Raw genomic sequence first — 285,858 nt, 5'->3', positions numbered from 1 at the left:
AAAAAAAAAAAAAAAAAAAAAAAAAAAAAATTGTATCCTAAAACTTTGCTGAATTTATTTATAAGTTCTAGGAGTTTTCTGGATGAGTCTTTAGCGTTTTCTAGGTATATGATCATATCATCAGCAAACAGTGACAGTTTGACTCTTTACCAATTTGGATGACGTTTATTTCCTTCTCTTGTCTGATTGCTCTGGCTAGGACTTCCAATATTATGTTGAATAGAAGTGATGAGAGTGGGCATCCTTGTCTTGTTCCAGTTCTCAAAGGGAATGCTTTCCACTTTTCCCCCTTCAGTATTATGTTGGCCGTGAATTTGTCATGGATGGCTTTTATTACATTGAAGTATGTCCCTGGTATGCCAATTTTGCTGAAGGTTTTAATCATAAAGGGATGCTGGATTTTGTCAAATGCTTTTTCTGCATCTATTGAGATGATCATGTGATTTTTGTTTTTAATTCTGTTTATGTGGCATATCACATTTATTGACTTGTGTATGTTAAACCATCCCTGCAACCCTGGCATGAAACCCACTCGATCATGCTGGATTATCTTTTTGATATGCTGTTGGATTCAGTTAGCTAATATTTTGTTAAGAATTTTTGCATCTATGTTCATCAGGGATATTGGTCTGTAGTTTTCTTTTTTGTCATGTCCTTTCCTGGTTTTAGTACTAGGGTGATAGTGGCTTCGTGGAATTATTTAGGTAGGATTCCCTCTTTCCTCTTTCTTGTGGAATAGTGTCAATTGGATTGTTACCAATTCTTTGAATGTCTGATAGAATTCAGCCATGAATACGTCTGGTCCTGGACTTTTTTTTCCTTGGTAACTTTTGTATTACCATTTCAATCTCGCTGCTTGTAATTGGTCTGTTCAGGGTTTCTAATTCTTCTTGATTTAAGCTAGAAAGTCAACAAAGAAGCAGTGGATTTAATCTATACACTAGAACAAATGGACTTAACAGATATTTACAGAACATTCTACCCAACAGTCACAGAAAACACATTCTATTCATGAGCACATGGAACTTTCTCCAAGACAGACCATATGATAGGTCACAAAACAAGTCCCAATAAATTTAAGAAAACTGAAATTATATCAAGTACTCTCTCAGAACACAGTGGGAAAAAATTGGAAATCAACTCCAAAGGAATCTTTGAAACCATGCAAATACATGGAAATTAAATAACCTGCTCCTGAATGATCATTGAGTCAACAATGAAATCAAAATAGAAATTTGAAAATTCTTTGAACTGAATGGTAATAGTGACACAACCTATCAAAACCTCTGGGATACATCAAAGGCTGTGCTAAGAGGAAAATTCACAGCCTTAAATGCCTACATCAAAAAGTCTGAAAAAGTACAAATACATAATCTAAGGTCACACCTCAAGGAACTAAAGAAACAAGAACAAATCAAATCCAAACCCAACAGAAGAAAATAAATAACAAAAATCGAGCAGAACTAAGTGAAATTGAAACAAAAAAATACAAAAGATAAATGAAACAAATAGCTGTTTCTTTGACAACATAAACAAAATTGATGGACCATTAGCAAAATTAACCAAGAAAAGAGAGAAGATCCAAATAAGCTCAATTAGAAACAAAATGGGAAATATTACAACTGACACCACAAAAATAAAAAAGATTGTTCAAGGCTACTATGAACACCTTTACACACATAAACTAGCAAACCTAGAGGACATAGATAAATACTGAAAATATACAACCCTTTTTCTGTTTTCTTACTCAACAATTTCTGCTTTGATCTTTACAAATTTTCTGTTTCTGGTCTTCCCTTTGTTAATGTTGTTTATGTGCTTCTAATCTCTTCGGCAATTTCATTTTGTTTTGTTTCATTTAAGTTCATTTATCCTTATTATTTTCGTTAAGTAATAGAAGTATTTCAGGCTATTAAGTTTTCCTACAATAAATATCTGTGTACAGTATTCATTAATATATGATACTTTTATCCAATTTTTTAAAGATTGCTTACAATTGTTTTGAGTTCCTGTTTAATGTAAGAGTTATTTTTGAATGGCTTTTTAGTTTTTCAATTTTCTAGTAGGTGGGGTTGTTTTCATAATCATGTCAGTTTTATTATTGTCATGGAATCACTTCTGAATTGAACAATCCTTCTAAAACATGTCCTTGGTAAGACTTAATTGAATATGTTTAACACTAGAAACTTACAATAGGAAAAGTAACTGATCTATTGAGTTTTACAAGCAGAAGAAGAACTGGCACCAGATACCCTTCCATCCCAAGCAGACTGATCTCCTGGCTTGAACCTTCTTGGGAAGGGAGTAGTTAGGATTCAATGCATCAGCTAAAAGGATGGATGGTGTCTGTCAGGTACAGAATCCCAGGTGTGCAACATTGAGTAGTTAGGACTCAATGCATCAGCTAAAAGGATGGATGGTGTCTGTCAGGTACAGAATCTCAGGAGTGAGGCTTTTTTCATTGCTTCCTTCCATGCTCCGTCAGAAGCAAGTTCACTCTAAGGTCATTATGGTAGACAAGGGTCAGCAAATTTGTTCTATGAAAGGCCAGATAGTAAGTATTATAGATTTCGTGTGCTGGGTTACTAATATTGCATATGGGACATACTCATAATAAAAAAAAGTTTATGTGGCCGGGCGCGGTGGCTCAAGCCTGTAATCCCAGCACTTTGGGAGGCCGAGGCGGGCGGATCACGAGGTCAGGAGATCGAGACCATCCTGGCTAACACAGTGAAACCCCGTCTCTACTAAAAATACAAAAAAAAATTAGCCGGGCGTGGTGGCGGCGCCTGTAGTCCCAGCTACTTGGGAGGCTGAGGCAGGAGAATGGCGTAAACCCGGGAGGCGGAGCTTGCAGTGAGCCGAGATCGCGCCACTGTACTCCAGCCTGGGCGACAGAGCGAGGCTCCGCCTCAAAAAAAAAAAAAAAAAAAAAGTTTATGTTTATCTCAAACTCAAATACAACTGGGTGCCTTATATTTTTATTTGATAAATCTGGTCGCCCTACTTATAAGCCATATGGTCTCTGTGGCAACTACTTAGCTCTGCTGTTGTAGTGGGAAACAACCATAGACAATACATGAATCAGTGGGTGTGGCTGTGTTACAGTTAAACTTTATAAAAATTGGCAGTGGGCTATATTTGGCCTGAGGGCCATGGTTTGTCCACCCCTGCGTTTTTTTTTCCAACATTTAATGTGCATCAGAATACCATGGAGGGTTTGTTAAAACACTGATTGCTGAGCCCCATCCCTGGAGTTCATGATTCCCTAGATTTGGGGTGAACCTCAACAGATTGCATCTCTATCAAGCTCCCAGGTGAGGCGGCTCCTGGTGGTCTGTAGGCCACACTTCTGAGTATCATTGTATGCGAGGAAATGCCTTATTGCCTTTTTGTTCCTAAAACCCACTTAGAGTAACATAGGCATTTTTATTATTATTCAAAGACTTCATCAATCTTATGAGACAAAACTTTTAAATGCTGAAATTTAAATATTCTCATGTCCAGAACTTCCTAGCCAGAAAGGCTTCTCTAACACATATGGAAACTTTGGGCTAATTACAAAAAGTCACTCCCACTCAGGGAAGAATCAGAAAAAAGGCACAACTTTTTTTTCCTTCAACTTTTATTTTAAGTTCAGGGGTACATGTGCAGGATGTGCAGGCTTGTTACATAGGTAAAGGTGTGCCATGGTGGTTTTCTGCACAGATCATCCCATCACCTAGGTGTTTAAGCCCGGCATCCATTAGCTATTCTTCCTGATGCTCTCCCTCCTGCCAGCCCCCTGTAGGCCCCAGTGTGTGTTGTTCCCCTCTATGTGTCCATGTGTTCTCATCATTCAGTTCCCAAATATAAGGGAAAACATGCAGTGTTTGGTTTTCTGTTCCTGAATTAGTTTGCTGAGGATAACGGCTTCCAACTCCATCCATGTCCCTACAAAGGACGTGATCTTGCTCCTTTTTATGGCTGCATAGTATTCCATGGTGTATACGTACCACATTTTCTTTATCCAGTTTTTCACTCATGGGCATTTAGGTTGATTCCATATCTTTGCTATTGTGAATAGTGCTGCAATGAACATACACGAAGGCACTGCTTTTTCTGTACTCACATAGCCCCTCACCAGGATACACAGTTTGGTCAGCTGAGTGCAGGCCAGATTTCAGCATCTATTCTTCCCTTCAGGAGCCTCTATGCAGTGCACAGACTGCATGACACTGCTGCCTGACCAGAAAAATATTATCTACAATTTACTTAATCAAAACAACACATTCTAAATTTAAAATATTCCATATGAATGTATTTCTTTTCTTGCAGTGAAAAGAAAAACATGAAAGAATATTCTTAAGGAAAATCCCATACACAAGCTGACACCTGCTCTCCTTTCCTCATATCTCAAGGGGAGAAAATAAACAGAAGTTTAAGAAGTGTTTAAGAAAATTTAAGAAATAAACAGAATTTTAATGTCTAGTTTTAGTGTAGTGAATATAGTCTGAACTGTTTTAGCTTTTTGGAATTCATTTCAGTTTTCTTTATAGTCTAATATGTCAACAGTAGTATTTTGTAAATGTTCCATGACCCTTCACAAGGAGGTATATTCCCTACTTGGAGATGATAGACTTTAAAATATTTCTACTGATAAACATATCCTTTTCTGTTAGTAATGTCCATATGTCATGGATTCTCTATATTCTTACTTATCTTCCTGATATAAGAATGACTTGGGATGTACGAGAATCCCAATAAGGGAAGGGAGAGAGTTTCCATGTGTCATTTTGTATCCCTGCCACATACCACAATACTTACAACATAACAGGCACCCACCTATTAAATGAATAAACTCTTTTTGGCTGTAGAGTAGGTGGAGTGCAATTGGCCCCAGTGATCCATTCAAATAAAAATGGATTTCTATCTTCTTTCCTTTCTCCCTGCTGGGCTTGTAGTATATTCCCTAAACTGGAGTCAGGTATAATTGGTGCATTTTAATTTAAAAAATCAGTTAATTTTTTCTCCTATATTTCTTCTCTTTGGTTTTGGCCTTATTCATTGAGGTTACACAGACAAAGTAAATTCTATCTTCTAAATGGAAAACTCGTAAATATCCATGTTTGGCTTTCAGCAAAAGAACTATAGTAAAAATTAGAAAAATTTGTGAACCCCAAAATAACAAATGAAACTACACATAATTTTGTGGAATATAGCTAGGGCAGTCATTAGGGCAGAACTTTCTCTTAAAAGAAGTTAAAATTTTAAAAATTAGCAAACAACTTAATCACAGAATAAAATACATTATGCAAGGAAAGTGAAAGGAAGAAAAAATGCACATGATAGACGGATTCAATGAAATTCAAAGATTAAACTAATAAAGGTCAAAGAAATTAATACTTTGACAGTCCTCTGGCATGACTTATGTTTTAAAAAACAGGCTTAAATAAACAATATTAAAAATGAAAGGAGCACAGATATTGCAGACTGATTTATAAGGGGGGCTTCTGATTCTAATATTTATAGACCAGGTAATTTGGATCAACCATCTCAATAAAAACAACCAAAAGCTCGACACATTTTAAAATATCTACAATAAGGTCATTAAAGAACTAAATATGCAGTGAAGAATTTTAGGGCCAAGATCCAGGAGCATTCACTATGTATTTAGGCACATTAGAAATAGCTGATGTGGCCGGGCATGGTGGCTCACACCTGTAATCCCAGCACTTTGGGAGACCAAGGCAGGTGGATCACCTCAGGTCAGGAGTTCGAGACCAGCCTGGCCAACATAGTGAAACTTGTCTCTACTAAAAATACAAAAATTAGCTGGGAGTGGTGGTGGGCCCAGCTACTAGGGAGACTGAGGCAGGAGAATCACTTGAACCCGGGAAGCAGAGGTTGCAGTGAGCCAAGATCATGTCATTGCACTCCTACCTGGGCGACAGAGCAAGACTCTGTCAAAGAAAGAAAGAGAGAAAGAAAGAGAGAAAGCAAAGAAAGAAAAGAAAGAGAGAAAAGAAAGGAAAGAAAAGAAAGAGAAAGAAAGAAAGAAAGAAAGACAGACAGACAGAAAGAAAGAAAGAAAGAAAGAAAGAAAGAAAGAAAGAAAGAAAGAAAGAAAGAAAGAAAGAAAGAAAGAGAAAGAAAGAAAGAAAGAGAAAACAGCTGATGTAGCTGATGAAAGAACTGGTAAAGTGACTCACGTCTGTAATCCAGACATTTTGGGAGGCTGAGATGAGAGGATTGCTTGAGCCCAGGAGTTCAAGACCAGCCTAGGCAACATGGCAAAACCCTGTCTCTACAAAAAATACAAAAAATTATCAGGGCGTGGTGGTGCAAGCCTGTAGTCCCAGCTACTCAGGAGGCTGATGTGGGAGGATAGCTTGAGCTCAGGAAGTCAAGGCTACAGTGAGCCATGATCATGCCACTGTACTCCATCCTGGGCAACAAAGCAAGACCCTGTCTCAAGAAAAAAAAAATAATAATTGGTAAAGTGGAAGGTATGTCATAAAGAAGATGAAAGAAATAATAGGTAGAGCAAAAGCAGTATTTGAAGAGAAAACAGCTTGGAATTTTCCAAAACTGAAAAAGACATCAGTCCACAGATTAAAGAGGCCTTAAATATCTCCAAAATATTTTATTTATAAAAAGAAAGCCATAGCTTGACACATCACTAGAACTTCTGAAAATGAAAGGCAAAGAGAAAAACTTAAGAGGTGCCTGGAAAAAAAAAAAAAAAAGGCAGGTTACCTTCAAAGGAACACAGTGAGGTTGACAGTGTTTTTCTCAATGATGCAAGTCAAAATATAAAATGTTCTTGTCTAAAACTCCATTGTAGCAGACTAGAGAAGGGTTGTAAGTCACAGTGATATGCTCCTGCTGGCGTGGAAGAAAGCAAACATCCATGCTGTGAACTGCCTGTGGGGGCTGCGTGGCCAGGAATTCTAGGAGCTGAGACCAATCCCCAGATGACAGCTAGTAAGTCATACAACTGCAAAGAAATGATTCTGCCAGCAACCAGTGAGCCTGGAAGAAGACCAATGCCTCAGATGAGAATGGCAACCCCAGCTGACTCCTTGATTTCCACCTAGTGAGACTGAGCAGAAGACTCAGCTAGTTCATATCCAGACTCCCCACCCATGGAAATGGTGAGATAATTTTCACTTGTAATAGTAGAGAAAAATTGTAAGCTAAACTTTAAGATATTGTAAGATAAGATAAAGCAAAAAACCATAAGGTACATTTTACTATAAGCCACTAAATTTGTGGTAATGTTACACTGCAATAGAAAACTAATATATGTTTTAAATATTTTTAAGAAAATACTATGGAAAGTTTCATGCCATTAAATCTGATACTGTAGATAAATGAAACATTAATAGAAAAATATAATTCTCCAAGTTGAAGAACAGAAAGCATAAACACACATATAGGCATGAGATTAAATGAATAGTTTAAAAATATTTCTATAAATAAAAAGACAGACATGATTTTAGGGCAGATACTACCAAACAATTAAGGAAAAAAATGCTAATTTTGAATACACTAGAAAACGAGGAAGCATCTCAACTTTTTTAGTGATGCAAATGTAACTTTGATACTAAAATTTGCCCCCCCCCACACCAAAAAAATATAATTTCACTCTTGGACATAGTTGCAAAATTCCCAAGCAAAATTTTAGCAAATTGTATATTACAATATATTTAAAAGATAATACCTTATATTATGACCAAAGTAAAGTTTATCCCACTAATTCAAAGTTGATTTTTTATTTTTATTTTTTAATTTAATTTAATTTTTTAGAGACAGGACAAGGTCTCTCTTTGTCACCCAGGCTGGAGTGCAATGGTGCAATCAGCCTCAACCTCCTGGGCTCAAGTGGTCCTCCTGCCTCAGTCTCCTGAGTAGCTAGGACTACAGGCGTGAATCACCATGCCTGGCTAATTTAAAAAAAATTTTTTTAGAGATGGGGTCTCGCTATGTTGCACAGGCTGGTCTCGAATTCCTGTCCTCAAGTGATCCTTCCACTTCACCCTTCCAAAGTGCTGGAATTACAGGCATGAGCCACTGTGCCAGCCTTGAAGTTGATTGATTTAACATTAAAAAATGAATTAATGTAAATTACCACAGGAACAGAAAATGAAGAAAAATCACATAATCATCTTAAGAGATGCAGGAAGACCATCTATTTTATTGAAAATTCATGTCTGCTTGTAATGTTTTTTAAAAAAATCTCAGCAGACCAGGAATAGAAAAGAACTTCCATAAGCTATTAAAGTGATTTTAAACCAAAACCGCATAGCAAACATCATCTTTAGTAGTGAAACATTAAAAGCATTATCTATAAGATCATAAACAAGCCTAGGTAACCATTATCCCTACTTTTATTTAAGATTATATTAAGGATCTTAGGTGGTACAGTAAAGCAGGAAAAGAAAAAATAGTGTAAGAACTAGAAATGAAAAATAAAACTCTATTTACAGATGATACGATTGTCTTCATAAAAACTAAAAGGATGCACAAAAAATTATTAAAATTAATAGAATTTAACAAAGTTACTGGAAACAAAATCAATATGCAAAAATCTAACTGCATTTCTGTTACCAGCAAACAAAATAGAAAATGTAATTTTAAGATACCATTTTAAATACTATGCAAAGTATATAAAAAATGAAAACTATATGATCGTCTCAATAGATGCAGGAAAGCTTTTGATAAAATCCAATATCTCTTTATTATTTTTTAAAAACCCTCAATAAACTAGGCATCAAAGGAACATATCTCAAAATAACAAGAGCCATCTATGACAAACCGACAGCCAACATTGTACTGATAGGGCAAAAGCTGGAAGCATTCCCCTTGAGAACTGGAACAAGACAAGGATGCCCACTCTCACCACTCTTATTCAACAGAACCGGAAGTGCTAGCCAGAGCAATCAGACAAGAGAAAGCAATAAAGGGCATCCAAATTTAAAAAGAAGTCAAACTATCATTAGTCACAAATGATATGATTCTATACCTAGAAAACCCTAAAGACTCACCAAAAGGCTCCTAGACTGACAAGCAACTTCAGTAAAGTTTCAGGATACAAAATCAATGCACAAAACTCAGTAACGCCACTCCACACCATAACATTCTAGCTGAAAGCCAAATCAAGAATGCAATCCCATTTACAATAGCTGCAAAAAAATAAAATACCTAGGAATGTATCTAACCAAGGAGGTGAAACATCTCTACAGGAAGAACTACAAAACACCACTGAAAGAAATCGTGGATGACACAAACAAACGGAAAAACATTCCATCCTCATGGATTGGAAGAATCAATATTATTAAAATGGCCATACTGGTCAAAGCAATCTATAGATTCAATGCTATTCCTATCAAACTACCAATATCATTTTTCATAGAACTAGGAAAAAACTATTCTAAAATTCATATGGAGCAACAATAACAAAAAAAAGCCCAAGTAGCCAAAGCAATCCTAAGCAAAAAGAACAAAGCCACGGGCATCATACTACCCAACTTCCAACTATACTACAAGGCTACAGTAATCAAAACAGCATGGTACTGGTACAAAAACAGACACATAGACCAATGGAACAAAATAGAGAACCCAGAAATAAAGTTGCACACCTAAGCCATCTGATCTTTGACAAAGTTGACAAAAATAAGCAATGGGGAAAGGACTACCTATTCAATATATGAAGCTGGGATAACTGGCTAACCATATGCATAACAATAAAACTGGACCCCTACCTTTTACCATACACAAAAAGTAACTCAAGATAGATTAAAGATTTAAATATAAGACTTCAAACTATAAGAACCCTAGAAGAAAATCTAGGAAACACCATCCTAGACATTGACCTTGGGAAGGAATTTATGACATTCCTCAAAGGCAATTGTAACAAAAACAAAAACTGACAAGTGGGACCTAATTAAACTAAAGAGCTTCTGCATAGCAAAAGAAACTATCAACAGAGTAAACAGACAACCTTCACAATGGGAGAAAATATTCACAAACTATGCATCCAACAAACATCTAATATCCAGAATATATAAGGAACTTAAGCAATCCAATAAACAAAAAAACAAAAACCCTCATTAAAAAGTGGGCAAAATACATGAATAGGCACTTCTTAAAAGAACACATACAAGCAGTCAACAAATATTTTAAAATATTCCACATCACTAATCATCAGAAAATGCAAATCAAAACGATAATGGGATACTATCTCACACCAGTCACTATGGCTATTATTAAAAAGTCATAAAATAACAGTTGCTGTTGAGGTTGTGGAGATACCTCAACAACTGTTGGTGGGAATGCAAATTAGTTCAGCCACTATAGAAAGCAATTTGGAGATTTTTTAAAGAACTTAAGGGGCGGAGCAAAATAGCCGAATAGGAACAGCTCCAGTCTCCAACTCCCAGCGCGAGCGAGCGACACAGAAGACAGGTGATTTCTGCATTTTCAACTGAGGTACTGGGTTTATCTCACTGGGGAGTGCCTGACAATTGGTGCTGGTCAGCTGCTGCAGCCCGACCAGCGAGAGTTGAAGCAGGGCGAGGCATCGCCTCACCTGGGGAGTGCAAGGGGGAAGGGAATCCCTTTTCCTAGCCAGGGGAACTGAGACACACAACACCTGGAAAATCGGGTAACTCCCACCCCAATACTGTGCTCTACCAAGGATCTTAGCAAAGGGGCACACCAGGAGACTATATCCCATACCTGGCCGGGAGGGTCCCACCCCACGGAGCCTCCCTCATTGCTAGCACAGCAGTCTGCAATCTCGAGGTAAGGCAGCAGCAAGGCTGGGGGAGGGGCGCCCACCATTGCTGAGGCTTAAGTAGATAAACAAAGCAGCTGGGAAGCTGGAACTGGGTGGAGCTCACAGCAGCTCAAGGAGTCCTGCCTGTCTCTGTAGACTCCACCTCTGGGGACAGGGCACAGCTAAACAACAACAACAACAACAACAACAACAAAAAGCAGCTGAAACCTCTGCAGACGCAAATGACTCTGTCTGATAGCTTCGAAGTGAGCAGTGGATCTCCCCAACACGGAGGTTGAGATCTGAGAACGGACAGACTATCTGCTCAAGTGGGTCCCTGACCCCTGAGTAGCCTAACTGGGAGACATCCCCCCCTAGGGGCAGACCGACACCCCACACCTCACACGGTGGAGTACACCCCTGAGAGGAAGCTTCCATAGCAAGAATCAGACAGGTATACTCGCGGTTCAGCAATATTCTATCTTCTGCAGCCTCTGCTGCTGATACCCAGGCAAACAGGGTCTGGAGTGGACCTCAGGCAATCTCCAACAGACCTACAGCTGAGGGTCCTGACTGTTAGAAGGAAAACTAACTAACAGGAAGGACACCCACACCAAAACCCCATCAGTAGGTCACCATCATCAAAGACCAGAGGCAGATAAAACCACAAAGATGGGGAAAAAGCAGGGCAGAAAAGCTGGAAATTCAAAAAATAAGAGCTCATCTCTCCCTGCAGAGGAACGCAGCTCATCGCCAGCAACGGGTCAAAGCTAGACGGAGAATGACTTTGACGAGATGAGAGAAGAAGGCTCCAGTCCATTAAACTTCTCAGAGCTAAAGGAGGAATTACGTACCCAGCACAAAGAAACTAAAAATCTTGAAAAAAAAGTGGAAAAATTGATAACTAGAATAATTAATGCAGAGAAGGCCATAAACGAATTGACAGAGATGAAAACCATGACATGAGAAATATGTGACAAAAGCACAAGCTTCAGTAACCAACTCGATCAACTGGAAGAAAGAGTATCAGCGATTGAGGATCAAATGAATGAAATGAAGCGAGAAGAGAAACCTAAAGAAAAAAGAAGAAAAAGAAATGAACAAAGCCTGCAAGAAGTATGGGATTATGTAAAAAGACCAAATCTACGTCTGATTGGGGTGCCTGAAAGTGAGGGGGAAAATGGAACCAAGGTGGAAAACACTCTTCAGGATATCATCCAGGAGAACTTCCCCAACCTAGTAGGGCAGGCCAACATTCAAATTCAGGAAATACAGAAAACGCCACAAAGATACTCCTCGAGAAGAGCAACTCCAAGACACATAATTGCCAGATTCACCAAAGTTGAAATGAAGGAAAAAATCTTAAGGGCAGCCAGAGAGAAAGTTCGGGTTACCCACAAAGGGAAGCCCATCAGACTCACAGCAGATCTCTCGGCAGAAACTCTACAAGCCAGAAGAGAGTGGGGGCCAATATTCAACATTCTTAAAGAAAAGAATTTTCAACCCAGAATTTCATATCCAGCCAAACTAAGTTTCATAAGTGAAGGAGAAATAAAATCCTTTACAGATAAGCAAATGCTTAGAGATTTTGTCACCACCAGGCCTGCCTTACAAGAGACCCTGAAGGAAGCACTAAACATGGAAAGGAACAACCGGTACCAGCCATTGCAAAAACATGCCAAAATGTAAAGACCATCGAGGCTAGGAAGAAACTGCATCAACTAACGAGCAAAATAACCAGCTAACATAATAATGACAGGATTAAATTCACACATAACAATATTAACCTTAAATGTAAATGGACTAAATGGTCCAATTAAAAGACACAGACTGGCAAACTGGATAAAGAGTCAAGATCCATCAGTTTGCTGTATTCAGGAGACCCATCTCACATGCAGAGACATACATAGACTCAAAATAAAGGGATGGAGGAAGATCTACCAAGCAAATGGAGAACAAAAAAAAAGCAGGGGTGGCAGTACTAGTCTCTGATAAAACAGACTTTAAACCATCAAAGATCAAAAGAGACAAAGAAGGCCATTACATAATGGTAAAGGGATCAATTCAACAGGAAGAGCTAACTATCCTAAATATATATGCACCCAATACAGGAGCACCCACATTCACAAAGCAAGTCCTTAAAGACTTACAAAGAGACTTAGACTCCCATACAATAATAATGGGAGACTTCAACACCCCACTGTCAACATTAGACAGAACAACGAGACAGAAAGTTAACAAGGATATCTAGGAATTGAACTCATCTCTGCAGCAAGCAGACCTAATAGACATCTACAGAACTCTCCACCCCAAATCAACAGAATATACATTCTACTCAGCACCACATCACACTTATTCCAAAATTGACCACATAATTGGAAGTAAAGCACTCCTCAGCAAATGTACAAGAACAGAAATTATAACAAACTGTCTCTCAGACCACAGTGCAATCAAACTAGAGCTCAGGACTAAGAAACTCAATCAAAACCGCTCAACTACATGGAAACTGAATAACCTGCTCCTGAATGACTACTGGGTACATAATGAAATGAAGGCAGAAATAAAGATGTTCTTTGAAACCAATGAGAACAAAGATACAACATACCAGAATCTCTGGGACACGTTTAAAGCAGTGTGTAGAGGGAAATTTATAGCACTAAATGCTCACAAGAGAAAGCTGGAAAGATCTAAAATTGACACTCTAACATCACAATTAAATGAACTAGAGAAGCAAGAACAAACACATTCAAAAGCTAGTAGAAGGCAAGAAATAACTAAGATCAGAGCAGAACGGAAGGAGATAGAGACACACAAAACACTCCAAAAAATCAATGAATCCAGGAGTTGGTTTTTTGAAAAGATCAACAAAATTGATAGACTGCTAGCAAGACTAATAAAGAAGAAAACAGAGAAGAATCAAATAGACGCAATAAAAAATGATAAAGGGGTATCACCACCGACCCCACAGAAATACAAACTACTGTCAGAGAATACTATAAACACCTCTACGCAAATAAACTAGAAAATCTAGAAGAAATGGATAATTTCCTGGACACTTACACTCTCCCAAGACTAAACCAGGAAGAAGCTGAATTCCTGAATAGACCAATAGTAGGCTCTGAAATTGAGGCAATAATTAATAGCCTACCAATGAAAAAAAGTCCAGGACCAGATGGATTCACAGCTGAATTCTACCAGAGGTACAAGGAGGAGCTGGTACCATTCCTTCTGAAACTATTCCAATCAATAGAAAAAGAGGGAATCCTCCCTAACTCATGTTATGAGGCCAACATCATCCTGATACCAAAGCCTGGCAGAGACACAACAAAAAAAGAGAATTTTAGACCAATATCCCTGATGAACATCGATGCAAAAATCCTCAATAAAATACTGGCAAACCGGATTCAGCAGCACATCAAAAAGCTTATCCACCATGATCAAGTGGGCTTCATCCCTGGGATGCAAGGCTGGTTCAACATACGCAAGTCAATAAATGTAATCCAGCATATAAACAGAACCAAAGACAAAAACCACATGATTATCTCAATAGATGCAGAAAAGGCCTTTGACAAAATTCAGCAGCCCTTCATGCTAAAAACTCTCAATAAATTCGGTATTGATGGAACATATCTCAAAATCATAAGCGCTATTTATGACAAACCCACAGCCAATATCATACTGAATGGGCAAAAACTGGAAAAATTCCCTTTGAAAACTGGCACAAGACAGGGATGCCCTCTCTCACTACTCCTATTCAACACAGTGTTGGAAGTTCTGGCTAGGGCAATCAGGCAAGAGAAAGAAATAAAGGATATTCAGATAGGAAAAAAAGAAGTCAAATTGTTCCTGTTTGCAGATGACATGATTGTATATTTAGAAAACCCCATTGTCTCAGCCCAAAATCTCCTTAAGCTGATAAGAAACTTCAGCAAAGTCTCAGGATACAAAATTAATGTGCAAAAATCACAAGCATTCTCATACACCAGTAACAGACAAACAGAGAGCCAAATCATGAATGAACTTCCATTCACAATTGCTTCAAAGAGAATGAAATACCTAGGAATCCAACTTACAAGGGATGTAAAGGACCTCTTCAAGGAGAACTACAAACCATTGCTCAGTGAAATAAAAGAGGACACAAACAAATGGAAGAACATACCATGCTCATGGATAGGAAGAATCAATATCGTGAAAATGGCCATACTGCCCAAGGTAATTTATAGATTCAATGCCATCCCCATCAAGCTACCAATGAGTTTCTTCACAGAATTGGAAAAAACTGCTTTAAAGTTCTTATGGAACCAAAAAAGAGCCCACATTGCCAAGACAATCCTAAGTCAAAAGAACAAAGCTGGAGGCATCACGCTACCTGACTTCAAACTATACTACAAGGCTACAGTAACCAAAACAGCATGGTACTGGTACCAAAACAGAGATATAGACCAATGGAACAGAACAGAGCCCTCAGAAATAAGACCACACATCTACAGCCATCTGATCTTTGACAAACCTGAGAAAAACAAGAAATGGGGAAAGGATTCCCTATTTAATAAATGGTGCTGGGAAAATTGGCTAGCCATAAGTAGAAAGCTGAAACTGGATCCTTTCCTTACTCCTTATACGAAAATTAATTCAAGATGGATTAGAGACTTAAATGTTAGACCTAATACCATAAAAACCCTAGAAGAAAACCTGGGTAATACCATTCAGGACATAGGCATGGGCAAGGACTTCATGTCTAAAACACCAAAAGCAACAGCAACAAAAGCCAAAATTGACAAATGGGATCTAATTAAACTAAAGAGCTTCTGCACAGCAAAAGAAACTACCATCAGAGTGAACAGGCAACCTACAGAATGGGAGAAATTTTTTGCAATCTACTCATCTGACATCTACTCTCTGTTTCCAAGGCTGACTTTTTAACATTCCACATATAAGTGAGATCATGTGTCTTTCTGTGCTTGGTTTATTTCATTTAACATCACATCCTCCAGGTTCATCTATGTTGTTGCAAATAACAGAATTTCCTGCTTTTTTTCTAAGGCTAAATAGTGTTCCATTGTGTATATATTCCACATTTTCTTTACCCATTTGTCCATTGATGGGCACTTAAGTTGATTCTCTATCTTGGCTACTGTGAATAACGCTGCAATGACTGTGAGAGTGCAGATGTCTCTTTGACATACTGATTTCGTATGCTTTGGATATATCATATGGTAGTTCTAATTTTAATTTTTTGAGGAACCTCTATAATATTTACAAACGACAATACCAATTTCCATTCCCACCAACAGTGTGCACTTATTCCCTTTTTTCCACAGCCTCACAACATTTATCTTTTGTCTTTTTGTTAATAGGTGTGAGGCAATATCTCACTGTGGTTTTAATTTGCATTTCCCTGATGATTCGTGATGTTGAGCATTTTTTTCATATACCTGTTGGCCATTTGTCTGTCTTCTTTTAAGAAATGTCTATTCAAGTCCTTTGCCTATTTTTAAATTCAGTTGTTTTCTTGCTATTGAACTATTTTGAGGTTTTGAATCTCATAAATACATAACTATTTGCCTCTTAAAAAACATCTATTTCATAGTCCAGGACTCTCAGTGTGTTTCAAATTTTTCTCTTCTATAACTTATAGCTATAGATGATAGTACTAATTCTCTCTGATAGGAATTCTGTCTCTCTCTCTCTCTCTGTCTCTCTCTCTCTCCTTCCCTTTCTGTGTGTGTGTGTCCTCTTTCTCTCTCATATCTCTCATTCTTTCCCTTTCTTCTCTAAGCTATTTAGAGTTAGTCCAATTTTTTTCAGGCATTTAAAATAGCAAAATAGCTCAGATTAATCAATGCCATGGAACAGCTGAAGTTATTATCCAGTCCACTGATGTATCGTGGTTCTTCTTGATTACTAAGTTCTTTTGAACATACACACAGAGGAGCATTATCATGGGTAGCTTGGCATATCATTTTCTCTGTCTTTCCCTTAGATTTCTGGTTGTTTTACTCTTTGTTTAAATCTCCATATTGAAGGTGACTGTGAGAAGGGGGAGGAGCAGCAAGTCTAATCTGGTTTTGTTATAGCTTTTCTAATGGAATAGTAGATTCACTTTAGTGCTCAGCTGGAGAAGGAAGGGATAGGGATCATGGAAGGTGATCATGTCTTATGATATAGAGGGAGGCACAATATGGAATTAAAACCTCCACTTTAAAATTAGGAAGAGGTTATTTTTGGTATTTTCATTATTTATTATGTCTTCTGTGGAGTCCTAATTAGGGAAAAGGAGTCAGGCTGGCAGGACCAAGGGAAAGCAAAAAAAGCAAGCAGATAAGCTGTAAGTCTGCCTTTCTTCATGGTCCAGGACATATAGCCCTCCTGCACAAATAACTCACAATCTTCCTGTACCCAACTATCACCAGACACCCTGAAGTTAGCTCACTGCAACCTTGGCATTATCAGCACTGCACAAAGCTCTCTTCAGCACACAGCATAAACTCTATTCTATAATATAAACTCTCCAGCAAGCCTGTTTTTTTGCAGTCAGCTTCTCTCGTGCTGATACTGCCAGTTGCCTCTCAGCCAAAATATTTTCCTACTTTCTCTAGTAAATCTGCCTTTCTGCACCTACAATTTGCTTGGTAAGTTCTTTTACCCCTACACCATCAGCTCAGATAGTTGTTTCTTCCCAGTAACATCTCCCTTTAATGCAGTAAGTAACCTCCCTTTAACCAATAAGAAGGACCTTCCAGGACAGTTTGTGCCCTACACTTACCTTTTGTAGATCACAGCGATCTGTCTCATCACAGGGGTCTGGCATGCCAAGTCTGGATATATTCATACTTGGCCTTGGCTAGGTGTCTTCAGGGGCTTCAGGTACTTCAGAGATCCTCACTTTCCGAGGGATGTGGAGAAATTGAAGTGGATATGGTAGCAAAGAGGTGAAAGAAGCAAAGTGAAGGCAGAAAACACTGGGAGGGAAGCAATGAGAGAATTTAGAACACTTCTACAATTTAACTTAACAAATCTGTTGCAAGGTGTGGCACCATGAAAGGCAAACTACTCACTGTCCATCTTGCTGAAGAAAAGGGAAATGGGAATGAATTTAAAATGGAAAAGAAAGGAAATGGACAGGCCTGTAGAAGCACTTCTGAAGTGAGTTTGTGAGACATCGGAATGAGCTGCTACATTGCAACAGAGTTGTAAGCAGAGGCCTCCAGGAACTCACACTAAGGCTTAGTCGCCCTTCATTAAAAGTCATTTACATCTATCCTCCAAATGTCTCCCTAAACGTGGGTCCACATGCTTTTGTCTCTACAACTTCATTAGGAAATACATGGCAAAAGTTTATTGTTTGTTGTTTCCTGATTTTATTCCTAGCAGATAGGTCTTAGTGAAAATCACAGAGTTCCGAATTCTCAAATTTTAAAATCTTTAAAAATGCCATAATTACAGGGCTTTCTGGGTTATATGTGAAATCAGATGGAGAAACAGCTATTTTTTTTCTGGCCATTTAAGGATAGAGTAAGGCCTGACCTTGTGTTTCTAATGGGGGCTGGTGCTAGGTCAGAGAGGTCTGGCAGACAAGGGCTCTGATTTTTTTTTTTTTTAAACATAGTCTTGTTCTGTTGCCCAGGCTGGAGTGCAGTGGTGCGATCTCAGCTCACTGCAACCTCTGCCTCCTGGGTTCAAGCAATTCTCTGCTTCAGCCTTCCCAGAAGCTTGGATTACAGATGCCCGCCACCATGCCCGGCTAATCTTTTTGTATTTTTAGTAGAGACGGGTTTCACCATCTTGGCCAGGCTGGTCTTGAACTCCTGACCTCGTGATCCGCCCACCTTGGACTCCCAAAGTGCTGGGATTACAGGCGTGAGTCACCATGCCTGGCCAAAGGGCTCTAATCTTACAGGGACTTTTGCTATGGGCTGTTCTTTTTTGATTTCTCTCTTTTTGCTCCTGGTGAAGGGTCTCAGTGTAGTTTCCCCTCTTTCTAGCATTCCTGATGCAAAACACCTACCCAACCAGATGCAATTACTTGGTTCTCTCCTTGCACAAATAGGCAGCTGAGTCTTACAAATGACACTGCAACTTGTGCATTCTCCCCTTCTCTCTCCGGTTCTGGGTAACCCTGGTCTCACTAATAAGGACCTCTGGAAGATCCTGGTTGTGTTTGTATTTTAGCAGGGCTACTTCCAGGGCTCATTCCTCGTTGATTTCTAAAGCTAGTCATCTTATCTGTATTCTAGAATGACTACAGGTCTTGTCTTTGCTTTTATTAGTCTGATTTCTAAATTCTATTAGTTTTCCCATTTAATAAAAACATATGCATTCTCTTAGTTAACAAAGAGAAATTGACTTACCACTTTAGGGCAAACTATGTGCTCTCTGGGCTAGAATCAGGAGGGTGGATGGTTTTGCCTTCTTCCTGTACACTGCCTGTTGATTTAATCTTATTCGACCAGGGAATTTTCACAGTGGGAAGAGGGAAGAAAAGTCCTGTAAATCCTAAGTGCTGGCTCTAGTTCTCTGCCTTGAGTAGCAAAGAAAATCTCCATTCAATTTGCAAATAAGTCCTAATTTAAATCTTCTATATATTCAATTTCAAAATGATTAAGCATTGGCCATTATAGGATTTACTACCTCCAATCAGTCCACTCATTATCAAATTCAGGGACAGGAATCTCTGTTGTTTATCTTCCTTAATAAAGATGAAAGGGAAACTGCTTTTCTTCATTGAGTGTATGTTGTATACCACAATAATCACACATCCACGAACAATTCAATTACCAAATGAACATTTTTTGTGGCTACTTTCTGCCTCTTAAGGCATTCCTCAAAGTTTAGGTACAATTTCAAGTTTATACCTAAATGGAAGACTTTCTGGACTTAATTCTTGTTCTCACTTAGATTGGTCATATTTTGGTTGTTGTTAAAAAATGTCTTTTTCCATGAACAAGATTCTTTCAATCTGTCAGTTATTAGTAGAAATTTTCTCTCATACCTATTTTTAAAAATTATTTGTGCATATTTTTCCTATTTTATTGTCTCATTACTGTTGGGATCCACCAGTACTTTATTGAAGCCCTATTAGAGATTACTGGTGGTGGATGGCTGCTCAACTCTCTCTCAACCACTCTCCATTGGAGACACTTTTGAGGAAACATACAATTCAGCAAGATAAAAGAACACTTTTTCAGACCAAATAAATCTGTGGGAACTTTGTGACTTCAAATCAGAAATTTTTAACCCTTCATGGGCTCCAGCCACCTTAGGGAAGTTGATAAATTGTAGACTCACCAGGAAAAATGCTCTATTGCTCACAACTTTTCCTACAACATTTCAGAGATGCACGGACACTCTGAAACATGTCTATTGATTCCCTGGGGAGTCCATGAACACCACATTAAATGTATCTACTATAAAGTTTATTCACCCAGAAAAAAACAATGTTTTTCTGCATCGTAAAGTGATGCATTTAATTTAATCCAAAAAGTAAGAGATTTAAGTATGCATTGGATAAACCAGGTTTTAAGTGGTGTAAGGTTTGAAATTATGAGAGGCACGTTTTATTTAAAGCAGACCTACAGAAGATAGTCAAGCCTCACACAGGCTGAAGTTTTCTAAGAGAAGACTTACATGACTTAAACAAGGTCGATGAGTTCATTTACAACGTAAGTGCACTAACCCCATTCCTAAAACAGATTCCATAGAATAAACCATAAAATATGTATTCTATTTTATTTCCTGTGTTTATAGCATGCTAAGAGAACAACAGAAACACTGTTGCTGTTGAATGTATTCAATACTGTCCTGCCCCTCTTAGGTAAATACGACAAGAATCAGAGTCTTACATTATAATAAGACATTTTCCCACCAGTCTAGTCTACAATGGGATACTCTGTTCATTGTACTCCTGTGGTCATGGAATGTAGACTTGTGTCCCTTAATTCACCCACATTGTACTTTGAGAGTGCAAAATATGTGTATCACCAGCATCCTTTCCTTCCAGGACCTGCAAGACATTATTATGACTGAGTTTATTTTAATTATAACCAAAACGCTATTGTTTTCTTTGTTTGCAATTTTATTTCCACACATATAATAATATCACTTAAAATAATTGTTTGCGACCTTGAGGGGGATACAGTAAACAATATTACTCTTCCCATGTGGTTCTGAATCAACTGAGAAATAAGACAATGAGTCTGCAGATGGAGGTCAAAATATCACCTTTATTAATAAGCAGACATGGACTTCCTAATACAGAAGCACAGAGTCAGACAGACAGACATACTCATTCCCCTGTCATTGGCAGCACTGGCCAACAACAGAGGCTTCCCAACAAGGGGCAGAGCCTGCCCTGGAGAAGTCCACTCACTCCCAAGAGGAAGGGGAGAAGAAAGGGATAGAACACATGTACTCAGTTTCTCCTTCTAAAATCATCAATCAGGTAAGCCACTCCACCTCCTGTGGAGAAGAGAAAGGTCAGGAGTATTATGTTATTACAATTTCCTTCAAAAAGAAGGAGACATCAAGAGTATGGAAGAAGTTATTTCTCACTCTACCACACCCCTAACAGTATCCAGCATTTTATTCTCTTAGCCGATGAAGTCTATGCCTAACCAGGAATGCCATAATTAAAACAGTTCTAATTCCATTCTCATGTCGCTGCTCCCCCAGTACCAATCACCGCTGTTTCGAGAGGCTCTTGGAACTGTTGGGCCATTTTGATTTTGCCTGCAGATGGTTCTAATATGGGTCAGAATCATAGGTTAATTAAATCAAACATGACACCACTCTAGATCCACAGCTGAAAATTAATTCCCTCTTTTTTTCTCCTTGCCACACTGTGTTCAGCTACATAGTCCAACATATCTTATCAGAGGTTCTTCACTGAGATTAAATCACATCATTTAGATACAGTAACAAAATGGAGACTCAAATGTTGTTATGTATATGAGCTACTTTGTAAACTATTGTTAATTTAAGAAAGATTACAGACCCTCAACTCTTTAAATAGGAAACCTAAGGAGTCATCGTTGACTTTTTATTTTATCTCTACGCACCTGTGATTAAAAAAAAAAAAAGATCCTCTTCCAGTTTAACAAAGAAATTTCATAAGTATATACTGTATATCTTTCAGAAAACAGAGATATCTTTTTAAATATTACTATGGCCATGAATTAAGACAACCAATAAAAATTACATTTTAGAGTTCAAGATTTGTTGTAGAAGACCTAGCAACAATGTCTGAAGTCCATTCTTCAACGATTCTTTGTTAGAAATGGTGTGGTGGCTCACGCCTGTAATTCCAGCACTTCGGGAGGCCAAGGCGGGCAGATCACAAGGTCAAGAGATCAAGACCATCCTGGCCAACATGGTGAAACCCCGTCTCTACTAAAAATACAAAAATTAGCTGGGCGTGGTTGCACACACCTGTAGTCCCAGCTACTCGGAAGGCTGAGGCAGGAGAATCGCTTGAACCCAGGAGGTGGAGGTTGCAGTGAGCCGAGATCATGCCACTGCACTCCAGTCTCGTGACAAAAAATAATAATATGTGCAAGGACAAATTTTATGTTACAGAATGACATGTGTTTATCTGCTGTTACAGGAATAAAGACATGAGTGTTTTTATTTTCTTGCTGGTGTTTCTTCAACTAACGGGGGGAATGTCATTTTCAAGTCAAGGTGCTAGAATTCAATTCATTAGCACCGAGACAGAATTTTTAAAATCTGAGAAGGTCCAAATATACCATCTGAAAAAGATGGGGCAGAATGAGATTTTTAGCAAACGGTATATGGGGTGTCATGGAGTCAGAGATCACCTTTAACCCTCCTTTTAGATCTTAGTGGGCTCTTTAGCTAGATTTAGAAACCAAATTGACACTAAGCAGATTAATAAAAGTATACAAATTATATTAGTTTTATATATACATGAGGATCTTTACAAGAGAGTGGTCAAAGCAAGGCGTTTTGTATTGTTTTAGACAAAGAACAATGATTTTGAGAAGAAATGACAGGACAAAGAAAATCTGGCTAGAGGCAGTAAAATGTTTTAGGAGAGTCACTAGGAGATATATGGGAGGGCGTGTGAAGCAGGTGGAAGGTGGGGTTACTTTGTTCAGTATGTTTATTTAGGTTTATTGTAGTCTTTAAGTCTCTGGTGATAAGGGCTATTTTTTCACCCTGGTATGAAGAAAGTACCCCTGCCAGTGGAATCTTTATGGCTCGATGTAAGAGACAGGTCAGCTCTGAGACTACAACTTTTTCCTTTTTTTTTTTTTTTTTGAGATGGAGTCTTGCTCTGTCATCCAGGCTGGAGTGCAGGGGTGCAATCTCAGCTCACCACAACCTCTGCCTCCTGGGTTCAAGCGATTCTCCTGCCTCAGCCTCCTGAGTAGCTGGGATTACAGGCATGCACCACCACACCCAGCTAATTTTTAGTAGAGACGGGGTTTCTCCATGTTGGTCAGGCTGGTCTCGAACTCCCGACCTCAGGTGATCTGCCTGCCTCGGCCTCCCAGAGTGCTGGGATTACAGGAGTGAGCCACCACACCTGGCCTTCAATGTGTTTAACTCAAAATAATCAATATTTGGGAGGCCAAGGCAGGCGGATCATGAGGTCAGGAGTTCGAGAAAGCCTGGCCAACAGGGTGAAACCCCGTCTCTACTAAAGATACAAAAAATTAGCTGGGCATGGTGGCACGTGCCTTTAATCCCAGCTACTTGGGAGGCTGAGGCAGAAGAAGTGCTTGAACCCAGGAGGCGGAGGTTGCAGTGAGCCGAGATCATGCCATTGCACTCCAGCCTGGGTGACAGGGCGAGACTGCATCTCAAAATAATAATAATATACCAGTCTGGCATATTTGGGGATGGCACATCTTTCACTCCTTCAAGGGGCATGTAAGTTTTCACACCTATACTATAAAGTGTATACACATGCAACTTATCAATGTCATTTAAGTAGACATTCATCTCTAAAAGTATAAAAGAACAAAGTCATCAGACACACCTTCTCTTCCAGAGTGGCCGGCCAGGTCAGATGATCCTACCTGGACCAGCTTCTCTTCAAACACTATGAGATGTTTTCTGTTACTCATTACTTGATTCAGTGACAAACATCATTATCAGCCAAGAAACAGAATGAGGTAGGATGTGATTTCCATGATATTGTCCCATTTATTTAGACAAATCCTTCACCGATTAACCTCTAATGGTAGCTAACAAGGCGCTAAACGCTGGGTATCACAGAATTCTTTCTGGCACAATAAACCACAGGTAAGCATTTATCCTCCAGTAGGGCCTAGTAATTCCTCAGGTCAAATCTCAGTTTCTTCTTAGACAAATCCCAGGCTTCTCTGCAGTGTAGCTCACTGACTTGTTTTGCCCAGACTGTGACCTAAGCCCCAACATGTCCACTGAGCACAGGCTTCAAAGAAACATCTTAAACAGTGCTTTCTGCCCTTCTCTTCCTTTTCTGGGCCCCCAAGAGAAGTCCTAGGCACAAGAAAAGTATCCCAAAGTAAAGATGATGGGAGTAGCCTACTGCCCAGTCACTACCTTGACCTAGCATCAGATCACAACTGGAGGGAATCTAGAGCTGCAAGGAGTGGCAGTGAGAGGGTAGGTAGCTCTAAATCCAGATCGAGAATATGTGAGATTGAGAGACATGGAGAAGACAGGGGAGTTTGACCAGAGTAAGATAAACGGCAGGCAACCATCACCACAAATGGGAAAAGGAGAGGGAGAAGAATGAGGATTGGAAGTAGATTGAAAAAGGAAAAAAGACTAACAGAGTGTAGAGTGAGAGTGTATAGAAAAGGGAGTAGGAGAGGAGAAAATGAAGAGAAATGGCTCGCAGAACTGAAAGTTAAGCAGGAATATAGTTATCTATAGGCATCTGAAGGTGAGGAGGCTGGGTGCAGTGGCTCACACTTGTAATCCCAGCACTTTCGGAGGCCAAGGCAGGAGAATCACTTAAAGCCACAAGTTCAAGACCAGCATAGGCAACATAGTGAGCACCTGTCTCTATAATTAAGTTAAAAAAAAAAAAAAAGTATAAACATCTGAAGGGAAGGGATCTGATACATCCTAACCCCAAAACAAGATGAAAAGCATAAGACAGACTTAATATGAACATAACAACTTCCTAAAAGTTACAATAGAGAGGTAAGAGCATAAGAATTGTGACTGCTCATTCTCTGAAAATGGAAAAAGAACAAGATTTATTGCCAGAGACAAAGGGACAGCTGAAAGTTCTCTGAAGGTCCATTCCAGAAAGGTTAAATATATGCCCTGCTCATAGCTTCCCTTTTCACACAGGGATAGTTGGATCCTTTCCACCTAATTGTGTGTAACCGTAAATTCCAACCCCAGGAGGAAAACTATCTCCTGTTAGGAAGGCATGCATGAGCGCCCACCCAGTCCCCAGCTCCAGCACGCACAGCATGGGTGGCTGCGGTAGCAGCAGCAACTGCTGGGCGAGTGAGTCTGGAAATAGGTGGGTGACTGGGAAGAGCTTGACATGTCTCCAGAAAAGGTGCAAATCACTGTTAGCTGAGGGACAATCCTGAGGATTAGAATGTTTTTGTTTTCCCTGAAACTTCAACCCATTCATCATTTTAAATTAGGCAGCCGGGCGCGGTGGCTCACGCCTGTAATCCCAGCACTTTGGGAGGCCGAGGCGGGCGGATCACAAGGTCAGGAGATCGAGACCACGGTGAAACCCCGTCTCTACTAAAAATACAAAAAATTAGCCAGGCGCTGTGGCGGGCGCCTGTAGTCCCAGCTACTCAGGAGGCTGAGGCAGGAGAATGGCGTGAACCCGGGAGGCGGAGCTTGCAGTGAGCCGAGATCGCGCCACTGCACTCCAGCCTGGGTGATAGAGCGAGACTCCGTCTCAAAAAAAAAAAAAAAAAAAAAAAAAAATTAGGCACACAGAGATTCAGCAATTTTTTCTTCTAGAAAAATACACCTTCAAATATCTCAAGTATTTCCTAAATACAATCTTCTATAAGCTGATAGCCACCATCCCTTTCCCTCACACACTCCATTCTTCAATTCCTAAAACTTTTCCTCATTTGGCATGGGCCCCAGACCCAATTATTTTATTTTTCCACCTCTGAACACATCCTGGTTAGTGGCTAATCCTTCAATATTGAGGGTTCTGGAGCAGATGCAATACTTCACTTGATGCCTGATCAAACCAGAGTAGAGCACATTACAACCAGCACTTCCTTCATGTTTTGATATTATGATTCTATGTATGCAGCCTGTGGTGACCCTGGCATTTTTACCACCCCATAACACTGCCAAATTACTAGAGTTTACTAAGTTCCAAAAGGATGACCACCATTCATCTATCCTGTTTTATAACTGGGCTTCTGGGACCAAGTTGGTACCTTCTGTTACCCCACAGCTATATCCTTGTGCTTTTCCCATCTTCCCTCCTCAAGCAAGCCCCAGATGCTAAGGAATGGCAGCACAGTGACAGAATTTATCCTCGTGGGCTTTCAGCAGAGCTCCACTTCCACATGAGCATTGCTCTTTACCCTCTTCTTGGCCCTCTACAGTCTCACCATGGCCATGAATGGCCTCAACATCTTTATCACCTGAACAGACCCCAAGCTCAACAGCCCCATGTACTTCTTCCTCAGCCACCTGTCTCTCCTGGATGTCTGCTTCATCACTACTACCATCCCACAGATGTTGATTTACCTCGTGGTCAGGAACCACGCTGTCTCCTTTGTATCTTGCATGACCCAGATGTACTTTGTCTTCTGTGCTGGTGTGGACGAGTGCATCCTCTCGGCTTTTATGGCCTATGACCGTTACGTTGCTATCTGCTACCCACTTAGCTACGTCCAGATCATAAGCTAGAAGGTCTGTCTCAGGCTTGTGGGAACTGCCTGGTTCTTTGGACTGATCAATGGCATCTTTCTTGAGTATGTTTCATTCCGAGAGCCCTTCTGCAGAGACAACCACATAGAAAACTTCTGTGAGGCCCCCATGGTGATCAGCCTCTCTGGTGGGGACCCTCAGTTTAGTCTGAGGGCAATCTTTGCCGATGCCATCGTGGTGCTGCTCAGCCCCATGGTGCTCATTGTCACTTCCTATGTGTGCATCCTTGCCACCATCCTCAGCAGAGCCTCCTCCTCAGGTCGGGGGAAGACTTTATCTACTTGTGCCTCTCACCTGACTGTGGTCATCTTTCTCTACACCTCATTCTCTTACATGAACCCCCACAGCACACACGGGCCTGACAAAGACAAACCTTTCTCCCTCCTGTACACCATCATTACCCCCATGTGCAACCCCATCATTACAAGGAAATGAAGGAGGCCATGGTGAGGGCACTTGGGAGAACCAGGCTGGCCCCGGCACAGTCTGTCTAGCAGGAAGGCCCTGAAAGGAAAGCTCCTTCACCTGGGGTATGGGAAAGTTACCCCTTCCCCAGTGCTGGCAGAGGAGTAACTCTCCTATGCTGAAAGGCTCCAGGAAAGAGCATGGCTTCCTTGGTTCATGGCTTCCTTGGCACTAGAATCAGACCTGAAAGTTCCTCCTGATGTCCAATGTCCTGATGTTATCTCTCTGACTTCACTTCCACATTGTTTTTTCTTGGACCTTCCTCAGGTCCAAGAGGAAAATTTCAGATTTTCCTTAGTTTCTTTTCCTCTTAAGTTCTCACAACAGGATTCAATCAATAAGCGTACTTAACTCCGTTTTATTTGTATTTACATGCTAGTCCCCCAACCTGAGTTGCGTACATACATTTAGAAGTAAACTTTTTTATTTTTCAGCTTTTCATTTTACTGTTTTTCTTTCTTAAATTTCACTCTCACTTCCTGAGTCTACCCTCATCTACCCAATTCCTATGCAAAGTAGGTAAAGAAGCAAGAAGAGAAGAGCTGGGTGCAGTGGCTCATGATTGTAATCTCAGCACTTTGGGAGGCGGAGGAGGGAGTTTGAGACCTGCCTGGGTAACATAGGGAGACCCATCTCTACAAAAACTTTTCAAAATAACTGGGTGTTGTGGCACATGCCTGTAGTCCCAGCTACTGAGGAGGCTGAGGTGGGAGGATTGCTTGGGCCTGGGAAGTTAAGGCTGTGTGAGCAATGATAGCACTGCTGCACTCCAGCCTGAGCAACACAGCAAGACCCTGTCTCATTTAAAAAGAAAAAAAAAAAGGAACGAAGGAAGAAAGGAAGGGAGGAAGGGAGCAAAGGAGGGAGGGGAAGAAAAAAGAAACTAGGGATAAGTATTCACATAAGAAAAGTCAGAGAAAGAAAAAAGATCAGCACCCTGAACTTCATCTTCTTAGCTTCCACCAGTCGTGGGGGGAGAATGATACTAAATGGCAATAGTGCACTCAATTTGTCTATGTAGTGTGTTGTCAGGGAGGGATGGGTGACACAGGCCAGTGTGCCAAACCCCCTCTCCTAAATCCTCTAGCTTCCTTTAGCAACAGGACTGTCTGCATGATATTTCCCTTCCCATGCAAGTGGTAAGTGCCTCTACCAAGCTTCTCGGGTTACCTATTTCCTTCCCTGTTATCCATACCCCAAATTAACTCCCCTCTTCCCCTACTGCCTTCCTTTTTCGCTTCCATCTTTCAATTCATTCCACCTCAATCCTACTCCACCTTACCTCCTCATCTCACACGGATCCCTGTATTTTAAGGAACCCTTCTGCATACTACCTCCACCATTGCAGAAGTCTTTTGATTTGTAACCCTGCCCTCTGTGGCTTCCTCTAGCTTCTCACCTTAACCAAATATAGCTTTCTTTGAGAAGGTACTACATTCTCGGCAGTTCTCTTTCTTTGAAAATTGCATTTTTCTCATACCTCTTCATAATAAATAAACAAAGGGGTAGTCCTGTTCTTTATTTCCCAGTGCACTTCCATAATATGAATGGACCTCATTTGGGATGCTCTCAAATAGATGTACTGCCCTTTCCACTCATGCACATCACACATTACCCTTTGCAATGATGACTTAAAACAGTAGCTTCTGGCAGGGCGTGGTGGCTCATGCCTGTAATTCCAGCACTGTAGCAGGCCAAGGTGGGCAGATTACTTGAGGCCAGGAGTTCAAGACCAGCCTGGTCAACATGGTGAAACCCCATCTCTAATAATAATACAAAAACTAGCTGGGCGTGGTGGCGTATGCTTGTAATTCGAGCTACTTGAAAGGCTGAGGCGGGAGGATCACTTGAACCCAGGAGGCGGAAGCTGCAGTGAGCCGTGATTCCACCACTGCACTCCAGCCTGGGTGAGAGAGTGCGACTCCATCTCAAAACAAAACAAAACAAAACAAACAAAACAAAACAAAACAAAACAAAAACAGTAGCTTCACTCCACAAAACTCCAATCTTTTGAGTCCAAATTGATTTCTCCAGAAATCAGAGGATGTGAGAAGCTCTTCTTAACAAGGAGAAAGGAGAAATCACTGTAATTGGGAAGACACAAGAAATGCAGAACCTAAAATTTCCATTGTCAAAATTTGCATCAAAGTTAAACAGGCAAGAAAGACCTTAAGACTACTGCAATATGAGATTAAACTCAATGCTACTGAAACAAAGGTCTGGGAAGTTTTCAAGAGCTGCTATGGGGGAAATCACATGACCTCTGTTTGCTAATTGCAAAGGAAAAGGAAACTTTCTTGTATCTTCAAAACAAGCTGTAGTTTTACAATTCCAAACAAGGCACCCACAGATTAGGCTCCCACCCTCCCACAGAGACTGAGAGGGGTGCTATCTTCCTTGATAATTACATTTCAAAGGGATGGCTCCCAGGTCCTTGAGAAAGACATTCCCTGGGTCGTAAAACTGGCATAAGCTTCTAAGGAGATTTATATACATTTCAAAGGAGCAGAGAAGAATTTGCAATCACAAGTTTTCTAAAGTTAACACTCAAAGAAAGGGGAGGTCGGGGCCTAACGTCCAGAAGAAACCTGTCTAAAGTTGTCAGACTGGGGTGAATGTTAAGGCTCTTTTGGTCACCATGGAGAAAAACAACAAAAGGTCCCAATCTTTCCCCCTAGGGTCTCAGCTTCTTCTGTAGGTTTGAAAATTCCTATGTCAAAGAGGAAAAAGTGAAGGAAAGGAAGAAAGGGAAAGGAGAAGAAAGACTGCTTTTAAAAAGTTTTCTGGCCGGGCGCGGTGGCTCAAGCCTGTAATCCCAGCACTTTGGGAGGCCGAGACGGGCGGATCACGAGGTCAGGAGATCGAGACCATCCTGGCTAACACGGTGAAACCCCGTCTCTACTAAAAAAATACAAAAAGCTAGCCGGGCGAGGTGGCGGGCGCCTGTAGTCCCAGCTACTCGGGAGGCTGAGGTAGGAGAATGGCGTGAACCCGGGAGGCGGAGCTTGCAGTGAGCTGAGATCACGCCACTGCACTCCAGCCCGGGCGACAGAGCGAGACTCCGTCTCAAAAAAAAAAAAAAAAAAAAAAGTTTTCTAAGAAATCATTTCTTAGCTTTACATTTGCCCAGCACTGATAGATGCTGAGATTATAAACAAGACAGTTCCAGCTTTTGAGAATCTCAGTCTAGTAGGGCAGACAAGAACAAATAATGGTAATAGAAAGGGCAAGAGTTATAAAAGGCCTACACCAAAGTACTTTGGAAGCACATATGATAACATACTTATTAAGCACTTGTTGTAAGAGCTTTCCATTTAATCCTCACATAACCTTATGAGGTATTAGTATTATCTCAATGCTAAGATGCAAAAACTGAGGCTCATAGAGGTCAAATACTCAAAACCCACAGCATTTACAATGGCATAGAGGCCTGCGCCTATAATCCCATAGGCTGAGGCGGGAGGATTGCTTGACCCCAGCCTGCAGTAAGCCATGATACCGCCACTGCACTCTAGCCTGGGCGACACAGCGAGACCCCACCTCTCTAAAAAATGAAAAATAAAAGCAAAATTAAAATAAAGAAAAATAATAAAACGGCATAGCTCCTGTTCCTAAGCTAGCACGGCGCAGGCTTTATACCAAGGAGGTGATATTGGCTGAGCCGTTAAAAATACGCTGGAGTTGTAAGGTAGAAAATTGGGGCAGAGGGTTCGATACCAGGGACGAGTGAAATTCCAGGCAAGAGGAATCGCTCGCTTCGTCGTAGAACTGGTGCTGTCAACATGGATGGCAGAAGGCGAGCTGGGGCCCGGAATGCTGGAAAAACAGGCCGAGTGACCTAGAACTGCTTTTTCAAGGGCGAGCACTGTCTCATTCAAGGACCTGGGCTGACGGAGGGACGGCCGCAAGGCTGGAACGGACGCGAACGGAGCTCGCACAAGAAGCGAGCTCGCACAGCCTTGGCTGCGTCTCCCCTGCCGTAGCTTGGGCCCAGGTCCCTGGTCTCTGAAGGACACAAATTGCCCCCAGACTCTGCGAAAACCCATGAAAATGTAATTAACCAGAAACTACCCTGAAACTGCACGGCACTTTCCAGTCCCCTTTCATGTCCTAATGCAAAGACACTTCTCGCCGGTGGGCACGCAACTAGGCTCTGGAGTTACCACGGCGCAGCCCAAGGACCGAAAATGTGGGAAGGGTACCCAGGAATTGCCCCCCGCAGGGTTTGGCTGGGCCCTCGGCTCCCTCACACCAAAACCTGAAGTTGACGCCATATTTCCAGGGCCGGCTCCGCGACGCACTTCCAAACTACCCAAGAGGCTGTAGGGCCACTGACCTAATTAGAACCTGGAGAGGAGATAGGAGGGGCCTGCGCAGACAGCCTGTGACGAATCAACCTTCCTCCCCCTCTCGGACTGGGGCTGTGGCAGCCAATGAGCGCCCTCTCTTTGGCCGCCTTGCTTGCGCCGAATTGCGGTAACCTGACAACCTCTGGGGAACAAGATCTATTCTGGGACACCAGTGCGGCTGCTCAGTCCCTCCAGCGGGAGATGCGGACCTTGAGGCTTAGGATCCCCTCCTAGCCGAGTGGAATGGTTGGGATACTGCGCCCCATTGGCGCAGGATGGGATGGGAGCGAAGCAAGACTTGACGCAGACCTGAGCAGAGGTCTCTGCTAATCACATCCGGCCTCCATAGCTCCCAGCCTTGACCGCGGATCCGAAGCCAAGCTCTTTCGCAGTGATAGCCCCGACTCAGCGAATTGCATAATTGTTGAATCCTCTTCCCTCCATTGAACAAGTGTCCTTTGAGCTGCCTTACCTCCCCTTTCCAGGTACCCACTCGGTGAAACCTCCCATAAGCCCTAGCCCTTTCTGGGTTTACTAGACTTTTTTTGAGTTCCCTTAATAATCTGTGCGTTTTTCTGTCACTGTACTCCCTTATTGTTTTAGAGTGTATTTACTTTCCTATCTTCTCCACTCGTCTGTGATTTATTTTGTAATTCTTCGCACAGTATCTGGCCAGAGGAGGTACTGTTGTGCTATTTCCTCAATGAACTCTTAAGCAGAATCCTGATATATTAACCAAATAAAAACAGAGCTGTTCTGATAGGAATGGAGCGGTAATGTCCAGGGCCCTGAACCCTCACGGAAGCCCCCAAGGCACCTATTATTGGTGACTTCCTTTGAAATATTCAGTTTAACATATAGAAATATGGTTTATCTAGGAGATGAAAAATATATTTAGAGCCTCAAGGAGCACTTGGTTTGGTTCAGCCTTGAAGACCCAGCTGTATTCTTACTCTTGGGTTCTGTGAAATAACCTTACGCCCATATAACAAATGCTTTTTGTTGTTGTTGTTTGACTTAAAGCTGTCTGAAATGGATTTCTGTTTCTTGCAACTGAAGAGTCTTAGCTGAAGAGTCTTAACTAGGACAACGATGTTTCAGTGTGGTTATGAGGATTAAATAACATAAAGTATTTCAAGCACTTCAATTAGCACCTCAAGAAATGTTTCTCCCCTCTTCCAACTGTTAACAGCTTCCCATGTGCCCAGAACATCAGACTTACCTGTGTTTTGTACATGATCAAAATAACAAGTCCAGTTTTTGAGACAGAGATGGAGTTTCGCTCTTGTTGCCCAGGCTGGAGTGCAATGGTAAGATCTCGGCTCACCACAACCTCCACGTCCCGGGTTCAAGCGATTTTCCTGCCTCAGCCTCCCAAGCAGCTGGGATTACAGGCATGCGCCACCAACACCCGGCTAATTTTGTATTTTTAGTAGAGACGGGGTTTCTCCATGTCGGTCAGGGTGGTCTGGAACTCCCAACCTCAGATGATCCGCCCCCCTCGTCCTCCCAAAGTGCTGGAATTACAGGCGTCAGCCACCGTGTCCAGCCAGTTTTCTTTTTTGCAAGTTTTTCCTCATTCCAGCCTTCATCTTTCAGGTGTTGTTATGATTTATGTTTGCTTTTTTTTTTTTTTTTTTTGCTATGTTTTGAAGTTTTGTTTGTTCCTGAAAGGATTGAGTTGGTCATACTCCTCAGTTCATGGCACACTATCATCGGACCCTGACAGTAAGGCCCTCTTGTTTTATTTTTTTATTTATACCCTTCAATTCCCACTTTCCCCTATAATAGGCAATTTTCTAATGTGTTTAATGTGCATATTTCCATTTATGTGTTTTCTAAACATAGTTATTATTTCATGGGCATGCATTATTAAATGTACTCCAAAGCTACTCAGATATTTGTCTCATTACATGTATTTGTTTAACCTAAGCACTGTTTTTTAGCTCCATCCACATTGCCAGATGTTAATATTTAATCTGTTACTTCACATTGATGCCTAATAGTCCGAGGTATGCATCTGTCCACTCTTCCATTGATGAGCTCCCATGCTGCTTCCAACTCCATGCTACTACAAATAACCCTGCACTGAACATCCTTGTATTGGTCCCATTGTGAACTCGTAAATAATTTGCTTTATGTTACTTAGGGGAGGAATTGCTGCTGGGCTACTGGGTATGAATCTGTTTAATGTGTCCAAGTAATGCCATATTGCTTTCCAAAAGTGGTGGAACCAATGTTGCAGCAGTGCAAGATTCTGTATTTCCACGTCTGACAACACTTGCAATTTTTCTTTTTCTTTCTTTTCTTTTTTTCTTTCTTTTTTTTTTTTTTTTTTTTTTTTTTTTGAGACAGAGTCTCACTCTGCTGTCCAGGCTGGGGTGCAGTGGTGTAATTATGGCTCACTGCAGCCTCCCAGCCTCAACCGATCCTCCTGCTTCAGCCTCCTGAGTAGCTGGGACTATAGGCACATACCACCATGCTCAGCTAATTTTTTAAATTTTTTTGTAGAAGTAGGATCCCACTGTGTTGCCCAGGCTGGTCTCAGACTCCTGGGGTCAAGAAGTTCTCCCGTGTTGGCCTCCCAAAATACTGGGATTACAGGCAAGAGCCACTGCACCCAGCCAACACTTGCTATTTTCTAGATTTCTAATCACTGGTTTGATAGGAATAAAGTGATATCTCATTATTTGTTTAGTTTGCATTTGATTACTAATGTAAATTTCCATATACTTATTAGCTTTCTCCTCTGCAATTAACTGCCTGTTCATATTCTTTGCTCCTTTTTTTAAAAAAAAATTGGGTTGCTTTTTCCTGTTCATTTGCAGGAGTTCCTTATATATTTTAGAGTGATATTACACCCTTGTCAGTTTTAGACAAAGCAAATGTATTCTCCATCCTGCCATCTGCCTGTTAACTTGGTTAATAATGCTCTTTGTGGAACAGAAATCCTTGATTTTTTAATAATGAAACTCCCCAGCTTTTGCTTTATGACTTGCACTTTTAAAATGTTGAAATATGGGTACCACTTTCTTAGTTGTGCTTATTCTTTGTCAGATATCTCTCAATCTGAATTCACTGGTGAGGTCTCTCTAGGCATTCCATTCATTCCTCGTCACTGAACTCCAAAGTCACTGTTCTGACTGAATTTAACCCTCTTTGAACCTTTTCCCTCATACAGTCTCAAGCTATGAAAATCATAGCCTTTAACTATTTGAGGTCAAGTTTTTCATCACCTTGGACACATATTTCACCTTATTTCCTTGGCTACCAGAAACTCAGTGACATGGTTACTTTCTCTCAAAGAGTTTTCTTCACTTCCATTTCACTAATCAGTTCCACCTTTGTGGGTCAGAATTAGATCCAGAATAGCAATCTGTACTATGTCATCTCTTCCTTCTGAGGAATGACATTTACATCAAATAACATATCCTCCGATTCTGGAACTTGGTTTTGTGCTGGTTTCATTATTTGCTTCTGGGATCTGTAATCCAGTTTATGTATCTGTTTTGTTAGCCTTGGCGCATTTTAAAAACAACGTGACTTATTTCCTCTCCTTTATATTTACCTAAACGATTCCTTTCTTGCTTCCATGCTCAAGAATATAAAAAGCCCACACAAGACTCTACCTTCGTGATGTAAAGGGCTACTCTGACTTTCCTTCTATCATTTTCTTTTGTTTTTATTTCATTCCTTGCACTTATTTTATCTCTTTCTTTCCTTCCTTCATCCCTTACTTGCCCTTTTTTTCCCTCTTTCCTTCCTGAATTTTACAAATGCCGGGGCAAGGGCTAATTTTCTGCAGATCACAGCAAAGCAGCTGCTTCTTACCCAGAAGCAGGTTTCCCACAAACACATGGTATGTGTCCCATAACCTGCAACCCTTTTTTAGCTGCGCATCAGAACTTAGTTCTGTTTCTATGGAGCAACATACTGTACCTTTTTCCCTGCCAGGTTCCAGGTGTGAATCCCATCCTACCATGTTTCTGTATGAGATTTTCTTTTCCTCATCATATAAAATCTAAAATTCTATTGTTTTATTACCTGTATTTTGTGCATTGGTGTGGACACCATACATAGGTTTTTTGTTTTGTTTTGCCAACTCCATTGTACTTACTTTTTCCAGAAAATTACTAGGATGCTGCCTCTGCCATGGCTCTTCCTCCAGTGTCATACTTGATGTCCTCTGTAGCATAAAATGTTGTGGCTTTTCTGGGTATTTTTTAACTTCCTTTTTTAAAAAAAAAAAATTATTTTTTCAAGCCCACAGCTAACATCCCACATTTTTTTAAATTTCTTCTCCACTTTACCTTGTCCCACCTGCATACATACCTGCGCCTCCCACACACACACCATTCCCATTTTAAAACTGAAGTGCTTTCAATTTAGTGGGCAATACTCATAGAAAACAGATTTTCCCTTTGATCTTCCGAGAAGCACCCTGTCCTGATTCAAGAACACTCTGTCTCAATTCAATTATTCTCTTATAATTAGACTGTGAGCTTCTTAAAGGCAGGGACCATGACTTCCTGGAGTCTGCTGCAGTGCCCGCGGCCTTCAGTGACACATAGCAGGCAGTTGGTAAACACTTGCTGACAAATTCACTCAGTCATGGTTCTCTTTTTGGATGTATTTTTCCATCATGCTGATAAGAATTATTCACCCACTGTAAAAAAATTTTTGATTCTTTATTCTTAAAGCTGGATTCAAATCACAATAAGCTTTCCTTAGCATATTGTAACCATTTATAGCAGATTAAAGTGTAGTACCATGTAATGGGAAAAAAAAATTCTTCTATAGTTCAGGTGAACAGGCTTCTGTTCCTAACACTGTCATTAACTGTGTAACCTTGGGCATATCACCCATTTCCTTAGTTATGTACAACGACATAATTAATATTTGCTCACCGGCAATTCTCTTAGAAGGAGGCTGTACTTTTTAATGAAGTACTTGGGGTAAAAATAAGATAAATTTCCCCTACCCGGGGGGCTACGTGTGAAAGAAACTATTTTTCTCAAAATATGAGAATGCACTGGTAATGCTGAGCAAGCAGGCAGGAGCAGAAAGAAAGGAAGGAAGGATGGGGTGGAGGAGCCTGTTAAAGGCGTAAACTTCTTCATGGGACTTTCCCCAGGATCCCTACCCCACCCACCTCCATTTTCCTATTCAATCTACTGTAAAATATTTTAAATGCCTAGCAGGATTATGTAATAGTTCTTCTTGAAACCAATGAAAGGGTTTTTATGAGTCCTACAGTTGATAAGGAATGAAACTGAGGCAGCCTGCATGGACTCAGGGGTGTGGATGCGAGGGATTGGGGATGGGCTGATTCTCTCTTTTTGGAATCCAGGATCTGGTATAAAAATGAGACCCTTAAGTTCTGGAAATCTGTTTTTCCTTCCATCTCTGTCTGCTTATTAAGCCATTAAAAACTGCATGCTTTAAAGAGAAACTTAAAAACTGGCAAATGAAAAACCTTACAACTACAGGATCTTCTGTCTATTTATATGTATTGTGTGTGTAATGTTTATATAAAAAAGCTCTATTAATTGGCTTAAAGAAAAGCACTTAAATATTTTCTCAGAAAAATTAAAACTAATGCTTTTTAGTTCATGTGACTATGGTAAACTTTCAAAAATAAAGACAGTTTTAAAGACTATTGGTAAAATAAAAATGTCTTCAAAATTTAGATATTTGGTCTAAATTAGGTCAGATATTAGGTTTTCTAAGTGTTTTAAGGTCATAAACTGCTTCTTTGACTTTTGGAAATTGTTCAATGTACCTACCTTGAAGCAATTAAATTCTAGATAAAGCCTGGGGACATGTGGAATTAGCCATGCCCCCTAGCTATGCAAAGAAGGTTATAAAGAAAAGAGATTTTATATAAGAAATGATCTTGTATGGTAAATTATTATCCTAAAGCAAAATGACTGGTTGTTTAAAAAAAAGGGATGTTTAGGGCAAGTAAGATAGTCCAAGCATGTGGTAGGTGATCTGTGTGAGTCGTGAAAGGACTTGTGAAAGGGAATTTACGCAAGAAAAGTTGTACAATTCAAAGGTTGTTAGACCTCCTAAATCCTTCGTAAAATGCCACTATGACTCTTACTGTACAACTTGCCTAGCTTTACAGTTAGGTAAGGCCTGAGACATGTGGAGAATCAAGAGGAAAATAAACTATGAGACACTGCAGAAATTGTATGGAATGCTTTGGACTTCCCAGGTTTGGAACTGAAATTTGGGTCAAATTTAATCAGATTCTTAACAGACATGGGTACTCCCTTCAGACGTCTGAGTTACATACAAAATGGCTGTATGAGGCCTGGCGCAGTGGCTCACGCTTATAATCCCAGCACTTTGGGAGGCCAAGGTGGGCAGATAGCTTGAGGTCAGGAGTTCAAAACCAGCCTGTGCAACATGGTGAAACCCCATCTCTACTAAAAATACAAAAATTAGCCGGGTGTGGTGACACATGCCTGTAATCTCAGCTACTCGGGTAGCTGAGGCAGGAGAATTACTTGAACCTAGGAGGCAGAGGTGCAGTGAACTGAGATTGTGCCACTATACTCCATCCTGGGCGATAGAGTAAGACTGTATCCAAAATAAATAAATAAATAATAAATAAATAAATAAATAAAATGGCTGCATGATCATCACTAAAGTTTATTTCACCAATAACATTTTCTAAGATTCTAAGGGATGGTAACGTGTGTTTTTTTATTCCCAGCTCTAAAATCTTGTAATTCTTTAGATGTTATATACTTGTTTCAATTATACACATTTTCTCCCTATTATAAGAAAGATCCCTTACTACTAATTCCAGACAGACTTCCCCGGACCCCACGTTGTAACATCTCTGAAATGGAATGTGTCTTACAATTGATGGCAGCCTTCAATTACTGTTGGCCACTCAGCAGTCATGACACAGTTGTCATTGCATATACATGCCTGATCCTAGTTGTTATCCTAAGTGGCATGACTGCAAATCTATAATCCCTTGATGTTTCAGTTAATCAACCATTTAATGACCATTTGAAGGAATACTAGTCCTAGTTGTTGTCTGAACACCTTCCCTGAACATGTTCTAGCAAGATCAAAAAATGTGCCAGCATTAAAACTTGCACACTAGGTATTGTAGCCTGGAAGAAATTCCCATAGCCAGTAGTAGAGGACTCTTTTTTTTCTTTAAGAAATGCCACTTCATGAATATTCAAAATGGCCCAGCGAATAGAAATGCATGGGAAAATGCATCAACAATTCTGAGTCAAAAAGTAATTCAAGTGTCAGACTCAATGTGAAAAAAATTAAATAATACCATAATGACTTAGTTATTTCAGTGCATAGTAGTGATTTTTTTTAAGTTCTATTCCTAAACAACTCTAAAAGAGTTATTCAAATAAGAATGAAACTTTAAAATATAAATGATAAGAAATCATAGTGATAGTTTGACAGTATTTTTTCCTTTCTTAATGGTACCTAAAATAGGATGCCATACAGTCAATGGTGCCTTAAAGTCAATAAAATAGATACTTCAGAGACTATAAAAATGAGAAAGCAGTTCCAGCTCTCAAGATAACTGATAATCCAGAAGGGAGAACGTAAAAGCACATAAGGAATAATAGAAGTAAGGCAAAATGCAGTTACCATCCCCCAAATAGGTACAAAGAAAGAGATTTGGACATTTTAAGGAGGAAGAGAGCACATCAGGAAAGGCTCCGCAAGGGAAGTAGCATTAGAGAAGGGCTTTAGAGAACCGATAGAATTCTAACTAACAGACATGATGGAGCAGGAAAGTAAAGAGAATGACCAGAGAACCAGATGCAGGAAAATAAGGGGCATTTCTGGGAAATGGTGAGTAGCACATTTTGACTAGAGTTAGTTACCCTTTCTGACTTTACAGGCTTCTTTAATAATTTGATGAAAATTATGAACCCTACTCCTTGAAATAAATGCACAAATTCATAGTCAAAGTTTTGCATGCTATTTCTGTGGATTTCCCATTCACAGGTAGCGTGAGAGAGGGAAAAGGGGCAAGGGGAGGTGGGGAACACCTCTGAGAGGCTGGTGCAGGTGGCCCAGCCTGCAGAAGTCCTTTTTCTGGAGGAGATGTGCATCCGACTGCACTTGGAAAGAATGACTGAGAGATACGGAATTGAGGCCAGAGGGTGCTCATTTAGACAGCTCACTCAGGGATTAAAGAAACTGGGATACCCTTGGGAATCATTTCCAGCTTTGACTTGGATGATATGGGCTTCTCACCTGGTGGGACGGTATCCAGAAGATGTAGTTGGGAAATGAAATATACAGGTTAAAAAATATTCCGGGCCTAATTAGGGAGGACCTTGACTCTCCACGCCCACTGGATTTTAAACTTAGCTTAGGAAGCACTAGGGACACACAGATTTCTGAGAAGAATGAATGTTCAAAGCTCTGGTTTAGGAAGATTAACCTTCGGATGAATGGTATGTGAGCAAGGCCAGGGGAGACCAGTCAAGAGTTTATTGCAGTTGCTCTTTTACATTCTTCGAATACATTCTATTTATTTACTTTCCCTTCTCTCCTCGCCACCCACCATTTGGCAGAGAACCAGGCCTTTAGCAGGTATCTGATAGTGCTTGCTGAAGTGAAAGCCATAAATTCCCTTAGAGGCTCCCCTTGTAATGTCCCTGTTCCCCGACAGGTGGCACCATTACAGCATTATTTACAGAGCAGGATTCCTTCTACAAGCACAGTGCTTCCAAGCAGAAAGAGAATTCACTTTCTGGGGACAGTCTAAATGTGAGGGGGAAATGGTAGCTGGAATAAAGGATTCAAAAACATGTCTTTCGTTCAAAAACATTTCTTACCATAGCAAAGTATCCTGGCTGAATTTATTCTTCAAGGCATATAAATGAGGAAGATGCTTTTGAAAACCTGCCTTTTCAAAGATGCAAGCAATTTTATGTCTTGCAAGAAGTATACATCTAAATATATTTGGGTAAGGACTATTCCTTAGTTCAGGGAAAACTACTAGGTGAGCCATTTCATCATACATATCAAACAGAGACTATCATTTATGGTGATCCTGAGATCATGTAAAACTAAGTGTTCATGTTGGAGTCCAGCTTACATCTCTTAGGGAAGTAACCGTTTCTCTAAGAGCAGATTTTAGCCGTACCAGGATAAAATTGTAGCTTACTTCTATGAAGCTATACATGTTTTCATCTTGAGAATAGGAGCTAAACCCTGAGAGAGGCGCCTTAAACCAGTGTGAGACGGGAGTGCCAGAAACTGAAAGAGTTGTGATGAGTTACATGCAGCACAGCTTGTGCTGGCCCCAGACATAAAATGGTATGAAGCCATGGCGGGGTCCATTGCCTCAACTCCACATCAGCACTGCTCCAGCAAACTCCAAGTACTAGCAGACTTGGAAGTATTGGGAGACAGGATTTTTAGCACATCATGGGTGTCAACAAAATTTGAATGTGTTGATTAGATGGTGAGTAATCAGATTTCTGTAAAAATTTCAATTCAGTGTGGAAAACTCTGGAGGAAAAGGTGCCAAGAGTACCAGGTTCAGGAAAAGTCATTTCCCCTAGGGTATTTCTCAAGTTAAAAAGTCTCATTACCCTTTATCTCAGTGCTTCTTACCTTTTTTAACTTAATTCTTATTTTTTAAGAATAAAGTTGAAACAATGTACCTTTCTCTAGAGAATGTATATACTTAAATGACTTTGCATTCAATTTCAAGGGGTTGTGGCCCTCTGGAGTTCAACTGTGACCCTTGCCCATGAGTCTGCACTTAGGAATCCCAGCTGACACTCACTCATCAGAGAAAAGAAGAGGCCGGGAGGCATTACAAAGGAGAAATGCAAGAGAAGAGTGGGGAATAGGAAGAAACAAGGACCTCCTACCTGTGCTGGATCCTTGTGAGATGCTGGGTGCAGGTGACTGAATAAGGTTGAAGGATTGCTTTTTCTGGAGAGATTTTCGTCTATCTGGGACTTTAGGGGCAATGGTTAAAGAACTTCAAAGAGGCCTTAAGGGACTGAGGACAGTGGGCATAAGAAGGGGAACTGGAGTCAAAGGCTAAAAGACTCTGCCAGAATGTTCTACAGAGGCTAAAGAGCTAAACTGCCCTTGGCTTTTTTTTGAGACATGGTCTCACTCTGTTGCCCAGGCTGGAGTGCAGTGACACAATCATGGCTTACTGCAACCTCAATCTCCTAGGCTCAAGTGATCCTCCTATGTCAGTCTCCCAAGTAGCTGGGATGACAGGTGTGAGCCACCATGCCCACCTTAAGTTGCCCTTGGGATTCATGTCAGACTCTGGAGAATCTGAGATATAGAGAGCGGGAAAGAGGCACAAGAATGGAGCTGTGTGAGAGAACACTTGGGAGCATCAGCTTCTTCCTCCTGGAACAGGTCCAGGAGGCTGTCTTCTTGGTACTATTATTATATTACCACCCACTGGACTCTGGGAAGGGTCGCTAACCAAAATCTGAACTGCAATTTCTTTTTCCAACTAAAAAGATGAAAAGTAACCAAAACTAAGGTTATTTCCTTTTCAGGATTCGTTCAGGCTCTTGATTGGAGAAATACCCTTATTTCTCCAATATGAAGATTCCTCTCTGAAGATCCAAATAAAAGAGCAATTAGCAAAGTGGTTCCATCTAGGGCTTTTTAAGTCACACAGACCTGGGTTTAAGTCCTGGCTCTGCCAAGTACTAGCCTGTGACCCTGAGTGTCTTAGACTCTGTTTCTGAACTGTTATATGAAAATAATAATAGTACCTATTTCATAGGGCTGTTGGGAGATAAAATTGGGTACAGTGTCTGGCACATAGTAGATGCTCAATAAATGACAGTTATTATTGTTTTTCTTAGTGCCTACTGCTGGAACTATAATAGGAACCTATCTCTCAGTCCTCAGGGACACTTTCCCACTTATATACTTTAGCAGCTCTCTCTAGGGCCCCCAATACACATTCTCCAGTCACTGCATAACTCAAGATTCCTCTGGCCAGCCTATGTGTTCAGGGCTGGCTGCCCCCAAGACGTTTTTGGCCCGTAGTTACATGACATTCATGATGACCCTTTCATTTATGATGAAAAGGTCCATGCTAGCTTAGGAATCTCACCATTCCCCTTTCCTTAGCTCCATCTAATTCTAAATAACTAGAATTCTGTAGATAGAATCAGATAAGTAGAATTAGATAGAATACCTAATATCTAATTCTAAAGAAGGATAAGGGATCTTTTGTTTTTTTGTCTTTTTTGAGACAAAGTTTCACTCTTGATGCCCAGGCTGGAGTGCAATGGCACAATCTTGGCTCACCACAGCCTCCGCCTCCCGGGTTCAAGTGATTCTCCTGCCTCAGCCTCCCGAGTAGCTGGGATTACAGGCATGTGCCACCACGCCTGACTAATTTTGTATTTTTAGTAGAGACGCAGCTTCTCCATGTTGGTCAGGCTGGTCTCGAACTCCTGACCACAGGTGATCCACCCGCCTTGGCCTCCCAAAGCGCTGGGATTACAGTTGTGAGCTACTGCGCCCAGCCTCAAGGATTCTTTGGATAGGAAAAGATTATATAAAAAGAAAGTTTCTAGAGCCTTCTGTGGGTAGCTTTGTTTTCCCAGAGGAGCCAGTCACCACCCCCCCCCCCCCACTCCAATAAAACTATAAGGAAACTAACATTTGCACAAGACTTATTAGGAGTCCTATATATTTTTTTCCCCAACAACTTTTTGTTCCCATTTTACATATCCAGAAACTAAGCCTTGAGCACTCAATTCAGTGTTGGAACTGAGATTTAAGTCCAGATCTGTGTCTTTAGTGCTGTCTCTTTCCACCACTCCGCAGCTACCAGCAGCAAGAAAACACACACACACACACACACACACACACACACACACACACGGCACCCTAGCTCATTCTGCTCTCAGATTTTGTTCAGGGTCTCCATTGCCCAAGGGAGTAGACTAGAGCTGTCAGTCAAGCCCTCTGGGGAACACCTTCCCCGGGTTCTCCACTAGAGGCCTGAGGCAGTTATTATGGTTTCCCTTTGTGATGTGTCACTCTATTTCCAGAGATCCCAGGTAATCCCTCCAGAACAATACCACCACCCCACTCCCTCCACGGAACAGGTGCAGTACCTGCCATTCCAGGACGCAGATTTGGATATCATCTCCCAGGGGCCAGATGCTTCACTGAAAAGTCTCCTGCACATTTGGAGTTCTGGCTACTAAAAACTCATGTTAGCATGGGAGTCTCAACACTTACCACCTCCTTCCCCAGGGCAGCTTGAGGTCAAGGTTCAGTACAGAAGGGAAAGCAGGCGGAGCTGGCAATGCCTGTCCCAACCAGGACAGGAACAGTCAACTCCTTGAACTGGAGGCAAGGAGAGAGGAGGGAAGGTATGGTCCCTGCAGTTTCCACTAAGCCCAACCCTGATATCCCTCTAGTATCAGTCAGCAAGGAGGGGAGATGACGCCTTTTTATTAAGGTTAACACCAAGGAAAGTATTGAGAAAGAATACACAAAGGAGGGGGAGGGCACACAAAGTCACCACTTGAGGAGGTGGGAGGGCGGCACATCAGTAAAAGAACCTCAGGACAGCCACATGCTCCATGCCCTGGTTGGGAGAAGAGGGAGGGAAAAGCGTCATGATAGCTTGGAGCTCATAGAAGGGTCTGAAGCCCCCTGAACCTAACATCAGAGCCACAAGCCCTGCCCCTGAGGGCTCACACACTACTACACAAGTAGACACACATAACACACACAAGACATTATGAAGGCAACACCGAGAGGCAGCGGGCAGGGACATATTGACAGAAAAAGGAACTGAAGTTAAGCAGGTGTAGCCAGGAGAGACAGTTTTTGGCTGCGGCCCCGAGTCCCTCAAATGTCCCCTAAATCTGGGCTGCTGCTGAGCACCCCCGAGTCTCTGCCTGTGAACCGGGCTCTTTGTTCTGTAAGCCCCAGTGAGTGGAAAAGCAATCCCAGATGAAGTCAGTGACAAGGCAGGATCCGCTCTGCATGCAAAATCCTAGAGGTTGAGCTATTATGTCTTCATGCACATTCATAGCCAGCTCCTCCCAGCCCAGGGGCCCTTGGAACCCCATTCACCCAGATTCCTAGGGCTGCAGTTCCCTCCTCAAGCTTCCTTTACCAATCAGCAGCCGCAGAGATCTGTGAGGGGGAGAGGCTTCTGCAGAGCACTGAATATCTTGGATTTCAGCAGAAGGGTAAATTTCCTGTTGCCAGAACAGAATACCCCCAATTCCTTAATTTCTAGGTAAATTGTTAGAGATTATTTGCCATGGTCCTAGATAAGTCCTTTTTCAGAATAGAAAAAGCAGAATTTTATTTACACATTTCAGGGGTTCTCCTGTTGTCTGGGGAGGGGGAAAGGACAGGATAGGGATGGATGGGAGTCCAGAGATGGGCGCTTCCTCTCCCGGAGCCTCACCTTTCCGCAGTTTGCTATAATTCGCTTAGTTGGGCAGAAAGAATTCTTGATGCTCCCAAAGTCCTTCACCCTACAAATCCTTCCTCGAGGGAGTCTCTCTCTGCCTGACCCACAAGAGCAGCTGTCCAAGGGAAGCATGCCGCACCGCGCCGTTCAGTCCCCTCGCGTCATGCACTCGGAAACCCAAAGACAGCCCGAGAAGGTAGTGCCCCACGGAGTCCCCTCACAGGGAGGCCTCGCCCTCCAGTTGCAGCAGGGTAATGTCGGGCATGTCAAGGGGCTCCATAGGTGGCCCGTCCCCCGCAAGGAGACCAGCACAGGGACTCTCGGGACGCTCACAGTGACTGGTGGGTGTGGCGGGGCTGGGCATCTCCTTCTCTTCTTCCTCGTCCTCCTCGTCCTCGGGATCGCGACCCAGTAAGCCGCTGTCCCCAATTCCAGGTGAAGGAGTCTCCGCCTCTTGGGGGTCGCTCGGGAAGCTCCCCTTGCCGCTGACCACGCCCAAGCCGCCCTGGCGGGGCGCAGTGGTCATAATCTGGCACATGGAGACGATGGCTCGCTGGTTGGCGCACACGTCGTCCGAGAGCACCTGGATGTGCGAGGCCTGCTCGTCCAGGGCCCCCCTCATGGCCCTCACGTCCTCAAACAGGGCTTGCAGCTGGGCTTTCAGGTGCTCCATCAGTTCCTTCATGCCGCCGTTGTACTCCCCGGAGATCACGTCCCCCACGGCCGGCACGGTGGACACCTCCAGGGGCGCCGGCATGTCGCCGCCGTCCTTGGTCATGATCTCCAGCAGACCGTCCTCCATTGAGTGGCAGAAGCGGGTGGCGGCGGCTCTGGGTCGCGTCCAGCCCGGCCTCCGGGGTGGGGGAGGGGGTGGAGGGGGAGAGGTCCCGGGAGGGGTAGGGAGGAGCGGAGGGAAGCAGAGGCTCCCGAGACTGGCTGGGAGCGGACGTGAGAGACGAGTCCTGGGCAGAGGGCGCGGGCAGGGTCGCGGGCAGGGTCGCGGGAGGCCGAGAAGAGGCGGCGGGACGAGAACCCGGAGAGGGTCCCAGAGCCGGCGTCTCTTGGGCTCGCCCCGGGACGAAAGTGCCCTGCCCTGCCTCACCTCCCGGATTGCGCCCGTGTCAGCGCCGCCCTCTGGGCGCCACAAGCAGAGAGCGCCTGCCGGTTCCGTGGGTCACAGACGCGCTCGCAGAGGGGTCCGGGTCCGGGCTGAGGCCAGCGGCGCGTAGCACTCGGGACTCCCCCAGGCCATTAACTGGCAGCGCCCGCGAGTGTGGCAGCAGCAGCTGGGGCCGGTCTCCCGGCGGCGCCGCGGATGCTCCTCTGTTTCCAAGGCGACGCACGGCACGTAAATGACGTGTGTCTCCATGGTAACCAGGAAGTGGAGAAGAAAAAGGGAGGATGGCTGGAAGCTGCAGTGGGGCTGTGGAGTCTGGACTAGCGAGGTGGGGGGAGGAGAGGGGACGCTGCAGTGGCTTCGGCCGAGGCTGGAAAGAGTGTGTGGTTGCAATGTTTAATAGGGAAGCATGAGAGAGCCGTTTGCTGCATAAACCTCCAAGTCCGGGAGAGATCGTCCCTCCCCTAGCCGGGTTATGAGACCCAGCGCGACTGCCCTGGAAGGATTTTTCCAGCCCGCATTCCTTTCTCAGAGGATGGCGCTAAAGTCGAGTCCTGCCTCCCTGTCCTCCAGCGGTGCGCAGGAAAGCGGAGAGGGTAGAGAAGCTGATGCTAATCATCCCAGAGTTGAGCTGGGGCACGGTGGCGCTCTGGAGCCGGCCCCACCGGGCCTGGCGGTGCAGAGGCAGGAGGAGGAGGGCACTACGGAGGTTTCTGCAGTAAATCAGCCCTCTCGCTATAGAAATCACCGGAGCTGGGAAAGGATGAGACTCCCTCCTTTACGAGACCCTACCGCTCCTACCCAGGTCCCTGGGAGTATGTCCCGGATGGGGAGGCCAAGTACTTAAGTTTTGGCAATGAAAGCTCCATAAGGGCAGAGATTTTTGTCTCCCCTGCATCCTTCATCACAGAATCCCCAGCTCCTAAAATACTGCCTGGCACCTAGTATGTAGACGCTTAATATAGTTATTGAATGAATAACAAAAACCACCAAGTCCCATGCTCTCATCCGGAACTCTCCAAGCCAAACGTAGTGGGTTTTAGGAGACCTGAATTCAGTTTCGTTTCTGCCACTTATTCATTCAGAGACCTTGGCCACATCATTTTCCTCATCTGTTAGGGAATTGAACTGGATAGTCTATAATATTATTTCTAATTCAGAATAACACTCTGCATCATCTCACAGGTGAAAAGGTAAACTGTTGACGGTTGCATGGAGGGGATGGATGGGATGACTGTGTGTTAGAGTAATTCCCGCTCTCTCTTTCAGTGCCCAAGTTCAGACATACACTGAGTATCCACAACCTTTGTGACAACCCCTTTCCCTATTTAAGGGGTGGAGCAGGAAGGGCGGAGGAAGAAAAACATTGTCTTTAATATATGTAGATGATTCCAGATTGAGAAGGAATCAGTACCTGGGCAGAGCACATTAATAATGACCCTAGGAAATTAGGGAAGCCAAGTGATCAGAAACCAAAAATGAAGTTCACAAGAATAAATCTGGGGAAGAGAAACCATATTACTTCAAGATAGAGAAGAACTAGGGAAAGGTGTTTTGTAGACTGGCGGTTCAGTTACAGCAAATGTGTTACCTTTGGGTTTCCCTGATTATGTGGTTGGTGATGAAGAGTGAGACTGGCACAGGGAAACTTTTGTGACACTAGAGGACTGTTTGGCCTATACCAATCTTACTGCTATTAAAATAGAAACAAGTGGGGACTATCCTAAATGGCCAGGAGCAGAATGTTTAAATAAACTAAGGCAAAATTGCTCATATATAAAGTATTATGCAGCCATTAGAAATTTGATTTCCCAAAACAAATATATGAACAAATTTTTAAAACACAGTATTGTATTTTCTGAAACTAATGATTCAATCCTATTTGCTTGCTTATTTCTTCCTTCATTCTACAGATTTCCAGCACCCTCATCTTGGTTAGGACTCCTACCTCTACTATGTACCCCGTAAGTGGTAATGACACCTTCAGTTACTCCTGAAACTCTGGCTCAGGAGAGGACAGAAATGTTTTTCCTTGGTTTCCATAAGCACAACTGAAGTGGGCTGGTATTTACAAAGAGACTTTATTAACAACTATAGGAAAATTAGAAATAGAGACAGGACACATGAAAACAACTGAGCTTACACAGCATTAGTTTCTGATTATACTACAGCAAGCATGTTCTCAGGGCTTATGGGTTCAACCCTGCTTTCATCCTTCCCAGGAGAGCTCAGCTATAGCCAGAAAAGACTGTCATGGCTTTCAGGCTTTCTGTCTGGGTCTGTTACTTTACATCTCTTGACAAGCACTTCACATGGAAAATTTCGTCTTGCCAGTTCAGGCATATCCCTGCCTTCTACCTACAAAGAGTGACTCTGTCCCAGTGGGGGACCTCTCATCTTTGAAATCCCATAAGCTTACATTAAGCATAGCCCCCATACAGGAGGAGCTGTGGCATGTCATCATACAAGGCCTTTTGCCACTATTGTTGAGGATACCATTTATGTCAAGGCTTTCAGCATAAGATTACATCATGCTGTCCAGAGGTGCTGGCTATGAAGTCCACTGAGAGTACAAGGGATCTGAGCCCAGAGGGAGGGGAAATTATTGGAGAAGCACAAAAGACCATGGGAAACATATGCAGAGATCAAGCAGTGTGGCTGGTCCAGTCAAGTTCCAGGTCAAACATTTGAGAGTCAAGGGTAGGTGGGAACTGGGGGAGTGGACCAGTAGCAGAATTTGAAAATATAGGAAGGTGACTGGGTACGGTGGCTCATGCCTGTAATCCCAGCACTGTGGGAGGCTGAGGTGGGTGGATCACTTGAGATCAGTAGTTTGAGACCAGCCTGGTCAACACGGTGAAACCTGTCTCTACTAAAAACACGAAAATTAGCTGGGCATGGTGGTGGGCACCCGTAATCCCAGCTACTCCAGAGGCTGAGGCAGGAGAATTGCTCAAACTCGGGAGGCAGAGGTTGCAGTGAGCCAAGATCACGCCACTGCACTCCAGCCTGAGTGACAGAGCGAGACTTCATCTCGAAAAAAAAAAGAAAGAAAAAGAAAAGAAAAGAAAAAGAAAGAAAGAAAAAAGAAAGGAAAAGAAAATAAAAGAAAAAGAAAATATAGGAAGGAGACATTGGTGTGTCTGATAGAAAACCAGATCATTTCAGGAACTCTGTGTGAAAATGAGACAAGGTAGAAAGGTCTAGTCTCAGGAAAATACGGAGAACAGTGGCAGAGCCTCAGTCAGCTAGCCGGGTTACAGGCCTGGGCCCTCTGGATCCCTGTGCCCTATAGTTAGTTGCATGGGTCCATTTCTAAGCAAAAGGGGGCCAGATGTGTACCCCAGCTATCCTACTAGAATATTCAGAGCAACTGCCACATAATAAGAGAATATAACCCCTACACAGCTTCTGCTTCCTGCTTTTCTATTGTCCTCTGGGAATCACCTTAGCTGTTCTCTTTCTTCATCCCACTGTCATCAGTCTGTGGTGGGGAGAGACCCTCATGCTGCCGACATACAGGTTTCCATCAGGTGCACCTAGTTTCAAACATCATATTCTCACTAAAATTGGGATTCAGAAGAGGCTCTGCCATTTACCTCTGTCTAGTATCTAGTATATCTCTAGTTTATACTTTATATGGCTGGTATATTTTTTGCACTATAAATCCGATAATGCTGGCTAGACTCAGTTCTAGAGCAATGATCTAAAACAAGGTACAGTTGACTGCTGTACCTTAGGCCCCAAATCCCAGACAATATCCCCCAAGTATAACTTTTATGAAGCTGAGCTGCTTTGTGGCCCATGGCAGCGTGATATCACATTCAAAAGAAACATATCCAATCGCCAAAAGCATTAAAAAGCAATTTAGATTTTTATTACAGTCTCTGGGAAAACTCTAAAGGTGTTTACATTCTTAGTGCACAGCAAAACATCTGAAACTTGTCTTCCTTCCTTCTCTATTTGTTCCACACATTATGGCATAGCTGTTGCTGCTGGTCTCTCTCCTTTCTCCCCAAACACCCTCAAACTTTCTCTCAAGCCTGACCCTTGCTTTCTCACTCCCTGGCTCTCTTCACTTCTTGGATGTATTCTTTTTCTCTTCTCCAAGAAGAAGCTTCCTGTCCTTCTCACGTAAATCAGGCCAAGCTTATTTTAGCTCTTTTGATTCTGTCCTTTATTCCCCCAATCTGCATGAGTACTGAGAACTCCAGCTATCAATTACAGAGGTCTTCTCAGAGCATACAAAAGATGGAGAGGCTGAGAATATTTGCATTGTTGTGGGTTTTGCCTGTCACATAGACTAGTTTTTCTCAGCACCAGAGAGTGGTTTACCTGGCATTACAGCCAATCTGCTTTGTTCATCTCCCCGACGTTCGCACAGCAAAATGAACATGGTGGTTTGCAAAAACTCTAGGCCTGTATGAGCCTCTGACTGGAGAGGTGATCCAACTGTCCACAACCTCAAGATTATTTAGCGTCATAGACATGGTCATGTGGTGAGCCACCTACCCACACCTCATGTAAGGTCTGAACTACACTTCCAGTTGCTTGCTCTGTGACCTCAAACTGTTTTTAGGAGTCTTTAAGGCCACCCCTAACCCCTTATTTCTCTTCCATATTAACTTTACTCAGAGCAAGAATTCCAGGGGACCTTCCAACTTCTCATGCAATATGAATCTCCACTGACAATAACCCTCCATTCCAATTAAACCTGTTTTGCCAGTGTCATCCCATCTCCCCTTTCTGCACTGCCCCCTGCAGCAGCTTCTCTTAGATCAACACTTGCAGAGGCTTTTCCCCCTCTCGGTGCATATTCAAACATGTATTCGGTGTCACTGTGATGTCACCAGTTCCAACCCAAGTCTCTAGGTAACTGGCCATGGACACAGAAGCATATGGAACGCCAGAGCCACCAATGATCCCTGGTGCATGGCCTTAAGCACCTTCCATCTTCTCCATAAATTATTTTGCCCCTAGAAAGTTGCCATTTTTGCAACAGCTCAGAGCCTGATTTGGCCCCAAATCAGGCACTGATAGTGCTGCACCACCCAAAAAAGCAATTTCTAGTTCAATGGGGGCAATTTTGTTTGATCAATTGCCTCTCCCAGAGTATCAGTCCAATTTGAAGGAAATCATGTCCAAATATTTATGGTAGGATAGGGACTATGGTATGTGTGCCATAAACTTCCCTTTCATTAAAGATATTTTTAGGAATTTAATGTCCCTCATAGCTGACTTATGCAAACTTTCAGGCCCTTCCTTGCCTGTCATATCTTGAGGAAGCCTGTGCTATCTATCCTACGTAATTCTACAAAACTTTGTAGGCCTCACTCTTACTAATACATCTAGTTATAGTAAGTCCATCTCTCTCAGAGGCCCCCCAAATAGTGTCAAAAGTTATTTCTAACACATTCTCAAGGACCAGCAAGGCACTATCAGTTATAGTTTAGCAGCCACTACAAGGGTGCATTCTGTTTCCATTGCCCAGACACAAATGGAGACTATACTAGTATTTGTGAAGATACCATGGACAGGGACCCCAAAATGTAATCCATGTCTTCAAAGAACTGTAGAAGTGCTAGATCTTAGGCAAAAGTGAGGAGAAGGACCCTTTCTCCCAACTTTTTCACCTAGAACCCTGAGGCTCCTATTTTAAGAAGTCTTGCATGAAAATAGCTCCATCTTCTATGGTTGACCACAGTTCATAGGCACAATGCCTGCTCTTTTGTTTGTTTTAAGGCACCAGGATTACTTTCATCCTGGATCTCTAATCCTTTTCTTTGCTTTATTCTTCTCCACACCAGTTATCAATATCTGTTATCCTGTATTTTTGCTTATTTATTTTATGTATTATTTATTTATCTTTTACTCCCAACTAGGGTGTAAGATCCATTAGGGCAGGGGGTTTGTTTTCTTCACTGCCATGTCTAGCACCTTGAATAGTGCCTGGCACATGGTAGATGCTTAATAAATATGTGTTGAATAGATGAATCTCCAACTCTGCCTTTTCTTCAAGAACACTTTAGCTTTTTCAGTTTCAACCATCTACTTTGGTAACCTACGGCTTATGGTCACACTATTAAGTGGCCTTGTTGGTGGCCTTTCTTGAACAAAGGAATACTTACTTCAGAGACAAATGGAAGTCTCCATTTCTTACAAAATAGAAAAGTGCTTGCAGCTTTGAAATGACAGCTGTCACCTACCCACCCCTCTAACCTCCCTTGGCATATTCCACCACTATCCCCATCAAAGTCTCAAAGATACCAGGCCAAGTTTTGTCAGAACTCAGGCTCAAAGAAATGCACGTTCTCTGCTCCCCTCAGCATTATCAGGGAATGGGATGATGTCAAGCTTGTATCTTCATACTGCATATTAAGGAGAACTCCTGATTTATATTCTTATTCTGCTGGAGGCAGCCTCAAAAAAAAGTACCCTGTTTCTGGTTGTAAGAGTAGTAGCCAACTGAGAAAGGGACATTATGAACATAGAGATTACTATGCTTTAAATCTAGTGTACCTCTTCTCTTCATATTCCTAAACTGGTAGACTATGGTGATTTAGGTTAGTGTTAGCACCGAGTTACACGTTTTACTATAATAAAATTGAGTCCTTTTTGTCCCTTGCTGCCTGCTTTCCTTGCTTCTGTTCTAAAACCAAACCAAACAAAAACTCCCCACATTGATCAAACATATAACAAAAGATATATAAGGATCAGCCTTCCCAGGATAATAAAACTAAATTAAAACCAAACAGCAAACACGGATCGGAAAAATAATATTCCAGAAATTGAGGTTAGTCTCTAAACAACCTAAGTGAGACATTTTTAGTAAGGTCTTGTTATTCTCCACAGTGTTGCCTGGGTCTCTAAGACACAGAAGGGAACGGTATGTGAGATTGACTGGTAATTGCCTGGATCAAATGAATTAAACCGGGATAGATTCTTCTCAGAGGATGATCCCGAGTCACATATCCAATCTCCTGTTCATCCCAGTTCATCCATCGCCATATCACACACTGGCTTCCAGCTGCTTCTTACACTATTAAAAACAAATTCCCTCTTACCAAAGGCATTAGAAGCTTTTGCTCCTCATTAGAACAATGAGTATCATCCAAGACACCTCCAGGTGTATTAAATAATAAACTGCTCACAATTTCACATTATTCACATTGAAATCACTGATGTTTAAATTGCAGGGAGATCTGTGGGACATAAGCTTCTCTGGTTCATACTTGTGGACTTAAACTAGTGTGTTAGGGGAGATTCTCTTCCTGGAAAGGAGAGATTGTGGAGAAAGATTCTAAGAGATGGAGATAATGTAATTTGAAACTTACTGCCGTAATTTGAGATCTAAGACCTAATGGAAGAAAGCAAATAGTCAACAAGCTCCAGCCTGGGCGGCACATCAAGTATTTTAATGTAATGCAACTGACATTTCAGAAGAGCCATGGGCTAAGAAAGTATATTTAAAAATATGGCCGGGCGCAGTGGCTCACGCCTGTAATCCCAGCACTTTGGGAGGCGGAGTCGGGTGGATCACCTGAGGTCAGGAGTTTGTGACCATCCTGGCTAACATGGTGAAACCCCGTCTCTACTAAAAATACAAAAAATTAGCCAGGTATGGTGGCAGACGCCTGTAGTCCTAGCTACTTGGGAGGCTGAGGCAGGAGAATGGTGTGAACCTGGGAGGCGGAGCTTGCAGTGAGCGGAGATAGAGCCACTGCACTCCAGCCTGGGCGACAAGACCAAAACTCCATCTCAAAAGAAAGAAAGAAAGTATATTTTTAAATAATGGGTAAGCCTGGGCACAGCGGTTCATGTTTGTAACCCCAGCACTGTGGGAGGCTGAGACGGGTGGATCACGAGGTCAGGAGTTGGAGACCGACCTGGTCAACATGTTGAAACCCAGTCTCTACTAAAAATACAAAAATTAGCCAGGCATGGTTGTGGGTGCCTGTAATCTCAGCTACTAAGGAGGCTGAGGCAGGAGAATCGCTTGAACCTGGAAGTGGAGATTGCAGTGAGCCAAGATTGTGCCACTGCACTCCAGCCAGGGAGAGAGAGTGAGGGTCCATCTCAAAAATAAATAATAACAAACAAAAAGCTAACATTTTTCCAAATTTGAAAGCTCAATAAAATCCAGGCAGAATAAACAAATAAACCCATTCCATGCACATCATAACCAAGTTGCTACAAACCAAGCATAAAGAAAAAAATTCTAAAAGCAGCCAGATGAAAAAGATACATTATAGGCCAGGTGCTGTTGCTCATGCCTGTAATCCCAGCACTTTGGGAGGCCGAGGCAGGCGGATCACCCGAGGTTGGGAGTTTGAGACCAGCCTGACCCACATGGAGAAACTCTGTCTCTACTAAAAATAAAAAATTAGTGGGCGTGGTGGTGCATGCCTATAATTCCAGCTACTCAGGAGTCTGAGGCAGGAGAGTTGCTTGAACTTGGGAGGCAGAGGTTGCAGTGAGCCGAGATCATGCCATTGCACTCCAGCCTGGGCAACAAGAGTGAAACTCTGTCACAAAGAAAAGAAAGAAAGAAGAAAGAAAGAAAGAAAGAAAGAAAGAAAGAAAGAAAGAAAGAAAGAAAGAAAGAAAGAAAGAAAAGAAAGAGAGAAAAAGAAGGAAGGAAGCAAGGAAAGAAGGAAGGAAGGAAGGAAAGAAGGAAGGAAGGAAGGAAGGAAAGAAAGAAAGGGAAGGAAGGAAAGAGAGAGAGAGAGAGAAAGACAGAGAGAGAGACATATTACATACACAGCAGGGGTTGGCAAACTATGACCCCTGGGTCAAATCTAGATTACTTCTTATTTCTGCAAAAACAAGTTTTAGTGGAACACAGCCATACACACTCATTTATGTATTTGCTATGGCTGTTTCTGTGTTACAATGGCAGAGCTGGTAGTTGCAACAGAGACCATATGGCTTGCAAAACCTAAAAGATTTACTGTATGGACGTTTACAGAAAAGTTCGTCATCCCTGATGTAGAGGAATAAAAAAATAAGGCCAGCAGATTTCTTATAAAAGCTGTGTAAAGTGAAAGACAAGATTGAGCCAGAATTTTTTCTACCTCACAAAAATGTCTTTCAAAAATAAAGGTGAAATAAAGACTTAAAAATACCAACAAAGGTGAAGTGTTAAAGGAAGTTCTTCAGGCGGAAGAAAAATAATAACAAAAATTTGATCAATATAAAAAGATAAAGAGTGTGAGAAGTGATAAATATAAGCAAAATAGTTAAAATATTTTCTCACTATTTATTTATTTAAAAAAGAGTCTTGCTCTGTCACCGAGGCTAGCGTACAATGGTGCAATCATGACTCACTTCAGCCTCAACCTCCCAGGCTCAAACAATCCTCCTCCCTCAGCCTCCCTGGTAGCTGGCACTAGAGGTGTGTGCCACCATGCCCGGCTAATTTTTGTATTTTTTTTTTTGTAAGAACGGGGTTTCACCATGTTGCCCAGGCTGGTCTTGAACTCCTGGGCTCCAGTGATTCTCCCACCTTGGCCTCCCAAAGTGCTGGGATTACAGACGTAAGCCACTGCACCCAGCCTCTCACTTTTTGATCTCTTGAAAAAATAAATGACTATTTAAAGTAGAAATAATAAATATCCAGTTGGGTTTTAGCATACGTAGAAGCAGTATGTATGACAAAAACAATAAAAAACATAAGGGAGAAACTGAAAGTAAATTGCTATAAGATTTTTACACTATTTGAAAGTAGACTATGATATGTTACAGGTGTGTATTGTAAATCCTAGAGCCGCAGTGTCCAATCTGCTAGCCTCTAGACACAGGTAGCAGAGGAATAGTCTTACAGGCAGGAGATAGCAAGGGCCTGAGTATGGCATTGCTTGGGGAAATAGGGAGAAAGAAAAGGATTAGAGAAGCATCTGTGGTTATTAAGAGACTGTGGTAATCTTCCTATTGTGAAAAACATGCAATCATTTCAGGATTCATTCAACTTTTGGTTTGGAGTTAAAATGTGGGTGGTAGAATTGCTGAAATAGCACCGAGCTGGTCTCAGGGATATGTAAATCTGTTTCTTCCCAAGCTAAACTCAGACAAGTAAGACTCTCTTCTGGTATTTAAGGCTTCCTGGAGAGGAGATGCAGGCTCCTTCCTCTCTCACACATCCATCACTCTCAAACTTTTAAAGAAATCTAACCTAAATGCCTCATCCTGCATATTGACCTCACAGTGGAAGTGGGAATAATGCTAGTTTGTCTCAGAGTTAAAAATCCTTTGAGAAGTTCTTTCTAGCTTTTCCTTCTCTCACAGTGAGCTCCAGCCTGGGCGACAGAGCAAGACTCTGTCTCAAAAAAAAAAAAATTGATACTCCTAATTTTATTCAATATTAAACTTTAAAATTTGTGCCACATTATTGAAGTATTACTTACTTTGACCTACAAGAATTGTATAGTTAAACTAAACATAATTTAAAAATAAAACTATTTACTTAAAATAATATAATTCTCCTTTAGTAAAGGTAGCTTTATATAAAGAGTTTGGCTTCAAACTGTCATTGCTGTTTATTGCTGGATGAAATTCCTCTCTTTGGCCTTCATTCTCCAGAAACAGGCATATTTCAAATCATATTTAAATTAATAATTTGCAACAAGTTCCTGATGTTTTACAATTCTTTCACACTTGTGGAAATTCTTCCAAACGCATTAAGCAATACTACTTTTTGTCTGGTTAGATGGAATTCCTAATTGGGCCCACTTTCTGGCACGTGTGTTATCAATTTCTCTGAAAACAAGATCTTGAGAGCAGTGCCAAATCCTGAGCCTAAAGCTTTCCCCACGGTTGACATTTAAACCAACCAATGCAATCCCTATTTTTTGAAACACTTCTATAATGCAGCCTAAAATCTGTCTTTCGTTACTTTGCTGCTTTTTCCATCTCAAGCCAAAAACATTTTAAAAAGAATTCCATTGGCCGGGCGCGGCAGCTCACGCCTGTAATCCCAGCACTTTGGGAGGCCAAGGCGGACGGATCACGAGGTCAGGAGATTGAGACCATCCTGACTAACGTGGTGAAACACCATCTCTACTAAAAAATACAAAAAATTAGCCGGGCGTGGTGGTGGGCACCTGTAGTCCCAGCTACTCAGGAGGCTGAGGCAGGAGAATGGCATGAACCTGGGAGGCAGACCTTGCAGTGAGCCAAGATCATGCCACTGCACTCTAGCCTGGGCAACAGAGCGAGACTCCATTTCAAAAAAAGAAAAGAAAAAAAAAAAGAATTCCATCAAAATACAAAAGAAATGATTTGACTTCCTAAAATATTTCCAGAAATAACTTTTTGTTTTCTGAATCTTGAATAGCTGAAAATCTGGATGCTCAGAGAGTGGTTGCATTTTAGATTAAAATTAAGGCCTTATATATTCAGCGTCAGGGTGTGCCGTATGACATCAGCTTCACAGACATTGTCTGAGGAGTCATCTTGTTTGGTCCACTGAAGAATAGTCTTTTGTGTTTTCCAGCTCAGAGATTTATCCACAGATCCAAGTTGTTCAGCTTGTCCATAGTCTTCAGTGAGATTATTGGCATCTTCAGAACACTTGTAGCTTGCAGTTTAAACACTAGATGTTTACTTATTTGATTTCACATTTTTATTGCTTCTTACACTAAACTTGCTTTATCTTATAAAATACACAAAATAGTTTTACAATACCACTATTAGAATAATAAAATTACAGAATGAAACTTAAGAGTTCTTTGTAGTTTGTGTTGATCCTAGAATATATTTCACTAAGAAAAGACAAAGTCTTGTGTTTAAAAGTCATTTGAAATAAATCTTTCTTTTTGGTTATGTTATCAACCTTGTAAACAGCTTTATTTCACTTGCTTCAGTTTTAGGGATTGTTCTTTTTTCTCTTTTTGGTTTAACTTAATTTTTGAATATATTAAATGATTATATGATTCTAAAGTTGAAACTACATAAAAAGGTATACTCAGCTGTATCTCCTTTCCATTCCTTTTTTTTTTTTTTTTTTGTGATGGAGTCTCACTTTGTTGCCCAGGCGAGAGTGCAGTGGTGCAATCTCAGCTCATTGCAACCTCCACCTCCCAGGATCAAGTGATTCTCCTGCCTCAGCCTCCCGAGTATCTGGGATTACAGGCGTGCACCAACATGTTCAGCTAATTTTGTATTTTTAGTAAAGGTGGGATTTCACCATGTTGGCCAGGTTGGTCTCGAACTCCTGACTTCAGGTGATCCGCTCACTTCGGCCTCCCAAAGTGTTGGGATTACAGGCATGAGCCACTGTGCTGGCCTCTCCCTTCCATTTTCATCCATTTTCCTTCCCTACTCTGTGTAGATAACCACTTTTATTAGTTTTATATTTACTAGTCTTTTGTTGCTTTTATCTTTCCAATGCTTCATTTTGCACTAAAGTAGCTTCTCATAAAATATTATGGCTATCATTCTAGAGCAACACATACAGATATACCTCATGTTTATGGGTTCATAGTACTCCACTATATACTACAGTTTAACCACTCAACTGCTCCCCTATTGATGGATATTTGGGGAATTTCTAGACTTTTGTCACTCAAATACCACAATGAATACTAACCTTGTGTTTATAATATTTCAAATTTGTACAGAAGTACTTTTAGTGTAGAGTCCCCAGAAATATCATTGCTGGGTTAAAGGACAAATTAATCCATTTGCAATGTTGCTAGATCGTACTAAATTTCCCTCCTTAAGGACTGTATCACTCTATACTTCTACCAGTAGCATATCACTGTGTCTCTTTTCCCTATAGCTTTAGCAATAAAATGTACTCTCAAACTTTTGAATTTTTGCCAACACAATAAGAAATGCTGTTTCAATGTAATGTAATTTGCCTTTCTTTTTTGAGTAAGTTGTGCATGTTTTACTATTTTAAGGGCCACTTGCATAAATTATTTCTATCTGTTCATGTCTTGGGCTCATTTTTCTACTGGATCTGTGTCGTTTTATTTCTCAGAGCTCTTGCATATTAGGGAGATTACTTTTTATTCTGTGGTAAAAATTGCAATTGTTTTGTCCAGTGACTCATTTGTCTTTGGCTTTGCTTATGGTATTTGGGCCATACATTTTTTTTAAAAAAAATATGTAATAGAATTTGGTGGCTGGAGAATTCATGTGTAGATCAGAGTGGAAGCAGGTGTGAGAGGGTCCAGCAGAAGAAAACATGGCAGCCAAGGTGTTTGAGTCCATCAGCAAGTATGGCCTGGCCTTAGCTGTTGCAGGAGGCCTAGTGAACTCTGCCTTACATAATATGGATGCTGGGCACAGAGCTGTCATCTTTGACCGATTCCGTGGAGTACAGGACATTGTGGTAGGGGAAGGGACTCACTTTCTCATCCCATGGGTACAGAAACCGATTATCTTTGACTGCCTTTCTCCACCACGTCATGTACCAGACATCACTGGTAGCAAAGATTTACAGAATGTCAACATCACACTGCGTATCCTCTTCCGGCCCGTCGCTAGCCAGCTTTCTGCATCTTCACCAGCATTGGAGAGGACTATGATGAGAGTGTGCTGCTGTCCATCAAGACAGAGATCCTCAAGTCAGTGGTGGCTGGCTTTGATGCTGGAGAAGTAATCACCTAGAGAGAGTTGGTCTCCAGGCAGGTGAGTAACTACCTTATGGAGCGAGCAGCCACCTTTGGGCTCATCCTGGACGATGTGTCCTTGACACATCTGACCTTCGGGAAGGAATTCACAGAAGGGTTGGAAGCCAAACAGGTGGCTCATCAGGAAACAGAGAGGGCCAGATTTGTGGTGGAAAAAACCGAGCAGCAGAAAAAGGCAGCTATCATCTCTGCTGAGGGCGATTCCAAGGCAGCCGAGCTGATTGCCAACTCATTGGCCACCGCAGGAGACGGCCTGAGCTGCGCAAGGTGGAAGCTGCGGAGCGTAACAGCTCTCATGCTCTGGGAACATAATCTATCTGCCAGTGGAGCAGACTGTGCTCCTCCAGCTGCCCCAGTGAGGGCCCGCTCACCCTGTCTGCACCTCCGCGGGCCAACTGGGCCACAGCCCCGATGGCTCTTAACACCGCCTTCCCCGCCGCCCTCCACCCCAGAAATCACTGCGAAATTTTGTAAAACAACTTTAAAAAATAGATACATGTATATGTAATAGAATTGACTGGTCTTTTATTGATTCTGGGTTTTGAGACATAGAAATGCTTTGCCCACTATTCCCAGGGTTGCGTAGGTAGATTACACAGAAATCTACACATGCTTTCTTCTAGAACTTGTAGAGTTTCCATGTAGTCATGTTTAGCTAACCAAGCCACGTGAAGTTTTTCTTGGATGTGCAGTATAAGCAATGGATCCAATGTTACCTTTTTCCACATGGTACCCAGTTGTCTCAACAGCATATATTTTTAAAGTCCATTTTTCACATTGTTTTATAATGTCTAACATACATTAAATTTTTATATGTACTTGGATTGATGCCTAGACTTTCTACTATGTTCCATTAGTGTGTCTGTCTATATGCACCAGCTTTATACTAGTTTGATTATGAAGGTTTTATAATATCTCAAATGTCTAATAAGACTGGCCCCTCCTCATTGCTCTTCCTTTCAGGACTTTCTTGGATATTCTTGTTTATTTCTTCCATATGAACTTAAGAATCAATTTGTATAACTAAAAAACAAAGTGAAACAAAAAATCCTTGACTTTTTTGTTGGAATCATGTTAAATTTACAAATTCACTTAGAATGTCTTTCATTTTTTCAGATCTATTTTATGTCTTTGAAGCTATTATATTAACAGTTTTCCTCATAGGCTTTACATATTTCTTTTTACCTTTATACCTAGGAGTTTTGTAATTATGGTTGCTATTACCAATTGGTTCTTGATTCCATATTATTTTCTAACTGATTCATCCTTGTATCTTATGTATGAAGCCTGTTGTCTTCTGTATATTGCTTTTATATTGTGCTACCATATAAATTCAACTTTTTGTTTGTGTAGTTTATTCATTGATTTGCTTTTGTTATCTAGATATAGCTACATCATCAACAGTTTTCACACATCCAATAGGTTTCTTTTGTAAAAATGCATTGACAAATACCTCCAACATTATGTTAATGTTATAGTGATGGTGGGTATCCTTGCCTTGTTTCAGACATTACCAGGAATGCCTCCAGTGTTTTCCTATGAAAATAGTAAGATGATGATAAACAAGATGGTTTATGATGTTAAGATAATTATCTTCCACCCCTCTTTTGTAATTTACTTTTATAGGAAATGCAACTTTAATTTTTTCAAATGCGTTTTCAACCCTAGGAAGATAATTACAGGATTTTCCTTCTTAGATATAATAATATTAGTTATATTAATGAATTTCCTAACATTGGACAATCTTTACATTCCCAAAACAGTTTCAACTTTGTCATGACATACTGTGCTGTCTGATTCAATTTGCTAATTTTTTAGCATTTCTGCCTATGATATTCATAAATGATATCGGTTTGTAATTATCTCTTGTATAATCTGTATCAGGTTTTGGTTTCAATGTTATATTTATGTCATTAAAAATTTTTGAGTTGGGATAAGAGGTCTTCAAAGAATATAATTTTAAACAATCTTGGATACTTTTAGAAAGATATATGCTGGGCATGGTGGTTCATGCCTGTAATCTCAGCACTTTGGGAGGCTGAGGTGGGTGGATCACCTGAGGTCAGGTGTTCAAGACCAGCCTGGCCAACATGGCAAAACCCTGTCTCTACTAAAACTACAAAAATTAGCTGGGCAAGATGGCATGCACCTGTAATCCCAGCTACTAGGGAGGCTGAGGCAGGAGAATTGCTTGAACCCAGGAGGCAGACATTGCAGTGAACTGAGATGGCGCCACTGCACTCCAGCCTGGGTAACAGAGCAAGACTCCATCTCAAAACAAAAACAAAAACAAAAACAAAAAAAAGGAAAGAAAGAGAGAGAGAGAGAGAGATACATAGGTTGTTTGTTTGCTTGCTTGCTTGCTTTTTGAGACAGAGTCTCTCTTCTCTCTGTCACCCAGGCTGAAGTGCAGTGGCACCATCTCAGCTCACTACAACCCCCACCTCCTGGGTACAAGTGATTCTCCTTCCTCAGCCTCCTGAGTAGCTGGGATTACAGGCACCCATCACCACCTCTGGCTAATGTTTGTATTTTTAATAGAGGTGGAGTTTCACCATATTGGCCAGGCTGGTCTTGAACTCCTGACCTCAAATGATCCACCCACCTCAGCCTCACAATGTGGTGGGATTACAAGTGTGAGCCACCGTGCCCAGCCTAGGAGTCTTTCTTGACCACAGTACCCCTCATCTCCAGCTTGTAACCAATCACCAAGTTCTATCAATTCTAACATTAAAATATTTCACATTCACCCCCTTCTCTCCCTTTCTATGGCCACCACTCAAATCTAAGCCTGCTTGACTTTTTGTCCAGATCACTTAGGCTGCTGTTTTCTCTATTTTAATCCTTGCCATGGATCCACTATAACCCATTCTTCTTCAAAAAGTTAAAGTGGTCCTTTAAAAACACACATGGGGTCATGTCACTTGAATAAAACCTGTTGATAGACTTCTTGTTCTCTTGGGATACAGTTCAGAATCCTTAACATGTCCCCCAAGACCACACCTGATCTGGAGCCTCCCTACCTTTCCGGCTTCTTGTCTCTTTCTCATTCTCGCCTCTTCCTTGTCTTCCAGCTTCCTAAACTCTTTCCTCCTCAGGGTCTTTGAATATCCTGACCCTGCTCCATTGGCCAGCCCCCTCCCACTCCCCACACTTCCTCCACACCTTTGACCTGGTTGTTTCTACCCATCTTCCAGGTCTATGCTTAGGGAAGCTTTTCTTGGCCTCCCAGCCTGAATTAGGTCCTCTATTGAATTGTCCTATTACCCTCCCTACTATTTATCTTTGTTTATTTGGGCACTATAACAAAAGTACTGTAAACTGGGTGCCTTGTGAACAACAAAAATTAATTTCTCACAGCTCTGGAGGCTGGGAAGTCCAAGAAATCCCAATGTTGGTGTCTGACGAGGCCCCATTTGCTCTTTCTTACTGTGTCCTCATATGGTGGAAGGGGCAAAGGTCCCTCTTTTAGAAAGGCACTAGTCTCATCACGAGGGCTGTGCCCCTATGACCTAATAACCTCCTGAAGGCCTCACTTCTTAATACTATCACGTTGGGGGGGGTTAGGATCTCAACATATGAATTTTGAGATGACATAAATATTCAGTTCATTGAACTTTTCCTTTATAGAAGTCATCACTATTGTGATTATTTAGGCATTGAGGTGACTATCTAATATTTGTTTCTCACATCAAACTGTAATTTTTCTGGTGATTAGGGCCATATTTCTGTTGATCTCAGCTGGCTGGATCTTTAGTGTCTATCACAACAAACATCACAGTGACAAAATTTAATAAGTATTTGTTGGATTAATGGATGAATCAGTCAACCAATTAATGATATAATCAAAGACTCAATGGATGAACCAAAAACGAATCATTCAACTTTGGGCAAGAAGCAAGAAGGAGCAAATGCTCTACTTGCCCTCCAGGGGGAGACACACTCCCATTAGAAATAGCATAGGCCCAGGTGAGCAGAAAATTCTGACATCGACTGTAATTTGCTTCTCAAATGGATTCAGAGAACCAGATCTTTTCTCTTTTCCTTTCTTTTCTCTTTGTCTTGCTTGTAGGACTCTCCAGATTAGTCTGGACCACCCAGTTGTACCAAGCAAGTAGTCATTTCCTCTGTAATTTCCCTCCCCTGGGTGACGTTAACTGTCCTGCCAGAGTTTGTCCACTTCAGTCTGGATTTGCTAGGTAATTTAGCTATAAATGCCTACATTCTTGGAAAAATAGTATCATGTGTATATAATTTCTGTATTATCATTAAAATTGCTATATGTATTTTTACTGTACTTTTTTTTCCAAAATCCTTCAGGCAATTTTTCTCTATGAAGACTAAAAATGTTATATAATTGCTCTGATAGTGGAAAATATTAGTAGAACTATGTGACCAAAAATAATAATAAAATATTGATTAAAAGCTAATTTTCTAAAAATAGAAAATTCATAAAAATTTCCCAAGCCCTGGGGAAAGTTAAAAGGAAAAAAAGAGAGAGAGAGAGAGAGAGAGTAGGGTTTGGCTATTGAGCGCATGTCTGCCTCTGAGCAGTTTCTGAAAGAAATCCTTGTTTAATCCTGATGGCATGTCTTGGGAGAGTATCCCTGCTGCACATTAATACTGTTCTTTTCTTTGCTGAATTACTTTCTCTAGTACAAGGTTTAAGCATATGAAAGGTTTCATGAGACTTACATTATGTTTCCTCTGAACTTTCTTTTTCTTTGCTCTAGTTCCAAAGCTTCCTTTTCAATTTTTCTATGTCAGGGACTAGGACATAGAGGCACTCCACTATTCCCATTTTTGGGAGATCTGTTTACTTTAGTTCAATTCCATTGTATTTATTAAATAACTATTTTGTGTTTAGAACTGTGCTATGACAAAAGAGATGAGTATAAGAAATCTAAATCTCTGCTCTTTCAAAGGTGCCACAATGTAACTGGAAGGATGAGACATTTGGTAACCTCCTTGAACAAATATAAAATCCTATAAAGATGACGTGTCAACATTTATGTAGTTTACAAAACCACTTTTCACAAATGTGGACTAGGTTTTATGAAATTAACTTTTGGAGTAGGTGTTAATACTCTCATCCCATTGTACAACTGAGACTCAGGTAAAGTACTACTTACTTTAGTCAGTAATTTTACTTTTACTTATAAAAGTACTTACTTTTACAAGTAAAGTAACTAGAGCTACTATCAGAACTGGAATCTTGGTCTTTATGAAGTTTGCATAATATTACATTATTTCTAAATATGAGGAATATGCTAAAAGGGATAGTCCTAAAAATTGAACAAATTCAAAGTAAAGTAAAATATTCCATTATTGAGAGAAAGCTATTGTTTTCCAACTAGCCAACTAGTCTGACACTTGGATCTTATTTTTTTACCCTATTTTGTAAACACTGACTGATTCCCTCTCTTTCCTTCACTCTTAGGGTATGTCGAACTCCTTTTCGGTTTGTTTCTTTTTCTTTGGTGATGGATAATTTATTTGAAAGGGGTCCCTTCTTCTTACTTAACTTGCTTTTATCTAGGAAAGGTGTCAGGGAAACGCTGCCATCATTAGCCAGGCAGCCCCTGATGGAGAAGGATGAGGCCTTTAAGACAGGGGAGTATTTGATAATTTCTGGCCAGAGATTTTAAAAGCTGTTGTGAAAGACTTCATGTTACCACTCAGAAGCTTGTAATGCAGAATTACTCTCCCCCAGCACACTGTCATTCTGAAAGATCCACTCAAAATCAGGAAAGGGTATGGAGGCAGCCAAGTGAATAAAGGAGTTTTTACTCCAATTAGGAGTTGCTCAAAAGCCTGTGGCCATTTAGTACTGGCAAGACTCAAAGGGCAAGACACCCAGGTCTGCAACCTGGGATACCCTGTACCCACAGAGCCTGGATACTAATACCGTTGAACAGTGATAGCAGCAATCATTACAGGCAAAACATCATTATCAAATTTCCAGATCAAGTTTATGCCAAGGTCTGAAAATAGGAACATTAGTCATACTGTTGATCAACATCATCTAATGAGAACTTCTTGAGAGCAGAACTGGAATCAGGAGGGAAGGGAAGAAAAAATAATGACCTAAAAGTCTTATGGGAGACACAGCACACTAAAACACAAAATTCATGGAATCACTTGTAATCAAAACATCAAGAACAGAAATAACCAACTAAAATATGCAGAGATGGAATCTGAATAGTGAATGCAAGATTCATGGGATGTGATCAAAATACAAGTTTATTTTTTGTCTTTTTCCACTTTAAAAATGTTTTTGTCTGGCTGGGCATGGTGGCTCATGCCTGTAACCTTAGCACTTTGGGAGGCCAAGGCAGGTGGATGACTTGAGGTCAGGAGTTCGAGACCAACCTGGCCAACATGGTGAAATCCTGTCTCTACTAAAAATACAAAAAATTAGCTGGGCGTGGTGGCGGTCACCTGTAATCCCAGCTTCTCAGGAGGCAGAGGCTCGAGAATTGCTTGAACCTAAGAGGCAAAGGTTGCAGTGAGCCAAGATGGCACCACTGCACTCCAACCTAGGTGACAGAGCCAGACTCCATCTCAAACAAACAAACAAACAAACAAAAACATTTTTTACTGGAGGATAATAATCTTCTCCTGCTCCTGAATAGAAAATTGGGAAGATTCCCTGACTTTTTGATTAACTCTTTGATAACTGGCAATCCTTTAAGTAACAGTCACTTTAAACCAAATAGTCTCGGCGGGCATGGTGACTCAGGCCTGTAATCCCAGCACTTTGGGAGGCCAAGGTGGGCCTTGAGGATCATGAGGTCAAGAGATCGAGGTCATCCTGGCCAAGATGGTGAAACCTCTTCTCTACTAAAACTACAAAAATTAGGCAGGCATGGTGGTGCCTGCCTGTAATCCCAGCTACTTGGGAGGCTTAGGCAGAGGAATCACTCGAACCTGGGAAGTGGAGGTTGCAGTGAGCCGAGATCGCACCACTGTACTCTAGCCTGGTGACAGAGTCAGACTTCATCTCAAAAAACAAAAAACAAAAACAAAAACAGCTAAGGAGATAGGGCAGGCTTTTCTTTCTTGGTAGGGTAGGTCTGTACTACCTGGGTCTTGCACATGGTTAAAGCTGACTCTTTTTCTTAAAGCGTGCTTTTAAAGGTTCTTTGCAGATTCCCATCACCAGAGACATCTTACTTGAGTTCCTTTGGCCAAAACCAGTGCAAGTGGTTGACTGTGACAAACTGTGGATTGTAGCACCCCTGTGTTCATTTCTGGCTTCTGGCCACTGGGTCCCCCCATACCTCTAGACAGCCCATTTGGATGGACAAAAGGTAACCCCAAGTTGGCTGTCTTCATGTGGCCCACATCTGGTCCAGGTAAACATTTATACATTTGTCATCCCTGCTGAATCTGGGTGTCCAGACAGATCCCAATGCAGCCACATGTACTTTGTGGCTGCAGCCCTCTTTAATTTATAAGTAAGTATTGGTGCAGTTTTTGTTTTACAATTATGGGGAACAATCTTCAAGCTCTCTGATCCCACAGAAGCCCCTCTTCAGGCAACATCAGTACTTCCTTTCCCTCTGGATAGGAGGAGAGTGGGGACTCAGCACATACAAATTTCTCCCCAAGAAGTCTCTTCACAGACCCTTCCTTCACTCTCTTGAGCTCACCATAAGGTAGAACCATTTGTCAACAGTGACTTTGGACATAACAATGTTGTTGAAATAATCATCTTCAATTGCAACTGAGGACGTTCATATCTGTCTCCCAACCCTTGGTGATAAGAGACTGTCTCTCTCCATTTCTGTCTTCCCTGGAGAGTTGAGCACAAAGCCTGGAACAAAGTAGGTGCTCAGTAAATGTTTGATGAAAGGATGGTTGAATGTATCTGAAACCAACTTTCATTGTGCATTGAATTCTCAGAGACACTTCAAAGTAACCAGTATGGGGCAACTTTGGCGCCTCTTGCCTGGCTGACATGAGCTTTGGGGCCCAGCCAAGTAGACAGTGAGAGTGTTGCCAAGGCAATTCTGCATGCAAGAGGAAGTGTGGCATGACTGGAGGCTCGCTGGTAGCTGCCTGGGAAGCCGGCCCCTCAGGCAGTGATACCACCAACCACCCTTCAGGTGGTCAGGGCCTGAGCAGAAGGACTGTAGAGACTGCACATGCCCCTTGAAGCCCAGGCCTATTTCTTGGAAGTCTTTAGCATTCACATTTGCTATGGGAGGAGGTTTACTGGCTGGAGTGAAGTATTCAAAATAGAAAAGACAGAAGCTAGAGAAGAAACAGCAGTGAAGCATCAACAAGCCTTTATTGGGGGACCATTTTCCCTCACAACACATTTGGAGAGCCTAAAACTGACAAACACTGCCTGGGTCAGTGGCTGTTGATTTATTCTTGTTTCAGTCATTACTGATATCTTTGCAGAAGAACTAGAAAAAATGATTCAAGTTGTGGATGAGATAGTATTCCAACTCTGCCAAATTTAACTTTTCATCACCATTGACCCAGAGAGGGACACAAAAAAGGCCATTGCAAATTATGTGAAAGAATTTTCTCCCAAACTGGTTGGCTTGACTGGCACAAAAGAAGAGATCAATCATGTGGCCAGAGCATACAGAGTATATTATAGCTCTAGCCCCAAGGATGAAGATGAAGACTATGTTAGTGACTCATACAATAATAATGTCTTTGATTGGGCTAGATGGTGAGTTTCCAGATTATTTTGGCTAGACCAGGAAGAATGCAGAAATTGTTAGCCAGTTCAATTGCTGCACACATGAGGGCACACAGGAAAAAAGAGCTAGCCAAAGCAGTGATGCTGGGTGCAACATTCTCTTGTTAAAGAGGAAAGAAGTGGCCAGGCGCAATGGCTCATGCCTGTAATCCCAACACTTTCGGAGGCCAAGGTGGGTGGATCTCCTGAGGTCAGGAGATCGAGACCAGCCTGGCCATCATGGTGGAACCCCGTCTCTACTAAAAATACAAAAATTGAGGCTGGGCGCGGTGGCTCACGCCTTTTATCCCAGCACTTTGGGAGGCTGAGGCGGGCGGATCACGAGGTCAGGAGATCGAGACCATCCTGGCTAACACAGTGAAACCCCATCTCTACTAAAAAATACAAAAAAATAAGCTGGGTGTGGTGGCGGGTGCCTGTAGTCCCAGCTACTCGGGAGGCTGAGGCAGGAGAATGGCGTGAACCCGGGAGGCAGAGCTTGCAGTGAGCCAAGATCGTGCCACTGCACTCCAGCCTGGGCGACAGAGCAAGACTCTGTCTCAAAAAAAAAAAAAAAAAAAAAAAAGCACGAAAATTAGCCAGGCGTGTAATCCCAGCTACTCGGGAGGCCGAGGCAGGAGAATTGCTTGAACCTGGGAGGTGGAGGTTGCAGTAAGCCAAGATCATGCCACTGCACTGCAGCCTGGGCAACAGAGTGAGACTTTGTCTAAAAAAAAAAAAAAAAAAAAGAAGCAGCTTTGTCTTCCATATAAATATATATATATATTTATATGGAATTAGAATTTTATATATATATATATATATGCAACCTACAGAATGACCTTTGTACCATTGTACCATGAGAACGCTTCTATTGTGGATTGCCATGTTACTCTTGGGTTCAGTCAAAACAGACTCTTGGAACTGTAAGATAACAACTCAAAGTCTCCCAAGTAGCTATGGTGAGACCAGAGGACCAAGTCAAAATGAAGTCAGTAAAGAGTGGAGGAAGCTCATGGAAGGACACAGCATAGGGAGGCACAGTCAGTACATCTCCCATTATGAATGGGCCCTCCCAGCAGCTTTGTTGGCTCTCCAGTGTTTCGGACCCTTGCTCATACAGGCTGTGGAACTGAATTTCACAGAAAAGAATAATTTTCATAGTGCTTTGGCTTCTCTCTTCTTGAGTTATTTGCTCTTCTGAGTTCTTGGTGGCTGATGATAGATTAGGCTCTCTGCCATTCAGAGTTGATCTTTATACCTGAAAGTGTAAGTTTTGTCTTCTTTGTTAATGAATATCACTGTCAGCTTTGCTCCACTGCACTATCAGCAGATGCTGATTTGACTAAATAAAGATGAGATCTACTGTTTGGGGGGAAAAAGTTAGTTTGATTTCTCTAGGGGTCTTTCATGTGATTTTTAGCTTAGCGATGTGCTAGGTTTTCAAAGACACGCCAAATGGAAATAAGAGGATATTGATCATGAGTGTGACATAGAGTACTTTTCTGCATATACTGAGTTGCACGCCATGTAAAATAAAAGTGTATTCAGTGTTTCAATAAATAAGTAGAATAACCTGTATTGAGAGCCTATTTTATCACTCCCTGGGAGACTCCACTCATTCTTACATTTGTAAGATGCTGATGGTTTCCCAGAATTTATATACTTCAGCATTTCCCAACCAAGAAATTTGAGAGATGTGGTCCAGCATGGTGACTCACGCCTGTAATCCCAGTACTTTGGGAGGCCGAGGAGGGTGGATCACCTGAGGTCAGGAGTTTGAGACCAGCCTGGCCAACATTGTGAAACCTCATCTCTACTAAAAATACAAAAAAAAAAAAAAAAAAAATTAGCCGGATGTGGTGGCAGGTGCCTATAGTCTCAGTTACTTCGGCAGGAGAATCACTTGAACCCAGAAGGCTGAGGTTGCAGCCAACTGAGATCACGCCATTGCACTCCATCCTGGGTGACAAGAGTGAAACTACGTCTCAAAAATTAAAACAAACAAAAAAAACACTGCCAACATTTGCAACTTGGAAGAATTCACTTTTTTAGAAAATCTGTATTTCAGCTTCTTTTGAAAAAAATGGACAATCTCACCATGGTGCAGTGGCTGGAAGTGCAGGGCATATTCCTACCTGGCAAAATTCCTTTGAGTCTGGAGCTCAAAGGAGGCTCACTCCTCAGACCAGGTCATGAACTTTCAGTTCACCATCCTCTCAATGATGTACATGAACTGTCTGGGCCTGCTTTAAATCTCTAATTGGTTAGATTTGGTTGCTTAGAACAAGCTTTGGGGAGTAAGTGTGGGGCACTCTGGTTAAACAGGCTGCTGGGCAGACCACAACTCTTGCAGTCTGCCTGAATGGGCTGCTTCACTCCTTCCATGCACCACCACCATGTGCTGCTGACTTTAAAATGTTTATACTTTGCACAGAAAGTCTGTCACTCAGAGGTGTCATCATGTCTTTGCACAGGAAGGTTCATTAACCCTAATAAGAGTTATAAATAAAGGTCATTTATTCCTCTACATTCAGAATACTATACCTCTTGGGTAGTTGAGTTTGTCTTTGATATGGTTTACTTGAAGGAGAGTGGACAATGTACAGGAGGGTTCTAAGGAGTATAGATTCGTTCCACCATTATGAATAATGCTGGAAGTATTTTTATTTGTCACAGACACTTCTTATTAGGAGTTTAGTCTCCTAAGTAACTGAACCATTGTGGATGGACCCCCTGCTGGCCTGGTCCACGCAGGTGCAACCATATAGAATCGGCCCAACGCCCAGGGTTCCTGAGCTTTTTTTCCCCCACTGCAGGACCAAGACCCGAACCCTGCCGCTGTGGCCGAGAACGCCGCATTGAGACTGCGCACAAAGCCTCTGTGAAAAGCAGAAAGTAACCCCCTAAGTAGGCCTAGTGAGGACGGAAGCTGCTGCACAAGTCTGCGCAGGCGCGCCCCAGTGACGAACACTCATCAGTACGCAGGCGCCCATCTTAGTTGGTCTTCTTGTCCTGTAAACAGAGGGGCCTGCCCCCGACAGCTTCTGCTTCCGGGTCACGCCTTGACAGCGGCTTTCAACACCCACCTCAGCCCGGCAATTGGGTGAGTGCGGTCCTTGGTGCGGGTCTACAGCCAGGTGTCCTAACCCAGGGTACCACGCCCAATAACGCTTCCTCTGCTCCCCAGTGGAAGTGCTCTAGCTCTCGAGGCTGAGACTTAGTTCCGGGCCTTAGGGGGCCGATCCGGGAGGGATTGGTCCGCGTCTGAGGCTCCCCAGCGCAAACTGCGTGATTCTCTTTCAGTACCAGACCTGCCGGGATTGCTGCGATCTGCTGGGAGCCGGTGCGGAAAGTGACACCGCACGTCCTTGCATTTCGTACCCTTGCTCCCCGCCCCCTAGCCTCAGCTAGACAGCTGCCGCGACCCCTCCCGCAGCAGGTGCGGTGGGATTAGGGGCGGTGCGGGCTCCGCCAAGGTTCTCCTGGGGCGGGAGGGGACGGGGCCGAGGCCTCCTCGCATCAGAGCTGTTGTGTATTCTTTTCCATTTTGCGGTTTTGTTTGGTTTTTTTTTGTTTTGTTTTGTTTTCCCCAGCTTCTCAGTAAATGCCCTTTGGTGTTTTCTCTGGATCCCGTAGCAAAAGAAAACGAGGGAGACAGGGCTTTCAGCTCTAGCAGAGGAAAGGGCCTTCCAAGGGAATCAAACCGTACACGGGCTGCTGTCTGGTGAGATCGAATTTAGATTTCCTTGACCCTTCCTCACAGTGAATGCTGTCAATCTGCCCTGAAGTTTCATTCCTTTACCGGGAGCGTCCAGGCAGTAGCAGACCGCTGACCATACTCTCAGGAGTTCTTAGCCCGGAGTCCAAGAGCGCCTGGAAAATGAGTGCAGAGTTTAGTTTCATCAGATTATCATGGCCCAGAAATGGTTAACAAAACCACTTTTTAAATTTATTTTAATTTTTGAATTTTTTTGTAGAGACGGTTGGGTTTTGGGGTCGTCTCGCCATGTTGACCAGGCTGGTCTTGAACTTCTGGGTTCAAGAGCTCCTCCTGCCTTGGCCTCCCAAAGTACTGGGATTACAGGCAGCAGAACTACTGTGGTCCAAGCCTCCTGCTTTAGATGCTCTGTCTTCTGCTGCTGTTCTTGGAATTACCAACTCAAAGGCACCTCTGTATTTTTTTTCCTTGAAACAAAAAAGTTATAAGATACAGACACTTGTCCCAGAGCAGTTTTGTGGCTACTGGAGAGATTAAAACCTCAGGTGATCCACCCACCTCAGCCTTCCAAAGTGCTGGGATTACAGGTGTGAGCCACCACGCTCCGCCTTTAACTCATTTTAAAATCTTCAAATTTTCCTAAAACTGAAAGTATATTTTATTATTGTGAACTTTAATTTTTTCTTAGTTTTATATAGATGATTCTAGGGTAGTTATACTTGTGCTTTCCTTTCTTATTTTAGACTATTACCTCAAATATTTCTTTTATCTCTTCTGAAGACATTTGAAAATATTTCAGATGCCTTTTCATTATTTAGATATATTTGCTCCATAGCCTTCTTCCTATCTTTTCACAGATGACAATCACTTCTATACTGTTTAGTCGTAACCAACCAGTTTGTTAAATACCTACCTTTTGTGAGATTCGGTGGCTGGCCTTACATGGATGAAAGAATAGAAGACAAAGTCCTTGCCTTCCAGTTGATTACAGTATAGTTGGAGAAACAATATGTACATAACTATATTGCAAGGCCCAGTGTTATAAATAACTTAATGATGGTGCTGATCATAAAAACCACAAAATTCAAAGAAGGAAAATAATGTTTTGTGACCTCCTCAGCCTTTTAAAAATCCTATTCCTTGCCTAGTCTTGTTTGTAAACCACACAGAGCTCCATGGGGGTCTTAGTACCTCTTGGGGAAATCTTGTGTCCAAGTTTATCGAACTCCCTAGGCAACTATTATCCAATTCCTTATGATTATGAAAATAGTATTAATCATTCCTTGAAATCTGCTTTTAGTATTGGGAAGGGAAGGCCTCAGAGAACACCTAACCCTAAAGACAGGTGTGCTCAGTAATACTGTATATGCCGAAAACTTCTTTGTTTCAGGTAGTTTGGAGCATGTGAACACCCTGAGCCTTGATGAGTTCCAGTATGTGGTATATTATGCAGAGCATTCAGAGCAAATACTCTCTCTCAGAGCGCTTAATCCGAACAATTGCTGCCATCCGTTCCTTCCCACATGATAATGTAGAGGACCTCATCAGAGGGGTGAGTGTGCTGGTATTGACAGGAGAGTCCTTGCGATGTGAAGTGGGAAAGCTCTGTAAATCCTCATGGATCACAGATTTGCAGCTTTGTCTCAACCCAAGATCACAGGGAGTTTTTATATTTTGCTAACTGCATTAACTTGATCATTAAAATGTATTTCCCCTATGTTTGCTTCGCTTCCCTTCTCCCTTTCACTTTGTGTATCTGACATTTTTCTTCATGGAATATGTTCTCAATAACCCTAGTCTCATGTTCTTTGTAAACTATCTAAGTATGATGCATATGTAATCCATTGAGCTCAAAGTCTTCTATACATGTTTTATTAAGAGAGGAGGTGAGCAAAGCAGAGGTGGTTTTTATTTTTATTTTTTGAGACAGGGCTTCACTTTTGTCACCCAGGCTGGAGTGCAGTGGTGCAAACATGGCTTACTGCAGCCTTGACCTCCTGGGCTTAAGCGATCCTCCCACCTCAGCTCCCTCAAGTAGCTGAGACTACAGGCACATGCCACCCATGTCCAGCTAATTTTTTTTTTTTAATTTTTTGTAGAGACGGGGTTTCACCATGTTGCCCGGGCTGGTCTTGAATTCCCAAGCTCAAGTGATCCACCTGCCTTGGGTTCCCAAAGTGCTGGGATTAGAGGTGTGAGCCACTGTGCCTGGCTACAGGGGTGGTTTTTAAATCCTGTGAGCTTTTCTTCATACCTGGGTTATAATAATTACATGGAGAGATTTGTACTTACATTCTATGTTAAAAGCAGCTACCACTTCTAGCTCTGTAGAGGATATCAACCTCTAAAATGCATGGTAATTATAGTTTAAGAAAACACCTTAACCATCTGATGTTTAATCACCGCTCTTCAATAATTGTTATATGACTGGTATCCTAGAAGGTCTTTACTGTCCTCTTCTATTTATTTTTCTTGTTGAAGAGAAGTTACAGAGTAATTTTTTGATCACCAGAAAATGCATCCAGATGGTTACTTCTGTATATTCTAAGACTTCAGGCTCCTCATTTACAGCCTGGATCTCTGTAGCTGCTTCAGAGTTATTGGGCACAACTGGAGAAGGAAAAGTCATGCAGTGTTAGCTTATTCTCTGCAAAAGTGGTGTCAGAAGACTCTGCGGTGGAAACCTTGTCACATTCTAATTCTAGCTCTGCTGCTGAGTCATTCAGTGACTTTGGTCTGACTGGTATCTCCATCTCCTTTGATTTTTTTTTTTTTTTTTTTTTTTTTTTTGAGACGGAGTTTCCCTTGTCTCCCAGGCTGGAGTGCGGTGGCTCAATCTCGGCTCATGGCAACCTCTGCCTCCCAGGTTCAAGCAATTCTCCTGCCTCAGCCTCCCGAGTAGCTGGGATTACAGGCGCCTGCTGCCGCACCTGACTAGTTTTTGTATTTTCAGCAGAGACAGGGTTTCACCATGTTGGCCAGGATGGTCTCAAACTCCTGACCTCAGGTGATCTGACCGCCTCAGTCTCCCGAAGTGCTGGGATTACAGGGGTGAGCCACCGTGCCCAGCCTGTCCTTTGATTTTGAATAGAAGCACCAGCAAAGGCTAGGTGGTAAAGAATGCTGATACTAAGAGGCTACTTTGAAGATGTTTATAAATAAGGAAAAATAGTGTTAATATGATGCCACTATTAGTGATGGTCATTTGCTGAATGGCCAAAAATGCATGCCAGTTCTGGCCTCAGTCTGACAGACTCACTTTCCTACTTTTTCAGAGCATAGTGGCCATAGAAAGTGGATTGCTGGTCCAGCTTTCCTGCCTGATGATAAGATTTTCAGTGCTTTGACACGTAAGATTATGTCTTCAATAATGTCCAGATGACCATCTGGCAGGCTTCTTTGTGGAGGAACTTAGTAACTTGATCTAAGGAATTAACAGTTGTTTTCCTTCTTCTTCAGTGTACTCCTTTAGTTTGGACATTGGCATATTAATTAATAGAAAAGGAAACAAGGAACTAGCAGTGTACCTATAAAATAGAGAACGCTCTGTCCCCTGGACTCAGTTCTGAATTCTGTCCTGCTGGGCAAGCCAGAGCTGAGCACACTGACTGAAGTTGTCTTCTGCCCACAGGGAGCAGATGTGAACTGCACTCATGGTACACTGAAGCCCTTGCACTGTGCCTGTATGGTGTCAGATGCTGACTGTGTGGAGTTACTTCTGGAAAAAGGAGCCGAGGTAATGTTTTTAACACATTCACATTAATGATTCACTAAAACTTGAGCTTCATGCTTTCTTAGAATTTGTCCCCATCACTCCTCCATCTCTTCCCTCCTCCAGTCTGAAATTCTAACTCAAGGTAATGTTGGCACAGCCAATATTAAGGAAAATGTAATGGTAAATATATGAAATGATCTAAGGATTATTTCATTCCTTTGCCTTTCTGTCCCCACCCTGCTTGCCCCATTTTATAGTGCTGATACTCTGCTTTTCTTTCTTCTCCTTAACTTAAGCTGTCACTGGCCATCACTTCAGGAAGCTTACCTTGTAGGTGCTGTTTATATTGCCATTTAATCTTCTCATTGCTTATTGTCTATCCAGGAAATATAAACGCAGAGATCCCTCAACTCTAATTAAATCTAAAGTATCCTTAAAAGTACTTAAAGTACTTAAGAAGTGGTACTTAAGATAAGTTTTAGCCAAAAGAAGGTTGAACTTACTTAAATGTTTCAGGGTTTTTTGTTTTGTGTTTTTTTTCCCATTGATGAGGGAATATGCTATTTGGAAATGTGAAGAAGAAAACTGCAAGTGATACTAACTGTCAGCAAGCCAGCTGCTTTTCCAGCACTGGGAGATTTGTGTTCTTCCTATCACATACTTTCATTTGGGTTCTCTTGTGAACCCACAGCATATTTTTGGAAAGGTCTGACTTACATTCTAACATTTTGAACTTCTCTGTATGGTTAAAGAACATAGCAAAAGCTGTGTTTTTCAGTTTGATTGCTACATTAGCCACAGGGTACAGAAAGGGTCAGGATAAGTAAAATAATCCAAAACTCTGTGTAGTCAAGCAACTTTCCAGTAAATATCTTTCTGAGCAGTTACAGGGACTTAGACTTCCTCTATTCCTGCCTTACCCTTTACTCTGTGGTAGAGTTTCTAACGAATAAATGAACATTGCAGCAAAAACCGAAATAATGCAGACCAGCTAGTCAATGCACATAATAGTGTTGACTGTTTGAGGACAGTTCTTTTCCATTTTGCTCCTAAGCTCCTGTCATATCTTCATCTTTATCACCAGCACTCCCTGGGAGTTGCTTGTTGACCCTCTTGTTCAGAGCACTGCATAGCAAAGGTAGTGGGTAACCATGTAAGCTTCTTTGCTGCTGTCCTGTCTTCCTCTCAGTAGTCCGTCTACTGTAATAGTTCCTCCCTTTTTACAGGTGAATGCCCTGGATGGGTATAACCGAACAGCCCTCCACTATGCAGCAGAGAAAGATGAGGCTTGTGTGGAGGTCCTATTGGAGTATGGTGCAAACCCAAATGCTTTGGATGGCAACAGAGATACCCCACTTCACTGGGCAGCCTTTAAGAACAATGCTGAGTGTGTGCGGGCTCTCCTAGAGAGTGGGGCCTCTGTCAATGCCCTGGATTATAACAATGATACACCGCTCAGCTGGGCTGCCATGAAAGGAAATCTTGAGAGTGTCAGTATTCTTCTGGATTATGGTGCAGAGGTCAGAGTCATCAACCTAATAGGCCAGACACCCATCTCCCGCCTGGTGGCTCTGCTAGTCAGGGGACTTGGAACAGAGAAAGAGGACTCTTGCTTTGAGCTCCTCCACAGAGCTGTTGGACACTTTGAATTGAGGAAAAATGGCACGATGCCACGAGAGGTGGCCAGAGACCCGCAGCTATGTGAAAAACTGACTGTTCTGTGCTCAGCTCCAGGAACTCTAAAAACACTTGCTCGCTATGCCGTACGCCGTAGCCTGGGACTCCAGTATCTCCCTGATGCAGTGAAGGGCCTTCCACTGCCAGCTTCTTTGAAGGAATACCTGTTACTTTTAGAATAGCCTGGAGATGTTTGCACCATCATGCAGGCAACTCTGGGTGAGGTTGTGCCTGCAGTACTCTGTCACAGAAAACAGAAAAACAGTTGTTCCTGTTGTGTGGTTTATAGATTTTGAAGCAACATGTCACAACAGTAACCTCCATAGCACCTCCCCTTCCCAAACCAAACAACCAAACAAAAAAAAATCCCTCACTTTTGTTTTCTGTTTATTGCTTACTTGGCTTTTTATATTGCACTTTGCAGAAGAAGTCTCCCTCAATCCTCCCCCTTAGGGAGGGAGTCAACAGTGCAACTAAATTTCTCTGGGAAGATGGAAAGTACTTAAAGAATGTGTGTGTGGTTTTCTTTTGGGGACATGGTTAATGGTCCAGAAGAATCCCTTCTAGAAAGCATTTTAGGCCAGGCATGGTGGCTCACACCTGTAATCCCAGCACTTTGGGAGGCTGAGGCAGGCGGATCACCTGAGGTCAGGAGTTCGAGACATAGTGGCATGCGCCTGTAATCCCAGCTACTCGGGAGGCTGAGGCAGAAGAATTGCTTGAACCTGGGAGGCAGAGGTTACAGTGAGCCGAGATCACGCCATTGCACTCCAGCCTGGGCAACAAGAGCAAAACTCCGTCTCAAAAAAAAAAAAAAGATTTTAATTGATCTGTGAAAAAATTTAAGAAAATCACAATTTCAGCTAACAGCAATTGCGTCCCAAAGATGAGGATACTATAACCTCAAATGATGCAGATCCAGAACTGGGCTGGATGACATCCCTAGTGTGCCATGTCCTGGGGCATTCAGAAGGGACTGGACTTCTTTCCCCTCATCAAAGGAAACAGCAGTCTTTGCCTCTTTCTCTTGGTTGTGCCCAAGGGCTACACAGTAGCTCTGAAATAATAAGAACTCTGCAATAACAGTAATAGCTCTGAAATAACAGTCCTAAGAACTCCTAAAGCCCTGAGAACTTCTCTTGTAATGCAGCTTTTTCTCTTCCTGAGAGCCAGTGTGTTCTAATGAGCTTCGCAGGCAGTTCCTACACCTACAGTGTGTGTGCCAGCAGGGAGGACTTATGGGCTGGGCTGCCTTTTCCCATAGGTCTTCATTCCCAATGGAAAGCTCACTCTGCTTAGTTTGGAATTATTTTTCTTTCAGTTGTTCTGGAACCTTTGCTTTTTATTGATTTATACAATACAATTGGCGGGAGGGTGGACTTGGGATGGGAGTGGGAAAAGCATGTAAGAGCTTCTTTTGTGATGGTCCATCTACCCAAAAGAGATCTGCTTTAGTGAACAATACTCTTTCATTTCATGTTTCTAAACTAGATCAAGTTGTTATTGATTTTAGATGACTTGTATGCAAATTTGAAAAACTTTTTTTTAAAGCTGATTGGGAACTACAAACAATGAATGGAATCTACTGACACAGCTAATTGGAAAACAGATGTCTTTTGTCCTATTGATGCTGGTGTTTAAAAAACACCATTAAAAAAAAAAAGAAGAATAAATAGTTCTAAAAGCAAGTTTGGCAATTTCTACTTTTCCTACTTTTCTCCAACCCCCCTTAGAAAAAGTTCTTCTTTTACTGCCTGGCTGTTCAATGTAACTTTTCATCCCAACCTTTCTCCCATTAGCAACAGTGATTCTGGGCATTGCTGGAGTGAACAGGAGGGCTTGGGCAGAGTATCTGAAGAGCTTCCCCTTCCTTTATACCTTCTCCCACCCCAAATTTGGAATTACTCCTTTTATGTTCTCAACTCCAGCTGCACATAAAATTACTAAGAAGGCTTTTTAAAAACACTGGTGCCAAGACTTCACCTCATACCAATTCTTTGGAATTTTCTGGTCTCTGGGGGCTTGAGTGCTTCAGATGTAGCCAGGAATGAGATCCCACTGCGTTAGTCAGTGGTTCTCAAGTCTAGTTGTTAATTAGAACCACCTAGGAAAAATTTTAAAAATACTAAGGCCCAGGCTCCACCCCCACAGATTAATTTAATTGGTCCAAAGCAGACCTAGTAGGGCTGGCCGCAGTGGCTTATGCCTGTAATCCTCACACTTTAGGAGGCCGAGATGGGAGGAGCTGAAGTCCCCATCGCTACAGAAAAATAAATAGACCTGGGCATGAGTATGTTCAAAGGCCTCAGGTGATTCTAATATTCTGGTAGATTTATAAACTGCTTTAGATGCTATTTCATTTCTCATCATAGATACTTAATATTCTGGAAAGAGAAAGTTTTGTCCATGTGGGAAAAAATGTCACCTGTTTCTCAGTTACTTCATAATCACTCGTGGTTGGTGGCTAATAACTTCTGCTTTACTTCCACTTAAGAGTTCAAACACAATTTCACTTATCTTTTTAGCTCTGGGGAAATAGCATGCACCTTCACAGGTTTTCGTTTTTTTGTTTTTAAGTGGTCTTCACTATGCCTTTTTTTTCCCCAGATCGTATCATCATCCTAATTTTTTTAGTCTTTACAGAGTGACATTTTCCCTCTGATTAGCTTCCCCTGAGCCATCTTTCCCTCTTCATTTTCTCAAGGAAACAGCTCTAAGATTAAAGATAGGAAAGAGAACCTATAAATCAATGGCAATTAGCATTTAAAATGTTCTGAATGAATGCCTGCACTTTCCCTTTCACTTCATTTTCATAGGCCTTATGGCTCTGGGGATTTGATATGGCATGGTAAGGAAGCAGAGGAATGGGGAATGAGGATGAGGTTTGAAGTCAGAACTGAGTTTTGAGTTCTACTTGAATAATATTGAAGGAGACATTATGTAATCAATCATCTTGAGCTCCAGTGTCCTCCTTTCTGAAGTCAGGCTGTCGCTATTGCCCTCCAAAAGCTACTTTGAGGATTCAGTGATGAAATGCCTACCACAGTGCTTGATATTTATTGTTAATTTCTCTTCCCACTGAAGAACTGTGCAAAGAGTATCTGGCTGCCTTAATCCCTGACTCCAGCAACAAACATTCTCAGTCACTATTTAGAACTGTTTTTAGAGTTTGGCAGTGATAATTTTTCAGACAGCCAGCAAGTAGTGTACTAGAGATAATCCCTTCCTCCACCCCCTGTGATACCCTTAACATCTTTACTGCTTCATCAGGCAAGTGTCTGATACATGGGGCTGACAGTATTACATTCCACTTGGGAAGATGATAACAGGAGAAGCGAAAGCACAGTGACCAGTTGGCATTTATTAGTGTAATTACAATTTGTCACTGTAGTAATAGTAGTAGAGGAACCAAGACTCTTTGTTATCACAAAGAAATAAATAAAGCTTATTTTTAGGAAAATTCTAACTGAGCAAGTGATATCTAGCAGTAGCACTAGAGGTGCCCAGCCTTGTGTGACAGATAAAGCTGGGGCAGAAGTCATGTTAAATTCTACCTAAAAGGAGCTCCCACCCACTGCCCCCTCCAGCTCCTGGCCAGGACTGATCATGGCTGCAAGGTACAGAATAAAAGGAAACCTAATGAAAAAAACAGCTAAAACACTGAGAAGATGTGGACTTATCAGGGGGTGAGCTGACCATGATCAGATAATCTGTTCCCCTCACTCCAGAGAGGTTTAAACAGCCCCTTCCCCAGACCGCTTCCGGGTGATGTGCTCCAGGTGGGCATGGTCTGAAGTGTCCAAGTCAATCTCGTACTTGGCTAGGATTTTGAGGATGGGCCTCAGTTTCAGCCACCACTGTTCCTTGGGGATTCGATGCCTACAGAGGAATGAGGTAGATGATGATATAATCTTTTAGTACCCTAATCAACTTCTACCAAAGGTTTATAGAAAGTAGTTGGACAGAAGAGGTTAGATTTAGGACATGTGCATCACATCGGAAATGGGTAAGAATACAGGTGTTACTCCTTAAAAAAAAAGGATTAAAGACAGTGAACAGGTTGAGGACAGTAGAGCTTGAAACTACCAGGGAGAGAACCACTCCAGAAAGCAGAGGTACTCACTCAAAATCTGTCTGGCCCTGCAGCTCAGTCACTGGTTGGAAGAGCAGAGCCCTCTTACGCATCCCCAGAACACAGCCCGAGTCTGGAGTATTGGCGAAGATCCGCCCTGCAATAAGGGATGGTCAATCAGCTTCTATACTGGGGAACCAGCCTCTACAGAGGGCACTCGGTCTCTCACCCCACCTACCATTACGGTAACTCTCTTTGATTTTCCCAGACATCCAGTTCATAGCCTTGGCACCCATCTTAGTGGCAAAATTCCTATCAAATGGGGTTGGGCTCCCACCCTGGAGAAAGAAACATAAAAATTACAGAGGGAAGGACTCTAATAAACTGGCAGAGATATCGAAACACACAGAGAAAGAGGAAAGATGGGCCCCAGGTTTACAGCCCAAAACAGGAATCCAGAAATCAAACTATGAAAGGGTGTCCTGAGGCAGTGCCAGGATCCAAGGCCAGGCTGGCCCAGCACATTTGGCCATGCATCAGATATAAGAATAACTAAAGAAGATGATTGGCCCCACAATCCCCTCTTTTAGCTCCACAGCTGCCAGATCCTGTTTTAGTCTTATTGGCCAAAGGGTCAGCTGCCTGCCCCTCTTTAGCGCAGCAGCTTTTGTTGGTCACTGTCAATGATGACATAAAAGTGTTTTTTGTGGCCCAATCTGGCTGCCCTTGGTAGCACCTCAGAATAATACAAAATATCATACAGATTTCCTTTGAATTAAGAGGAAGCAGGTGGGAAAGTGGGAATGTTTGGAGACATTTTTGTTACAATCGGGAGTGAGAGGGAGGTGCTACTGGCATCTAGTGGGTAGACACCAGGGATGCTGTGCAACTGTCCTACAGTGCATAGAACAGCTACCCATAACAAATCATCATCTAGCCCCAAAAGGCAAAGCTGCCAAGGTTGAAAACCCTCCCCTAAATGAAAAGGATAGACCATATAATCTCTTAAGTCATTTCCAGGATAAAGATGTTTTGATTCTATGACTGTAAGAGACTGCAGGCCCATGCTCTATGATGGCACTAACAGGCTCCTCCAGAAGACTGGAAAAGGCCAGTGGAAGCCTCAGTGGCTGTTGGCAGGTACGGCTGTCTGATGAAGGGCATGACTAGGGTGTCTTCCCTACCTGCTGCATGTGACCAAGCACATTCTTCCTGCTGTCGAAGATGCCCTTCCCCTCCTCAGAGTACAGGTTGAAAATGAAGTCAGTGGTATAGTTCTCATTGCACTTTTCATTCCTGCCAGGTGGACACCAAAAGCCTGTGACTCTGTGGTTGGCTTTCCATCCCCCCTTTCTGCCTTTGTTCTTTCCTTTCAATTTTTGTCTCCTCCCAGGATTCAAGGGATAGGCTGGCCCCCTCCCTTTATATCTACAGATTCCTCAGGGTGTCCCAACCCTGGCCATTCTATGAGTTTGAGCCAAAGCTTATTTTTCTTCTCCATTTAGGAACCATGGATGAGGTACCTTAACACCAAGCCCCTTTTCACAGTTGTTTTCATCTTTTGCACCAGGTGTTCAACATTTGCCTGAAAATGAAAGAGTAAATCCTAAGCCTAATCGGGAGTGGATAAGGTTGGGTATAAATCTCTCTTCTTCCACACCACACCTCTCCAGGAAGGAAGAGAGACATGGAAGAGAGTTGTTTACAATCCTGGGCCTCAACTGGGCCTAATTCCTTTAAGAACCTCATTGTGGACTAAAATTTAAACAATGACTCCAAACGAGACAGAACTGGAAGAGGGAGCACTACGGATAGCTGCAGTAACTGTCAGTGTTCAGCCCCTCACCCTCTCCAGTCTCCCTTTCCAAGCCTTTCTGGTTCCCCTTGCCTCAGAGGGCTGACTTGTGGTCCCAGTGTCAGTTTTGACACTTTATGTCTCTGTTTTGAGACAGCATCTCTCTGTCTCAAAGTAAGGGAAATCTGAAGGGGAGACATGATATAGTAAAAAGATCACTGACTTTCTCAATCAGTTAAACCATCTGCTCACTTAGGAGTTTAGAAAAGTTTTTTAGCCTCTCTAAACCTTTCTGCGTTATATGGAGATAGTATCTTCTTTGCATGTCTATTGTGAAGATAAAATGCAAAAATGCCCACAAAGGGCTTAGCACCAGGCCACCTGATTCAAAATGAGCATTCCAACAATAGTAGCTGCGGTCATGCCTGTGAGGTGACACCAGAGAATGCCTGCATAGTGCTCTTTCTGGTCTTCACAGGATTCCACAGACCAATCAGCTCTGTCCTCAACTTGAGCTCTCATAGTTTAGATCACTGTGGAAACAGTCTGGAGACAGGGGAGAGCTACCTAGCAGGCTCTGGGTGGCCAGCTACCTGCAGGTCTCGAATGGTGAAGGGCTCCTCAAAAATGTAGGCAGCATCGGCCCCAGCTGCCAGTCCAGCCATGGTGGCCAGGTAGCCACAGTAGCCACCCATAGTCTCAATGATAAACACCCGACGCTTGGTGCCAGCTGCTGACTGCTTGATGCGGTCACAGGTCTGCAAGGACAATGCGTTATAGTTAGAAAGACATGATCAGGGGCCTGATTCTTGTCACTCTTTAATCTTTGCCACTAATTAAACTCTGGAACTATATTCTCTATAGGCTGGCAGGGCCCCTAGAGCAAGTTCTTGCATTTAGGGTAACAGGCATATTTGCCAACCACACTGCAGAACGTCTCTCCTGGGAAGGAAGCTGTACCTATCCTTTCTACTGCTCAGAAAATTAGACTGCACGATCTCAGAAAGAAAACACAAAACATTTGGTATTCAGGGTATTGGTGCATTTCCAGGTGAGGAAACTGAACACTTTGTCACCCAGGCTGGAGTAAAGTGGCACGATCTCTGCTCACTGCAACCTCTGCCTCCCAGGTTCAAGCAATTTTCCTGCCTCAGCCTCCCAAGTAGCTGGGATTACAGGTGCCTACCACCACACCCAGCTAATTTTTGTATTTTTAGTAGAGATGGGGTTTCACCATGTTGGCCAGGCTGCTCTTGAACTCCTGACCCCAAGTGATCTGCCTGCCTCAGCCTCCCAAAGTGCTGGCATTACAAGTGTGAGCCACCACACCCAGCCAAAGAATCGTTTTCAAACATTCCGATTTGTTTGGTACAAAGAGAAGCTCACTTTTCAGGACCACACTCAGTTGAAGGATTACAATCCTGGCCAAAAGGGATGGGAAGTGGTGGTGGGCTCTCACCGTGCAGATAGTATTGAGTGCTGTGTCAGCCCCAACGCTGAAGTCTGAGCCAGGGACGTTGTTGGAGACTGTAGCAGGAATGACCACAAATGGGATGCAGAGCTCATCAAACTGCTTCCTGCCCTCCATCAGTTCCAGGCCACCTGTGTAAGCCTAAGAAGAAGAGAGCACAAGGCCAGGATTGGGGGGAGGGAGAGGAAGTGGGAGGGAGAGAGGGAGACACGGTGGCGGGCACTCACCTCAAAGCCCCCAATGATGACAAGGCCCTGAATGTTAAACTTAGTTATATTGGCACTGATCTGTTCAAAGCTCTTCTTGGGTAGAGTCCTAGTTGACCAGTGATGAGGGGGACAGGAATGGGAATTTGTGGAAGAGACAGGAAAATTGAGGGAGAGAAAAGCTAGAGTTAGAGGCACTTTATTTTTAATTTCTTGACCTGTGCCCCACTCCCTAGCCCACCCTCTCAGTCCTATCCAAGGATACACACTGGAGTTCTAAATTGCCAGAGCTGCTGAAAGATGTTGAGATGGGCATGTCTGCCCTCATGGCAGCAACTGTGAAGTTGGGGGTGGAGGACCCAGACAACAGGGTGGTTGAAGCAGACCCTGGCATAATGAATTGACACCCAAATCCAAGGGCAACTTGAAGAGGTCACTGGGAGGAGGTGCCTCTGCAGTACTACTTACCTTTTAGTCCCAAGTTTAGAGCCACCTTGGCCAGTCCAGCCCCCAACATAGCTCCAGCCAGCTTCCTCTATCTGTGGGGAAAAGCCACAGAGCTCTGCTCAAAGCTAAAGCACTAGGAGGCCTGTGTGGGACTGGTGCCACTGCTTGAGTTCTGACCCCACCCCTGGATCCCCCTTGGTTGGAAGAGGTACACCAGGTATTAGCTTTTCCCCATGCACTGAACTTCTTCTACCCTTACTGCTCATTCACCAATATTAAGCATCTACCTATGCCAGGCACTGTGCTGAGCTTTGGGATAGAGAATTAAATAGGACATGTTGTTTGCAATGGTGCATTCCAGTAATTCCTGCCTGTTCCTACTGCCCTAACATTAAATATCTACTTCTGCCTGGACCCTGAGAGAGGGGAGAGAGGTAGTGAGGAACAGAGGAAGCCAAGAGAATGGACAGGTCATTCTTGCTACACTTATCTTCCCTATCACTGCTCCTGGGTCCTAGAATATGTGCCCTTCTTCCTTTTAGTCTCCATACCTGCCCCTTGGCCAGGCCCTCGAAACCATCATGGACAACGAGCACTCGGTTGCCCTGGATAAGTCCAATCCTCACAGTGGAGCGAACAGCAGCATTCATGCCTGCAGCCGGAGCCCCCACATTCATCACAGCCACTGTGTGCGAACCACTCTATACAGGAGGAAGCAGGGGAAAAAGGAGGACAGAAACCCAGTGTGGGAACAGGGAGGAGGTCAGTAAAGGAGGCAGAGCTCTGAACCCTTGTCATCCAGGGATCAGGACATCTGCCTGAGACAACACACACCCCTCTCCCAAGGAATGCCAGCACAACTTGCTACCACATACTATGGAAGCAAAATTCTTGATCACAGATCAATAAACAAAGCTGCTGTCCCCCATCTCAGATATCAACATTATACAATGAGAGACCTTCCAGAGCAGCACTTCCCAAAGTGTGATCCTTGGATCACCTGCATCAGAATCCACTGGGGGAGCCTGTTAAACCTGCACATTCCTGGCCTCTACCCAGATATGAATCTCCTCTGAGAGAGGGGCCCAGGAGTTTGCAAGTTTAATAAGCAACCCAAACAATTCTGATAATATACTCAATAATGACAACCGCGACTCCAATGGAAGAGGTGGCTCAGATACACTTAGATGTGATTATTCCTAGATATTCCCAGAGAAAAAGTACATAAGCCCTCTTTCCCATTCTTTGCATGCTATCTTGCCAGTCCTGAAGTGGGCATGGGTCTTGTGTTAGAGATATCCAGGGCACACTAAAAAGGGGGCTGGTATCTGGGGTGGTTAAGAGAAAATCATAATAATAGGGCCAGGGACCCAGCACTGAAGATCAGAGTGGGGCAGAGAAGTTGGCAAGGTTTACGTTGTATGAACTGTGGTAGCACTTTATGAAGAGAGACCGGGGGAGTGAGAAGCAAAAGGGGAGAGGGCAAGTCAACTTGCCAGTACCTTAGATACCGGGGGTCTGACATGAGCTAGAAGCTTGTATACCTCCCAGTTGTTCATGAAGCTCCTGTAGGAAGTACAAATAGAGAGAGGTATCTTCAGGCCATTCCCCACAGCCAGCAGCCATGGGGATCCTGGTCTGAAGTTTTGCTCCCAGAGGAAAGTTCCATAGGGCAAACCTCTGAGGACAGAACTGGGGCAGAGCAGGGACAGGGCAGGGGCTGCAAAGGGGCCACTAGTTCATCCAACACTCGCTCAGTACTCTTCTCCAGGCACTGTGCTCGGCACAAGAGACTGTCCCTTGCTTAAAGGAACTTATCATCTAGCTGGGGCTCACATATAGAAATAACAGATTATAAAAGGTTGATGCCAGGGACCGCATCCCTGAGATGAACTGATCCTTCCAGACACCTGACAACTAACATTCTTGGGCAAGAACTTGCTGCAGAGAGAATCAGAAAAGGAAGCAGCAGAAGCTTATGTTCTGGGCCTGGAGTCATGGAGATCTTTGACTTCAGGCATCTGATTTCTGTAGCTAGTGAGCTTCCCGTCATTTCCTCACCGGCCTCTCAACTTCAGGGCTTCATCAAATTTCTTCTCTTCCATGGCCTTGGTCACATCTTTAGTCTGAGGGGGGAGCAGTGACAGTTTCAACTCCAGGGTCACAATTCTGCACAGCTGGATTTCCATCCCACAGTCAAACTCTGCCCATCTCTGGGATTGTGACTACATCCTGCCCATTCTATACCCCACCTTTCCTATGCCCCCAAACTTTCACAGAAGTATTTTTGTTTTTTCCTGAGTTTTCTGAGTAATGAGCAGCAAAAGAAAAGAACTGATTCTATGCTCTGTTTATTTTATTTTAATTTTTATTTTTTTGAGACGGAGTCTTGCTCTGTCGCCCAGGCTGAAGTGCAGTGGCGCGATCTTGGCTCACTGCAACCCCCTGCCTCCTGGGTTCAAGCGATTCTCCTGCCTCAGCCTCCTGAGAGGCTGGGATTATAGGAGTGTGCCACCACACCCAGCTAATTTTTTTTGGTATTTTTCACCATGTTAGCCAGGATGGTCTCGATCTCCTGACCTTGTGATCTGCCTGCCTTGACCTCCCAAAGTGCTGGGATTACAGGTGTGAGCCACTGTGCTCAGAACTATGCTCTGTTTATTAGAAGTATGGGTAGAGTGGAAGAATGCTCACAGATAAATAGTATCTTCCATTCCACACCCAGGTCCCCAGCCTTAAAGCAGCCTCTAAAGTCATGAGTAAATGAAGATCCTACAGGTAACCAAGTTAGGAAGAAGGACTGATCCCTGCTGTGTGCTTCTCAACTACTGATTTCAGCTCTGTGGGCCAGTGCCTTCGCTTTGGAGCTTTCACAGATACATTTCCAAGCAAGGCTGCAGGTCACTGGGACTCATGGGTCTCAGAGAGGAGGAGGCCAGAAGAAGGGGAGCATTTAGACCAGCCCTCAGAACCAGGCCAGATACCCTAGCTCTCGCTCCCAGCCTCCCAGCCACCATGTTCACTCTGTGGTATCAAAGGAGTGATGCCTTCATAATAAAGGCCACCATTTCCTGAGCACTCAACATCTGCTAGGTACTGCATCACATGCTAATATAGCTTATCTCCAATCCTTACAATAACCCTCAACGTGAGCATTAGTAACCTCATGTTGGTTCAGAGAAACATGTTCAAGATAGAAATCAGAGACAAAAACTACCCAGCTAGAATTTAATAATATTCTCCTGCTCTTAATAAAGTTAGGAGGAATATTGCATTCTTCTTCCAATAAAGACATGATAAAAATGTTTGAGGTTGTATATTATGAGATACTGGGTTTCATTACTAAGGAGGATGTAGAATCTCCCACCTTCCTTAGGAACATTTTACTGATGGGAACACTGAAGCTTAGTTAAGAGCTCCTATGCAAAACCCACTGTGTTCTTTCCCCGTATGTCTCTTACTATACCATCTTGCCTTTCCACCTGCTCCTACACCAGTGGCCTTAGATGTTGGTCTCATGCCCCATGAACTCCAAGGCAGGGGCTTGAGACTGTTAAGAAAGGGGTTTAGGATCAGTACTTACCACCTGGACACATTCCATGAGGGGCAGGCGCACAGCCTGGTTACCAGAGAGGCTCACTACACAGGCTGGGGTATCTGGGGTCCCCTCCAAAAGTGCCATCACTGCTTCCACACCCATTCTGCTGCCCTGCAGGAGTCCAGAGAACAAAGACAGTCTGGCTCAGGCTGCCTCATCTTGGCTCAGCCTAGAGAGTCAGGATACTTGAGGCCTTTTCCAAATCACAAGATTGAGTCTCACAATTAAGAACTGCAGCAAAGAACTTACTGGGCTTTACCTCCCCAAACAGATTTCATCTAAAGCTTGATGACTCTGTATTCTTGCCATCAGAACCTCAAGGATTCTACTTAGTTCTAGAGAAACATGCCCACTACAGTAACCAACAGGATTACTGGGGCTTAATAATGTTCCCTTGTTGTTGACAAAACAAGGTAGGAGATTGCTTTGCTCTTCCAATGAAAATAGGATAAGAGGGTTTAAACTGAGTGTCTAAGGTTGGGATTACATGCCCGTAATTCCAGCATTTTGGGAGGCCGAGGCAGGCAGATCACCTGAGGTCAGGAATTCAAGACCAGCCTGGCCAACATGGTGGAACCCCGTCTCTATTAAAAATACAAAAAGTTAGCCAGGTATGGTGGTGTGTGCCTGTAATCCCAGCTACTCAGGAGGCTGAGCTAGGAGAATCCCTTGAACCTGGGAGGTGGAGATTGCAGTGAGCCAAGATTGTGCCGCTGCACTCTAGTCTGGGTGAGAGAGCAAGACTCCATCTCTAAACAAAAAAAAAAAGACTGGTCCCGGTGGCTCATGCCTGTAATCCCAATGTTTTGGGAGGCCGAGGCAGGCAGATCACAAGGTCAGGAGTTCAAGACCTCCTGGCCAACATGGTGAAACCCCATCTCTACTAAAAATTTAAAAAATTAGCCAGGTGTGGTGGCAGGCACCTGCAATCCCAGCTACTTGGGAGGCTGAGGCAGGAGAATCCCTTGAACCCAGGAGGTGGAGGTTGCAGTGAGCTGAGACCATGCCACTGCACTCCAGCCTGGGGAACAGAGCAAGACTCCATTTCCAAAAAAAAAAGAAAAGAAAAGAAATACCACTATATACCTATCAGAATGGCTAAAATTTAAAAAAAATTAAAAATAAAAAAGTGACAACCCCCAAATGCTGATAAGGATGCAAACAAAACAGGTCGTTCATAAATTGCTGACAGAAATTAAAATGGTACAGCTATTCTAGAAACAGTTGGGCAGTATCTTTGAAAAAAAAAATTTTTTTAAGAAACAAAAAAACTACCATACAACCCAATTGAACTCCTGGGCAATTACTCTGCAGAAATGAAAATTTAAGTTCACACAAAAAGCTGTACACAAATGTTCATAGTTGCTTTATCCCTAATAGCCAAAAATTGAAAACAACTCAAATGTCTGAATGATTAAACAAACTGTAATACGTCCACTCCATGGAGTACTGCTCTGCAGAAAACTGCAAACTATAGAAACAAACAACACCTTTGATAAATATCTAGAGAATTATGCTGAGTGGAAAAAAAAAATCCTAAAGGGTTGCATATTATGCAATTCCATTTATATAATATACATGAGATTAAAAATTACAGACAAAGAGACAGATTAGTGGTTGCCAGAGGTTAAGAATGAGGAGGGATGGGTGGGGGTAAAGTACATGTGGCTGTAAAAGGACAACATGAGACATCCTGTGGTAATAGAAATGTTCTGTAGCTTGACAATATCAATGTCAATATACTGGTGATGATATTGTACTACAGTTTTGCAAGATGTTCCCATTGAAGGAAACTGGGCAAAGGGTATGTGGGACTATCTCTGTATTATTCTGTACAATTGAATGTGAATCTACCATTATTTCAAAATTCTTATTAAAAATATATGAAACAAAACAAAACAAAAAGATATTGCTCCTCACCATTAGGAAGGCAAAGTCTCTCATCATTTTTGTAACAGAAGAGGACCCTCAAGTGTATGGGAATGGGTCAGTGGCCAATGCAGCCCAAAGGCTGGTGGAGAGGCAACACGACCAGTAGTGTAAGTCCCTATCTGGTAAAGTGCAGCCCTGAGGAGGAAGGACTACAAGGTTGAGGGTTTTAAGGCATGAAGGCCACAGAGCCCAGTGACTTACCAGAATTCTGTCAAAGGCCGATGGCGTCCCACCCCTCTGCACATGCCCCAAGACAGTAACCCGGGTGTCATATCCCAGACGCTTTACCACCAGCTGAAGGGACCAAGAGAGGGACAGAGCGAGGGTTACGCAGAGTCAAAGGAAGAAAACAAGCAGAGACTTGGGTGAACCGTGGACAGCTCAGCCTCTTGTCTTGTAATGGTTCTTTGTGGGAGGCAACCAGGGGCAGGGACCCAGGGAGTGATGTGCAGAAGGACCAAGGGGAGAAGCAGTGTCAGGAGACTCAGAAGCCAGAAGGGAATGGGCTATGGAGTCTAAGGCCTATCTGGTTTCATTCATACGAACATTCTTGATGTCTTCTGAGGTGATTGGTTTTCCATTCCTGTCAATTGCACCCTCAGCCACAATGATGATGTTGAGACGAGAACCACGAGTCCTTGTCTGGTTGAGAACAAAGGGTAAAATGATCAATGGAATGAAGCTGATGGGTAGGAAACAGATCATCAGTGGAACAGGGTGAGGGATTTCTTAAGGGCAAAATAAAGTGCCAGTACCTCGCTGAGTCGGCGACAAAGGTGCTCCTCCCAGTCGTCATCTGGTGGACATTCAGGAATAAAAACCCAGTCGGCCCCACAGGACAGAGAGGTGACAAGGGCCAGGTATCTGAGATGAGAGCCAGAAGCATCCTGCTAGAAGTTGTATTCTACAAATAGCCTCATCCATACCCAACAAGTTCTCGTAGTTTTCATAGTTGATAAAAGGTCTGGAGAGCCTCCATTTTATTCTTGGGGCAAGTGTAAGAGCACCAGGGCCCCTCAATGAGATTCTGTCTCTAATGGACACCTTCCACTTATGTTCACCTGCCACAGTGGCTTCCAGCCTCAGAGCACTGCCCACTCTTTATACCAAGCATGTGCCTGAGCATGTACACACATGCATGTGTGGGGATGTAATGGAGGGGGATGGAGGCAGGAAAGGGAACCACACCACAAGGAGCATGTGCACCTCCAGATCTGCTGCTACTGAGAGACCTCACTGGACTACCTGGGGAAAAGGAAAGGGCTGTTGCTAGGTCCATGGAATAAATGTGTCAGAATGAGGATCTTACCCACAGTGGCGGCCCATCACTTCTAACACAAATGTCCTCTGGTGGCTGCAAGAGATACACATAGGACACAGTCCAAGAGACCGTATGGCCAAGATCAAGCCACCACCCACATCTAGGCCAGTTACCCTCTCTGGGAGATACATGTATGCTGCCAGGCCTTCTAGCAGACTTCCTGAGACCAGGAAGACCTAGGGGAAATACTTTAGCCACAAGGTATCCTTCCCAGGCCTGAGAAAACACAGCAGTAAAAGGTATCTATACAGAGGTTCTGTTCCAGAGAGGAACCGGGTCAGGGAAGGAAAGGAGAGAAAAGGATAAGAAGTGAAGGGAGGACTAGACTAACTGGAATCCTCTAGGATTACCCTGGGGTAAGCGATTGATTACCCTTCTATCCTCCCATCCTACATTGCCTCCCTCCAGGTCCTCTTATCTCTGAGCCATGGTGGTCATAGCAGCACTTATACTTTCTATGATATGGTTGGAAAGTGTAGCTCATGTCTGGGCTCCCTAGATTTGTCCAGTCTGAAGAATAACCATTTAGCCCAAAGATATGAAAGACCTCAGAGCTGTATATTTGGACAGTGGGCCAGACAGTGGCAAAAGGCAAATCATATATCATTAAGGGAGCAGTGCAATTTCAGTGCTCTAGATAATTTTTAGTTAAAAATAGTGTTCTAGCCCCAGAAAACTGGTCATTATAGTCACCATAGCTCAAACACCTCAGTCTTCAGCAGCCTCTAGCCCTTTAGCCTGTCCTAGCTGCCATCTTCTTACACTGCCTACCTCCCAAGTCCCCTTACCTCTGGGCAGTGGTAGTGATGGCATCTACAATTTCTATGATCCGGTGCAGGGCAGAGTCAGTGCCAATGGTCATATCGGTGCCACAGAAGTCATTGTCAATTGACCCAACCAGGCCCACAATGTTCAGGTAGCTGGACTTCGTAGCCTCCTCATCTGTGATCTTACCTGACAATGAGAAGCAAACCAGGAGCCACTGGGTGAGGTACCTGGCATGCCTAAAGAGGAGATATCTAGAGAGAGAAGAAACTCTAGCCAAAAGGAATTGTAGACAATACCAGAAAAAGGGGGCAAAGACTGCCTATTTGTGTCTGGGTAACATTTTTCTCCAATGGGAGGTAAAAGGGGGGCAGGGGTGATGTGTGTGTGTGTACACGCGTGCACATACCGACACAAATAAGCAATACTGTTGTGAAAAATCTCTTACCTGCTTTCTGGAGGTCACCCAACAAGTCACTCCACTCAGAACGGAAGGTGTCAGCCCCAGTGAGGCTGCCATCACCCCCAATGACACAGAGATTGGTGATTCCACGCTTCACCAGGTTGTAGGCAGCTCGGAGTCGTCCTTCTCGTTCCCGAAAGTCCTTGCACCGGGCACTTCCAATCACCGTGCCTCCCTTTGGAACAGGTAGAAGTCAGCTCTCCAGAGACAGGGCTCAACATGCTGAGATATCCCCTATTCCAACGCTGTGATGGCTTAACATAACTGTGTGAGTCCCTAGAAAGTTCCTTGACATCCTTAAGAGTGATCTGTCCTTTCCAAAGTAAAGGGAAATGATGCTGGCTGAGGCATCATAGGGTCATTCTCATATTTTGCTATACATCTTAGAAGACTGCTAAGAACCCATTTCATTGAAGGCTTTGTCATCTATGACTATCCTAAAGAGAAAAAGTGAATACACACATATCTGTTGGCTTCTCAAATAATCTCTAGCTTTCACATCTTAGAAGCAGTGACTTCAGTCTTTAGAAATTCTCCCTAATGGCCTGACATTAAATTATTATTAGGAGTTCATCCCAATGTGTTTTGTAGTATTTTTCCTCTCTCTACACTGAGATTTCTAACTGTACCCAGGTACTGCCAATCCTTCCCCCTCAGCTCCTTGCAATCCATGGTGCCAGTAGCAGAAGCTGCAACATCCAGGTATTCACAGGAAAAATAGCTCTGGGTAAAGAAAGCCTTACAGATACCCCAAGAGAGGTACCTGTAAGTCCCTGGGAAATTAAGGCTTTCTATCCCTGATTAGGTTTTCATATCTTATGCCCTCCTGTACAGCCATGACTTTGGGATACTGGTGGAGAATTCTGGTTCATTCTCAGACCACTTTATGGCAGGCACCATTACCTAGCACCTAGGTAGAGCCTTCACTAGATACTGCATATTAAATTTTTGCCCATGGATTTTTAGGGAACTGAGCTGAAAAAAGGGGGATACAAATGTAATTTACAAATTTTCAGTAAACCAGCAAATGATTGTATTTCTCTCACTCGCTGTGGGCTAGCCCACAGTGGATACACATGAGAAGCCTAACACAACATGGAGCAAGTAGCATAAAGGACTGTGGAAATCCTCAGGATACTCTTAGGATTTTTTTGAGACTCTAAAAGTCTGTCTCAGTTCCTTCGTCCTTTAAGTGGTCTGGTTTCAGGTCACCTCATCTCCATCACATGAGGACTGGCAAATTTCAGCTCCACTTCTGGCTCTGGCTCCAGTCCTCTGGTAAGGTTATTTTCAGGGCCAGACCTTCCCCGTGACCCTAGAGTAAGACCTGCTTATGTGTCAGTCCCCATAGTCTTGTTTATGACCTTTCCATAAAGAGCAAAGCATCCTGTGATCACTCCTCCACCCTCTCCCTGCCCCAGGAAACCAGGGTGATATTTTCAAATGCTAAGAGTAAAGGGCAAATAGGGTCCCTCTCTTGTCACTGAATTCCTTCCCATGAAACCACATGACAGGGAATTTGGGAGACCATGAGCCCAAACCAGAGTGGGATGAAACAAGGACAGAGCAAATATGGGACAGGGAGTTCTCTGGAACAACATACCAGCTGAAGCATCATCGAAACGCTCTCCCAGGTGGCTTCCTTGATGTTATCTCCACCATCCACCAGGCCTTGATAACCCTGTGGGACATATTATAACTGTTAAGCCCTTGATAGGCTTCTCCCTAAATTCCCAGGATTAAGACAGGATCCCTGGGAAGAGGTTCTCTGAGAGTCAAGCCACCTCCTCCCACTAGTGAGTCCTGGATGCTCGTGAGACTATATTTAACACAGTCCAAAGAAGGAGACGTCAACTTTTGCAATACTCTCTTCTAGTTTCTCCCATTCTTTAAATATCGGGATGTGGATATCCTTCCGAATAATCTTAATTCTTAATTTTGGCTCATCCTATCTCCTCCAACCTGCTTCACAGGGGACCAATGATAACAGATGGTCTTGATAACCATGGAGAAAAGGAGAAGGGGAAGTTGGTGGGAGGGAAGGAAAGAAATGTGACTTGCTCTAAGAGACTATACAATCTGATAGAAGAAAGCGGGTGGACCTTATAAAAAGAAGAGTGGGTAAAGCATGAGAGAGTACTGGGAGAAGGGTGCAAAAGAAGAGTGAGAACCTCAGGAAGTTATGCAAACTACAGAAATACAGCAAGGCTCTTCCCTCCTGGGGCTCTTCCCCTGGATATACTAAATTTGCTGTAAATACTACCCATTTCCATTTCTTTCTCTGTTTTGAGGGAGATGAAAGAAGAACTGAGAGTTACTTTTTCCTTTAAATTGAACAGGCAACATGAAGACCCAGTTTGTAGATGCCCGGGTCCCACCATCCCTATTGAGTCAAAAGTAGGAAAGAGTGACTCATGGAGATAGGGAGCCAAGGAAAATCAAACATAGCAATGTAACTAACTGGGAGGTAAGGACACAGAACGTGGGAAGGGGATAGAAGGCAGATTTAGAAGAGGGCAGAGAAAGAATGATGAAGAACAAAGTACAGAACTAACCTCATGGACAAAGAAGACACGGGCACCGGTGAAAATACCAACTCGAACCACAGCCCTGACAGCAGCATTCATACCTGAAAGGAGGGACAAAAGAAGTCATGGAGGGGTTGCTCCTAAGAAAAGGTGCCCCGGAATCCACATATATTACATTTGGCTAAAAAAAATGAATCAGTACTTTATTTAGTCTTTTCTCTGAATCTAGAATAATCCTCTCATCAAAGTCTTCTGACCTCCCCATTCCCAATTACTGCAGTCAATGTTACCGGAGCTTCAGATAATCTGCATTCATTGCTCCTCAAGCCCCCCAAAAATCCTGCCTTTCCCAAGACCTTTCCTTGATAGGACCATCTGGGAAATAATAACAACTAGAATAAAGCATTTTCCTGAATGTGTATTGTGGGCTAGACACTGCCAAGAGCTTGTCAAACATCGTCTCATTTAATCCTGTCCACAATCCTGGAATTGTCTCCATTTTAAAGATTTGGAAACTGAAACTCAAAAAGGTCAAGGGGCACAAAGCTAGTACTTTTAGAAAGTTCAGATTAGAATTCAAGTTCTCAAATGCCTAAGTTAACACTATCAGCCTCTAAGGTTTGTCCTACTAATCTCAATGGCTGTACTAGGTTTTTCCTTGCTTTCTGCACTATATCGAGACATCAGCTTTTAGTAGGCATTTAAGAACAAGGACATGACTCTATATGGTTCAGTAACCTGGCAAGTCACAGTCTATTCACAAGTTCACAAGTATATCTGTTACTGGACAGCTGATTCTCTCAGTCTACACACACACACACACACACACACACACAAATATACCCCTTTTTTGTGTCACTTGAGTTGGTGTATGTTCCAATGTGTGCCACACAGTTGTGATTCACTAGTTCCCACATTGCCAGAAGAGGCTGTGACCAAGTGTGCAGGAAGAATTGGTGGGGACTCTATTCTCTCACTGCCTTCTCCTGGCATTTCCTCAATTAGTCAACGAATATTTGTTAGTCTCTTCCTGTGGCCCTGTATATAAGATGTTTATGGGGAACTCAAAAAGTATGCTGTAAATCATTCTCTCTCTGCTTCTACTGGAAGAAAAACTTAGGACTAGGACTGGGCACGGTAACTCCTGCCTGTAATCCCAGTACTTGGGAGGTCAGCTGGGAAGATCGCTTGAGCCTAGGAGTTCGAGACCAGCCTGGGCAACATAGCAAGACTCCATCTGTAAAATAAATAAATAAATAAAATTCAAACAAAACAAAACAAAAGCTTAGGACTAAAATACAGAGGCAATCCTTTTCCCTTTTTCACAGATGAGTATTATCCCTCTCCTAGTAGCTTTTCAGTGAAAAGAACTCTCTTCCAGGAGCACTGTGAAAAAACTAGCCCTTCCCAACACACAACACACAGCAGGTGTCCCGTATGTGTGTTTCATATTAGGAACAATGCACTGATCCTGTGCTAAGCATGGCCTTATTGGTGACAGACGGGAGACATTCCTTTCCTACCATGGAATGTGAGGAGGAGCACATGGTGATGCACAGGGAATCTTACAGCCATGATGGGTCAACTTCTTGTGAATCATTTTAGCCACCTTCTCTTAGATATTCTACTACATATTTTTGTTTCAATCTAAAATCTGTTCATGTTGTCCTTAACCCTGCCTAGAGAAATGTAATATACCAGCAAGCACCAAGAGAGCTAGTAATCGGGAAAACCTGCAGCACCAAACTAAAAACCATCACAAACTTTTGAATAATCCAAAGCTATCAGGAATAGGATGGAATAAAAAAGATCAAAATGTTTCTTTTTTTGCAGGTTGGTATTACATGGCTATTAGCTCCAAATTGAAGGTTCATTTGTTCACTTAACAAATATTAACTGAACACCTATCATGTTCCAGGCACTGTGCTAGGCACTGGGGGTACAGCAATGACCAACACAGAATCTGGGAATACCAAGATAAAGGACTTGGTAATGGTCCTCAAGACATGTGGAGAATTACAATATGGTCTATTGGTCCCTATAAAAGACATGAGCCAAGCACAATGGTGCATGCCTGTAGTCCCAGCTACTTGGGAGGCTGAGGCAGGAGGATCACTTGAGCCCAGGAGTTAATCTAGTCTGGGCAACATGGTGAGACCCCATCTCTCAAAAAAGACAGACAGAGGGAGAGAGATACAAAGTACAGTGGAAAGAGGGACAAAGAGTATCTAAGCCTGCCAGAAGGAAGTCAGAGAAGGTTATACAGAAAAGACAACATTTGTCATGGGACCTAAAGGACAATTTCCTCTAAAATTTTTCTGTCAGGTGGAGAATTTGAGGGAGAGTGTTCTTGGCAGAGGGAATAGCACAAATAAAGGTGAGGGTCAAAAAACAACCATAGGTAATTTGGTATTATAAAGAATATAAACTAGGAAGTGGTGAGAGATGAAGCTCTACAGGTGGGCAGGCACCTATGTGCCATGAGAAGTTTGAGTTGTATTCTACAGGCCAGGGTTTAATTGGAGATCCATGGGTGATGGGTTTCGGGGAATCCAGGAACCCCACGAAACTGTATGAAAAGTTCTGCGGGCATGGACATTTCTTTTGAGAGAAGGTCCACAGCTTTCATTTGATTCTTAAAGGGGTCTGTGACCCCCTCCAAAAAGAAAAGTTGCAGACAACGAAGAATCCCTGAAGAATTTAGCGGGCAGAGGGACATGATGAGATCTGCATCTCAGAAGGATAACTCTGGCAGCAGCGTGAAAGACAGCTTGAGAGAGGGATTTCTAGCGTTAGGAGGCTACCTGGCATCCTAGATAAGAAATGTGAAGACCTGGACTGGAACAGTAGCATTTGGGACAAAACAAATACTGGATAGAAGACATCTAGGAAACAGAAGCAATAGGACTTATATCCAGTTGGCAATGTGATTACATTTTAAGGGTCAGAGAGGGAGAAAATGTCCCGTGATTGATTTAGACAAAGGGTAAAAGTGTGGTACCATTAACTCAGCAGAGGCAGGTTTTGGTTTGGGCAGGTTAGGGTGGGGGTGATACATTCATATTTGGATATGTTGAGTTTGAAGTCCTTATGGAGCATCCATGTGAACACAGAAGAGACTATCTCAAGAGAATATGTAGAATTATAAGGGAAAAAGGCAAGGAATGGAACCCTGAGGAAAACCAACATTGAAGGAACAGGAAGGGGAAGGGAGGTTCCATGATGAAAACTAATAAGGGGCAGCAGGAAATACAAAAGAACCAGGACTTAGCAATGTCTCAGAAGTCAAAAGGGGACAGTTTCAAGAAGTGGGAACAGTGCCAAATGCTTCTGATAACTAGTCTAAGGTAAGGCCTGAAAGGTTGGACTTGTCAACAAGAAGTCATTGGTGAGCATTGATGTCAAAGCTCACTTATGACATCACTAAGGCAAAGCCCCATGAAGTCTAGAAGCCTAAGTTCACACCCTTAAGTGGAAGGCATCAAAACCAAAAAATCTGTGAAGAGAGGGGCTTTTCAGTAGCTTGAGAAATAGCCTATGTGTGTGAAAGGAACAAGGTCAAAAGTCAACACAAAGTCATCAATGCTTTAGGAAAGACGAATAAAGTCAGCTCAATAAGATCGGAATAGATATGAAACTAAAGTTTGTTTTCCAGCCTGTCACAAGGCCTATGGGATTCTCTTCTGGATACCTGGAGTTCTGGAGTATGAACTTGTAATTTTAGGAAATAAGGGAAAAAACTGTTCTGAAATGTATAGGTTGGAACATTGTTTCTTGCTCCCAAGCTGAGTAAATGTTCCTGCAAAAACTCTAACTTAATGCAATCCTGTTGGTATACCCAGAGTTAAGAGAGACAAATGACTCAAAGGTTTTCAGTACAAAAGCAAACAACAGACGGTGGACAGGGACTATCCAAATCAGTTGCGCATAAGAAAAATCTCACAATAAGGAAATTATCTTCTCCCTCTGCCTTCTTCTTACCTCAACCCCACCAACTTCCAGAAGTCATTCATCCTGTCTCCAAATTGAATATCTGAGTGTCTTCCTAGAAACCAAATTTTAGGATGTTCTTTGTGCACCTGGTACCTGCGCCTCAAACCCCTAGTTCCCTAAAAATCACAAACTTTGGGGTACACAAATAGTTTATACTAAGGAGCCCCAGTAATTCTTTGAGCTCTCCCAGCCAATCTGACCAGCCTAGTCTGGCCCCAAGCCAGTCCTGGCCAGAGTCTCCTTGGCTGTTCCATGTTGCCCTAAATAAACCTCTATGGCAGCTGTCTGACTTATTAGAAGCAAGACGAAGGATAAGATTACAGGCACCATCCAATAGGTATTCTGGGTATAGTCAGGAGGGGCTCTGGAGAACATCATAAGCACGTAGTTTGGAGTCTCCAATTACGGCATATTGGGAAGAGGTTTTAGAAAGAAGAACTGTGGGTGATGGGTCTCTATGAGACTAGACAGAAAAAAATCTAATAAATGACTTGAGCATGACTTTTTTGAAAGCTGACACTAAATAATTTCTTTCTGTCTTAACTTTCATAAGATTTTTTAAAATATATGAGGAATAAACATTTGTTAGAGATGAATTGCACTTTCTAATGGATATCATAAGTAAAAATTATAAACCCTAGAATAGCAAGCCAGAGAGGTAAAAGAATCTCTGTTCGCGCGAACCTTTAAAAATAGAAAAGGCCAGGTGTGGGGGCACGTGGTCTGTGGTCTCAGCTACTTGAGAGGCTGAGGCAAGAGGATTGCTTGAGCCAGGAGTTCAAGTCCAGCCTGGGCAACATAAAAAGATCTCTTCCCATTTCTCTCTTTTTTTTTTTTTTTTGAGACAGTTTCACTTTTGTTGCCCAGGCTGGAGCGTAATGGTGTGACCTTGACTCACCACAACCTCTGCCTCCCGGGTTCAGGCGATTCTCCTGCCTCAGTCTCCCAAGTGGCTGGGATTACAGGCATGTGCCACCACGCCCAGCTAATTTTGTATTTTTAGTAGAGACAGGGTTTCTCCATGTTGGTCAGGCTGGTCTCGAACTCCCGACCTCAGGTGATCTGCCTGCCTCGGCCTCCCAAAGTCCTGGGATTACAGGCGTGAGCCACCGCACCCAGTTGATCCCGTTCCATCTCTTAAAAAAAAAAAACAAAAAGGATAAACATACATTTGTAATGGCTGGCTATTTGGAGACAGAGGGCCAGAGCAGATGACTGACTGAGGTCCTTTCCAGGGTTAGAATATGCCAATGTTTATGGCTACTAAAGGTAGCATAGTTTTGCTGGCTGAAGCCATTCCTAGGCTGGAAAGGGAATTAGGATTTGGTACAGCATCAGCCCAGCATCCCAGAGTTCTTCGTTTTTGAGCTCAGGATATCCGATTCCTGGCCATTTTTCTACCTCAAGAGATGATTAGCTTTGCTGAGTTCGGGGAATGACAAAGCTGTGACCTCTATGGATTTTAGACAGCTCAATCTCACTTTCCCATGTGGCCCACAAACCCTCAGGGGAAAAAAAACAAAAACATTTCTATGTTTTCTCCCTAGGAGAACTAGAGTCCATCAAACTCAGCTCTGGGCAGGCGACTTCTGAATTTGAGCTTCTCCTTCAGCTGGGACCTCTCAGCTCTATTTTGAGTTTTCTGTTTTGCCTCCTTGCCTCCATAGAATTTCAGTTTCTATCACTCTCAATCCCTAGTGATATGCTGCTGTGATGTTATGGGGATTTGCAGGTGGGATATTTCCCTGGATACACTATGCCTATCAGCTGGGTCCTTCAGAAATTAGCTTATCTATAGTCCGTGCCTCCATAAAAGAGGGTCTTTCTCTTATAGCAGTGAGTTATGGCCATCACTAGATTCAGAGGGCCTCACGGCTCAGGATCAGAAGGTGGAAGGGCTCTGCTGCTCTTAGACCCAAGTTAAATCCTAGGCTGACCGTTTTTTCCCCTCTTTCCCTCTCTAAAAATATCTTCTTCATTTTATAACTCTGTGTATCTCACTTGGATTGTTTAGCAGGCTTTCTTCTCTCTTCCCCTAATCTGACAATCTGGGTCCACAGACCATTCTACCAAGGTTTCAGGATCAATGCTCAAGTGCATGTTAAAGAATTCAGTATTGGCATGGTACTCTGCCAGCAGAGAAGAGAGATGCAGTAAAAGCCAGGTCTGTGGTTTCTGCAAACTCAACTAGGACTCTGCATTCCTAATCTGGTCACTATTCCTAAACTCAGACCTCCATACCCTCCTTCCTCAGTTTCTTCATTCTAGCACTTTCTGATTCATAACCTATATCACAATTATAACAAATATTAGTTTAAAAAGTCTAGCTTTACTAATATACTAATAAGTAACATAAGAACAAAGATTGTGTCAGACTTTTTCACTGATGTATCCCTAGTGACCATCATCCTGATTGACACAGCAGACACCAATTCATTTTTAATTAATTAATGATACATGTATTGAGTATTTATGATGTGCCTGCTACTGTTCTAAGCATCTTACTTAAATAAAGAGTTCAGTGTCTTGAAATCTACCTTCTCCATAAAGTTTTCCCTGATTAATTCAATCAGGGGCTATCATTTCATTATATAAGTAGATTCCACTTGGTTAATGCACACTTGCTTGTTTTTATTTATGTGCCTTATGTAAGAATTCTAGTTTCCTCATTAAACTATAAATTCCTAAAGGAATTCAACTTTTTCACAATATACAAGACAGGGCTCTATACAAAGTGGTCCTTAGCACAAAGTCTAAAAGAGCCTAGGGACAGTGGTGCTGAGGAGGGGAGCCTAGCTGAAATTGCTTTCCTTCTCTCTTTTTTCCATAATTGTCTCCATGTCCTGTATCCTTTCAAAGAAATTCTTCCTCTTTTCAATGTATCAGAATATATCAGAAGATCAAATGAGAAAAAGTTTTTTTAAAAAAAAATCACATATTCTCTCTCTCGCACTCCGTGTTTCCTATACACCTAATTTTCATGACTCCCAGGTTTCTTAAATTCAATCTAGAAAAAGGTTTTTGCTGGCTCATTTTCTGCCCCTCCACCTCATAGTGGATCTGTATTGATTAACTGCTGCTGTTCCTATTTTTTCAAGGGGTAATGAAATGGAAGAGGAGGAAAGGCCAGAGAAAACGGAGTGCCTGACTGACCCTGGTCAGTGCAAGAACTCTCCAGACATCAGAGTTAATACCTGAAGACCTCGTTGGGACCCACCAAATACTAATTCTGGGTCTCCTCCCATCCCCCCCATGACCAAATACATGAGTTAATCCACTTACTGCCTTCTCAATAACTTTCTCTCTTTAGTTTCTTTCCAATGCTGCTTGAGAAAACACCACTCTTTCAGGTTTCCAAGGACCAAAAGAGTCCCCAGTCTTCAAAGAAACTTTGAAAGAAGTTTTATGAAGATGTGGGTAAATAAAAGCAAGGCAAACAAAATTCAAATGCACTTGAGGACTTAGGCCTCACAGAAATTTTTAGGAAAGCCCAACATTCCAGTGAACCTACAGAAGAATAATTCTATTGTAAATGCCAACAGAGTCAGTAAATTCCAAAAGCCCCACCAGTCGTGTTTTTCGTCCCCTCCTCCTTACCTTGGGCATCTCCGCCAGAGGTTAAGACGGCGATGGCTTTGCCAATCCCCAGGGTTTTGGCTGCATGGTGCTCTTCATGGGTCATGATCCACTCTAGAATTTAAGACAATGGTCAGTTAAGACACAGCAGGAATCAAGATGCCACTAGCTCAAGAAACGGCAGTTAGACTGGCTAGAGCCACCTCAGTCAGGCTCTCCCACTATACCAAGTCTGGGCTTTGCAGCCTGAGAGCTTTGGGCTTCTTCCAGAGGAGAGCCACACCCTTGTAGACTGACAAGCTGAAATGTCATGTAATCAAGCCCAAGACTACTAAGGTTCTAACTAATCCCTCTCTGATCCCTCCCACCCCAACTGGAACCTATGTGGGGAATAAACTAAGGTCAGGGAAAAGAGAAGTTGACTGAATAGAAATGAGAAAGGGAGGAGAGAAGTTGAGTTAGCCTCAAGGATACCTCCCTTTTCAATGAAGGCATAGGTTATTGCAGAGAGCTGGAATCAGATGAGGTTTAGGGCACTGATGACAATCAGCAAAGTAGAAGTAGGAGAGCAAGGGTAGGTTGGATTATAATTAAGATTAGGGTTGGGTGTTATGGAATTGTGCTATTGGAATGGGGTTAGGTGATATGGAGTTGAAACTGTAGTCTGAGGTTATAAAGGCACATCAGAGTTAGGCAAATTAATGGTGTCAGTCTCAAGAGTGGTCAGGGACTTTCTATGGCTCTTCCCTCTCAGGCTGTCAGCCTCCTGAGCATCTCTTGATCCTTGGTCTTTGGGTCTTGCCCCTCACATTACTACCTGCTATGAAATGAGAAGATTAATACAAAGTCACTGCCATATATACACAAATGTGTACATATGACATGGGAACACCTTCATATTTTGTTCTTTAGGGATCACCTCTCTCAAAGGAACACATAAGAGGACATACTTTTGTATCCATAAAATGCCAGTGGAATTATCACTCTCCCAGTTTTCCAGGCTAAAACCTGTTATTTTTAATTTATCTCCTCCCTTCCTCTCAGATTCAAAACAGTAACTAAATCCTATTATTCTCCCTTCTTATTATCTTCCTTTATACATCCCCTCCTTTCTATCCTCATTGCCATTTTCCACCTGAATTGCTTACTACAATAGCTGGTCTCACTGTGCTTGTGTTCCTTTCTTCACTCTATTAGACACACAAAATAAACCTTTATAGGAAGGTCATAGGTCCCTAGGCTTCAGTAGAGATGTGTATCCATTCACAGGAACCCAAGTTTTAAGGGCAGCTTGTGCTTGCTTCTACCCTGCATTTGGAGAACTCAAGGTAGCTGCCTATAGAAACATAGGTCACATAAACACACAAATCCACACAAATAATAAAAGAATGCAATGAGACATATACGAAGACATACATTCACAAACATGCATTGTGTTAAGAGACAGAGATTAATGAACATACTACATATAATCAGTACTGACAGATAAGTTCTCAACTTGTTGGGTTGGCATTCGAAGCTTCTACAATCTAGCCCTTGCATGTAGCTTCAACTTTTGGTCCTACAGATCCTCTGCTCCATTGTCACCTGAACATTACTTTGCTGTTCCCACTTTTGTGCCTGGGCATACTGCATCCCTTGTCCTGGTGGCTACCCTGGCCCTTTCCACAGATTCATACCCCATTCCATCATTTAAGGCCAGTGATAGTTGTACCCTTATTAAACCTTCACTGATTACCACAGGTCAAGGAAGCCTTCTTTTGGACTTCCTCTAATCACATGTTGTCTAAACTGGATCACCGCCTCCCAGGTTCAAGTGATTCTCCTACCTTAGCCTCCCGAGTAGCTGGGATCACAGACATACACCACCACACCTGGCTAATTTTTATATTTTTTATTGAGACAGTTTTCACTATGTTGGCCAAGCTGGTCTGGAACTCCTGACTTCAGGTGATCCGCCCACCTCGCCTCCCAAAGTGCTGGGATAACAGGCATGAACCACCACGCTAGGCCTGCTTTATGTGGCATTTTAATTGTTTCTTATGCACTGAAAAGAGGGTTGGACTAGATCAGGGTCAGCGTACAACAGTCTGTAGGCCACATCCAGCCCTTCTCATGTTTTTGTATGGCAGTAAGCTGTGAAAGGTTTTTATATTTTTTAGTGGTTGCAAAAAGTACTTCATGACATGTGAAAAATGTTAAGTTCAAATTCCAGTGTGTGTACCACCTTCATTCATTCACATACTGTCACGGATGTTTTTGTGCTACAACAGTAGGATGGATATTGTGACAGAGACTCATGAGCCGGCAGTCTAAAATATTTACTATCTGGCCTTTCACAGATGAAGTTTGCCAACCACTGGACTGGATGGCTATTAAAGTCATTTTCCCTAAGTAGACTGAGAACTCCTCCAGGGCAGATCATGATCATTTTTAAAAACTCTCCCACAGCCCACTAAAGACTCGCAAAGTCTATGCACATTACAGGACCCCAATAAATACTTGTTGAAAACAATGAACTGATGAACTACATGAAATACAAATGTATGAAAAACGTAAAATAGGCTTGGATACAGATATACCTCCATATTCTACTTTAAAACACACTCCTAACTTGGACTTCAGAAATCATATAGTGGCAAACAGTGAAAGGAACATACAGACACACGTGACTAGAGACACTCTTATTTAACTGGAATGTTCTTGTTCAAATTTCTGCTGTTTTCAAAAAAGAAAGATTAAGTGACTAGGGCAAACAGGAAGGAAAAAAGATGGAAAGAAAAGAACAAGACATCTGGGTATGCTGATCCCTTTCCTCCCATTTTTTTTCTCATTCACTCTTGGAGCTCACGACGGGGGTAGAATCCCACACAGAGCTCTTCTACCCCTGGCAGCGTCAGTGAGGGAGAAAATTCGCCATAACAAGAGGAGTTTAAGAGTGCTGACCTGTAAAAACCAGCTCATATTCTTCTACTGAAATCTCTAAGGCAGTTACAGAGGCACAGGACACAGAAATTCAGGCAGACTCATGTATAAGCATCCCTTACAGACCCACAATGACACGCACGTAGAGAGAAACAGATATTAAAACATATCTCTAAAATCACGTGTGTATATAAGCACGCGGCAGGGAGAAACAGACAAGCAGCATCACAGGCGCACTGATTTGAATTGGGTGAGTGCCAGGGTAGGGTCAGGCAGCCAAGGGCAACCCGTCCGAGCCCCCCCCCCCCCTCCCCGATTCCCGGGGAATGCAGCTGAGCCTGCAAGCGGAGGGGGCTGGCCAAGGGGCTAGGATTCTTCACGACTGCCCTGCCCATCCCCCTCTCGGCTCGGCTTAGGATGCCGTATCTCCTCTTCTTTTCCTTTCTGCTCCTTTCAGTTCTCCCTACCGCCTACTCCCGGCCCATACCTTCCCGCCTCACTCCCAGCTCTCCCCCTTGCTCTTCACTCAACGGCCCCTCTTGCCTTTTAGTCTTAGCTCTCCTCCGCCGCTGCTTTCTTGCAGATTGTCCTTGGGAAAGGGGGGGAGGTGTGCTGGACGAACACGGGGAGGAGCCAGGTGGAGGGAGGGGGAAGGAGGAGGGGGAAAGGAGGAGAGGCTTCCCAACCTCCACTAACAGATGCTGACAAGAAGGCTCCGCCTCCTCCTGCTGGCCTTTCTCCTCCTCTTCCTCCTCCCCTTAAGAATTCGGCTCAGATATGGCAGCGGCTTAGTTTCTTCACTCCCCACAGCCCTGGGGTCCTCATATCTATCTAGAGAGCCATCAGCATCTTTATTTAATGGGAATAGGAAATTATTTCGTTGCTTCTCTTGTTTTCAACACAGAACTTTTTCCTAGTCCAGACTCCCTGAGACACCTTGCAGTCCAACATGTTCAGCAACTGATAATAAAACCTGCTCCTGTGGCCCCCATCCGTCTTTAAGCAAACATTTATTGGGAGTCTGTGTGCTAGATTTTGCATTAGGTGCTGAGATATTTTTAAAAAATAAATAAATATAGTCCCTGTCTTTGAGGAACATTGAATTATGACATCTTCTATAGAATAGCCTCAAAAACTTCTTTTACATTTACATTACCTTTCTCAGAGAAAGTACAGAAAAGCTAGCTACTTGGAATGGAGGTGTCAAGAGGGAAGGGCGTGGCTGTGACAGCCACTTCTCAAGCCTGCTGTAGGGAGGGATGGGGGCGGGATTCTGGCAGTGAAGCAAGCATGTAGATTAGGCTTCACAGCAAACAGGATCCACCCTGGAAAAAGGGTCAGATGCTCCCAGAGCAAGAGGTGCATCCATTACTCAAGTCTCACCTACCCTTGCTCCACCTATGCGTTTGCTTCATTGTCTCCACAGTCAGGTCTCCTCTTGCTTTTACCACTGCCCTCTTCCTCTTGCTTACTTTTATCTCTACCCCTGCACATTCTGGCACACACAATACAAATGCAAGTGACTAGGAGATAAAACCCCATTTGACTACACAAAATAAAAGCATCTGTGCTCCAGATTATACCATCAAGAAAGTGGAAAGACAACCCACAGAATGGGAGAAAATATTTGCAAATCATATCTCTGATAAGGGGCTGGCATCCAGAATAAAGAAAGAACTCATTTGCAACTCATTAAGAATGTAAACCAAAAATAAAATTCTAAGCCCCTCAACCATCTGAATAGACTCCTCCTCTCAGTCAAGGGTATTCCAAAGTTAATCTGAAAAACTAGTTCAGACCTTGATGGAAAGAGGGAGCCAGACATGCTTCATTATATGCTCCTCCCTTTTGGAATTACTGATAGAACACACTCTTTTAAGTCTGATAAAAACCATTTACAATCTATTCTCTGAAACCTACTACCTGGAGGCTCTCTCTACCTGATAAAACCTTGGTCTTCACACCCCCTTATCTTAACCCAGACATTGCTTTCTATTGATTCTAAGTCTTTGGACAGTAACTTAATTCTTTTCACCAATTTCCAATCAGGAAATCTTTGAATCTACCTATGACCTGGAAGCCCCGCTCCCCACTCCACACTTCCAGTTATCACGCCTTTCTGGACTGAATGAATGTACATCTTACATATATTCATTGATATCTTATATCTCCCTAAAATTTATAAAACCAACTTGTGGCCCGACCACCTTGAACACATGTTCTCAGGATCTCCTGAGGGATGTGTCATGGGTGAGCTATTGGTCACTCATATTTGGCTCAGAATAAATCTCTTCAAATGTTTTACAGTTTGACTCTTTTCACTGACAATAAAAAGAAACCAACTCAATTTAAAAATAGGCAAAAGAGTTGACCAAAGAAGATATATACAGGTGGCAAATAACCATGAAAAGATATCAACATCACATGTCATTAGGGAACTGCAAATTAAAACAATGAGACACCACTACACACCTATTAGAATGATTAAATGATTAAAATTCAAAAATCCAAATGCTAATGAGAATGTGGAGCCACCGGAACTCTCATTAATTATTGGTGGGAATGCGCAATGGTATAGTCACTGTAGAATACAGTTTGACAGTTTTTTACAAAGCTAAATATTGTCTTACCACATGATCCAGCAATAGCACTCCTAAGTATTTACCTGAATGAGCTGAAAATTATGTCCACACAAAAAACCTGCATATGAATGTTTATAAAAGCTTTATTCATAATTGCCAAAAGCTGGAAGCAACCAAGATGTCCCTCAAAAGGTGAATAAACAAACTGTGATACAGCTATACAATACAATATTTTTCAACAATAAAAAAAAATGATCTATCAAGCCATGAAAAGACACAGTGAAACAGGCCAGTGTGAAAAGGCTGCATACTGTATGATTCCAACTGTATGACAGTCTTGAAAAGGTAAAACTATGGAGACAATAAAAATATCAGTTGTTACCTGGGGCTTGGGATAGAGGAGGAGAGATTAATAGGTGGAGCACAGGGGATTTTAGGGGCACTAAAATGATTCGGTATGATGCTATAACAGACACATGACATACATTTGTCCTGACATTATGCATTTGTCAGATTCATAGAACTACACGACCCAGAGAGTAAACCCTAATGTAAACTATGGAACTTAGCTAATAATAATGTATAAATATTGGGTTATCAATTATCATAACTGTATCACACTAATGCAAGATGTTGATAAATAGGGAAAACTGGTCGGGTGCAGTGGCTCACCCCTGTAATCCCAGCACTTTGGGAGGCCAAGGCAGGTGGATTGTTTGAGCTCAGGAATTTAAGACCAGACTGCGCAACATGGTGAAACCTATCTCTACAAAAATACAAAAAGTTAGCCAGGTGTGGTGGTGCATGCCTATAGTGCCAGCTACTTGGGAGGCTGAGGCATGAGAGTGACTTGAGCCTGGGAGGCAGAGCTTGCAGTGAGCCAAGATTGCACCACCACACTCCACCCTGGGCGACAGAGTGAGACCCTGTCTCGAAAATAAAAAATAAAAAAATGAGCAAAGGCTTGAATAGACAGTTCTCTAAAGATGATGTATAATGGCTAATAAGTACAAGAAAAGATGCTCAACATCAATAGCGATTAGGGCAATGCAAATCAGAACTACTTCACTGAAGTGAGAATACTACTTCATACGCATTAGGGTGGCTATTATCAAAAAAGAAAAAAAGAAAGGAAGGAAGATAGAAGGAAGGAGGGAGGGAGGGGTGGAGAGAGAGAGAAAGGGAGGGAGGGAAGGCAGGAAGGCAGGAAGGCAGGAAGGCAGGCAGGAAGGAAGGAAGGAAGGAAGGAAGGAAGGAAGGAAGGAAGAAAGGAAGGAAGGAGGAAGGAAGAGAGGGAGGGACACAAAGAAATAAAGGAAAAAAGGAGAGAGTGAGGGAGAGAGAGAGAGAGGAAGGAAGGAAGGGAGGGAGGGAAAGGAAAGGAAAAAGAAAGGAAAGTGTTAGAGCGGATGTGAATACATTGGAACCCTTCTGCATTGCTGGTAGGAATGTAAAGTGGTGCAGCTGCAGTGGACATTTGGTAGTTCCTCAAAATGTTAAACATAGAGTTGTCGCATTAACTACCAATTCCACTCCTAGGTATATACCTAGGAAAAATGAAAACATGTGTTCACACAAAATCTTGTATACCAATGTTCATAGCAAAATTATTCATAATGCTGGCAAAATGTGGAAAGAACCCAAAGTCCATCAACTGAAGAATGGATAAAATGTGTCATATCCATATGACAAAAAGTGTCAAAATTTGTAAAATATTTGAAGATATTTATTCTGAGCCAAATATGAGTGACCAATGGCCTGTGATACAGCCCTCAGGATATCCTGAGAACATGTGCCCAAGATGGTCAGGCCACAACTTCATTTTATACATTTTAGGGAGATACAAGTCATTCATTAATACATGCAAGATGTATTTGTTTTCCTTAATTCTCTCAGCATGCAAAAATACATGTAAAATGTACATTGGTTTGGTCTGGAAAGGTGGGACAACTGGAAGCAGGGGTTTCCAGGTCCTAGGTAGATTTTCTGATTGGCAATTTGTTTAAAGAGTTATTATCAATAGAAAGGAATGTCTGGGTTAAGATAAGGGGTTGTAGAAACCAAAATTTTACCATGCAGATGAAGCCTCCATGTATCAGACTTCAGATAGAATAGATTGTAAATTTTTCTTTTTTTTGTTGTTATTTTTTTGAGAAGGAGTTTTGCTCTTGTTGTCCAGGCTGGAGTGCAATGGCGCCATCTCTGCTCACCACAACCTCCGCCTCCCAGGTTCAAGTGATTCTCCTGACTGAGCCTCCCGAATAGCTGGGATTACAGGCATGCGCCACCATGCCTGGCTAATTTTGTATTTTTAGTAGAGATGGGGTTTCTCCATGTTGGTCAGGCTGGTTTCAAACTCCTGACCTCAGGTGATCTGCCTGCCTTGGCCTCCCAAAGTGCTGGGATTACAGGCATGAGCCACCACGCCCGACCAATTGTAAATGTTTCTTATCAGACTTGAAGGGTCTGTTCTATCAATAATTCCAAAAGGAGGAAAGGAGGAGGCATGTCCAGCTCCCCCTTCCCCTGATGACCTGAACTAGTTTTTTAGGTTAACTTTGAAATGCCTTTGGCTGAGAGGAGGGGTCTATTCAGATGGTCAGGGAGCTTAGACTTTTATTTTTGGTTTATAAAACATAAAAACATTATGCTACGTAGAAGAAGCCATTCACAAAAGACCACATATCATATGGTTCCATTTATATGAAATGTCCAGAATAGGCAACTCTGCAGAAAGAGAAAGTAGATAGCAGTTGCCTGGGACTGAGGGAAATTGGGGAATGACTGCTAATGGGTACAGGGTTTCTTCTGGGGTTGATGAAAATGTGCTAAACTTACAGTGGTTGCAAACTGTATGAATATAGTGAAAACCATTGAATTGTACACTTTATTTATTTATTTATTTATTTTTGAGATAGAGTCTAGCTCAGTCACCCCGGCTGGAGTGCAATGGTGCAATCTTGGCTCACTGCAACCGCTGCCTCCTGGGTTTAAACGATTCTCCTGCTTCAGCCTCCCAAGTAGCTGGGATTACAGGCGTGCATCACCATGCCCGGCTACTTTTTATATTTTTAGTAGAGATGGGATTTCACCATATTGGCCAGGCTGGACTAGAACTCTTGACCTCAAGTGATCTGCCTGCCTTGGCCTCTCAAAGTGCTGGGATTACCAGAAAGAGCCACTGTGCCCAGCCAGAATTGCATAAATAGGTGAGTTTTATGATATTGGATTATATCTCAATGAAGACATTAAAAAACATTTAGAAAGAAAAAGCCTGAAAAGTTCCTGTAGGAAACTAAAATATGCTATTGTAAAATACACTTTGGCATATTTTAAGATAGCTATTCAGAGGCTGCGGACACAGGAAGGGTTCTGTAAAGCTGTCCTTTGTGGGGAGATTTGCATTTGTAGACAAAATCTACATGAATGAAGTAAATAGTGGATGCAAACAGGCTTTCTCTTAGGCCCCATTATCTGCCTCATCCAGATCTAGGAAAGATTAACTCATAGGAAAAAGAGACTAAAAGTCTGACACTTGTCAATGTTCGATGGATAAACTTTTACCACAGGCTGAAATTTGAGAGGCAATGCATTCCTTTCTCTCTTTACCCACTACCAACTCCTATGTCACCATTAAAAGTGCTTTTAATGGGCTGGGCACCATGATTCAAGCCTGTAATCCCAGCACTTTGGTAGATGAAGGTGGGAGGTTGCTTGAGCCCAGGAGTTTGAGACCAACACAGTCTATGTTGGTTTATGGAGCAACATAGTGAGACTCTGTCTCTACAAAAATAAATGAATAAATAATTTGGCTGGACATGGTGGTGCGCACCTGTAGTGGGAGGACCACTGGAGCCCAGGAGGTCAAGGCTGCAGTGAGCTGTGATGGGACCACACTGTACTTCAGCCTGGGTAACAAAGCAAGGCCCTGTCTCAAAAAAAGAAAAAAAGTATTCTTAATGAATTATTGCACTAATAAGTCTATCTTAATTAGGTGAAGGCAAGGAAATGTCACTCATTTACTCACAGCCTTATCCCGAGACATTTAATCTTTTTTTTTTTTTTTTTTTTTTGAGACGGAGTCTCGCTTTGTCGCGTAGGCTGGAGTGGTGCAGTGGCCGGATCTTGGCTCACTGCAAGCTCCGCCTCCCGGGTTTACGCCATTCTCCTGCCTCAGCCTCCCGAGTAGCTGGGACTACAGGCGCCTGTCACCTTGCCCGGCTAGTTTTTTGTATTTTTTAGTAGAGAAGGGGTTTCACCGTGTTAGCCAGGATGGTCTCCATCTCCTGACCTCGTGATCCGCCCGTCTCGGCCTCCCAAAGTGCTGGGATTACAGGCTTGAGCCACCGCGCCCGGCCGATATTTAATCTTTTAGATCACTTTTTCTGTTCAGGGTGTTTAAAAAAAATATTGGATGATACTTGCTAAATCACTGTAAGGGGCTGGGTGCAGTGGCTCACACCTGTAATCCCAGCACTTTGGGAGGCTAAGGTGGGCAGATCACCTGAGGTCAGCAGTTTCAGACCAGCCTGGCCAACATGGTGAAATCCCGCATCTACTAAAAATACAAAAATTAGTCAGGCATGATGACGCGTGCCTGTAGTACCAGCTACTTGGGAGGCTGAGGTAGGAGAATCGCTTGAACACAGGAGGAGGAGACTGCAGTGCCATTGCACTCCAGCCTGGATGACAGAGTGAGACACCATCCCCACTCCCCCTGCCAAAAAAAAAAAAAAAAAAAATCACTGTAAGAAAGACTTTATTCAGGACCATCGTGATAGGTATAGGGACCACACCAATGGGATTTTGCAGTGGAGAAGACAGATTGGGTTCAACTCCACTTACAGCATGGGCAAGTGGGAATTTATGGCAGGGTCAGGGTCAGAAATTACTAAGAGGAAACATCAGGGGAAAGGAGGATTCTGGCTAAACCAAGCTAGCAGGATTCTTGCCGAAGACAGACCAGGGTAATAAGGCACCCCCTGGCGGGTGGTGAAGGGAGAGAAACTTGATCAGATATTGAGGATGACCATATATTGAGTATGGGGGGGGGTGGGTTCTTGATAAACTGACTTAGCAGGGTTCTTTGCTAAAACTGGATTTTACAAGAAAGTGCATGGATAGGTCTAGGAGAAGGTTCAGGAACCTGACTAAAGTCTTGCCAAGCAGAAAATCTTTGTCAAAGGCTCAATCATCCCCAGGAGTTCCTGAGAAACTAAATGAGCACAAATTAAGAAAAAGAGAACACAAACAAATGGAAGAACATACCATGCTCATGGATAGGGAGAATCAATATCGTGAAAATGGCCATATTGCCCAAGGTAATTTATAGATTCAATGCCATTCCCATCAAGCTACCAATGACTTTCTTCACAGAATTGGAAAAAACTGCTTTAAAGTTCATATGGAACTAAAAAAGAGCCCGCATTGCCAAGACAATCCTAAGTCAAAAGAACAAAGCTGGAGGCATCACGCTACCTGACTTCAAACTATACTACAAGGCTACGGTAACCAAAACAGCATGGTACTGGTACCAAGACAGAGATATAGACCAATGAAACAGAACAGATCCCTCAGAAATAATACCATACATCTACAGCCATCTGATCTTTGACAAACCTGACAAAAACAAGAAATGGGGAAAGGATTCCCTATTTAATAAGTGGTGCTGGGAAAATTGGCTAGCCATAAGTAGAAAGCTGAAACTGGATCCTTTCCTTACTCCTTATACGAAAATTAATTCAAGATGGATTAGAGACTTAAATGTTAGACCTAAAACCATAAAAACCCTAGAAGAAAACCTAGGGAATACCATTCAGGACATAGGCATGGGAAGGACTTCATGTCTAAAACACCAAAAGCAATGGCAACAAAAGCCAAAATTGACAAATGGGATCTAATTAAACTAAAGAGCTTCTGCACAGCAAAAGAAACTACCATTAGAGTGAACAGGCAACCTACAGAATGGGAGAAAATTTTTGCAATCTACTCATCTGACAAAGGGCTAATATCCAGAACCTACAAAGAACTCAAACAAATTTACGAGAAACAAACAAACAACCCCATCAAAAAGTGGGCAAAGGATATGAACAGACAGTTCTCAAAAGAAGACATGCATACAGCCAACAGATACATGAAAAAATGCTCGTCATCACTGGCCATCAGAGAAATGCAAATCAAAACCACAACAAGATACCATCTCACACCAGTTAGAATGGCAATCATTAAAAAGTCAGGAAACAACAAGTGCTGGAGAGGATGTGGAGAAATAGGAACACTTTTACACTGTTGGTGGGACTGTAAACTGGTTCAACCATTGTGGAAAACAGTATGGCGATTCCTCAAGGATCTAGAACTAGAAATACCATATGACCCAGCCATCCCATTACTGGGTATATACCCAAAGGATTATAAGTCATGCTGCTATAAAGACACATGCACATGTATGTTTATTGCGGCACTATTCACAATAGCAAAGACTTGGAATCAACCCAAATGTCCATCAGTGACAGACTGGATTAAGAAAATGCGGCACATATACACCACGGAATACTATGCAGCCATAAAAAAGGATGAGTTCGTGTCCTTTGTAGGGACATGGATGCAGCTGGAAACCATCATTCTCAGCAAACTATGGCAAGAACAGAAAACCAAATGCCGCATGTTCTCACTCATAGGTAGGAATTGATCAATGAGATCACTTGGACTCTGGAAGGGGAACATCACACACCAGGGCCTATTATAGGGAGGGCGGGGGAGGGATGGCATTGGGAGTTATACCTGATGTAAATGACGGGTTGATGGGTGCAGCACACCAACATGGCACAAGTATACATATGTAACAAACCTGCACGTTGTACACATGTACCGTAGAACTTAGAGTATAATAAAAATACACACACACACACACACACACAAAATTAAAAAAAAAAAAAAAGAAAGAAATCATCATCTCAAAGGACACCTAGGCAACATTCAGGTAAGTTAGGGGTTGGGGTCCTAGAGAAGGAGAATTTTCTCAGAAGCACTTACGTCTTGCCTATGGTCACCTCAAGGCAATCCACAAACTGAAGATGTTGTTGAGTTAAACTAGTAAAAACCAACACAAAATAGAGTAGCTGATGGAAGAAACACTTCGTATTAAGAAACGGCTGTAAATTTCTCCCTGACAAGAATCTTGAGAAACTCCTATTTGTTATTAATTCATTCATACATTTAACAAATACTTATTGAGGACTCATGTGCCAGCCACTGTGCCAGCTACTAAGCTATATAATAAGCTCCCAGGGAATTTATAATCTAGAGGGATTATCAAATGTCCGTAGGAAGTTTACATGTCATTGGATGTGGAATATAATTGAAAAAAAATCAATAACCCCATTAACATTAATAATGTATCATATTTTAATGACATGAATATATTAAAGCAGAAGGAGTAAAAATAAGTGGTACCTGGATAGTGGGAATTTGTCAGTGTTTACTCAGTACTGTTTACGGGAAAGATACCAGTGGATATGTTTTCCAGCATTAGAGATGAATGATATGATGAAACAGGAATAGTTCCTTAAAAATGGATTTTCTTTCCTTTAATCCTAAACTCCAAGACCATGCATTTCCCTTTTTTCCTAATATTCTACCCATCAAACAACTTTTAAATTTCAAATATAGCTTCCCAAGAACTTTAACAAATTGGACTCAACACTTTAGCTAGCTATTGTTGACTTGCCTTATTAATAAAAATTGGATTCATAATTCTATGGTGGATAGATGTTGGAAGAAAATGTCTGAGATCTAAGCAGTTCTAGAAAATATGGTATCTGTCCAATTGACATTCCAAGGGGTGGGAGTGAGGCTGAGAAGCATACATTAGGACAGAGTGTTGGTGCATGAAGCCTACAGATGAACACAGTGCGGTGACTAAGGAAGAGTGGGCTGAGGAAGAGCTCTAAGCATTATCACACAAGCTAGGGTGACTACGGAAAGTGTTGGGAGTAAAGTGCACAGCTCAGCAATGTTAGAGGACCATGGACAACAAGAGCAAAGAAGCAAATTACATAGTCAAATAAGAGATGGCACCAACAAACTCTTGAGGCAAACAAACTAAGCCAGTAGCTAGATTTTCACTCATTCCAAGATTATTTTCATTGCTATTATGGTATAAGGGGGCTGGAAAATAACACCTTGGACCCTTTCTCCAGAGTAGAAAGCTGAAATGTCCTGGGTTTGTGCTGGAAAACAACCTGGGGCCCTCCGATAGGCCTCTCAAGAGGGCTTATGTCTATTCCAATGATTAAACTATAGGAATTCGCCATGATACTGCTGGAAATCTAGAACTTTGTCTAGAATACACCCAGCTTTCTTCAGCTGCTGAGGCTGGTAGCTACAATTCAGAATTTAGGGTAGCTGGACCTGGGAGGAAGCGAAAGAAAAAAAAAAAAAAAGGATTGAATGCTTAAGAGGGAGGTCAGTTGGAGCCAGAAGACCATGAGATTAAAGCCCATCATTCCCTCTACCTTCAATTATCTGCTGGTGGTTTTCCTATTTTCAGCATTTGAGATAAAGCTGATGTGGACAGAGGAGAGCCAAATGATAATCTCGTATGAGGATCAGCATAAAGAATATGCCTTTCAGCAATTGCTTTATGCTGATCCTCAGTGCAAAGGAAGACATTAAGAAGGTCCTCAAGCTTCTTAGAGCTCTCCAAGTATCAGCCAGCCATTGGCGTGCTAGTGAAGTCCAGGCACATAGTAGGGTCAAAAATTATAATTATTATGAAAGAAGGAATTCCGGGGGAGATAAGTATGAGATGTTTAAAGAAAATGCTCAGCTGGGTGCGGTGGCTCACGCCTGTAATCCCAGCACTTTAGGAGACCGAGGTGGGCAGATCATGAGGTCAAGAAATTGAGACCATCCTGGCTAATACGGTGAAACCCGTCTCTACTAAAAATACAAAAAATTAGCCGGGTGTAGCGGCACGCACCTGTAGTCCCAGCTACCCAGGAGGCTGAGGCAGGAGAATTGCTTGAGTCCCAGAGGCGGAGGTTGCAGTGAGCTGAGACGGTGCCACTGCACACTCCAGTCTGGGTGACAGAGCAAGACTCCCTCTCAAAAAAAAAAAAAAAAAGAAAGAAAGAAAAGAAAAGAAAAAGAAAGAAAGCAAGAAAAAGAAAATTCTCCAGCAGCTAGTTAGGTAGTACCCTTGAGTAGAGCTGCAGTGGTATTCTAAAATACCTAATACATATGCTCTGTCTGGCCATTAACCCTGTATGTCATGGATAGGTAAATGAAGACATGCAGAGCTTTGGGTAATGCCTTCCAAACCAGGATAAAACCAAACATTACTGCCAGGCAGTTGAGTAGTTCATGTAGATAGAAGATCTCTTTGACAATGATTACCAGGGGCTGACACGGGGTGGGGGGCAGTAAGAGGATGCTGTATGCCATATACATAAATGCATTCACCACCATGAGGATAGTATCATGGCTATTAAATGAGTACAGATCTATATTAAGACCACTGTGATGAAAAAATGAAGAAGATGCTGCTACTGATGGTGTACCAGGACATTTGGGAATGAGAAGTAGGTATGGCAGTCACGCAGGTGTGACTCTAACCCAAGAGAAAAGCAAACAGCATATATCAGGTTTCATGTATCCATTCAACAAATACTGTAAACCTAGTACATGTTAGGCACTGTTCTAGGCTCAAGGGGATCCCGAATTGGAAAAACAAAATGAAACAAAACAAATACCTCTGTCTTCATGGAGCTTACATGCTAGTGAGCAAAGCATATACTAAACAAATTAGTCAAGTGGTGATAAATGCTATGAGGAAAAATAAAGCAGGGCAGAGAAGGAGAGTGACATGCATGCTATTTAAGTAGGGTTAACTAGAAAAACCTCGCTGAGGAGATGATATTTAAAAAGAGGTCTAAATAAACAAGGGAGAAAACCATGCTAAGTACGATATAGGGGAACTGCTTTCAAATAGAGACAATAGCAAAGGCAGAAATCTGAGACAGGGAAAAGTTAAGAACCACTAAGATTCCTTTGGACTGGAATCAGAATTACATACGGGCAATAATGATTCTGCAGGTTGATGTTGTGAAACACTTGCAGCAATTAGGTATGGGTCTCTCTCTGGGTTGAAACAATTATATATCTGGCCCTCTCACCACTACACAACCCATGGAGCTTATCTAGTCATTACCTGACGAATATACTGCTTGTTATCTGCTTTTCCCCACTAGAATGTGGCTCCATGATGACAGACCCTGGGCACAGGCATGAAACCATTGTCTGGAGAGTCATCTTTAGCTCTAGCTGGGATAGGCTGATTCCTGGAGACAAAGCAGACTCCACAAGTCACTAATATTGAGGTTCCTGACACAGGGCAATTGTTTGGCTATTCCACCTCACCTAGCAGGGACAGGCTGAGTTTCTTCAGGTACCCTAGTTGGTTTAAGACAATGGTTCTCAGTTGACACTAGTGGAATCAGTATCATCTGGGAACTGGTTAGAAATGCACATTATTGGGCCCTACTTGGGATCTACTGAATCAGAAACTCTGGGGGTGGTACACAGCAATGTGTTTTAACAAGCTATCAGGGTGAGTCTGACACAAGTCAAAGTTTGATAAGAATTGTTCTAAGCTGTGGAGGTCCAAGAACACCATCACTTGAAGAATGAATCTGTCAGCCTCAAAGGTCTGGATGGCTCTTGTGGGGTCACTTACACCAACTACAATCAACTTACTGAGAGAGACAGTTCAGGGAAGAGGTCACAGGAGACAAGATGATTCCCATTATAAACTAAAGCTACCACTTTCAAGATTTGATTATGGCAGAGGTAAACAAACTTCAGCAGAGGAATGTAGCCTCAATCTTGAGCCAGATAAACTTTTTCTTTCCTTAAAAAAGTAAGCTTTTGGGGATATCAGAGCAGAGAAGACAAATAATTATTGTATAACACAATCCTGGGATTCTTCCTCTTCAGATCTGCTAACCCCTAATCAAACACAATGTGGAAGCCTTAGCTGTTTAGCAAGTACATAGTCCATGGAATATACCTCTAGGCCCGTATATACACGTCCCTGGATAACTGAGAGGTAGTTTAACCCAGAGAAGGGCAGTCCAAGTGTATATATACAAAATGATGGAAGATGAAAGAAATGTTCCATAGATCTATTGATATCCTTGCATACTTGACTGAAAGAAGAGCATTCCTAAGGTGGTATTTCCCACTCAATGACTTTCCCAATTCAGTTGGCAATGTAAGAGCCCTGAAAATTTTAGCTCCAGGAGAAGACTCAAGTTCTGTGGAACTGATTCTGGAAGTCTGGGGTCAGGAGGTCAATGACGAATGGTGACTATGTTGAGATTAAGGCAATCTTGATAGAGGCAGAACTCCCATTGATTTTCCTTCAGCAAGGGTCCAGCTTCTTGGATTGCTACAACATAGCATATATAGAGAGAATCTTGCCTCTGATGCAGAAAGCAAATACACCTGCTTGAAGGGAACTTGGATCATGGACAGCAATTGTAATCTCTACATTTCAGTTGCACTCACAACGTTGGGGTAACTGCATCCTTGTCTGCATAATTCACCTAGGTATGAGTGTACAGAATACCCAGGTACAGAGAATCAGAAGGGCAGCAGGGGGCATGGGCAATGCTGATGATAGATGGCCTAGATGAAGTGAAGAATATGATAGTAAGGTCTTATCTTTCAGGGAGAAGCTGTGACACAAGAAGCAAATGGGTGAAGCACCACTCCTTTGGAATGCTTCCCCATTTTCAGGTCACTAAAAGTAGTCTTGAGAGTCACTAGTTACCTAGGCAGGTTGCCCATCATCGAAGTCTTTATATACAGGAGAGGCTTTATGTCTAGTCGGCAGCTGGATCTGCTGGATCGGAGCCTGTACCACAAAGGTGCCTGCTACCCCTGAGCTTTTGTCCTGGAGGTAGTTGTCCCACACTCTTACCTATCTTACCTATCTTGAAATGCTAACTACCTTTCTTTACAAAGCCTAGGGGTCAGGACATAGGGGTAAAGGGTACAGCCTAGGTGACTCACACCCTTGCTACGCCCCAGTGCAGGATCAAGTGGCTTTCTTATGTCAGGAGCTGATCCTCTATGGGCCACACACACACACACAGCCTGCCTCATTATAGTACAGGCAGAGCTGCTTATACTGATAGGCAAGATGTTGGAAAAAACAACAGCTGCTTCCCTGCCAGGTATGAGACAAGAAAGAAATATATTCCATTTTTCTTAAGGACTAGAGCACAGAATCTCCATGTACAACTGCACTTAGAACAAGGAGCAGAACACCCTGGAGGGAGGAGTCCCTGTGAATTTCTTGGGCTGGCAGAAGCAGAAAGACATCAGGCCAGGGTTTTTTTATGTTTGGGTACCAGTAGCTCTGTGCTCATCTCTGCTGTTTGATGACATGAGTTCCTCACCATTTCACTGGTGCCCTAGAGTGATGCATTGCCTAGAGGTAAGAAATGGAGCAAGGCAGTGGCATTCATCTCATCAGAGCAGATAACTACCCTTGTACCTCTCCAATTCATCCCCCACCCAGAAGCCAGAAACATGTTTTAAAAGGCAACATGATCCTATCATTCTTCAGTGATTTCCCAGAGCTCAGAAGTGTCAACAAGACCTAGAAGGCACTGTACAGTCTGGCTCTTACACCATCTGTACAGTTCACTCTCCTGCTATTCCTCCCATCATCAGGTCGCATTGGCCCATTCTACTCTTTCCCATTTCACAGTCTATTGTCTCCTTTTCTGGAAAGCTCTTCTCCCTTTACCTAGCTAATGCATACTCATCCCTCAGGCCTTCCTGAGAAACATTTTTCTGACTTCTCAGGCCATATTACATCCCCTGTTTTATCCTCTGATTACATGGTATTATTTTCTTTCATTGCACTAGCACCATTCTAGTTATATAACCATGTGTGTGATTGTGTAATTACTGTCTTAGTCCCATAAGACTATAAACTTCATGAGAGCAGACAACGTACCTGTTTTGTTTACTACTTTATTCCCAGTGCCAAGTACAGTACCTGACATAGTATGTGATCAACAAGTTCTCTTGGAAGGAAGTCAAAGAAGGAGGAAGAGTAGGAGGGAGGAAGAAAGGGAAGAGGAAAGGATGAGGAAGGAAGCAGGGAGGCAGGCAGAAGAGTAGGAATGGAGACCTTATTGGTGCTGGGAAAATACTGGATTTCCTTTCTCCAGTAGGAAAGCTGAAAGGGTTAAGAGTGGCCACTTACCTGAGCGGCACAGACCCCAGGGTTTAAAGGCAGAAGTTGAACATCAGAATTTTGTCCATGAGACAATGCTGAGTTCAAACCACAGAAGCAGGTCCAAATGAGTCATCAGAGCAAAGGGAGTCTGAGGTGAGTATTAGGTACATCAGGGAAAAGGAGAATCAAAAAAGCAGGAAAGATGAGGGCAAATAAGAAATAATCCGTACAAAGTCAATAAACAATAGGAAAAAGCTAACAGCTGGGTTTATTTCTTGCTGCTTTCTATGCAGGGGCAAAGGAAGTCTGATTAAAGGGATGTAGACCACAAACAGTTGCAAAAGGAAGAAAAGAAAAAAAGAAAAGAAAAAAAGGAAAGAAAAGAAAAAGGAAGGAAGGAAGGAAGGAAGGAAGGAAGGGAGGAAGGAAGGAAAAGAAAAGCTAGCTCTGAGCAGTCAGCTGGTTCTTCCCTTCTCTATATATCTATGACTTCTTATTTTGAACCAATTCAACATTTTGAACCAAAGTTATTAAGTTCTTAACTTACACATTGTTCCATATTATCTCCCCTCTTTAATCATAAGATCGTAGGAAACAGGGAAAGTGCTAGTTCATTTTCTCATTTCCTAGAGAGTCTAGTCCAATGATTTCAAATGTGAGTGCTCAAAAATATGGCTAAATACTAATATATATTTCATAAGTGCTAGGAGTTGTTACTTTAATGAAATTATTAACTTTCTGAGGAAAACCTTTTAGTCCTGAGTTCCTTCTGAAAATATAAGAGAGTTGAGCTAAATAATCGCTAAGGTATTTCCAACCTGTAAGGTACTGGGGCAATGGCAAGGATATGTCTTATACATGTGTTTTATAACCTATCATTTCTAGTATATTATTGGGCAAATAGTGGGAACTTGATAAAGATTTGCAGTGAATTGACTCCAATATAGATGTAATTAAGTTGAGACGAAACATACAGATGTGTTTCTGAAGCTTCGTATAAATTGCTTGTGAATTGAACATTATTTAAAACATACATGAGAAATCTATTATTAAACGGTTTCCTAAGATGAAAATTTTTTACAATATTTGGAATCATTTTGTAAAATAGTAACTCTTTTAGTCGATTTTTTTAAGTTTCACATATTTATATATCAAGGATGCTGACAATAGGATAAACCAGATTAGTAGTTTACAGTTATGAGCCAACTGATTTAATATTGACCAAATTAAGTTATTCTTCATAGAGAGAAATGTCCATTTCCCTACAGTTTCCCAGATGATCCATCCCCCACTCTCTCCCTTTTTCCTTTCCCTCCCCATCCCTCTTTCTCTTTCTCTCTCTCTCTCTCTGTTTCACACATACACAGACTTTCCCCCTTAGGTCTTAACTTGTATTTCAGCTTTACTTCAGTAGCTCTACCCTGATTTATAACACTATGCATACAACTTTCACTTTCCCATATTCCTTTGCACATTTCTTGCTGTTTACCCACATGCCTCACCAGTTTTGAAAACAGGTATGCTTCTCACGGTGTCTGGATCATCCAAAGTATCTAGACTCTTCAAGGTGTCTGTCTTTGTTGGTGGCTTTGGTATGAGCATGCTGGAAGTAGAAGCTTCCCCAGCTGAGAAACAATAGCTTTAGGTCACCCTCAAGGTGGGATTCAGGGAAGGGAGTGTTTCTTACTCCCTTTCATTTTTCCTATGACTCTGAGCTGTTCAGGGCTTTCTTTCCAAAAATCCAGTGAAAAATTAGAGAAGCGATGACTGTTCTCAACAACTCTCTTACCTCAAAAAGATTCCATTTCCTTGACATACATGGGGGAAAAGCAGAACATATAACTAGATACTTTGAGGTGGGGTGGATGAGAAGGCCATTTTTCCTTAAGGCTTGATTTACTTGATAGTTTTGGAGTGTCAGTTATAATGACAATAAAGATTCCCACAGATGAGCCCAGACTGGTCAAAGTAATTCACATAACAACACAGAAATCAATGAACAACTCATGGGGTAAATTTTGTTCCCCCCTCAACTCTCAAGTCCTCCTTATCTGCCTGGTGACTATCACAACAAACCAGGTCAAAAATCTTACCTGGAAAATACATGACTCAGTGATCAATATTTTATCAAAGTGAGAATGTGATAAACTAGTCAGTTGACCCCTAAAATCCGTATTTACTAGAAAGCTTCACATCCTGTATTGAGACTTCTTGTAAGAGAACTCATTCTCTGTCACTGGAGTATGATCAGGAGACAATGGTACCTGTTCTCTGAGGAGTCCTGACTAACTGGCGAGATTGAATCACACACATGAAAAATTTCAGATGAAACTCGTCTTTATGCATGGCTCCCTCCTAGAAATAGAGACAGAGTTTAATCCAAACGAACAGAGCTCTGGAATAAGATGTCAATGACTGACATAGACCAGCTATGCTCACTACTACTAGGCCTTAGGACTTGACAATATAAAAGTATCAGCATATGAGGCAACACAAATAATCTACTTTGATGTATTTGACAGGGCAGGATCCCCTGAACTCAGTAAGCTTCTGAGAGTATCAGAAAGGCTGGGGGCCTCCACAAACTACCCTTCTTCAAGTCTGAGCTCAGACTGCGCCTGCGGCTGTGATCTGAGTGTAAAGGACCTACTAAGGGGGCATTTCTCTAAGACTTCTACAGGGCCTGGGTCCAGAGGCCTGCCAAGCTGAAGTGCTTGACAAACAGCCTGGATGAACAAACATATTTCTTCCCATTATTTTATTTTAAAAAGTATGTCAGATTCCAGGTTAATCAATGTGTCCCAGGAACAACAAAGCCCTTCAGAGGTCAGAGGTGATTCCTGGGTCCTTCTCTATCTCTACCCAGAAAAGCAGATCTCTAGTGGGCTCCCAAAAGCTTTCCTCACAGCTCTGCCTGTCTTTCAAATTCCTCCAGAGTTCTCGAAGTTTCTACATCTTGCCAGCGTCTAGCCTAATCCATCCTCAAGATGCTTTCTTCTTCTTTATTTTTTTTTTTTTGTTTGCTGAATGGTCAATCAAGCATGAGGTGGTGCAGAGTATAGGACTGCAAGTTAAGAAACTTGTTTCCTAGTCTTAGATGGGCCGTGCACTTAAAACCCTTGGGAAATCCCTTCACTTCTCTGATCCTGGTAACACTAAAATATCTCCAATAACCTCTACGAGCACTAACGTTCTGTGATTCTCAATGAAACATGAGATAGCCTGAGATCGATTTAGATCTCAGGTCCCCATCTGTCGGGGGAAGCCACAGGTTTCCGCAGATTTAGGGCCACAGCGAAAAGCTGCCATGGAAACTGGAACCCAAGCAAAACTCGCCGTGCGGAACCAGAAGGCGGCGAGTAAGGGAGCTGAGGGAACACAGAAAAGCATAGGACGAAGGGCACACTAACAGTATTCCGAGTACGAGAAAGCGAAAACGCCCAGACTGAAAAAGGTACTGAGAAATTATAACAAGTCTTAAACGCTCCCTTGGCTTCTCGGGCCTCGCCACACCGCGCAGGCGTCCCACTGGTCCTTAACTCTGTTCTTTGACCTCCTGCCCCAGCCCCCTCCTCTGCAGCCACCTAGCGGCTCTTCCGGTGCTGTGAAGGCGGTTCCGGTTCGCGGCGGTTCCCGGGTTTTGCGTTCCGCGCCCGGCCGGAAACCCCTTCGCATGGCAGCCGGTTCCGGTTCGGTGAGTGGCGGCGGGAAGCTGGGGGAGGGGTGAGGATGGAGGGAGCCTGGTCCAGGAGACTGTGTCGGACCCGGTGCGCCGGCCCGGGCTGGACTGGGCGGAAGCGGGGAGCACGGTGGGGCCGGCGCCTTTTCCTCTGCCCCGCCCCCTGGGACCACCTCTCCTCCCCCCTGCTGTCCGGTGGCCGCACTGTGGCCGCCGGTGGCCGTTAGGCTACCTGAGGCCGTTCCTTCTGGTCTCTCTCTCCTGGGCCGCGGAGAGGCCGTCTCCCTGCCGTTAAAGCAGGCCCCATCCCAGCGCCCAGCGGTACTTGGGAAAAGGCCGGTTGCGATTCCGGGGCTTTCCCGCCAGAGCAGGGTCTTCTCTAGGGAGAGCTGTTTTCAACGGGAAGCTTGGCTTTCTGTGGTACCGGCTTCATCTCCCGCCTTCCTTGAGACCCCAGTGATATTTCTCGACTACTTCTGCGTCTCACGTAAACATTTCTACAACTCTCTTACTCTGTGGTATCTCCCTGAGATGTGATATCGCTAGTGCCACCACCAGAAAGAAACGTCTGGACCCTCCTGCTCAGGTTATGAAAATCCCCTTAACTACCACAATTTGCTTACCTGGCTCATCGCCTCCTGGTAATTCCCTTGAACCGTCTCTTTCTTGGTGTACCCTAACGTGATCTCTGGATCGTTTCTCTTTCCTTGAGCTTGGTGATTTCTGTTTATCGGTGCCTGTGCAGTATTTCCACTATCTGGTTGGCAATAACTTGCTCCTTTATCACTTTCAAGTCAGCCTTGTTAAAGTCATTTTACTTCATATTTGGTACACTTAGTATATTTGGAGTGGTGGTGATTCTTGTAATATTCATATAAAGCCTTTTATCTACTACCAACTATTTGACTGACGGTCTTTGTTATAACTGGTTATTCTGGATGGATTAGATCACATCATCTCCTAAATCTTTATTCTTCATAAAAATAATTTGTGTTAAGGACTCATGTTGAAATACAGATTACCCTGACTTTGAAATTACAGTTACAATGCAACTTTAAGCATCTCTTTAAGCATGATCCCTTAACTTACTTCCAGTTTACATCTCCCCCCGCCCAACCACCCTTTATTTTTCCTCTCTAGTCCCTTTTAGGAAGACTTTTTCATTTTTAACTGACTTCAATTAATTATCCCAACTGCAAAGATGGTCTTCATATCACTCATCTAATGAGTTGTCTAGAGGGAGTGGATGGATACAAAAACAGGTTCTACTACTTCTGCCTAAGGGAATGCAGTTTTTGACTATTGCTTTGGAACTCTGTCCTTTTCTTCCCAACTTCTACATCTTCTATCAGTTGTACCATCTCTACTGTCTTGCTGTACCTGTTTATGGATCTGGCTTTCCCTACTAGACAGTGAGCTGCCCAGTGGCAGGGACCCTTTCTTAATGCACATAGTTGGTGCCCGGTAAATGAATGTGTATGAAAGAATTTGAATACTTAGGGTTTACGGCGTTAGAGTATTAAGGTGTTTAAGGTGTTAGAGTCTGATTGGGAGAGATTACATGTAAAAATAGAGGGGAAGAAACCTCAAACACATGACGATATAATACACACTATTGTACACATAATTGTTTTTCAGAACTTGGAAAAGGGCGATTTCACGTGATTGCTTTCACACCCTTCTTATAAATTGTTCTAACCACATCTTGGTCCTGGATAAAGCTAACATTGCGTGTTTCTCTCTCTCTCTCTCTCTTTCTCTCTCTCTATGTCTGTATATAGATATATATAGGTGAAATTATATCTATCTATCTATATATTTTGAGATGTAGTCTCGCGCTGTCGCCCAGGCTGGAGGGCAGTGGCGTGATCTCGTATGCCAAGAAAACTTTAAGCAGCCTTCCTTTGTGTGACTTTCATTATTGTGACCAGAAAGAAGGCCTATATAGATATATATAGATCTAAATATATATATAGAGAGAGAGAGACATAGAGATACAGATATAGATATAGATATAGTTTTTTTTTTTGTTTTTTTTTTTTTTAAGACAGAGTCTTGCTTTGTCATCCAGGCTGGAGTGCAATGGCGTGATCTCGGCTCACTGCAACCTCTGCCTCCCAAGCGATTCTCCTGCCTCAGCCTCCTGAGTGGCTGGGATTATAGGCACCTGCCACCACACCTGGCTAATTTTTGTATTTTTGGTAGAGACAGGGTTTCAATATGTTGGCCAGGCCCATCTCGAACTGCTGAACTCATGATCCGCCCTCCTCAGCCTCCCAAAGTGTTGGGATTACAGACGTGAGCCACCACGCCCGGCCTCAATATATATTTTCTAGTGACTTCCTTACAGCACTAAACATTGTCTTTTATAATCCCCTCTTTGCGTATGTGTAAGGTTATAAATGTTTCACCACAGTTGTGAAGACTGTGATCTTTTTTGTTCTTTCAGATTTCCCATTACCTTGTGTTCCGCTACTAACCTGACTTCATCTGAATATTTGTAATGGTTTATGTTCTTTCAGTAAATTACATGACCAGTGTATACTAGGAAATGAATTATTAGAATCATTTCTTAAAAAAGAAAACATTTTTACAGTTGCATGAATTTGGTGGCATCAAGGTTCCAGATCCAGCATTTTCATGGAGAATCTTGGGGTGAAATATTCCTTCTCCCAATGTAACTGCAAGTGGCTAAAAGAATGTACCGTAAGCACACTGAAGAAGCTGGATATATTTGTATTAAAATATAAATGTGAGGTTTTAATTATTTAAAATTATAAATCAGTGTGGATTCCCCAGGGTTAGTGAGGGATTACTTTTAAATTGCCAGTGTGTATGAATCTTTGAGGTTGTGTTAAAGGATTTGAAGTTGTATGATGTTTGAAATGTGCCTTTGCCCTGGAGTCAGGATACATGGATTCTTGTCCTTTTTTTGCCCTATCTGTGTGATTTCAGGCAAGTCATTTAACCTCTCTGGATATGATCGGTAAAATTCTTTGAATTTCTAGCTTCCTTTTCTCTTCACATCTATCTCAACAAAATGCAAGGAAATTAACGTGGGATTATTCTTTTGGGCACCAAGCTTTTAAGTTGGCATTCTTCTTAATAATAATTTTAAAAAGGCTAGTAATGACAATTATGAAGCAACTTTAAAATGTCAAAAAGGTGTTGCTAATGTATTGGTTGATAAGATTTTTTCCCCCTTAACCTGGAACCAAAGGGAGTCTACTCTATTAAAGAAGAAAGAAGGGGAAAAAATAACCTGAAGAATTTTTAGATAAAGAAGTCTTTTAAGTTGAGCATTTGGAAATACATTTGAAGCCTAAATCTAAGGCTTAAATTCTTTAGGGATCCTTCCTGGCAATACTGGGTAATCAGATAATTACTCTGCTTAGTCTATAGCTCTGCCAAGAAAACTTTTTTTTTTTTTTTTTTTTTTTTTTTTTTTTTTTTTTTTTTTTTTGAGACGGAGTCTCGCTGTGTCGCCCAGGCTGGAGGGCAGTGGCGTGATCGCATATGCCAAGAAAACTTTAAGTAGCCTTTCTTTGTGTGACTTTCATTATTGTGACCACAAAGAATGCCTATTATCATCATCCAGCCTCATGAATACATTGAAGCCCTAGTATTGCTATGTGGTTGATGAAGTGCTTAATATTTTTAAAAATATGGTTATAAGTTTATAAATATATATAGGTGTGACTATTACCATCCCTAGTAGCCTCCTCCTCTTGGAAATCTGCCAAGACCGTATGTGCCGAGGATATGTTTATTAACCTAGTTCCAAGCAGTTTGGTTGTTTTTTTTTTTTTTTTTTTTTTTTTGAGACAGAGCCTTGCTCTGTTGCAGTGGCGTGATCTTGGCTTACTGCAACCTCTGCTTGCTGGGTTCAAGCAATTCTCCTGTCTCAGCCTCCCGAGTAGCTGGGACTACAGGCACGCACCACCACACCTGGCTAATTGTTGTATTTTTAGTAGAGATGGGTTTTCACCATGTTGGCCAGGCTGGCCTCCAACTCCTGACCTCAAGGTATCCGCCCTCTTCGGCCTCCCAAAGTGCTGGGATTACAGGCGTGAGCCACCGCACCCCGCCAGCAGTTTGGTTTTTAACATCTTTATTTTGTGGAAAAAGTGGATATATCAGAGGAGACAGTAATTTTTATATAGGCAAAGGGGCTTTGGTTTGTAGCAGTTTGATTGATGATGTTGGGGGAAGTACTTTGTACTCCTCCAAAGTAGTCCTTGATTGTCGTTAGAGTATCAGGCCGCTGAGTAAGAGATGGAGGAAAAGTCTTAATAGGACCATCACAAAGTCTGTCACTTGTTTGTGAAGTGATTTAGCGTGGGTTAATAGAACAATGAGTTGGGAAGAATTTCTAGGTTATAATTTTGGTGTAGTTGCTGACATTATGACTTTATGCAAAGCACTCAGTCTCTTAAGGGTTGGCGCTCCCAGCTTGCTTCTTGCTTTAATATTCTGTGATTCTGTGGGTAGTCTGTAATTGCTGTTTAATGTAGCACAGGTTGCAGAAATGTTTGGAAGCACCTCAAGCTAGTTTTAGTTTTTACCCTTTTCCCATCAAGTCAACTCTTTACCACCTTAGATTTTTCTCCACTAAGAACACAAACAAATGTCACTTCTAGTGGCTGCACCTTCTAAAATTAAGTGAAGTAGGCGTTTCAGTATGTAATTTTTCTGTTTTGTGTCTTCTTTTATAGGACTTTGTATCTTTGCTAAAGTCAGTGATGTGAAAAGACTTGAAATGGGTAAGACTAACTAGTTGTTGAATCCTTTTAGCTACTCTCATTGGTTAAGCTAGAGTGAAAGAATGGGTTTTCCTAACATTTTCAGTATTTGTATCTTTGTGCTTAATAATAATTTTAAGAGAAATCTTAATCCTAATTATGTAATACTATATGCCAAACATAATTATTATTATTTTTTTTTTTCGAAATGTAGTGTTGCTCTGTCACCCAGGCTGGAGTGCAGTGGCACCATTTCTGCTCACTGCAGCTTGTGTCTCCTGGGTTCAAGCAATTCTCCTACCTCAGCCTTCCAAGTAGCTGGGATTACAGGCATGTGCCACCATGTCCAGCTAATTTTCGTGTTTTTAATAGAGACAGGGTTTCGCCATGTTGGCTAGGCTGGTCTCAAACTCCTGACCTCAGGGGATCTGCCCACCTCGGCTTCCCAAAGTGCTGGGATTACAGGCATGAGCTACCGCGCCCAGCCCACATAATTATCTTTTGGTTAGAACATTGTTTATGTACTCATTTAGGAGTATTATCTCATTGATTATATTGAAAAAGCCAAATATACCCTGGCAAACATTTACTGTGTACTAGACACTGTTCTAAGTATTTAAAATATATTAGTTCATTTACTCCTAACATCTTACAAGGGTACCTAATAGCACCTACCAAGTAGGTTACTGTTATTATCCCTATTATATCACGAGGAAACTGAGACACAGAAGTTAAGAAGCTTGCCTAGAGTCATGTGCTATAACTGGCAGAGCCAGGATTTAAACCTAGGTACTCTGGTTCTAGAGTTTTCTAGAGTTCTTGTTCTTTTTTTTATTTTATTTTGAGACGGAGTCTCACTCTGTCACCCAGGCTAGAGTGTAGTGGTATGATCTCAACTCACTGCAACCTCTGCCTCCTGGGTTCAAGCAGTCCCCGTCTCAGCCTCCCAGGTAGCTGGGATTACAATCGTGCGTGTGCCACCACATCCGGCTAATTTTTGTATTTTAGTAGAGATGGGATTTCACCATGTTGGCCAGTCTGGTCTTGAACTCCTGACCTCACATGATCTGCCTGCCTTGGCCTCCCACAGTGCTGAGATTACAGGGGTGAGCCACCGTGCCCAGCTGAGAGTTCTTGTTCCTTAGTACTATGTTATACTGACTTCTAAATGACAATTTGATTAATGTAAATATTTTATTTCATTTAGCTAGTGTTACTGAGAATTGTGATTAGGACATTTTTCACTATTTCATTTATAGTACTTTATGTCTGTTAAGGCGATCAATATAAGATCAGGACTAGTAGCTAATTTAGAAATAAGTTGAAAAATCTGTACACTTAGATTTTATAACATCCCTATGTTCCTTTTAGATTCACATTAGCTTTCTCTCTATTCTGTGTTTTCCTTTTCCTTAGTCTGCCTTCTCCTTCCCTGTTCATTTGTTTGCATTTTCTCTCATTGCTGATACCAGTGTAAGTCATTGAATTCTGTTACCTTTATTGCTTCTATTCTAGCTCTTCTGTAGTAATAAAGTTATCAAAAATGGTTCAAAAGTAAAATTCTGCCCTAATGTTATAGTTATTGAGCTGATACCTATTAAGAGCAATATGAATAAAATTATGCTTCTAAAAAATTTCAGGCAGATGATGATGATGATGATGATGATGATGATTCTTATTATTATTAGAGACAGAGTCTCACTCTCTTGCCTAAACTGGAGTGCAATGGTGTTATCTTGGCTCACTCCATCCTCCGCCTCCCGGGTTCAAGCGATTCTCATGCTTCAGCCTCCCAAGTGCTAGGATTACCACTATGCCTGGTGTATTTTTAGTAGAGATGGGGTTTTGCCATGTTAGCCAGGCTGCTCTCAAACTCCTGGCCTCAAGTAAGTGATCCACCCACCTCAGCCTCCCAAAGTGCTGGGATTACAGGTGTGAGCCACCACACCTGGCAGGTGGATTATGTCTTAAAGCACTTTTTTGTGTTAAAACAGGAAATGAACCAGTGTTAACAGTGTTTATTACTGAATGGTGAATTTTTTGCCCCAATCTTTTATATTTAAATTTTTTTCTGTAGTTAAAATGTTAAAAAAGTTTCTTTTGGGAGCATTTTTGTTTTTTGTTTGTGTTTTTCTTTGCTGTTTTCTGAGATGGGGTCTCACTCTGTCGCCCAGGCTGGAGTGCAGTGACTCTGTTATGGTTCACTGCAGCCTTGACCTCCCCACGCTCAGAGGATCCTCCCAGCTCAGCCTCCTGAGTAGTGGGGACTACAGGCATGCACCGCCATGTCTGGCTAATGTTTTGTTTTGTTTTGTTTTTTAATAAAGATGAGATTTTGCCATATTGCCCAGGCTGGTCTCGAACTCCTGGGCTTAAGCCATCCGTCTGCCTCAGCCTCCCAAAGTGCTAGTATTACAGGTGTGAGCCACCTTGCCTGGTCTTGTTATTTTTAAAACTTTAAATTAAGCTGTTTTTATATGTGTACAAGTTTTGAATTGTTTTGAAATTAACTGAGGCCATCTACCAATGAGCCAATTTCTGTACATGGACCTCTGTTGACAATGACAATATGAGATTTTTGCCTTTAGTTAGCTATTAAGGAGGCATTTTATTTTATTGCAGAGTTGTTCTTCAAGTTCTTTTTTTGTCTTTTTTTGTTATTATTGTTAGACACAGGGTCTCTCTCTGTCACCCAGGCTGGAGTACAGTGGTGTGATGATAGCTCGCTGTAAATTTGAACTCATGGGCTCAAGGCAATCCTCCTGCCACAGCTTCCCAAGTAGTTGAGGCTACAGACATGTGCCACATTGGCTGGCTAACTTTTTTTATTTTTATTTTTTTTTGAGATGGAGTTTTGCTGCTGTTGCCCAAGCTGGAGTGCAATGGCGCGATCTTGGCCCACTGCAACCTCTTCCTCCCAGGGTCAAGCAATACTCCTGCCTCCACCTTCTGAGTAGCAGGTACCCGCCACCATGCCTGGCTGATTTTTGTATTTTTAGTAGAGACGGGGTTTCACCATGTTGGCCAGGCTGGTCTCGAACTCCTGACCTCGTGATCCACCCGCCTCGACCTCCCAAAGTGCTGGGATTACAGGTGTGAGCCACTGCACCTGGCCTGCTGGCTCATTTTTTAATTTTTTGGGGAGACAGGGTCTTGCTATGTTGCCTAGATAGGTCTTGAACTTCTGGCCTCAAAAAATCCTCCTGCCTCAGCCTCTCTAAGTGCTGGGATTACAGGCTTGAGGCACCATGCCTGGGTGGGAAGTGTTTTTATTTGGTGAAAAGATTGGTTCATAGGGGAAACATTATTGAAGAATTATGTGACTTGAACTAATCCAGACTCTCTCCCTAGATGATATTGCTGATAGGATGAGGATGGATGCTGGAGAAGTGACTTTAGTGAACCACAACTCCTTATTCAAAACCCACCTCCTGCCACAAACAGGTTTTCCAGAGGACCAGCTTTCACTTTCTGACCAGCAGGTTAGGAGCAATTTTCTTCCTTTAATTAATTAATTATTTGGGCTCCTCATACGTTTTCATCTTATGTAGTTTAAATACCACACTCAAAAATACAAGCATGGATATAAACTTTTTAGAATCAGTAATTTTAGTGTTTGGAATTCTGCTCTATATATTAAAATTAAGACAAGGAAGTTAAGACAAAATAGGCTATGTATGAGTTCTTTGAGAACAGTACCTTTTAGAAAACTCATTGTTTTCTGAATTTTCAAATTACTTATATGCAGATCGGTGTTCTTTTAAACTAGCGCTTAAAATTGCTGAGCATTAAATGGGGGAGAAATGTGAAAATATAGAGCAGCTCTGGGATGTCTGTGCCTGGTTTTCAAGGTCTGGTTCAGGACCAACAGCATCAACATTACTTGGGAGCCTGATAAAAATGCAGACTCTCAGGCTTTACCTCATATCACTGAATCAGAATTTATGTTTTAAAAACATCCTCATTTGATTTATATGCACATGAAAGTGTGGGGAGCACTATTAATAAAGCAGTCTTTTTCAATAGGAAAGCCATTAGTAATTTGGATGAGATCATTCTTTGATGTGTGAATCTTTCCTAATAGGATATTTAGCATCCGTGAGCCCTAGGCACTAAATACCTGTAGCATACACCTCCCCCCCCATAATCATTTTAATAGTTAATGTATGTCCACACATTTCCAGATATGTACCCAGGGTACAGCACCACCTCTGATTAAGAGCTATCTCTGTAAAGTTATCAAAACAACCAAAACCAGATTGATTTTTCTCAGCCTTTTTAGTATGTGTTATAACTGGCTTTCAGACAGGGTGTACTAAATACATACTTACCTTTTAGTGAACATTCTTTGAATTAAGTTGTATAACAGATATTTTGCCTGTTTTTTTTCTTAAAGCCTGAATTATTTCATTAGATTGTCTACGTGTTTTCCTTTCTTATTAGTATGTAGTACTAATATGTATAACATGTAAATATAATTATATTGAGTTCTGAAATAGTCTTAGTTCTGCTATAGTCTTTATTTATTTAGAGACGGGGTCTCTCCATGTTGTCCATTGCTAGTCTTGAACTCCTGAGCTCAAGTGATCCTTCTGCCTTGGCTTTGCAAAGTGCTGAGATTATAGGCATGAGCCATTGCACCCGGCTTATAGTCTTGTTTAATTATTTATTTTTCCTAATATATGCTTTTATTTTATTGTTAAAAAACATGACATGGCCAGGCATGGTGGCTCACGCCTGTAATCCCAGCACTTTGGGAGGCCAAGGTGGGTGGATCACCTCAGGTCAGGAGTTCAAGACCAGCCTGGCCAACATGGTGAAACCCTGTCTCTACTAAAAATACAAAAATTAGCCAGGTGTGATGGCACATAATCCCAGCTGTAATCCCAGCTACTCAGGAGTCTGAGGTAGGAGAATCACTTGAACTAAGGAGGCAGAGGTTGCAGTGAGTAGAGATCATGCTGGTGTACTCCAGCCTGGGCAACAAGAGTGAGACTTTGTTTCTAAAAAAAAAAAATGTGACTTAAGAAAAATCTTCTGCTTTGTTTAGATTTTATCTTCCAGGCAAGGACATTTGGACCGATCTTTTACATGTTCCACAAGAAGTGCAGCTTATAATCCAAGCTGTTATTCAGGTATGACACATTACTTGGAGTCAAGGGACTTTATACCTTTTGGATTTCTTTATAGCATATCTTTTATGTTTATCATCTCCAAAAGTAAAGACATTGTCAAAAACAAGATGGTATTTTCTTCACTAGAACATCATTTGAATGGCTTTTCCTGTGTATGTGGTTGCTATGATACTTTACTGATTTTGTCTCATCCAAATACTAGTTTTCTAGTGGGAAAGTGTTTTGAGAATCTAATCTAACTGTCCATTATGCCGTTGTAAAAAGCAATACAACTTTGTTTTTGACTTTTTTTGGGGATATGTGTATGTGATGTGTGAAAAGGGTGTTTGTTTTGCATTAATTTAAATCACAGAGCTAGTTTATTTCTGTTCTACTTGAAACCATGAAACCTGAAAATTTATTTATTCCTGAGCTTGTCCTTCTTTCAGGGCAGGAAATGTTAACTGTGTGTTTCTGTCTAGCACCTGCCACAGCCATATGCTTGCATATTCAAGGGCTTGCCTATTTAACTTGTGATCCATGACAGAAGTCAGCATTCTCTAGGCTGTTCTTATCCTGTGACCTGCCTATCTATCATCTGCCCTCTTACGAGGGTTTGGACTTCCAAGGGTCTTCTGCCTCTGCCTTGAGAAACTAAGAGTTTTGTTGGTTAGCCTCTTGGCAGTAGGACTCAGGAAGATTACAGTAGTCTTCCCAGGTCTTTTTACTCCTTATGCTTCAGTCTTCTTGCCTTACCACAATATAGGAATACTAGTTATACCATTGAAACTGCCTGAAGAGGAATTTTTTTTTTTTTTTTTTTTTTTTTTTTTTTTTTGACACGGAGTCTTCCTGTGTTGCCCAGGCTGAAGTGCAGTGGTATGATCTCGGCTCACTGCAACCTCTGCCTCCTGGGTTCACACAATTCTCCTGCCTTAACCTCCCTAGTAGCTGGGATTGCAGGCAACCACCACCACGCCTGGCTAAATTTTGTAATTTTAGTAGAGACAGAGTTTCACCATGTTGGCCAGGCTGGTCTCGCACTCTCGACCTGAAGTGATCCTCCTGGCTCTGCCTCCCAAAATGATGGGATTACATGTGTGAGCCACTGTACCTGGCTGAATTTTTATAAGGATAAATTGGGATGATAAATACAGAATGCAGATAATAATTATTCTTGTTATTTGGCTTCCTTAGGATTCTTTGTCAGTGAGATCTCCTCCCTAAAAAGACGTTAGTATGATGCTTTTTTAGATTCACACTGTATTTAAATGTGATTTAAGTGGGTGATACTTTATCTGCCCTGGGCACTGGACTTCCATAGTACATGCATAATTTGTATAGAAAAATCAATTTTCTCAAAGCGTAACTCTACTACCATTGTTATTGAGAAGGCTTTTTGATGAACAGAGTCTGAAATCTGGTTTGATAGCTCAGTATTAATGATGGAGGAACGGTTGAATGGTTAATGAAATTAGATCATCGGTATTTCCATTTGAACTCAGGCTATGTTTGCTTATAATTTCATATGCCAGTTTACCATTGGATAAAATCTCTGCTTTAAGTTAAAAACAATTACTTAATAATAAACAGCTATATAGAAAATTCTACTGAAAGTTCCCTTCTCATAACCCAATTCTAATGTTTTATTTTTAATTTATTTTATTTTATTTTGTTTTTTTTGAGATGGAGTCTCGCTCTGTTGCACAGGCTGGAGTGTAGTGGCACGATCTTGACTCACTGCAACCTCCGCCTCCTGGGTTCAAGCAATTCTCCTGCCTCAGCCTCCCGAGTAGCTGGGATTACAGGTGCCTGCCACCATGCCTGGCTAATTTTTGTACTTTTAGTAGAGATGGGGTTTCGCCATGTTGGCCAGGTGGTTTTTGAACTCCTGTTCAAATCACTCAGGTGATTCACTCGCCTCGGCCTCCCAAAGTGCTGGAATTATTGGCATGAGCCACTGCGCCTAGCCTATTTTTAATTTTTTTTGAGACAGTCTCACTCTGTCACCCAGGTTGGAGTGTGGTGATGTGGTCATGGCTCACTGCAACCTCGACCTCCTAGGCTCATGCGATTCTCCTGCTTCAGTCTCCCAAGTAGTTGGGACTACAGGTACATGCCACCATGCCTGGCTAATGTTCTAAAAAATTATTTATAGAGATGAGGCTCTTGCTGTATTGCACAGACTGGTCTCAAACTCCTGGGCTCAAGTGATCCTTCTGCTTAGGGCTCCCAAAGTACTGAGATTACAGGTGTGAACCACTGCACTCCATCTCATCCAACTCTTATTTAACTCAAGTCTGTGTAATCTCTTCTGATTATCTGTGTGTATATACCTCGTACATGTTGCGTGATTTGACACATGTAATCTTTTTTAACTCAGTATTTTTATATTTTAATTTTTTTTGAGACAGGGGGTCTCTGTTGCCCAGGCTGTAGTGCAGTGGCACAATGACAGCTTAGTGCAATCTGAACCTCCTGGCTGTGATCCTCCCACCTCAGCCCCCTGAGTAGCTGGGACTACAGATGCATACCACCATGCCTAGCTAATTTTTGTATTTTTTGGTAGAGACGGAGTTTCTCTGTGTTGTCCAGGCCAATATAGTTTTAGTTTTTCATCTGTCGACGTGTTCTTTTTTAATCATTTTCTGCTCATTTCTAATTCATGAAATTGATACGCACATCCACAATCCCTTCTGTGCAATTCCAAATCCAAAAACCTCTGAAAACCAAAAATTTTTTTCACAACTCATTTGGCTTCAAAACCTGACCTGAGGCTGGGTGCAATGGCTCAGGCCTGTAATCCCAACACTTTGGGAGGCCAAGGCGGGTGGATCACTGGAGGTCAGGCATTCGAGATCAGCCTGGCCAACATGGTGAAACCCTGTCTCTACTAAAAACGCAAAAATTAGCTGCGTGTGTTGGAGGACACCTGTAATCCCAGCTACTTGGGAAGCTGAGGCAGAAGAATCGCTTGAACCCAGGAGGTGGGGGTTGCAGTGAGTGGAGACTGCGCCATTGCACTCCATCCTGGGCAACACAGTAAGACTTCATCTCCAAAAAAAAAAAAAAAAAAAATACCTGACCTGAATTAATTCCTTGGCAAAACCTACTTGAACTGACACTAAGCTGTTTATATTTTTTTCTTTTTTAAAATCTCTGTAAAAATGAGTATTTTCACATTTTGCTGCAGATAACATGTTTGATTACGGAGTGCTATTACAGATTATACTTGAAGGTGTTACCTAATATGCCAGGTTATCTTTCTAAAATTCCAAAAATTTTAAATTTGGATATAGAACTGGACGCAAGCATTTGATTTGGGATAATGGACGTGTGCCTTCATTTGCTTCATTATTTTCCCTATGGTTTAGGTGCACATTTACCCTTAACCATTTTCAGCTGTTGTTAATAACATGCCCTAAAAGCATTGGTATATAGAGCTTTTTTTCTTCTAAGTTTCAGTAAACCCTTGATACTCACAAAGAATATAACTAAGATTATCTTAAGTTCTAATATAATATTTGGCCAGATTCCTTGGCTTTCTACTCAGTTACATAATTGTTGAGAGTTATATTTTTCTTATGTTTATCCTCATACCACAAGTTGATTCCTATATCAACAGTCTTACACTAAAAGCTTCATGTCTCACTTGAGTACCTTTTTTTGGAGAAGAAAATAATTACAACAGTTGCTATATATAGATGATGAATAGAGAATAACAATAGTGAATAATAAAGTCATACTGAAATGGGGGTGCTAAATTACTCACAGCTTGAAGCAGAGTACTCAAATTTGTGTCTAACAAATCTCATCTAGTCCCTGATCGAACAAGCTTATGGCATGTCACAGACATCAAAGGTCACTTTCTAAAAATCAGTATTTTAAATCTGTGAATGTCAGTGGTCTTATATATACTTTTTTCTTATAATGAAGTCTTTAATTAAAACCTACTTTTTACTATGGACTTTAACAAAACTTCTTCCTCTTTCCATACTCGTTCCAATTATGCTCTCTCCTCTGGATATACTCTTTTCTAATAATCCCCACATCGATTGCAGTGGTCATCACCTTCTGCCTTACCACTTGATTGGGCTAGACACGGACCCTCAGTTTACCTGCCTTAATCTGCTGATCCTGATTTTACTGGTATTTGTCTTCTCTCTCACCCTGCTGTCTCCTCCTCCACCAGGATGAAAATGAGCAGGAAGGCCCAAACTTTAGGATCTAGGATCTGGAACCTCTCCTTTATTGCTTTATTGGGTTAACATCTCTAGATCAAGCTTTTTAAAAATCTACCTCTCAATCCACTTAAGATTAGAGTATTTAAAATATTGATTTTTTAAAAAATAAAGTTTTAAAAACTTTGTTACAGTTTACTTTGTTACAGTAAAACTTTATATGCCTGTACTCCCAGCACTTTGGTAGGCCAAGGCGGGAGTATCACTTTCGCCCGAGTTTGAGACCAGCCCAGGCAACGTACTGAGACCCTATCTCTACAGAAATAAAAATAAATTACCTGGACTTGGTGACATGTACCTGTAGACCCAGCTACTGAGGAAGCTGAGGTGGGAACATCACTTGAGCTTGGGAGGTCAAGGCTACAGTAAGCTGTGATGGTGCCACTGGCACTCAGCCTGGGGGACAGAGGGAGGCCCTGTCTCAAGAAAAAGAAAAAGTTTAACCGTAAACAGAGAAAAGTAGGATGAAAAGAAATGATTTTGCTCATGCTTAGAATAATTATCAATGTCTTCTCTTTGGAAAATATGTTAAATTAGGTTACCAGAATGATACTTGGTAGGTAAGATTATTTAAACATCCTGCTATTATTTTAACTAAAGTTAACAGGAACAACTGGTAGTTACTTTCATAGTAAGTAGTTACCTGACACATTCTTTTTTTTTGGAGACAGAATCTCACTCTGTTACCCAGGCTGGAGTGCAGTGGCATGCTCTTGGCTCACAGCAACCTCCATCTCCCGGGTTCAAGTGATTCTCATACCTCAGCCTCCCTAGTAACTGGGACGACAGGCGTGTGCCACCATGCCTGGCTAATTTTTTGTATTTTTAATAGAGACGAGTTTCACCATACTGGCTAGGCTGATGTCGAACTCCTGGCCTCAGGTGATCCACCTGCCTCGGCCTCCCAAAGTGTTGGGATTACAGGCATGAACTACCACACCCAGTCTTGACACATTCTTTTTTAATATGAAGTTTATTATATTCATAAAAGTATTGCTTGTCCCTGCAGAAAATTTGTACAGAAAAGTAGAAAAATACCCATCACTCTATCATTAGAACATAACCACAATTAAATTTTTGGTGTATTTTCTCCTAGTTTTGTGTGTATGTATGTACACATAATAGGTAATCTTTTTTGTGGTGTTTGTAACTCTGATTTCTTACAGAAATCAGTGATGACAGACTATCATGTTAAACTCTTACTATATGTGGCCAGGCACAGTGGCTCACCTGTGTTATTTCAGTACTTTGTCTTTGGGAGGCCCAGGTGGGAGTATCACGTAAGGCCAGGAGTTCGATTCCAGCCTGGGCAACACAGTGAAACCCTGACTTTCCAAAAAAATAGAAAAATTAGGCATGTATGATGGTATGCACCTGTAATCCCAGCTACTTGGGAGACTGAGGCAGGAAGATTGCTTGAGCTTAGGAGTTCGAGGCTGCAGTGAGCTATGATTGTGCCACTACAGTCCAGCCTGGGCAACAGGGTGAGTCCCTGCCTCAAAAACAAACAAACAAAACAGTATCTGTAGTTTCCTCTTAGTCTGTCTCTAGCTTTGCTTGATCCCATCAGCAACAGAACACCATTCAGCGATTGATTTCATTAAGTGTAGTTGGAACCACCTTTTTCTGTTTAAGCAGACTGCTGCCTGATCTTCTGCTTTTCTTTTTGCATTTTGAAGCTGCCGTCTCTGTCACATGCCATTGAGAATGCTACTCTGACTTATCCTTGGTCTCAAATTTCACACCTGTTAGGGTAACTTGTATTTTTGACAGACCGATTCCTCAGACAGATATCTCTATTTAGATCATGCCCTAATCAAATTTTAGCCAAAACGTGTGAGAGACAAATATTTCTACTGTTATGACTTTAAACTTAAGTCTAATAATTTTCTAGTTTTTTACTAAGACTCATTTTCATTAGCCTCATGTTTCTGTCCTCAAAGTTATAGTAATAGATGCTAAGCATAGATACTGATTACAAAGGAACAAAGTTACAATTTGTTTTGAAAGTAAATTAGCTTATTTTAATTATCAGACTAAGGTCACCAACTGTTGAATTAATTAGTACTAATACCACCCTGACTGCTGCTTTTTTCTTGTCTTATTTACCCTACATCCTGACATCTTGATTAGCTTACAGAAACACAAAATTATATTTTTGAAGGCTGCCTATTTGGATAGAGTATCAAAAGATACATTAAATATTTTTAATAGCATACATTTACAATATTGTGAAAAGTTCTATAGTAATATGCGTTAAAAGAATATCTTCAAAATAATGTCAGCACTAGAAAAAAATTCCAGAAGTAGAGAATTATTATTCTTATGTTTTCACTGGAGCTCCTTAGAGTTCCATAACTTAATGTCTGAAGTTATTTTGAGGGAGCTGTTTTAAATTGTCCAATTCTGCAGATAGGGAGAGGAGGGTATAGAAATTATTCTACCACTCCTAGCTGAAACTTCAGGAGGTTTTTGATATCCCAGATTGTAATCCATAAGTTAGAAAATTCAAATAATAAGTAATTCTCAATTAATCTGATTGTAGTAGCAAACACTGGAGTAATAATATGTTTGATTATGGCATTAAATGACTGAAGATTATTATACCAGAACCAGATATATATGATGGGTCATTCCTTGCCATAAGCCAACCAGAATAAGCAGCAATTAGGTTGTCTCTGCTCTTTGAGAGAGTACCTGAGTCTTGAACATGGTAACTAAAAAGAAGAAAGTGACACTAGCTGCTTAGTAAGCAATAACTGTTGTTCATTTGAATTACAATTCTCATTGGCCCCCCACCTGCTTTCTTACTGGTCTGGCCTACCTTCTTTCAGGCCCAGGCCTGGGAGTGCTTGCAAGATATAGTTGGGGTAAAATGTTGACTTTTGGTGGACACCACGGAGTCACATTGATGCAGATAAGGCACATGGCTGTGGCAGGATTCAGCTCCTTCATCAATTTTCAGGTTAGTATGGCTGAATCAATTATAGTTTGTAGAAGCTCCCCTACTGCAGACTTTACTGGCAGTTGAGACTGGGATCTTTCTTCCATGAGAGACATGGTGATATGCCACATTACTTTGGAATACAATAGTTGGTCATGGTTGCAGTCATAAGGAGAACCACCTGTAGAATTTGTTTAATTTATTCAAACTTTTATTTTTTTAGATAATCCTTCCTCAGACAGTTTTCTTGGCTCAGGCGACTTAAGAACCTTTGGCCAGAGTGCAAATGGCCAATGGAGAAATTCTACTCCATCATCAAGCTCATCTTTACAAAAATCAAGAAACAGCCGAAGTCTTTACCTCGAAACCCGAAAGACCTCAAGGTTGGTATTTTGTCATCTTAGTTCTCAAGCCCTTCCTCAGATATAAGAGAAAGTGACTAAAAGGTAGATAGTTATTACATGGGGATTTTAAAAGAGTAACACCATCTTTGGACTTTAAACCTTAAGGATATGAACAAATCCATTTTACATTTTCAACTTCTCATTTACTTAGTGCTGAATTTTGATGATAGCTAAATTTTACTGGAAGAGAGAATTTTAAGTAAATCTTGGTGGATATGAGAATATTGGGACCCTTCAAGATCAGTATGGCTCTTGCAAATCTTAAAGTGAAAATCAGTCAATCTCTGCAATTTGAGCGGAAAGAAACACATTTTACAGCTGTCATGTGAGCAGAGACCTGACTTAAACTAAAGCAGTTCTCTACCTCATGACATTAGTCAAGTAGATCAAGCTACTTCTATATATTAGAAAATAAAGAGTCACAGGCCAGGCACGGTGACTCATGCCTGTAATCTTAGCACTTTGGGAGGCCGAAGCAGGTGGATCACCTGAGGTCAGAAGTTCCAGACTAGCCTGGCCAACATGGCAAAACCCCGTCTCCACTAAAAATACAAAAAAATTAGCCATGCATGGTGATGTGTGCCTGTAGTCCCAGCTACTCGGGAGGCTGAAGCAGGAGAATCGCTTGAACCTGGGAGGCAGAGGTTGCAGTGAGCTGAGATCATGCCACTGTAGCTGCAGCCTAGGTGTCAGAGTGACCTCGTCTCAAAAAACAAAAAAGATAGTCATAGAGAACTTTATCCTAGTTATTCCAACTTCATAAGCTCTACCTAACAAAACTTACATGGATTATTAAAGGCAGATGAAATTTGGCTTAGAAACTTTTTCCCTCAGGTATTTTATTATATTATTATTTATTATAGTATTTATTATATTAGTAAGTATCTCTTTTTAAAAATAGTATTTATGACTACTTAAATTCTGCCCTGGTGTATTTTAGGAATGTGGGATCATTTAATGTACTGTTTAGTTAAGTTTGAGCTTTGTGGTGTTGATAGAAGCCAACAAGATGGCTTTTATTTTATTATACACATGGACTCCAGGAACATGTGTCAGTACTCCCTGGGATCATGTTCCTCACTTAACTTTTAAAAAATTATACAGTAATTCACTCATACACTCACATTGTAGAAATCAATATGTTACCAACAAAGCTGAAGATCCCTTGACTGCTACCCACAATCCCAATCCCTTCTCCTTGGTGTGTTTCCTTCCAAACCTTTTCCTATACCTGTTTCTTTCTTACTGTTTCTTACTCATATATAGTATGATATATATGTTATGTATACTATTAAATGTATGATATTATTTTGTCTTCATTAAAGATTTTCTCTATGCATCATTTTGCAGGTGGCTTTTTTAATGCAATAAAGCCATACTGTTATTTAAAAAAAAATGTTATTACAGAAATAGTATAAATACTTTGGAAAAATTTAGAAAACATAGTTAAGAAAAATAAAAAATAAAAACATCATATTGCCACCAGCCTGAGATCAACTCTGTAATGTCTCAGTACATATCCTTCTACATACTTTACTTTTTTCCAAAATGAGTTCATAGTGTACATATTCTTTTGTAAATTTTATTTTATACCCTAAGTCATATTTAAATTTTCTCAGTTGACCCAGTTAGTTTGGTTTTGCATCTGGAAGTTATTGGCTTTGTCTCTTATAACTAGAACAGCCTCCTTTTTTTTTTTTTGAGACGGAGTCTCGCTCTGCAGTAGTGTGATCTCGGCTCACTGCAACCTCCGCCTCCTGGATTCAAGCGATTCTCCTGCCTCAGCCTCCTGAGTAGCTGGGACTACAGGTGCCCACCACCACGTCCAGCCAATTTTTGTATTTTTAGTAGAGACGGCATTTCACCATATTAGCAAGGCTAGTCTCGAACTCCTGACCTTGTGATCTACCTTCCTTGACTTCCCTTCCTGGGATTATAGGCATGAGCCACCATGCCCGACCTCAGCCTCCTTTTTTTAAATGACATGACTTTTCTGTATCATGTTCTACTTTTTGGATTTGACAGGTTGCTTCCACATGGTATCATTATTTTGTCAAAAAATCACCTGTATTTTTTATAAGCTAGGTTTTTGATGTGACTAAAACGTGATGCTGCGTTTATCACATTTGAAAAACAAACAGTATCTTGTTTTGGTTCTATTATTCATGATACTAGACTGACCTCTGGATTGAGGAACTGACAATCTGGTAGTTAATTGTACAATTAGGTTTTTCCCCTGTGACTTGAATGTAATCTAAATAATGTTACTTTGGCATTATATGAATGATGAATTTCACATCAGCCATCACCTAATAATTAATATCATTTGATAATACTTAACTGAATAGTTTTATTACGGTTAATGAAATAAGATTTTTCTAATTTTATCACTTCTACACTTCCTAATTGGCATTCTGATTGCATTTTTCCTTTGCTGGAGCTATTAGAGTCCCTGAAATGTGTTTCCTATGGGAAAGGCAGGATAAATGATTAGATTTTACTTTTTCATTACCAGTTTTCAAAGCAAGGTTTTTGTAAAATAGACACTTGATATGTTTCAAATGAATTTGTCTGTTCCTTTTTTAGTGTCATTATGGATTCAGTGTTTTGCAATCCACTATAATTGTTATACTTTTAATGCTCACATTCTCAGAAATTTGGCTAGTGGAAGCCCCTTAAGCTTGCTTCTCTGTCTGTTTGACCTTAGCTTATTGATTTTGGGTAACACCCTTGCTTTCTGGCATTGCAGGATGCCCTTGTACTGTTTCTTTAGAAGAGTAATATTTTATGTTAAAAAACATGCATAGGTGCACACATACTCTGGGAAACACAAATACAAAAGACATTGTGGAGAATCCATCATGTGTTTACCAAACAATTACACTGCCCTTGCCGTCTTTTCCTAGCTGCATCCACTCATCCTAAGAAAACAAGCCTGTTCCTAAAATTTTAAGTCCTCGCTCATTTCCCCATTCTTTTTTTTTTTTTTTTTTTTTTGAGAGAAGCAAGAATATGAGTTTAATTTAACGTCAACAATGACACTGTGTAACAGCACAGGGAAGAGGTAGTGGAGAGAGGTGGTCAGGCTTCCTGTTCTTAACCAGCCTTGATTTTAACAGCAGAGCCCCAGCAACCTAGAAGTGCCTCACCTAGCCTCTTAATGGAGTGGGAAGGGGCAGGGACTTGGAAATTAGAGGCTCAAAATGTAAAGAAGGCTGATGGCAAGCCTGAGGAGAGGCCTGGAAATGAGGGAAGGGCTGAGGGCTGTGAGGAGTCCTCACACGAAGACCCTAGTGCAGATCTTCAGCAGTGAACATGCCCCTGGCCCTGCGCAGGATGGAGTCCTTGGTGGCATCATATGGGTGCTCCTTGGAGGGGGTCTCCAGGACAGTGGGGATGGAGTGCTGGTGGGCGTCCAGGCCCTGCCGCACCGTTTCTGCTATGTACTGGTTGATGAGGATGATGCCGATGTCATCCTGGTTTAGAAATTGCCAGAAAGTGTCTTCGATCTCATGAATGGTTATATCCTTCTCCATCACCAGGAAATTGGGGTGGCAGTTCTTGTTAAGCTCCCCTATGCCGCCCAGCAGGAAACGAGTCACTGTGTCCTCGTCTCCCATCACTGTGATGAGCTTCCCTCTTTCCGCCATCCTCGCAGCCGGGCAGAGCTCACCCCAGAGCACCAGAAGCCACTCTCATTTCCCCATTCTTAACACATGTACAAACCCAAGAAGACTTAAAGAGAATTGTGCACTTTTTGATTTTCTTTAGATCTTGTCTGATTTGGATTCAGAACACATATAATGATTTTAAAGAGTTGATTTCATTGAATTTAGAATATTCAGCTGTGTTTCTGTAGTCTGAGTCTTGAAGAAAAAAGAAAATTTATTATGCTAAGAATAAGTACCTCAAACTTTCCAGGTAATGATAGATGAAAAAGAGCACATAGAAAAACTCAGAATTGGCTGGGTGCTGTGGCTCACACGTGTAATCCCAACACTTTAGGAGGTTGAGGCAGGCAGATCACCAGAGGTCAGGAGTTAAAGATCAGCCTAGCCAACATGGTGAAACCCCGTCTCTGCAAAAATTAAAAAATCAGCTGGTTGTGGCGGTGGGTGCCTGTAATCCCAGCTACTGGGGAGACTGAGGCGGGAGAATCACTTGAACCCAAGAAGTGGAGGTTGCCATGAGCCGAGATCGTGCCACTGCCCTCCAGTCTGTGTGATAGAGCAAGAATCCATCTCAAAAAAAAAAAAAAAAACCTCAAAATTAGTAAGCCTTGGATGTGAGACAGGGTTTTTGAGTTCACAATATTCTTCATGCCAATTTGCCAGTTCTTCCCCTTAGATGGTATAAAGAGACAAAAAATTCTTCAGAGGAAGTAAATAGGCCAGAAGGAGAATTTAATGACACAGCCTAATAGTTGTTTTTAATGAAGGATGGGAGCCCTCTGTTGGGCTTTAAGGAAATTTTAAAATTCAGTTTAAAAGCTTAGTTGAGAGGCTTCAGCCTTTATGCATTTTTACATATTTAATCTTAATTTCCTCCAATAGGCTGAGTATCGGGCACAGGGAATAATAGAAAATGAATTTTTTTTTTTTTTTAGCATACCTGGAACCCAGGTCTTTTGAAGACATCTAATCTGTTATGCTTTGTCATACCACAAAGCTATATTGTTCCTGACCAAAAGAAATTCTAGATTGTGGATCTAAAAATACAGTTTTAAGTATTTGATAATTTTGTGTTTTGACAATGTAAGATCTTTTAAGTGGCAGAACCTGATGCAGCATCCTTATATATCATTTATTCATTTATCGTATATTTCCCTCAAATGGTACCACCTATTGTTTTACCTGTTTTGTTTGGTTGGTTTTATATTTTGAAAGTGAAAATAATCACTAGATTAGATTTATTTTACTTATTGTCTGTTCTTATCTTTCTTACAAACTCTTTTTTTTTTTAGTGGATTATCAAACATTTTTGCGGGAAAGTCAAACCATCACTGCCATGTATCTGCATATGAAAAATCTTTCCCTATTAAACCTGTTCCAAGTCCGTCTTGGAGTGGTTCATGTCGTCGAAGCCTTTTGAGCCCCAAGAAAACTCAGAGGCGACATGTTAGTACAGCAGAAGAGGTAAGGAAAACCTGTGACAAAAGCTACTAAAAGTTAGGATCTTTCCCTACATTGAGCCGTTTGCTCCCTATTAATAATTAGATGTTTAAGAACCATTCTATTTTATCCTTCCTGTGCTTTTTCTGTCTGAATTACTCTTTTTGAGTATTATCATCTATTCTAAAGAGATTAAAGAGATGTTTTATCAGGACTTCATTATTTGTCTTACTTTTATATTTACTATTCCTGCTGTACAACTGACTTGACTTAATCTTTAGTGTTGCCTGAATGGTTTCTCATACATCAAACTCTCTCTCTCTTTGATCTTTGCTAGACCCTTCCTAAACCCTTGTCTTCTGTGGAAAAACTGTTAGTCTTCCTCAGCAGTTTTTGATAAAATTTGATTTTGGTCCAGGTGAGGCAGCTCACGCTTATGATCCCAGCACTGTGGGAGGCCAAGGCAGGTGGATCACTTTAGCCCAGGAGTTCGAGACCAGCCTGGGCAATATGGAGAAACCCTGCTCTACAAAAAATATAAAAATTAGGCAGGCTTGGTGACTCATGCCTGTACTCCTAGCTACTGGAGAGGCTGACGTGGGAGGATTGCTTGAGCCCAGGAGGTTAAGGCTGCAGTGATCTGTGATTGTGTCACTGCACTCCACCCTGGGCATCAGAGTGAGACCCATCTCAAAAAAAATTTTTTTGTTTTAATTTGATGAAATACCTGTTCTTACTAGGAACAATTTTTCTTCAATATAAGAGAAAAATCAAGAAGCTAGTTAAACAATTTATATCCTTTTATTATGAGTAAGACCTTTTTTGAAGTTACAGACTCCTGAAAAGAAAGATGTTCTGTTGACACTTGGGTTGTTATATTCATTCAGTAAACCTAAAAGAAAAGTCAATTTCATGAATATAATATAGCATATAATTCGCATGACAGAATGTGTGCACATGTCTGTTAGATTACATATTTAATGTACGTCTAATTGCTATGGTTGCTTGGAGATACAAATGAATAATAATTACCTTACATTTAAATAGCATTAGTGCTTCCAGTGTATTTTCCATGTGTATTATTGTTTTTAATCCTTTTAACTCAGCAAAATAGGTAGAGATGAGGTAATAGTCATGTTTTACAGATTTGGAAAATAGGAGTCATAGGTTACATGACTAGTAAATGGCAGGCCTAGAACCGAGAACTTCTGAGGAGGTTTGGTCAAGTATGTTTTCTGTTGTCCAACACAGCAATATGGTTCTTGCCCAATGAAGCTTACTGAGTATGGAGTCAAGAATACAGCATTACATGCTAAATAATTACATAATTTGGTAATCAGTGATCTCTTAGGTGTCAAAACTTGATTATTTGTGATATGGTTAGTAAAAATCCTGTTCATATTTTTGGTTTAAAGTTTGTATTGAATCTAAAATGTTTGGCTGGGCACGGTGGCTTATGCTTGCAATCCCAGCACTTTGGGAAGCCAAGGCAGGAGGATTGCTTGAGGCCAGGAGTTTGAGACCAGCCTAGGCAACATAGTGAGATCCTGTCTCTACAAAATAAATTAGCTGGGCATGGTGGCAGGTGCCTGTAGTTCCAGCTGCTCAGGAGGCTGAAGGAGGAAGATCATTTGAGCCCAGGATTTCAAGGCTGCGGTAAGCTGTGATTGTGCCACTGCACTGCAGCCAGGGTGACAGAGCAAGACACTGTCTCAAAAAAAAAAAAAAAACAGAAAAAACCAACATTCAAGTGGAGCGTGGCAGAACTACTAAGTCATTTAGCAGGGTAAGGGATAGACAAGAAACCGGCAACATTTGCCTTTGGTGGTAAAGCTGAACAACAATGATAAAAAGGAGATTTTTTAAAAAATAAACATTTTTTTTTTTTCATTACACAAATTTTCATGTCATCTTTGTACAGGGACCATGCTAATCTTTATATTGTTCCAGTCTTAGTATATGTGCTCCTAAAGTGAGCCCAAGATTTATTTTTCATTATACCTTTTATGCTATTGAATTTTATATTATATTTAAATTATTTTATGCATAAATAATTACTGGAGTTGTGGGGTCTGTGATTATGCTGGAGTCTAGACAGCCTAAAGGGTACAGAGAGACTTTGTGGAGGAGACAGCAGCAGCATGACAGCTGGGTACAGGGCTCCTAACCCTCCCCTGCCCCATGTTTCTGTTGCTTAGTCTCACCAGGATCCTTTAGTTCTGTGTTCATTGTAAGTTTGCCATTCACCCACCAGCTCTGTGGACTGTTCAGCCTTTCTTCCTTTTGCCTCCTCTGCCAGCCTGAGGACTGGGGGTTGCTTGGGCAATTTTACCCTTCCAAACAGCCCTCCAGGCCACTAGTCGGGTCAATGGAGAACATGAAGCTGGAGTTTGCCTTCCTCCTGTAGTTCAAAGAAGAAGCTAAGAATCTAATCTATGAAACAAGTGATGCAGGAAATTTTGCCTGTTTTTAGTTCTATGTTCTCCTAGTATGAAAGTTGAGCCACCTGTACTACAGAATAAGCCATATAACATGAGTAATACAAAATATTGGGCCAAACTTTATTATCAAACTTTCAACAAATTTATTTAGATGTTTATTTTTGGATATTACAAATAATTCAGATATAATACTTTTTAACCCTGGGACTAAATTTATTGATGGGAACTTACAAACTGGATGAAAAGTCACTTTCCATGAAACGTTGGGATCTTCAACAGAGGTACATTTGGTTATGTTAGAGGAAGATGTATTAACCTTAATGCCGGATTTGTCCGTCAACTTCAGGAATATGAAGTCTTCTACAAAATTAACAATTAAGATGATGTCACCACTGCACTGCTCAGTCTTGCAACAGAGGTTTGAAGAGAACACATGAAGAAGAATTTAGGTATATGCAAGCAGTGGCTGTGCAGAATGGCTGACTCAAGAGGCAACATCAAAAAGCTGTGCTATTCAGTAGGGTAATGGCTAGCCACCAGCACTGTTTAAATTAATTCAAATTCAAATTTAAAATTCGGTTGCTCAGTGACACTAGCCACATTTTAAGTATTCATTAGCCACATGTAGCTAGTGGTTACCATATTAGACAGGGCAAATATAGAACATTTCTATTATTACAGAAATTTCTGTTAGACAGTGCTGTTATAGAGGATATAAAGTTCTGTTTGGAAAAGAGAAAATACTTGTGACAATAAAAATGTAAAATGGCAAAAACACAAGTAGTTTCTTTTCATTTACATGTTGCTTCTAGATATGCTTCTTTGCAAATTATTGAGCAACGTTTTAAGATACTGGACTTTTGTAATAGGTGACAGTGATGGTTTTATACTTTTCTTAGAAATGCTTTACAGTTTTGTCATAAGTCAAGCATTTGGGACTCAGAAAAATTATTGAAATTTGCACTTTTCATATTTTATATGGTATAAAGTTATTACTTTAAACAAAATGAAAATTAGGGGGAGCATTTATAAAGTTATTGGGGGTAATTTATAACAAAACAGTTTATCAGTGTCCTAAAATTTATTTGTGCTCTCTATTAAAGTTTTATAATTTTACAGTTCTTTTATGATGGAGCCTTTTTTTTTTTTAAATTATACTTTAAGTTCTAGGGTACATGTGGATAATGTGCAGGTTTGTTACATATGTATACCTGTGCCATGTTGGCGTGTGCACCCATCAACTCGTCAGCACCCATTATGATGGAGCCTTTTATAGAAACATCACCTAACTGCAGGACTCTGTCCCTTTTAAAAAATATAATTCAGCACCTTAATTAATTATTTTTATACTTCAAAACACTCGTCTTAGTATTTTTTCAGGTTTTAAAATGTAACATTAGCTAGCTTCTTTAACTTTATCATGCTATGCAATTATTGCTTCCTTTCCTCTTAAGATCCTAATTTTCTTTTTTTATTTGAGACAGAGTATTGCTCTCTTGCCCAAGCTGGAGTACAGTGGCGCAATCTTGGCTCACTGCAACCGCCGCCTCCAGGGTTCAAGCGATTCTCCTGCCTCAGCCTCCTGAGTAGTTGGGACTACAGGCGGGCACCACCACGCCCGGCTAATTTTTTGTATTTTTAGTAGAGATGGAGTTTCACCATGTTAGCCAGGATGGTCTCGATCTACTGACCTCATGATCCACCCGCCTCGGCCTCCCAAAGTGCTGGTATTACAGGAGTGAGCCACTGCACCCAGCCCCTAATTTTCTTATTCAGTAAAGAACAGTTAGGGCTTTTTAAAATTTTAATTTATTTTATTTTATTTTATGAAATAGAGTCTCAGTGTGTCACCCAGGCTGGAATGCAGTGGCGCAATCACAGCTCACTGCCGCCTCAACTTCCTGGCTCAAGTGATTCTCCCTCTTTTGCCTTCTGAGTAGCTGCAACTACAGACACACGCCAGTATGCAGCTAATTTTTAAAATTTTTTGACGTAGAAACAGGGTCTCACTTTGTTGCCCAGGCTGGTCTCAAACTCCTGGGCTCAAGCCTTGACTTCCCAAAGAGTTGGGATTATAAGTGTGAGCCACTGTGCTTAACAAAAAGAACAAAAAACAGTTTAACAAGTAATTTAACAGAGAAAGATGTTTTCTTTTACTGATAGTACTAGATGGTCCAAAAAAGATTTTTGTTTAAAGTTTTAGGTAACTTTCATTTTGGCAAAGCGAAAAAAGTTACATGTGTTATTTTGGGAAAGGAAGAAATAAGATTGTCACTGTTTGCTGACAACATGATCTTATATATAGAAAACCCTACAGATGCCACCAAAAAACTGTTCAAACTATTAAATGAATACAGTGTATATATGTGTGTATATATATAGTATATGTATATATGTGTATGTGTGTGTATATATATGTGTGTATATATATAACCCTACAGACTCCACCAAAAAACTGTTAGAACTATTAAATGAATACAGTATAGTTGTAGGATACAAAACAACACACAGAAATTAGTAGTGTTTCTATGCACTGTTACCCATGAACTGTGCAAAAAAGAAATCAAGAGAACAATCCCATTTACAATAGCTACAAAAAAAAAATCAAATTTAACCAAGGAATTAAAAGACCTATATACTGAAAAACATACATTGTTGAAAGAAATTGAAGATACAATTAAATGGAAAACTATTCTGTGTTCATGGATTGGAAGAATTAATATTGTTTAAATGGCCATACTACTCAAAGCAATCTGCAGATTCAGTGCAATCCCTATCAAAATTTCAATGTTATTTTTCATAGAAAAAAATGGTAAAATTCATGTGAAACCATATAAATCCCTGAATAGCCAAGGCAATTATGAGCAGAAAGAACAAAAAAGAAGCTACCACACTAGCTGATTTCAAACTATACTACCAAGCTATACTAATTAAAACGGCATGGTATTAGAAATAGACATCAGCCAATGAAACAGAATAGGAAACCTAGAAATGAACCCGTTATGCCTGTCATGGCGGGGGGAGGGGGGAGGGATAGCATTAGGAGATATACCCAATGTAAGTGACGAGTTAACAGGTGCAGCACACCAACATCGCACATGTATACATATGTAACCTGCATGTTGTGCACATGTACCCTAGAACTTAAAGTATAATTTTTAAAAAAAATGAACCTGTTATATAGCTAGTTAACTGATTTTTGACAAAGGTGCCAAGACTACACAAAGGGAAAGGACAGTCTCTTCACTAAATGGTATTGGGAAAATTGTATTTCCATAGAATGAAATTAGGTCCTTAAACCATATACAAAAATCAACTAAAAATGGAATAAAGACTTTAAGACTAGAAACTCTAAAACTGCTAGAAGAAAATGGGAAAAACTACACAACAGTGGTCTTGGCACTGATTTTTTTGGATTTGCATGCAAAGTCACAGACAACAAAAGCAAAAGTAGGCAAATGTGAGTACATCAAACTAAAAAGCAAAGGAAACAATTAACAGTGTACAGAGACAACCTACAGATTGGAAGAAAATATTTGCATCCATTCTATAAGGGGTTGATACCCAAAATATATAAGGAGCTCAACTCAATACCAAGAAAACAAAACTGTTAAAACATAGGCAAGACATTATCCTAGGCAAACTGATGCAGAAACAAAACCAAATACCGCATGTTCTCACTTATAAGTGGGAGCTAAATATTGGGTACAAATGGACATAAAGATGGGAGTGGTAGACCCTGGGGACTACAAGACGAGAGAGTGGGAGGAGACCAAGGGTTAAAAAAATACATACTGGTAGCTGGGTGCTGTGGCTCATGCCTTTAGTCCCAGCACTTTGGGAGGCTGAGGCGGGCAGATCACGAGGTCAGGAGATTGAGACCATTATGGCCAACATGGTGAAACACCATCTCTACTAAAAATACAAAAAAAAATTGGCTGGGCGTGGTGGTGCACACCTGTAGTCCCAGCTACTCAGGAGGCTGAGGCAGGAGAATGGCTTGAACCAGGGAGGCGGAAGTTGCCACGAGCCGAGATTGTGCCACTGCACTCCAACCTGATGACAGAGACTCCGTCTCAAAACAAAACACACACACACAAAAAAAAACCCCTACATATTGGGTGCTGTGGCTCATGTCTGTAATCCCAGCACTTTGGGAGGCCAAGGTGGGCAGATCACTTGAAGTTAGGAGTTCGAGACCAGCCTGGCCAACATGGTGAAACCCTGTCTGTACTAAAAATTAAAAAGCCGGGGTGTGGTGGCGTGCACCTATAGTCCCAGCTATTCCAGAGGCTGAGGCAGGGGAATCACTCGAACCCGGCAGGTGGAGGTTGCAGTGAGCCGAGATGGCGCCCCGGCACTCCAGCCTGGGCTGGTCAAGAGATCAAGACCATCCTGGCTAACACGGTGAAACCCCGTCTCTACTAAAAACACAAAAAATTAGCCAGGCATGGTGGCGGGCACCTGTAGTCCCAGCACATATTGAAATATCACGGTACAAGATGCCGCTAACCCTGACATAATGTTTAAAATTATTTTGTGAGGATTGGTGGTTGTATTAAACTGTATATAAGATTAAAAATAAATTGCCAGGGCATATTACTAAGTGCTAGTGAACACAGCCCATTGAGTCATGGGACCTGTATAGAATTGATGCTTTGCCAGAGTTATAAGTTCTTATATAATCTGGTTCTCTGTCAGGTGATCTCATTTCTTCCTACTCTTCTGATTCACATGGACCTTACTGTTTTTGGAACGCATTAAGCACCTTCCCCTCTCAGGGCTTGGCATTTGTTGTTCCTCTATTTGGAATATTCTTTTATATGTTTCTAGGACTGACTTCTTCCCTTGGCTTTAGGTTTCTGCGGAAATACCACCTTTTTAAGAGAAATCTTACCTGTTCCTGCTGCTCTCCTTCCATAACTTTCCATTCTCTTACTCTTTAATTTTCTGCATTCTACCTGACTAATTTTTTGTTTAATTCCTTTCACTGCAATATAATCTCCATAAATACAGGAACTTTATTTTATTCGATGCATTCATTATCTTTAGTGACTGGAGCATAGTAGGTGTGCATGACAATGAATGAATGTTATGAAGTATATGGTTTTCCCTAAATGTAGTATTGGGGCTTAAAGGAAAAATAAATAAATAAATGTTGGAGATGAAAATTGTCTCTGGAAAGTAACTGCACTTAAATAAAATAGGAAACTGTTGGCAAGATATTCCACTCTGTTTTGGACTATTCTGGTTACTTCCTTGTGATTTTTCTAACAGGTTTCAGGAATCAAGGGATTTGTTGGAATCCTAATTTAGAGGCCCTTTATTTCTGGGACTCTTTTTTGACTCAGAAGTGATTACCTGCTGCCTTTCTGGTTTTATAGCCTATAGCTTCTCTGCACTATTATTTAAATATATGTTCCATAATTTTTCAAAGTATATTATCTGGTATTTACTCAACCTCTCTTTTACACATTTGATAATTATATATATATATATATATTTCTTTTTCTTTTTCTTTTTTTTTTTTTTTTGAGATGGAGTCTTGCTCTGCCCCCGGGCTGGAGTGTAGTGGCACGATCTTCGCTCACTGCAACCTTCGCCTTCCAGGTTCAAGTGATTATCCTGCCTCAGCCTCCCCAGTAGCTGGGACCACAGGCATGTGCCACTACAGCCAGTTTTTTTTAGTTTTTCTTTTGTAGAGTTGGGGTCTCACTATGTTGACTGGGCTGGTTTTGAACTTCTAGCCTCAAATGATCCTCCCCGCTTGTCCTCCCAAAATGCTGGAATTACAGGCATGAGCCACTGTGTCAGGCCCGTAATTCTTAATTATCTTAAGGATTCTGCCTGAGCTTTGGCAGAGCTAGGATTCCATTTACATGCTGGTTTGAGAAGTACTTGCCTTATTGCATGTGTTTAAACTGTTTTTTTGTTTGTTTGTTTGTTTTTATAGACAGTTCAAGAAGAAGAAAGAGAGATTTACAGACAGCTGCTACAGATGGTCACAGGGAAACAGTTTTCTGTAGCCAAACCTACCACACATTTTCCTTTACACCTGTGAGTCACAGAAGCATATTTCAGATGAATTTAATTCTACAATTTATTATTTGATATTGAAACAATATTCTTCTCTTGCTAGGTCTCGATGTCTTAGTTCCAGTAAAAATACTTTGAAAGACTCACTATTTAAGAATGGAAACTCTTGTGCATCTCAGATCATTGGCTCTGATACTTCATCATCTGGATCTGCCAGCATTTTAACTAACCAGGAACAGCTGTCCCACAGTGTATATTCCCTCTCTTCTTATACCCCAGATGTTGTTGCATTTGGATCCAAAGATTCTGATACTCTTCATCAACCCCATCATCACCACTCTGTTCCACATCAGCCAGATAACTTAGCAGCTTCAAATACACAATCTGAAGGTAAACATGGTATCATATAACTACATTTTTAGTCCTAATAGCCAATTAACTGTTTATTAGCTCTATTACAGGCAACATTGTAATATACATATAAATAAACATACACAGTTTGAGCATACCGAATCTGGAATAAATCTGTTTTTATTTAAACAATTAACTTCCTAAGTAGAGGCTAGAGTCAGAGTATATATATTCAGCCCAATTGCTTCAGCACTTTCTCTGTTTCTATGACTTTACAGTGGTAAGTAAGAATTCTGAAGTTGTAGGAGTTTTGAAACATCACATAAATATTGAAGCTTAAGTACTTAGGTTTGTGCGTTTTAGAATGATTGTCAGCATTGGAAACAAAAAGCTTTCTACCTGATTTTCAACTAACTGAAATATTCACTCTCTGCATTCCAGTTAATTAAGGTTTTTTTGTGATAGATTTCTTTGTTTCCTTAATTTTCCCCTTCTTTAGGTATGTATTATGTATCAATTTATGGTATGTACTTAGGTATGTAACTTAAAACAAGTTTTAGGTTAAATGGTTAAACATCAGGGATTTTTTTGATAGATGGAGCACTAATCGTTCCCCTCCTTTCTCAGGTTGTTTGAGTTTTGTTTTTTTTATCTACTTGTCACTTTATGGGAATTCTCACTCAGGATTAAACTTTTTGGCAGCATCATTATATAGCTACATATATCCATGAAGACTCTTGTTATATTTTGTGAGGTGATATACTGAGAACTGTAAAGGAAAAAAAAAAAGCCAAAAAAACCAAACTCCTTTAACCTCAGAAACATACATTGTGTTGCAGATATTATACAACTAAATTGAAACAAATATACTACATTGCACTGTTTAATTACTTTCCTTGTACCATTTAATAAATACTCTGAGGATCTAATCATAGCACTTTAGAAGAACATGATTCCTGCCTTTGAGTAGTATTCAACAGAGAAAATACATAATAGAATGATAAAATTTGTACTTTTTAGATACCTCCTGGGGTGATATTTCCTTCCCTGTCCCCCTTCCCTCCTTCTTCCAGTTTCCTTCCCTCTTCCTTTCCTCCACCCCTTTCCTCCTTTCACCTAATTCAGTCTCATTGTAGATCATGAACTACAGTAGTTCCCCCTTATCTGTGGGGGGAGGATATGTTCCAAGACCCACCCCCAGCCAGTGGGTGCTTGAAACCATGGAGAGTATACTATATATACTATACCCTATACACATAATATACATACATACTTTTGATTATAAATTAGGTGCAGTAAGAGATCAACAATAATAACTAATAATAGAAAAATTATAACAATACACTATAATGAAAATGTTACTTTTTTCTTATTAAATCAAGAACTTTCACACTTTCACTTAAAGGAAGTAGGTTTTTGTTTTGTTTTTTTTTTTTTGAGACTGAGTGTCACTCTGTCGCTCAGGCTGGAGTACAGTGGGACCACCTTGGTTCACTGCAACCTCCATCTCCTGGGTTCAAGTGCTACTCCTGCCTCAACCTCTTGAGTAGCTGGGATTACAGGTGTGAGCCATCATGCCCAGCTAATTTTTGTATTCTTAGCAGAGACGGGGTTTCACCATGTTGGCCAGGCTGGGGAAGCACTTTTTACACCTTCTCTTTGGCATACCTGAATTGCCAGCATCATTACTTTTGCCTTTTGGGGACGTTATTAAGTAAGGATTACTGAACACAAGCACTGCTATACTGAGACTGATGACTGAGGTGACAACTAAATGACAGGTGGTGCATACAATGTGGATATGCTGGACAAAGGGATGATTTCATGCCTGAAATAGAGCTGGATAGAGATTTTTATCACATTACTTGGAATGGCATGCAATTTAAAATTTACTAATTATTTCTGGAATTTTCCATTTAATATATTTGTACCATGATTAACTACGAGTAACTGAAACCATAGAAACCAAAATTGCAGATGGAGGACTACCATGAAGACTTTTAAGGAATCCTGCCATTTTCTTGTTCTCCTGAAACAGACAGGAAGCACAGGGAGCAAGTGCAGCCTAGGAGTAGATGCTGAAGGGCCAATATGCTTGTATTTCCCAGGGACTTTCTTATTTGTGAAGCAAGTTCTTCACAAAGACCTATTTCTGTTCTCAGTGACAATGTACTTACCTCTCTTTCTCTCCCATCTGACCTTTGTTCTTATGTTATTTTTGTGGAAATAGAATACAGCAAAGTATGGAAACTTAAACTAAGATATCTAGAAAGTATAACTTTGTGGAGTTTTATCACTAATGAAATGCTCTTGTGTTTCTTTATTTAGGATCAGACTCTGTGATTTTACTGAAAGTGAAAGATTGCCAGACTCCAACTCCCAGGTAAACTTTGGAAAAAGCTTGTTCTTTATTAATTAATTAATTAATTTTTTTGAGACGGAGCCTCGCTCTGTCACCCAGGCTGGAGTATAGTGGTGCAATCTTGGTTCACTGCAACCTCCACCTCCCTCATTCAAGCGATTCTTCTGCCTCAGCCTCCCAAGTAGCTGGGATTACAGGCTCACGCCACCACGCCCAGCTAATTTTTGTATTTTTAGTAGAGATGGGGTTTTGCTGTGTAGGCCAGGCTGGTCTCGAACTCCTGACCTCAAGTGATCCACCCGCCTCGGCCTCCCAAAGTTCTGGGATTACAGGTGTGAGCCTATGCCTGGCCTAAAAGTTTGTTCTTAACATATTGTTTTGCCTTTCTTTAATCACAACTTTTTCACTAAAAGTTACACAATGTAAAACTACCTCAATTCAGACCTCTGTCACATATTACTTGAATTATTTCAGTGGCTTTATAATTGTTCTTCCTTCAGCCTCTATTTTGTTCTTCATTCCATCTTCCACCATACCATGTTCTTGAAACAATTCTTCTGCCTTGCTCTTTTTTCATTTGTTTTTGTTTTTGTTTTGAGACAGGGTCTTGCTCTGTCACCTAGGCAGGAGTGCAGTATGGCACAATCATGGCTCACTGCAGCCTTGAACTCCTGGGCTCAAGCGATTCTCCTGCCTCAGCCTCCTCGGTAGCTGGGACCATAGATGCGTGCCACCTTACTTGGCTAATTTTTAAATTTTTCTTTTGTAGAGACGGGATCTCGCTATGTTGACCAGGCTGGTTTTGCACTCCTAGCCTCAAGCGATCCTCCTGACTTGGCCTTCCAAAGTGTTGGGATCATAGGTGTGAGCCACTGCACCTGGTCTACTTTGTTCTTTAGTCCATCTTCCATACTGCAGTCAGAGTGATCTTTCAGAATATGTGTCTGATCATTCATTAAAGGAGTTTAATGATTATTTGTTAACCTCCTTCAAGGGTGGTTTATTAGACATCGAATTAAGCCAGGCTCCTTACTATGCACTTACAAAGCACTTCTTTCACAAGCCTCACTTTCTCACTTTAACAAGTATTTACCGAGAGCCTACTGTGTGCCAGGTACTAGTATAAATATTGAGGATAATAGTGAACAATGTGAAGTCCCTATTCTCAAGAAGCTTGCATTCTACTTGAGGGGAAGGATGAAGGACAGATAGTGAACAAATAAACAAACGTATATGCCTTGAAGTGATAAGTGCTATGAAGAAAATTGAAGCAGGGTAGTATATAGAGTAGGATTGGGAAGATACTATTTGTATAGGGTGGTCATGGAAAGTCTCTGATCAAGTGACTTGAGCAGAGACATGATGGAGGTAAGAGGGAGCCATATGGAAATATGGGACTCTTTCATGTGTTTTTATAAGCTGGACTATTTTCAGTTTGTAAATACAGTAAGCATTTCTTGCCTTCACATTCAGTGTTCTTTTTGCCTGGAATGTCCTCCATACCTCAACTTTGTCTGTCAGTAGTGTTTTATCTTTCAGGTCTCAATTCACATGTGAACTTCTGCATGAAACTTTACTTATCTGGAGGTATCAAATACTTCTTGCTGTGTGATCCAGTAGGTTACTATGATTGGTGTGCCTTTGCCATATATGGCTTTGGGAATTCAGTTGCTAGGATGAGAATAACATCAGTTTTCTATTGAGAAGATTAAGGGTAATGAAATATTCTTTCTCATCTTAGTTGCCCTACTTCTTTGCAGCTCCCCCATGTGTTCTAAGCTTTAAATATTTCTTAAAATTCTCTATTTGTTAAGTCTTTGGGGGAGACTTCATAGTTTAGATTCTTTATTTCTTATATCTTTTTTTGGAGTCAGATCTGCCTTCTGATTTTGGGTTGGAAAAGGCTTCATGTAGCTTTGGACAACTTACTCTTCTGAACCTCAGTTTCCTTATCAATAAAATGCCAGTATTGATACCTTACACTTAATCGTGAAGATTAACTTACAAATAAAACACTTATTTTTATATGTGCTTCATGTGAAATGCCACAAGATGTGTGCAGCTTTCTTGGGAAGAAGTTGATCTCTCAGGTAAAGAGTTGATCTCAGTTCCTTAATGGTTCTTTACTAAAACTGCCTTTCATTTACGGAGGATTTCTCCTAGTGATGACTAAAGAATGAGTTGACAGGAAAAATGGTCTGTAGGGTAGGGCTGTTTGAGTGATGCTCTTTGTCAAAGTTGGAGCCTACTCTGCTGATGCTTGGTTTATTGGCTCTCTACTCTTAATTCTCCACTACTGCCTCCCAGTTAAGTTCCAGTAATGAAGATCTGCTTTTATTTCCCAGAATATGCTATGCTGTGTCATGCCTCTTTGCCGTTATACTTTCTGTTTGTTCTGTCTGGATGTCCCTTTGTCTCTCTGTCTACTTGATAAGCTCTTATTTTGCTTTCTTTTCTTTTCTTTTCTTTTCTTTTCTTTTCTTTTCTTTTCTTTTCTTTTCTTTTCTTTTCTTTTCTTTCTTTCTTTCTCTCTTTCTCTCTTTCTCTCTTTCTCTCTTTCTTGTGTGTGTGTGACAGAGTCTTGCTCTATCACCCAGGCTGGAGTGCAGTGGCACAGTCTCTGCTCACTGCAACCTCTGCCTCCTGGGTTCAAGCAATTCTCGTGCCTTACCCTCCAGGGTAGCTGGGATTACAGGCACATGCCACCACACCCAGCTAATTTTTGTGTTTTTAGTAGAGATTGGGTTTCACCATGTTGGCCAATCTGGTTTTGAACTCCTGACCTCCAGTGTTCCACCCACCTTGGCCTCCCAAAGTGCTGGAATTACAGGCATGAGCCACCATGCCTGGCCTTAATTTTGCTTTTCAAAATCTCACCCAGGTGTTACTTTTTTTTCTCAGAAGATTTCTTTGACTTCGCCAGATAACATTAGTTTTTCTTTCCATCCTTCTACCTTGTTTGTTACGAATACCTTTGTACCTGTCACCCATTGCTGGTCATGGTGCTTGGCATATGATGGGTGCTTAGTAAATAAATCTTTGTTAGATAAATGAATTTCCTAGGTAGGCTGAAGTGCTCTCTTGAGTAGCCCAAGTACTCATTTCCCCCCGGCTTTTTTTTTTAATGCTTTGATCTATTGAAAGGCACAGTCGAAAGAATACAGTCTTTGGAATTGGACAGATAAGACTTCTAATCCTGGCTTTTCAAGATAAATAATCATTTTGAACCTCCTTTTTCATTTCTGTACAGTATGAGTAATAATTCTTTTTTATATATTATGTTGAGGTGTAAATAATATGGGCATTTTCATTAGGCTTAACTAATACATAAAACATCTAGAGCAGAGTTTTACATGTAGAGCACTAAGTATGTGCTCAAAAACAGTTGTAGTTATTATTACTATATGCCTCAATTATATGAGAAATAATACATCTCTTTGGAAAAGCAGATTTTCCCTGCATTTTGTTTTCCTGAGCCAGTGGATACCTTGATCCATTGAAGAAAACTGCCGGCCCCTACATTACTTGTTCATTCAAGAAATACTACATGGCTGGGCATGGTGGCTCATGCCTATAATCCTAGCACTTTGGGAAGGACAAGGTGGATGGATCACCTGAGGTCGTGAGTTCGAGACCAGCCTGGCCAACATGGTGAAACCTCCTCTCTACTTAAAAAAAAAAAAAAAATTAGCCAGATGTGGTGACGGGTGCCTGTAATCCCAGCTACTCAGGAGGCTGAAGCCAGAGAATCTCTTGAACCCAAGAGGTGGAGGTTGCATTGAGCCGAGATTGTGCCACTGTACTCCAGCCTGGGCAACAGAGTAAGAGTCAAAAAAAGAAAACTAAATGCCTACTATGTGCCAAGCACTATTCTAGTTGCAGAGGATTTTGTTTTCTTTTGTTTTGTTTTTAAGAGACAGAGTCTCCCTGTGTTGCCCAGTCTGGTCTTGGCTCAAGCGATCCTCCCTCCTCAGCCTCCTAAAGCACTAGGATTACAGGAATGAGCCACCATGCCTGGCCTCTGATCCAGGTCTCTTAACTCCCAATTTGATGCTGTTTACTTATTCTGTATATTTAAAAGTTTTCTTTGGAAAAGTGTTCACTCTTTTTCTTTTTGTTTCTGTGATAGATCCTGCCTAGTTAGAAGTTTGTAGATAAGGAAGTTTGAAAAAAACAAGAGGCTCTAGGACAATTAATCATGCCTGTGGCTCTGCTCAGCATATCACTTGGGTTGTCAGCAAGAGCCACATGGACCTAGAATTGACCTGTCATCTTTGGAATGAAGTTGTGTTGCTGATTCTCTGCTTTGGCTCATTGGCTTGTTAGCCATTTGATGTAGATTATTTTGTGGGTGGGGATTTTTAATACATTTTTCAATCTGAATCATTTGGGAAGAGCAATGTTCTAGCTTAATGTATTATTTTGAGAAGTGATGTCCTCTTTCACGTAATGTTGGTCTCTCATGCAAGTAGGGAGCTATGCCAAATATAATATCTCTGCTGAACTTTGGGTCACCTTTTTAACTAATATGTATCCATATGATTTTAACTAATATGTATGCGTAAGGACTGTGTCTCCTTATTTCCTAATTACAGTTATTTTATGTCATTTGGATTCCTTTTACTTATTCCATACTTGTAAAGCATTTGTATAAACTATTTAAATTATTGTTTTTATTGATGAAAATATTTTCATTTTCTCATAAGCCTCCTGCTCATTTGTCAAATTTTTCTTTTCCTACCCATAGTTCTACTTTCTTCCAGGCAGAGCTGTGGATCAAAGAATTGTAAGTTATTTTTGGTATCATTTTTCCTTCTCAATCACTTTGTTTTTTGCCAATAAGAAGTACCTGTTTAGGCTGGGTGTGGTAGCTCACGCCTATAATCCCAGCACTTTGGGAGGCCGAGGCGGGTGGATCATCTGGGGTCAGGAGTTCAAGACCAGCCTGGCCAACATGATGAAACCTCATCTCTACTAAAAATACAAAAATTGGCTGGGCGTGGTGGCACACGCCTGTAATCCCAGCTTCGTGGGAGGCTGAGGCGGGAGGATTGCTTGAACCTGGGAGTCGGAGGTTACAGTGAGCCGAGATTATGCCACTGCACTCCAGCCTGGGCAACAGAGTAAGACTCCGTCTCAAAAAAAAGAAAAAAGTACCTGTTTATACTTTTAAGTTGATGAGTTTTCAAAATTTTGTTGGAGTTGGAACATTTCTACACTTATGTTTATTAAATCTATAACAATTGTTGAAGCTAAATTAAATTGGAAAAATAGAGTTAGCTATTATGTAGTAGGGACAATAAATGATCCTATTTTGGCATTTGTAAAACTAATTTATTGAATAATTCATATTTCTGGACTTTGCAAAATCACTGAAAGCATTTAGTCTTGTTTAAGGAACTTACTTTATTGAGTTATCCAAACCCCTTGGTCTCGGTAATTTTTAAAAAATCTATCAAAAATACAGTATTTGAATTAAACTTCAGCAATATCTTGTATTAGTTTCTCCTTTGGGGTTCAATCCCATTTTTGGATTTCCGGACTGAAGTTTTGCTTTCATTATAATCTTAAAAGCATGTTAAGAAAAGAACTATGTGTTTACAAATGTTAACAAGTCATCTGTTCACATTTAGCAATGCACTGATATTTTTAGTAATTTCAGTAAAAATAGTTTGGGTGTGGTGGCTCACATCTGTAATCCTAGCACTTTGAGAGGCCAAGGTAGGGGGGTCGCTTGAGCCCAGGAGTTTGAGCCTGGGCACTATAGTGAGACCCTATCTCTATAAAAAATAATAATAATGTCCGTAAAAAGAGTAGAGTAATTTCAGTAACATTATGTGGTTTCACTCTATGTCTTAAAAAAAGGCTGATAAGGCCGGGCGCGGTGGCTCAAGCCTGTAATCCCAGCACTTTGGGAGGCCGAGACGGGCGGATCACAAGGTCAGGAGATCGAGACCATCCTGGCGAACACGGTGAAACCCCGTCTCTACTAAAAATTACAAAAAACTAGCCGGGCGAGGTGGCGGGCGCCTGTGGTCCCAGCTACTTGGGAGGCTGAGGCAGGAGAATGGCGTAAGCCCGGGAGGCGGAGCTTGCAGTGAGCCGAGATCGCGCCACTGCACTCCAGCCTGGGCAACAGAGCGAGACTCCGTCTCAAAAAAAAAAAAAAAAAAAAAAAAAAAAAAAAGGCTGATAAGTTAGTGTAAGGATTTTAGACTTTCTTTGTGAGGGTTCTGTATTTAATACTCAGTGTACATCAACAATATGTTTGATACTGAGAGTGGTCTACATTTGGTCACATTCCTTTTCATTTTCTAGAACTAGTGTTTATGATTCTCGAGCACGAGAAAGATTGCGCCAGATTGAAGAACAGAAAGCATTGGCCTTACAGCTTCAAAACCAGGTAAAAAAGAAAATTGGAATAATATTGCAAATAAATAGTACATCGAAATAGAAACTATTTTGGAAAGTTACCCAGATTTGGGTAATTGCTGTTGTAATTCCAAGATCGTATGGTAGCATAGCATGTTATGATATGTGGTAAATGTTCTCAGTCTGTTCAGTCAGTACTACTCATTGTACATAAGACAAATATACATAGTCCCCTACTTGTGATGGTTTGACTAATGATTTTTTGACTTTACAAAAAAGCGAAAGCAATAGGCATTTCAGCATGCTCCTTGACTTATGACAGGTTTATTGGGACATAACCCTATCATAAGTCAAGGAACAGCCACAGATTTCTTTATCCTGCTTATTCTGAAGTTTTATCTTTCAGAGATTGCAGGAGCGGGAACATTCAGTACATGATTCAGTAGAACTGCATCTTCGTGTACCTCTTGAAAAGGAGATTCCTGTTACTATTGCCCAAGAAACACAAAAAAAAGGTCATAAATTAACTGATAGTGAAGATGAATTTCCTGAAATTACAGAGGTAAATTACATACACTTAATTTCTACACTACCAAGTATTATGTTTAGAAAGAATCTCTCGGACGAATTTCAAACATAAAAGCAATAGTGGTCAAGCACGGTGGCTCACGCCTGTAATCCCATCACTTTGGGAGGCTGAAGCGGGTGGATCACTTGAGGTCAGGAGTTCGACACCAGCCTGGCCAACACGGTGAAACCCCGTCTCTACCAAAAATACAAAAATCAGCTGGGCGTGGTGGCAGGCACTTGTAATCCCAGCTACACAGGAGGCTGAGACAGGAGAATTGCTTGAACCCGGGAGGCAGAGGTTGCAGTGAGCCGAGATCGTGCCGCTGCACTTTAGCCTGGGTGATAGGCCAAGACTCCATCTCAAAAAAAAAAAAAAAAAAAAAGCCGTAGAACACTTGGTATTTAAGTTTTCTTGTATATTTCTGCTTTCACTTATTTTACATACCAATCTGGGCTTTATTTTTAAAATATTGAAAATTTATGAAAGAACTGTTGGTGGCTTTTAACAACTTCAGTGGAGAAGTATTTAATACATTTGTCTTTCCTGTCATGTGCATTTTTACTTACTGCACACATACAGTAGTTTGATCCTAAATTGTAAGCTGAGGTTTGCTCTTTTTTTAAGTAATAAAACCCATTATAGAAAATTTAGAAAATACATGGAGGTCTGTGTACATTTTTAGATAATCCGTTTCTTTATCCATACGTCTCTGTGAAACCTACCTTGTAGCTGGTGAGCATAACACACTTACTATAGTTGTACTGAATTCTGTATTTTATATTTTAAAAAAAGATCTCTAAGAAAGTAATTTCTAAAAGATACTGCCTTTACTCTCTTACTATAACCTTTCATGAAAAAATCTGTTTCTCAGGAAGTTGTTTGGACCAGAGATATAAAATATAGTTAATTTTTCTCATGGCTTAGAAAATTTGATAGCAGAAGGTTATTTCAGATTTTAGGAATTAATATGGAAACAAGGATCTGAATGTTGTGCTGAAAAAGAGAAGGGAGGACTAGATGAAGTGTAAAGAAGTAATCAGGGATTACTGGGAAGGAATAGAAACCAAAATGTTACATAGAAGTAAACTGATTAACAGTAAATTTATAAACAATCGAATGGTGATAAATATAGTCTGAGGATTTCATGGGGCTTGGTGAGAAATATGGTTTTCCTGAAGCCACGCATGTTTGATGTCTTGACACCTTTTGTTTTCTTAGGAAATGGAGAAAGAAATAAAGAATGTATTTCGTAATGGGAATCAGGATGAAGTTCTCAGTGAAGCATTTCGCCTGACCATTACACGCAAAGATATTCAAACTCTAAACCATCTGAATTGGCTCAATGATGAGGTAATATTGCATCTATTTTTACATACAACTAACAAACATTAAGTGGCAGTTAAATTAAGGCATTATCTCACTATTTCTCAAAATATGGTCCATGGATGACCCGCATTGAAATCACCTCTCATAGGCCTCTTCATTCTTGTAACCATGAGGGAGTGTGGTGGAGACAGGCATTTTTAACAAACATCTCAGGTGTATTTAAGAGTCTGAGAACCACTGAATTTACCTTTTCTTGTATTGAAGATTTGAACACTGAAGAAGACATTCACTCATTGGTATTCTCACTCTCTTTAAGGCTCTTGTTCTGCAGTTCATCTCTTCTGAACAAATAAGTATTAGCTGACCATTTTGCAGCATGAAGGAATACTTTGGGATTTCTTTATAGGAATCCAGTTTTACTTCCCTTTCTACCTAAGTTCTACTCATTTTAGATCACTTACAAAATGAATGATAAGCTTTCCAAAATAGCCTCCATTTATGTATGATATTTTTTAAATGGACATTGACAAAGTTATATTATTATTAAATATTTGAGGTATTGGGAAAGTTACGGTCTTCACCTCCTAACTCCAGTTTATTTTAAGTATATTAATTACACTACAATTTTTAAACTGATCTATTCCTAAACCTAAACCTGTAAGTACCTATTTTATTTTAGAAGGTTATTTTTACAGCAAAGGAAAACTGGGTTGGGTATCTTTTCCTAAGTACCTTCTTTCCGTGAGCATCCCTGCCTAATCTGGGTATACTCAAGCTTCACAGCTGTGGAGGATCTTTAGTTTCTCAGTATAGTAATCATTAAATATTTTAGATATCCATATCCTGTTTTTGCATGATCAAGAACTTCCAAATAATATTTGCTAATAACTATTGATCATTTACCTCATTAGGTACGATTCATGTTTTATGTGTTTTATTCTTGTAATAGTCATCATATCTTTGGAGGTAGATATGATAGTTTTATCATCTCCATTCTACAGATAAAGAAACAAGGCATAGAAAGATTTAAAAACTTGCAAGGTTATACAGCTAGTAAACAGCAGAGCCAAGATTAAGACCCAAGTATTGGGTCTTATCTACTATATCTTACCACCTCAGAATCTTAAATTGGATCCTGGTCTTAGGATCAGATATATAGAACTTAGGAGCCATGTATCATGTCCAGGATGCTGGTTTTCTCTGGAGCCAGCCCCATTCTTTTTGCCACTAGTTGGTTTATAAGATAAAAATTTCAGAAGCTCATCACTCCCTGAATAATATCTGTGACCAAGAATAATAAGGAAGACATGGTTTGTTACTATCTTTCTTTAGAAGAAACCCTCTTTGCTTCTTTTGGCTCAGATATTAGAACATTGGTTCAAATAATAGAAAAAAAAGAGTTCACCAAATCAAAGGAGGAAATGAAAATCAAGGATAGTTATAGGTATCCACTGTTACGTTATTTTTGATCTGTGGTCTTTTGCCATTTTTTTTCTTGCCATTGCTGGTGGGGAGAGGTCAGTTATTCTAAAGGGATAGTAGGCTTTAGTTTGTTGTAAATCATGGAAAACTTCCCAGAGGGCAGCAATGAGTAGGATATGAGCTGAGCTCTTGCGATTTACTGTGGCATTTACCTCAGTGAGATTCCTTACAGAGACAGCATTCATCAGGACATATTTTCCATTCACTGGGCCCATCAGAGGCTGGAGTTTTAGCAAGCTAAGTTAATGGAAATTACATTATTTTAGAGGAGATGAGAGGAAGGAAAGATTCTTTGTCTGCTTTATCCCTACCACACCTAGCCACAACTTTTGTAGAAGGAGTGCATTTCTTTTCAGTTCAGAATAATGTTATCCTTGAAAGTGAGTGCCAATTCACATGTCCATAATAATGATGGGAGCTATCTTAAAAAGCACCATTTTCAAAGTACCATGCCTCGTAGGCTTTCAAAGTTACTGCCCTTGAGAAGCTAACATCCTGATGGAGTATTAGTAGATATCCTTAAGTATTGATACTCATTGAAGAATACTGAATTTTGGCCAGACGCAGTGGGTCATGCCTATAATCCCAGTGCTTTGGATGGCTAAGGTGAGAGGATCACCTGAGGCCAGGAGTTCAAGAGCAGCCTGGGCAACATAGCAAGACCCCATCTCCACAAAAAAATTTAAAATTAGCCAGCCATGGTGGCATGTGCCTGTAGTCCCAGCTGTTCAGGAGGCTGAAGCAGGAGGATTGCTTGAGCTAAGAAAGAAGGATTGCTTGAGTTTAAGAGTTTTAGTTTATAGTGAGCTATGATCGAGCCACTGCACTCTAGACTGGGTGACAGAGCAAGACTCTGTGTCTTATAAAGAAAACAAAACTTAATTCTGTTTCTCAGTTGTGAACTATCAGTCTTCTTTTGCAAATGATTTGTCCTCTGTTCAATTCTCTTCTTCCCTCAAGTAGATATTTTCATTAATAATCATTTCTCTTCTTTTTCTGTTTCCTTTTTTATAAGATGTATTAAAACTTTGTCCAAAATAAGTGACTGATATATTGTTCTTACCATTTTATAAACAAAGTACCATACTTCGTAGGCTTTCAGAGTTAAAAAGGAATATAAGAACCAGGAAGTAAAAGGAATCAGATTCAGTTTATAAGGAAATTAACACCCAGAAATCCTATTTTTGGAATATGTATGGAAAGCCGTCCCTGTTCCTAAAAGAAAAGTAGACCACAGTACCTATTCATACAATAGGTTTTAAAAAAATTTTCATAAATGGATTTCTCTATAGGTGAGTTTGGTTAAATTCTGTACAACTTCAAAGGACTAATGATTGACAGGATTAATATAATAAAACGTCTCAAAAATGGAATGTGGGAACTGGCTGCCATATAAAGAATACCAAAGGAGGCAAGAAGACTGTTAAAATCAAGACACTGTAGATGGGGATTTCTATACTGGGTCAGGAGATTAGTTATTAATAGAAATATCTAATTAAGGAAGGGAGGATGGAGTTAAAGCGAGGAGAAATTACGCTGGGAGCAGTGGCTCATGCCTGTAACCCCAACACTGGGAAGCTGAGGTGGGAGGATTGCTTGAGCCAGGCTGTCGAGGCTGCCGTGAGTTATAATTGTGCCCCTGCACTCCACTCCAGGGTGGGTGACAGAACAAGACTCTGAGACCCTGTCTCTTTAGAAAAACAGAGAAAGGAAAAATAAGTTGCAAAAATAGAAGTAGATTGAAACAGTCAAGAAACAGAAGGAAATATTTTCAAATGGGTGTCATTATTAGAAACTATGCATTAATTCCTGGAGATTGAATTGGATGACTTCTGGAATCCCTTCCAACTTTAAGATTCTAGGTTTATTGTCCTGAGTACTGCTTTAGGCTTTGTGTTTCTCTTTATGGCCAAATGGTTCTCCTTTGAGGGACTAAGGATTGTTTTAAAAGACATCAGATAAATTTAGAAATACATGGATATAATTTAGGTATACAAGTAGATAAAACTGACTTTTGCTTCTGGTCATGATAAAGGAAACAAGATTTACCCTTTCAGCTTAACTAGAAAATTAGACAAAACATGAAGCAACAATTTTCAGACATTGGGTAACAGGTAGTACCAGGCAGTGATCCCTGAGGGAAGGGAAATAAAAGGGATGCATGCTATAATATCCCCAGCTTTCTAGGGTGGGGTGTGTGTGTTGTGAAGGAGGGACTGGTAGAGCCTGTGCAGGGGGACTTCCCTCCAGTCTTTGGCTGAGTACCAATTTGTGCATGTATGAGAAGAAGCTACCGGAGGCTGGAGAAAGAACCACCAGAAAGAAGGGATCAGCACAGTTTTAGAGCCAGCACAGGTGTCAGTAGTTTATGTTCCAACCAGTTAGAGTAGAAAAACCTCCTAAGTCACAGGGCATTGAATAGAATCCTCAGAGGGGTATTGCCTCAGAAATAGGGTGAAACTGACCCTAGAATAAAACTGACCCTAGAATAAAACTGACCCTAGAGGATTACCTGAGGCCAGAATAAAGGCTGCTCTGGACCCACCATCACAAAGCCTAAAAACAAGCCTCAAAAGCCTGAAACCGATCCAGATAACCTATATCCCAGAGAAAAGCCTAACAATATTTAAAGGAATACAACAAATTCCAGCAACAACAAGGCCCAACATAAAATTTGCAATATCCAGCATCCAACTAGAAATGACCAGAAATACACGAGGAAGGAAAGTACAATTTATGATGAGGGAGAAAAGAAACACCCAGAAATGACCAAAATAATAGAATTAGCAGACAAGGATATTTAAAAAGTTACTATAAATATCTTCCACATATTCAAGAAGTTAGAAGAAAATGGACATCATGAGGAGAGAAATGGAAGATATTTTTAAACAAGACTGACATTGAATTTCTAGAAATGAAAAGTATATCTGAAATAAAAATACATAAGGTAGTATTAATAGTAGATTAGACACTTCATAAGAAAAAATTCGTAAACTTGAATAGCAGTAGAAACTGGAATATGAGACACACAATAAAAGTCAAAGAAAGATGTCAAGAGCATCAGTGAGCTGTGGGATTATACCAGACAGGTTAAGCATGTAATTGGAGTCCCAGAAGGAAAGGTGGGGGCATAGGTGGTGTTAGAAATTTATTTAAAGAAATAATGATGGAAAATTTTTCAAATTTGAAAACTGAACTGACAAGTTTGAGAAGTTCTCTATACCCCAAGTAGAAGAAACATCATGCTAAAATACATAGTAATCAAGTTGCTGAAAACTGGTGATAAAAATACTAAGTGCAACCAGAAGGAAAAAGGCACATTTAAGTACAGAAGAACAAAGATAGGTATAACTGTCAGAAATAATGTAGGCCAGAAGACAATGTAGCTACATCTTTAAAGTACTGCAGAAGAAACAAATTTGTCAGTAGAAATTCTATACCCAGCAAATATATCTTTCAAAAAATAAGGCTGTACTTTTCCAGACAAACAAATGCTGATAGAGTTCATCACCAGCAGACCTGTACCAGAAGAAATATTATGTGTTCTTCAGGCAGAAGAAAAATTGTGAATGGAAATGTCAGTCTACACAAAGGAATGAAGAGGAGTGGAGTTGCTCTCATTTTTTTATATGTCTAGAAGAGAGGTGACTAAGGCAGAACTAAAACAACATACTGTGGGATTTATAACATATAGAAGTAAAATATAATCACAGCACAAAGAAGGAGACAAAATGGACAAATATACTATTGGAAGATCCTTATACTCTACATAAAGTGGTATAATGTTATATGAAGGTAGACTATGATAAGTTAAAGGCATAGTAAATCATAGAGTAACCACTAAAACATAAAAATTAAAAGCAAGATATATTTACTAAGCCAATAATGGAGATAAAATGGAACTTTAAAAATCCAAAAGAGTTGGAAAGAAGAAAAAAGATAAAAAGGACAGATAGAACAAATAGGAAAAAAGAGCAAGATGGTAGATTTAAACCCAACCACATTGATGTTAAATGTAAATTACCTAGGTCAGCATTATCCAACAGAAATATAATGTGAGCCACATATTTTAAATTGTCTAATAGTTACTTTTAAAAAAGTAAAATGGGCCGAGTGCAGTGGCTCTTGCCTGTAATCCCAGCACTTGGGAGGCCAAGGTGGGTGGATCACTTGAGGTCAGGAGTTCAAGACCAGCCTGGCCAACATGGCGAAACCTTGTCTCTACTAAAAATACAGAAAATTAGCCCGGCATCATGGTGTGTGCCTGTAATTGGGAGGCTGAGGCAGGAGATTCACTTGAACCCAGGAAGCAGAGGTTGCAGTGAGCCGAGATCGTGCCCCTGCACTCCAGCCTAGGTGACAGAGCAAGACTCTGTTTCAATTAAAAAATATACACATATATAAAAAATGTATATTTAATATATGTTATATATAAATAATATATTTTTATATAAAAACATATAGACCGGCCACAGTGGCTCACGCCTGTAATCCAGCACTTTGGGAGGCAGAGGCAGGTGGATCACCTGAGGTCAGGAATTTGAGACTAGCCTGACCAACATGCTGAAACCCCGTCTCTACTAAAAATACAAAAATTAGCCAGGTGTGGTGGCAGGCGCCTGTAATCCCAGCTACCCGAGAGGCTGAGGCACAGAATCGCTTGAACCCGGGAGGTGGAGGTTAAAGTGAGCTGAGATCACACCACTGCACTCCAGCCTGGGCAACAGAGTGAGACTTTGTCTCAAAAATATATATATATAATATATAATATATTAATATATATTATATAACATATATAAAAATATATAAAATAATATATTTATATATGTAATATATATTTGATTTATGTATATGTAATATGTAATATAATATATCAAATATATATTTTGTATATAATATATAAAATAAAATAACATTATTTAACACAATATATCCAGAATATGTCATTTTGGCATGTAGTCAAAATACTATTGAGATATTTTACCTTCTCTTTGAATGTGCTATGCAGTTTACACTTATAGTACATCTCTAGTTGAATTAGTCACATTTCAAGTGCTCAATAGTCACATTTGGCTAGTGGCTGCCTTACTGAACAGTATAGGGTAAAGAAACATCCAATTAAAAGGCAGAGATTGGCTCTCCTTGGGGAGGCCAGCAAATTTCCAGATAAAGGGAGCTGGTGGGCAGGAAAAAGGCATGCAGCGGCCCTCTTGAGCCAGAAGAATAGCTGCTGACTGATGCCTGGGGGACCAAGCCCATAATTGTGGAGCTGAAGCTGCACTGTGTCCCTTGCTTCAGTCTGACCTTTGGGGAGCCTGCACAGTTCTGACCTCAGTTAGGAGCTGAGGGGAGAAATTTGAGAATGTTTGGCCCTGTGTAACAGCAAAAGGATTCATTGGTGAGGGTGTCTGGCAGATATCCGTAAAGATAATAAGATGAAGGGAACATCGCTGTTTGGAAAGTGTCGTGATACGATACACAAGTTGTGCTGCCTCTGTGGCTGTAAGGCCTACCGCCTTCAGAAGTCAACCTGTGGCAAATGTGGCTCCCCTGCTAAGGGCAAGAGAAAGTATAACTAGACTGCCAAGGCTAAAATAAAATACCACTGCGACTGGTTGAATGAAGCACCTAAACATCGTATACTGCAGATTTAGGCATGGACTCTGTGAAGGAACAACACCTACACCCAAGAGGGCAGCAGTTGCGTCATCCAGTTAATCTTAAGAATTTCAGTGATTAGTCATGCAATAAATATTCTGGTTTTTTAAAATGTGTATATGTTAAACATATGTTTATATGTATATGTTATATTTATATTACATATATGTGAAAGGAGGCAGAGATTGTCAGATTGGATTAAAAAGCTGTCTGTAAGAAACCATTTATTTATTATTTATTTTTGAGATGGAGTTTTGCTCTTGTCACCCAGGCTAGAGTACAATGGCGTGATCTTGGCTCACTGCAACCTCAGCCTCCCAGCTTCAAGTGATTCTCCTGCCCCAGCCTCCTGAGTAGCTGGGATTACAGGCACCTGCCACCACACCCAGCTAATTTTTCTATTTTTAGTAGAGATGGGTTTTCACCACGTTGGCCAGGCTGGTTTTGAACTCCTGATCACAGGTGACCCACTGCCTTGGCCTCCCAAAGTGCCGGGATTACAGACGTGAGCCACTACGCCTGGCCAAGAAACCATTTTAAATGTGAAGACATAGGTTTACAAAAGTTAAAGGACAGAAAAAATATACCCGGCAAACATGAATCAAAAGAAAAAGTGACTTATTAGCATTATACAAATTAGATTTCAGAACAAGGAATATTATCAGTAATAGAGACATTTTTTGTTTGTTTGTTTGTTTTGTTTTGTTTGCTTTTTTTTTTTTTTTGAGACGGAGTCTCGCTGTGTCTCCCAGGCTGGAGTGCAGTGGCGTGATCTCGGCTCACTGCAAGCTCCACCTCCCGGGTTCACGCCATTCTCCCGCCTCAGCCTCCCAAGTAGCTGAGACTACAGGCACCCGCCACCACGCCCGGCTAGTATTTTGTATTTTTAGTAGAGACGGGGTTTCACCATGTTAGCCAGGATAGTCTCGATCTCCTGACCTCGTGATCCACCCGCCTCGGCCTCCCAAAGTGCTGGGATTACAGGCTTGAGCCACCGCGCCCGGCGACATTTCTTAATGATAAAAGGGTCAGTTCATCAAGAAGGCTTAACAACCTAAATATGTACACACCTAATAACAGAACTTCAAAATAGGTGAAGCATAATCTGATAGAACTGAAAGGAGAAATAGACAAATCTATTACTATTGGAGGTTTCACTGCCTCTGAGTAATGGATAGAATAAGTAGAAAATCAGTAAGGATGCAGAAGACTGGAACAGTTAGATCGATCCTATGCACCCAAATATTTGTACACCAGAAACACTTTTTCCTCTACTCAGCCCTCTATGCCCTATCCTACGTGGAGAAGCAGGATAACTGGAGCATTTCCTGTCTCTCTATTATTTTCCCTCCAAGACCCTGTTCTCCCTCTCATTCCTTGCTGTCAGTTTACATGGATGAATTGGAAAAATAGCAAGCTGACATGTCTCTTTTTTGGGGAATGGGTTCTACTCTATAAACACATATTAGTTATTACCAGTTGTTTCCAACTGGAAAAGCATTGGACTGTTGGAATACAGTATTTCTAACTTCACCAGCTAGTGAAAGGCCAATGAGAACCAAACTCATAGGAAATATGGGGGACAGGAGGATAGTGAAGGAGGAATTAAGATAGAATCTACATAGCAGACTGTAATTACATTGAAGCCACAGCTAACCAGGCAGACTAATTACCTACTTGGTAAGCTTCATCTCTGAAAAGGAAGAGATGTCTCTCGGCTGTTCAGCATCACAATAGCCTAGTGTATAGAGAGCATATTCTTACTTGATTGGTAGTATAAAATAAGAAGTAAAACTTTATAGTGAAGTACCAAAGTCACCTGATTTTTATTGCAGAATCAGAATCTGGAACCAGAGCACTTGCATTTTGATGAACATTCTTTTTTTTTTTTTTTTTTTTTTTTTTTTCCGAGTCAGGGTCTCACTCTGTAACTCAGGCTAGAGTGCAGTGGTGTGATCATAGTTCACTGCAGCCTCAAACTCCTGGGCTAAAGTGACCCTCCTGCCTCAGCCTCCCAAGGAGCTGGGACCACAGGAATGTGCCACCATGCCTGGCTTTTTTGTTTATTTTTAGTTTTTAGAGAGAAAGTCTCACTATATTGCCCAGTCTGGTCTCGAATTCCTGGCCTCAAGTGATCCTACCACCTTAGCCTCCCAAAGTGCTAGGATTGTAGGCAGGCGCTCACGCCCAGCTTTGTCTAGCATTCTAACTTTCAGAATATATATATATATTTTTTATGGGAATGGGGGGAATTGGTAGTGGTCATAGTTTGATAATTGTTTCCAAGGAGTAGTTAAATTTGAGTGATGCTCAGTAAAGAGAGGAAACAGCTTGCAAAACATTTAAGTTCAACTAGACAAACCTAGCCTTAGGAATAGGTTTTCCTTAGAGAATAAAAGCTGATTGCATAAGAAGGAAAAAAACTAGGCAAAATGAAATAAATTAGTTAAGTGAATATGATGAATCCACCATGTGCTTGTACACTTATGTGTGGAATAAAATGATCAGAACTAAAGTTTTTTTTTGTTTTTTTTTGTTTTTTTGAGATGGAGTCTCGCTCTGTCGCCCAGGCTGGAGTGCAGTGGCTGCATCTTGGCTCACTGCAAGCTCCACCTCCCGGGTTCACGCCATTCTCCTGCCTCAGCCTCCCGAGTAGCTGGGACTACAGGCACCCGCCACCTCGCCCGGCTAGTTTTTTGTATTTTTTAGTAGAGACAGGGTTTCACCGTGTTAGCCAGGATGGTCTCGATCTCCTGACCTCGTGATCCGCCCGTCTCGGCCTCCCAAAGTGCTGGGATTACATAACTAAAGTTTTCTAACATGGCTCTTTGGCATCCAGATTATTATGGTTTATCTCTTTGAAGTGTTTCTCAATAGAACTAGCCTTGATTAACCAGGGATTTATGGAAGGTCACATGGAGAATAGTAGTTATTCTCCATAAATGACTCCATTAACATGTTGCTTGCCTTTCTCTAAAATTTTAGCTATAATTCTGATAATTTGTTCCTTGAATTGGCATGTGAGAAAAATTCTGTGTGCATGTTCGCAGTGAGGGAAACCTGCCTTTCTGGTTTCTGTAGTATGACTAGGTTAACTCCTATGAGTGAATGACCTGACCCACTATCAAATGCTGCTGTTCAGTTAGTCTTTTGGACTTTGTGGTTGACAAGGGTAAATTTAATTTGAAAATCAGAATGGGGAGGTCAAGGTGAAAATCTAGAGAGGTAAAATTGGAAAAACGGCTTTTGTCCCCCCAAAAGTTGTCTTAATCTCTGCTCAGAAGTATTGTCATGCGCAGGCCTTTTAGAACATTTTTTCTCAAGCTGATTAGACGGGTTCAAGGTATAAGCATGAGAATGGCTAAAAATCAAGACTTTACTGGTAGTGAAATATTTCTAAAAACATGAGAAAACAATAGTTTGGCTGGTTTACTGGGGAAGAGGGAAGATGCAAATAGCATTGGTCATTTATGTCATTGTGGTAACATACAGGAAAAGGGGATTGAATCCTTAATTTGAAAACACTGTAGGCGTTTCTCTGAAAGAAAAGCTTTTTTCAGCTTCAGCCTGACAGCTCTTCAAATAAAATATCGGAGGAACAAGGCACTATAAACAACCCACCGATCCCTAAACATGACTGCATAGACAAGTAGATGCTTATGGCCAAGCCTGCAAAGGCAGCAGGAAGGGCAGCTCCTTAAGCACCAAGAGCCACAATGAGCAAATAGAGGCAAGTGTGGGTCCCAGAAAAGGTGACAGGTGGACTAACGTTGACAGTAGTCCTCAGATTGTGGTATATTGGCGAGACAAACAGCAAGCACAGGGCTGATCTACTTTTAGCTCCTTATTTCAAAGGGAATTTAGGATCTGCTGGTGCTAAGAGAGTCTTGTTTGAGTAAAGGGCTGTTGCCAACTTGGCGTAGGGGACCGTTGTCTTCACAAAATGCAAGCAAATGCTGTGACCATCACTGCTCCTCTTTCATCTTGAACACTGTGATCCCTTCTCTCATTTCTTTTTCCTTCATCTTCAGCCCTCCTCTGTGAGATGACATGTAGGACTTCTTTGTTCTCTCAGCTTGTTTTTTTGGTATGATGGTGTCTTGGCTGAACTGTGGCAATTTTCCTCATTTGGATGGAGTAATAGCTAAAAAATTGAGGAGAAAGACTTGAATCTAAATTCTGTCTCAGATGTCAGATTTACATTCTCAGCTAATGTGGGGAGCATTGAGGTCACCAAACTCCCTCCTACTGGGATCTAGGGGAAATGAAAAAGAACCCAGATCATTCCTTAGAGCTAATTAACTAGTTGACTTTGGAGGAGGCCATTTCCCTCTCAGTTGAGAAACTTTGGTTGGGTGCAGCAATGGAAGAGGAATTCTCAAAGGGAACAGATACCGTGCTGTCTGATCACTGGGGTTCTCTGTTCTTGTTCAACTGTGTTGGTCCTGAGCTTTCTAGTGAACCCTCTCAAGTTGAAAAAACAAGCAAAACTCAGGCTGTGTAAGTCCAGCTAAGCTTCCTTGGTTTCTGGAACTCTTTCCTCTTGAAAAATAGAATAGTGATGTATAGCATGACACTCATTTATGTCATTCTTTTTTTTTTTTCACTTCAGACTTACAATTCCAGAGGTAATCTCTGATAGACACCTAGAGGAGATGTATCTCCGTGGCTGTCAGGTGCTTCACCATCCTTATCTCTCTGCCTGGTCCCTTTCACCTCCTGCTTCAGTCGTTATTTCTTGTTGGAGTATATAAGCTGTCTGCCCCATGGAAGGTTTCACTTACAGTGACTGGCAGGTCATTTGCTTATGTCTTGGGTTGAAGGGCTTACCCTATAACGTGGCCAACATTATAAGATGGGTAGAAGGCCAGAGGAATCAGTGAATTCCTTCTTGCCAATTTTTCCTCATTAGAGAACATAGTTTACAGCCTAGAAATCTGTACTTGCTGAGAAGATCCTACTGCATTTGTGGCTGCCTTTAGAAACCTAGAGGCATCCTTTAGCACCATTATCCTGAGGGGCAGAGTTAGATTGGAAACTTATAGTTGAGAAATACCTGATTCTAATTGTGTCTTGATTAAGTATCATTATCTCTAACAACTGAGCTCCAGTTATCTGTTGGGCATCACACTAGGCAGAGAATAAGCCATAACCTGAGTCCTTTGGGCTGACTGGGCCTGTTGCTCAGTCATCAGAGCTGCAGAGAAAACAGTGTCTTTCTTCAGTCCTAGCCTTTCCCACCTCAGAGTTCTGCCTCATGGCGAGTGTGGTTTCCCACAGCTGCCTAGGCATCCTCATCTATAGGCCCTTTCTCTGGTCTAGACCATGCTCCGGTGTGTTCCTGGCAGTGTTCCCTGCTGCCTACCCAGTATGTCGTTGCTTACTGTTGGGCAGTAGCTCACTGTTCTGGCATCCTGGTGTGTAAATATTTGTCAAAGAACAGGGGCATTTTCCCATTCCCCAAAAAGCATTCTGAAAAATGTGCCTGTTTTCTTAGTCATATTTCCAAGCCGTGGATCAGTTAGCCCATTCATTCCTTGCAGTTGACAGACACTGGCGTGACCTCAGCTGGCCACATAAAGTAAGTATGCAGTAACTTCCGGCACAATAACTTTCAGGTTTTAGTACCAAGAGTCCTGGACCTAATGGAACCATACACAACAAAGTCACTATTGGAGAAGATGTTGTTTCATTAACAGAAAGAATCACACATCTCCCCACTCAGGCATTGTAATTTCTTTCCACACTTGATAGTGAAGGCATAAATGGAATCAACAAAGATGAGAAAGCTAACCATATAGATTCTGGGGTAGAACTTTACTCTTCATGTTTGTGACTTGACTTTTAGGTCTCATATAAGGTAAGTTTTTATGCTTCCATGTGTGCCTTTATATAAAGGTGACGTTGCTGAGCTACTATCAGTTTACAGGTGTTTTTCTAATATAATTGATGGCTTCTCCTGTCACTTAGTTCTACTTGAGACCAAAAGAGTTTGCCTCTGCAGGATGGGTTATTAAGTTGAAAAGGCAGTCTCAAACCGTGGAGCAGAGTTTTCCATCTTTGTGCAAAACCATGTGGCTCTGATATAAAGTGTGAATTCTTGATTTTAACTTGACTAACACTAGGCTCTAACTGAGCTCAGTATCTACTTAAATTGCTATCACAGTTCCAGTAGGTAAAGGTAACTGCTAATGTACCTTATTAAACTGTTTGCATGCCTTCCTTTCCTTTTCTATAAGCCTCACCTTCTAACATCCCTGTCTTTCTGCAGTCTTTTGACCTAACCTTCAGTCTTCTTCAAGCCTCGCCAGCGTCTGCCCATTTGTACTCCCAACCCCATAATATATGTCAGCTTTTTCTCTTTTCACTGTTTATAGCACTTCAGCCTTCCCCCTTCTAGTCAGAATTTGATTTAGAGAAATGAGTCTGTTGGATGTTGAAGACTTAATTCAGTTTATTAGGAAACAATTACATATGCTATTCAATGCAGCAACTGCAACTGCTTTGAAAGGCTAGGCCTGAGTGTCTATTCTAATAGGTGTAACTTCTTCCCACAGATCATCAATTTCTACATGAATATGCTGATGGAGCGAAGTAAAGAGAAGGGCTTGCCAAGTGTGCATGCATTTAATACATTTTTCTTCACTAAATTAAAAACGGCTGGTTATCAGGCAGTGAAACGTTGGACAAAGAAAGTAGATGTATTTTCTGTTGACATTCTTTTGGTGCCCATTCACCTGGGAGTGCACTGGTGTCTAGCTGTGAGTACCCCTTTCATTTTTGATAAAATGTAAAAGCTATGTAATTATAGAACACACAAAGGGTAGTGAGTAGTAGTTCTACATTTTCCCTTGATTGTTGAGAGAAAGAGTGTTTAGTAGTAGGTTGACTAAAATCAGATAGATCAATGAAGTTCCTATCAAGATTGGGATATAGATTTTGAAGAAAGCTATGGAATTTCCTTTTCTGGAAATATTTAAAAGAGAGTTATAGGGTGTCTAAGCAGTCTTAAAGGAAGGCATGGGGGAAAAAAGTGACTTATTAATGATGCTGCCACTCAGATTCTGTGACTGTTATTTTCAGCCTAATCGTGACTTACCTTGCATTCTTGGTAATTTAATATTTTTATGACTCTGTGAGCATTAGCTTAATGTGTTAATAAAACTGTTTCACAGTCTGTTTTGGATTACATTTGAAAAGCATAAAGCTAAAAGGAACTTCTCAATATAAAGAAATAAAACCCAGAATCTGCTCACCATCTTTCTGAAACTGTGGAAATGATTTTGAGATACTCACCTTATATTCCCTGAAAATCATATAGTTTCTTCACTGTTGCCCACTTTGCAGAGGGAGAGAATGAACATTAGGAAAAGGCTTCACAGCAGTAATGGGGCCACCCGTTGATCAGTGCCATCATAGTTTTATGTGAATAACCCCTTCATTTTTTTTCTCTGCAGATTAAGCATAATATAATGCAAAGTATCAGTCAAACTTATCATGATTTTGTAGGAAGTCTGGCAGAAGGTTCCAAAGGGGAGGAAAGGGAAAAGCTTAAACCAATTTTCTTCACTTCATAAACACCCAGATTTTTTTTCTTATTCTCAGGTTGTGGACTTTAGAAAGAAGAATATTACCTATTACGACTCTATGGGTGGGATAAACAATGAAGCCTGCAGAATCCTCTTGTAAGTAGGGAGTTGAGGACAGAAGAGTTTGATATCGGGTATATGTGGTGTTTTTCCAGTAATAGAACTCAGTTGTTTGATACCTTCAGTGGAGTGATTGATAAAATCTTCATATTAAGTAAAAATGCATATTTTGTGTCTAAATAAGTTTAGTTTAAAAACAATACCAAAGTAAGCCCTAATGGGAGCAATTACTATCCTAATGCACTAAAATATAGACTAGATATAAAGATATAGATGCTACTTAGAAATCATTTAATCCGACCTCCTCATTTTTCAAATGAAGAGACCAAGGCCCACAGAGGTGCCTTTGATTTGCCCAGGTCCTATTAGTTAGTGGCTCAGGTGGAAACCAGAATGCAAATCTCTTTATGCTCCACCTGTTTCATTTTCCAAAACACCTATTCCTCACTGTACCACTCTGATGGCCAGGAGGAAGTAGATTCCACAATGGTAAACAGTTTGCACTTAAGAGTGCTCTATCGAAGGTATTCTCAATACATTGTTGATTTGGATTTAATTTTTACATAGGAGAACCAAGCTAACAATAGTAAATAAATACCTCAGTAGTGCCAGAAAAGCACTTTTCTTCCATTAGATTGAGTTCTAAAGGACCATATAAACCAAGGAAAAGATAAAAAGAATCATTCCTCAGAAGGAATGGTAGGTAGAAGGAGCTTAACTATTATAGGCAGAGGTCATGTTCCTTTTGAGTTGACAGAGTGGACATTAGAAGAGGCAAGCTCAGCTCTGGAGAAAACTGAACAATCCAGGGATTCCTTGCCCAGCATTATATACTCTTTTCCTCAGAAGAGCAGATGAAACAAATTTGTTCCTAGGGATTGTCAGCTGCATTCTTAGTGTGGTAGCTGTCATCCATGTTCTCCACTGCTTGTCTCATTCTCTCCTGATACCTTTAGGCAATACCTAAAGCAAGAAAGCATTGACAAGAAAAGGAAAGAGTTTGACACCAATGGCTGGCAGCTCTTCAGCAAGAAAAGCCAGGTACTTTTCATCTTGATGAAATAAAAATCCTAAGAGTAGGGTATCTGGGGAGGAAAGAATTTTACTGCTTAATCCCCAGGGACCACCTGTCTCAGTGTCTAGCCTGACTTCAGCTTGGTTGGTTGGTTTCTGGGGGAGGATAAATTAAGCTATCCATAGGAAAACAGTGTGTTTCTTATGTAGAACTAGATTTGCTAAATGCCCAGATATTTTCCTAAGCTTTTCACTCCTAAGGGGAATGTTTGCTGATTATTTGGCCTCTGGGGGAGGGAGCAGTTTTTATACCTTTAGGTGCCATGGAAGTCTGAGATAGTCTCCAGTGTGATTACTATGAAGTACATAGACCTGACTGGAATGTTACATTTTGTTTCTTTGAGCCTCTGTTGTCCTGACTGAGAGGGCCAGAGTCATCTGTTTATAATTTAGAGAAACCTGTATAATTTATATCGTTTCGTTCTTATTTTTAATCTAAGAAGGAGAGAAGCTTGGAAAGATGTCATTTTTGTTTTTGTTGGTCTTCCAGGAAATTCCACAGCAGATGAATGGAAGTGACTGTGGGATGTTTGCCTGCAAATATGCTGACTGTATTACCAAAGACAGACCAATCAACTTTACACAGGTGAACTGAGCCTTCCATAGGGAGCTCTAGGATTACCTTGTCTCCAAGCTGCCCTGTAGATGTTTTTCTCTCCAGTTCTCTTTAGGGGCCTCTGCCCTAACCTTTAGCGTGCTTCAGCCCATGATTCATAACACTGATGGTTACTGCCTGAGCCACATCACAAAAGAAAGAAAATTAGTGATAAGCCACGTCCTGGATTACCACACCTCAGTTATTGTAGTAAAAGTTTCCTGGTCAAGAGCAGAACCTTCTCTGCCTGTCTCCTCTACCTACTGTAACTTCTAAAGAGAACTGGGACCATAGCAAGTTTCTTTAGTTCCCTTGCATTCCGTTAGTAGTCAGGTTTGGGAATAGGCCATACCTCAATCTCTTAGTGTAATTTGTTATGCTGCCCCCTCCCCTGACCCCTCACTTGATGAATCTGGTCAGTCTTCTCTTAGAGAGTGATTGGTCATTTCTGTCCATGTGGTCCCTCAGACCAAAGTGGATTGAGACTAGAGATTATGGTTTATTCTGATGTGTTCTCCACTTAAGTCTTTTACTTCTGTTTGAATCAGTGGCTTTACCAGATTTTTCTACCATAGCCCTTTGTCTAGACCAGCCTGAGCTGACTCTTGAAGTTCCCTTAATTCTTCTAAAAAGTGAATTTTTTATTTTTAGGCCTAGGCTCGTATCCTCTTAAAAGTTCAACATAGAGGACTTATTAGACACCATTCTCAAAATTCTTAGAGACATGTGGGCATAGCCTGGGGATTCCTGGAAATACCCAGTGTAACTTCTAAGGCTATAACAATGAAAAATAGCAATAGAAATTACAATAGAAAAAACAATGAAAAGAAAAAAACCACATGTAACCAAGAATGAATAATTTAAAAGACCAGAAATACAACTGAGACTGTTTGTTGAAAACCTTGCAAAAGAAAGAAGTATGGGGAAAGGAGTATTAGGTCTAGACAAAAGCATTGAAAATTAAGGGTGTCTCTGTGTCTCTACAGCAACACATGCCATACTTCCGGAAGCGGATGGTCTGGGAGATCCTCCACCGAAAACTCTTGTGAAGACTGTCTCAGTTAGCAGACCTTGACCATGTGGGGGACCAGCTCTTTGTTGTCTACAGCCAGAGACCTTGGAAACAGCTGCTCCCAGCCCTCTGTTCTTGTAACACCCTTGATCCTGGACCAGGCCCTGGCGAGATGCATTCACAAGCACATCTGCCTTTCCTTTTGTATCTCAGATACTATTTTTGCAAAGAAACTTTGGTGCTGTGAAAGGGGTGAGGGACATCCCTAATCTGAAGAGAGAGACTGCTTTTCACTTCTTCAGTTCTGCCATCTTGTTTTCAAAGGGCTCCAGCCTCGCTCAGTCCCTAATTACGGGACTGAGAAAAGCTTGGAAAGAATCTTGGTTTCATATAAATTCTTGTTGTTAGGCCTTACTAAGAAGTAGGAAAGGGCATGGGCAAAAGGTAGGGATAAAAACCACCAGCATATACAGGACATACACACACACCCACACACACACACAATTTTCACGATGTATAGTCAGGAATGTGACTGTAAACTGGATTTTGGGGCACAGGCATAAGTCCCCTCCTCCAGGACCTTTCCTATTTATATGTCCCTATACAAAATCCACCTGCTTTTATACGTAGCTGTTTTATCATCTGTAGCTTCATCCTATCCGGAGGCACAGCACATGAGCCCTGGACAGGTCCCAAAGTTCCAAGCAGTCCTTTCCTTAAAAGCAGGGGTTTGCATGTGCTGCCAACACATGATATGGGGAAGACCCACCCAGGGAGCGGTTTCAGTGGCGCAACAAAGCACCACTTTTACTGTTGCCTGCTTCTGACCAAGAAGAAGAAGGACCTTAGTATTTAGCATAAAATTCCAGCGTTGGATGAATGCAGGTCTAGTTTGGTCTGTGGCTAGTTTAAATATGTTTCTAACCACAGAGAATTTCATATGTATACATATATATATACATATATATGTATATATATGTATAAAATTTCACAGGGATATGCTATTTTTTTCTTTTTTAAAGACTGAATGTGTTCACCATTTAGCCTGTAGATTTATTTCCATTTTCCAAATTCCAGCACACAGAGATCCCAGCCCCTATGAGTAGGGTGTTTGTGGACTACCTAATGGAATATTTTGAGGCCTGGATGAACTTTGCCATATGGGTAGAGGTTACAGAGGGGGATGATATTTTCAGCTAAAAAAAAACGGGTGGAGCTTGGACTGATCAACTTGAGATTTTAAAACTGCTATTCCTTTTCTTTCTAGCATCTCTCCCCACCCTCTGAGAGCTCCTCAGGCTTAGATAGTGAAGTGATCAATGCCAGTGTCATTTTGTACTTAAGTTCCAAAGTAGGAACATTTTATACTTTTTTCTGTATTGTAATAGGTAGTTTTGTATGAAATCTTTTCTCCTCTCCCCTTGTACCGCATTCTTTCCAGCATTGTGCTTTTTCCCTGGGCTTATTTGAAAATTTTACTGTTTTATACAAGCTTGTTTAGTACATTTTTCTATGTTTTACCACAAGTTACAATTTGAAAAGAAAACTATTTTTTTTAAATATTCCATTGTTAACTGAATGTTACTGTTTCCACTCCAGCAACTACATGTCCTACCTTCAACTGCCTGCCTTTTGGGGAAAGACCACCTTTTGTGTGCTTGTTTTCTCTCTCTCTCTTTCTTTCCCTTTCTGTTTCTGTCTCTCTTTATTTTTCTTTCTTTTTCTTTGTTTTGAGTTTTCTGTAGGAAATAAATAGCTTTCTATATATGAGTTGCTGGGGACCTTCACATTCTCTTTTAGAAAGCTGTGGCATGCAGGCTCATTGCAGGACTCCTGGAATATTGTCTAGTTCTTGGTATTTACTGTATGTAAGCAACAACTTGAAAGGTGGCAATATGGTATAGATTTGGACTATAAATCAAAAGACCTTTTTCAGGTTCTTTCACTATTGTCTGGGGGACTCAGAACAAGATTGTTCTCTGTATTTATTGTTTGTCCATTTAGATAACATCTGTCTTACCTTCCTCACAGACTTTGTACAGACCAAAGCAACAAATATTTATTGCCATGTATAGCAGAAAATGAAACATGCAACAAAAGCACTTTGAAAAATATATAAGGAATTGTTGAGCCTGTCTGAATTTGGGCCCCCTTTCTGACTGATGCAGTTTTGCACAAGGTAGAAGATAGTGACCCTGAGACCATCTTACCACCCTGGACCTGGTCCAAATACAGACTTACACAGTGGACCATTCTTTCCTGAGCTAGCCAGCAAGATCAGGAGTAGTATCTGGAAACTTTCCCCTTTGTTTAGGGGTAGTCTTTGATGACCAGGAAAAAAATATATATTTCTGCATTTTATGGCCCAAAGGCATGTTATTAATGTCTTATGTAATTTGCTTTAAACTAAGTAAGACTTTTTTTCTCCTGTCTTCCCCTTTCTCCTGTGTTCAGTGCTCATATTCACCTGCCTTCCCTAAGAAAGGAATATTTAAGGGATGATACGCACTAGATGCCAGCTATAGAGATCTCAACAGAAACCATAGACCCAAGAATCACTCTGAGACCCTGAACAGAGAATACCAGATAGACCTTTCTTATCCATTTGAGAAACATGGTCTGAGGCACAGAGGCTAGTTACATCCCATTTGTCACCTGGGACCCACCATTGCTCCAAGGAGTCCTATTTAGGGTTGAATGTAAGAGTACTTTTCCCTCATCCAGCCTGGGGAATTTGTGTCAACTGACTCCTCTGTATGAGATGCTTCATACTTTTATGTGGAATTAATTTCTGTATTCTTTAGCCACTGTAATCATGCTGGCATCTTCTACCCACTGCCCCCAGCAGTGTTAGCACCAAGATCCTGAGGTAGAAACACAGATAACCTAGAAAAGCACTTCCACCAACCCCGTCCCATAGCCTGTCCATTACTGCCTGGTTTTACATGGCCCTTAAGCAGCTCTAGTGGGTAAAGGGGGAAGAGTTCACTTAAGAGCCCCAATGTTTTTAATGTTGCAGCTTCTGGTCCTGTGCCATCCCTCCGGCTTTTAAATATGTCTTGCTGGAGTAAGAGAGAGGACTGACACCTGCGGTTTCTTTTTGTTTGGTCCACCTGGATGGACTAACATGAGGTGGAATACGATGCTTTCACCCTGGGAGTTCACATACCTAAGAGAGTCGGAAAAAGAGGTGTTAGATTATTAGGCCCTATTGTTAAACAGGCCACGTGCTAAACTCCTGGGAAGGGTACCTTATTTCCCTGCCCAGGAGCAATGCATCCACAGCTTGGAATTTCAAAAATATGGGAAGGGACAAGGCTCATCCCAGCATCCTTTATTATAGTCTAGGGCCTTGTTTTACCTGTACTGGCTCCTAACATCTGTCTACTAAGAAAACACACTACTATTCCCAGCTTTGAAGGTGGAGAAGGAAACATGGGACAGAGGGTTATGCGGGTCACCTGTTAAAATAAAGGATACTTACACATACTTCCTTTGTGGGAGAGAAAAGAGTGGCTAGGAGGCTTTGAGCTGGAGAGGGACCTTGAGGAAATGTTATTGCGGGCTGTCTCTGGCCTGTCAGGGAGATGGTAGGGATAATTCCAATTGTGTGAATGGTTGGACCAGGTGTCCGGGGGCCTTATCAAACTCTTAAGATTCTGGAATGGTATTAAGCGCCACAATGCTGCTGGGAAAAGGAAGTCAAGGCAGAGATTCAAAGTTAAATTTTTAAGGCCACTGGCTTAACACTGGCTTAGTTTTAGAGTTAAGGCGACAAGACCTTAGCTGCAGACTTTTCTCCATTCCAATCTAAGGAGTAGCCATCAATTCCTTCCTTCTGGAGATTGCCTTATCCTTTGCAGAACACAAGTGCTAGGAAAGGAAAAAGTGTGGGAGAGTGGCACACAAGAAGTCCAGAGTTCAGTCCACTGGAGACCCCTCATTCAATTTACTTTTATTCTTTTCACAAATACCTACTGAGTAATCATATGCAAATCCCATCTCTTTGATGCCTTCCCTGATAACATGATCTTAAAATCTCTCATCTGGACATCTGCAGCCCTTATAATCAGAAAATAATATAAGTCCACATTGTCTTTGTATTGTAATTCACCGTTTGCATCATGAATGGACTGAGACATGTAGCCACCAAGGGCAGGTAAATGATTTAGTGCTTTTCTTTCGAACCAGGAGTAAAAGCTGTTTCTTTCTGGCCTGCCAGTGATGAGGTAGAGGTAATTATTCAACATTTATTTAGAAAGACAACATCGTGGGCCAGGCACATTGTAGTCCCACACAATGTAGTCCCAGCACATTGGGAGGCTGAGATGGGAGGATCACCTGAGCCCAAGAGTTCGAGATCAACCTGGGCAACACAAAAAAAATTTAAAAAAAAAAAAAAGTATTGTGGAGGGTGGAGGAAGGAGGACTGCTCATGGCAGCCTTCAACCTCCTTTGTGGTCCCAAATGGTTCATCTCTGGCCTCAAACCTAATGCCTCACTCTACCCTTAACAAAAACATCTTCCTCAGCATTTAGCATGCTCTTTGGGGTGGGTGGGGGTTCTCAGTCTCTATCCCAGGATCCTCATGGAAGTATTTTCTCTAACTACACAGCTTTCTGTTAAATACAGTTTCCTCCATCCTTTTTATTTCCGGTGATATTGTGCATCCCTCATAGATTGAGACTCTGAGTCTCTTACTTCTAGGAAGCCCCTTAGGCTAGGTATTTTACAAGCATGTGTTTAAGCACTGGGCTTAGGCACCCTGAAGGGTAGAGTGAAAAGATGGTTTGACTATGGAAATAAAAGGCACCTTGTCCTCAGGGTTTTATAGCCTGCTGACCTTGTTCTGAGGATCTTAGAGTCTGTATTAGAGTCTGTAGACCTTATAGTTAACTAATTTAGGAGGCTAAGCAAACACCAAGCAATACACCTTATCAAGAAGGCAGACTCATAGCCTTGTAGTTCCATACAAAGCTAGAAATAGAGGATGAAGGGGCAAAGGTGGAGATTAGTCAGGGATAATGTTGCCTTTATCTGCCTGTCTATATGATTCTTCCTAATTTTTAAAAAGTTGACTTATTTAAAATAAACTGTGGATCTTGCTTTCTTGCTTTGACTGGAAACTCCATGGTAAAAAGGACTTGGTGGTGTTTGTCTCTCTGTCCCCCTGTCTCTATGACTGTTTGCTCTGTCTCTGTGCCTGTGTCTCCTGATCCAAGCTGGACCAGTGATTGGATCCTCGGTGTGGTCTGGATTTCTGAGTCCACCCCTTACCCAGGAGTCTGAATACTGTTCATTCATTTATTTCATCCCATATACCTGGAAGTGAAGACTGGAACGCAAATAACATGCAAATTTGTGGCTCTTTGGCACTTTTAAAAACCAAACCTGTCTGTGGAGCCTGCCAAAGAACTTTCCTGAGGCCAAACACACCAGTCAGGACTTCCAACTCACCCTGCTAACTGTGGCCTTGTATTCTTGCTCCTCTCCTGCACCAGTTTCTTCTTAATATAACTTCAAAGTGAAGTGCTTGCCACTTTTCTACCTGTAAAACTCACACTCATGACAGTAAAACATAAGAAAGCACCAACTTCTCAAAAATCTATTATTTTGGGGGAACAGTTTTCTCTATGTTGGGTTAGAAGATCATCTTCTGGTCCCCAGGATGTTCTCAAATTCTAAGGTTTTCTTTTAGTCATGGTTAAGATTTTGAAGCCAATTGAATATGGAGTGAGTAGGGAAATCTTCAAGCCACATTCACTCTTCTGATTCCTGAATGTGGTTAAAGATAGCTGTCGAATGCCTGGGCCTGCACTGGGTATCACCAGGCAGGCAATAGACTGTCCCTGAGAATGGGGACCTGGACCTAACCATGAGTCAGAGTCAGCCTTTATCCCAAACCACTCCCTGGGTACCTGGTCTGGTCTTGGGCTCTGCAGAAAGTTACAAAGGGAAGGGGGTGGGGTGCCTGTTCCTTGAACCCTAGGAAAAATATTTCACTTCCTCACCTTCCTGTGCCTCATTTTTCCGTTGTCCCATCACTAGCCAATCATCTCTGCCTGTAAGAGTCAACCCACCGCTTTTCCAGTAGCATCCCCTACCACTCTCCCCTGTCCACTCTGCCTCAGCCACAGTGGCCTCTTTGATGTTTGTCTAAGAAGCCAAGCTTGCTTTTATGTCAGGGCCATTCTACAAAAGGCTTCCTCTGGGCTCTGGTGGAATGTCACCCTATACCCCAATTCTCACACCCCATAGCTTTCGTACCCTCAATTTTTCCCCACAGTACTTAACAGCATCTAACTATATTACAAGTTGACCCTGCCTTATCTGAAATGCTTGAGACCAGAAGTGTCTCAGATTTTGGAATATTTGCATTATACTTACCAGTGGAGCATTCCAAATCTGAAACCCAAAATGCTCCAATGAGCGTTTCCTTTGAATGTCATGTCAGCACACAAAAACATTCAATTTTGGAGCATTTCAGATTTGGGATGCCCAACCTGTATTAAATGATTTGTTTTATCCATCTCTCACTAAAATATCTGTTCTGGTCATTATGTATTCCAGGTGCCTATAATAGCTGAATGAGAGAATAGTTGAAGGGACGAATGAACTTCTGTTATTTAGCATCTTTGACCTGTGCTTCACTTCCGTCATGAAGCCTCCACCCTATTCCAAGTTCTCGCCTCTTTGTGTCTAGTTTATCATACTTCCTACCTCAGAGTCTCTGCCTTCAAGTTCATCGTCCATTTGTCAGTTAAGAGTTGTTGTCTTCAAATAGTGTTAATGATAATATAAACATTTATTGAGACCTTGGCCTGAGACTTATATGTGAATTACTTTATATGTATTACTTCATTTAATCTTCACAAATCTATGATGTAGGTGTATTATTATCCCCATTTCTCAGATGAGAAAATGAGGAGGATAAGAATTGAATAATTTCCCCAGAGTCTCACAGATTTTCAGTGACAGAAACAGGGAGCATATGACTCCAAAACCCCTAAAAGTGCAGGAATCTGCTGCTTCCACATGGCCACACGACTTCATCTCAACAGGAAAAACGCCTGACCTAGACTCCATGGGGACTCGACCAAAGTGAAACCAAATAAGATAGGCATCTCCACACCACCAAAGCCAGAGCTTGGTTCTCAAAGTCATCTCCTGCTTTTCTCTTGTGAGCAGGATTGAGGTCCTTATTTGTCTTTTCATCATAGTTTGGAGATCAAGGGAAATGAGAAGGTCCCTCTGCCATTGGGTTCATTTTCTCTTGGCTTCTCCAGACAGGGATAACAAGGAATTCTCCTCACCTCTCCCATGACAACCCTTTCCCGTCTGTTCTTTTTCTTTTTGGCTCCTACTTTCATCCTCTGCTCTTGGCTGCGCACATTAGCAAACCTCTTTTCCCTCGAGGTCTCTAGTCTGAATCCAGAAAGGGGAAGCCTAGGGATTGAAGGTGGTGAGGTAGGGAGATACCAAGTGGATTCAGCCTGTCCCCACCGAGGGCCTCAGCAATCCAGTGTGCCAGGTGGTGGCCCTCTCTGGGGATGACCTGGGGACCTATACTTGTAGGAATTTGGAAACATTTCTAGTGCTCCATTTTATCTTTTTGCCTCGGTCTGTGTCTCCCGCTCTGTCTCTTCAGCAGGGAGTTTCCTCGGCTATTCCTACTGGTTTGAGAATGTCAGGAATGCAGAGGCTTGTGCCCTCCCTCTCCTCCACCTCCCACCCCCATACACAGAGCCCCTCTGCCCTGAAGAGGCGGAAGTTAGTTCAGCTAGAGGCTGAGGGGGAGGGGTGCCGCCCTGTTACCAGAGAAGGAAGACAGCACACACTCTGGCTCAACCCTTCCTCCCACCCTCTCTCCTATTTCATCCCCAAAATCAGTCTGCCACTTTCATCTTCCTCTTCAACAGACAGCCTTTCCCACCCTCACCCCTCACTGGAGGCCTCTCTTGATGGTAATTACTCCTAATTGTTTTCCCTTGGCTCATGAAGCCTTTCCTTGCCTGCCCTGAGCCAACAGCTCTCCTGTGTCTGCTCAGAAAATGGGCTCAACTCGCACGGAAAGAGAGGCTAGCCTCTTTGGGCCTCAAAACCCTGGCTTTCTAGATCTAAATCAAAGGGGAGGCACCCACTTGGGTTCTCTCAAGGCAAACTGCAACAGAGAATAGTGACCAAAACCCCAGCAGCAAGGTTTCCTGAGGAGCTCTGAGCATTTCCCTGAAGATCTCAGCACCAGAGAAGGTCCTTTGGGTCTGGCTAGGAAAGGGAACTACAGGACTCTTGAATGAAGTCTCCAAGCCCCACAGTTCTGGCCTTGGTGATGTGGAGATGCCTCTCTCTCATCAGCCATTCCCTTCCTCACCAGAGTACCATCCTCCACCTCCCATACCCCTCAGTTCCATGTGCCATCCTACACCCCAGCCAATAAGGTGAGGAGGCCTTTCCCCAGAGCTTGAGACCATCTCACATCCCCTCACTCACTTGGTCATGCACACACAGGCTGCCTTTATGTTGCTCCCTCCTGGTAGCCCCTGCTTCCTTATCGACACCACAGTAACTGGTGGTAGGGGTGAGGAAGGAGGGTGAGGATCATGGGTAGTGGGGTGGTGAGGAAGTATATACACTGTCCCTTTCTCTTTCAGCAGGGCTACTGATCCTGATTCATTCTACCCTCAGAAGAAGGTCCCTAGTGGTCTAGGGCTCTGGAAAATCCTGTCTACCCCCAGAAAAGGATTTTGTGATATCACTGAGAGAGAAGAGGACATAGAAATATTTTATTTATTTATTCATTCATTCAATAAATAAATATTTAGTGAATGCCTACTGTGGTGCTGGAAACTTTCTGCATCTCTTGGCCTAGGCATGTAACACTTTGCTCTAGCCCCAGCCTAAAATATCCTGTCCCAGGGCTCAGTTTCATGGCACCTGGCAGCCTGAGCCACATCGCCTTCCACCCACCTCCACCCGAACTCATTGCTGCTTTGTGAAGCTATAAAGCTTCTTCTAGTGGGCAAAACAGCTTCTGCAAGAAGAGGCCTGAGACATAGACATAAGAATGGAGGAAAAGCCAATTTTACCAAATCCTAGACCTCTAAGGAGTCTCAAAGACACACCATAAAGGGCCTGAGCTGAGAGATTTCCCTTAGACTCAAAGATAGCATGGTTGGACCTTCTGAAGCTGGGTCTCTTCTTCCTTCTTTCCTATATTGGGGCCAGGGAATCAAATTCGATTTTTATCAGAATGTTTACATGAATCTAAGAGTCTTCATTTATTTATTTACCCATCTCTCCATTCATCCTTCTATTCATTCAACTGCTTACTCACTATTCTAGGAGCTACTCTGTGCCAGGCATGGGGATAGAGGGAGGAATGTAGTATGGTCACTGGTCTATGGGCCTATCCTTTGGTCCCCAAGTTCTCTCTCTCAGCCTTGGCTACTTCAGATCTTCCTTCTCTCCTTGTGTAGGGGACCAGACTCCAACCCAGGAAGTCTCTCAGTGGGTAACTGGAATTCCTGCATCGAAGGCCACTGGTAGTCAGGGCCAGCCAGGGGAATAGAGGCCGGGCTAGTGATAGGAGGAGTGAGGAAGGTGCTGCCAGGCCACTGAGCCCATCACTGTGGTTTGGCTCCTCTGGTGAAAAAATAGCAAGCCTGGACAACCATCTCCCCGTGTCCTGAGCTCTGGGTTGCTCCCAGATGGGAGTCGCCCCATTAAACAAACCACAGCCAAAGGCAATAGGGGCCTAGGCCCAGAGAGCACTAGAAAGGGGAGTGGGAACATGGGGCCCAGGACAGAATGTGAGCCAAGCCTGTCCATCACAGGCATAGTGGTGTGAGTGAGGCCCATTGCCTGGAGGAAGAGATGAGCCCATGTAGCTGGAGCTGCAGGTGAGTCAGGGAATGAGTTGCCACTCCCAGACTCAGGCACAGGACAAATCTGAGACAGCTGCAAAGCAAATAAAGTCAGCTTTCTAGAGTCCGATTTAGGAATTAGCTGAAGATTCTTCCCCCAAAAGTGCCCAGCTGGGTAATAGGTTGAGAATAGGGTTGAGAAGAGAAAGTTATGACCAGACACCAGTGGGGTGGGGAGCATGTGTGCACACGTGCGTGTGCTATTTTGAGTTTGGGTCTGTGTAATTTCTTTCTCCTGTGTCTTCTACTTCAGTCTAAAACCAGAAGAACTCTGAGTGGTTTGGGCTTCCCCAGGCCTCTCCTCCCCTTTCCACATGTGGCTGAGGGTGAGTTAATGGGACCTGCACACACAGAGGCTCACAGAGCTTTGCAGACAGAGGCCCATTCATACCAGGAGTGCGCGGCACCTCTCTCCCGGGCTGGCCTGCAGTGCTGGTCCTGTACCACCAGCATGTGAGTGAGGGACGTGCGCCCTTGCACATGCAGCCTTGCTCTTCAGCACACACACACGGCCACACTAAGCTCTTTTAACCCTTCACCACCATGTGCAGGGCGGCTCTTGGCACGTGACTTGGGCTCTGGTTTTGCCTTTTTTAGTCTCTTTTACCCAATCCGGGACCCACCTGAGTTAACCCTTAAACAAGCTCCTCAGAACCCCAGGCAGTCCACCTTGGTGGCACTTGCTAACCTTCCAGTGCCCGGGTAGGGGAGTGAACACAATTTCAGCCAAACAGCAGCACGGAGATGCCACCTTCCAGTGCAGGGAGAGAGAAGACTCTTACAATCTCGACGTAAGCCACAGCCAGGCCACTAGCCAGCTGTGGGACCTCAAGCAAGTTATTTGACCCCTCTGGACTTCAGTCTCTGAACTGTGAGGGGAGAGAAGAGCTTGTGGAGGGGTAAACCTGAGGGCCACAGATAACCCCCTGAAATGATACACAAAACATGTCGAATTCTACATTTTGCTGGAAGGTTTCATGAGTTTAGCCAGCTTCTTCTGGGTCCCTTGAAACCCCTCAAAACCTGAGAACCAGTGAACTTGAACATTCCAAGACTCTGTATGAGTCAGTTTCTTTGTAAGTGATGTGGATATGGCTATTAGAGCGCACTCAGTCATCTAAGGTCAGTGTCAACGTCACCCTGACCCTAGTGCCTGCAGTTAGTTCCCCTACATGATCCCAATCCTATACCTCTAGGTTGTGGAACCACAGGCCCCTGTCACATCCAGGAAGAGCTCAGCTCCAGGTCAGACTGATGCTTTCTCATCAAATGGACCCCTTTGTTGATTGGGGTCCAGTCTAGCAGGAGCCATGGGGCAAGATGGAATGAAGGATGGGTGAATATCAGGAATAATACCACGATACTGGTGTCTACTGAGTGCTTACTATGTGCCAGGCATTGTGTAACAAACCACTAAAGCACATAATACCATTATTTCCATTTCACATATGAGGAAACTGAGGCTCATGGAGATTGTCAGTTGCTTGGGAGCACTCAACCAGCAAACAGAAGACACTAGCACTGAGAGAAGATCTGTCTGACTCCAAAGTCTCTACTCCTAGAAGAGAAGGAATGAGAGGACATTGCGGGGATGACCCCATCTCTGGTAACATTTCAGATGCATTGGGCACTGTGGTACAGCATTTGGGGCACAAAGCTCCATGAGGGATCTCTTTGGGGAGAAGAGGCCAGAGCCAGCAGTCTACCTGAGCCAGTCCTTGGGGGTATGAGGGCAGCTGGGATGCTGGCTGAAGGCACTGGCTCTCCAGAGCTTTCGCCGAGGCCGCACTCAAAAGCCTCTTTGTTCACTGTTCCAGCTTCCACGAGAAGCTCTCCACCCTGGGTCCTCAGGGACCTTGGGCTGCTCCACCAGCATACAGGGGTCTCCAGTCCCTCCCACCATCGGCCAGAAAACAGCCAGCCCTCATCACTCCACAGGATTTTTAAAAGGATGGGTGGCTCAGGGACAAGGGACAGGACTGCTAGGGAGATAGGGTGGGCAGGAGGGACTGTATTAGGAAGAATCAGTGGAAGGCCTGTAAGCCAGCTGCTCACCAAAGAAACATTTTACTTCTTTCAGAGGCCAGGAATGAAAGATTTATTAGCTGTTTATATTACTTTAAAGAGTTTGCAAATGCTTATTAATTTGCAGTTATTAATATTAATTATTATTGATTATTAAAGGACTCAGAATCCACTTGCTAATACTGTTTCTGTCTTCTTCCTGTAATCCCTCCCATTGCCCCCTTCCAGCCTCTGTGCTATCAGAAAAAGTGAGGAAGACTGGAAAATATGCCAGTGGGATACTTGATGGGTACCCTTGAACTGAATTCTAGCCTTCTTCATCCCCAGACTGGCATCTAGAAGGAACCAGAGTATGCAGGAAGGAGTCCCAGCCCGAAGGTTCTAGAGGGTAGAGTCAGCTCCACTGGGAGCAGGGAATCAGGGCATCTCTAGTGTCTTTTCTACTCCTCTTACTGGACACTCCTAAGACTGGTTTTCTTCCACTTTTTCCTATGGCCCTTCTGAGGTCTGTCTCCTCCTGAGGGTAGGGATGGTGGTCATTGTTGCATTTCCTAAGCTCAGGAAGAATATGATTTACAGCTCTGTGGGAGCCTAACTTTCTGTGGCTCCTCCTGCTTGCCTGGGCCCCACTCCCGAAACCCCTCCTGCTCCCTGCTCCCGCTCAACAGTCACCTTCTGCTCCGCTCCAGTACAGCCTGTCTTTCTGCTCTGCGGCTTGTGGTGGTAGGAAGTCCTCGGGACTAGGTGGGCCAAGGACAGACTAGAAACTACTTAAGACACAGGAAGGCAGGGGTACTATATAAAAAATTAAGATTTGATTTCTGATATTTCATATTTTTAAAGCATCAAAGTAATCCTCATGGCAAAAGTTAGAACTTCGTCAGACTTCTTTATACTTAATCGTTAGAATTGCTTTTATTTTGAAGACCAATCGTTTCAAAACTTAGTATTTGTAAAGGTTTTAATCCAGCTCCAATAGTTTTGCACTGTCCCTAAACAAGAGAAAAAGCAGCCTGAAAAAATCAGCCCCACATGGCCCCAAAATGGGGGCGGAGGGATGGCAGTGTGCTATGAAGAGCACAGCATTTGGGGCCGAAAGGCCTGAGTTCAAGCCTCAGAGCCATCATTTGCTAACTGAGGGCCCTTAGAATTACCCTCTCTGATTCTCCATTTTCTCCTAAGATGGGCATAATCTCATCTATCTACTACCTACATAATATTAGCCAGTTACTTCACATATTGTAGTGAAGGCCAAATGGGACTGCAGGTGTCTAAGCACGTTAAAATAGTCACTGCATCAACATTAATCTTCATTAGAGCAAAGAGTGGAAGGAATGTCCCATAGCGACCACTAGAAGCTTTACAACAGCATCTTGTCTCCTTCCCAGCCTCCAGTCTAACTCAAACATATCCAGGGAGTAGATCCCAGCCCACCTCACTCTAATTCTGGGCTCAAAACTTAGGAAGGTCTTTCTGTTGCTGAAATAAACACCTCTTGGTCACACGAACAATCGTTTAATTCAAGGCAAATTTCTAAAAGTGTTCCCTTTGCTTTACGAACACCACCTGACCAGGCCTGCAAGGGAAGGGGAACCATTTTAAGGAGGCCCCACCATGTAGGGCCGCTTGATCACTGTGCTGTCGATGGGGACATCATCTGCAAGATCACTGTTTTCCCTCTGGCCGTGGTCGCATGAAGCCCAGTGTGCTGTTCTCATTGTTTGGACACAGCATCACAGGCTATGAGTTGAAAACTGGCTCTCCTTGGACCGTCCTCAAGCACTGCATTTTTTTCAGTGACTCTCACCAGACCCACAGATGAATTTATCTTCTCTGCGTGTGCCTTTCGACTGGTTCTGTTTCAGGGAACTGCAAGCTCAATGAGCTCCACTCTTCTACCAAGCTGGACAAACAGCCACGTCTCTGTTCTCTCTGCCAGACCCTGAGGCTTGGAGCCCTGCCTTCGGGATTCCAGAATTCTAGGAAGTTAGAGCTAGACAAGACCTCAGCCTTCATCTAGTCTTGCTCCAACCACTGTATGTATGGGGAAACCGAGGCATGGACTGGGGATGACTCAAGGAGTATAAAATGTTGGGCTTTCTTTTGTCAAGCCCAGCATGTGCCTCCTATAGGCACCAGTGGTCTTTGCAAGTCCTGGCCTGCTGGCCTCGCAGCCACAGAGGGCTCGGACTCTCTCAGGCAGCTCACTTCATTGCTGGAACAATAGTAATGTTCTTCCTAATAGTGGGCGAAAATTGGCCTCCCGTCTTCCTTTAATGCGCCTGCTTATGCAGTCTCCAAGGATAGATAGGTCTGGCCTGCATCATAGAACAATTGGAAATTAATTCATCCTTAAAGGAAGTGGAGCAGACTGTCCCAGGTCATTCTTGGGCAACCTCTGCCATCAGATTGGAGAGAAGGCCCAACACTCTGGGTCTACACAGATTCTGAATATAAAGACCTGGATTCATGTTCTGTTGCCTAAGAGCTATTAATACATGATGGTGAGCATGTTACTAACCTGTTTAAGCCTCAGTTTCCTCATCTGTGAAAACAGAGATAATAGGAGTTTCCTATGTTGGGTCATCCTCAGTATGGCTCACCCATGATCCTAAGATGGCTACCCAGAGAAACATGGCTAAAGGAATGGGTCATTCCCTCTTGTCTTGCTGGCACCATACAACTTGGAGAGCCTGTTCAGATATGCTTCCATAGATTTGCTCCATAGCCCTGGCAGGTAGACAGGGAGGTTTATTATTTATGGTTCAGATAAGAGAACCAGGCTGGGAAATTTTAAGTGGTTTGTACGAGATCACCTGACTAAAAAGCAGGAGAACTGGGACTTGAATCCAGGCCTCCTGAATCCAGTGTCAGTGCAGACTCGCTCCCTGCCATCAGGCCTGGCTCCTGGGAAGGAACACTTTGAGAAGCCTTAGTGGGGCCTGGTCTTGTGCCTCACCCAGGGCCCGGCCATAGTGGGTGCTCGGGGGATCTTTGTCTTTTCTGCCACAGCCTGAGCCAGAGTGGAAGCTGGACTGTGCAGCAGAGCAGGAACCCAGCAGGTGGCAGGGACAACCCGGCTGTGCCTGCCTTCTCCCTTGGTGGTGGGGACCACATGCTAAGCTACATCTGTAAACATGGCCACAGCCTCTTTCTGATCCCTTGAGCTCTGTGTCTCTGCATACACGTCTCTTGGTGTTCTTTCTCCTTTGGCTTCACTCTCCTTCCCACTCTCGCCATGCCCCTCCTCTGTCCTGGACTTGATCTTCTGTCTCCTGGCCTCCTCGTCTCTCTCAACATCCAGTGTATCTTGGTTTTCACTCTTGTTGACTTCCTCTTTCCCTCTCCCTCAGTTCCTCCTTTGCATCTTCCTGGGTCGAGCAGACAAGTGAGAGGCTTCTGCTGTGCTCAGGGCGAGAGGCTGCTGAACTGCCCTTCTGTCCCCTCCTTCCCCACGCATCCCTCTGCCTTGCCCTGGCCCCTCATCACCTTAACTGGCTCCTCCTTGATGCATGGGCTGAGGCGAAGGTACAGGGAGGCAGTTAGAGCAGCTTCCCTGGATACAAAAGCTTCTTTCTACTCCTCGGAGATGAGGTTTCCAGGCAGGTTATTTTTATAGCAGGGCTCAGGCAGGATTCTTCAGAGAAAATAAACAAAGTCATACACACCAGTCCTTCACACCCTTCAGCCCCTTACCTGGAGAGGGGCCCAGCCTAGCTGTGTCGACACAGGGATGCCCACCACCCCAGAGGGGCTGTGGGGGCTGCTGCCAGGTTATCAAGAGGCCAGGGGTCTGGGATGGGGGAGGGGGCACCAAGGAGGGAGACTGACAAAGGTCCCCTGCAGCCCCAATCAGGCCAGGAGGAGATGGCTGAAACGTTGGGGTCCCTGCCTCACCCCTGGGGCCAGAGTCTTGGGTCCGGCATCTGTAGGGGAGAATCAGATTCAAATGCAGGCTTAACCCAAATGTTCTAAATGCCTACCAAGTGCCAGGCACTGTGCTTGCAGTTTACAAACACATTTTACTTATTCTTTGTCACTGAATTCACTGAATTCAGTAGAAGTCAGTTCTACAAATTGCCATTTAGTATTGGTCTCTATGTGCCTGGCACTCTGTTGGGTGCTAGGGAGACAAGATTAAGTGACACGTGGAGGGCTATTCTCAGACAGCTTTCCAACTGGTGAGGCATTGATTAAATCCCTTGCTGTGAAGATTTCAAGGTGGATATTTTTATGCTCATTTTGCATATGAGAAAAGAGACTCAATGAGGTCAAGTGACCTGTCCAGGGAAGCTTAGACCTTTGATGTCAAAGGCATAAGGGATCAGGGACTCAGAGATCTCTTGGGACAGGTTTCTTGGGGGTAGAAATGTCAGCTAAGAGGGTGGAAAGGGCAAGAAGCCTGAGATGGGTTAGGCGAACAAAGTACAAATCCACGTGCAGTTTTCCTGGGTTCTCGAGCCATTCCAGACCTAGGGTGGGGCACACGTGGTCCCTCATTCTTGAGGGCAGGCAGTCAACAATACCTTGTCTAGCAGATCCCAGAAAGGAAGGCCTTTCATAAGGAGGTTTGCTGCAGTCTTCTCAAAGCTCCTTTATGAGGAAGCCTCAGGTTAAAACAACTTCATAAATCATGTGCATTCCCCGTCGGGCATGACAAAAATACATGGCCCCTGCGGGTCCCTGCCCAGTGAAGGCAAACAGCTCACTGAAGCAATGCTGGGAGTGCACACAGGCCTGCCACTGTCCTCCACCTCCCTCAGCCGAGCATGTTCCCCAGCTCAGGGCAGCCCCCGTCATCCTTGACAGGACAGGGAATTCCAGATACCAGACAATCATTCTAATGACCCTTCAGGAGTGAGTTTCAGTGTGCTGCCTCAGCCTCCACAGGCATTCGGCCTTTTTTTTCTTTTTCTTTTGAAACGGAGTCTCACTCTGTCACCAGGCTGGAGTGCAGTGGTGCGATCTCAGCTGGCCGCAGCCTCTGCCTCCCGGGTTCAAGCAATTCTCCTGCCTCAGCCTCCTGAGTAGCTGAGACTACAGGCGCGTGCCACCATGCCCAGCTAATTTTTGTATTTTTAGTAGAGACGGGGTTTCACCATGTTGCCCAGGATGGTCTCCATCTCTTGACCTCGTGATCCGCTTGCCTCAGCTTCCCAAAGTGCTAGGATTACATGCATGAGCCACCACTTCCGGCCTCATTCAGCCTTTTTATGACTAATTCTGGAATGAAAGAATGTGTCTGTTTCAGAAGTTCCAAGTATCAATAGGTAGAGTTCTAGTGAATTCCCAGAATCTGGGAAGCACCAAAATAACACATTTTAGTGTCTATGTTTCCTTAGATTTAAAAGGGAGCTAATAATACGTCTTGGGGTACTAAGAGTTTGCAGCAGACAAGCAGTGCCGAGCCCAGCGCCTAATGCATGACAAGCACTCCAGCCGCCTCCTGCGCGCCAGGCTCAGTCTCCACTCATTCATCAGGTGCGCGCCGAGTGCCTGTGGTGTGCTGAGCATGTGCTGGGAGCGGGGTTCAGAGTCTCCTGGGGCCCAGTCCCTGTTCTCCAGGAGTTTACACAGAACAGCCTCTGGGACTCCCAGCATCAGGCAAGACAAGCTGGCGGCCCTCCCCAGCCTGAGTCAGGGATACCCCCGTCAACTCCCCAGTTACCTTCCCACCACTCTCCAAGGTCTCAGTTTATTGTTTACTCATTCTACCAGGGGCTGACCTTAGTTGTGGTTTAATGGCCTTTTCCTCCTGCGGCCCCTCTTAACTGACACCTGGAATGCCTCTCTGAGCTGCCTCTCGCCTTTCTGTCTCTGCTAATGAGGTTTCTGACAAAGCCATGTGTCACTGGAAGTCTGCTCATAGAGGGACTGCTGGACTGTAGCCTGGGGCCCCGCGCTCTGTGGGAGGAAGGGGATGTGGCAAAGCGGGAGGGCCAAGGCAACACAACATTTCTTTCAGAAAAGTCTGAGGCCTGGGGCGAGGGAAGGCAGTTTCCCTCTGAGCATGCTCCAGGGTGGCCACCAGCTGACAGCTGGAGAACTCGCCCCAACCCCCAGGCTCTGGAGCTGTCTTTGTAGCCACCTGAGCAAGGGCTGAAGGACTAGGGCCTGGACCTTGTAGGGTGCACCTAGCTTGGTGCCTGGCACAAGGAGACTCTGGGTGTGTGCTAGTGGCTTCTCTCTAGTCTGTCCACATGGGTGGGCTTCAGAGAAGATGGCCTTGAGTGTCCCCAGGCACTGTCCTCTCTGTGCTGGGGAAGATCTATGTGCATCCCCAGCCAGGCCTGCTTCTGGAGGATTCCATCTCCTAGGCCAAACTTGACGGAGGAAGACAAGCTCCACAAAGAGCCCTGGAGACCAGACCTTCCAGAGAAGAGATGGCTGTGCGATAGGCCAGGAATAAGTGCTCTCCAAGTCTCCACAGGGCTGTTAGATCCAGAAAAGAAACTCAGCTCTCAGGCTCAGGGATCAAGAGATTGTATGTAGAAAACACATCCGTAATCAGCCAACAGATACCTATCTAGCACCTACTCCCTGGACAATGAGTGCTGAAAGGCTGCTCTGGCAAGAACTAAACTCTAATGAAGGCACAGCCATGCAGTGTACTTGCTGTTACTGTGAATCTGGTACTGTCTTTTCATCCAGTTCTCCCAACAAACCTGGGAGGAGGAAGATGTTGCTGCCATTGTCCCCATAACAGATGAGGCAACTGAGTAACAGAGAGGTTAAGCAATTGGCTTAAGCACACACAGCTGGCAAGCAGTAGTTGTAAGATTAGAACTCAAGCCTGAACTCGAGCATGATGCTGTACTAGCTGTCCCACTTGCAGGGAGGGAGAGGTTTGGGAGCCTGGGGGAAGGTGGGGGAGCACGAACAAGTCAGAGGCCAGTGGGCGATTCGTGTCAGCAGAGCAGTCTAAGCAGAGGGGAAACCAAAGGGAAGAACCATGCCGTCCTGGCCCTGAGTACACTGGGCCTGGTGGAGAGGCCAACCAGGGACAGAGACAGGAAAGCTGGATGAGAAGGGCCTTGGGTGCTGGTCTGAGGAGCTGCCCCGTGCCTGTAGACAGTGTTTCAGTAGAACAAGTCTGGCCGAGTGCAGACTGGTGAGGGACAGGCAGAACCATGACCGAGGGAGCCGGGACAAGTCACTAGAGCTCTCTGGATAAGGAGCAGGTCCTCTCTCTGACCAGCCTGGGGCAGGACCTCCCTGTGTAGATCAAAATTGTGTCCATCAGACTGCTGTGTCCAGACAGCTCTAGGTGAGGGCTGAGATCACACGCAGTGTTCCTGGATGGATTTGCCAGATCTGAGGGTCACCTAGACTATGACTGTTTTTATGGTTTCCTTAAGTCAACTTTCTCATTCTCTTTTACTTTACTCAAGTTTATTTGAAATGAAAACTCTGTAACATGGGATTGATATTCTACCTTTTCCTCCAATACGTATTAAAATAAATATATTTTACAGGTTTGGTCTCTGCCAAAATACATATACATGTACATTAAAATATAGATACTATATATAACACTATTAGAATGCAAAACTTTCATCCAAGTTCTACCTAAAATCACCCAGGGACCTTTGCACTTAGGAAACATTGCCTTGTGATGTTGCTCTCCAGTTGAAGTGACTTCATTCAAAGATTTCACACTTGGAAAAGGCAAATCAGAAAATCACTCAGAGCCAAGGGAGGGAAGGAGGCCGGGCTTGGGCTGGGGGCGGGGGCTGGGGGGCACCCTGGTGGGCTTGAGACCCAGGGGGTAGGGGCAGGCAAGTGAGCTGCCTGGGGCCATGAATGAGGCCTTGTTGAGAGCTGTGGCAGCTCAGCAGTGTGCAGAGACCGTGCTGCAAATGTAAAGTTTCCAATAACTTTTATGGGTGGTTTCTTAATAAACATCTGAGCAGCCTGTCTGGACTGAGAGCTGTGTTGTCCCAGGCGCCCAGAAATGGAGCTGGGTGAGGGGCTGCTGTCTGCAGTGTTGGCCTCTGCACCCCACCCACAGCCTCCCATGTCACCCCCTCCCCATCTCCCCTTTGTCCTCCTCTGTCTTCCTTTTTACTGTAATGAGAACAGCTTCCATTTGCTGTTTGTTGACTGAGTCCGGCACTGCACTAAGCTCTCTCTACATTTTGTCTTAGTGCTTGCAGGCACTTTATAAGGTATATGTGAGTATTGTGCCACTTTTACGTATCAGGGAACGTATGAACACATCAGGTTGCTCAGCAATGAAGTGGAAGAGCATCGATAGCCCTTTGGGCACAGATCTGTGTGCCTCCAAAACCCGTGCTCTGAGCACTGGTAACCTCTACCCCTCTTCTTCCTCCCCTTGTCAGCATCAGCACTCCACCTTCCCTTTCCTCATCCGTATTGCATCTCAGAGCCAACTTCAGCTAGTGCCTCTCCCTTCAGAAACACCTCCGGGAAATACTTCCTCCCAGATCACCACTGCCAGAACCAGCAACACGCATGAGTACAGCACATGGGTCTGCAGGTCAGTTGACTTGTCTGTGATGGGACTGATTAATCGAATGCTGAGAAACCTTTGTAGCCATTTGAAAGCCATTTGGGTTATTGGCCCTGGCTTCAGATAAACACATTCAGATACCCTTTCTCAGAATTTGGCACATCAAAGTGAAGTCCTAGATGAAAGGGTAAACTTCTCACAAGCACCTTCTAGTGGAGTCCCTTGCTTTGTTTAGTTGACTTTTCACTAAACATATGGGCTGTAAGGATTGATAATATGTTTTGTAAAAAGGGCAGATGCTCAATGGCCTTATTGGGCCTATCCAAAGATGGACTGCTATGGGAAAGGAAAACACCTTAAGAAGAAAGTTTCTTGGGCGAGGTGCGGTGGCTCAGAGCTGTAATCGCAGCACTTTGGGAGGCTGAGGTGGGCAGATCACTTGAGACCAGGAGTTCGAGACCAGCCTGGTTAACATGGTGAAATCTCGTCTCTACCAAAAATACAAAATTTGCCAGGTGTGGTGGCGGGTGCCTGTAATCCCAGCTACTCAGGAGGCTGAGGCAAGAGAATCACTTGAACCTGGGAAGTAGAGGTTACAGTGAGCCAAGATCATGCCACTGCACTCCAGCCTGGACGACATGGTGAGACTCTGTCTCAAAAGAAGAAGAAAGAGAAGAAGAAAAAGAAGAGGAAGAAGAAGAAGAAGGAGAAGGAGAAGGAGAGGGAGAGGGAGAGGGAGACGGAGTGGGAGAGGGAGAGGGAGGAGAAGGAGGAGGAGGAGGAAGAAGAAGAAGGAGGAGGAGGAGGAGGAAGAATAAGAAGAAGAAGGAGGAGGAGGAGGAGGAGAAGAAGAAGAAGAAGAGTTCTCAGATGTCAGGAGACAGAAATGGTGACCTTGAAGTATAAACACTCAACCCTTGACTTCAACCCTGTATTTCTTGGGTCTGGAGCCTTTTGTAGGGTTCCATGGGTGTGTAAATATTCTACAAACTCCTAACCTGGAAGCAGTCATTTGGTGGCTCTAAGCTGTGAGCAAGAAGTGCTCCAATTATCTGTCCATTAAGATTATTCAGAACTCTGGGTCACCAATGCATATATGTGTGATGCTGAAGCACTGCCTTCCAGCCTCTCTTCGGTTGTGTTTGTCTGATAATTGTGAGATCCATGAGGACAGAGGCCACAGATCAGGGATGTCCTTCTTCCGAGATGGAGACAAGGGCAGAGCAGGTGGCAAATTGTGGCCTTGGGTTCCAGGGGGGCGCGTCTACACTTCACACTCTGATTGTGCATCTGGCTTGCAGTGTGGCTGGGCCTCTTGGGTTGGAGCACTCTCATTTGTTCTACCCTAACACAATCAAGAAAGATAAAAAAGAACACTGTAGCCAGGGAATCTCAGCTGCTGTGCCAATCACCAGCCATTCATTGTGTGGGACTGAAGACCTAGCTGGGAGTCAGGCCTAAGAACTGGTTCAGCTCCTCCCCTTGCCTTGTCTGTGAAGGCTGCTCAGAGGAAAGGAACGTGCACCCAGGCTCTCGAAGCCTTCACTGAAGGACAGAGAGTGCTTGTTACAGGCAGTTCCTTCAGGGTTGAAATTCCATTTCAGGTCTCAGCACCTAAAGTCATTTTTCTTTCTTATTTATGTTTCCTGTGGAAAGTCTGAAGAAAAACTGTGGAGCATCTTTTGAGTTTGCATTTGGAAGGGAGAAAATATGCTCCTTCTCTGCTGGGCAAACATTGCAAACATTGGTGCTTTCACAAACCAAACACAAGCTGGTTTTCAAAGCCTCCGCTTGGCGACCCAGGGAACTGGGTGGAGGGGAGGAGAAGGATGCAGCCACCTGGGCTGGGGAGGTTTGCTTTGGGAGCAGAGCTTGGAATTTGTGAATTTTCTACTCCAAGAACATCCAAATAGTGCAACCCCAGCCCCCTCCTGCGCGAGCTTGCTCAGGCAATAGGGGCCCTACCTGTCTGGGGTCTGGATGGAGAGCCAGGGCCTTGGATGACCACCTCCTTGCCCCATTGCAGCCTGGACTGAAGTGGGGAGGGGAGGGGTGAAGAGGTGTAGGAGAGACGGTGCAGATGAACCAAGATGGCCTCAGGGATTCTAGTCCCTCCCTCTGGGTGATGCTGAGGATAGAGAGCAGGGGTGAGAGTGAGAAGAACATGGCTCTGCACCCTCAGATTTTCCAGGCTTTCAAACACTGATCAGGCAAGCCACTGGGCAGTTGTTCCTATAAAGCTAGAACTATGAGAATAGCAGATGTATACTATGGTCTGGTTCTTTCAGCGTAGTCTGTAGCAAAGGTTTCCTCCCTCCCTCCCTCCCTCCCTCCCTTTCTTCTTCCTTCCTTCCACTTCTTTCATGACAGAATAATATAAATTCCCAAGCACTCATCACTAGCTTTAATAACTATCAACTAATGGCCAATCTTGTTTAATCCATAACTGCACCTACTTCACCCACTCTTTGTCCTCCAACTGAAATGTTTTGAAACAAATTCTAGACATCATATTCTTTTATCCATAAATATCTAGATTTTAAAAATATTTGATATTGAACTCTGATGATACAGGGAATCTCCTTCCCCATATCTTAGGGAAAAAATGCCCTTCATAAGTCTACATATACATTTTGCAGATCATTGTAGGGGTTCAGGGAACCCCCGAAGCTCATCCAAAGACCTTAAATTTAAAACCTTGGTATATAGGATAATCACTAGCTCCCATGGAACACATTCCTTTTGGTAGCCTGGAGCCATTAGCTGTTCCTTTGAAGGAGATTTACTTTCTTGTTTTATTTGCAATAGGTATGCACTGAGTGCATTGCGACCATGCTGGGTTATTGTGGGTAAAGGTGAGAGGAGGCAAGGCACTCAGGGCAGATGATTACATTCCTGCCGGGAGGGCTGGGGAGCCCTTGGAAAGCAGCAAGCAGCCTGCAGGCTGAGGAAGCAGGGACTCCGGGATCTGCCCTCAGGGGCTGCAGGAAGGAGGAACCATTTCTGAATAAGATTTCCTGGTGGTTTGTTTATTGGCCAGCGTTAGTTAGGTCTCTGAGTGGTTGTTAATGTGTTTGTTTAGGGTCCATTGTAATGTCTTTGAGATAAAGACCTGCTCAGTTTACAGGCAACTGTCAAGTACTGGGCTTGGAGCCCAGGGAGCCAGTGAGGGAAGCATTTCCAATATGGCGATCAAAGCCACACTTAGGGCCTTCTTTTTTTTTTTTTTTTTTTGAGATGGAGTCTCGCTCTGTCACCCAGGCTGGAGTACAGTGGCGCGATCTCCGCTCACTGCAAGCTCCGCCTCCCGGGTTCACGCCATTCTCCTGCCTCAGCCTCCCGAGTAGCTGGGACTACAGGCGCCGCCACCTCGCCCGGCCAATTTTTTTGTATTTTAAGTAGAGACGGGGTTTCACCGTGTTAGCCAGGATGGTCTCGATCTCCTGACCTCGTGATCCGCCCGTCTCAGCCTCCCAAAGTGCTGGGATTACAGGCTTGAGCCACTGCGCCCGGCTACTTAGGGCCTTCTTAAGCTCCTGAAACAACCTTAGAAGGTACTCCAGGAGAGAGAGGGTCAGCAGCAGGCACAGGGTTAGACTAGGGGGCTCTTTCAGGCTCGACAAATAGCTGTTTAATAAGGAGACGGACTTCTTTGTTCTCTTTTTGTTTTATTTTGAGAGAATGTATAGGAGCAAAGCAGTTTTAGATGCTAGAGGTTATTTGGAGAGAGCCCAGAAGCTTTCTGATCTTCATATCCAACTCTTTTGCTATTTCCCCTACCTCCTCATCCCACCTTGGGGTCAGCAAATCTCCATGTCTGCAGACCCAAGGACCTGTAGTCAAGTTGCATGGAGCCAAAAAAAAAAAAAAAAAGGGACTGTGGTGCTGGTGCTTGGATACACACGGCAGGGGACACAGAAGTACTGAGATGGGCACAGACAAACTCTGGAATTTATAGTAGAGCGAGGATGGCATTTCAACCAGTTAGGAAAGATAGACTTTTCTTGCTGTCTCCCAGGCTCGAGTGCAGTGGAATGATCTCGGCTCACCACGACCTCTGCCTCCTGGGTTCAAGCAATTCTCATGGCTCAGCCTCCCAAGTAGCTGGGATTACAGGCGCGTGTCTCCATGCCGGGCTAATTTTTGTATTTTTAGTAGAGACAGGGTTTCGCCATGTTGGCCAGGCTGGTCTCGAACTCCTGACCTCAAGACATCTGCCTGCCTTGGGCTTCCAAAGTGCTGGGATTACACATGTAAGCCACTGCACCCAGCCAAAATAGACTTTTCAATAAATGTCCCAGCACAACTGGACAGACATTTGGGAGAAAAAACAGTAAATTCAGATGTATATCTCATACCTTAAAATGAGATCAATTGTATGTGGATCAAAAATTTAAATGTAAAAATTTAACCCTAAAAGAGCTCAAAGGAGCCAGGAGAAAAAAATTAAAATCTATGAATGAAACCAGAAACCATAAAATAAAATAACAATAAATTTGACCATATAAAAATAAAAAGTGTTTGCATGGCAAACAAAAAGAATCATCATAAACAAAGTCAAAAGCCAAAATGAGGCCAGGCACAGTGTCTCATGCCTGTAATCCCAGCACTTTGGGAGGCTGAGGCAGGCGGATCACTTGAGGTCAGGAGTTCAAGACCAGCCTGGCCAACATGGTAAAACCCCGTCTCTACTGAAAATACAAAAACTAGCCGGTCATGGTGGTGCATGCCTGTAGTCCTAGCTACTCAGGAGACAGAGGCAGGAGATTCGCTTGATCCTGGGAGGTGGAGGTTGCAGTGAGCCGAGATTATGCCACTGCACTCCAGTCTGGGCAACAAGAGTGAGACTCTGTCTCCAAAAAAAAAAAAAAAAAAAAAAAAAAAATCAAAATGAAAATCATCAAGAATTACTTGCAACTCTTATTATAGGCAAGAGGTAATGTTGTCTATATAAAGATCTCACGTAAATCAAATAAGAAAGAGAACAACAGTTGAATAGAAAAGCAAGCAAAGCATATGAACCAACAGTTCCCAGAAAATGGAACAAAACCAATACAAAAAAAGGAAGGAAGGAAGGAAGGAAGGAAGGAAGGAAGGAAGGAAGGAAGGAAGAAAGAAAGAAAGAAAAAGAAAATACAAATTAAAACCACACTGAGGTAGCATTTTTCACTTTTCAGATTGGCAAAGACCAAAAGAACTGATTACTATACAAGGAGTGGCTATGGTGGTGAGATTTTTCCTCTGTAAACCATGACAGTGGTAGCTGGCAAAGGTTTGGTGAAATAGGCATTGGCGTACATTGTTGATGGGAATGGCGCATGCAGTGTTAAAGGGAATTTAACAATATCTGTAAAATTTTTTTTAATATACTTCAATTTTGACCCAGCAATTCTGCTTCTAGGAAATTATCCAACACATAAATGTGCATGTGCAAAATGACATATACACAAATATTTACTGCAGCGTTATCTCAGCAAAAGGCTAGAGATAACCCAAATGTCCATCAGAAGGGGACTGGTTAAATACATTGTGGTATATCTGTACAATGGAATATTAAGCAATCTTAAAATAATGAGGACTTCAAAAACGTGTGGGTGTGGAATCTTTCCAGGACACAGAAAGTGAAAAAGTCCTGTGCAGACCAGTGTGTGGAGTACCATTTGTGCCAGGAGAGGAGAGGGGTGTTTTTTACCATTTGAGACGGGAGTGAGGGATGATTTTTAAACACAGTTGCTTGCATATGCTTGGAATCTCTCTGGAAGGAGACCTGAGAACTAGTAATATTGGTCCCCTCTGGGGAGGGGAATGAGTGGAAGCAGAGGAGACTTCACCTTTTTGTACCTTTGGAATTTTATTTACTTATTTTATTTATTGAGACAGGGTCTCACTCTGTTGCCCAGGTTGGAGTGCAGGGGTGTGATCACAGCTTGCTGCAGCCTCAATCTCCCGGGCTTAAGTGATCCTCCCACCTCAGCCTCCCAAGTAGCTGGGACTACAGATGTGTGTCACCACACTCGGCTAATTTTAAAATTTTTTCTGTAGAGATGGGGTCTGCACTGTGCTACCCAGGCTTGACTCGAACTCCTGGCCTCAAGTGACCCTCCTGCCTCAGTCTCCCAAAGTGCTGGGATTATAGGCATGAGCCACTGTGTCTGGCCAACTACTGGAATTTTGAATTGTGTGAATGTATGTCTATTTTAAAAATAATATTAAAATTATGATTTTCTTGTTTTAAAAAGAGAAGAGTAAAGGAAAGACTATGACACAATAAAGGAAGAGGAGACAGGCCAAATGTCCGTTCCTTTCTTTGCAGCAGACGCAAAGTGGACCCCGCTTAGTTCTTGGTGGCAGCTGAGCCTCGCTTCACTCACTTCCTACCGTTCTCCCTCTTTATGGGATTCTTAACAGCCACACTCACAGAGATTTTTAAGGAGTGTGTTCCCTGCAAAATCTCAATACCAAATGATGATTTCCGTAAGTTTCCATAAGTTGGTAAGTTCCAAGCCTTTCCTCCAAAGGAACATGGTCATCCCCATAGATACAGGACGTGAATGGCAACAGCGCTGATGTTGGGCAGGGAACATGTACTTGCTCTGAGAAAACTGTGTGGGAATTACATGACTCTGCAGTAGAGAACCCTGGAGAAAAAGGGGGCCAAAAAAGATAAGAAAAGAGAGAACAAGAAAGACAGAGAGAGAACAAAAAGAAGCAACCGAAAGTCCATCAATAGACAACTTGTACATCCATACAGAAGACCATGTCATGCAGCCATTACAAAGAAAAAGGAGCAGGATCCTTGGTGCCCAGTTGTTGAAGATTGTTCACCCTCTGTGTAACTGGGGCTGTGTTCTACGCCCTGAGCACCAGGTGAGTGGGAGAAACACAAGTGTAGTGAAGCCTGATCAGAGACACAAAACTCTTTGGAAGGATGTCAGCTGGATTTGGAAGGAAAGTAAAGGGTTTCCGAAGCAGTGCAGGTGAGAGAGGATTGAGCTGGGGCACTGGTCCACATTTTGACGTTTTCCTATCTCACTGCAGTATCAATATTTTGATACTATCTCAACAATAGTGCCTTATTTAAGGAATAAATCTGCAGTTTCTGGAATTTTCAAATACAGTTGCTTCTTTGGCTAGGCAATAACCATGTGAAAGTGTTATTATTCCACAAGTTCACCACCCTGCCTGCTGGAGCTCTCTACTTGTTTGGAGAAACAGGACTTTGTACTTGAAGCTGACAGAGAAGAAGGAAGTGGACAAGTTGGAAGACCCAAGCTCTCTTTTAACCTCTTGATCAAAACTAGTGTCACCTTGGGCAACTCCCTATTCTCCCTGTCAGGGCCAAGCCCAGGATGCACACTTTAAGAGGCACCAAAAAACTCAGTCATCAAGATACAGACTAGTTTAATGCAACATTTTAAAAATAAAAATTAATGCAAAAATCTATAATGAACAAAATACCAGACATTTAAATAAATATAGGATCAATATTACTGCTTCTTCCTTTTGCTGTGGCTCCATTATGGCTGGACACAGCATTGTCCCCAAGGCCTCATTTTCCGCATCTCTAAGTCAAGAGGGTTGGACCATTTGACCGCCCAGGAACCTGCTGGGCCCCGTTGTTTTATGGCTCAGTAATGAGGTGCCACTGAAGAATGAGAGAACATTTAACAAAGTGCTAATTGTACAGCCCAGACAATAGTGCGGGTGGGGTGACGGGGAGTCTTCATGGGGACAAGGGACGGCAATAGAGTCCAGGCAGCTGGGGGAGATAACAACATTTGGCCAGCTTTCTCTTTGTTTCCACTGGACACAAGCTCACCTACCAGCGACAGGAGGGGGACAATGCTCCCGAGCCTCCTCCCTCTTTCTCCCCTGGAACTGTGCTCAGACCTAGTCGGGGACAGGGAGAGCCTCATTCACATGTGGCTTGTGGCCCAGCGACCTGCTGGCTAACACAGCTTTCTAACGATATCTGAGAGAAGCGTGGTACTCCATAGGAGGAAGGGAGCGCAGCAGAGGTGCCCTGCCTGATATCCTGGGACGCAACCAGTGCCGCCCTCTTGCCTCATCCCAAGATGGACAAAGCAGCACGGCTTGCTCTCTTGTAACCTTCACGAGGGCACCATTGTCTTGACCGAGTCCTCTAAGGCCCCCATAGAATGAATGCATGAGAACAGCTGTGAATACAAAGATTAGGACGTTCTGTGGACATGTTGAGACAAATTAGCTCATAATCATATAGTTAGGGAATCCCATTTCCAAAGTGAATAACTTGCATCTCCCCATCACCCAAGTCAAGGATAACATTTCTCAGTGAGGCTTCAAACCCATGTTCCACATGGGGCTGCAGCTCCACCCCTTGGGGCAGCCTTGCTGCTCGTGGCACCCATTTCCTGAAAGGCGGGTTTCAGACTGCTTTTCCCAAATCCTTACCAGCTCAGAGACGAAGCTTCATCTCTGCAAATGTCATTCATCACTAGAAAGTGGCTGGGGCCTCTGATGTCCTGTTCAGATCAACAGGATGAGAGAATCCCGCTCTTCAGGAAAACCCACCTCTTCTCTTTGGCCCCAGTGCCCCTCGCATTCTTGCCGAGCTGCAGGAGGGCAGCTGAAGACAAGTGACATTGGAAAAAACAGTGGCCTCCACCCTGGACAGGAAGAATGGCTCCCTTCATCGGGACTGCTCTGGGCTGCCAGGGTTATCCAGGTCCCCGAGTGAGGAAGTGAATCAACTCTTCCCAGCCTTCAGTCATGCAGGCTGCTTCTGTACCCTTCAGTGGTGTGGTATTTAGACATGTTCTGTCAAAAACTAATGAACATCTCACTTAGATATTGGAAACAAACATAAGCCCTAGCCAATTCTTACACTTGCTGAGGATGAATAAGTCCCTTTGGCTTCCCAGCTAGCTGGGTCCAACAAGTGAATTTAGAGGCTGAGAAGTGAGTTGCTGGCCCTCACACGGACTTACCATCTGAGTGTGCCCTTGGCTGGCTGCACAGCCTGAGAGCAGCGGTTCTCAACCTTAGGCACAAATTGGAATCACGTGGGGGGCTTAAAAAACACTGACCAGGGTCGCCCCACCAAAAAAAAATTCTGATTTAATAGTTCTGGGGTGCAGTCACAACATTGGGATTTTAAAAAGCTCCCCAAGTGATCCCAATATGCAGTCAAGACCGAGAACTACTGCCCCACCCGGACCAGTGCTGAAACCTTCACATGTAAACAAATGACCTCAGGATCTTGTTAACATGAAAATTCTGATTCAGCAGGTCTGGGGTGGGACCTGAACTTCTGTACTTTTCTTTTCTTTTCTTTTTTTTTTTTTTTTTTTTGAGACGGAGTCTCACTCTGTCACCCAGGTTGGAGTGCAGTGGCGCAATCTCGCCTCACTGCAACCTCCGCCTCCCGGGTTCAAGTGATTCTCTAGCCTCAGCCTCCTGAGTGGCTGGGATTACAGGTGCATGCCACCACACCCAGTTAATCTTTGTGTTTTTAGTAGAGATAGGGTTTCACCATGTTGGTCAGGCCGGTCTCAAACTCCTGACCTCGTCATCTGCCCACCTCAGCCCTCCAAAGTGCTGGGATTACAGGCATAAAGCACTGCACCCAGCCAAACTTCTGTACTTCTAACAAGCTCCCGGGTGATGAGATGCTGCTGGTCTGCAGAACACACTTCAAGTAGCAAGAGCACACTGCATTGTCCAACATGGTAGCTAACAGTCACACATGTTGCTGCTTAATTAAAATTTAAAACAACTTAAACTTTAGAAATTCAGTTCCTTCACTGTGTTAGCCACATTTATGTGCTCAGTCACCCCATGTGGCTAGTAGCTACCATAATGGATGGCACAGAGAGACTCTCCATCATCACAGAAAGTTCTTTGGGGCAGTGATGTCTTAGAGCATCTCCTTGTCTCTAAACTTCTGTTCAAGTTGCCATCTCTTGAAATGTGGATTGAAGCTTCCTTGGTGGCAGGGACTATGAAACAGTCCCTTATACTCCCCACGTTGTGTCTGTGAACTAGAAATGTAATAGGTGCTCAGTTAATGCTTGCTTTAGTTAGGGTACTTGTGTCTTTGTCCAAAGACTACCACCATATAAACACTGACTGATTAATGTCTACTTGGGCATCAATGAGCAGTCTTATGGAGTTGCATCCAGTGGTTGGGTGGACATGTCAGCTTGGAAGAGGTCAATGATCAGGTTGCAATAGGAATGCTTCCTTTATCCCTGGTTGGCCCATGGTTCATGACAAAAAACAAAACAAAACAAAACAAAAAAAGCACGGCTCCAGGTGGCCTCTGTCAGAGCATCTGTCCATCATTAGTCATTTAGCCTGGGAGATGGGCTGAGATGCTCAAGTTTACCTAACAGGACCCTTCATCTTTCAAGCCCAATTCAGAGGAGACACATCTGGATATAGTCTCTCTCTGGGCATTTTTCCTGGGCCTTGGGGAAAGGGAAGTTCCTGGAGATTGCCTGCTTCCTATTCCTGCATAGCTGCTCTGTCTTTCCTTGGGCAGCTGTCACAGACACAGGAGGCAGAGCTGGGATTGGGGTGCTGGGTCCCAGAAGCAGAGGGAGTTTCCATCTGCCTTAGCCACACCGGGTGGGTAAGTTAAACCTTCAGCTAGGTGCACTCTTGTTTTAGCTTCACAGCAATTGATTTTCAGAGTTAATTGATAAGTCATTGTTCTGCTAGGAAAAAGCGGTAGTGGAAAAGAAACTGGAACGGGAACCATCACAGAGCCACGTGTGGCCACCTCATTTCACCGCTGAAGCATCTGAAGCCCACAGAGTACAGCAATTTGATTGAAATCACACAACATGTTAGACACATGGTTAGGTGTAAAATGTAGGTTTCCCAACTCCCAGGCCAGTGTTCTTTCCACTTCTTCATGTCCATGAGGTTTGCAAGAATGTATAAGCCACTCAAATAGAATAGAAATAGAATATTACATAAATATGTATCTCTAGTACAATACACAAGGTAGGTGTTCTTTAGTACTTTTCTGGAAAGGATGATAATAAAATTGCTTTTTTCCTACTTTCTCATTTACACTCACCACATCCTACTGCTGGATACACATTGCATACTCCTTTGGGGAAGGCTAAACCTTCCTTCCACCCCCTGCACGTATCTCAGCAATAAGGCAACATCTTTAATGAGTAACTCACCATGAGTAAAGAAAGATGAACCGGCTGGGCATGGTGGCTTACACCTGTAATCCCAGCACTTTGGGAGGCCAAGGTAGGTGGATCACTGGAGCCCAGCAGTTTGAGGCCAGTCTGGGCAACATGGTGAGACCACATCTCAAAAAGAAAGAAAGAAAGAAAGAGAGAAAGAAAGAAAAGAAAGAAAGAAAGAAAGAAAGAAAGAAAGAGAGAGAGAGAAAGAGGAAGCTGTAAGCACTATAATCATAGGAAATGTTTCCAAGTGGCTAAAGAAGAGAATGGTAGCTTCTTTTGCAGGTCTACAGACACATCACACTGGAAATTTACAAGCCATGCAGCCCCAGACACCAAGGTGGTCATCAGTTGGCTCTTAATAAATGCATGAACTTACATCAGCCAACATTTCTCAAAATCGTCTTACTGCTTCTCTACCCCAGTACTGATCACATTACTTGCTAGTTTTCAGTCTAGAAAACCATGCCAGTGTTACCACTGAGTGTTATCTCCATTCATAATCTGTACTACACAAAGGTACTGCCTGCTCTTTAATGCCAAAGACAAACACACAGAAGTGGACAGATGCAAGGCATTAATATTAGGGGAAACTAACATTTCCTAAATGCTCTCATTTAGTAAATATCAGTAGTTATTACCTCATCAAGAGCAAAATACATTCAGTATGTTCACAAGTACATGTAAGATATTTACGATGCTTGTGGAAAAGGAGAATGACATGATGTTTGCAGTTAGGTTGCATTTGCCAAGTCAGCACTCCTGGGCACTTTGCCTGCAATTGTGACCCTCTGTCACAGGTGAACTCTGCTTTAACTAAGGACTGAGTCTGAATAACCTGGCACATGTACTTCTCTTTCTTTCTTTTTTTTTTTCAATTAAGATTTCTTTCTTTTTTTCTAAGACAGGGTCTTGCTCTATCACCTAGGCTGGAGTACAGTGGTACAATCACGGCTCACTGCAGCCTCGACCTCCTGTGCTAAAGTGATCCTCCTGCCTCAGCCTCTCCAGTATCTAGGGCAACAGACATGAACACCACACACAGTTAAATTTTTAAAGGTTTTTGTAGAGATAGGGTCTTTCTATATTACCCAGTCTGGTCTCGAACTCCTGGGCTCAAGCGCTCTTCCTACCTCAGCCTCCCAAAGTGCTGGGATTACAGGCGTGAACCACCACACCCAGCCTCACTTTTCTATTTAAATACATCTTCCCTACAAACTAGAAACCTTAATTAATACACCTAAGTACAAAGATCATGGAGAATCAGGATAGGTAATTTAGAAATAAAGTTACAAAATTCCAAGCAAGATTTAAAGAAACAGAAACACCTATATACAATCAGGCATCTTTTTCACTCCCTTTAAACTGTTTCTGACTACAAAATATAGTATAGGCACTATCCACACGTGAGAAGGACCAGCTTTTCCCTCTTATTTCTTTGAGTTAGATCCTTTAGAGCTTCTTATCAAACCAAATTTAAAAGGCCTTGCAGACAGTTTTTTCCCAAATAGTAATCTTTCCACAGTTACATCATACTTGTCTTTTTGTTTAAGATGATAACTAATGAGAAGGCCAATACCTATCAATACCTATGATAAATTTTGAAGTTCCTGTTCTTCTTAGGGAAAACTTGTGCTGAAGAATCGGGGCCACTTATCCTCTGTGCCAAGTTTTTTTTTTTTTTTTTCCAGGTAATATTGAAAGTTTCTTAATCTAATTTTTATTCCGAACTGATTTTAAAACAATTAAGATGTTTTCAATGCTATACTTTAAATCCCAGGATATTTGTCAATCAACCTAGATCTATCGGCTGTAATCCAAACTCATGCAAACATAAATGTTAAGACAAAAATTTTTATGAGACCCAACTAAATTAAAAACAGATAAATGATATTGTCTCTTTACGGTATGGCAGGTGTGTGCAGGAGGGTAAATCGGATGCAGACCAAGGAGAGTAGTACTAGCAATAATAAACATTTACTCTAAGCCTCCCATGTAAAGCACTTGCCGAGGTTTCATGTTTGTTACTTCATTTACTGCTCACAACAAGCCCATGAGTAAATTACTACTATCCCTGTTTTACCGATTACTTCCATGATGCTCAGAGAAGCGAATTCACTTGCTCAAGAGGACAGAGCCAGGAAGTGCAGTTGCAGTGTCTAATCTGGGGAAATTAAAGGAAACAACCCTCACTTCTTTGTATTTTTACCCAGAGAAGCATTAGGAATGTGGTGAGTTTCTAGGCACTTTTTCAACACCCCCCCCGCCCCCCGCCCCCCGCTCTTGTTTCCCAGGCTGGAGTGCAATGGCGCAATCTCGGCTCACTGCAACCTCCACCTCCCAGGTTCAAGCGATTCTCCTGCCTCAGCCTCCCGAGTAGCTGGGATTACCGGCACCCGCCAGTACACCCGGCTAATTTTTTGTATTTTTAGTAGAGACGGGGTTTCTCCATGTTGGTCAGGCTGGTCTCGAACTCCTGACCTCAGGTGATCCGCCCGCCTCGGCCTCCCAAAGTGCTGGGATTACAGGTGTGAGCCACCGCGCCAGGCCTTTAGGCACTTTTTCTTTTCTTTCCTTTTTTTTTTTTTTTTTTTTGAGACGGAGTCTGGCTATGTCACCCAGGTTGGAGTGCAGTGGCAGGATCTCGGCTCACTGCAAGCTCCGCCTCCCAGGTTCACGCCATTCGCCTGCCTCAGCTTTCCAAGTAGCTGGGACTACAGGCGCCCACCACCACGCTCGGCTAACTTTTTTTTTTTTTTTAATTTTGTATTATGCTTTGAGTTCTAGGGTACATGTGCACAACATGCAGGTTTGTTAGATATGTATACATGGGCCATGTTGGTGTGCTGCACCCATTAACTTGTCATTTACATTAGGTATATCTCCTAATGCTATCCCTCCCACCTCCCCCCACCCGACTACAGGCCCCGGTGTGTGATGTTCCCCTTCCTGCATCCAGGTGTTCTCATTGTTCAATTCCCACCTACGAGTGACAACAGACGGTGTTTGGTTTTCTGTTCTTGCAATAGTTTGCTGAGAATGATGGTTTCTAGCTGCATCCATGTCCCTACAAAGGACATGAACTCATCCTTTTTTATGGCTGCATAGTATTCCATGGTGTGTATGTGCCACGTTTTCTTAATCCAGTCTGTCATTGATGGACATTTGGGTTGATTCCAAGTCTTTGCTATTGTGAATAGTGCCGCAATAAACATACATGTGCATGTGTCTTTATAGCAGCATGATTTATAATCCTTTGGGTATATACCCAATAATGGGATGGCTGGGTCAAATGGTATTTCTAGTTCTAGATCCTTGAGGAATCACCACACTGTTTTCAACAATGGTTGAACTAGTTTACAGTCCCACCAACAGTGTAAAAGTGTTCCTGTTTCTCCACATCCTCTCCAGCACCTGTTGCTTCCTGACTTTTTAATGATCACCATTCTAACTGGTGTGAGATGGTATCTCATTGTGGTTTTGATTTGCATTTCTCTGATGGCAAGTGATGACCAGCATTTTTTCATGTGTCTGTTGGCTGCATAAATGTCTTCTTTTGAGAAGGGTCTGTTCATATCCTTTGCCCACTTTTTGATGGGATTGTTTGTTTTTTCCTTGTAAATTTGTTTGAGTTCTTTGTAGGTTCTGGATGTTAGCCCTTTTGTGAGATGAGTAGATTGCAAAAATTTTCTCCCATTCTGTAGGTTGTCTGTTCACTCTGATGGTAGTTTCTTTTGCTGTGCAGAAGCTCTTTAGTTTAATTAGATCCCATTTATCAATTTTGGCTTTTGTTGCCATTGCTTTTGGTGTTTCAGATATGAAGTCCTTGCCCATGCATATGTCCTGAATGGTATTGCCTAGGTTTTCTTCTAGGGTTTTTACGGTTTTAGGTCTAACATTTAAGTCTCTAATCAATCTTGAATTAATTTTCGTTTAAGGTGTAAGGAATGGATCCAGTTTCAGCTTTCTACATATGGTTAGCCAGTTTTCCCAGCACCATTTATTAAATAGGGAATCCTTTCCCCATTTCTTGTTCTTGTCAGGTTTGTCAAAGATTAGATGGTCATAGATGTGTGGTATTATTTCTGAGAGCTCTGTTCTGTTCCATTGGTCTATATCTCTGTTTTGGTACCAGTACCATGCTGTTTTGGTTACTGTAGCCTTGTAGTATAGTTTGAAGTCAGGTAGCGTGATGCCTCCAGCTTTGTTCTTTTGGCTTAGGATTGTCTTGGCAAAGTGGGCTCTGTTTTGGTTCCATATGAACTTTAAGGTAGTTTTTTCCAAGTCTGTGAAGAAACTCATTGGTAGCTTAATGGGGATGGCATTGAATCTATAAATCACTTTGGGCAGTATGGCCGTTTTCATGATACTGATTCTTCCTATCAATAAGCATGGAATGTTCTTCCATTTGTTTGTGCCCTCTTTTATTTCACTGAGCGGTGGTTTGTAGTTCTCCTTGAAGAGGTCCTTCACATTCCTCATAATTTCTAGGTATTTTATTCTCTTTGAAGCAATTGTGAATGGGAGTTCACTCATGATTTGGCTCTCTGTTTGTCTGTTATTGGTGTGTAAGAATGCTTGTGATTTTTGCACATTGATTTTGTATCCTGAGACTGCTGAAGTTGCCTATCAGTTGAAGGAGATTTTGGATTAAGACGATGGGGTTTTCTAAATATACAATCATGTCGTCTGCAAACAGGGACAATTTGACTTCCTCTTTTCCTAATTGAATACCCTTTATTTCTCTCTCCTGCCTGATTGTCCTAGCCAGAACTTCCAACACTATGTTGAATAGGAGTGGTGAGAGAGGGCATCCCTGTCTTGTGCCAGTTTTCAAAGGGAATGCTTCCAGTTTTTGCCCATTCAGTATGACACTGGCTGTGGGTTTGTCATAAATAGCTCTTATGAGATACATTCCATCAATACCGAATTTATTGATAGTTTTTAGCATAAAGGGCTGTTGAATTTCATCAAAGGCCTTTTCTGCATCTATTGAGATAATCATGTGGTCTTTGTCGTTGGTTCTGTTTATGTGATGGATTACATTTATTGATTTGCATATGTTGAACCAGCCTTGCATCCCAGGGATGAAGCCCACTTGATCATGGTGGATAAGCTTTTCGATGTGCTGCTGGATTCAGTTTGCCAGTATTTTATTGAGCATTTTTGCATTGATGTTCATTGGGGACATTGGTCTAAAATTCTCTTTTTTTGTTGTGTCTCTGCCAGGCTTTGGTATCAGGATGATATTGGCCTCATAAAATGAGTTAGGAAGGATTCCCTCCTTTTCTATTGATTGGAATAGTTTCAGAAGGTATGGTACCAGCTCCTCCTTGTACCTCTAGTAGAATTCGGCTGTGAATCCGTCTGGTCATGGACTTTTTTTTTGGTTGGTAGGCTATTAATTGTTGCCTCAATTTCAGAGCCTGTTATTGGTCTATTCAGGGATTCAACTTCTTCCTGGTTTAGTCTTGGGAGAGTGTATGTGTCCAGGAATTTATCCATTTCTTCTAGGTTTTCTAGTTTATTGGCGTAGAGGTGTTTATAGTATTCTTTGACGGTAGTTTGTATTTCTGTGGGGTCAGTGGTGATATCCCCTCTGTCATTTTTTATTGCATCTATTTTATTCTTCTCTCTTTTCTTCTTTATTAGGCTTGCTAGCGGTCTATCAATTTTGTTGATCTTTTCAAAAAACCAGCTCCTGGATTCACTGATTTTTTGGAGGGTTTTTTGTGTCTCTATCTCCTTCAGTTCTGCTCTGATCTTAGTTATTTCTTGCCTTCTGATCACTTTTGAATGTGTTTGCTCTTGCTTCTCTAGTTCTTTTAATTGTGATGTTAGGGTGTCAATTTTAGATCTTTCCTGCTTTCTCTTGTGGGCATTTAGTGCTATAAATTTCCTTCTACACACTGCTTTAAATGTGTCCCAGAGATTCTGGTATGTTGTATCTTTGTTCTCATTGGTTTCAAAGAACATCTTTATTTCTGCCTTCATTTTGTTATGTACCAGTAGTCATTCAGGAGCAGGTTGTTCAGTTTCCATGTAGTTGAGCGGTTTTGAGTGAGTTTCTTAATCGTGAGTTCTAGTTTGATTGCACTGTGGTCTGAGAGACAGTTTGTTATAATTTCTGTTCTTTTACATTTGCTGAGGAGTGCTTTACTTCCAATTATGTGGTCAGTTTTGGAATAAGTGTGATGTGGTGCTGAGAAGAATGTATATTCTGTTGATTTGGGGTGGAGAGTTCTGTAGATGTCTATTAGGTCTGCTTGGTGCAGAGCTGAGTTCAATTCCTGGATGTCCTTGTTAACTTTCTGTGTTGTGGATCTGTCTAATGTTGACAGTGGGGTGTTAAAGTCTCCCATTATTATTGTATGGGAGTCTAAGTCTCTTTGTAAGTCTCTAAGGACTTGCTCCTGTATTGGGTGCATATATATTCAGGATAGTTAGCTCTTCCTGTTGAATTGATCCCTTTACCATTATGTAATGGCCTTCTTTGTCTCTTTTGATCTTTTTTGGTTTAAAGTCTGTTTTATCAGAGACTAGGATTGCAACCCCTGCCTTTTTTTGTTTTCCATTTGCTTGGTAGATCTTCCTTCATCCCTTTATTTTGACCCTACGTGTGTCTGTGCACGTGAGATGGGTCTCCTGAATACAGCACACTGATGGGTCTGGGTCTTGACTCTTTATCCAATTTGCCAGTCTGTGTCTTTTAATTGGAGCATTTAGCACATTTACATTTAAGGCTAATATTGTTATGTGTGAATCGGATCCTGTCATTATGTTAGCTGGTTATTTTGCTCATTAGTTGATACAGTTTCTTCCTAGCATCGAAGGTCTTTACATTTTGGCATGTTTTTGCAGTGGCTGGTACCAGTTGCTGTTCAGCAATATTCACTCTTCTGCAGCCTCTGCTGCTGATACCCAGGCAAACAGGGTCTGGAGTAGACTTCGAGCAAACTTCAACAGACCTGCAGCTGAGGGTCCTGACTGTTAGAAGGAAAACTAACAAACAGACAGGACATTCACACCAAAACTCCACCTGTACATCACCATCATCAAAGACCAAAGGTAGATAAAACCACAAAGATGGGGGAAAAACAGAGTAGAAAAGCTGAAAATTCTAAAAATCAGAGTGCTTCTCCCCCTCCAAAGGAATGCAACTCCTTGCCAGCAGTGGAACAAAGCAGAATGAATGGACAATGACTTTGACAAGTTGAGAGAAGAAGGCTTCAGATGATCAGACTTCTCCGAACTGAAGGAGGAAGTTCGAACCCATTGCAAAGAAGCTAAAAACCTTGAAAAAAGATTAGACGAATGGATAACTAAAATAACCAATGTAGAGAAGTCCTTAAATGACCTGATAGAGCTGAAAACCATGGCGCAAGAACTACGTGACAAATGTACAAGCTTCAGTAACCGATTCGATCAACTGGAAGAAAGAGTATCAGTGATTGAAGATCAAATGAATGAAATGAAGTGAGAAGAAAAGTTTAGAGAAAAAAGAGTAAAAAGAAATAAACAAAGCCTCCAAGAAATATGGGACTATGTGAAAAGACCAAATCTATGTCTGATTGTTGTACCTGAAAGTGATGGGGAGAATGGAACCAAGTTGGAAAACACTCTGCAGGACATTATCCAGGAGAACTTCCCCAACCTAGCAAGGCAGGCCGACATTCAAATTCAGGAAATACAGAGAATGCCACAAAGATACTCTTTGAAAAGAGCAACTCCAAGACACATAATTGCCAGATTCACCAAAGTTGAAATGAAGGAAAAAATGTTAAGGGCAGCCAGAGAGAAAGGTCGGGTTACCCACAAAGGGAAGCCCATCAGACTAACAGGAGATCTCTTGGCAGAAACTCTACAAGCCAGAAGAGAGTGGGGGCCAATATTCAACATTCTTAAAGAAAAGAATTTTCAACCCAGAATTTCATATCCAGCCAAACTAAGTTTCATGAGTGCAGGAGAAATAAAATCCTTTGCAGACAAGCAAATGCTTAGAGATTTTGTCACCATCAGGCCTGCCCTACAAGAACTCCTGAAGGAAGCACTAAACATGGAAAGGAACAACCGGTACTAGCCACTGATTTTTGTGTGTGTGTGTGTGTGTGTGTGTGTGTGTATTTTTAGTAGAGATGGGGTTTCACCATGTTAGCCAGGATGGTCTCCATCTCCTGACCTCATGATCCGCCTGCCTTGGCCTCCCAAAGTGCTGGGATTACAGGCGTGTGCCACCGTGCCCAGCTCTAAGCACTTCTAAGATGAAGATGGGCCTCTTGACAGGCTTGCATGGGAGGAAACTGGGGCACATGTGGGATTTTTTCCTCCTATCTCCCATGAGAAGGAAGCCTACAGACCACTGGCTAAGGATTCCAGAGTGGCGTCTCCATGAAGCAAGGAGCAAAAGCCATTGTGAGGTAGCCCAGTGAGGTACCATTGCTGGTAGCCCAGTTAAGCTGCCAGAAGAAACTCATGATTGGAGGTACAGTTACCATTGCAGAGGAAGGCAGGTCTCTGCAGATCCTAAAGATTAGTTACACCATGGGACAGATGTGACCAAGCTGCCTTCACTACCCAAGGCATTGTCAGGAAGAGCTATTTTTAGTGAAAGGGCAGAACAGAGGTCTTCTGTCCATGACATTGTATTGTGCTACAGCACATCATAGAATGCCACATAACATCACAATATATTATAACTTGTTTACTTTACAGTTTGCCTTTTTGTGTATCCCCTGAGAGGTAGTCATCTCCTTGCGTGCAGGATTCATGTCTAATAGAGCTTTCTTTTGTCCCTCCATACCACCTAGCAAGTGCCCGGTGCATAGTTGGTGCTCAACACAGAGGATGAAGAAATGCTGGCTGAGGAATGAGAGGGGGAATGGGACAGGAGTGAGGGGAGGCAGTGGAGCAGGACCCCAAGGTTTTGAGCCCAGGATTCTGGGAGGGAGGGTGTCAAGGGCAGTGGGTTGGTGATCAGCTGAGGAGCTGGCTTGGAGCCTGGAGTGGAGATTGGGGCAGTGCAGAGCACAGTGGGGCCCTGGCTGCCTCCGGACAGGTGCTGGGTGTGGGGACAGCCAAGCGGCCTTCATGGGGAAGGGCAGTATGCACCGTCCTGCTCCCTCTCAAGGTTGTTTTTGGCAAAGGAGCTCACTAGAAACTTACCACATCTTCCCTGGGGCTTTTCAGGGACTTCCCAGAGGGCTGGCCCACTGCACCCTGCCCCCTGCACTGGGGCAAGATAAACTTGGTTTGCAGGGGCCTGGCTTTCTCTGAGGTGGCACCCACCCTACTAGCCCTAGGGACATCATAGTTAGCTCCTCGCTTTCCTTTCCCACCTAGGAGGAGTTCATCAGTCAGGAGTCCCTGGGGGGCAGTGCTAAGGGACCACTGTGGGAAGGAGGCTTAGGTGGCCAACTCCGCTCCCCTGCCAGCTCTGCCCCGACACTGTCTCCATGGAATCCAGGGTTCTAGTTCTAATCATGGGTCAGTCTCTTCCTTGCACTGGACCCAATTCCTACTTGAAAAAAGGGACATAGGAAAAGTGACCCCCCCACCCGCTTTAAAAAAAGACTGCAGCAGGCTTTACAAAGTTGTGCATTCATCACCTCCTTTAGGGTCCTTCATCCATTCCTCTCCTTAAAACTCACTTCTCCTTTCTGCCACCTTTAACTCAGGCCCCTCCTTGCCTTGTCTGCCTCCAGTGCACGCCTGAGCCCAGTCATGTGTGACTACAGACCATGCAGACCACATGCCTCTGTTAGCCAGGGTCACATGGAACTTTCCATGGGCCAATATTTAGACCAGCACGTCTCCAGCCTTCATGGACATATGAGTTATCTGAAGAGTTCAGTAAAAGCCAACTCTGGTTTGGTTGGTTCAGCTTTTCCAAAAAGCTTCCAGGGTAGATTGATGCCGCTGGTCCATGGACCACATTTACCATGTGACCGCACTGTGCCAAGCAGGCTTTGAGGGGAAAAATTAGGTGCGTTAAGGTATGGCCACTGATCAAGGAGGCATGTGAGTAGACTCACATGGGATTTCTTCACATGTTTGAGGGAGGAAGGGATGGATGGATGGATGGATGGATGGATGGATGGATGGATGGATAGATGGATAGATGGATGGATAGATGGATTGATGACTATCTAAAGGCAAAACTCCACAGAACTGGTTGTACCCAAATGCAATAGAAGTTCAAGGAAGGGAGAGAGATGAGGAGAGAGAGTTTCACTTGTTTCGTGGGTTGTTGACCTCTCAAAGGGTATCCCTTGGAAACCCCATGTTGTGTCATTGCTTGAGAAGTACCTGGAACAGATGCTCTCTGGCTCTTGGGAATGGTTGTGGTTTACTGTAGAACCAGTTGCTTCGTATGGAACTTCTGCTGGAAGTGCTCAAACATCTCTGCATTTAAGCATTTGTGTTCTTCCTTTATCTCAGAACCATCAAGAGCTGATGAGAGAGACAAATGCTCCTTAAAGGCAAAAAGTTACCCACCTTAAGAAAATGCAAGATTTTGCACGAAGTTTGTTGTCTTTGTTTTTAAAGTGAAATGGGAAGATCATTTCTGTATAAAAATACAGACATTTCTTCAAAATGTAAGCCTTTAAAAAGCCCAGACACTTTTATCTTTTCCCACAAAGGTCTAACTAGTAGGAGGTAAGAAGAAGAGGGGAAAATGAGAAGAAAGGCAGATCTGAGCCGGATTCGGTGGCATTCAAGGAGTCCTCCATGTCTGGCCTTGCCTTCACCCCTTACTGCCATGTCTTATTCCCAGGGCCCTGCAGATGGCTCCACGCCGTCCTGGGGCCACTGCCATGTCTTCTGGTGCATCTGCCCTTCTTTGCTTCCATTTGGGAGCCATCCTGCCCTCTCACTGTACCTCTCTGAATTTCAAACCCCCACCCATGCTTGGAGACACACTTCTCCTAGGAAACCTCCCCACAGCTTACTCCATGGCTTCCAGAATGCCATTCTTTCTTTCCTTTCTTTCTGTTTCATTCTTTTTTTTAAGGGGTTGGGGAGAGTGGGATACCTTTTTTGCAGCATTTTGTACAATCATTTTTTTCCTTTTTCCTCTACAGATGAAGAGGTGGTATCTAAATCTTCTCTGTATCCCCATCTCATACAGAAGTAGGTGTTCAGTACGAGTCCTAAGCTGAATTTGTATGGCACTGTGACAGGATAGAGGAGACTGGGTGGGATTCTTAGTGCTATTTGCATTTGAGAATACATAGTAACACATTTATGTTCCTATGGAATGGAATGCACACCATAAATCTGGAAAACCCTATCCTGGACAGTCTTGATCCTGTTACTCTGCCCCAAAAATGCCAAAAGAAAACATAAACACATCTTGAAAGGCTGTCTGAACTGAGCCCAACCAACAGAAGCTGAGTGTCATTGAGTAAGCTGGGCTCACCCTCCGCCACGGCTGCTGTGTGAAGTCTGTGCATTCACCACCTGCCATATTTGGGGTGGGCTTACCTCTTTGGAATGTGAATCCTTCTTCACTTTATCACTATTTTTAAATGGGATTTGTGCAGAGGAAGAGAAAGAGATCTTTTCTTTACAGCCTCTCTACAAATATCTTTCCCAATAAGGCTATGTCAACCTGAGTCTAAATTTAATGCTTCCATAAAAGAGAGAAAAATAGTGAAATGGTTATTTTGTCTGTACAACACAATATTGCTGATTTAATCCATCTGTTTCTCTGAATTGGGCTGACTTGGGGTAGATACACTGATTGTGACTGTTTAATTTCTTTTTTTTCTTTCTTTCTTTTTTTTTTTGCTTTGAGATGAAGTCTCGCTCTGTTGCCCAGGCTAGAGTGTAATGGTGCAATCTCAACTCACTGCAACCTCTGCCTCCCGGGTCCAAGAGATTCTCCTGCCTCAGCCTCCTGAGTAGCTGGGATTACAGATGCCCACCACCACACCCAGCTAATTTTCATATTTTTGTAGAGATGGGGTTTCACCATATTGACCATGCTGGTCTCAAACTCCCGACCTCAAATGATCCTCTGGCTTTGGCATCCCAAAGTTCTGGTATTACAGGTGTGAGCCACTGCACCCTGTTGTACCTGTTTAATTTCTAACTGTTCTACCTACTGTTACCCATATTGTACTTAAAGGTGTGAGTGAGTGAAGCTGATCATGTGCGACACTCAGCCATCGATGCTCTTTTCCTACCAACTGGGGAAATCAGAAGCTCTTTGTCTTCAGTTCAGCAGCTCTAGAAATTGCAGCATTTCCTTATTGGTCTGACACTGCTATGATAGAAGATTTTTCACGTTAAGTGAATGAACATTTATTTACAACCTTTCTAAAATATGGAATACATATTTACCTGTCTCCTCAAAGAGACCACATTAAACCTAAATTAGCATTTTATTGGACATTTCAGTTATGAATCACAGGGACTACAGCAGATGCTGTAGATGAGGATATTCCCTGGAAGCATTGATGACTGTAGGGGCAGTGGCCCTACCCCACTGACCTTCGGTTACCATGTTTTGTATTTGTTGTGTCAATTTCATATTGCTTTTCTGTTTCCTCTCTTATTCTCCCTTTTTGCTGTTCTCATTGTGCTTCATCAACAATTGCTGCTCTCCTATCTTACCTCTAGTTTTCTGCATCTAATTGGTGAGGTCAGATGCCATTATGTGTTAATATAATACCTAAACTATGAATTAACAGACAAGGAGTAAGAAGGGCTCTACTATGCACAAAATGCATAGCTTTATATAACATCAATTCTGGCTATTTAGTGGTTTAGTTCCCCTTCTTTTCAGTTGCTTGGGTATGGTGTGGATAGTGAGATTGTTGGACAAGTAATTTCCAAATCAGTGATTTGCATATGTGTGCTACATATAGGTCTAATTCCAGTTTGAGTCACAAATTAGAGGTTTTTAATTAGTTGTTTGGAGTCACAGATGGGTAAAATATTAATGTTGGTGTTCAGTTGGCTTTATAATTTAAATAATTTCCATAGTTTATTTAGGCTTGTCAATTTAAATTTTAAATTTTATTTTTCTTATGTCAATTCCCACCGCTGGCGAAAAGAAATTTTCCTACAGGGGGTGGAGAACTTAACTTGTATTCATAGATGGACCATGATTGCTGGAAGGAATCCAAAGCTCTTACACGTAGATACAGTCTACTGGCAAAGATGAATCACAGAGCTAGAGGATGAAATTAAGAACAAATTTGCAACGAAAGTCTGTCCCACTTTGCTGCTCACTAAACCAGATCATTCTGAACTGGGCTTCGATTTTTTCCATATACTTTAGTGTTTTCTCCCAAATTCTTTTCTTTCTGTTGAATTTTTATGACAACTTGTATTTGAAGTCAGTCGTATAAATGCCTTTATAGTTGTATCTAAACTATTAGTCCACAGGGGCTTTCCTAACTCCTCCTGTGTGTTAGAATTGTGCTAGGCACAGTTCTTGTTCCCAAGCATCTTCCAGGCTCATTGATGAAATAAAGACCAATGGATATAAGGGGAAAAAATTAAAACTACACAAAAACATATGTAGCTTAGGCTATAAATGCCAGGGGGATTCAGAAAGGCAGGGAGACGTTGTATTCTCGAGATATCAGAGAAGGCTTCTCAGAGGGGCTTTAACCTAGGAGGTCTTGATAAATGAGTGGAATTTGGTCATTCTATCTTCCAGGTAGAGAGCATAGGATCCTCTGAGCCCCAAAGAGGACATGAGGCACTGCTAGCAAGAGAACAGCTTTTTTCTAGCAGAGATTGGGCCTGGGGAAGAGCCCAGAGCTTAATGCAAGCCCCTGAATGGGAGCATGGAGACTCAAACAAGTAAGGCCCGTGGAAGGTAGGGGAGATGCTGGAAACAGTGGTTGAATTCTTCCCCATCTCCATCCAGACTGGACAAAGCGTGGAAGTATTTCCTTCAACAATGAGTTCTTTCCCTTTCCAGCCAGTGCACTTGCAACTCCAGCCTCTACCAGGACAAGTGTCAAAGGTTGATAGGCTAGGGATGGGGTCCCATGACCCCTGGTGGAAACCTAAGGCCCAGAAGTAGCTTTTTCCAAGTGCTCTCAGCTTCTAGGGGGAAAGCTCCAGAGAAACCAAATTGCCCAGGAGGGCAGAAGTTCTGGTTAAGTCAGATCCCAAATCCTGAGTTTCATTTTGCCTAAAGTTCTTTGGGGGACCATATCACTCAAGAGGAAGGTCTGTTTGGGGACGTTTCCTCCCTGGTATGAAAGGAGGCACCGGAGACCAAGAGAAGAGACCAGCTAAGCCCTGGGGAGAAGGCAGTTTGGCTAAGGTGAGAGAGGGCGCTCACCGGGGAAGGTGAGGTGAGGCGGGAAGCGGAGGGCCAGGGGGCCGACTGGGAAATTCTGGCGCTTCTCCCCGGCTCACAGAACTCGCCAGCTGGATCGGCCTCCCCGATCCCTGGCCAGGGCCGCAGCAGTGACCAACCGTCTCTGGCCAAAGCTGCTCTACCCCGGCCGGCAGTGCCCACTCCCCGGGGGACTCCCGGACCCCAGCCAGGAAGAGCAGACACCACGTCTGAGCCTGGAGCTAGACAGTCCCCCGACAGCAGGCAGCTTGCACCGTTTAGTCTCCGCTCCCTCCGTCCTCTGTGGCTCCTTCAGTCTCCTTCCCAGGGCCTGCCCCTGCCCCCCACACCTTCACACAGGTCTCCTTCTGTGCAGTAACACACCAGCTCCTTTCCTGGCTGTCGGCTCAGGCCAACTTCGGCCTGGACTCCAGAGGAGGCTTTCATCGCAGAGCTGGATGGGGGAGGGGTGGAGGGCAGGCGCTGTGAACGTCCAGGTGGGAGTCTGGGGACCAGGTACTGCAGGAAAGGGCTAAAAGACAGGTCGGGGCAGCCCTTCAGACCTGGCTCAGCTAGCTTGTCTCCAAGATTTAGGGCTCTGAATAACTCTATGGGCTCCTCCCTGTCCCCATTCCCAAACGCCCGACGCGGTGCCCCTTCTTCCTCCGCTGCTCCTTCTCCCTCCGCTGCTCCTTTCTACCGCTTTCCCTCCTCCCTCCCGTGTCTTTTCCGTCCTTGGTCTAGGGCTCTCGGCCTGTGCCTCTGCAAACACCCCCCTCCCCTCCAACTGCGGCAGAACTCCGAGGGGAGGGGCCGGAGGCCCCCCTTCCCGCCTGTGGTCAGAGGGGGGCAGAGCGGCAGCCCCGGGTTTGGGGGGCAGGGGCCATCTCTGCGCCCCGCCCGATCAGGCCACTCGGCGCCCTAGGGGTGGGGGGCGGGAAGCGGGACTCGCAGAGAGGGGGGTCCGGCTTGGGCAGGTGCGGGCACTGGCAGGGACCAGGCGGGCTCCGGGGGCGGGGGGCTCAGGTTACAGCCCAGCGGGGGGCAGGGGGCGGCCCGCGGTTTGGGCGAGTTCTCCAGCCTCGAAAGGGGCCGGGCGCATATAACGGGCGCCGCGGCGGGGAGAAGACGCAGAGCGCTGCTGGGCTGCCGGGTCTCCCGCTTCCTCCTGCTCCAAGGGCCTCCTGCATGAGGGCGCGGTAGAGACCCGGACCCGCGCTGTGCTCCTGCCGCCTCGCTGCGCTCCGCCCGGGCCCGGCTCAGCCAGGCCCCGCGGTGAGCCATGATTCGCCTCGGGGCTCCCCAGACGCTGGTGCTGCTGACGCTGCTCGTCGCCGCTGTCCTTCGGTGTCAGGGCCAGGATGTCCGTAAGTCGTCCCCTGCCCCTGCCTGCCTTCTATGCGTCCCTCAGCATCCTTCTCCCGGCCCGCTCCAGCTCTGGAGCCCGCGGCTCCGGGCTAAAACAGCTCCCGGGGTCGTAGCTCGCTGACTTAGGCACAGGACACGCAGGAGTTCACCGAGCAGAGTTCTGGGAGTCAAGGACTCTGTCCCAGGGTCCTCGGTGCCCATCGCGGTTGCAAGTATTTGCAGGTCCTTACGTTGCGCTAGAATACTGAACTTGCAAAGTGTTGGCTGGGAGAAGTTTGCGCACAGATATAAATGCGCTGTTTTCCACCAGCTTTGATAATTAGGCGCACATGCACGCAGCTCGCCTCTTCGAAGCACTTCGAGTTCTGCAAAAACAGATCTTAACTCATCGAACTTAGGAGAAGTAGAAAAGAGAGAACGCGAGCGAGGGAGCAAGCAAACGCCAAAGGGTTGACTTCACAGCCTGTTCAAGGCTTGGTGGCTGGTGGGCTCAAAGGAGAGTTAGACAAAGGGGACTAACACTCTGACACTGGTGGGCTGAGATCCCAGGCCACAAAGAATGGCTTCGGAGAGGCCCTCTGAGACCTCAGCGCCTCTTTAGGGTACTCTCCCCACCCAGGGGGCCCTGGAGCAAGGTGCAGCCCTTGCGCTCATCTCGACTTCCCTCTGTCCGCCTGCGCCTGTCTTCTGATAAAGGGTACAGAAACTTCCAGTAGGAGAGATCGTCTGAAAGACGATAATATTCCAACCAGACCGTGCTTTTCAAATGCCCCCGAAAATAGCGCCCCCTTCCCCGCGGTCTTACCCCATTCCCCGCCGCCCGGAGGTACTACAATGAGTTACTTTTCTAAATTCTGGAACTCACCTAGTCAGGCTGCGTGGTGGGGGTGTGTGTGTGTGTGTGTGTGTGTGTGTGTGTGTGTCAGGGAAGCGGGGCAAGCTGGTCGATTGCTACGATTGCTACAACTATTTCAACCGGTAGAGTTAGAGATGGCTGTTGTAGTCGGGTCCAAAGGCTGTTCGGACTGCACCTTTCTTTCTACCCCTCCTTTGGTAAGGTCCACTGTCTGGGATTATATTCAGGACAAACGAAGCCTGGAAAGTGTATTAGGTAGAGAGGATTTTTTTTTTTCCACGTGTTTGGGCACGTTTCCGACGGCTGGGATTCCAGCCCTGTCTTTGTATGTTACAGATTGTAAATCAATCGCAGAGGGAAACTCTTCGGCAGGGGGAATCAAAGTTCTTTGCCTTCGAGGCTCTGTGGGCCCTCTCCTGCCACCAGGCTGTCTCCAGGGATAGCGTGGAAGGCGGCGGGCTCAGGCGGGCTTTCCGTTTATTAGCGCGGCGGGGGCAGGGCTGGTGCCTGCGGCGCAGCTGCGAGGAACCGGGAGCAGGAGACTCTGGCCGGGTCACTCGGTAGTGCGCTGAGCTGGAGGGGCGCTCCCGGGCATTTGAGGAATACAGCGTGACTATACGTGGCCTGGACTCAGAGTGACTATATTTTTGTACTAAATTTGCAAGCACACGCCCACAAAGATGTCTTCTTGACTGACCCCTGCCTTAGTTCGCAATGGAATTAGCTAGGTGACTTTAAAATAATTCTTAAATTCTCCATCCGGTATTAGGGTCGCTTGCTTAAGCGGTAGAGCTCTCTCACCGCCGCATCTTTCCTGGGAGGTAGTGATTCCACAGCTTCTCCGGCCCACACCTTCCAGTCGCTCCTCCTCTTCCCAGAGGGAGTGTGATTCTGCATCCGAGAGGCTGATTTTGCGCCCTGGAGCATCCCACCTTTGTAACCCCTCCGCCTGGGGTCAGCGGACCCCTAGGTGTGACGTGGGGAAATGCGCAGTCTGCATGGACGTCAGGAATGTCAGAAACCTAGAGCTCGGCCACACCCCTCCTCCCCATCTTTCCACGAGTTTGAGAAACTTATTGGCGGCGGCGTCTTTGACCCTCATCTGCATTTCAGAGCCCTCGCCTCCGACAGTGCCCCTGGCTCAGGGGAGAGATCTCAATCCTCCTTTGTGAGGCTTGTTTGCGTTGGGAGATTGGCAGCGATGGCTTCCAGATGGGGCTGAAACGCTGCCCGTATTTATTTAAACTGGTTCCTCGCGGAGACCTGTGAATCGGGCTCTGTGTGCGCTCGAGAAAAGCCCCATTCATGAGAGACGAGGTCCGGTGGGTTCTCTCGTACTGCCCGACCCCCTCTCCCACAATGCCCCCCTGTGCCCGCCCGCCGCCACCTCCCGGCTCCAGCCCTGCGCAGAGCGGCGGTGAAGCAAAACAGTTCCCCGAAAGAGGTAGCTTTTTAATTGGCTTGCCACAAAGAATCACTTATACGGCCTTGCGGTAATGAGGGGAACCGGATCAGGCGCGCCGGGATGCTATCGGCAGCCGTTTTGGAGCAGCAATTATGGTGGTGCTGGGCTCCTCCGTCCACACCTAGGGGATCCGGTTACGGCGCTGGCTCCTTTCTGGGGCAGTCATTTAATCCCACTTTTCACTCTGCCAATGTCTGTGAGCGAGCCGTGTCCAGAGCCGCAGCCACAGAGTCACCCAGCGGCTCTTACACCCAGCGCAGCCTGGCCCCGCCCCTGCGCCCGCGCATCCCGGGCCGCCCTTCCCCGGGAAATCTGATCCGCACTGGGAGTGGCCCCTCTCCAAGCATTTCCCCCTCTCCTCGCTGGGTCCTCATGGGTGTGGGTGGGCTCTTCCTTAGTCTGGGCTGGAGCGCATTAACCGACGCCTCCTCTCCCACACCTTCCTCACCGCCTGCATTCTACTGCTCCAGCTATTTTAACGGTGGGTGTGTCCCAGCAACTTCTGTATTTTCCCTGGGATCTCTCACCCTCCTGTGATTATCTTGCCCAAAGGCTGAGCGGATTTCTTCTAGTGGGAAAGTAAAAAGGAACATTTATCTTTAGATTTTCACTCTCCTTAAAGAGCAGTGGGCAGGCTCGTTTCTCTCTCCACCCTCTGGGTTTGTGGCTCTTTCCTATTATTCATCTCCTGCTGCTGCCATTGCCTTGGGGATTTTGATGAGAAAAACAGCGCTGGGCGCTCCCTAGCACGTGGTGCGGGCTCTACAGTCCTTGGCTGCTAAGGAGCGCTCTTGTCAGCACAGGTTTCATTTGCAGCATGAATTCCAGACGGCAGGGCGCTGGTGGAGGGGACTAGTCCCTGCTATTCTTCCTCTGCATTCTTGGAGGAGGCCAGGCCTGGCCTGGCCAATCTTAGCCCTAACCAGGTATTCAAGGACCCCTGCTCCCCAAATCGGGGTGCTGTTTTCAGATGGAGGCAGGGCATCTCCAAGCAGGGCTACAGGTGGAGGTCAGCACTGGGGGCGCTTTGGCCCCCTTGCCGCCTAAGTAGTTTATAGCCTGCCCAAGCCCCAAGTGTATCGTTTGAATGGGTCTACCCGCTCCCCAAATTGGTCCTAATTCTAATATGGTTCAAAGAATGAGACAAGATCTTAAGTCTAATAGCTCATCTTTTCACCCCCCTCTCTTATATATCTATTTTTGGAGCCTGGCTGCTTATAGATTCCAATTTTTGTAGGTAGAATTTTCTACATCCCCTCTGAATGTTAGCTGTCAGTTGTATTTAGCAAATCCCATAATTCCCAGAGGAAGGCAGAAGAAAGAAGACTTCTCTGATCCTGGGCTGGGGGAGGGCAGGTCTCACCATTTTTCTGTCTCCTTTCTTTTTATAGTCCCAGAGTTCCTATTCAGAATATCTCATCTCCTCCCTTCTGCTCACCCTTCAACTCCCCCCACCCACCCCATCACCTGGTCTCCCCCATATTAGGTGGGTAAAGAGAATAGCATAGTAACCCCCCACCTTCATTGCTGGGTCAAGATTTTCACTGGTGAATACAGAGCATGGTGCAAGGTGCATAATAAATATTTGTTGAATACATGGAAAAATCAGTGATGTTTTAGGAAAATAATTTTTAAGTTCTATATGTCCAGGTGGCCCCAGCCTACATCCTTCAGCATTTGAATTCTGTCAAGTTGACTGCAACCTCTCTCTTTTTCTCTCTGGCTCCCCACCCCCTCCTTCCCTTGGCTCTCTGCTTCTCCCTTCCCACCCTTGGTGCAGAGGAGGCTGGCAGCTGTGTGCAGGATGGGCAGAGGTATAATGATAAGGATGTGTGGAAGCCGGAGCCCTGCCGGATCTGTGTCTGTGACACTGGGACTGTCCTCTGCGACGACATAATCTGTGAAGACGTGAAAGACTGCCTCAGCCCTGAGATCCCCTTCGGAGAGTGCTGCCCCATCTGCCCAACTGACCTCGCCACTGCCAGTGGTTGTAATTTATTTATTTCCTGTTCAACATAAATAAATTACTTGCAAGCACCGCAAACATGCTCCCATAGATGCTGGTCGTCTCTGCAAAGCAGAGGGGCTAGTTATCCATGGGACCTGGCAGCTGGGGTAGAAATGAAAGGCCACTTCTCACTTGCAGGTTGAAACTGAGTAAGGGAGCTTGAGACGCTAGAGGGGTCCTTCTTTGCCCAACATCTCCAAAAGCATTTGCTTCTAAGACACATGAAGGACAGATGTGATTCTACAAAAAAAAAAAAAAAAAAAAAAAAAATCCTCTCTGAAATCATCTCTGCAAATTACTAGAGCTACTATGGAGATCAAATGCTCTGTCTGGCCAATCCATGAATTAATTCCTCCTCTGCCACTGACATCTTCTCTTCTCCTTAGAAGACTTCCATGTATGTGGTCTTCAGTGTGAAGAAAGCTCTGCCAGCTAGTGGGGAGACAGTAGGGGCAGGCTTCCTCATTGAGTTATGGAACATTGGTGGTAGTTTCCTACCTGCTATTACCTCTCTTGGAGTTGACCACTAATTCAGAAGCAAAATAATAGCAGAGGGAAGGGCTAGGCTTTGGGAGTTCTAGTGGGGACTGGTGGAGACAGAGCCCCATATGTCTGCACTGTGGTGGGTGGTTATAAACTCCCAGTTAGATCCAGTGCTGGTGGATGATATATGTGCAGGTGACACCCCTTCCCAGCATTCATACAGATGTCCTATCCTATCTCCCTGCAGAGTGAGTGGGGACACTTGTCTAGATTTTTTGGGTAGTTCTTGCTGTCCCCTTCCTGCTGAAGTAGAGAAGGCTGTGGCAAGGGAAGTGAGAAGTTGCCTTTCCTTAACACTTCAGCAACACTGGCTCCTTAATGTATAGATTCCCAGATCCTTTCTGAGGGGCCCATGTGAGCGAAGTGTTACTTGCCTTTACTATTTTGCTGCTACTGTAAGGGAGGGGTTATTGACTGGGGATGGCACAGGATCTGATGCTCCGATACTCTTCATAACTCATATGCCTTGCTGTTTTTGTGTTTTTATTTGTGCTTGCTTCAAGGAGACGCAGCTCTAATGTAAGACCTTTCTAAGTGCCTAACTCTTCCTCTGGGAGGGCTTGGGGTTCGGGAAGGGCTTCCTACCCTGTGGGGGGAAGAGAGACTGAATCTGTGCTTTCCTTCTCGTGGCTGATTAGATCTTGAGTTCTTCATTGCCTTTTTGTGCTGCCCTTGCTCCTTTCTTTTGCATGCTGTCTGCTTTTTGAATAACAAAGTCTGGGTCACCTCCGTTTCTCATGGGACCTCAGCAACCCCAGGGCCACAGTGGCCCTAACACCCCAACAGAGGGGTTCAGTGGAGTCACAGGAAGCTGCCACCTTCCTTGGTTGTGTCCTTTTACTTGTTTGATCTAATGAGTGTTTGAATGACAAGAATTGATATTTTTCCATCTCAAGATTCTTACCTTTTTCTTCTCTATTATTTTTTTTTTCCCCCTTGCAGGGCAACCAGGACCAAAGGTAAGGGTTTCTTCTTTTTCTTTTTTCATATTTTTTTGCCTTTATATTTCCTGCTTCAAAAGCAATGCTATGCTAATCCAGTCTGTGATTTTTTAGACATCAGAAGGTATCTGTTTCAGAGGGCACCTCAACACAGGGGCTGCTGGCAGGGTTTTAGACTAGGGGCTTAGTGGGCTTACTCAGCTTAATCCTGTGAATGTTTCATGTTTCAGGGACAGAAAGGAGAACCTGGAGACATCAAGGATGTAAGTTCAAATTATTCTCACCTGGTGTCCCAGTTGCTGCTCGAAATGGGTCATTTCCTTGTGCTCTCCTCTAACTAACCATCCTGTGGGGTTCTCTCTCACAGATTGTAGGACCCAAAGGACCTCCTGGGCCTCAGGTAAGAAAGGGGGAAATCCCCTTCTCCGTCCCTTCCTCACTGCACGTGAGTTACTGACCTGCAGGTTCCTGGCCTTGCTGTCGCCTCACCATGTTCTTCACCTTCAGGGACCTGCAGGGGAACAAGGACCCAGAGGCGATCGTGGTGACAAAGGTGAAAAAGTGAGTAAAAAGCAATGCTGCTTGACTCTGGTGGACTTCCCAGGACCCCCAAGGCCCTACCATGTGTTTAAGAGCCTGGTCACCTCTTACACAGCAGCCCAGGGACAGATGGCGCTTGGAGAAACACGGCTTCCCATTGATGCCTTTTTCTCTTTATGCCAAGGGTGCCCCTGGACCTCGTGGCAGAGATGGAGAACCTGGGACCCCTGGAAATCCTGGCCCCCCTGGTCCTCCTGGCCCCCCTGGTCCCCCTGGTCTTGGTGGAGTAAGTATCCTTACTTCCCGTTCCTTCAGGCTGTCCCTCCAGAAATGTGGCTTTTAAATTGCTACTTGCACTTACCTGGCTGGCTCCCAGGGCTGCCAGCAGTGTGTACATAGCCTGTCCATGGGCTTTGCCCTCAGGCCTATAATTTAGTAGAGTCACATATTAGGCATGAGACTGTGGTGCTAAGGGCTGGCTTTTTTTCACTAACTGGGATTCTATAAAGAAAGTCTTCAGTTACCTGGCTTCCAGGCATCTGTACCGTGTGGTTGATGCTTGGGGGTGGGTGTAAGGGTTAGGAGAAAGGATGACTGGGCACTTGTATTTCCCTGGAAGAAGAGTGACCACTGTCCTTGGAAGACATTTATTCTTGGTCCTTGCCAAGTACATTCCAAGCAACTATTCACTCTCATGAAAGAACTCCACTGAGTGAAGGTGTGTGGCTAAAGTCAATTTTGGAATCAAACCAATCAGCAAATTACATGATTGCCTAGTTTTTGCAGGTTTGCTATTTTGACGTTTGCTGTATTGTAAATTCTTAAACTTAAATGGGCTCACAGATGCCTACTACATCTCTCGCTGAAATATTCCAAGACTGTTGATTTTAGTCTTTTGCTGGGCATTAAAGTCTTAAAGAATAAAGAACACCCTTAGAAGGTTTGGTTATGTTTCTCCATATATGTTAAATAATATCTGCCGTATTTTAGAACATAAAAATAATTTTATAAAATGACATGCGAGGAACTGATACTTCTCCAAATAACACTTTCCCTTCCAGATTTTGCCACCTTATCATCCATTCCCCAAAGTACTTTCCAGGCATCAGTGGTAATTCTGATCAATGATAGGTTAGTCTCCAACAGTCAGAGTTTATCTCAGTAGAGTTCTTTGTATCCAGATAGAGCTTACCTAGCCAAGTAGGGAAGACCTAGTGCCTTTCAACCTCCTAATGTTGGGTTTCTTTGCAGAACTTTGCTGCCCAGATGGCTGGAGGATTTGATGAAAAGGCTGGTGGCGCCCAGATGGGAGTAATGCAAGGACCAATGGTAAGAAAAGACACTAGTTCTTTGCAGCGAAAATGGCAGGAGGTGGCCCTTAGCAGAGCCAGAGAGTCTGACAACCTTTGCTTCACAGATAATTGCTTAGAGCAGCTCTCCTCCATAGTTATGTAACCTCCCATTCAGCTAGCCCAAAGTATTTGGTTTTTAATGGCAATGGATGCCACTTTTAATGATGCGCTGGAGTGACTAAGAAGAATGAAGATGGAGAGATGCATATAGGCTGATCTGTTAGAAGGCCAGTTGCTATTGCTCTTGGAATGAGAACTGAAGAATGCAGACAGCAGCTACTGTTCTCCAGCATCCACAGACTTCCAGCAGGAAATCTCAGCCCTGCAGCTCTGACTTGGCACATGCTAAATGAAACTCAGCCTTTAGTAAACATGGCTACTGTCCAGGAGAAAGCAAGGCCAGCTTTTCTGTCCAAATGGTGCCTATAAATAAAAATAGAGTGTTGCGTGGGGAGTGGGAAATGAGAGGGAGCAGCCACTCTAGGCCCCTTGCCCACAGAGTAACTTCTTGTCCTTTGTCTGGGCTGTTGGCTAGGAGAAGATGGCACACTGGAGGCCACTGGTGAAGCATGTGCAGTAAACCCCTCATTTTCTGTTCTGGTGCAGGGCCCCATGGGACCTCGAGGACCTCCAGGCCCTGCAGGTGCTCCTGTAAGTACCTACAAGTCTTTTCGCCTCCATGGTGTCACAGATGATTCCCAAGCACTATGATGTTTTAGTTGTTTATAGGGGTTCACCTGGTGTCCTCATTTTACTTTTTAGGGGCCTCAAGGATTTCAAGGCAATCCTGGTGAACCTGGTGAACCTGGTGTCTCTGTGAGTACCGACACGGCCCTGTCCTCTCTCCGGGGGAGCCTGTAATGATAGACCACTGGGACCACAGCTGCTGTCCCTCCCAGGCTCTGCCCAGCTCTTTCCCACAGTTGGTGGCCCCAAGGAAACTCAGATGTCACTTCCTAGCTGTGGAGGAACTCTGACAGACAGCCCAGTGTGGCAAGGGCCACCAGGGACTCTGTCCTACCAGCCCCCTTTCCGGGTCACCCCAGCCTGTGCTGCTGCTGCATCCCACTGTGGTCTCTGCACCTCTGTTCTGACCTTCCCATCTTTCTTCTTCATAGAAGAACTGGGTTCCAAAACTACAATGTCCAAGTTTTGTCCATTGCTCAGGTGTCTTCCCTCTCTAACCATCTCTTAAACTCTCTTCCTTTGTTTGTAGGGTCCCATGGGTCCCCGTGGTCCTCCTGGTCCCCCTGGAAAGCCTGGTGATGATGTGAGTATACATGAGTAGACAAATGAGGAGCTGCCTCCTTTGAAAGGGCTTGGAGAAGGTGTGTGCTGGGGGAGTGACAGGGAGGCACCCAGGGTGGAGATGTCTTGAGGAGCAAGACTGGGCTGTCCCAAACCCTGATGCCATCTCCTATCTATATGGCCACTGTGACTGTGCTGGCAAGTTCCCTGGGGACTGCTTTGGATCCAAGGGGAAGAGAAATAATTAAAACATCATTAGCCCCAGGAAGGGAAATTGAGAAATGAGAGAAGAGAGAGAAAAAACACAAGGCAGAAAGATGTAGAGAAGAAAAAGCAAAGAAAGAAGCGTTCAACAACCCAGCATTATCTTAATTGTAAATGAGTTAGAAAAAGCGCAGCCTGAGTCAGGATGTCTACAAAGGATGCAAACGAAATGAAGAGACAAGAATTGGCACTCTTGGGCTATTTTTATGAATAGCATTAGACAGTAAAAGTCTCTCAAGGTTAGGGAGAGCACGTCCAGTCAGCAGAGCCCAGGAGAGGAGAGAAAAAGCCTCTCAGGGGAAGTCAGAGGCTGGTGAGGACAGAGGAGCTTGCCCATGGGCTATGCATGTGTCCAAAAGAATAAATCGTGAACCATGAAAGGCATCCAGGCATGTGGAGTCTGAAGGAGTTGAGGGAGATGAGTGAGCCAGTGGGCAAAGGCATGGACGGCTGGAAGGAGGGAAGCCCTCTGGGGTGCCCCCACTATGCTACTGCGTCTCTGAGGAAGCTGGGGTATCTCTCTCTCCCTTCAGGGCGAAGCTGGAAAACCTGGAAAAGCTGGTGAAAGAGGTCCGCCTGGTCCTCAGGTAAATGCCACCTTTCCCAGCCTCAGGCATCTTTCCCAGCGTCTCCCTCCCCGTGGCCTTAAACCCAGTGCATCCAGTTCAATGAGGTCACTTCTGAGATGGAACACCAGTAGCCCCTATATTTATCACGACCATGTTTGTAATCTCCACTCAGGCTCCCATGAGGGAGGCTGGGCAGTTGTTATTTATACCACTTTGCATAAAATGGGGGGTATGGGGAGGGATGGTCTGGGTTTTACTGAAAGAGCTGTCCAAGTGTGGGGATTGGAGACAATGCCCTGGTGGCCCAAGGGAGCTGGAGGCCCTCCTGCAACCCAGGGCAGCTTCCCCCTGTTATTTTACTCTGTGCTCTGAACACTTCCACTTTGGATTGCAGGGTGCTCGCGGTTTCCCAGGAACCCCAGGCCTTCCTGGTGTCAAAGGTCACAGAGTAAGTATCACGGGTGAGGAGGTTGGAAGGAAGAGATGCCTGCGGGGAGAGAAAAGCACTTTGGGGCTCGTGCATTTCTTCCAACTTGAGTTTCCCAGAAGTGTGATTGAACATTTTCTCATGTTCCCTAGGGTTATCCAGGCCTGGACGGTGCTAAGGGAGAGGCGGGTGCCCCTGGTGTGAAGGTGAGAGGCCAGAAAGTGCAATGGAATGGGGAGGAGGGAGACATTGAGGACTCCCTCTTCCTAGCCAGGGAGACACTGTGGAGCTCAGTGGAACTAGCTCCTCAGAACAGCTGTGGCTGGGAACACCAGCCCTACATCCTGATGGGCCAACAGCAGACCTGGAGAGCTCAGGGCATTGTCCTTCACAGGACTGAAGTTTGTGTCAATGCGGGCTGAGGTGACTAGGGCTTTTGGCGTCTTCCCTAGGAGTTTTCTGGGGGCCAAGAATGGGGTCCCAGACGCTGACCTTGTGCATCATTTTTCCAGGGTGAGAGTGGTTCCCCGGGTGAGAACGGATCTCCGGGCCCAATGGTAAGTATGGACACCCTCCAGGAAGGCTTATCAGAGACTCTTCAGACTATCAGATGGCTGCAAAGAGCTCCCTTTGTGCAAAATTCATATTTAATGTAGATTTCATCTGACTGTGAGCAAAAAGCAAAATGTATTAGATACATTTGTTCAAGATTTCAGCAACATTTCCTTAAGATAGCCATGCTAACACACTAAAGATGCTCCCATTTTAAAAAATTCTGTTGAGTCTCAACATTTTGTCAAGCTCATCTACTGCAAGGAGCAAGGTAGGTGTGCTTGTAACAAAGGTTCTCAATAGGTAGCAACAGGAACATCTGTGTGTTATGCCTGGGGAGAAAACTGTTGGGTGTGATCTGAGGCATCCTGGCTAGTCAAGGAACCAGCACCATCAGGAGGTCCTTGGTTTCCTGGGTGTGTGCACCCTCCCTCTCCTCTGGTATCTGCAAAGGGCCCACAGGTAGAAATGGTCACCCTGAGCACCGTGAAGCCAACTCATGCTTAGGCTGTCCTCGTGTGTGTTCCAGGGTCCTCGTGGTCTGCCTGGTGAAAGAGGACGGACTGGCCCTGCTGGTGCTGCGGTGAGTAACTGACAAAGCCAAACACCACCATTTGCCAAGCACTTTAGAGTTTACAGGTTTGTTTCTCTTGACCCTTGAAACAACCCTATGAAGCATAGGGAGTATTGTTATCCCTTAAGAATTCACCCCGAGTGTGCCCATCAAAAATTCCCAGGCTGAGTCTGCACAGTTGAAGGAGGAGGGATGGGAATGGGAGGGTGGATGGATGAAAGCAGGATTCTCTTAACCAATCCAGATTATCAGGTAATCCCTTCAACAGACGCCACCCACTCCCTGGGCAATCCAGTTGGAGTTTACAGACAGACTTAATTGGCTATAGCACCACCGTGCTACTCTCTGTTCTTCCTGGTTGCTCCGATGCCCTAGAAAAGTGGAACAGGTGAGCATCAACTCACAGAGCTCTATGCTGGCTGCTGCTGTGAGTGATATTATGCTATAGTACCGGGGGCCACCATTCCATAGGCACTTCCTGTGTTTAATACCCTATATGCTTTACCTGGTCTCATCTTCCTCCACATCCTGAGAGGTGGTTCTATTCTTCTCCCAATTTTACAAATCAAAAAACCGAGACACAGAAAAGTGAAATAGCTTAAGATAAATGGTGCCTTGCAGCCTCAGACTCTGGTGGCCTCTAGTTAATGTGGGAAATTAAGGGTGAGGGGATTGGCAGCTGAGGGAGGGTGCAGGGTGCCAGACGGAGGCGTTTAGCTCTGATTCCTTAGCAATAGAGAGTCCTTGTAGGCGCTTGGTCAGGCGAGTGATGCGATGAAAGCCGTGTTTAAGAAAGATTATGCTTTCTGCTGATTTCATACCCCCACCACCCAAGCTCTGAGGCCCCTCCTCACAGGTCCTTGCAGGGCTGGCCAAAATAAATCAGCTTCACTCCGTTGTGCTGCTTTCCAGCTAATGTGTCTTGTTTGGCAGAAGTTTCCCTCAATGGCAGATCAGTGAAATAAGCAGCAGCCTCGACCCCCGCCCCCTTTGTCAGCCAGAGCTGCTGAAGCGCCTTGCCCCAGGGTCACTCTGTGTGAGGGGATTAGAGAGCACTGAGGCTGCCAAGAAACACTGCCGTTTCTACAGATTAGCAAGATGCTGGCTTGTGGCCTTTTAGCGAGGCTCAGAGCTGCAGTGGCCCTGGTCTGCATGGGCTAAAGACAAGCTCCATCCCCTGTCCTTGTTCCCTCCTTCCCGGGCACAGCCGCTCTGTTTCTTGCTTCTCTTTGCCGGTTCCTGTCCCCATGGTAGTTAGGCTGGCAGCGTGTATAGGATTTGGCTTAGAAGATTGACAACGTTGCCTTTGAGCCCTTCTTTGCTCCTCCTCCCTCTCCCCTCCCATCACACTCCTCTCTGGAGTCTGCTCTGCGAGGCCCCTACTCTGTGGTCTCCCAGCAGCCTTCTCAACCTTGACTTCCAGAGGGAGCTGTAGCAGTGTCCGGGGTGTGCAGGCCCCAGACATGGGGCAGGCTCACGGAGATCCAAGTGCTGGTCTGGTGTCAAGGCTGGCCCAGAGACTGGGCTGGGTTGGCGTCTGCCTGCTGTGGTCATGTGCCCTCCCTTGGGCCTGACTGTGTCCTCTCTCCAGACTTGCTGCAGGGAGAGGTGACAGATGCCAGCCTAGTTCTGGCCTCTCAGAGCAGCGTGGCAGCTCCCTTTCGCTCAGGCCCAGCCTGGGCCTCCCTGCTGGCCGACCTCTGGGGAGAGGGTGCTCCAGAGCTTCCCAAGGAACAGTTTCCCGAAGCAGCCAGGCCAGCCCAGAGGGGCTGTGGCCAATCCTGAAGCTTTATGTTCCTGCTGACATTTTTTCTAAGCCTTCTCTTGCTTTCCTCTTAAATGCCAATCTGGAGAGTCTCCGTTAGGAGAAATGGACCCCAGCCAGGAAGAAGAGTTGAGTTGTATTTAAAACACGAGCTCCCCCTAAAGCATCCTTCTCTAGCTTCTAAGGAGAGGCAGAGACTGGCAGGCAGGACTCAGCAGGGAAAGGTTCCCCCCGACCTGCTCAGTCAGGCCCTAGGCCCAGCTCCACCCAGCCTGTGGCCCCCAGAGTTTGGGTAAAGAGTTCCCTGGGCCCTAAGGAACCCTGAGAGAGCATTTGAGGGGTGCCACCACAAAGTTGGCAGAAAAACCCTCCCCCTCCAAGTCCAGTCCTAGAGAAGGAGCTGGCAACCTTGCCTTGCTTTGTAAGCCAAAGCCTCTCAGGGCTTGAGCTTAGATGTAGTCTTTGAACTGTGGCTGGTGCCCTGCCCCGTCAGGGAGCCAGTGGGAGACATCTTGTGAGCATCTTTGTTTTCCATAAGAGCAGGTTGTCTGGGGATGGGCCAGAGGAAGAGGCAACCTGGAGTCAACCAAGAGGAGGCCTTAACCAAATCTTAACCAGAGAGGTTTACCAAGCCTTGAAAGCACTTCAAGGCAGGAAGCACTGAGTCCACATGGTTGTCTCGCTGTTTCATTTCCTTGCACTCAGTTCTCAGTCTTTAAATGATCACTTGGCCGTGAAGTTAGGGATGTTTGGGGTCTGAACTGAAGTTGAAGAAAAGAAGAAATGATTTAAGCTTTGTTTAAGATTAGGGGCCAGGTGCAGTGGCTCACGCCTGTAATCCCAGCACCTTGGGAGCCCGAGGCGGGTGGATCACCTGAGGTCAGGAGTTCCAGACCAGCCTGGCCAACATGGCAAAACCCAGTCTCTCCTAAAAATAAAAATAAAAAAATTAGCCAGGTGTGGTGACACATGCCTGTAATCCCAGTTACTCAGGAGGCAGAAGAATCGCTTGAACTTGGGAGGTGGAGGTTGTAGTTAGCCGAGACCGCACCACTGCACTCCAGCCTGGCATCAGAGCCAGGCTTTGTCTCAAAAAAAAAAAAAAGATTAGAAGAAACCCACTACTACCCTCTGGTCACCCACTCACACAGACACCAAAGCTGAAGCCCACACCTCACCATCCTTGTGCTCAGCCCTCGGACACCCCAGGCACAGTGTCTCCTTCGTTTTCTATAAGGGTGGGCTAGAAGCAGGGACGGACAGGGCCTGTGGGTACCTCTCATGGTCACTTCCTTCTTGCTCACAGGGTGCCCGAGGCAACGATGGTCAGCCAGGCCCCGCAGGGCCTCCGGTAAGTTCATTTTATCCTCAGCAGGTCATTGTTGTTGCTGTGCTCTAAGTCCTATTAAGCAGCCCGGTGAAGTCTGCAGGGTTTATTGGGTGCAACCACAGCAGCACTCAGATGTCTACTGGAAAGGAGGAAGAAAGAGAAGTCGTTTTTAAATATCACTTGAGCATGTTGATAACAAGCTTTGAAGCATGGGCTCATTTTCCTCAGCCATCCTTTCAGCAGTCTTTTTAGAGGAGGAAGGTCAATGGAGATTCTTGCTTCTCACTACAGATGTAGTCAGAAACTTGCTTTGCCTTCTGAAGCCAGGCAAAGGTTTCTGGGGACGCTGGCAATGGGGACAATTTTCATCCAAGGCTTTTTAGCCACAATGGATATGGAGTGAAATCAGTATAGAGGAGGGAAGGAGTGTGAGGTGTGGGGGTGGCTCGCTTTGGAGGTCAGAACTGGCATTTACCTCTCTTCTCATCCGCCTACTCTCTCCAGGGTCCTGTCGGTCCTGCTGGTGGTCCTGGCTTCCCTGGTGCTCCTGGAGCCAAGGTACATGCCCTGTTGTCCAGTCTGGAATTTCTGGATGCCGAGAAGCTGTCCTTTCCCTGTAACCCTTGCTCATTGCTCCCTCAACAACCACCTGCTCCCGTCTGAGAAGTAGCTCCTCACCACCCCACCCACTGCCCCCCTCCATCTAGGCAAGGCAAAAAGCCAGACACTCGTAGCCTCACCTGGAGGGAAAGTAAGACAGAAGATAAAATGTGGGAGATCCAGTTACAACTTTGGAGTGGGGAGAGGTGGACAGAGAAGAAGATGGGGATACACCAGAGGCCTGGCAGGGGCAGAAGGCCAGGAGTGGCAGCAAAGGGAGGCAAACCTAGGGGAGACCCAACAGCTGAGCAAGCTCGGGGCCCTGACGGGCACTGGAGGGAACTGGACAGGGAAGAGGGCACAGGCAGGGAGCCTCTGCTGCCCTCCAGGTTTCTGCTTCATTTGGGGTGCCTGGCTCTTCCAAGCCATGTTAATGGAGATCTCTGGAGGATTACTAGAGGCCAGTGGGAGGCCAGCCAGTTCAGGGCCAGGCCCCGCAGCCCAGGAGGGATTCCAGCGTGAACGTCCCTGGGAATGAATAAGGAGCCTCCATGTGTCACTGGCATCAGGTTGCTTTTCCCCTCCTGGGGGTTTCCATGGCAACCAGACAGTGTCTGAGGTCCCGGGAGCCGGGTAAAGGAGACCCATTGTGAAGAGGGACAGCGGAAGGTGAGGGGGGCTGACCTTTGGAAAATAATAATTACCGAAGTGAAGCAGGAATGTTCTGAGAAGAAACCTGAGGAGGCTCTGCCCTCTCTCCAGGTCGGCAGCCCTCCCCAAGGACTCTGCCATCTCGAGTGGGTTGTAATTTTTAGGAAAAAATGAAAGTAAAAGCACAAGCCATTTTGGGGGGAGGGGGCTTGCCAGAGGCCCCCCCTAAGGGGAATTGGGCTGCATTGAGAGCAAGGAGGGGCAGAGTCCCCATGTGCTTTTGTCTTGGATTTCTGGCTTACTGAGAACAGACTGGGGCCAGGGCCGGGGTGTCACTCTTCACCCGTCAGCCAGATGGGAGTGAGGTGGTGCTCTGAGCCCGGATGTTCAGAGACTTAGAAGGGACCTCAGTTCCTCAATAAAATAGAAAAACAGGAGGTGGTAGGAGAGAGCGGTGTCCATCCATCATCCCAGGGTGCCAAGATGGCAGGGTCCCCAGCCCACGCTTTTCTGATGGTGTCGATGGAACCGTGGGTTGTCCGTTGCTGTAGTACGTAGCTGTGCCGTGGCGTGTGGAGGCTTACTGTGTAGAGAGGAGGTGAGCAGTAGAGGAGGCAGGTGTGGGAAGTCATCAAGTCATTAGCTCAGTCAGGCAGGGACAGAAATGGCGGCGTGACCTGTGTGTGAATGCGCATGTTCAGGTGCGGGCTTGGGTGCATGTGCATAATCCAGGGCTGTGCTCACAGCTGGCCCTGAGCTGTTGTTGCCCGCCCACTAGAGGTCTGTGTCCCCTCTCTTCTTCATTTCATCCTTCCTATCTCTTCCCAGGGTGAAGCCGGCCCCACTGGTGCCCGTGGTCCTGAAGGTGCTCAAGGTCCTCGTGGTGAACCTGGTACTCCTGGGTCCCCTGGGCCTGCTGGTGCCTCTGTAAGTGCAGCTTCTCTTTGGCCTGGGGGGTCTGGGGTCTGTGGCCTTGGAATTCTTGACTCTGTACTTTGCTCTGACGGCCGTGGGCTCCAATCACCAAACCTTCATTCTGGCCCAATGCCTGTCCCCATCTCTAGATGTATCCCCTTCTATCCCATCTTCCCCTTGAAACACATGGTGGGAATGTCCCTGAAATGGACAGCACCTATGCCAGGTCCCTGGATCTGGACCCTGGAGGGCTGGAGGTGGTTGGGGTTCATTCTTTGCTGCTTATTTGACAATGTCTCCTTTCTCAGGGTAACCCTGGAACAGATGGAATTCCTGGAGCCAAAGGATCTGCTGTGAGTGTTGCCCCTGGACTTTGCTCCCCCAAGCGAGCCTGGTCCTGCCTCTCCCCTCTCCTGACACCCTTCCCTTCTGCTCATGCTGACAGGGTGCTCCTGGCATTGCTGGTGCTCCTGGCTTCCCTGGGCCACGGGGACCTCCTGGCCCTCAAGGTGCAACTGGTCCTCTGGGCCCGAAAGGTCAGACGGTAAGAGCCCAAAGTGACCCCCAAGTCCCATTGACATCTCTGGAGTCAAACCCCATCACCCCTCTTTCCCACGCTCTCCTGCCCTGGCCTCACAGCGGCCTCCATCCGAGGGCATCGTGAACAGGGGTTCTGGGGTGGGGCAGGCTCCCTGGAGAGAATCTGGTGTTAGGACCTGCCTCTCTTTTCAAGGGTGAACCTGGTATTGCTGGCTTCAAAGGTGAACAAGGCCCCAAGGGAGAACCTGTGAGTATCTGCCCCCAAGCCCTTGTCTTTTCTACTGCTGTTCTATGGGTCACAGGCCTCCTCACCTCCTCCCCACTGCCCCACTGGCCCACCGCCTACCTCCTCCGGGGCTCTATCCCCCAGTCTGGGTCCTTTCAGATTATGCCTGGAGGAGACTTAACAGGGCTGAGAAGGCCCAGATACAGCTTCAGCTCCCATCCTTGGCTTGGCCAGTGTGAACAGTTGGATCTTTACGCCCTCTCATTTCCCTCTGCTCTGCCACGGCTGGTCCTTTATGGCCTCTCATCCTCAAGCCCCCCCTGCCCTGAAACAGTTGCCAAGGCTACTTCCTCCATACTCTGAGTCGAGGCTTGCTCCAGGCCCAGGTGAAGGCTCACTCTGTTTCTCTTTTTTGGTGGTCCTCAGGGCCCCGCTGGCCCCCAGGGAGCCCCTGGACCCGCTGGTGAAGAAGGCAAGAGAGGTGCCCGTGGAGAGCCTGGTGGTGTTGGGCCCATCGGTCCCCCTGGAGAAAGAGTAAGTGAATGAGGAGGCTCTATCCCACGGGGGCTGTGATCTCGAGAGGGAAGTGGAGTCCTTGTGGTCCGTGTTCTGGTCGGAGCCCATGACTTTTCCGCATGTCATCCTCCTCTTTCTCCATCCACACCATGGGGAGAGGGAGTCTGACCCTGAGTTGTGCCCCCTACCACCAGGCTGACATGAAACAGTCTGAAGTCCTTCCCAGGAAGTGGGGACAGGCTCCAGAAGTTAACCTCTGAGAATCCTGCAGACCACAGTTACTGCTCCCCAGAAATTGGGATTGGTGGGTTAGTGGGATGGACCCGCTGGAGCCTGGCTGGGTTAGGGGCCATTCTCATTCACCGCTTCTCCTCCCTGTGGCTCCTTAGGGTGCTCCTGGCAACCGCGGTTTCCCAGGTCAAGATGGTCTGGCAGGTCCCAAGGTGAGTGGGGGAAGAGGGGCTGGGGTCCCTCTCTGCATCGCTGGTCACATGGTATCCCACTGACTCCCTGTGTACCCTTGTGTAGGGAGCTCCTGGAGAGCGAGGGCCCAGTGGTCTTGCTGGTCCCAAGGGAGCCAATGGTGACCCTGGCCGTCCTGGAGAACCTGGACTTCCTGGAGCCCGGGTAAGTAGCAGAGCCGCTGTTGCCCTTGGCTTCAGACTGTGGGCAGACCCTCAGGCCCTTCCTGGCTGGCTCCCTCCAGCCCTGCACTGCCAGGATTGGGAGGTCCTGGGGCCGGCTCCTGACCCCACCCTCTTCTCTCTCCTGAACAAAGGGTCTCACTGGCCGCCCTGGTGATGCTGGTCCTCAAGGCAAAGTTGGCCCTTCTGTAAGTCTATCCTCTGAGGGCTGCTGGAGGGTGGGGGGATCTCCCTGGGGAGGCAAGAGAAAAGAGAGATGGAGTTTGGGTTGGGGAGGCCTGGAGTACTGTGAATTTTGAGAATTGCAGTGGGGGTAGATGGTAGGCACTGGGGCCAGATGTAGCCCGTGCAGTAGCCGTGAGCTCTGAAAATGCCACTCCATTATGCATTTGGGGCTTATCCTTGGAGGAATGATGACATTGTGTGTGCACTTTCTTGGGCAGCTTTCTAAGCTCAGCGGTGTCTTGCTGTAGATGGGCCCATGAGTGTGGTGTGGTCAATCCTAGATACTGAGCATGTGTGACTGGTGCCTAGTTCTAGGTCTACCATGTAGGCCCTTAGTGGATGTTAGATGGATGGATGTAGTCAGAGTGTCTATGTTATGAGAATGGTGTTCTCTCTTTCAGGGAGCCCCTGGTGAAGATGGTCGTCCTGGACCTCCAGGTCCTCAGGGGGCTCGCGGGCAGCCTGGTGTCATGGGTTTCCCTGGCCCCAAAGGTGCCAATGTAAGTAATAATTTGCTCTTCCATTTCCTTCCATGTGGTGCTACCTAGCTCCCTGCCCTCTTGGGGAAAGGGCTGGGTCCTGAGTAGAGTTTAGCCAGGGACAGTGATGAGTGGGGCTCCTGTGCCATGGGTGGCAGTGGGGGTCTGCATGTGATCTGGGGAAAATCCACAGCCCCAGAGAGCGTCGGGGCATTGCAGCCATACATTGTTCCATGTGGCAGTGCCCAGCAGGCTGGCTGCCATTATGGCCCCTGAACAGAAGAGAAGGGCTGGTAATTTGCTTTATCTCGGCTGTCCATCAGGATGTGGCCCCAAGCCTCAGTCCCTGCAGCCCGCTCTGCCCCTAACTCCCTACCAAACCATCTGCCCCATGGCCCTGCCCTCTCTTTCCTCTAGGGCGAGCCTGGCAAAGCTGGTGAGAAGGGACTGCCTGGTGCTCCTGGTCTGAGAGTAAGTATCCTTCCCCATTGCCCATGGTTTGCTGTTGGCTGGGCATTTGCAGGGAGGACAGGGGAATGGCATCCCCATGGCATGGTGCTGGGACCCCTTGGTATTGAGTGTTGATCCCTGCGGCTGAGCCCCATGTTGGCTGGGCCCTTTGGGTGTCTACACAGGGAGACTTCTGGTTGCCATTGGTCAGCAGGCCAGGGAGCTGGGGAAGGCTTCCATGCTGAAAACAGCTAAGAAAAGATGGGGCTTGGGAAGGAAGGGAGGGAAAGGTGTGGAAATGGGGTTCAGCTGGGGTATCGTGGAGGTCTGGAAACTGTGGGCCAGAAGTACCTTTGCCCAGTCCTAGGGGGACTTCAAGAGGGAAAAAAAGCGTGTCACTACATTGTCTTTTTCTCTTCCCTCTAGGGTCTTCCTGGCAAAGATGGTGAGACAGGTGCTGCAGGACCCCCTGGCCCTGCTGTAAGTACCTTCCTAGCCTCCCCGGGTGACCCTGGGGGCAGGGGCTGGGAGGGGTGGGGGTGGGAGACCACAGATCCATCCAATAATGGAGCTGACGGATGTGGATGTGGGCTAAGCTGGTACACCAGACTCACTCTGAGCTGAGGCAAGGTGTCCCAGGAGGCTGTGTGGACCCGCGTTGGTGGAGAGGAGTGTGGGTGGCTAATGGGAGTGCAGGGAGGCATGCACGTACTGTCTGAGCAGCGCAGGAAGACGCCTGTCCTGCCCACCCTGCTGACCTCCCCTGGGCCCTGCTAGCTGTGGCTCTCAGGGTCTCTGGAACACTGGCTCAGCTCACCTTTTCTTTTCCTCTGCAGGGACCTGCTGGTGAACGAGGCGAGCAGGGTGCTCCTGGGCCATCTGGGTTCCAGGTAGGTGGCTGGACCAGGCTCTCTGTCTAGTTCTTTGCCATACCAAGGGCTTCCTGGGACAGCAGCAGGCACCATCGCTGGAGGGCCCACGCCTCTTGCAGGGTGCCAAGCATTGAACCTTCCCTGCACCCCTGGCTCTCATTGCTGTTGCCTCCTTCCTTTGGGTCTACCATATACTGTGCCTCCCTGGGGGCCAGGGCAGCAAACTCACTCCTTTGATAACGCTTGTCACTTTGGCTTCTAGGGACTTCCTGGCCCTCCCGGTCCACCAGGTGAAGGTGGAAAACCAGGTGACCAGGTGAGTATGGGGCTCTTTGGACCTGCAACCTGTTTAGATGGGAAGGTCGTTTCTGATGCTGGGAGGCAAGGGCAAGAGGGCATGAGGAGCCCTGTGAGGCCTGGGAATGTCCTGGACCCACATCCCAGCCTCTACAGATGACACAGTCCCCCACGGGAGGAGTGATGTTCAGCCCCACCGTGGAGGACTGTTCAGGGGTCTGTGACATGAAGACTTCACTCTCACGCATCTTTCTTTATTCTCCAGGGTGTTCCCGGTGAAGCTGGAGCCCCTGGCCTCGTGGGTCCCAGGGTGAGTGTCCTGTTGGCCGCTGCAGGCGGCCTCCTTGGGCCTGCCCTGGGTTCTAGGCTCCTGCTCCTTTCCCCACCTCCCTGCTTCTCCCTGGGCCTTCTCCCCCATTGCTCTGGGTTGATCACTTCTTGGTGTCTCTGCCGCAGGGTGAACGAGGTTTCCCAGGTGAACGTGGCTCTCCCGGTTCCCAAGGCCTCCAAGGTGCCCGTGGCCTCCCCGGCACTCCTGGCACTGATGGTCCCAAAGTAAGTGAGGCTGTGTCCTGTAGGGGTCTTCTCGGCAGCCTGGGAGTCCCACTGAGCAGGGAGAAGGGGAGCGGGCTCAGGAGGAAGGAAGAATAGAAGTGGGGGGCGGAAGATGGAGCTGGAAAGGAGGTATACACGGGAGGAAGGGAAGGAAGAGGGGTTTGGGGCCCTGGTTACCCAGGCTCCGCAAACAGGGGTCCAAGGGGAGGTGCTGTCCACTACAGACTCCTTCTTACCTCCATCCCAGGGTGCATCTGGCCCAGCAGGCCCCCCTGGGGCTCAGGGCCCTCCAGGTCTTCAGGGAATGCCCGGCGAGAGGGGAGCAGCTGGTATCGCTGGGCCCAAGGGTGACAGGGTAAGTACTGGGGTTACGGCCTCTCACCAAAGATGTGGCTTTGCCACATTCCTGCCCCTTGTGATTGCTTCCATTCCCTCGTGGCACCTGGTGATGAGGGTTTCTGTTAGCCCTTCTTGAGGAGCTTAAAGACTCCTTTCCAAAGCTCCCTGCCTTTTAGTGACATCCTCTCCCCTTGTTCCTTCATCTTGCCCCTGCTGCTGCTGACCCACCCTGAGACCACAGCAAATCCCTCTTGGGCAGGGACTGGGCCCTCCCTAGCACCCCAGCCTGGGTGGGACTGAGCCAGCCACAGGGGTCCTGGGGTGCCCGGCTGAGGTGGCTGGTTTTCTCTTCCCCCAGGGTGATGTTGGTGAGAAAGGCCCTGAGGGAGCCCCTGGAAAGGATGGTGGACGAGTAAGTGAATGCGGGTTGCCGGACTGCCGGGCATTGGGATCCCAGCCCTGCACCCAGGAGAGCTGGGAAGGGGGCTGGGCAGTCTGCCAGTGGGGTCCCTGGTCCTGTTCTGTGGGGGCTGGGCAACTGCAGGGACTTCTCTGTTAAACTGGGGCCAGAGGGTAAGGGGGAGCTCTGGAGGCGGTGGGAGGGCACACCAAGGTCCTCTTGGTGTGGAGTCCCATGTGCTCGGCTGGCTCAGCCTGCCTCCCTCACCTCTACCTGCCCTCCCCGCAGGGCCTGACAGGTCCCATTGGCCCCCCTGGCCCAGCTGGTGCTAACGGCGAGAAGGTGAGTCCTGGCTCCTTTCCTCTCCACGCCTTGCCTCCCTGTCATGCCTCCTTCTTATCTCCTGCCAAAGGCTGTTCTGTCTTGTCCTCAATCACCAGTCACCTTCCTGCCCGCCGGGGCTGTGAGGGTGAAGAGGGGGTCCTCTCAGAAGTGAAGCCACTGGCAGTGTTCCCTGTCGGGTGGGACAGCTGGGCTGGGGGTAAAGGTGCATTCAGCAGAGGCCGAGAGGGTGCGCGTGTGGGCTGCACAGTAACACAGGCTGTGCCAGGGGGACCTGGAGCCCCCTCCCCATGAGCAAGGCCCCCCAAATGCACTTTGCCCTCTCCCACTCGACTCTCCACCTTCTCACCCCTGGTTCTTCCTCCCCTCCCTGCCCTTAGGGAGAAGTTGGACCTCCTGGTCCTGCAGGAAGTGCTGGTGCTCGTGGCGCTCCGGTGAGTGCCCCTCTGAGCCTGGCTCTGCCCTCGGCCCTCAGGAGCCAGAGAGCCAGGGAGCCAGTGTGGGCCTTCGTGTTGCCTGGTGGCCCTGCATGGTGCCAGGCACTGGCTCCCTCCCTGCCCGCTGGGTCTAGGGAGGGAGGAGAGATGGGAAGGGAAGGGGGAGGGCACGTCACTCCCATGATGTGCTCAGGTTGAGGGCTTTTGGGTTAACAGAGCCTCAGCCTGCGTTTAGGACTAAGGCTGCTTTCAGTTGCCCGTCTCTGGGGAACAGGAGGCTGGGCAGGGCCCAAGGGGCTCTCGGAGGGGAGAAGCAGGTCAGGCAGCGGGGCCTGACCTCTCGCCATGCCCCCTTCTCTCACAGGGTGAACGTGGAGAGACTGGGCCCCCTGGACCAGCAGGATTTGCTGGGCCTCCCGTGAGTATCTCTCTCCATCTGCCTGGCTCCCTCCACTCAGGCCAGCTCCACATCCAGCACCCTCGGGCATCAGAGCTTGTCGGGGAGGGAAATGGAGGCTCCTCTCCTCTCCTTTGCTGCCTCCATACCAAGAGAACCATCGTGTCCAGGCCAGGGTGGACACACATGCAGATACTCAGAGTCTCCCGCTCCTCTGGAAGAGCTCCAGGGCTCTGGCCTGCCCCTCACTCGCCCGCCTCCTCCCTCCCATTATAGGGTGCTGATGGCCAGCCTGGGGCCAAGGGTGAGCAAGGAGAGGCCGGCCAGAAAGGCGACGCTGGTGCCCCTGGTCCTCAGGGCCCCTCTGGAGCACCTGGGCCTCAGGTGGGTAACGCTGCACTCCCCAAAGAATTGTTCCCTCAAGGAAGGGCTCCTGGGGTGCAGATGCGGAGGCCCCAGCAGGCTGTACACAGAGGCTGGTTCACAGGCCTGGGAGCACCCCCATGTCGGTAGAAGGAGCTTTCATGGTCCCCATGTGGCGTGTGGGCTGTGTGGGTGGGGTGGAGGGACTGACAGAGTACAGGCTGGCCACCGACCGCCATAACCAAGCTGCTGGTCTCCTGGAGAGGAGGGAGCGGTGGCGGGAAGAGCTTCCCGGGAGGCCAGACCCCAGACCAGTTCCGTGGTTGCCTGATGGGCTTCTACTAGAACACAAGTCTCCTGCGGCAGAGAGGACAGGCTTGCCTGGGGCAGCCTCTTCAGGCTGGGTTTTTAGTGCCAAGAAAGCTGCATCTTTGAAAACCTCAAGGGTCCATTGTTGGGGCTCAGACAGAAGCCCACCGACCTCCCCGGGCACTGGGCCTCACTGTCTCCCTCTTTCCTTCCCAGGGTCCTACTGGAGTGACTGGTCCTAAAGGAGCCCGAGGTGCCCAAGGCCCCCCGGTGAGTGAGGCCTCTCACAACCCACCCTGTACCTCACAAAGAGGGCCTGGCCCCAGAGGCTCCCATGGCAGGGGGTGTTCTGGGATGCCCCCCACTCTTTTCCCAGCCCTGCGTTGGCCCCCAGCCTAAGGCCACCCACAGCCAGGTGGCAGAGAGGGCGCCTGAGTGCACAGTGGTCCCAGATTCCCCAGCTCGAGGCTTGCCCCTTGGTCAGCTCTCTGAAGTGCTGACTGCAGAAGTCGGAGGCAGGGGAACAGCCTGTGCCTGCTTCTGTGGCCAGACCCGGGGGCCCTTTCTCCCTCCCTGGCTCCCCCTTGCTGCTTTGCAGCCCCTCACCCTTTCCACACCAGGCTCTGAGACCACACCCCACGCCCATTTGAATCTCGAACCTCCTGAGGGCTTGAGGTTCTCAGGGACTCTCCTCTCCCCACACAGGGAGCCACCGGATTCCCTGGAGCTGCTGGCCGCGTTGGACCCCCAGGCTCCAATGTAAGTGATTCTCCTGGCATGAGAGGCACAGGCGGCATGGAATAGCCTGGCCAGCACCCAACAGGGTCTGGATTGCTCCAGGTGACTGCCCTGCTGGCTCGGTGGGCAGGACAGGGCTGCCACGATTACCTTCATCCTAGACAGATGTTTCTTCAGCATGTTCTGTGCACCTGCCCGTGTGCTTTAAAGCAAGTCCACATGTCCTGGGTCGCTCTCAGGGAGTTTACATGGAGGGAGTAGGGGTGATGAACTCACTGAGTTCACCAGCGCCATAGGCAGAGGGAGTGAATGCTGGGGTCAAGCTCAGGGGTCAGAGGGGCAGAGGTGGAGCAGCTCCTGAGGAAGAGGGATTGAGGACAAAGGGAGGAGGAAGGAGGGATTCCAAGTAGATGGGAGAAAGCAAAGCGAGCAGGAGCTGGAGAAGCCAGAGTGGCTTCCCAGAGCTGTCTTACATGGTGAGAAGGTTGCAGAGGTAGATTGGGGTGGGGGTTAATTTGCCCTTAGTGTGGGGAGGTAGAGAAGCCCCCAGAGAGGAAACTGCTGTCGATGAGGCCATAGTGACTTTGGCAGCCTGGATGAGGAAGGGTGAGATGAGCCCTCACTTCCCGCATTTTCTCCTTCTAGGGCAACCCTGGACCCCCTGGTCCCCCTGGTCCTTCTGGAAAAGATGGTCCAAAAGGTGCTCGAGGAGACAGCGGCCCCCCTGGCCGAGCTGGTGACCCTGGCCTCCAAGGTCCTGCTGGCCCCCCTGGCGAGAAAGGAGAGCCTGGAGATGATGGTCCCTCTGTAAGTCCCTTACCAGGCCCATGCCAAGGTCCCTGGGAGCAGGGTCGTGAGTGGCTTCTGAGCTCACAGAGCATGGGGTGGGAGGGAGCAGGGGCCGTGGGGATGCCAGGGAGCGGGGCTGCACAGACAGAGCTATGCTAAGAAGGCGGAAGAGGCTGGGCTACTCTGTCAGTTCTCATCTCCTGCCTCTCCTCTCTCAGGGTGCCGATGGTCCACCAGGTCCCCAGGGTCTGGCGGGTCAGAGAGGCATCGTCGGTCTGCCTGGGCAGCGTGGTGAGAGAGGATTCCCAGGCTTGCCTGGCCCATCGGTGAGTGTGGGGTGTCCCTCCCTCCATCCAAGCTGGGCCCTGCCTGCCAAAGCTTCGGCCTCCCTCAGCACCCTCAGGACTGTCCCTTGTCTGCCCTCTCCCTGAAGGGTCAGTGGGCCCTGGGCAGGGGTGCTTACCATGCGCACTCATCGTCCTTGTCTCTGTCCCTCCAGGGTGAGCCCGGCAAGCAGGGCGCTCCTGGAGCATCTGGAGACAGAGGTCCTCCTGGCCCCGTGGGTCCTCCTGGCCTGACCGGTCCTGCAGGTGAACCTGGACGAGAGGTGAGCAGTGGGACCCCCTGGGGTGGCTCTGATTGGAGAGAGGGGCCCTGTGAGTCTCTGTGCTGGGCCAGCCAGAGCAAGTCCCAGGCAGGGCACTGGAGAAGCAGGTGGCAGCGTCAGCTGACAGGCCTGAGAGCCTAGGTGCAATGGGAAGGTTGTGGGGGAGAGAGACGGGCATAGAGACCAAGAGCTGCTTCCAGAAGGAGGAGGAAAACTCAGTGAGGAAGCTTTGGCTTCAAAGTGTGAGTGAGTTAGGCAAAAGAGGAGAGGCCTGGGCTTCTGAGGGGGGCTGGGGGAGCAGAGGTGGAGACGGGCAGGAAGCAGCTCTAAACGCATTCTTGTTTCCCTTTGTCCAGGGAAGCCCCGGCGCTGATGGCCCCCCTGGCAGAGATGGCGCAGCTGGAGTCAAGGTGAGTGTCTGGTGTCTGTGTATGCAGTGGGATGGGGAGGACATTGCCTCGGGCCTGACAGGTCAGCTGGGGGTGGCTGGTTGGAACCAGTCTCATCTCAGCCTAGAAGGACCTTCTGTTCCTGTCTCTTCTGGAACATTCTTCTCTGAGCCTGAGACCTCTCTCCTGACAGGGTGATCGTGGTGAGACTGGTGCTGTGGGAGCTCCTGGATCCCCTGGGCCCCCTGGCTCTCCTGGCCCCGCTGGTCCAACTGGCAAGCAGGGAGACAGAGGAGAAGCTGTAAGTATCCTGAATTCAGTTAAAAGCCACCTTCCCCTGAGCGGTGGGGCTGAGGCAGTCCCCAGGTTTAGGCGGTCTCTGGACTACAGAGCGGTGGCCTCAGTGCCCAGCCCGGGGCAGATGCAGAGGAGGCCCTCACCTGTCTTGGCTTTTCTCTGACGCTGCGCTTACTCTCCTCAGGGTGCACAAGGCCCCATGGGACCCTCAGGACCAGCTGGAGCCCGGGGAATCCAGGTAAGTATCCAAGTGTCCTGCACTGAGTCCCCACCAGGGGTAGGCCTGGAGGGCAACCGGCCTCCAGGTGGTTCCTGGACCTCTAGCCCTGTGGTTCCGGGGATTCCTCAGCTTGAGTGGGACAGGAGGGGGCTCCTGTCCTGGCCCTGACCCGACTCAATCTGTGTCTATCTTGTTCTCAGGGTCCTCAAGGCCCCCGAGGTGACAAAGGAGAGGCTGGAGAGCCTGGCGAGAGAGGCCTGAAGGGACACCGTGGCTTCACTGGTCTGCAGGGTCTGCCCGGCCCTCCTGTGAGTGTCACTGCCTGCGTGGGACTTCCCGAGGCCTCCTGCCACTCAGAGCCCACTTGAGCTCCCTGTGCTGCCAGGACAGCTTGGGATCACCCTAAGCAGTTTCTAGGACTTCCTCAGGGCTGGAGGGAGGAGGAAGTGGAAAAGGAATGGGGCTGGGACATAAAGCTGCTCCCCCAGCTCCCAGGATATAGATATGTCTGTGCTGACCGCGGCCTTTTGCCTCTTCCTTCTACACAGGGTCCTTCTGGAGACCAAGGTGCTTCTGGTCCTGCTGGTCCTTCTGGCCCTAGAGTAAGTGACTTGGAGTTGGAAGATGGAGGGGGCCCTTCAGAGGGTGCGGGCCTGTGTTCCCATGAGGAGGGAAATGCTGCTGCTTCTGGGGAAGCTGTGGGCTCAGGGGTCCTCACTCAAAAGTGGGGGCAGGACTGGCACATGTGCCTATGGCCAGAAAAGCACTTGAGGCCACAGTGGCTGCAAGACAAACACGAAGCAGCTCTTGCTGCCAGACAGACCCCTGGTAACAGCATTTTACAAAGAGGAGCTTAGGAGGGTAGGCAGGCCATGGAGCTATCCTGCTGGTTCTTGGCCAAATAGAGACCAACTTAGGTTTCCATGACTGAGCATGCGAAGAACGGGGGGTGGAGTGGCTGGTGCTATCAGGACAGCCACCTACCCAGGCCCGGCGACTCCCCAGCCTTCCCTGTGGTGACCACTCTTTCGTCACGACTGCTCTCTCTTGCAGGGTCCTCCTGGCCCTGTCGGTCCCTCTGGCAAAGATGGTGCTAATGGAATCCCTGGCCCCATTGGGCCTCCTGGTCCCCGTGGACGATCAGGCGAAACCGGCCCTGCTGTAAGTGTCCTGACTCCTTCCCTGCTGTCGAGGTGTCTCCAGCATCCGGGAGGCTTGAGCTCTTTTTTCCTCAGGGCCTCTTTTAGGGCATCAACCTGCAGTTAACAGTGATGGCACCCTTTATCCTGAGGTCTCCTCAGAGGTTCACAGGGCCCATGATCAGTGCTGGGAAACTGAAGAGAAGGGTTAAGGAAGAAATAGGCATGGTGCTGTGGTTTCCTTGGTCCTGGCCTGCTACACCTCTGCCCCACCCATGGGACTGGGAAGAGGGATACTCTAGTACATTCTAGCAAATGGGGATGGACACGGAGGGGCACTTTCCCACAATCGTGGCTGATCTCTCTGTTTCCTGCTGCAGGGTCCTCCTGGAAATCCTGGACCCCCTGGTCCTCCAGGTCCCCCTGGCCCTGGCATCGACATGTCCGCCTTTGCTGGCCTAGGCCAGAGAGAGAAGGGCCCCGACCCCCTGCAGTACATGCGGGCTGACCAGGCAGCCGGTGGCCTGAGACAGCATGATGCCGAGGTGGATGCCACACTCAAGTCCCTCAACAACCAGATTGAGAGCATCCGCAGCCCCGAGGGCTCCCGCAAGAACCCTGCACGCACCTGCAGAGACCTGAAACTCTGCCATCCTGAGTGGAAGAGTGGTAAGCTTGGAGGACAGGATCCCCCGCCCTGGGAAGCAGGGAGTCAGCCCTCAGGCACAGCAGCAAGGGAGGAGATGCCCCCTACTACAGGGCAGAGCTGGGCCTGGAAGGTTCTGCCAGAGGGTTCCTCTCTCATTTTATAGCAGAGAAGCTGCAGCCCTGGCACCTGTCCTGCCATGGCTACTTGGCTAAGGTGACCTCAGGGTGGACTCCATCCACCAGCCGGGCACTGCTCCTGCCCTCTTTGCATGTGTCCTTCCTTAGAGCTGGACTTAGCTCATGCAGATCTCCCTGCCCCTGCATCCTTCCAGGTTCCCCTCCTTTCAGGCCACGTGTGAACCTCATTCCTTGTCCCTGTAGGCCTTTCTGTCCCTTTCAGTCAGGCCTGGCCCTCTCAAGCTTTTGTGTCTGTGCCTGTCTGAGCCCCCATGGGTGCTGCCTCTTCCCCCTGCAGGAGACTACTGGATTGACCCCAACCAAGGCTGCACCTTGGACGCCATGAAGGTTTTCTGCAACATGGAGACTGGTGAGACTTGCGTCTACCCCAACCCAGCAAACGTTCCCAAGAAGAATTGGTGGAGCAGCAAGAGCAAGGAGAAGAAACATATCTGGTTTGGAGAAACCATCAATGGTGGCTTCCACGTGAGTACCTGGGTGCCCTAGATGATGAGCAGAGATGGCTCCTCACACTCTTTCTTTTATTTCTCTCTGGAAGCTTTTAGCACTTTCCCCATATTTTCCTCCAGTTTTCTGTTGGGCTTGAGAGGAGGGAAAGAGGAGGAAGAGTATTTTTTTCCCACGTGGAGGTGGGAAAAGAGGTCCTCTGAGCTTGCTCCACTCCTGGAAGCAAAAATATCCAACTAGCTCCCTGCTGCCCCAGCACCCTTGAGGTCCTTGAACCATGAACTCTTGGCAGCCCCTACAGTCCCTGGTCCCATTGAATGCCAGCTCCCAGGCCTCACACTGCTGCTGTCTGCCCCAACAGTTCAGCTATGGAGATGACAACCTGGCTCCCAACACTGCCAACGTCCAGATGACCTTCCTACGCCTGCTTTCTACGGAAGGCTCCCAGAACATCACCTACCACTGCAAGAATAGCATTGCCTACCTGGACGAAGCAGCTGGCAACCTCAAGAAGGCCCTGCTCATCCAGGGCTCCAACGACGTGGAGATCCGGGCAGAGGGCAATAGCAGGTTCACGTACACTGCCCTGAAGGATGACTGCACGGTGAGTGGGGCTGCCAGAGAGAAGAGCTGCCTGTGCCTGAGCTGCCTGGAGCAGGGCTGAGGGTTGGCCCGCAGCAGCTGTCAGGTCCTAAAAGTGACAGGATCATAAGAGGCATGAGTTTGAGGGTCATGTAGAGAAGATAGGCTGAGTGACAGGTGAGGGAGAGGCACATATCATTCATCTTCTCCATTCCCCTGACTCAGGGGAATAAAACCCTACCTGGAACCCAATGACTGTTATAGAAGTGTTCTTACAATGTGTACAGGGTGAAGAAGAGGTCACAGGTTGCGAGCTCACTGTAGGGAGTGGGGAAGGACGGGAAGGGCAGAGTGGAGGAGGGCCCTGCTGCTAAGGATAGGAGTTGAAGTGGAGAGGCCTTTGGCAAGCCAAGAAGAGGTCTCAGGAGCCCCCTCAGTGTGGTTCAACCTTGTAGGCTCTGATGTTCGCCAGTTTGTTCAGTTTTGGGCTCCTGGGCAGCTGGAACTGGGTAGCAAGGCATCTACTGAACAGAGCCTCCTCCTTTTTTCTCCCCTAGAAACACACCGGTAAGTGGGGCAAGACTGTCATCGAGTACCGGTCACAGAAGACCTCACGCCTCCCCATCATTGACATTGCACCCATGGACATAGGAGGGCCCGAGCAGGAATTCGGTGTGGACATAGGGCCGGTCTGCTTCTTGTAAAAACCTGAACCCAGAAACAACACAATCCGTTGCAAACCCAAAGGACCCAAGTACTTTCCAATCCCAGTCACTCTAGGACTCTGCACTGAATGGCTGACCTGACCTGATGTCCATTCATCCCACCCTCTCACAGTTCGGACTTTCTCCCCTCTCTTTCTGAGAGACCTGAACTGGGCAGACTGCAAAATAAAATCTTGGTGTTCTATTTATTTATTGTCTTCCTGTAAGACCTTCGGGTCAAGGCAGAGGCAGGAAACTAACTGGTGTGAGTCAAATGCCCCCTGAGTGACTGCCCCCAGCCCAGGCCAGAAGACCCCCCTTCAGGTGCCGGGCGCAGGAACTGTGTGTGTCCTACACAATGGTGCTATTCTGTGTCAAACACCTCTGTATTTTTTAAAACATCAATTGATATTAAAAATGAAAAGATTATTGGAAAGTACCTATTGACTTGTGGTTTGTTCTTTAGTTTCTTTTCCATTAATTCTCCATTCTGTAGGCGTGCCCAAATAGCAGTCCTAAGGACTTCTTCTGTTGATTTTTCAACGAAGAGTAAGGACACTGAAGCCACACTGCTGGGGTTAGCAGCCTCACACAAACATGAACTTGCCTCTCTGGTAAACCTTGGCACTATGTGGAGCCCACTGTTGAACAGGACCAGAGACCAAAATTTGGGAAGGGAGGTATGCCAGAGGAATGGCATTGCTCTTGAAGGTAAACACTGAACACAGCTCTATGACACATGAGTGCCCTGCCAGCTTAGGGCGTAAGACCACATGTGGGCTGCATCCTGCTGGATCAGAGACGTGGGAGATACTCCCTCGAGAAAGGGAGAAGATAGGGGAGTTAATCCTGCAGGGGCCCATGGTTAAGTGCACACAATCAATCTAAGTGATCTATTTATGTCCCCCTATAAGACGTTTGGTTGTAGGTTAAGGAGAGGTGGAAATGTGACCTGCCCCACCCATATTCCTCTTTCCTGTCCCCACCCCTCTAGCCCCCATTCTTCACTCCCTGGGCCTGCACTTAAAAGTTTCCATATACTCTGAACACCAGTCTTAAGAATGGACTGCTTCCCATTTCTTCCTACTCTTGGGTGTCCCTTGCCTTTCAATGACCTGGACAGGTGGCAACAATAAGCAAGTTGTCCCCTTCTCCAGTAGAGGGCCACAGTGACGGGAATGCATGAAGTGGGCGAGACACTCCAAATCAACCAGAGGGCAGTAGTATTTTGTGAAGTAAATTTCCAGATATTTGGCACAGCTGATAAAACAGAGAGCTACCCCTTTCTCTGTCCCCTTCTCCCATCCCTGCCCCTGCTTCCTCCACGTTAAGGTTGACAGCTTTTCTATTAAATAGTAAAATTAAATAAGACACTTGTGCTGGATTTGTATGTATTAATGCTCAATTTATGATATAAATTATCACCAGATAATTATAATGTATACCCACATATTATTATATAATATATAGAATATACCTATATATTATTATATAATATATACCTAGGTTTATATATGTATGTATATACACATACATACATATACATCTACAATAATAATATATACCCCGTCAGAGCTAGTTCATGACAAAGGAGTAAAATGAAAACACGATAATTGAAAACACATAATTAGAAGAGCTATCTCATAAGTTAACCTTCTACCTACCAAGAGCGCTACTGAGGGTCGGAAGAGAGGTGACATATATGAGTTCCTAGCTGGAGCTAGAGTGTTGAGCTCTGCTCCAACCTGTCAAACTCCAGAGCCTACTTACTCTTAATTAAGTAGTTCAGTAGATTGTCACCATCAGCTTAGACCTCTGCAAGGTAAGTCCCAGGATCAAGGTGATTCCTTGCAGTTCACCTGCTTCTTGAGTGCCTAGTCAAACCTAGAATAGCAGCTGCTCCCTAGGTAACTGCCGCATGAAGCAGAAGGAAGAGCCCAGGGTGGTGCACAGAAAGCTCTACCTCTGCCTGCACTAGGGTCAGGAGGAAATCGCCACCCTGGCTGGCAGGGCTGTGCTCCCTGTGCTGCTTCCTTGTCTTCCCTTGGCCCAGAGGGGAAGGTGAGAATAACCAGGATCGCTACTAACTTCTGTGATCCCTGATGCCCCCAGAAAGGAGATAGTCTCACTGGTCAGAATAACCTGTCGGATAAATTCCCGACCCCAGCAGGACTCAGGATAAATTCCACTCAGCAGGACTGAGTGGAAAGACCCAGCTTGCTGATTTTAAGGGGCTGGGCCAGGCTTTCCCTCTCTTGAGCCTCCTCATCTCCATGGAAGTGTCTGGCATCAAAGGCTTTGGACTAGGAGTTGGCAGTCTCAGCTCCAGCTAAGACTTACTTCCAAACCCCTTGGATACTGTACAAATCACAGAACTTCTGAAGTGGGTTCCCTTCTAAACAACTGAAAGAACACAGAATCTTAAAGGAGTGCTAACCAGGTAATATTTTATTTATCAAGGCAAAGAATAAGGATTATTTTGTCCAGAGAAAATACCTGGGACCCTATTGATTCATGTAGTGCTTTAAACAAATAGGCTGATTCTTTTAATAATTCCTTTCACACTTTGGGCTTGAATCCCTGAGAGTTGACCCAGAGATCGTGGAGGTCCTGCATTGAGGTACCTAGGGTTGCAGAATAGTTGGTGGAGATAAACTGTGGCCTATATAAGGCCTGGTGAGCATAAAAGATGTGTGATGGTGTTTTAAACTCTAGCTATGACTCTGGACAAAATGCATTAGAAATTGCAATCCTAGGTACTCAATAAATACTTTCTCAAATGAGTAAATAAATGAATGGACATCTCTGTATGCAGCAACTCTTCAACCAGGTGATACGGGATAAGTAGTTCGAGATAAGAAAGAGGTCACAGTACAGATAAGTATAGTTTCTGGCCAAGCCAGAAATTACAGAGAAGAGATAGCTAGCAAAGCCTCTCTCCAAGAAACACACTCTGAAAACTTCAATCCATCGGGAACACCATGATGATGACAATGATACCAAAGCCAGCCACTTCCTCTTTCTATCTGGGGGTGCTGAGAGAATATTCCAGGCATTTGTTCAAGAATTGACAGACACTACAATAAAGCTATGCAGAGCATCCCAAAGTGCAGTCTGAGATGCTAATAATGTAAACAGATACGGAAACTGATAGTATTATAACATCGGATTTATTGCTATATGTTTTAAAAAGGTAAACGCTCTCATTCTAAAATAATAACTGGATTTTAAGATAATATCAAAAGCAAGAAATGTTACTAAGGCATATGGTCACAAAAGAAAAATGTTTCAAAACTGAAGTACCAGTATGAGTATCTTTTTCAAAATTCCATGAAAAATCTGTTACATAGGCTATTTGGAAAACAGGAAAACTAAAGAGCAAATGTAGCAATGTGAACATCTTCATGTGTTTAGGGCATGTTTTGATTAGGGCAACATTCTCAGAAATGGTGCACATTTGCTTCTGTGTAAGTGGTGATATCCCATCATCAATCCACATCAGTCATCACTGTCACGTACACGTGTCACTACATGATCCAGGGCAACACCGAAACTTAACCCTCAGCCTCTGGGTTCCTCCGTTACGGTCGAAGTCAGCCCAACAGTCATGAAATTTAGCCTTAGTTTGAAGATTCAACACTATACAGATCATTACGCAAATACTGAAAACCAAGCTATGGGAACGGAGACAAAAACTAATATACAACCCCAGCCACCATCTGTTGTTGTTAGGGTTTCCTGAGGTCCCAGTGCTATGGGAAGAGCTAACTTCTGACACCTGACTACTCAAGCTTCTTAACTAGATTCTCTGTCATCCTGGGGCTGTAGCCTAACCTTAGGTGGCAGAGCAGGTGGAGATGACCCAAGAAACTTACAATCTCAAACCAGGATGTCTTATTCAAGACTGAATTCCAACCTCCAGGGGGCACTGAGTGCTCTGTCCTGGAAGGGAACAGGGTAGCCCCATGCCGCAAGAGGCAGATGGAGGAAAATGAGGCTGCTTGCTGTGACAGGAACTCATGGGAATGGGAGTACAATCGGTACAATCTCTTTCCTCCCATTCCATCCTGACCCACTTGGCAGGGAACTATTCTACGGTTCCCCCAGAGATCCCTACAAAGACACCCAGGCAATCAGAGGAGACACAGATGAATCAAAAGCAGGGTTTATTTTTCTATCAATCCCCAATCCATGTTCCAGCCAATGGATGAAGGATGAATCAAGCCCCACGTAGACTCTTGGTAAAAACAATTCTAACATTCTAAAAAAAAAGCCAACACACTTTTTTCTTTCTTTTTGAAAAGCTCCCAGGCCTTTGGGAACAGCTGAAACAAATTCACATCCTGAATAGGTCTGTTTTCTCTTAGGTATTCGGATGGTCCCTCTCTGCTGCCACTTCTGCACAGATGAGGCACTGATAATGGCCTGCAGCTCACTCACAGTCCTAGCTCCACGTCACCCCATGGTTTGATAACCTAGAACCACGTTATGATTTCCATTTATAATGCCCTAAGAACAGCTGAAAAGATCTGTATTAAATTCTGAAAACCTTTATTGAGTGCCAACTATTTGCTGGGCACAGGCTAGGCACTGGGCAGTGATTCTGCTGGTTCTGAGAAACATAAGTGGTACCATAGGGAGGTGTCTCCTCCTAAGTGGCAGGAGGATGTTTGCTGGGAGTTAATTCCTCCTCTGATTACACCACATGCGGGTAGGTACAGAACTCAGGCCTTGGGAACAGATGCTGTGCTCTCTTCTACAGGTGCTATGTGGAAGAACCAATAACAGTTGTTAACTAGCTGTGGAATTTCCTCCACAATCCACATAGTGATGTGTCTCCAAGGAGCTCTGGGTCATGAGGCCAATGTATGAAATCTTCACTGAAGTTCTAGGGAAAAGAAAACCAAGAAGAATTAATTATGTTTGGGGGATGCAATAAGCCATAAAAATGTCCCAGGAAATTTTTTGCAAGTTCAGGCAACAATACCCAGGGGCCCCAGGCACACACCCTCATGGTTATGTAACCAGGAGGCCAGAAAATCTTTCCACATTCACAGAGATACTGTGCCAGGAGGTGGCCTTCTAAACAAGGGTTCTCAACTGGGAATGATTTTACTCCACAGGAGACTTCTGGCAATGCCTGAAGACATTCTGGGTTGTTACAACTAAGGGATGGAGGGTTTACTACTGGGATCTAGTGGGTAGAGGCCACGAATACTGTTAAACATCCTACAATGCACAGAACAGCCTCCTACAACAAAGGGCTGGCCCAAAGTGCTCATAGTGCCAAGGCCGAGAAACTCTGCTCTAACCCTCATATTTCACGCCTGCAGCAGAGTCTTGTCACTGGCAAATTTAACAGCCATGGTTCCAGAAACAACCCTAAAGGTCCATGACATGTGGTAACCTGTGTGGCTAGAGAGGAAGTCTGGTCAAATGCTCAGTACTTAACATCTTGAGAAAGCTTTTCTGTTCATGACTGTCTCATCTGGATTCTGAGGGGATCATGTGTTTAGTTAAACTAGACCCATTTTATGGAGAAAAGGTTTGACTGCTCAGGGTGACTGGTGATTTGTGAAGGGCATGTGGACACCACATCTAGAGAACACCACGGGTCTACTGTATCTGTGCCTGTGAGGCACTGGGTGTCCCCTCGGGCTAGGTATCTCTGCCCTGTGGCCACACAGGGGCCTCCTGAGCAAAGGTGGTGGGCTCACACGGCCGCACAGGCCGTCAGGATAGGGAAGAGAGACGCACCGCATGAAGATCACTATGTTGTGCACCAGGATATCAGGTACCGTGCAGAAGAAGCTACCAAACAGCAAATATGGAAATAGTCAGTGTTTTTTGTTTGTTTGTTTGTTTGTTTTAAAAAGCTTCAGCAGAAGAGTGCAGAGTTACACTGTCCTGTTTGGGGTGAACCCCCGCCCCCTTCCGACCTCAGTGCTGCCAAGGCTCGTCAGCTCTCAGTCCCTGCCACTGTCGTTTTCATCCTCCCACAGCATCATACCACTTTCTGTTTTTTCAAACGCATCATATAAGTGCTGGCGCTTGGAACCTTAGTGGCTTAACGTTCTCTTTTAGAAGTTCCAGTACTTCCGTCACATATCAAATAATACATTCTTCAAATATATGCATAATAATAATACATTCTTCAAATAAATCTCAATACATCCAAAGCCAGGGAACCTATAGGCCAAAAGCTGAGACCTAAGGCAGGACCAGGCCCCAATCAATGAAGTATGACTTTGAATCCCTTTCCTCCAGTAGAGAGCACACACATAGAGAACAGTGTCCTTACTACACATAGGAAAATGGTCCTCCCATCTCGGCCTTCCCGGTAAAATTCACCTGAAAATAAGATACCAGAGTTGGTCTGTGGTCAAGCAGGCTTGACACAGAACAGTGTTATTAGCAATCCAAAGACCTTGGGTCATTTTTCCATCACATACAAAATACTTCCCTGAGATTGTCCCTAATACAGTCTATGAGCCTCTAATAGATACTGCCAACCTCTTCCCTTTTGAGAGGCCAATGGACCTCAGGCTATAACACTGCTGCTTCTTAATTTGTAGCAAATCTTTTTCTCTTACAAATTATTCTGCTCCCCAGATGCTTAAATGCTAGCTGGTTTTTTTTTTCACAATTACTTATAATTACAGGGCCCATCAGGTTTTCCTCACCACCAGTTCCTACAAGTAGAAATGAGAAGACAAAAAGGAAAGTGACACAGCTATGGCATTCCTGCAGCCCCCTACTCTTCTCTCAGGCCTGTGGGGCAAGGTTCCTAAAAGAACAGCATACCAGTTGCTCACTCCGAGGTGGAATAAGGGAGACGTTAGTAGTCACATATGTACCGACCACTGTGTTCATGTACTGAATCTGGCTGGACAAGCTGGTCACTGCCACCGGGTAGAAGTTCGAGTTCCTGATTTTCAGGGTGGCCTACATCAGGGCAAGTCAGGAAACAAGTGTAAGTGTCCCGGGTCCCAGCCTGGCAGGTGCATAACCCAGAGAATGAGACCCTAAGGCTTACCATGATGGTGAGAATTACAAGGGAGTCTTGCTTATTAAATGTGACTTTCACCACTTTGATGCCGTCATCATCCACAAGGACTGAATGCGGAAACAGGAAGAAAACCACCAAACCAGATGCCAGGAGACAAAGCAGGATGGACAGGAGGACATATTGCTTACTGCAAATAACACAGCACATGACCGACCCAGGCATTCAGATATCAAGGTTCAGTGTGTCAAGATTAAACACAAAACCAGGAAAGAGAAGGGAGTGAAAGGGAAGTTCCAAGAGCCAGGAACCATAAACCAGTCAAGAAGCAGTGAAGCAGGAGAAACCTTTTAAAACTCCTTTGAACACTGTTTGCACTCTGGGAAGAAAAGCTGAAGAAAGGAGCTATGTGGACAGAGACAGTCCCACACCTCCCAGAACACCCCACTTTCCCAATTTCTTCTAATTCCATTCCTTGACCTTCAAAGCATTTCCAGCTTCAAGTTTCTTTCCCCAGACTGTGATGGGGGAAGAGATATCCTGCTTAGGCAAACAGTTACAAGGAAAATGGGGAACTTATAAGAACGTATGTACTTTTCAAAGAATTAACTGGCATTCATACATACAGAAAGAGATTAGGGACAGAAGTAGGTATTAACAGGTAAGAGGCAGGTAACTCACGTTCGCTGAGGGCGCAATCTCTGATCACTGTGTGGGATCAAAGCCACCAACTCATTTACTTGCTCTAGAAAAGAGCCAAACAATTATTTTGTAAATCCCATGTGTTGGCAGTACTTTCCCTCATGTCTCACTTGAGCCTGCCACAACAAATATTCTTCTGGAATGAGACGTTTTTAAAAATACTAGTGAAATTCACGTGTTGGGTCTAATGAACAAGAAACAAGAAAGTGCCACAAATTATAAAACATCTATCAATGCTGCTAGCGTAGTGACGTGGAAGTTGAAAAACCTGGGATCCTGTTCTGGCTTTACTACACGGGTTTGGTAGAGTCGTTGAATCTCTCAAGGCCATGGTTTCCTCGCCTTTCATATGGAAGCTTTGGAGTAAATTCTTTGTAAGGTTCTAACCAGCTCTAAATTTCCGTGACTCTCCAGCTAAACTGTTAAAGATTTTCTGAGGGCCAACTTGTTAATAGTAATAGATGATCCTGTACCAAGGTTGAGTGTTTGTCTCTCTCTCCTGACCTGATATATTTTTCTGACCTTAGGCTGTTAAGGATTAGCTGTCCATTTCCTTGAAAAGCAGCTTCCAAGATGGTTTCCCTGCAAAGCTGTCCCAATACTTGTGAGTGACAGTGATAAAGAAATGCGCCTGTCAACTAACCCCACAACATAGAGCAAACTGAATATTCCAAACCTCAGGAAAAGAACAAGAGTGGAGGTGAAGAAAAGAAGAAAGGGTTGGAAAAATAAGGAGAGGAAGAGAAGTTGTGGAACTGCCCAAGTGTATTAAGTCAGTTGAACTGGCTCCTGTCCAGGGCACTGTCTCTGACTGTTATGGTATTACTGCCTAGAAGAAAAGTTGTCTGGGCAGACAGGAGAACTCCAAAGGTACCTTGGGATTCTCATCAGGGAATCATCCCTCCGTGATCACCTGTTGGAATGTAGCCTGTCCCCTGGCACGTGAGACAGGTGATGCTATCTCTCCCGGTGAATTCCACATATGGGAACTGAGCAATGGCTTCTTCCTGCTCTCGTTCAGCCAGCAAACCGTCCCTGTCATCTTCTTGCTTTCGCCTGCAGGAGGGGCGAGCAGCAGCTGAATGCTGAGACCCCATGGCCGTGATATGCCACCGGTGTCATGTCCTAAGATGAAAAGAGGGAGTGCATGTTAGCGGCCCCAGTGAATCACGACAGAAATCGCTTGTTTCTATAAGAAAACTGAAAACGCAGAAATAACAAGTTGCCGCCCTGAGTGTGGTCCCAACACCTGTACGATTTCCATCGGGACCCCCATTTTGTAGTACTGCTCCCCACTCCGCTCTTACCCGCCACACACAGCCGGTGGGGGTGGGGAGGGGGAACGGGACCTGCCTTTCGCGCACCTGCCTCGATCCTCACCGCCCTGGGACTTGGGGCACCCCCACTCCCACCTGGTTCAGCCTTGCCCCTTCCTCTTCACTATTTGTAAGCTCTGTGCCCTCCTCGAGCAACAAACAAGCACCAAATTGATAACGGGCCTTAACGATTCCCATTCCTCTCCACCCCCCAGCCCCGGGAGGCGGGCTCAGGTCACGCCCCCTGGCAAAAAGCGATGCTCTGAGCCCACCAAAGTGGCCCAGGCAGGAGCGAACGCCAGCGTCCCAGACCTGGAGGGCACGAACTCCCAGCAGCTCCTCTCCGCCGCTCCCCCGACCACCTGCCAGCTTGAGGACTTACCAGCCTCTTCGGTCGGCGGAGCGGCACGCACTCAGCGCGCAGGCGCCAAATACCAGGCCCGCCCGGGGGACGCCAGAGCGCGCTCGCGCTTGCGCTTTTCGCGGCTCCGGAGGCCTTCCCGTCAATGTCGCCGCTGTTTTGCTCCCACGGTTCCGGGAGAGGGCGGCAGAGAGCGCCGGGGAGCCGCGAGCCTGGCTGTCCGGCCAGGGTCGTCTGCGGAGTCCGGAGGATGCTCTCCTGTTCGCTAGATAGGCTGGGAAAGGCTCCAGTCAAGTTTCCCGAGCAAAACACTTCTCTGCTGCGAGAGGAGGAAGGTGCTGCCGGCTACCGAAGCCATTCTGAAATATTCTTTAGAGCACAGGAGCTGTGTAGTCGCTGAGGCTACACAGATGCAGAGCATCCAGAGAAACTGCCTTTGCAGAAATTGTGAGAAAATTATGACGGTGAAAGAGATCTGACTTATCCAGTTCCGCCTTGCTTCTAATCTCCAAGCTGCCCTTGTTCATTCCTGGGCAGAGGCCGAACTAACTTTGGGAGGAATTTAGTTTATAGTTGAACTTCGAAGCAAAGATAATAGCCCTTTCCCAAAACAAGCCCCCTTCTTGCCTGGGGACCAGACTGCCTTTGTAAGACTAACAAATTAGCCACAAGATTAGAAATTATGGTTTAGGGGTCATCCAGCCGGAGGTCACAAGATTCCAAACCTTCCCAATTGCTCCAAGGGATAACATCACTATTGTAAAATCTAAGATCGGTGCTGGGGATATTTTTCAGACCCTGCATTCTGAGGCACCAGCTGGCAGTACCCAGACCAGTTATCTGGCTCAGCCATTTCTGCAATCCCACCCAAGATTAGAAGTAAGAAGAACCCACTTAGACCCCCTATGATTTCATCTCCAACCTGACCAATGAGTACTCCCCACTGCCTGGTATCCTACCAGCCAAATTATCGTTAAAAAACCCCAGTGTCTGAATTGTCAGGGAGACTTATTTGGGTGATAAAACTCCGGTATCTCACTCTGCGTGAATTAAATTCTCTATTGCAATTCCCTTATCTTGATGAATTAGCTCTGGGCAGTGGTCAAGGAGAACCCGTTGGGCAATTACATTGGAACCTGTCCTCAGTCCAGGAGGGGAACCAGAGGCTTCATCGACCCCTCCAATACTGTAGATAAAAGTGCTGCTGGAAGTCTCACTCAGAGGGGCCCAGTCTGGGGGAAAGCTTCCATGGGGAGTCCTGCTGGCTTCTCGCAGGAAGGTACCCCAGAGCTGAGCTTTGCAAGCCAATTAGGTGCCAGAGGCGCCAAGGAGTAGACTCATTCTGTAGTAGGGACCCCTTTCCCCAGACTGCCACAAAAAAAGGCACGCACACAAGAGGTTAGAAAGTACTTTTTGTTTGGTTGTTTGTTTTGAGATGGAGTCTCGCTCTGTCCCCCAGGCTAGAGTACAGTGGCACAATCTCAGCTCACTGCAACCTCCACCTCCCGGGTTCAAGCAATTCTCCTGTCTCTGCCTCACAAGTAGCTGGGATTAGAGGCGCCTGCCACCACGCCTGGCTAATTTTTGTATTTTTAGTAGTTGACCAGGCTGGCCTGAAACTCCTGACCTCAGGATCTGCCTGCCTTGGCCTCCGAAAGTGCTGGGAATACAGGTGTGAGCCACCGCGCCCAGCCTAGAGGGTACTTTTGAATGGGTGGGTTTCTTTGTTCGTACTGCCAGGTCGAGCTCAGCCTGCAGCAGAAAGAGTTGAGCACAGACATTAACCAGGTGAAATTATTAAAGATGATGCTGAGGGAGAGGAGATATTCTGAAATGGGATGAATAAGGGGCCCACTTGGCAATGGAGAGGAAGGCTGGCGACCCCTCAGGTTTCTGTCACCTCCATATTTTCCTCTTTCTCCTGTGGGGAATGCCAATGTACCTGCTGTTGTCTAGCCACCTGCCTGACCACTGGCCACAGTCAGCCCACTGAGTTTTAGTAAGAGGCAACGAGGACCCTGTACTTCCCCTCTCACATCTCTGATCCGCCTCTTTTCCTTCTTGAAATGTTTTTTTTTTTTTCATCTGTTGGGTCACAGAAAACGATTCCCCAAAATATGATGTTTGAGCATACTGAGTGTTTTTGAGAATTAAAAGAAAACAAGCCTCAGAATCAAGGTCCCGCTAACCTTGTCTTGTTCCTCCCCTCAACCCCAAGCACAGGGGAAGAATCTCTCTGGAATTTCCTTGTCTTATCAAGAAAGTTTTTTTGTTTTTTTTTGTTTTTTTTTTTTTTTGAGACAGTGTTTTGCTCTGTTGTCCAGGCTCAAGTACAGTGCCATCACAGCTCATTGAAGCCTCAAAATCTGGGGCTCAAGCAGTCCTCTGTGAAACAAAAATAAAACTAAGCCTCCTCTACCCCAGCCATCTGAATGGACTCCTCCTCTTGGCCAAGGGCATTGCAAAGTTAACCTGAAAAACTAGTTCAGGCCATGATGGGAAGGGGGAGTCACACATGCCTCATTACCATTGTGAAAGAAAAATAAATCTCAGGACCCCCAAATCATGAAGCCAAGGGAAAAGTCAAGCTGGAGACTATGTCAGGCAATTCTGCCTCCCATTTTATTCCTAAGTAAGTTAGCTACAAAGATCAAAAGCTACATACACCCCTCACAATTTGCCCACAAGGAATTTCCTTGTGGACAAAGGACAGACAGGACTCAAACTCATCCTTCTGAGGCTCACCTGAGACAAATGCGTATTTGATTGCCTCCTCTGCCCTATGGTGTATGTAAAAATGCAGGTATACTGAACCAGACTAAAGTGTGTATTCAGTGGAAGGCGGATCTAGGACTCAAAAGAATGCAACATTTTGTCTCTTATCTACTTCTGACCTGAAAGACCCCCACCTCGCCACCCTTCGAGTTGTCCTGCCTTACTGGACACAACCAGTGTACATCTTGCACATAATTATTGATGTCTCGTGTCTCCCAAAAATGTTTAAAAGCAAGCTGTACCTGACTACCTTGGGCACATGTTGTTAGGACCTCCTGAGGCTGTGTCACAGGTATGTCCTTAACCTTGTCAAAATAAACTCCTAAATTAATTGAGACTTACCTCTGATACTTTTTTGGATTATACCTCCCACCTCAACCTCCCAAGTAGTTGGGACCACAGGTGTGCACCACCACGCCTGGCTAATTTTTAAATTTTTACTAGCAATGGAGTCTCCCCATGTTGCCCAGGCTGGTCTCAAACTCCTGGGCTCAAGCAATCCTCCTGCCTCAGCTTCCCAATGTGCTGGGATTACAGGCATGAGCCACAGTGTCTGGCCAAGAAAACTTCTTACCAAGAGTTTGTATCCCATCCCTGAAATATCATGATCTATGGCAGAGAAGAAGACTGAAGAATGCAATCATGCCTGGATGGAATTTTTCACAAGATAATGCCTGCCTTTCCTGCTCTTTCAAATTGCAAAGAGAATCATTTACAAGTTAATGTGTCTGCCTTGTCTATTCATTCTCCCTAATCATTTACTGCCCCTCAAAAGAACTGCTTACATTCCCCATCTTCTTTCTCCGCTGTAAAGAAGGGTTGTATCCATTCTCACACTGCTATAAAGAACTATCTAAGGCCAAGCACGGTGGCTCAACCCTGTAATCCCAGCACTTTGGGAGGCCGAGGTGGGCGGATCACGAGGTCAGGAGATCGAGACCATCCTGGCTAACATGGTGAAACCCTGTCTCTACTAAAACTACAAAAAAAAATTAGCTGGGCCTGGTGGCGGGCACCTGTAGTCCCAGCTACTTGGGAGGCTGAGGCAGGAGAATGGCATGAACCCAGAAGGCGGAGCTTGCAGTAAGCCTAGATCGTGCCACTGCACTCCAGCCTGGGCAACAGAGCAAGACTCCGTCTCAAAAAAAAAAAGAACTGCCTGAGACTGGGTAATTATGAAGAAAAGAGGTTTAATTGAATCACAGTTCCACAGGCTGTACAGGAAGCATGGGTGGGAGGCCTCAGGAAACTTACAATCATGGCAGAAGGTACGTGGGAAGCAAACACATCTTAGCATGGCAGAGCCGCAGAGAGTGAAGGGAAAAGTGCCACACACTTCTAAACCATCAGATCTTGTGAGAACTCACTCACTATCACGAGAACAGCCCCCATGATCCAATCACCTCCCATGAGTCCCCTCCTCCAATTCAACATGAGTTTTGGGCAGGGATACAAATCCGAGCCATATCATTCTACTCTGACCCCTCCCAAATCTCATGTCTTTCTCACATTGCAAAATACAATTTTCCCTTCTCAGCAGTCCCCCAAAGTCTTAACTCATCCCAGCATTAACTGAAAAGTCCAAGTCCAAAGTTGTTACAGGAAAGGGGTCCGTCCCGATCCAGACCCCAAGAGAGGGTTCTTGGATCTCGCTCAAGAAAGAATTCAGGGTGAGTCTGCAGTGCAAAGTGAAAGCAAGTTTATTAGGAAAGTAAAGGAATAAAAGAATGGCTACTTCATAGACAGGGCAGCCACGAGGGCTGCTGATTGCCCATTTTTATGGTTATTTCTTGATGATATGCCGAACAAGGGGTGGATTATTCATGTTTCCCCTTTTTAGACCATATAGGGTAACTTCCTGACATTGCCATGGCATTTGTAAACTATCAGGGCACTGGTGGGAGTGTAGCAGTGAGGACGACCAGAGGTCACTCTTGTGGCCATTTTGGTTTTGGTATGATTTAGCTGGCTTCTTTCCTGAAGCCTGTTATATCAGCAAGGTCTTTATGACCTGTATCTTGTGCCGACCTCCCAGCTCATCCTGTGACTTCGAATGCCTTAACTGTCTGGGAATGCAACCCAGTAGGTTTCAGCCTCATTGTACCCAGCTCCTATTCAAGATGGAGTTGTTCTGGTTCAGATGCCTCTGACAGAGTCTCATTTGAGACTTCTGCCTATGAGCCTGTAAATTCAAAAACAATTTAGTTACTTGCAAGATACAATGGAGGTACTGGCATTGAATAAATGCTCCCATTCCAAATGGGAGAAATTGGCCAAAACAAAGGGGCTACAAGCCTCATGCAAGTTTGAAACACAATAGGGCAGTCATTAAATCTTTTTATTTTTTTGAGACAGGGTCTGGCTCCATTGCCCAGGCTGGAGTGCAGGGTTATGATCTCAGCTCACTGCATCCTCTGTCTCCTGGGCTCAAACCACCCTCCCTCCTCAGCCTCCCAAGTAGCTGGGACTACAGGAATGTACCACCATGCCTGGCTAATTTGTATGTGTGTATTTTTTTCTTTTTTGGTAGAGATGGTGTTTTGCCATGTTACCCAGGCTGGTCTCAAACTCCTGGCCTCAAGCAATCCTTATGTCTCGGCCTCCCAAAGTGCTAGGATTACAGGTGTGAGCTACCACACCCAGCCAAATTTTAAAGCTCCAAAATAATCTCCTTTGACTCCATGTGTCACGTTCAGAGCATGCTGATACAAGTGGTGGGCTCCTAAGGCTTTGGACAGCTCTGCCCTTATGGCTCTGCGGGGTACAGCCCCTTTGGCTGCTTTCATGGTCTGGTGTTGAGTGCCTACTACTTTTCCAGGTGCACAGTGCAAGCTGTCAGTGGATCTACTATTCTAGGGTCTGGAGGATGGTGGCATTCTTCTCACAGCTCCACCAGGCAGTGCCCCAGTGGGGACTCTGTGGGGGCTCCAACCCCATATTTCCCCTCGCAATGCCCTAGTAGAGGTTTTTCATGAGGGCTCTGCCCATGGAGCAGACTTCTGCCTGGACATCCAGGCATTTCCATACATCCTCTAAAATCTAGGTGAAGGCTTCCAAGCCTCAGCTCTTGCCTTCTGCACACCTGCAGACCCAACACCATATGGAAGCCACCAAGACTTGGGGCTTGAACCCTCTGAAGCAACAGCCTGAGCTGTACCTTGGCCCCTTTTAGCCACAGCTGGAGCTGGAGTGACTGGGAGGCAGGGTGCCATATCCTGATGCTGCCCAGAGCAGCAGGGGCCCTGGGCCTGGCACATAAGACCATTTTTCCCTCCAAGGCCTCCATGCCTATGATGGGAGGTGCTGCCACAAAGATCTCTGACATGCCCTGGAGACATTTTCCCCATTGTCTTGGTTATTAACATTCATCTCCTCTTTACTTATGTAGATTTCTGCAGCTGGTTTGAATTTTTTCCCTCCCAGCCCCCATGCCCTTACCAAGTCAGATTCTCACTCTTGTTGCCCAGGCTGGAGTGCAGTGGAGCAATCGCGGCTCACTGCAACCTCTGCCTCCCAGGTTCAAGCAATTCTCCTGTCTCAGTCGCCTGAGTAGCTGGGATTACAGGTGCCCACCACCACGTCCAGCTAATTTTTGTATTATTAGTAGAGATAGGGTTTTGCCATGTTGTCCAGGCTGGTCTTGAACTCCTGACCTCAGGTGATCCACCCTCCTAAACCTCCCAAAGTGCTGGGATTACAGGCATGAGCCACCATGCCTGGCATCCAGCTTGAATTTCTTCCCAGAAAATAGGTTTTTCTTTTCTACCACATGGTCAGGCTGCAAATTTTCCAAACGTGTATGTGCTGCTTCCCTTTTAAACAAAAGTTCTGATTTCAGATCATCACTTTGTGAACACATATGACTGTACACTGTTAGGAGCAGCCAGGTCAGGTCACCTCTTGAATGCTTTGCTGCTTACAAATGTCTTCCACCGGATACCCTCAATCATCTCTCTCAAGTTCAAAGTGCCACAGATCTCTAGGGCTGGGGCAAAATGCTGTTAGTCTGTTTGCTAAAGCATAGCAAGAATGACCTTTACTCCAGTTCCCAATAAGTTCCTCATCTCCATCTGAGACCACCTCAGCCTGGACTTCATTGTCCATATCACTATCAGCATCTTGGTCAAAACCATTCAACAAGTCTCTAGGAAGTTCCAAATTTTCCCACATTTTCCTGTCTTCTTCTGAGCCATCCAAACTGTTCCAACCTCTGCCCATTACCCAGTTCCAAAATTGATTCCACATTTTCAGGTATCTTTATAGCAATGCCCCACTCCTGGCATCAGTTTTCTGTATTAATCCATTCTCACACTGCTATGAAGAACTACCTGAAACTGGTAATTATGAAGAACAGAGGTTTAATTGACTTACAGTTTTGCAGGCTGTGCAGGAAGCATGGGTAGGAGGTCTCAGGAGATTAGAATCATGGCAGAAGGTGAAGGGAAAGCAAGCACACCTAACCATGGTGAAGCAGGAGAGAGAGAGTGAAGGGAAAGTGCTACATGCTTTTAAACCATCAGATCTTGTGAGAACTCACTCACAATCATGAGAACAGCCCCCATGATCCAGTCACTTCCCACCAGGCCCCTCCATCAATTCAACATGAGATTTGGGCAGGGACACAAATCCAAATCATATCGAGGGTGTATAAGCTTTTATACCGCATTGCAGGGTTGAGCTAATCACTCTATGATTCCCTCTTCCCCCACTCCCCTTCCATGCATATGAATAAAACTTGTATGCCTTTTCTTCTATTAATCTGCCTTTTTTCAGTTGGTTTTCAGCAAACTGCCCCTACAGTTTTGGCACTGTGAACAGCACATCAATGCTGCTCTGCTCCTCTGGAAGCTTCCGTGAAAAGAACTCAGGACCTCACAAGTCAGTAGAAGGGTAAGAAATTTTCACCAGCCAGGCTTTCAATCTCTCTTTCTGTGGAATCTGGTTGAGCAAATGGTAAAAATCACTGCCTTTTTCTCTCCCAAATCTTGATTAATGGGAGAAAAGCATTTGTGTGACTAGTCTTGGGTATGGCAACTCTGGTATACTTTTTGAGTGAATATTCATGTTATCTGATCCTTTTTCCTCCCAGAAATCCTGTTTTCCTTTGTCTTTGTCTTTCTGTATTCTTATGCCATAAAGTGGGTACCATAAGGTAGAACATACACCTAAACCCCCAAAACTCTGCTGTTCAATTCAGCCTTGCAGACTGGTCAGTTTTGTGCTTCTGACCAGTCCAGTGTCTACTTAGAAAAACCACTGAGTCCCCAAAATAAAAACTGGACGAGGTCCCCCTCTCGTCCTGTCTTATGTCGTTGAGAGTCTGACTTGTGACCAAGTGGGAGCCCCTTCACAGGAAAAGGGGGCAGTTTTCCCTTTGCTCCTACACATCTCTCTGCTTACAAGTTCTATACCAGTTTTTATTCCTCATTTAGCCAAATCTGATGTTGTTGGTGGCAGCAAATGATCAACTAAAAACACATTTCTCAGCCTCTATTTCTTGCAAATAGAGGTGGCTGTGTGACACAGTTCTGGCCGATGGGGTGTAAGAACTTGTGTGGAACTTCCAGGAAAGCTCCTTAAAAGGGATGGAGACTCAACTGATCCTTTGATCTTCATCTTCCTGCTTGGAATTTGAACTTGATGTTGGAGATGGGGCAGCCATCTTGTGACGATAAGAAGTACGTGCTAAGGGAGACTGGGTAGAAGGGTAAAAGGAGCCTGGAGCCCTGATGGCATTGGAGCTATGGTCAGAGCCTGACTGCCTAACCTCTGAGCTCTCATTAAATGAGACAAATACCCCCTCAAAATCATGTAATCCTGGTCTTTGGGGTGTCTCTTTTTCCTGGTGGGATGCAATCCTAACATGCAGATATAGAGCTAGTAAAGATAAAAGACGATCTTATAACAAGAAGAATGACTGCTTTGACCACATACCATGCAGGCCATGCTGAGGTTTCTAACCTCTTCCAACTTCAGCCCTCAGGGCACATGCCCTTTGAGAGGGAGGCCCGTTGCCTAACTGAGGCCTATCTTCCAAGTTAGGCTTTCCTGCCTGAGGACCTGCCTCTATAGGTAATTAACCTGAAGAGCACCTCCAGTGAGAGCCCATCCTCTAGACACATGGGTGTTGCCTCACTTTATGGCCTCTCTTGGACACCCTGCCAAGGACAGGAAGCAATAAACCTAATGTCTGCGGATGGACAGTGGGTGGTTCAGACTGTCCCAGAAGCAGGAAAATGAGGAGGCAGCAGCCTGATTCATACAGCTTAAGATGAAGAGGAGCCTAGAAGGAGATTGAGAACTGTGGGTGCTTTGAAAAGAGAGGGAAACAAGTTAAGGGCTTGCAGCTGTGGTCAGGAAGTGGGAGGGCTTTGGGTTGATGGAGGTCTCAGGGCTTCACCAGTAGAGCTCTTAAGGCTCTCTGACAATCTGTCTCCGAAAGTGTGTCTGGGACAGACAGACTGTACTCTCCAGTGTGGCTTTTATTCCTCCTTGTTATGCCTGATGCATAGTAGGCCCTCAATAAATGCTCACCGAATGACTCAGCCTGGAGGCTGGCCAGCACCGCCCTGGGGGAGTAGTCCTAGCCTCCGCAGGAGCCATCTGGGAGGCAGTGTTAATTGGGCAGCACATTCCTGAGGAGACAGCCATCACTTCTCACCTGGGCTTGGCTTCCCAGGCGTGTCTCACCGTCGCAGTTATGAGAAGTGAGGTTACTGCAGACGTGAGCTCACTGGGGCTGTCCGGGTGGGCCTGGGCAGAGGGGGCCAGCTGTGTACTCCTGTGCTCCCAGCCTCCTCAATCTCTCCATGTGCGTGTACTCTTGGCCCTATAGGCCCAGGGCAGTGCAGGCTGGAAAGGGCTGCTGGTCCTAAAAGGCCCTGTGGGGCCAGGGGCAGGTCAGCGACTAGCTCTACCCAGCTCTGCATCCCTTCCTGGACTCGTGGGCAGGAACGGGATGAGGCAGGAGGATCTTCAGGGCTGTCTTGACCTGCCTCTGCACTGGTGGGGTGACTGAGGAATTCGAGTTGGAGGTGCTCTTCATGGTCTTCATTCTGTCCCCACTTTCTTGATTCCACGCTTGAGAAAGCTTGCTTGAGGTTAAATGACACCCAGTGAGTGAAAGAATCAGGACCGGAACCAAGTCAGTTGTTTCCTCATTGGGTGCACTTTCCCAAAAGATCGGGACTTGCTAAAGCTTGGAGAGTTGGAGGCTGAGCCAGGTCATAACCCCGTTGCTGCAGCCACTGTAGTACCTGAGTGGACTTAAGAGGCACACAGACCTTATTTAATGGATTCTGTGTTTATTCTTATGTGAATCAGCGATCTTAGAGCCCAAAGCTCTGGCTCATATGTCTAGAGTGAGGAAACAGTCTCACCCTCTGAAGTTCTGGGTTCACTTCTCTAAATGAATAGGGTCCCTTGCTTTTAAAAACTCCTTACAACCTTAGAGCATTTTACCACTTACATGGCACTTCCTTTGATGTGAGGCAGCTGTTACTCCCATTTTATGGGTGGAAAAACTGAGACGGAAGCTGATTTGTCTTAACTACTGTGGTGGGGTCCAAACTGGATCATTGGGATTTCTGCTCCCAAGTTGTCTCTTTTTTCCTTACCGTGCTAATTTGTGTGAAGAATGGACACAGAAAGAGAGCTTACTGACTTTTTCTTGGAGGAGTAGCACATAGAGTGTCTATGTAGAGAAGGTCCCAGGCAGGGGTCTGCACCTGTGGGTGCAGTTGGAGGCAGAGAGCACTGCTCGGACAGGTTAGACACAGTGAGGGCGCAGGGAGCTTATGTGTTCAAGTGTATGGTAGACACACCTGAGAGTGATAACTCAAGCCTACCCTGAGAGTGATCCTGTACAGCAGATGCACCTGAAAGCAGTTCAGAAGTCTGAGCTAAAGATTCTGGGAGTGGCCGACCTGGAGACTAATTTCTTATCTATGAGAATGTCCGAGTTTCCCTGCTGTCCAGTGGGACATGGCCGTACAGGGGATCGAGCCCCTTTCTTTTGGATTAAGTGAAGGCTGCCAGGTGGAGGCTGTTAGGGGCAGGGTGAGAAGTGAAAATGCTGTATAAACTGCATGTTTTTCACAAGTGGCTGTGGTTCTTCTGCCCAGAGCGCCACCATGGGAACATCCCCATGTATAAGTTTCCCACTAATAATGCCCCGGTCTCGTATGCTGGCTCGGGGTCTCTTCTTCGGTCTCTTGAACCTGGTGCCCTCCCTACTGAAGTTAATAGGGGTCTGGCACAACATCAAGGAACTGACAATTCACCACGACCTTGTGAAGGGGACCCAGAAGCCAGTCAACCAAGGTGGTCCCCAAAACCACATTCTCAGCTCTTCCTTTGAGGGACCTGACGAGGCTGCCTGTGGGACCAGGGAAGGAGGGTCTCGCTTGCATTGGGCCCACATTCACCTGGCTCACAGATGCACCTGGAACAGCCAATAAGTGTCCTGGCTGCAGTTGGAGGGATGAATCTTCCTCCACAAATCCTGGAGGGCAAAAGAGGTCCTATTTTTAAAAAAATTTAAACCAACCTAAATCTAACTCAGAGCCCCAGCCTGACTGGCCCCAGGGGATTTAATCTCCTCCATTACTGAGGCTACCTCCCCCTCCCCATGGTCGCTCAGGAGTCCTGGAGAATTGCTTCTTGGAGCCCAGGAGGCAGGGTATGCAAGGGCCTCTCACCATGTCATGCTGATCTCCCCCTTGTCCCTTGTCCCACAGACCTCTGTGTTGGGTTATGTTACTGCTCCTTGTGACCTGGGAAGCTTGGCCCAGGCTGGTAAAGCTGGTGTGCAGGGTCCAACATGCCCACGCAGCCATGCCCCTTAGTGACCCTGACCCTTCTCCACGGTGATGCCAGGGCAGGGTTCAGCTTCCTCTCCCCTCACCCTGCTCGCTCCTTGCTGTCCTCGCTCAACAGCATCTTGAATACCTGATATCATCTCTTGAGTAAGCCCAGGAATTCATGAGAGACAGTTCAAGAGGTTGTCTTTGAATGATTTTTTAAAAAATTTCTACCCCAAAGAAATCTAAAGGGCTGAGTTATCCCTTTGGAACAGGGGACAGGTATTGGGGAAAAACCAAAACACAAACTAACATCCTGAAATGAACATAATCAAACTATCTTGGAGGGGGACCTGCAGACCACAGAGACTAACAGCTGCCTCTGACACTATTAACAACTGCCCCAGGCTCAGTACGGCCTGGAGAGGGTGACAACACCATGAGATGGCTTTGGGGGTCTTAGCCCTTCACAATTGCTGCAAGTCCCTCCGCCACTGGCAACCTCACATGAACAGAGTCTAAGTAGGTTAAACAGTGATCCAGCTACACACACACAAACTGCTTGCCCTTTTTTGCCCTTCCTCTAGAGGGGCTGGAGCAGCCCCCGAATGATACCTGTGGTACTTATGTTAAGAGCTGGCACCCTGGAGGCAGGTGTGGAGGAAGGCTGCCTGGCTGGGGAGCTGGGGGAGCTGTGCCTGAGGGGTAGGCTGGAGATGGGCTTCCTAGATTTTCACTCTGCAATGCGTGTTTGATGAAACCCAGGCGCCAGCCAGCCAATCTCCATGGTCAACTTTCCCCGCACTTCCTTTCTCAATCTTAGCTTCCGGGATGAACGTGGTGGCTGGACAGATCCTCATCTGATTGTCATCCAAAACCTCCATGAATCTGTCCACTGCTGCCTGAGACATCCCTACCTAGAGGCTCAGCCAGCAGGGCCTTTGCCTGAACTCCAGGCATCCTGTGCCTGAGCCAGACAAACTGCAAATTGGACAAGCCTTGAACAAGCATATGTACACCTAATATAAAGCGAGCAGTAAAAAATGCGGGAAGGTGATGAAGTATGCAGGAGTCACGGATTAGTGCCTGAGGACAAAAGGCTGAGATGAACTCTGGGATGTTTTTAGAAAGACAAGATCCATATCCAACCCATTCCCAAAGGGCAACTGTCTGAAACAGCTCTTGACGTCCCCTTCTTCTCACCTTCCACAATGGTTGAATTCAGGTTCTCTGCATCTCTTGCCTAGGCAATTGCAATAGCCTTCTTGGTAGGCTCTCTGACAT

At 44.2% G+C, this 285,858-nt stretch overlaps 7 protein-coding genes, 1 long non-coding RNA gene, 1 other non-coding gene and 4 pseudogenes across 34 annotated transcripts; 8 read left to right on the top strand and 5 right to left on the bottom strand.

The window, feature by feature from the left end:
* The first annotated feature begins 26,218 nt into the window (after nucleotides 1-26,218).
* Nucleotides 26,219-27,147, top strand: LOC112635546 (olfactory receptor 10AD1). Its single transcript, XM_025403742.1, is given in 2 exon segments — nucleotides 26,219-27,074; nucleotides 27,077-27,147. Coding segments are annotated over 2 exon segments (927 nt in total).
* Nucleotides 27,148-43,917: 16,770 nt separating this feature from the next.
* Nucleotides 43,918-46,746, bottom strand: CCDC184 (coiled-coil domain containing 184). Its single transcript, XM_025402229.1, has one exon. It carries the CDS (start codon nucleotides 45,720-45,722, stop codon nucleotides 45,138-45,140), a length of 585 nt encoding a protein of 194 aa, XP_025258014.1. The 5' UTR covers nucleotides 45,723-46,746; the 3' UTR covers nucleotides 43,918-45,137.
* A 12,480-nt stretch (nucleotides 46,747-59,226) lies between these two features.
* LOC112635319 lies at nucleotides 59,227-60,033 on the top strand (annotated as a pseudogene).
* Nucleotides 60,034-60,085: 52 nt separating this feature from the next.
* On the top strand, nucleotides 60,086-73,490 carry LOC112634198 (annotated as a pseudogene).
* Nucleotides 71,344-77,995, top strand: ASB8 (ankyrin repeat and SOCS box containing 8). Of its 6 annotated transcripts, none has more exons than XM_025402551.1 (5): nucleotides 71,420-71,481; nucleotides 71,682-71,817; nucleotides 73,487-73,648; nucleotides 75,728-75,832; nucleotides 77,038-77,670. In XM_025402551.1, exons 3-5 carry the CDS (start codon nucleotides 73,520-73,522, stop codon nucleotides 77,668-77,670), a joined length of 867 nt encoding a protein of 288 aa, XP_025258336.1. In that variant the 5' UTR covers nucleotides 71,420-71,481; nucleotides 71,682-71,817; nucleotides 73,487-73,519. The 6 variants fall into 6 exon arrangements, with proteins under 6 accessions (XP_025258340.1, XP_025258335.1, XP_025258336.1 ...); XM_025402553.1 differs by having other exon boundaries at nucleotides 71,476-71,530; XM_025402555.1 differs by lacking the exon at nucleotides 71,682-71,817 and having other exon boundaries at nucleotides 71,344-71,481; nucleotides 73,491-73,648; nucleotides 77,038-77,995.
* Nucleotides 77,996-80,829: 2,834 nt separating this feature from the next.
* PFKM (phosphofructokinase, muscle) lies at nucleotides 80,830-126,992 on the bottom strand. 15 transcript variants are annotated; one of them, XM_025402530.1, is made up of 26 exons: nucleotides 126,002-126,249; nucleotides 124,682-124,772; nucleotides 123,920-124,042; nucleotides 107,968-108,075; nucleotides 103,677-103,769; nucleotides 96,114-96,187; nucleotides 95,162-95,239; nucleotides 93,544-93,733; nucleotides 93,119-93,284; nucleotides 92,319-92,363; nucleotides 91,765-91,873; nucleotides 91,556-91,651; nucleotides 91,211-91,303; nucleotides 89,063-89,188; nucleotides 87,541-87,605; nucleotides 86,982-87,045; nucleotides 86,031-86,180; nucleotides 85,501-85,571; nucleotides 85,054-85,141; nucleotides 84,815-84,967; nucleotides 83,949-84,113; nucleotides 83,084-83,145; nucleotides 82,745-82,856; nucleotides 81,799-81,898; nucleotides 81,612-81,717; nucleotides 80,830-81,367 (listed from the first exon to the last, which is right to left on the bottom strand). In XM_025402530.1, the coding sequence occupies exons 2-26, from the start codon at nucleotides 124,761-124,763 to the stop codon at nucleotides 81,223-81,225; spliced, it is 2,664 nt and encodes an 887-aa protein (XP_025258315.1). In that variant the 5' UTR covers nucleotides 124,764-124,772; nucleotides 126,002-126,249; the 3' UTR covers nucleotides 80,830-81,222. The 15 variants fall into 15 exon arrangements, with proteins under 15 accessions (XP_025258315.1, XP_025258318.1, XP_025258316.1 ...); XM_025402533.1 differs by lacking the exon at nucleotides 107,968-108,075 and having other exon boundaries at nucleotides 126,002-126,266; XM_025402531.1 differs by lacking the exon at nucleotides 107,968-108,075 and having other exon boundaries at nucleotides 125,828-126,023.
* On the top strand, nucleotides 125,831-188,012 carry SENP1 (SUMO specific peptidase 1). Of its 3 annotated transcripts, none has more exons than XM_025402548.1 (18): nucleotides 125,831-126,111; nucleotides 130,812-130,859; nucleotides 134,190-134,320; nucleotides 135,889-135,973; nucleotides 143,361-143,520; nucleotides 148,505-148,676; nucleotides 157,047-157,150; nucleotides 157,233-157,519; nucleotides 159,809-159,863; nucleotides 164,590-164,628; nucleotides 166,161-166,245; nucleotides 166,621-166,776; nucleotides 168,004-168,135; nucleotides 181,809-182,012; nucleotides 182,857-182,936; nucleotides 183,857-183,941; nucleotides 184,465-184,560; nucleotides 185,556-188,012. In XM_025402548.1, the coding sequence occupies exons 2-18, from the start codon at nucleotides 130,856-130,858 to the stop codon at nucleotides 185,616-185,618; spliced, it is 1,938 nt and encodes a 645-aa protein (XP_025258333.1). In that variant the 5' UTR covers nucleotides 125,831-126,111; nucleotides 130,812-130,855; the 3' UTR covers nucleotides 185,619-188,012. The 3 variants fall into 3 exon arrangements, with proteins under 3 accessions (XP_025258333.1, XP_025258334.1, XP_025258332.1); XM_025402549.1 differs by lacking the exon at nucleotides 125,831-126,111 and adding an exon at nucleotides 126,147-126,682; XM_025402547.1 differs by lacking the exon at nucleotides 125,831-126,111 and adding an exon at nucleotides 126,287-126,737 and having other exon boundaries at nucleotides 185,556-187,722.
* Nucleotides 146,832-147,191, bottom strand: LOC112634161 (annotated as a pseudogene).
* LOC112635646 lies at nucleotides 150,524-150,632 on the bottom strand. Its single transcript, XR_003121990.1, has one exon. It is a non-coding gene; the product is annotated as a U6 spliceosomal RNA (small nuclear RNA).
* Nucleotides 175,029-175,311, top strand: LOC112634158 (annotated as a pseudogene).
* A 17,471-nt stretch (nucleotides 188,013-205,483) lies between the features above and the next one.
* LOC112634092 lies at nucleotides 205,484-211,589 on the top strand. The gene is made up of 2 exons (XR_003121731.1): nucleotides 205,484-206,029; nucleotides 211,180-211,589. It is a non-coding gene; the product is annotated as an uncharacterized LOC112634092 (long non-coding RNA).
* Nucleotides 211,590-232,391: 20,802 nt separating this feature from the next.
* Nucleotides 232,392-264,052, top strand: COL2A1 (collagen type II alpha 1 chain). 2 transcript variants are annotated; one of them, XM_025402317.1, is made up of 54 exons: nucleotides 232,392-232,863; nucleotides 236,966-237,172; nucleotides 238,679-238,695; nucleotides 238,908-238,940; nucleotides 239,045-239,077; nucleotides 239,185-239,238; nucleotides 239,402-239,503; nucleotides 240,469-240,546; nucleotides 241,176-241,220; nucleotides 241,332-241,385; nucleotides 241,786-241,839; nucleotides 242,615-242,668; nucleotides 243,045-243,098; nucleotides 243,230-243,283; nucleotides 243,590-243,634; nucleotides 244,159-244,212; nucleotides 247,275-247,319; nucleotides 247,803-247,856; nucleotides 249,378-249,476; nucleotides 249,773-249,817; nucleotides 249,910-250,008; nucleotides 250,198-250,251; nucleotides 250,657-250,764; nucleotides 251,136-251,189; nucleotides 251,275-251,373; nucleotides 251,525-251,578; nucleotides 252,017-252,115; nucleotides 252,512-252,565; nucleotides 252,971-253,024; nucleotides 253,381-253,434; nucleotides 253,679-253,732; nucleotides 253,979-254,023; nucleotides 254,170-254,268; nucleotides 254,516-254,623; nucleotides 254,966-255,019; nucleotides 255,296-255,349; nucleotides 255,730-255,783; nucleotides 256,151-256,204; nucleotides 256,460-256,567; nucleotides 257,072-257,125; nucleotides 257,561-257,614; nucleotides 258,239-258,400; nucleotides 258,601-258,708; nucleotides 258,882-258,989; nucleotides 259,346-259,399; nucleotides 259,572-259,679; nucleotides 259,860-259,913; nucleotides 260,096-260,203; nucleotides 260,444-260,497; nucleotides 260,949-261,056; nucleotides 261,415-261,703; nucleotides 262,158-262,345; nucleotides 262,689-262,931; nucleotides 263,467-264,052. In XM_025402317.1, exons 1-54 carry the CDS (start codon nucleotides 232,779-232,781, stop codon nucleotides 263,611-263,613), a joined length of 4,464 nt encoding a protein of 1,487 aa, XP_025258102.1. In that variant the 5' UTR covers nucleotides 232,392-232,778; the 3' UTR covers nucleotides 263,614-264,052. The 2 variants fall into 2 exon arrangements, with proteins under 2 accessions (XP_025258102.1, XP_025258103.1); XM_025402318.1 differs by lacking the exon at nucleotides 236,966-237,172.
* Nucleotides 264,053-267,762: 3,710 nt separating this feature from the next.
* On the bottom strand, nucleotides 267,763-273,109 carry TMEM106C (transmembrane protein 106C). 4 transcript variants are annotated; one of them, XM_025402013.1, is made up of 8 exons: nucleotides 273,020-273,109; nucleotides 272,235-272,446; nucleotides 271,301-271,364; nucleotides 270,650-270,809; nucleotides 270,418-270,558; nucleotides 269,915-269,964; nucleotides 269,371-269,424; nucleotides 267,763-268,501 (listed from the first exon to the last, which is right to left on the bottom strand). In XM_025402013.1, the coding sequence occupies exons 2-8, from the start codon at nucleotides 272,416-272,418 to the stop codon at nucleotides 268,405-268,407; spliced, it is 750 nt and encodes a 249-aa protein (XP_025257798.1). In that variant the 5' UTR covers nucleotides 272,419-272,446; nucleotides 273,020-273,109; the 3' UTR covers nucleotides 267,763-268,404. The 4 variants fall into 4 exon arrangements, with proteins under 4 accessions (XP_025257798.1, XP_025257800.1, XP_025257799.1 ...); XM_025402015.1 differs by having other exon boundaries at nucleotides 270,475-270,558; XM_025402014.1 differs by having other exon boundaries at nucleotides 272,950-273,106.
* Between the last annotated feature and the right edge of the window lie 12,749 nt (nucleotides 273,110-285,858).

The sequence above is a fragment of the Theropithecus gelada genome, chromosome 11, assembly GCF_003255815.1.
Source record: "Theropithecus gelada isolate Dixy chromosome 11, Tgel_1.0, whole genome shotgun sequence".
Taxonomy (NCBI): Eukaryota; Metazoa; Chordata; class Mammalia; order Primates; family Cercopithecidae; genus Theropithecus; species Theropithecus gelada.
This window is presented reverse-complemented; position numbering and strand designations above follow the sequence as displayed.

Bases quoted from the DNA above. Each gene is read 5' to 3' on its own strand.
- CCDC184 (XM_025402229.1), bottom strand. From the start codon at position 45,722: ATGGAGGACGGTCTGCTGGAGATCATGACCAAGGACGGCGGCGACATG.
- ASB8 (XM_025402555.1), top strand. From the start codon at position 73,520: ATGAGTTCCAGTATGTGGTATATTATGCAGAGCATTCAGAGCAAATAC. The intron at 73,649-75,727 runs GTGAGTGTGCTG...TTCTGCCCACAG, and splicing joins TAGAGGACCTCATCAGAGGG to GGAGCAGATGTGAACTGCAC. The intron at 75,833-77,037 runs GTAATGTTTTTA...CCCTTTTTACAG, and splicing joins TTCTGGAAAAAGGAGCCGAG to GTGAATGCCCTGGATGGGTA.
- TMEM106C (XM_025402013.1), bottom strand. From the start codon at position 272,418: ATGGGGTCTCAGCATTCAGCTGCTGCTCGCCCCTCCTGCAGGCGAAAG. The intron at 271,365-272,234 runs GTGATCACGGAG...GCTCTTTTCTAG, and splicing joins GACAGGCTACATTCCAACAG to AGCAAGTAAATGAGTTGGTG. The intron at 269,425-269,914 runs GTAAGGACACTG...GCTGTTTGGTAG, and splicing joins GGACCATTTTCCTATGTGTA to CTTCTTCTGCACGGTACCTG.
- SENP1 (XM_025402547.1), top strand. From the start codon at position 126,686: ATGAAAATCCCCTTAACTACCACAATTTGCTTACCTGGCTCATCGCCT. The intron at 130,860-134,189 runs GTAAGACTAACT...CTCTCTCCCTAG, and splicing joins TGTGAAAAGACTTGAAATGG to ATGATATTGCTGATAGGATG. The intron at 166,246-166,620 runs GTAAAAAAGAAA...TTTATCTTTCAG, and splicing joins CCTTACAGCTTCAAAACCAG to AGATTGCAGGAGCGGGAACA.
- COL2A1 (XM_025402317.1), top strand. From the start codon at position 232,779: ATGATTCGCCTCGGGGCTCCCCAGACGCTGGTGCTGCTGACGCTGCTC. The intron at 251,190-251,274 runs GTGAGTGGGGGA...ACCCTTGTGTAG, and splicing joins ATGGTCTGGCAGGTCCCAAG to GGAGCTCCTGGAGAGCGAGG. The intron at 258,990-259,345 runs GTGAGCAGTGGG...CCCTTTGTCCAG, and splicing joins CAGGTGAACCTGGACGAGAG to GGAAGCCCCGGCGCTGATGG.
- PFKM (XM_025402530.1), bottom strand. From the start codon at position 124,763: ATGCATAAAGACGAGTTTCATCTGAAATTTTTCATGTGTGTGATTCAA. The intron at 91,304-91,555 runs GTTCGTATGAAT...TGGTCCCTTCAG, and splicing joins CCTCAGAAGACATCAAGAAT to CTGGTGGTAAAGCGTCTGGG. The intron at 84,114-84,814 runs GTGAGAGCCCAC...TTGTCCTTGCAG, and splicing joins CACTCAATACTATCTGCACG to ACCTGTGACCGCATCAAGCA.